Below are 272792 nucleotides of genomic sequence, written 5' to 3'. Positions count from 1 at the left end.
CTGTGCTTGAAATGGATATTGGTCCGATACCTTGAAATAGATTGAGTTATGGGACGATGGCAGCGATGGGTTTAGTTTGAGGTACAATGGCTCATTAGAGAGTACCTGCAAATCTCTTGACTCAAAACTTTAATTGGATTCTGTATATACTCTTTTATTAACTTACTGTTTTTGAATACGCAGCTTTTGGTGGAACAACCACCTTTAAAAACAAGGAAATATGGAAAATAAAGTGGGAAAAGTGGAGGCATAATAACCTCGTACAACTTTGAAATAAAAAGCTACCAACAAAACAGAAGAATAGGAACATCGATGGATCTGTCAGTTAAAGTTGTCAACCGATCAGGTGCATTGACTTAGACTAGATTTCCCATGTGTGAATCTCTTTTAAACTGATGGAGTATCTCGTGTACTAGCAGATGCATAACTGTGCAGCATCTACACCCACCTGTAGTTTGATTTTTCTTGATTCTTAATGCAACTTCCTTCAATAGCAATTAAAAATGTGAAATCAATGCACAAGTTTTTTATCCTTACGTGCTTTTTCTTTATGATTTTTTTTTTCACACCTCAACATGACTGCAACTGTCATTCTCTTTTACACTTCTCATATAACTAGATCTTGAAATTCAACTTTTATAGGTTGACCTTGAGATTTGATTTACATGCCTGCAAATTCATGATTTACAATGGACAATGCTAATACACTGGCCTGAAAAAGTTGTTATTATGTACTGGTTAACACGAGATCTTGGGTTTATGTGGTCAACTTGATATAGTCTAATCTTTACTGCTGTTTGAATCTTGACCTAAATTTGCAATAAGAAACACATAACTCAGGTAAGCATAGATAGCAGAAAAGGGATTAGTCATTAATGTTTAAAGCTTGTGAACTTCAACTAATGATTGCACTATATAATTCAGAAATCGAAACCATAAATTGTAATGTTGCTGTTGTACTATCATGTTTATTCAAATATGAAGAAGGCATTGACTGGGGCCAAATATAAGTGCTAAAAGTCCGTTCAAAAAATTTCACAGGCTTCAGGACCATACACAACATGTTTGCCGGCATGAACGTTCAGCTATTTAGCAAAGATAAGTTGTTTAAGTGAAAGAAAACCTGCTGACAGTAAAATAACCTTTTATCTTAGTCTCTTTTCTTATATGTATTACAGCAGAAGAAATCAGGTTATTTTTCTTATTATTCTATAAGATGCCATATATCATGTATCACGTCGTATATGGTGCTATTGACTGCTATTTTTTTTCTCTCACAAGAGTTAACTGTGAATTTGACTGGGAATGAATGATACATATTATATCTCAGCAGTGTGCTTAAGCTGAAGTATTACTGCTAAAGCATTTGTATTACCATTTGTCATTTGACCCTTCCTTGTTAGTTGCTCCTGTGATGTCATTGCTGATAAGTTGAGGCAATGTAAGAAACACAAGTGAACGTTAAATATTAAATTGCATACTTTTTCTAATATGTATTTTTTACATATGAAATTTTCAGAAACTATTTACAAGCAACCATTTTATAGAAAATATGATAAATGATCAACAAATCTTCATTTTAGTATTAATTGTTATAAAGAAAGCATGAGAATGACTTTGACCGAAATGCAACTAGGAAGTCTTTTTTTTTTTAATGACACTTATGGAAAACTATATCTTTAAATGAGTTAATTATTTTATTTATTCTGATTGTTAAAGTTACAGCTACAGCTATTGATGCAAGTGTTGTTGACAATTTTTGGAGGTATTTTGTTAAAGTCATTTAGATTTTGTTGTATTTTGTTGAAGTCAAGAGGTAGGTGAACTACCTTGCTTTTAGGTAGGTTTGGTGAACAACCTTCCTTGACTTATGGAAGGTTGGTGAACAAACTTTAGACTAGCTCTACTATAAATGTTTACATTATGCTGTAATGGAATTAATAAGAAATTAATTGTTTCTTCATACTCACAAAATCTGCAGCTTTTTCTTTTTCTGCAGAATTTCCTTCTCTTCCTTAATTTTCTGCTCTTCTAAACCAACAAGTGGTATCAGAGCAACCTTGATCTCAAAGGGCTGTGTGTGTGTTTGAGTGAAAGTCATAGAGAAAGCCACCAAATAAACCAGAATTTGTGAAGTTTTTCTGTTTATTTGCTTTTCCTCAAATGGCTTCCAGCAGCATGTCTCTTTCACCACCTCATTTTAATGGGGAAAACTATCATGTTTGGGCTGTGAAGATGAGAGCTTATTTCAAGGGGCTTGCATTATGGCAGTATGTGGAGGAAAACAGAGTACCTCCACCTCTTAATCAAAATCCAACCCTTCAGCAGATTAGACAACATGAAGAAGAGGTTGCTAAGGCTCCAAAAGCTCTGTCCTATATCCATGCAGCTGTTGCAGATCCTATCTTCACCAAGATTATGACATGTGAGACAGCACATGAAGCTCGGGAGAAGTTGAAAATTGAGTATCATGGATCTGAAAAAACTAGACAGATGCAAATATTCAATTTAAGAAAAGAATTTGAAATGTTGAAAATGAAGGAAAATGAAAAGGTGAAAGATTATGTTGATAGAGTTATGAAAATTGTAAACCAAATTCGATTGTTGGGAGAAGAGTTAGAAGAGAAGAGAATTGTGGAGAAAGTTATGGTGACACTCCCTGAAAAATTTGAAGCCAAGATTTCTTCTCTTGAAGAAACTTGGGACATGTCACAAATATCCTTGAATGTGCTTTCAAATGCTCTACAAGCTGTAGAACAAAGAAAAGCCTATAGGGAAGAAGAAACCATTGGAGAGAAGGCTCTTGTTGTGACTCATAAAACAAAAATGCAAGAAGGAGGTTCAAGAGGCCAGCAAACTGACAGAAAACCAAAAATGAAGAAGAATTTCAGAAAAAATTGGAGGAAGGACAGATTTCCACCTTGTCCACATTGCAAAAAAACAAACCACACTGAGAACTACTACTGGTTCAGACCTGGAGCTCAATGTAAGGTGTGTAAGCAATTTGGTCACACCGAGAAAGTTTGTTCTACAAACCAGAATCAGCAAACACAAGCCCATCATCATGCACAAGTCACCGAAAATTCTGAAAAGTATGAAGAACAACTATTTGCAGTAAATGAAATTGAAAAATGTGGTGTCTCAATTGAAGCTAAAGAAGCATGGCTTGTTGATAGTGGCTGCACTAACCACATGACACCAAACTTGGTGAATTTCGATAGCTTGGATACAACCTATTCTTCAAAAGTCAGACTTGGAGATGGTAGGCTTGTTGATGTCAAAGGCAAAGGAGATGTGATTGTACAAACTCCTTCAGGTACAAAGCTTGTTTCCGATGTTCTTTACGTACCGGAACTAAATCAAAGCTTGTTTTCGGTTGGTCAATTGCTGGATAAGAATTACAGTTTGCTATTTAAAGATAAAACTTGTGAAATAAGTGATCCTTCTGGCTCAAAGTTATTTGCTGTCAAAATGAAACGGAGAAGCTTTCCTCTAAATTTAAGAGACTTCAAAGAAGAATCTTGCTTGAGTCATAAAGAAGAATCTGATTTGTGGCATAAGAGACTTGGTCACACCAATCTCAATTCATTAAAATTGCTACAATCCAAGAAGTTAGTTGCTGATTTGCCATCTATAGTTGAAGAAGACAGCAGTATATGTGAAATATGTCAGTTAGGCAAACTCAGCCAAACACCATTTCCATCTGATCAAGCATGGAGAGCTTCTATGAAACTTGAATTAATACACACTGATGTGTGTGGCCCTATGAGTGTCTCATCTTACAATGGCAGCAAGTATTTTCTATTGTTTATTGATGACTACACCAGATTCTGCTGGGTATATTTCCTCCAATTCAAATCTGAAGTTTTCAAAATGTTCTTGAAGTTTAAATCAATGGTAGAGAATCAAGCTGGCTCCCCAATCAAGATTTTAAGATCTGATAATGGGGCTGAATTTACATCCAATCAATTCAAGCAATATTTGCAAGAAGCTGGCATTCACCATCAATTAACAGTAGCTTACACACCTCAACAAAATGGTGTAAGTGAAAGAAAGAATCGATCTGTGATGAATATGGCGAGATGTCTCTTGTTTGAGAAAAATCTACCCAAAGTTCTTTGGGCTGAAGCTGTAAACACTGCTGTATATCTTCAAAATCGGCTTCCAACCAAAGCTATTGATGGAAAAACTCCTTTCGAAAGCTGGTTTGGAGTTACACCATCGGTTGGTCATCTCAAAATCTTTGGAAGCATATGTTATTCATTTATTCCAAATGCAAAAAGAGGGAAATTGGATCAACGAGCTGAAAAAGGAATTTTAGTAGGCTACAGCAGTGAATCCAAAGCCTATAGAATTTTGAATCCTGTTACTAAACAGGTGTATGTCAGCAGGAGTGTCAAATTCGATGAGAAAGGTGAATGGGATTGGAGTAAAATGGAACCAGAAAATTCTAAATCAATTCTTGATTTTCAGCAAGAGCAAGAACTTCCAGTTGACAATGAAGAAGAATCAAATGAAGATGATTATGCAATTAGAGGAACTAGATCCCTAGAGGAAATTTACAGCAGATGTAATGTTGTCTCACTTGAACCAACTCAGGTGGATGAAGCCTTAAAATTGCCTGAGTGGAGAGCTGCCATGGAGGAGGAGTTGAAGATGATTATGAAGAACGAAACATGGATTTTAGTTCCTAGACCATTGAATAAGCATGTAATTGGAACTAAATGGGTATTCAAATTGAAATTAAATTCTGATGGCTCCATCAATAAGCACAAAGCAAGATATGTTGTTAAAGGCTACGCTCAACAGCAAGGGGTTGATTTTACAGAAACCTTTGCACCAGTTGCAAGATTTGACACTATCAGATTGATTTTGGCACTAGCAGCAAGTGAAGGTTGGCAAGTCTTTCAATTGGATGTGAAATCAGCTTTCTTAAATGGTTCTTTGAAGGAAGAAGTGTATATTGAGCAGCCTGAAGGTTTTAATGATGGAAGCAATAGAGTGTGTTTGTTGAAGAAAGCACTCTATGGTTTAAAACAGGCCCCAAGGGCCTGGTATGCCAAGATTGATCATTACTTGCTGAATTTGGGTTTTAAACGAAGCTTGAATGAGGCAACACTTTACGTAACTCAACAAGGAAGTGATGTGCTTATCGTTTCTGTGTATGTTGACGATCTACTTGTCACAGGTAACAATTTACAATTAATTCAAGAATTCAGATTGAAGATGCAGCAGGTTTTTGAGATGAATGATCTTGGCTTAATGTGCTATTTCCTTGGGATTGAAATTGCTCAAGATGAGCAAGGGATTTTTATTTCACAAAAGAAATTTGCTTGGGAGCTGCTTAAAAGGTTTGAACTTAGCAAATGCAAACCAGTGAGTACACCTACAGCCCATGGAATAAAATTGCAAAAGGATGATGGTTCTCACTCTATAGATGCTTCAACTTATAGGAGCATGGTTGGTTTTTTGCTGTATTTATCTATAACAAGACCAGATATCATGTTTGCAACAAATTTACTGTCGAGATTCATGAATTCTCCAACTGAAAACCATCTTACAGCAGCCAAACGAGTTCTGAGATATGTGCGAGGAACTGCTGAATTTGGTTTGTTTTATAGAAGATTAAATGGTGTGAAGTTGTTGGGGTTCTCAGACAGTGATTGGGCTGGTTCATTGGACGATATGAAGAGCACTACTGGTTTTTGTTTTTCACTTGGTTCTGCTGTCATTTGCTGGGGAACAAGAAAGCAAGCTTCAGTTGCTCAATCAACTGCAGAAGCAGAGTATGTTGCAGCATCTGCTGCTGTAAACCAAGCTATATGGTTGAGAAAGGTATTAGTTGATCTGAATTTTCAGCAAGAAAATCCAACTAAAATACTTTGTGACAACAAATCAGCTGTTGCTATGGTTAAAAATCCAATCTTCCATGGAAAAACTAAGCATATCAAAATCAAGTATCATGCAATTCGTGAAGCTGAAAAGGAAAATGAAATTCAGATTATTCATTGCAATTCTGAAGACCAAACAGCAGATATTTTCACCAAGGCATTGCAAAAACCAAGATTTGAATTTCTTAGGAATAGACTTGGTGTTTGTCTCAACTCTTGCATCAAGGAGGAGTGTTAAAGTTACAGCTACAGTTATTGATGCAAGTGTTGTTGACAATTTTTGGAGGTATTTTGTTAAAGTCATTTAGATTTTGTTGTATTTTGTTGAAGTCAAGAGGTAGGTGAACTACCTTGCTTTTAGGTAGGTTTGGTGAACAACCTTCCTTGACTTATGGAAGGTTGGTGAACAAACTTTAGACTAGCTCTACTATAAATGTTTACATTATGCTGTAATGGAATTAATAAGAAATTAATTGTTTCTTCATACTCACAAAATCTGCAGCTTTTTCTTTTTCTGCAGAATTTCCTTCTCTTCCTTAATTTTCTGCTCTTCTAAACCAACACTGATATCTTCTTCTCAGGTTTAGGTAATAAGGACAATGATCATGGGAATGCAGCCGTCTTGAACAGGTATAAACAAACATATTGCAGAAATTAACGTCAGTTTCTTCTCTATGTACTCAATATCTGCTCATTCAATAGTGCCATTTGATTGCTTTCTCTGATTAACTATGGCAAAAATGATAAACATGTAAATATAATATATGGTATCCAATTTTCTTGGTAGGATGTAATCACCTGCTTGAAATCTTACTCAAAATTAATTTACAGTAGTTTGTTCATCATTTCTAAGATGCTAGCCTCTATTTGCCTCCATTAGAATTATAGCAATTTTAATCATCAATCAGAAAAGATCAGCAATTAATGAAATGATATCATTTCAATATTGGAATTAATTGGTCATATACGTGAAAATACGTATATATGTGCTCATACCCAAAGAAATTCTCTCAGATAAGATAGTTGCAGTGAGGCCCTTCTATTTAATGAAAAAATTGGATGTGATTAGAAACAGTTGGACCTAGTTAGTTTCTTGGGCAAAATTAAAGTCAACCAAGTTTTCTTGCAATTGCTTTAAGTTTATAGTCCTGATTAGGTGACCCACGAGAATTGCTTTATACAAGTTGCCCTTGGAACAGGTATTAACGGTCCCCACTTTTATTTGTTCTATCTAGAGGGAGTGTAAGACAAGCTTCACCTGCAGGTTACTGTCACCTTCGGTAGCAAATAATTTAATCCTGAACACAAGATCGTTGTTCTTTGCTATCTTTTTCTTTTTCAGAGGATTGTTTTGTGCTACCAATCAGTATTGAAAATTGGTTGAATCACTTAAAATCTATAATTTAGTCCCTATTCCAATTTTATTTTATTTGTTTTTTAATTTTGATTGTTATAGAACTTTGGAGTGATGATGTATATTACAATAGTGTCCTCGATTAAATTTCAGTTCATATTGCTATCCTCTCTTTATTGTTATTTTCTAGAATTAGTATTTCTTGGGGTCTGCTTTTGTGTTTTATCGCCTTTTGCTGTAAATTTAAAAACAAATGATTTTATATAGAAAAGTAAAAATAGAATCATTGGATATCTGAGTGTAGCATATATATAGGAGTAGCATGCTGCCAAAGGGTGAGCATTCAGTTGGACCGAAATGAATAATATATAGAACCAACCTGAATTCATCTCAATCAGTTAAGTTCAGTTTTAAGTTTTAAGTTTTAACTATTAAAATCTAAATAAAATCGACTTTATAGTTATTTTCTAAATGTAATTAAAATGAGCTGATCATTGAAAATTTAACCGAACAGACCTGACTTGGTTCAGTTTGGTTTTTTAGTTTTTACCAAAGTTTGCTCACCCTCTGAAATGATGTCCAACCCGAATTCAAGATCCAGGCTATAGCTTACAAAAGTGAAATATATTTGACATGATGTGAGAAATAGTTCCTGCGATCCAGGAATGACATATTTTCTGTAAGATGTGCATGGAGACAGAGGCGCGTATACGTGGCCATTGAGGCCAATAAGATAGATGGCTTCTAGGAGTGTGGCTTTTAGAAGTATTGGTTAGAAACCCAGTTGAGCAAGCAAAATCAGTTGTTTAGCTGAAGCTTGAATTTTGTAAAACAAAAAGCTCGATCATCTGACATCACATACCTTTCTGTTCAAACTATACATTTTCCACCCGACAAGGAAGCTTGGTTGAAGGATAAAACTCTAGTGTTAATTATATGTTTGTATGAACCGTTTACTAACTAATAATATGAGGTAGGAAAATATAGGATTTTACAGCTTCTTAGTGAACAAGAACCAAAACAAGAAGATTTGTTTAGTATAAAAAATTGTCTCATTCTGGCTGGTGGCAATTGATGTTGACACTGAATTAAGTTGACAAATTAAATAAAGGATTTAGGTTTGAAAGAAGCTAGCTTGCTACTGAAGCATATTTCTTCTACATATAAGAGACATAGTTTAATAAGCCAATCACAAGAGTTGAGATGGCACCCATCATTTGGCCAATTTGTTATATTTTTTAAACTGACCAATAGAGACCAATTATCTAATGCTACTTGTGCACTGCACCTTTCTTTCGTATATCTGTGTAATTTAAGGGAACATGTTTTTTATTGTGAAATGAAATAGGAATATTAATAGATATCTAAGGACTATCACCATTAGATTTATGAATTTATGATTTATATAATAAATTAAGTTAGTTAATGCTATAAAATTTTGATAATTATTAGTAGGAAAACTTCTTTGTGATTTAAATTTATGTAAACTTATTTATATTTAAAGGTTAAATCACCATTTGGTTCTTGTTTTGGTCTTTGCCTTTTTAAAAATACATGAATCCCTCTAAAATTTATATTTTTTGCTGTTAGATGCCTAGTAAAAAGACAAAAGTGCCCTTTAATATAACAAAATTAAAAAATAACATCTTAATTATGATGCTTTTTTTTTTTTTTTTTTTTGTGTGTTGGTGAATTTTGGGGGAATAGGTTTCTTGTAGGATTTCATTGAGCTTAATTTTTTTTTTTCTTAATTTTCGTATGAGAGGATTTAGCAAAAGAATGAGGCATTTATTGGCAAAAGGTACAAGCTTTGAGTGGAAGGATTAGTCCAGTGGGAACAAGTCATAGGGATGCATTCATATATTTTTTAAAAGATAGGGATTAAGCAGTTGATTTTACCAAACCAAAAGGATCAAATAATAATTTACCCTATTTTAAAACTCAGCTATTTGGTCTGTGTCAAAGGTGCTTCATCGGGCGGCGAAGATTAGAGTTTGAAAATATCTGGTGGCTTGTGCAACTAGGTAACCACTTACTTTGAGCACAGAAGAAAAACAAGAAGATTCGATAGAACAATAGGACAAAACTTTTGGAGTAGAACAAATAGAATGAAGACAAAGCCATTAACCAATGCATTCCCAAAGCATGTGTAGAATGTCTTGTGGGTTACAAAAAGATAAATATTGGTGTAGATTTTGGAGTGTTTGCTGCACCAACTTCCCCTCTAACTGCCTTCTCTTGGGTCAAATAGGTCACATCTTATATTGTCTCTTTCAAATAGTCTATCTCCTGCTTGATTTGTTTCATCTTCTATTTAATGTTTACTACTTGCTTTCATACAGTGGGTGCTGGTGCATATTACATATATGCTTCTCAATCAGGTGCCAGTAATTGGCCCTGATCACTGATTTGCTTGATTGGATCCTAATTTTGGACTATTTGTCTCTCTAATATTTTCTTTCCCCTTTGCTCGGCTTGTGCAAGGTGAAATTTTTCAGTCCTTGTAAGTTGTCACGTATGAATCTTAACGATTAGGTAAAAGAATTGAAGCCTTCAATTTCTTTTTCAGAAGGTTTTAGTTTTACCAGCCATATTTTAACAAACAGAAATATGATTCTATGATATACATAATAACTTGCTTTGTTTTTATTTCTTGTGAACTTCATTAAGCTTGGATTAAAATGTGCGCAGAGAATCTCTAAGCAACCATACATCTGGTCGACCACGATTTACAAACAGATTGAACCGCTAATTGGTTCAATTGATTTATTCAGGAATTGGTCAAACAGTTAAAATTAAAATATGTTAGACGAAAACATTTCAAAAAGACCAAGACCCGGAAACATCTCTTCCGTTTTTTTTTTTTTTTTTTTGATAGAACATCTGAACCTGTTTGTCATACACAATCCACCAAGGCAATTGAGTTTTGATGTTAGGATAAGTCACCAAAACATTTTTTTTCTTTTTTTTTTTAACTCTTATGTCAATAATAAGAATTACTATCATAATTTTATAAATAATTTCATTTTAATTTTTTCTTATCTCATACAGTGTTATTATTTTTCTCAAATTAAATATTCTCACTGTCATAAGGTTAAAAATATATTGAAACAGCTTGAACTATTTTTTATTTTTTTGATTTTCCATGAGTATCCCATGATCTTTTCTAGATATTGAGACTACTCTCTTTTTCAACAGTTGTCCAATAAAACCCAAGCATGCGCGGTGTACATAGCCACCCTTTGTAATAAATATTTATATTGTAGCCGCGGATAGATGCTAGGGGTTAGTTGTTAGTTGTTTACATAACAGTTGAAAGTAAAAGTATTGAATAAAAAGTTATTTGATTGATAATAAATTTAAAATGATAGAAAAGGATATTGAAATATTTATTTAGAATTTTTAATTAAATTTATTATAAAAAATTGAAATGTTCATTATTTTATTAATAAAATGGAAAATTTTTAATATTTCGGGGACAATATTTTTAATTTTTAATATTTACTTGAGTTTAAATAAAAATATATAAATAATATTTTTTTTCTTTTACTACATAAAGATAATAAAACACATAAAGATAATAAAAATAACCAAAACATAAAGATAATAATATATACACATGAGGTGATAACAAATGAATTTTATATTAATTAAGGATAAGGATAAGGTTAAGGTTGTAAAAAAAATTAGTAAAAAGTGTGGAACGCTAAATGTTAGGTAAGATAACATTTTAAAAAACATTTCATAGACCTCTGAAAGTTACTTTATATATCATGTTACCGAACACAATAATTTAAAGAAATAATATTTTGACTAATTCAAAATGCTACTCTAAACCTTATTGCCGAACATGTCCTTAGTGTTATTTAAACTTTTTTATTATTTACTTCATTTGAAAAATTTTGTAGTATTACACTTCAAGGCATAGTTTAATGGTAAATGCATATACAATCTGACAATAGATATATGTTCGAATCCTCGTGTCCGAATACTAAAAACAAAAGTTGTAGTATCATAATTATCTATCATTTCTCAAAACAATTTATTTATTTTTAACTTCAATACAAATTTTATTTAATTTTATTATATTTTTTAGATCAATAATTTTTAGATTAGTTTTAAATTAATTGATATACAGTGGTATTTAATTTAATTAAATTACGTGTGACTTAATACTTTTTGTCTTCATCGGTTCAAAGACCTCTGAAAGCCTTCTGACTGAGACAATACCAAGTACGTAGATACCTACTAACGCATAAGGGCATGTTGTAATTTTCTAAACCATATTTATAGCAAAAAATGAAATTATTGTCGTGCCCTATAAAATAGGCGCTAACCATATCACATGGTAATATTAAAATTGTTCATGGCCCGGAAAATTGTCTCTATATATATTTAATTTCATATCATGGTTCGTTTTAATATTCCTTAAAAAAAAAAAAAAGTTGGTACGTATAAGTTGAGCACTAATCCCAATTCGATTCCTTATGATAATACAAAATATATTATTACGTAAGTCATTTAAAGCCATGCAAATAGTGACGAAAGTTCGCCTCTTGCGTGCATGGATACGTTCCTATGACTAAAATCGACCTGCCACTTTTTAGATTATTTAATTCCCCATTTTGGCCTCTCACTCTCACTACTCCAACCAAGAGGAAAAACATCTTAACGTGTGGTTTTATGTAAATTCAATAACATTCGCCAAATAAGTATCTGTACTGAAAACTTAAAACCTTTTACTTTTTTATAAAATCTTAAGTATTATTTATATAAGAAAATGTTGTGTATCTTAGACCTAAAGTGGTTGGATCTTTCTTCGAATCCCGTATAATGTAGAAGCTTCGTGTATGGAAGTGTATTTTCTTTTATTAATTAAGATGTTATACATATATATATATATATATATATATATATTTACGTTTGGATTGAGATAATATTCAGATAAAATTATTTTAATAATAGTGATTCTAAATTTTCAATTTTAAACTTTAAATATATAAAATTTCATTAAAAATAAAATTTATCTGTGCTGATCTAACTCAAGGATGATTAATTTAACATGAATTGTGGTTGCATTTGGGAAATTTGATTTTACTGAGGAAGTGATTGATTATTAGAAAAATGACTTGGCCAAAACATGTGTGTCTATTAAACTATTACACCTACGACTTGAACGGATTTTGGAGAAGATATGTGTGATCTCACGCACGCATTAGAGCTAGAAGAAGGGAAGTATCTAAGTCAACCAAACAAAAAAAAAAAAGCATTAAAATATTTTATTTATTTAAATAATTAAAGACATGAAAGACCGTGTGTGTGCGTGTGTATATATAGGAAGAAAGAGTTCTGGTGGAAGCAGAGGGAAGCAAATTAACCAAAATTAGAGCAGAGATACATAGAAAGATGGGTAGGTCTCCTTGTTGTGATGAGAATGGCCTAAAGAAAGGACCTTGGACTACTGAAGAAGATCAAAAACTCGTTGATTACATCCAGAAAAATGGCCATGGAAGTTGGCGAGCTCTTCCTAAGCTTGCAGGTTTTTCAGAACTTATAACATTTCGCTTTCTCTCTTTATAAACACACTAAATAGTTACAAAAGGTGTTTATAGTATCTTATTTGCTCCAATTGCAGGTCTTAATAGATGTGGCAAGAGCTGTAGGTTGAGGTGGACGAATTACTTGAGGCCTGACATCAAGAGAGGGAAATTTTCTCAAGAAGAAGAGCAAACAATTCTAAATCTCCATTCCATCCTTGGAAACAAGTAATAATTCCACAGAATCCACACCCTTTCTTTTTCTTTTCTTTTTTTCTTCTTATTTTTTTTATCAACTGTTTTATTGTCATTATCATGGGTTCGAACTATTATGTTAATCTCACAAGCATGGTGCTAATGAACTAAAACTCATGTAACTTTTGTGTTATTTCTTGCAGATGGTCAGCTATTGCCAGTCACCTTCCCGGTCGGACCGATAATGAGATCAAGAATTTTTGGAACACCCATTTGAAGAAGAAGCTAATTCAAATGGGTTTTGATCCAATGACACACCAACCAAGAACTGACCTATTTGCAAGTTTGCCTCATCTTATGGCCCTCTTAAACCTAAAAGACCTAATGGATCATCATTCATTGGATGAACATGCCATCAGATTACAAGCAGAAGCTATCCAATTAGCTAAGCTTCAATATTTACAAAATCTTCTCCAGTCAACAACTTCAATTAACTCTTTTAGCTCTAATTACAAGAACCAAAATGGCATCACAGATATGGAGATTCTAAATCTGTTGAATTCAATTAATCCTGCTGCTAAAGAAAATTTATCGCAGCAGCAAATGATTAATTCAACCTCATCATATCCCTTTGGATCACTTGCTTCGTCTCAACCACTCCACTATTCAAATCTATTACCTCAATTGTCTGACCCACAAGTCCCTTTCAGCTATCAACCATCTTTGAATAGTGATGAGATGGGCCTAACTGCAGCAACAATGGTCAGCCATGGAGATCAAAATATTAATAACAGTAACCCATCTGATTCTTCTTGGGTTCTTCCTTCTCCTACTCCTGTTCCTCCAAGTGCGGTAACAGATGACTCGATAAGCAATAATAATAATAATAACAACAATACAGGTGACGCTAGCAGTACCACTTCCAGTTATGGGGGAGGAACTACTTCTTCTTCTCCTTATTGGCCTGAATTCTTCTTTGAAGATTCTATCATCCATGAGATTTCCTAGTTATTAATACTTATTAGAGGTTTGGATTTGCTCTTCCTTGTGCTTAATTATGAATGCTTTTTGTATAAATATATATTTTGTATAAATATAGAATTTATTTCTCTCATATTTATATAACACACGTACATGTGCACATTTATGCTTATATATACATAATGTATCATTATGGAACTAGCTTGAAATTTTGTTCCATTCAATACAAGGAGTGTTCTGTTAAATATTTTAATTTGTAATTCCAATTATCTATATTTTAATTTTGTTTTCTGGTGTTCGTTTGTTTATTTTCTGTTTATAAATTTATTTTCTGCTTATAAGTTTATTATTCCAATTTCCAGGAGAAGACTGTCAGGGGTTAGATTTCTTGTAGAGACAATAAAAATGGGGATCGAATGAAAAATGATTTTTTGTTGAACCCCATAACATTTTTTACCATACAATTGGAAAAAAAAAATGATAAAGTATGAATAATTTTTTAAAACATTTTTATTTATATTAATTTGTTCTATAAGTGAAACCGTAAACTCGACTGGACAAGTTAAATCCATAAAAATACAATACTTTAAATGGTTTGGACATGAAAATATAAAAAAACATAAGATTTCCTTTTTCTTTTGTTTTTCAAAAATAAAAATAAACAATTAAAGTTTTATTGCATTATCCAATCCAATCTTCATCAGAAATAAAATAAAATCGATATATAATAAATTCAAATGCATGGTTGATCGAAATCTAGTGGTTTGAATTTTATCATATTTATAGTGAGGAAATACAAACTTTTAGGCATATCATAAAAATTAATTATGTATTTCAAGTGTACGGCCGGATTAAAAAATCTTCCAATCATTGCACCTTCTATTTTTATCAGTTAAGGGTTGCATCCCAATCTGCTCTTGCATTGATAAAACAGAAAGAATGACGAAATACATATTATTAAAAAAAAAAAAAAAAGCCACAAGCATTAAAGAATAAAACTTTCAAATTAATACATCCTCGTACTTGTGTGGAGATGTTGAATTTTGTTATTATTTTTATTATTTTGTGTGAGATAAAATTTAACAGTTTCATTTTGATGACATGACTTAAATCATATTATTCAATATATATGTTGATGTGGCTTCGTAATAAGTAATTTAAGATTAAGCTTCTACGTAGTATAATATAATGTACGTATTAAACTACAAAATCTAATTTAATCGCATTAAACCATTAAAATGTTCTTAAAATAATTCGTTTCAGTTTTATTATGAAACCGTTTAAAATCAAACCAGATTATATGAAATAAAAAAGTCATATTTTAAAAGTTGAAAAAAATAATATTGAATTATTTTGTTCTTAAGAAAATCCTTAATTAAAGTAATAATATCATTCTAAATGAATGGTTTAATATATTTAAAAGTCGAACCAGATCAAACCCAGTAATCGAGCGGTTATTTTTAAAACTCGTAAAAAATATTATTCAAGTCTATTTATCTATAGATCATAAAAAACTAAACTAAGTCTCTACATTCAAAAATATGTGATTATAATATTGTGAGAATTAAATATTTTTAGCCGGGCAAAACATTATTGTCATTGCAGATAATTATATATTAAATGTAAATAAATGATAATGTAATAATAATAATAATAAAAATATTATAGTCAAATGACACCAATAATCACATATAAATATAGGTGAGGTAGATTTGAAAAATCCGAAGAGAGTAAAAAAATAAAAGGAAAATAAGCAGCCGAGTAGTTAAAGTTGGATTCCTTTTCCACGAAGGGTTTGACTGTCACTCTTTCAAATGGAACCAAACCACATATTAATTTTCCTTTTATAAATCAATGAAGAAAATATCTAACAAATGTCAATGACCCAATGGACTTAAAATTGATTACTTGTTCCTTTTGAGCCACAATAAACTATATTTGATGATTAATTGATTATTAAGCGTTGATTTGATAAAGATTGTTCATGACTTATGATTGCCAAATTAAAATAGAAAATACCAAAAAATAAAAAAAAAAGGTATATGGTGTAGGTTTCTTCTCCTCCCTTCCTCTTCTTATATATACATAAAACATTTTTTGAACTTTCATCACCTAATCCTACCACACAAAATTTCTTAGGTCATGGCATTTGCAATCATGTTATTAATAAAAAAAGATTAGCATCTAATTATGTGCACATGTTATAGGCAAATAATTTGGAACCCATCAAGAGATATAACTGTATATCATTTAATATATAGTTGTTGGTAACAATAACAAAATGGAAATGCGTGATATATATAGTTTTGAGTGGCAACATCACGAAAAGGATGTTTTGTTTTGTTTTTTTTGCAAAGATTATTATTATTATTATTATTATTATACATAATGCATATTTCTTCTTCTCCTTCTCCTTCTTCTGGTTAATATTTTATTTTAATATATGTTAATTAATGTGTCTTGTGATTAATTATTTCCTTAACAATTTAATTAAATGATTAAAAAGGAAAACGTGCATGTATTTTCAAGGTTACTTCTTATGATTCAATAAATCAAAAAAAAAAAGAAAGTCTGATTACCAGAAACATTGTACTACCAATAAGATCAAGTAACTTAATTAGGTCATTATAGTTTTGCTTCTATTAATTTTTTCTTTCTTCTTTTATGTCATTATATAAAAATTAAGCATTTGAAGTATTACCATTTCATTCTTAAAAAAAAAAAAAAAAAATTATGACGAGGTCCGTAGGAAACTCTCCATATCATAAAATATAATTTGGGTTAATGGGTATATATACTTTAATAGTAACATTTTCAAAATGAAGTTAGATGTGTAATGAAATTGTTTTAATTATTACTAGGTACTAAGTACACTCTTTAGTCCTAATTAGACCATTTCAATTCAAGTGAATGTTTTTTTAGTAATTAACAAATCATCATCCTTTTTATATATAAGGATTATATTAATTATGACTATTTTGTAATGATAATGCATTTATAATTGGGGCTTCCCTATAATTTCATATTTTTATAATATTGATCTATTTGTTGAGTTGGAATGGAACCATAATGTCAACGAGCTAATTACGAATACTCAACTAACTTAATTTCTTTGTTTCTTTCCGTTTCCAATAACCCAAATACTAAGCCCAATTTGGGTCTAAATCAATTCTGATTTAGGGCCGAAATGTGGCCCAATTTTCGACATATTGGAGAATCAATTCTTCTTACATGTGCATACCCTAATAATATCGGAATGATTTTTCTAATTTTTATTTATTTATAAACTTAATGTTGTTGAATAGATATAAGTTTATTATTATGGAATTTATTATTGCTAAATGTATAAAATTTATTATTAGTTGCATTTTTTTTTTTCATTTGAAAATAATTATTGGGAGCACTTCCCTCTTATGAGTTAATTAACTAGATGCATCGTAGTGAGATTAAACTTAATCCAAATTTCAATGCACAGGAGACATTTAAGAAGGTAAAAAATAATGTATAAAATTTGTTATTAACTGCAGTGTTTTTTACTCTACCGATAATAATAAATAAATGACTTTCGGTTTCTTGTTGGTAAGGGTGGCCATATTACGGTTTTGGGAACCGGAACCGTCGGTTCGAACCGGTCCTAAACCGTAACCGGAACCGTGAGAACCGGAATCGGTCTGAACAGGAGATTTTCGATTCAGTTCTGGTTCCAGAAATATCGAAATCGGTCTGAACCGGAGATTTTCGGTTCAGTTCCGGTTCCAGATTTCTGGAACCAAAACCAGTGGTTCCACAAAACTGGTCGGAATCGAATTGGAACCGCCGGTTAGAACCGCTGGTTCGAACCGGCGATTCTAACCGTTATAAACTGTCAGTTGTGTTTTTTTTTTTTTAATTATGATCAAACTTTTTTAAATAAAAAATAAATTCAGTTGAAGAATTTTTTTAAAAAAAATAATTATGTTCAAGTCTTTTAAAAAATAAATTTAATTGAAGTATTTTTAAATTTTTTAGGTGTATTTTTTTTACAAATAACTTTCACAAATTTATTAAATTTTGAAAATCGGTCTTTAAAATTTAAAATTATGTGATTCGCCGGAAAATCGATCGGAACCGTCGGTTTTGTCACCGTATTAGAACCGGAACTGAAACTTTTCGATTCGGTTCCGGAACCGTGGGCACCCTTACTTGTTGGTGTGACTTTTTATTTTTATTTTTTATCTTTATTTTTAATTAATTATACTTTTCATGATCTTTTATTTTTTTTTATTTTTGTTTTTATAATATACATCTATTTTTGTGGACCCATCCGATTCCATTCCAAATCTAAACGATTAACGGCTTAGAACAATCCTTAGCCTAGCTTAGCTCCGCAGTCCGCACCACAAATTATCCATTGCCGAACGACCCAAACGACAGTTGACAGTTGGAACGAACGAGGAGTAACCAAAGCGAAGGAAAAGATTCCCTCCCAAGCACAGGCGAGACGACAGAAAAAAAAAAAAAAACTTTTTCCGTCGTTCATATATATGTATAAAAAGTTTCCCTCTTGGTGACTCAACGGTCCCTTGCTTCTGCTTTCCGGTGACGCGTTCACCACCTTCAACGGGTAGGTGTTGCAACAACAGCGTTATGATTTTAATTCCTTTTTATGTTTTATTTAGTAGTTGTTGGGATTTGAGTTTCAATTTGTAGAATTTCGGGAATTAGTATATTTCTGTGTTTGTTGAATTTCTAGTATTTACTTCTCATTGTTGGTTCATAATCTGGACAATTTCTATGCAGTTCAAATATTGCGATTTCCGTTGTTGCCTTTTTTGCTCTTCATTTTGTTAAAACATCTGGACTTACACAAACCTTCTATTGCCATAATGTGTACTTAAAGCTTGGAGATCAAAGATGAAGCATAAATCATTTGATTCACAATTTTATTGCATGAAGATGAAAAACATCATAAAGGACCATAAAACAATGCAATACAACATAATTCTTCAGATGTGATAATCATTTAGTTGATTCATTTGTTCACCTGAGAAAAAATTAGTTTAAATTCAAAATGACCTGTAAATTTTATGATTGAGTTTGTTTGAGTAATTCAGAATGAACAAAACAAGTTATTTTGAAATTAAATTAAAAATTCAAAAAATTAAAGAAAAGAAAAAGCCACCCAATATTTATTTATTTGTTTCTTTTTAAACAATATAGATCAATAGATAAAGAATTTTGGATCAAGAGATGTGACCTAACACGTGCACAATAGTTTACCTGCATGCTGCCAGAGCCAATCACCTTCATTCTACAACTTGTGTTTGTGTGGAACTTTACATTGTGAATAGCCAGAGTGTGCTTTTGCTGATTTGCTTGAATGATCTGAGAATGTTATTGGTTTATAATAAGAGGGTGAGGGGGGGACCAGTAGATCATGGCAGCTAACTTGAAAACAAATGAGACATACAACCACACACCACATGACATGTATTCACACCACTATTCACCTTTGCCAATTCTCACTCACTGTACACTTGGTCCGTTCCATCAATACCAAGGCTCATCTTGTATGTATTCTGTACCTTAACTTTCTTGTTTTTTGTTAACTATTGCCTCAAATCCATCCTTAATGTGGCCTTCAATGCCTTCTATAGTAACTTTATTTTTAATTTATTTTATTTGTATTTTTGCTATTTTCTCCATGAGAGGAGCTTTATTTGCATCTACTTTGTTAAAAACAGTTACCGTAGACTTTCCTTCTCAAACTCGATATAATGTTCCTATCTCTTGATTATGTGCTATGTCAGAATTGCTTTTCTTGTGGCCGTATGTCTATTAAAAATGTCTGGACTGGCTACTGAAATGATTTCATATTGTTGAGTTGCTGTTATTTTCTGTATTCTTGCCATGGGTATTTTATCACTTGACCAAAAAAAAAAAAGGAAAGAAAGAAAGAAAGAAAGAAAGAACTACCCCTAAATAAAAGAATGTCCTGATCAAATATATTGTAATTCGAGGCTAAAAGCATGCCCTAAACACTAATGTTGCTTTCCCTTGACATGGAATGACATATTTCAGGCTTTAACTAATTACTTAAAAATTATGAGAGGGTTTTATTATTTGATGCTCTGTCATGCGTATATTGAATCATCTTTCATATATAAAAGCCCAAAGTGAGGAGCTTATATTGAATTAGTACTGCCCACTTCCGTTCCTGCAAGGAAAGGGAATGCAGGATCAGTGGATGCTCTGAATTCAGAGGCTGCAACATCTGATGCTAATGGTGATAGGGACTCTAGCTTTGTGAAATCAAAGCAAATGTAAGAATTTTCCCTCTTGTTTGTCATTTTCATGCAGTTGCATATATATGATTCCTGAGCTTTTGTGTAGGCCCTTCGGGGTTTGATTCCATCCTTCAAATACTATACTTCCTAAATGTCTTGCAGATAATTTTAACTTGCATTTGGAAACCATTGTTAACTTTTTTGCTTATGAAATTTTATTTTCTATGTAAGGGTTGACTGCTAGATTTTTAACTTCTGTTGCAGCTAGGGCTGGCGAAAATTTTCATTATAAGGCTCTGGCCTAGAAGGGAAATTTCTGTTACCGTTCTGTTCATTTCTTTCAAATTGTACAATGGAACAACTTGCTACACTAGCTGTGGTCGATTTGCAGACAACAATATCTGTAACTGTTAGTCAAAATTTGGTATGCATGGTTGGCCAACAACCAAAGAACTTTATCAGTCAACTTCGGTATGCATGGTTGGCCAACAACCAAAGAAAGTGAAGGCGATGGTTGGCCAACCACCAAATTCTGCATCTATAAATAGAGCACTTCCATAAGTGTTTTATATCAACTCATTGTCAGAGAGAAATCCATTAGCTAGAGTTCAGAGAGAAAAGCTTTGGTGAGAGAAAATTGAGAGTAATTTTCTTGGGTGAATTTATGAGTTGTGGGTTATAAGTGTTGTAAACACTTTGTATAATTTTTCTCCTGTTAGTAAAAGATCTGCAGCAGCTCCGGAGACGTAGGCAGAATTGGCCGAACTCTGTTATTAAATTTGTGTGTGTTATTATTCCGCTTTTATTTGGCATTCTCACTAATCTAGTTTTATAGGAAATTTTGCGTAATTTCCCAACAACTGGTATCAGAGCCGAAGATTTCGGCAGGTCCAGCCGGTCAGATAGCTGTACCAGATTCGTGGATGTATTTCAAAAATAAATATACCACGACGACGAGAAAATTACGACGAGTCTATCGGTGTTGTCCGCTAGAAAAGTCGTTGCAGAATCGACTTAGTGGTGAATAGTAAAACAGTATCTCAAAGTTGGTGGTAAACAGTACTGTTGGCGTTACTGTTGCTGAAGACTATTCAGCACAACACTATTCACGTATAGTACTATTTATGTGTACTGTTACTATTTACGTATAGTACTATTCACGTATACGGTTACTATTCACGTATACTAACAATCAAGGCGGAGTTAGACTCGAGTGGGAGCAATGGCTGCAGATGAAGGAAAGTGGAAAATTGAAAAATTCGATGGTGCAGATTTTGGCTTTTGGAAAATGCAGATAGAGGATTATCTGTATCAGAAAGGTCTTTTCCAACCTCTCTCCGGAATAAAGCCAGAGGCTATGAAGGAAGAAGATTGGAATCTTCTAGACAGACAAGCACTCGGGGTTATTCGTTTAACCCTCTCCCGCAATGTTGCCTTCAACATAGCAAAAGAAAAGACCACGGCGGGTCTTATGGAGGCTCTTTCCAATATGTACGAAAAGCCATCGGCCGCAAATAAAGTTCACTTGATGAGGCGGTTATTCAATCTACGAATGACGGAAAACGCATCGGTGGCCCAACATCTCAATGAACTCAATACAGTGACAACCCAATTGAGTTCAGTTGAAATTGAATTTGATGAAGAGGTACGAGCATTGATACTTTTGTCTTCCCTACCAGAAAGTTGGAATGCTACTGTCACAGCTTTGAGTAGCTCGTCCGGAAGCAAGAAGTTAAAATTTGATGATGTTCGTGACCTAGTTCTCAGTGAAGAGATCCGACGGAGAGAGTCAAGTGAACCTTCAACTTCTTCAGTCTTGCATACAGAATCAAGAGGAAGAAATTCAACCAGAGGAAATGGACGCGGTAGATCAAACTACCGAGGCAAATCAAAGGACAGGAGGTCCAAATCCAGGAATCCCAGCAATTTCAATAACACGAAGTCCATCGAATGTTGGAATTGTGGAAAAACTGGGCACTATAAAAATCAGTGCAAGAATGCATCTAAGAACCAGGAGGGGAAGTTAGAAGCAAATGTTGCCTCCACCTCAGGAGAAGATGATGCACTTATATGCTCTTTGGAGAGCAAGCAGGAGTCTTGGGTTTTAGACTCCGGGGCGTCATTCCATGCAACTTCACAAAAAAAACTCCTTAAAAGGTATACCCCCGGAAACTTTGGAAAAATATACCTTGGTAATGACCAACCATGTAATATTGTTGGTAAAGGAGTTGTGAAGATTAGGTTGAACGGGTCTACATGGGAGTTGAAGGATGTCAGACATATTCCTGACCTAAGAAATAACTTAATCTCAGTAGGCCAGTTGGCCAGCGAAGGCTACACAACAACCTTCCACGGTGGTAAGTGGAAGATTACAAAGGGTGCAATGATGGTTGCTCGTGGAAGTAAGAGTGGTACTCTTTACAGCACAGGAGGAGCAAGCTATTCCATTGCTGTTGCAGCAAACAGTGAAACTCCCAATTTATGGCATCAGAGGCTTGGCCATATGAGTATGAAAGGAATGAAGATTCTACACTCACAGGGAAAACTACCAGGTCTTCAGTCAAATGAAATTGACATGTGTGAAGACTGCATATTTGGAAAGCAGAAAAGAGTCAGCTTTCAGATAAATAGAAGAACCCCAAAGAAGGAGAAACTTGAGCTTGTACACTCTGATGTGTGGGGACCAACTACTGTCTCATCCATTGGTGGGAAACACTACTTTGTGACTTTTATTGATGATCACTCTCAGAAAGTTTGGGTTTACTTTCTAAAATATAAGTCAGAAGTATTTGATGCTTTCAAAATTTGGAAAGCTATGGTTGAAAATGAGACGGGACTGAAAATCAAAAAGCTCAGAACCGACAATGGTGGTGAATATGAAGACACCAGGTTCAAGAAGTTCTTCTATGAGCATGGAATCAAGATGGAGAGAACCGTGCCAGGCACGCCTCAACACAATGGTGTAGCTGAGCGCATGAATCGAACGTTGACAGAAAGAGCTAGAAGCTTACGTGTACAATCAGGCTTACCAAAGCAGTTCTGGGCAGAAGCAGTCAACACAGCAGCTTATTTAATCAACCGAGGTCCATCGGTACCATTGGAGCACAAAATACCAGAAGAGGTATGAAGTGGAAAAGAAGTAAAACTCTCACACTTAAGAGTTTTCGGTTGTGTAGCATATGTGCATATAAGTGATCATGGCAGGAATAAGCTTGATCCCAAATCTAAGAAATGCATTTTCATCGGCTATGGCGGAGATGAGTTTGGATACCGCCTCTGGGATGAAGAAAATAAGAAAGTGATCCGCAACAGAGATGTGGTCTTCAATGAAAGAATAATGTACAAGAACAGACATGACACAGTTGCCAGTGACTCAGAGCAGAGTGGGCCAGTGTTTGTAGAAGTGGATGATATCCCAGAAAGTCTACCAAATGAGTTAGTTGAAGATCCTCAATCAGAGGAATCAACCGACACTCCACAAACTTCTCCTCCGAAAGTTTTAAGAAGGTCCGAACGTCCTCCAAAGCCTAACAGAAAATATATGAATTATTTGTTATTAACAGATGGAGGAGAACCTGAATGCTTTGAGGAAGTATGTCAAACGGCAGATGCCAGTAAGTGGGAGCTTGCCATGAAAGACGAAATGAAGTCTTTAATCTCCAATCAAACATGGGAACTAGCTGAGTTACCCATGGGGAAGAAGGCTCTTCACAACAAATGGGTGTACCGGGTGAAAGAGGAGCATGATGGTTCCAAAAGATATAAAGCCCGACTAGTTGTCAAAGGGTTCCAGCAGAAGGAAGGAGTTGACTACACCGACATATTTGCACCAGTTGTAAAACTCAATACTATCAGGTCTGTGTTGAGTATTGTTGCCAGTGAAGGGCTCTACCTTGAGCAGTTGGACGTAAAGACGGCGTTTCTTCACGGAGACTTGGATAAGGAGATATGCATGTACCAGCCAGAAGGATTCTCAGAAAAAGGAAAAGAGAATATGGTGTGCAAACTTAAGAAAAGTTTGTATGGACTGAAACAAGCTCCAAGACAGTGGTACAAAAAGTTCGACAGTTTCATGCACAATCAAGGCTTCCAGAAGTGCAACGCCGACCACTGTTGCTTCTTCAAAAGATACAGGTCCAGTTATATCATTTTACTACTTTATGTTGATGATATGTTAGTAGCAGGTTCAAATATGGATGATATCAGAAGATTGAAGCAGCAATTGTCAAAAGAGTTTGATATGAAGGACTTGGGTCCAGCTAAGAAGATTCTTGGAATGCAAATCACGAGAGATAGGCAAAGAGGAATTTTGCAATTATCTTAGGCAGAATACATCAACCGTATTTTGCAAAGATTCAATATGAGTGACGCCAAGCCAGTCAGCACACCCTTGGCAAGTCACTTTCACTTATCCAAGGATCAATCTCCTCAGACGGAGGAAGAGAAAGACTTCATGGGTAAGGTCCCTTATGCCTCAGCTATTGGGAGTTTGATGTATGTGATGGTCTGTATGAGACTAGACATTGGCTATGCAGTGGGAGTTGTTAGCAGGTTTATGTCCAACCCAGGAAAAATTCATTGGGAAGCAGTCAAGTGGATTTTGAGGTATCTACGAGGCACTATTGAAAAGTGTTTATACTTTGATAAGGGAGAGTTGAGAGTACAAGGCTATGTGGACGCAAACTTTGGAGGTGAAGTCGATCATCGAAGAAGCACTACCGGTTATATATTCACTATCGGATCTACAGCTGTTAGTTGGATGTCACAGGTGCAGAAGATCGTCACTTTATCCACTACAGAGGCTGAGTATATAGCAATGACAGAAGCCAGCAAAGAGATGATATGGCTTCAAGGTTTGTTAACAGAGTTGGGATTCAAACAGGAGAAGAATGTTTTACACAGTGATAGTCAAAGTGCGATACACTTGGCAAAGAATTCAGCATTTCATTCCAGAACCAAGCATATTGGACTTCGTTATCACTTCATCAGATCTCTATTGGAAGATGATGTGTTAATACTGGAGAAGATCCAAGGAAGTAAGAATCCGGCAGATATGTTAACAAAGATAGTGACTATCGATAAGCTGAAGTTGTGTTCAGCTTCAGTTGGCTTGCTAAAGTAACAAAACGAAAAGCTGTTGTATTGATCAAATTGTGAAGACAGATTGAAATCAGTCTTCAAGTGGGAGATTGTTAGTCAAAATTCGGAATGCATGGTTGGCCAACAACCAAAGAACTTTATCAGTCAACTTCGGTATGCATGGTTGGCCAACAACCAAAGAAAGTGAAGGCGATGGTTGGCCAACCACCAAATTCTGCATCTATAAATAGAGCACTTCCATAAGTGTTTTATATCAACTCATTGTCAGAGAGAAATCCATTAGCTAGAGTTCAGAGAGAAAAGCTTTGGTGAGAGAAAATTGAGAGTAATTTTCTTGGGTGAATTTATGAGTTGTGGGTTATAAGTGTTGTAAACACTTTGTATAATTTCTCTCCTGTTAGTAAAAGATCTGCAGCAGCTCCGGAGACGTAGGCAGAATTGGCAGCAGCTCCGGAGACGTAGGCAGAATTGGCCGAACTCCGTTATTAAATTTGTGTGTGTTATTATTCCGCTTTTATTTGGCATTCTCACTAATTTAGTTTTATAGGAAATTTTGCGTAATTTCCCAACAGTAACAATATGTTGATATCTTTGATAAAACTATGGATCTAGTTTATTCATCGTAATATCACCTGGGTATTGCGAGGAATGAGCCTCTGAAATTCTACTTCCTGATGATAACAAGTTGAAATTAGTCAAAACCTCATCCAAAAAGCTTGCACCCAAAGAGGGTATGAGCTGCAAAGATGATGTGGATGTAAAATCTGAAAACTATGGTCAAAGGAACTATGACTTTGGGGAATCTGCAATAGAGTTAGAGAGGTAGAAATTTGGTTTTCAATTTCTTTCCTATTGCATATTGCATTTGGATGTTTTTGGAGTTCATTTATGTTGAAAATTACGTTGCTTATAGGTAAATTCAATACAGATTGATTTTTTGGACCTTTTGTTGATATTGATCTTCTTCCACCTGCTATAAGCAATGGTAACTAGCACTGTTATATTAATAACCTCTGTGCTTCTAGTTGATATTAATTTATGGTGCAGAAATCGGTGGTGGCAAATTTCAACCTAGAGTAAAGATCCAACCCAGGAAGGGAAAATCTGAGGCAACTGCAAAGGAAGAGCCAACTAGCCGAGCCTCAACTGTCTCAATTTCTTGATATTGGCAAAATTCTTACCCATTATTTGCCACTGTAGATATTGCTGTAAGACCTCCATATTCTGGTTTTGAAAAATCAACTACAGATGTAAGGACTGTTCCTCTGTTTCGCATTCTTGTATCTTCGACCGCATTTTGACAAGTCCTGATATTTTCATAATACAGACATATGTTTCAGGATTGGAGTATATTCATGAGTTTGTTACCCAGTCTCGAAGTGGCACAGGTGAGCCAATTAAAGTCTTTCTTTATTGTTTCATGTGATTAATGTTGGTGAAGTTTTTTTCCTTCCCTTTCAGAGATTCCACTTGCTGCTTCAAATTAGAAGGAAACAATCTAGACTTCCAGCTCAATATTTTGTTAATTCTTAGGCCCTCGGATCATGTAATGTGGCAGTCTTGGATGCAGACACTTGTAATACAGCTGCTCTTCTGGCTGATAATGGAAGGCCAGAGTGAGAGGTGAGGACCTGTATATGAATTATTTCTGTCGTCGGAAAGTTCTTTTTTTTTTTTTTTTTTTTTTTTGGTGATTGAAAGTTTTGATTTTGATTTAGTGATTATTTGGCTAGTTTCAGGAATCAAAATTTTTTCCTAACTTGGAAAGTCCAGATATTCTAGCTAAGTCCATAGTTGCATGTGGTATGTTAAGAACTAGTTGTCTGCATTATATGGGCATTATTTTGCATTGTATTGTTTGCTTTTGTACCAAGTCCTTGTTGATTTTAGATAATTCTAAAAATTCCAGCCACAACCCAGATACATATTTGCAAAGAGAAACCTAGTTTTATTATCCTTCCCCCAGATGCAGCTGAGTCTATTGTACCTCTGGGCAATATTCAGTTTATTCCTTCTGAAACTGTGTATATAAATGTGGGTTTAATTCCTACCTTCCCATCGGATGATGTTCTTGATAATTCCTCCATGTGCATTTGGCAATTTCACTGCTTTATCCTACCACATCTGAGTTGCCAGAGAAAGAACAGATAAACCTTACAGAAGCTTCTCACTCCAAACTATAGTGAAACAAATGTTTTTCACCATTATGTACCAGGAGTGCCCACAATTATTGTTCAAAATAAATAAAATGCTTTGCTAAGCTGCATTGATTTGCTTCAGTGGGATTTACTATGTTATTGAATAGTGTTTCCATGCTATGGCTATTAATATATAAGGAAAAGCTGTGTAACGAGATGTTCTACTTCTCTACCTGATAAATGGCAGCTTTTTTTTTTTTTTTTTTTTTTTTTTTTTGGAACTTCTGAAAAACAAATTCTGAGGATATGCAACAATTCTGGTTCTTGTTTGTTGGTTAGAGTTCTGTGGCTTATTATTATGTTGTGGAGGGTGGGTGGTGAAAGGAAGAAAAATAATAAATTGCCCCCTTTTTTGGATTTTTCCTGTGGATTGCTTGTTTAAACTTATGCAACTGGCAAGTGTTTCACAGTAAAGTTGATTAAACTGAGGCTGGGCATGCTTGCTGTGCAGCTGGATTTATGTTAGCTTCTCTTTCCTTTTTGTTTAATATCACATACAAGTGGTATGTAAAATGCAGAAACCTATGCAAGTGCTTTTGTTGCTTCTTTTTTTCTTTTTTGTTTTTGGCAATAAGAGATAGACTAGTGTGTCAAAATACATAAATGTACTTTAGAGACTACTGAATTCACATATTGTGTGATAATATATGATGGAGAGAGTTTAATGTAGCAAAAAAAAAAAAAAAAGAAAGGAAAAAGATCGCAAACAAAGTTGTTGAAATGGACCAGCCTGAACTCGCCAAGAACTCATTGTAATGAGCTTAAGAGTTGAAAAAAAATATTCTGGCTGACCTCGGGCTTGCCTCTTCCCTGGCATATATATTTACAGCCCTAGGTGGAAGGCAGTATATATATTAAAAATAAAAAATCTGCACTTCTCCATCAACTCCTTTATTTACTAAAATGCATTATCCATTTTATCTATCAGAAGCACAAAGGAAAGTGGCATATTTAAAGGTCTTATGGTTCTTGATTTTATATTTTTTAGATGTCCCAAAAAATTGTAGCCTTAAGATTAATCCCAAAGGAATTTCCTTTATTATTGCTGTATGCATCATTTACTGCCGTTAGTGGTCTGATTTGCAATGGAGAAGGCAACAATATATGGTGAGAGATTGGTTTCTGCTTCTAAATTTTTTTCCCCTTTGTCATTAATAGAACCATCCATTTACTTGTGTGCTTGCGAGAGGAATCTGGCTACCTGAGCATTGGGATGTAAATGAGCCAAGCCACCGGTGAGTTATTTTCAGCATGGCTTAGCTCGGCTCAGCTCAAATGAAAGAAGGTTCGTTCTGTAAGCGTAATGACCTGAGCCCAAGCTTTTAAATGAGACTTACAAGTTGGTTCGCGGATTTGCTTAATAATAATAAACAAGTTTGTAAAAGAGCTTGAGCTCAAGTCCAAGCTTGTAAACAAACTTCAATAATTTTTTTTATTTCTTATTATAAAGGGAGCCTGAACTTGGAAATCGCGCTCAGCTCAGACTTGGCTCTTTTAATTGAGCTGAACTCGAATCCGGTAAGCTAGAGCTTGGGGCGACATTCTTTACACATCTACGTACATCTAATAGCAACACGAGGATGCAACCGTTCAATATTAGAAATGAGATCCTTCCAAAATTGACAAGGATTATAATTACAGGCAGTTCTTATAAAAGTGATTTTAATATCAGATTTATAAATTATATTTCGCTTTTTTTTCCAAAAAAAAAAAAATCCATATTAAATTAACTTGTATTGTGTGTATATTTGGCCTCCTGTACAAATTCAAATCATTCCTCATCAACATTTTTTATTACTCTCATTTTTTATTTTTTAAAAAAATACATTTTCTAATGCTATTCACCACACTTTCATTTTGCTGAAAAATTTTGGTTGGGAAAACCATTTAGTTCCCTAATTAAAGCGCAACTTTCTATCACCGTTTGGCTTTTCGATATTTCAAAATCAAAATGAAAGCAAAAAACACTATTCTGTCTGATTATAATCATAAAAGTAATTATTGTTAATGTTACGTACAAAAACAGAAGATATAACTTTCAAAAATTTGTAGAAAGTGCATGTTCCTATAACAAGCAAGTAACTATTAATATAACTGAAACATAAATGAAATAGTAGGCATAGAAACATAAATGAAAATAGTAGCCAAAGATTCTATTCAGAGCCTGATGAACGTGACATTGCTGTAATTATCAGACAATAAATTACAGGTTGGTGTTTTGGCTTCCTTCTTTGAGAAAACGTTAATTTTTGGAGTCCTTTCTTTCAGAAATTAAAGTAGTATAGTAGCTGTATATTTCTTTACAAAATGGCCAATCACCTGTCGCAATCCCTAGTTTTTGTGGGTTATCTAGTGTGCATTTTTGCACCAAAATAACATAATGGGCCATATTCCTTATCTTCAGGATTGCATTTGCATGCATGAATCAACCCTATGGGATCTTGTGTCATTCTTACCTAATATCACTAAAGCTAATCCACCATTGGATGCTATTAATATGTTGAAATTCCTTTTCTTTTTTTTAAAAAAAAAAAATCCAACACCTAGGAAATCGTTTCTGAAACCTATTTCTAATCAAAATGATGCTTCTTGGTGATACATAGACTTGCACATATGAGCAGTGACATTAGAAGCTCGCATGTGTGTAAATGATGCTAAAGATGAAGATGAGATGTCTAATTACTTATCTAATTAAGTTGCTTTATGGTTGTTTTTCAATTAAAAAAAATTATTATTGCCTCCATAATCACATCATTTTGCATTCAGACAAATTATTAATTAGCTAAATTATGTTTGTAAAATAATCGCTGTAGCACAATCCCTGCCTTTCAATTCTACACAATTGATTGAACTTAGAAGGTCAATGTCCTCTCAAAGTTTTAAAAAAAAAATAGTGAAAAATATATATTATTGAAATTTAAATCAAAATAATTAACTTCTAGCTTAATTATTATTTTATTAATTTTAAATAAAATAAGATAAATTCATTGATCGATTATAACTAAAATAAAACAACTGATTTAATTTGATTTTATAAAAGTGGGAAAAAAAACTTTGGAGATTTTATTCACAAATGAAGTGAAAAAAAAATAAAAGAATGCTAAATCATTGTATTTGTCTCTATAAATTTTATCTGTGTAAGTGAAATACTCCGAATTTTTATTTTCAAAATTTTGGAATTTTTATTAAATCAAAAATCTAAATTTTTGATAGTATGGGTTGTTACGATCGAGCAATTTTAACTTTGAGTCCAAATTTGAATTGGGCCCAAGCCCAAAACGGATTATTCAGGATTTTTGATTGGACAATGCTTAAAATTTTGATGAAGTAAAATAGGATACAAATTAGTAATTGATTTTAAATATATGATTATGTATGTAATTGGTTATAAACTAAAATCAAATATTATTACTGTTACTATTTTTATTATTATTGAGTAAATGAAGGGAATGTTTTCTAACCTAACTAAATAATTAAATTAAATCAAACCAAACTCGGGAATCAAAGCGATTTTTCGAAAACCACACGGATAATCTGAAAACCAAGTGAAAAACCTACAAATCAAATAAGAATCGAGCTAAATCATTGAGTTGGACCAAACCGGTTCGAATCGAACCGGAATGGCCTTGAAACCTCTAGAATCACTCCCTTTCTTTTTATTTTTTTTTCTCTCTTCTTCTTCGCGCATGCAAGGAGCAGCGCCGCTCCTCCGCCACCTCCCCTCCCTCCTTCTTCTTCTTCTTCTTCTTCTTCTTCTTCTTCTTCTTCTTTCTTTCCTTTTCCTTTCTTCTTCCTTGGATATGCGTCGGCGTTGTGTTCCAGCCGCTCCAGCAGAGGTGATCGACCACCGAGCGCCACCGCACGCAGCTCCAGCGCCACGTCCAGTCGCTCCACGTCGCAGCGCCTCCGCCAGCTTCCTGGGTCAGATCGCGCGGCACGAGCAGACCCAACCTCCCTCTGCCTTCGGTCGGGCAAGCGTCGCTATCGCCACCGCCTAGCCGCCGCTCCAGCGCTCCTCCGACCACCAACAGCCACTGCTCTCCGATCCGGCACGCGTTGAAATTTCCGATCTAGCAGAAATTCGACAAAAAAATTATATTTGGGGTATAAATTAATTTAAATGCATTTTCGTTAATTAATTTAATTTTATTCATGGTAGTTAATTAAATTTAGTCATGTTAGTTTAATTTTAATAATTTAGTTGATTAATTTGATTTTAGTAATTTTAGTGAATTAAATCGATTTTAGTAATCTTGCTTAATTAATTTAATTTAGCAATTTTGATTAGTTAAATGAATTTAATTTGGTTAGATCTACTAAATTAATTTAATTTAGTGTTGATCCATTGATTAATAAAAATTACTTGAATAATTAAAATTAAATTCTTGTAATAAATAAATTGTTAGGAAATGATGATATATAGAATTAAAGAAACATTTATAAATTTATGTTGATATGGAAAATATGGAGGATGGGAAAAAAATTGACTTGATTGATTGCCCGATGGATGGGCTGTGTGGTTTGAAATATTTGATGAACTGTTGATATTTTAACAGGTGAATAGTCCAATTTTTAGGGGAGATGTTATCGAAATTTCGGTAGAAAAATAAAATAAATTTCGGTAGAAAAATAAAATAAATTTCGGTAGAAAGTAAAATAGAGTTCGGTAGAAAAATAAAAATTGAAATTAATATCGAGAGTAGATGTCACGACCCGTTTCCGTGGGCCGGACCGGCACTAGGGCCCAGGTAAGCTTAAGGCCCCCGAGGCCCGTAGTAAGCCTGAAACGCTAGAATCTATTATCTCGATAGAAAATTTCAACATTCAGCCCATATGAATATGAAAGATAAACCTCAATATTTTATTAAATCTCGGCCCAAATTTATAAGCTACAACATTCCACAGTTCGGGCCTAATTAACAATGCATCACATTTATAATATGGGTTCACATAATTATCTCATCTATAATAATAAATGATTAAAAGTATACAAATCTTACAACTGCGGAGTCACTAACTGTTAGTATACATAACAAAATAATTATGGAACTAGGAAAAATTCTTTATTGCCCTACGCCGAAGAAACATAGCCTAAATCCGATTAAAGGAAAAACCTACTTCCTGAAAAATCAAACAAGACATGTGAGTTTTCTAAGAAGTAATAATTATTGCACAACACACGCAGTCACACAAATGTGTACACATATTAATCTAGTCATCCGACTAGTTATATGCTCACGCAGCCAGTCACACAAATGGCATATCACCAGCACTCACAATCATAAACATCTTCATATAATCACATCACGTGGAAATTAGTCAGTGGCGCCACCTGAAACCCCAACGAGCCGTCCTCACACATGGCTCGCCCTCTCATACATGTGCACCAGGGAGCCGATCCCCCATACGGCCAACTGGTCTAATCCTCACTGACCAGTCCTCTCATTATATTTCCATTCTCTCTTTTCTTTTCCATACCAACAGGAGGCAACCCGGTGGTCTCCATCCAATCTAGATCATCAAGTGCTCACAACAGGAGGCCACCCTGCGGGCTACAATCAAATCTAGATTATCAGGTGCGCAACAACAAGAAGCCATTCCTGTGGTTTTCCACATAATCCATATCATCAGGTGCACACGGGGGCGCCGATCTCCCATTTTCCCGGCCGACGGTCAAATATCATATAACATTCGGATCCATATCACAGACCGTCCTCACAGACCCACGGTGGTCCACTTCATCCCAATTCCACACAAACAAAGCATAGCATTATCACAACACAATTTATCAAACATTGCAATCAAATGCAGACATATCAATCAATTAAACATCGTAATGCAATGCACAATTAAACATCCAAAATCAATGCAAATAAGTAAATAAATAGTATTAGCATTAATCAACAATAATAAAATAAATAACAATAATAACAATAATAATGAAAATAATAAATAAATATGTAAGTAATTAAATGAATAATAAAGATAGTAAATTAATCAGAGCACTATATTTATTATGTACCAAATTATAGAACTAATCTAAATAAACTTTTTAATTATGTTGTTAATTGAAATTAGTCTAAGTTCTATCAAAATTTCGGCAGCACCTCCCCTAAAAATTGGACTATCTACCTGCTCAATTATCACAATATTATTATATATTTATAAATCAATGCACACAGCCCATCCGTCGGGCAATCAGTCAATTTAAAATCCCATCCTCCTTCCAAAGCAACAAGTATGTCAACGTTCACTAAATAAATCTACAAATTATAATAACCTCCACCATGTTCCAATGATTTTATTAATTGTCCTCTAACGAATTATCAAATAAATGTACACTTTATAAATAAAACTTGCATCGATAAGTTAAATTCCAAGCTAGCCACTATATCAAAGAAACCTTGAGTAATTGATTAAACTCATACATCATATGCTACTTAACCCATTTCCCACCAAGAACTTAATTTATAACTTTGTTTGCATTATACCACAATAATTGTTCAATTTAAACGGTACAATCAAGGTTTCCTCTATAACATGCCAAGAATTCGACCAACGACCAAAAATACATACCATCGTACTAACGAGTCATCATTTCCTTACCAAAAATTCATAATAGATTCAATAATCTAGTTATTCTATATGTGAATTCTTATTTCCATGTCAAGTCTTCTAATTATAATTATAATTCATGTAAATTTTATTTGTCAATGGTTCAACTAATTTGCAATTACATTATTCTAAAATCCTAAACCAATTAACTAATCATGTTCGCTATCGCAATCACACACACTAATCAATCTAATTTATTTACAAAAGATTATAAATGTCTATATATATGTTTAAGCTATTCCAATAATTTAATTTCTTATTATTCAATTCAATCTATTTAATAACCCAATTAAATTCATTAATCAATTAGTTCTTTATATACAAAATTGAGAATTTAGTCTTAGAACGTACCAATTGAGAATCGGGCAACGATTCCGTGATCAGCGTGAAGAGAGGAATATTCTGTCTCTCGGGGCCTCGCCGGAGTGTCGCCGGCCGGTCGCCGGACCGCCGCCGTGCACGGTGGCCGGAAAGTCGCGGCAGCTCAGAACCGAACGCTCTCCACACCATTTGACTCGATTTTCCGTCCAGAGTCCGTCTCTGGTCTTCGTTTCGCGAGATCGGCACTCCAATTAGTCGAATCAAGCTTAACAGTGGTCTAACGCCACTTTCATCGCCGCCACCAAATCCCGATCAAACAACTGCAGTTCACCCTTGTTCGACGCTCATCGTCCATGGAGGAGGTGACTGGAGCTGTGCGGAAATGACGAGGTCGCCGGAAATCGAGCAGGAGATGAAATCCGGTGGTTGAGCAAATCTGCGTCCTCTTCCGCCATTACTGCGCTCGCCGGAGACTAAGGAGAGAGGAGGCGGCTTGAGCATCAGCGGTGGTGGCACCACGGCGACGCGAGCTTGGTTGGCTCTGCTGGCTGGAACGAGGAGGGAGGAAGGAGGAGGAGTTGTCGCCCGATCGAGAGAGAGGAAGAAGAAAAGAAGAAGAAAAGAAAAGAAAGAAAGAATGTCGGTTTCCAGATCATTCTGGTTCGATTCGAACCGGTTTGGTCTGATTCAACGATTTGGCTCGATTCTTGCTCGGTTTGCTGGTTTTTTTTTTTTTTTTTTTTTTTTTTTCACTTGGTTCTCGGATTATTCTTGTGGTTTTCGATTTTTAGGCTTGGGCCCAATTTGAAAATTTGGGCTCGAATTGAGCCTGTTTTACATTTGCAGCTCACACGGCCAAAATTTGCGATTTTTGATTTAAAAAAAATTCGAAGGTTTTGAAAATAAAAATTCAGGGTATTACAGTAGATTACGTAAAAAAATTTAGAATGAGAGGACCCAGATATATATATGCGTATATAACAAGTGAATTAAATGACCGGTAACTGAAATAAATAAATGAATGTGAAATATAAGTTTTTGAATTAAAATTCTTATTTAGAATTTTCTTGTTTATTTTAAAGGTTTATAGAATACCAAAATGCGAGGACAAAAGCTGGAAGCATGTGGCTATAAAGACAATCCTTTAAAGGACAATAAAGAACTGTGAGTAGTGTTAGATAATTCGCCTCATCCGCCTGCATTCATGCATTCACGGCTAAATGTTATCATGCATTATTGCTATATTGTGATGCACTATTTGTTGATATTAAATAATGCTTGATTACCTGTGATGTGATATTGCTGTGTCTTGTTTGTGTGGAATTGGGATGAAGTGGACCACCATGGGTTTGTGAGGACGGTCTATGTGATATGGATCCTGAATATGATATGATATGAATTTGACCGTCAGCCGGGTAAATGGGAGATCGGCGCCCCCGTGTGCACCTGATGATATGGATTATATAGAAAACCACAGGATGGCTTCTTGTTGTTGCGCACCTGATAATCTAGATTTGATTGTAGCCCGCAGGGTGGCCTCCTGTTGTGAGCACTTGATGATCTAGATTGGATGAAGACCACCGGGTTGCCTCCTGTTGGCATTTTTTTTTAAAAAAAAAAAAAAGAGAGAGAGAGAGAATGGAAAAACAATGAGAGGATTGGTCAGAGAGGATTAGACCAGTTGGCCGTATGGGGGTCGGCTCCCTGTGCACATGTATGAGAGGGCGAGCCATGTGTGAGGACGGCTCGTTGGGGTTTTAGATGGTGCCACTGACTAATTTCCACGTGATGTGATTATATGAAGGTGATAATAATTGTGGTTGCTGTTGTATTGCCATTTTTGTGACACTGCATGATCATAAATTTAATCGATAAACAAATAAAAATATTTTAGCATCTGTATGATTGTGTGGGGTGAGAGGGTTATCTAACCCTACTCATTGAGTTTGGCGCTCACCCCTGCCTACCTTTTTTTTTTTCCAGGTAATAGAAGAAAGAAAAATCCTATGGAGTTGAGACATAAGTATAGAAGACTGTAAACGATAAATAAATGATGATGTAAATGTACAGGTAGAGTTTCGCAATTGTATTCTAGTGGGTTGTAGATGAACTGTACTAGTGATACATAATTGAAATAAATTATTGGGCCTGTATCCACAGTTATGAATAGTAAATGAGATTTGCATAATATAGGCTTACTACGGGCTTTGGGGGCTTTAAGCCCATCCAGGTCCTAGTGCCGGTCCGGTCCGGTCCATGGAAATGGGTCGTGACAGTAAGTTTTTGTTCTTATCATATACTTGGTTTAATTTTGCTAATATTCTTGAAAAATGAATGCAAAATTTTCACTCTATTTCAAAAGTAATAAATTATAATTTCCCCAAAAAATTTATAAAATATAAAATATTAATTTAGGATATGCATGATTATATTATTTCTTATGTTAATGTTATTTTTCTCACTTTCTTATATATAAATATATATTAATTTTTAGTTTGAATCTATATTAAATAGATGGAAATAGTATTATATTTAAAAAATTGATTGAACCAATTTAGTACTCCTTTAGTTCCGTTTTGTTTGCTTATTATTTATTTTTTAGATGTTCCAAAATATTTGCAAGGTTTTTAAATTTAGATATATAAACAATTATTTTTCCAATAATAATATTTATGATTGTTCATTAAACGAAGGATTTTGATTAATATTTTAATGAGTTCAGGGTAAAAAAGGTCAAAATAATTTTTGTTGACTAAATTTTTAACACTCGTATTTTATCAAACCATACAAATAAAATGGGACGGAAGGAGTAGATATTAATTAAATTAATTTTACTTATAACTTAAATGTTCTAACTTATTCAATTAGCATTCAAATACCAATCTATATTACAATTAATTAGATAAAAAAATTAATTGAAAATTAAGATGATGTGGCAATCAAATTAAAATTATAATAGAAATGATGACGATGATAATTAAAAAATGAGAAATGGTAATTTTGTTGCATTTATATTGGATTAATTGATAAAAATATACTTACGGACAATCTGAGAGAGAGAGAGAGAGAGAGAGAGAGGCCACGTCATAAACATTTAACAGTGACATATAAATGGAATCTGAGCTTTATGGAGAGCCCCGAAAAAACCAGGAGCAAAGGCCCACTTGACCAGAAAAGGCCAATTCCAACTAGTCAGCAAAGCCTATCTCTGCCCATGCACTTCCTGTCCCCTTCAAATAAATAAATTGTCCACTCCAGATAATAATATCTTCAAATATTAATCCCCTAATTATCAAAATATTTATAAAACCTCTTTTTATTTAACACAACAGATAAAAAGAATAACAAGAAGCCAAGATTTTTTATTGACTAAGATTTTATAATTTAACATAAAATTTCAAGTGATTCGTAAGGTATGTTTTTCAACTCGTAATTTAATTTTAACTGATTGTATAATGTTTTTAAATCTAGAATAATTAGAGTATAATTCTAATTTAAAATTCTCTGTTAAATGATAATAAAAAACATAAAGAAGGAAATGTTATTTAGATCCCAAGCATGCCCTTTCTAAATAAAAGAAGGAAATAGTTTGACAATAATGGTATCTTTCATTATAAAAAAAATGAAACAATCTTTCATTTTGAAAAATTTCCACCCTGTCAAAGAGAGAGAGAGGATTAGAGAAGGAACTGGAGAGGTGGGTGTGTTTTGTTTTCATGCATTGGATAAGAGAAAAATAATAATAACAATAAAAAAAAAATCTTGAAAGATAAAAGTTGTGGTTGCAAATTGCCTATCAATTTTATTGTGTCCCCACTCCCATTAACCAATCCTATTATCTCTCAATCCCCCACCAAAGGGCAGGGTCTTTTTGGGTGCAAAATGCAAAATAGATATTAAAAAAAAAGGACCAAATTCATTTTGTTGGAAAAGAATTGTCAACCATTGGCCATTACAGTTTAGAGAAAAATAATAAGGGAGATAATAATAGTAAAAAGGTTGGAAAAAATTTTTTTGCAAAATTCAATACCTACCCTCCAAAATCCAATTGTACTGTTCTTGCTTATTGCATAAATTCTCCCTCATAAAATTATAGCATCAGTAGAAGTAGAAAAGGTGACATTTTTAATTAAATTTCCTTTGTGAGCTTCTGCAGAAAGACTGACTGAAAGGCAGATATGGTATATATCTGATATAGAAATAGAGAGAGAGAGAGAGAGAGAGTGGGGTTTTTTTGGTTGGTGTATATTTTTGGAGAGATGTCAAGTGGGTGTAGCATAGTCTGGTTCAGAAGAGATCTGAGGGTAGAAGATAACCCAGCACTAGCAGCTGGTGTTAGAGCTGGTGCTGTAGTTGCTGTTTTTATATGGGCACCTGAAGAAGAAGGTCATTATTACCCTGGTAGGGTTTCAAGGTGGTGGCTTAAACAAAGTTTGGCTCATTTGGATTCTTCTTTGAGAAGCCTTGGTACTACTCTTGTTACCAAAAGATCAACTGATAGTGTTTCTACTCTTCTTGAGGTTGTCAAATCTACTGGTGCTACTCAGATCTTCTTCAATCACTTGTATGGTTAGTCTATTTATCTTCTTCTTCTGTGTCTTTATGGTGTTTTTTTGTCTGTTATATTTATCTTCCTGCATGCTATATGGTCAATATCTATTTAATTGTTATTTATTGCATGGATTTGTGGATCATGTGGACTTACCTTCATAATATAATATCCATTTCCTCTGAGCTTCCCATCTTTTTTTGTTCTTTCTGGATTTAGTTGTTTATTTTGATAATATGTTTTATCTTTTTCTGTTTTCTATTCATTTACTGTGTCTTTTAAATACTTAAATAACTACATAATTGGACTGGTTTGTTTTGATGGATTAGAGACACTTGACATCCAATTAGTGTGTGCTTATTGGCTGATTGATAATTCAGTGATTGCTTCTATTATGAGATTAATTTGTTCAAGCAGTGCCTCAGATTAATTTGTGATTGCTTCCAATTATTCTCCTTTGAATTAATTTGTTTTGTAATAAAAATAGGGAAAATCTAAGGAAGTTTTTCTTCAGTGAATTCTTGAAATTTCTTATACATAGTTTAGGAAAAGAATTAGAAAACCTTCATTGGCAATTTTACTGTTTTTCAGATCCATTGTCACTGGTTAGGGATCACCGGGCAAAGGGGGTTTTGACTGCTCATGGGATAGCTGTAAGATCCTTTAATGCAGATTTGCTTTATGAACCTTGGGATGTTAATGATGCTCAAGGACGCCCTTTCACTACCTTTGCTGCCTTTTGGGAAAGATGCCTTAGCATGCCTTATGATCCAGAGGCTCCACTTCTCCCTCCTAAGAGGATTATTTCAGGTTTGTCTTTTTAAGCATTCATTTTCCCCATGAGGGGATTTCCCAATGTGTTTGTAGCTATGAGTGAATCAAAGTGAATACCTTGACAGATGTCAAAACTAGAAGGGGCAGGAATCACATTGCTACAGAAATGCTCTATAACATATTTTTTAATTATGAATTTTTGAAGAACTATTTTGATATCCAATTTTCTTCTGAAAATTTTTGTACTTTCCAGGTGACATGTCTAAATGCCCTTCAGATGCACTGATATTTGAAGATGAATCAGAGAAAGGAAGCAACGCATTGCTTGCTCGAGCATGGTCACCTGGATGGAGTAATGCTGACAAGGCTTTGACCACATTCATCAATGGACCATTACTTGAGTATTCTAAGAACCGTAGGAAGGCTGACAGTGCTACAACATCTTTTCTTTCTCCCCATTTGCATTTTGGGGAGGTTAGTGTTAGAAAAGTATTTCATCTTGTCCGCATCAAGCAGGTTCTGTGGGCGAATGAAGGGAACATAGCTGGTGAAGAGAGTGTAAATCTGTTTCTCAAGTCAATTGGTCTTCGAGAATATTCAAGGTACATGAGTTTTAACCATCCCTACAGTCATGAAAGGCCTCTCCTAGGGCACCTTAAATTTTTTCCTTGGGTTGTGGATGGAGGCTATTTTAAGGCTTGGAGACAAGGTAGAACTGGTTATCCATTAGTTGATGCAGGAATGAGAGAGTTATGGGCCACTGGTTGGTTGCATGATCGAATACGAGTTGTAGTTTCTAGTTTTTTTGTCAAGGTTCTACAGCTTCCGTGGAGGTGGGGAATGAAGTATTTCTGGGATACTCTTTTAGATGCAGATTTGGAGAGTGATGCTCTTGGTTGGCAGTACATTTCGGGTACTCTCCCTGATGGCCGTGAGTTTGATCGCATAGATAATCCACAGGTGTGAACAATACATTTTAGTATTTCTTTTGTGGGTTGTCTGTGTTGGCCTTTGTGGTGCATACACAGCAGCACATGCATATACTTATATTGTTAATGATGATATGATAACCATTTGTAATTTAATTATGTTTTTCCCCTTGCACCGAGTTGAACAATTTTCAGGCAAAGACTTCTGCATCATATACTGCATATCTCTTCTGAAATAAATTATCAATAATGACAATAGGCCTTCTCCTTCTCTATCTATAACTGATGAAAGAAGGCAATAATTGGAAGCTTATAAGGGTTTTGTGCTATCTTGCAATGCCAACTAATTCATCCTAGCAAACTAGCATATATTAAAATGTACTCTGATTGATTTTTGTATCTCACTTTAATTTGTACTTTGAACATTCTTGCTTCCACTAGTTGCATTTTGCTGACTGTTTTTCTTGAGCATAATCACGTGCATTGAATAGCTTTCTAGAGGATTTTTTTTTTTTTTTCTTTTCCTTCTTCTTATGGTACTGCTTCTCTCTTTTGATGCCTTTTCATCTCTAAAGCATAACCAAAATCTACACGAGCTGACAATGCATTCATGATATTTATGTATGTTGCCTGATTCAACGTTTCTTACAATTACCTGTTGGTAAGATGTCATGCATTTATTATTGTTCTACAGTTCGAAGGTTACAAGTTTGACCCAAATGGAGAATACGTCCGACGGTGGCTTCCTGAACTTTCCAGGCTACCTACTGAATGGATTCATCATCCATGGAATGCACCTGAATCTGTGCTCCAAGCTGCTGGAATTGAGCTTGGTTCAAATTACCCTCTTCCAATTGTAGGGATAGATGCGGCTAAAGTTAGACTGCAAGAAGCACTTTTGGAAATGTGGCAGCATGAAGCTGCTTCCAGAGCTGCCATTGAAAATGGAACTGAAGAAGGGCTTGGAGATTCATCTGATTTGGCCTCAATTGCCTTCCCTGAAGACACTCAAATGGAAGAGAACCATGAACCTGGAAGAAATAATCCCCCTCATACAATTCGGTATTATGAGGATCAGATGGTCCCAAGCATGACGACTTCTTTGCTAAGAGTTGAAGAAGAAGAAACTTCTTCAGATCTTCGAAATGGAGCAGAAGATAGCAGAGCAGAGGTTCCAAGAAATGTAAATATCAATCAAGAACAAAGAAGAGACAATTTAAACCCGGGAGCCACGCAGACTATCCGCAGCAACAACAGTTTTCCGCATTTTAATGTGGTTGGAGCTTTTGGAAATACTGAAGATTCAACAGCAGAATCGTCAAGTAGTAGTAGGAGAGAAAGGGATGGAGGTATAGTTCCAGTCTGGTCTCCTCCATCTGCTAGTAACTCAGAGCAGTTTGTAGGGGATGAAAGTGGAATCGGAGCAAGTTCTTCTTATTTGGAGAGGCATCCACAATCTCACCAGATAATTAATTGGAGGCGGCTCTCTCAGACTGGGTAAGAAGTAAAAGAATTCTAAAGGATTCACAAGGCTAAGAAAATGTCCAGTAAATATCCAGTACCTCTTACATGATTGCAGTTCATAGTTTGAACGGCAATTTGGTTGTATAGCAGTCTGCAAGTTCCTTTTGCCTGGTGGTTGAAGGTTCATGATCTGAAGAAATTAAATATGACCCAAGAATTCCACAACATTAGACCTTACAGCTACACTCTTGTAGAACTTACACCAACAAGTCTGCAAATAATTAAGTACAGAGTGGAGTCAGGATAATTAGTAGGATGAATAGTATTGATTATTCCTGACTTCAAATCTTTCTCTTCTCAACAGGTAAGACAAAGACATACATGCAAGGCAAGACTTGGTGCTAGGAAGTGGAGAATGCAGTGGCTGGCACATGTTCATTTTTTCAATGGGTTGACAAAACGAAGTCTTACGCATGTTGTTACCCACCTGTGCTCTTCTCAAGATTCTAATCTGACTGGTGGTATGACCTTCAACGTGTATGATAGTTGAAAAAGATTTGATGCAGCCTATCTGCTATCCTTTTTTCTGTACTTATACCATAATAGATAGTTCTGTTGTATAGTATTTATAAGCAAGGGGTGAGAGTGACGATAGGTATTTGTAGTTCTCAAATAAACCCAGGTTTGTGCTTATTTAATTGATGATTAGGCAGATTAATTTGCTTTCATTCATCTTTTGTCTTATTCCTGGCATTTATATGTTTATTTTTCCCTACCAGCTTAGGTTGGAATTGACATTTTTTGCATTCTAATGAGATGTTGGAAAAAAAATGGATAGAAAAGTTGGAGGCAAAATGGAGGGTGGAAATTAACTATCTATTATTTGGCCAAAAAAAAAAAAAAAATGAGGGAGGAAAGAAACTGAGGATTATTATCTTAAATTGCAAAGAAAATGAAGAAAATATAATTATGTTTAATTTATACAGTATAATTTCTCTATCTTTCCTTTTTTTATTGAAGTAAAACTTTTCTTGTACAAGTTGGGAATAATTTCCCTTTGCTTTAATCTATAGAAGCATATCTGTCTTAAGGATCAGCATGTGTATAAAGATGATTGAATATATTTTTAGTCTTCTCTTCAGGATTATCAGGCTTAGGTACCCTAAGCATGTTGTATACCATAGTTGCAGCTAATGCTCCAAGTACAGGAGACAGAAGAAATACCCATAGGTTCTTATAAACACCAGAGACAATTGCAGGTCCTAAGCTTCTTGCAGGATTCATTGAAGCTCCAGTAATTGGCCTGCGGAATTTATTAAACAAACCAGTTAAGAAATAACTGAATCGAACTAAGATTATTAACAATTTTAGTAACTTTTCAAGTCAACAGTTTATATACCCACCCAGCAACCATGACATTAACCAACAGAGTACCGCCAATTGCTACTCCAGAAAAGTCTTTGCTCTGGTTTTTTTGTTCATTCATGTAGAAAAATGAGTTCCTTTTTGAAAACAAAGACATGAACTATTTATAATATTGATTAAATAAAGCGAAAATCATACCGCTCTATGATCTGTAGCAACGGCACAAATATTAAACATCAAAATAAATGTGATTATAAATTCCCATATAATAGCTTCAAGATGGGAAGTTGAATTTTTATACTGAGTCATTGTTGCTTGGATATCATCTTGGTCATGGAACAATACTTTAAGGGTCAGAATAGCAAGTGTTGAGCCCAGAACCTGAGCCAACACAAACACAGGCACCTGCAAACAACAACGACAACAAAAGTCCTATGTGAACTTAAGAATTCTGTTTTTCGTTTTGCATGAAAAGTAATTTTCAACTATGACATCTCACATGTTTCCAAGAAAATTTCCGGACCGCGGCCAAGGCAATGCTAACAGCAGGATTAAAATGTGCACCAGAAATGTGACCAACTGCATAAATTAATGCCATTAGAACTACACCCCATACAATTGCTATACCCAGAATTGTTAGTTTCTGAATATCATTAGTAAGAGCAGATCCACAGCCTATAAATATAAGAACATATGTTCCCAAGAACTCTGCAAGAATCTGCTAAACCAAAAAAGCAAACACATTTTTAACAATTATTAGTAGAAAATAACTTCACTTTGTCGAAAAAAAGATCAAAATTTCAATTATTTCATTTCATGCACTGCACCTTTTGAAAAAGTAAAAAAGACGAAGGTGTGCTATTTGGGTTATCTTCTGGAACTTGAAGAACTGGTCTTTTAACAGGTAGCTGAAGTTTAGGGGAAATATCAGTACTAGTGATAGAATGACTAGCCATTGTTGCACCAGTGTACCTCACTAGCTGGACAGCTCAAGTGTTCTTATACTGGATTTGATAGTGTGTGAAATAGCAGGTGATACGAAAATTTGCTGCAGAATTTCTTTATATTAGTATTATTTTAAAGCTTGTTATGGATGTATATATTTGAATCTAATAGAAAGAAAGAATCAATTTAGTGAAATGTGAAGTGGTGGAAACCGAATTGGTTGAATTATGATGATCATGTATATGATTAAGTGGAATCATTTCGTGGTATCCAAGGGCTCTTAAACTTTGGAATTATATTTGTTGCTTAGGAAGAGTCATAATCAAAGGCAACACTAGAACTAGGACAAAGTCCAATAAATGGAATGACCATCGAAAATCCTTCAGACATCTTCTATATGTCGTTTACACCTTATGCGATTTCGGACGGTCTGGTTTGAATTGATGGAAAGTGAAATTTATGCATCTGTCAAATCTATGGATTGGAAAAGAAATATATTGAAGGGTATTTTCTGAATAAAAGTAAGTAATTTAAATTATACCATTAATTGAAAAAATCTCACTCCTGATGAAATTTATTAGTCTTGTCGAACTTTAAATTATTTTTCTTAAACCAAATAAAAGAATCTGGCAAACTTATTAAACATTTAAATTCTATTATTCAAACTTTATGGATTCAAATAACCACTTATAACTCCAAAAAAAAATCTGAAAAAATAAACTTAATGGTGTAATAATAATCAGTAGAAGAAATATTATCAATAAGGAGAGGAATACAACGTAATAGTTTTCCTTTGAAGGTTCTGTGTTGTTTAGGACATAGGAAATCTTTCAGTATCAGTAAACAACGTTAACGAGACAATGGACAGCAACACATTTATATTTTCTCAGGAACATCGGCTTAGGCCAACCTGGATGATGATGGCTGCGTTACAAGCTAAACACTGATCCAATAGAATAGATTAAATTAAATTAAAAACTCTAGAAATTAAGAAGTCAGTTTGTTTCAAATTTTAAAATTTTGACCTGTTAATAATAATAATTACTATTAAAGTTTAAAAAAATATTAATTTATGGTAGTGCTTCCTAATGATAATAATAAAGAAAAGGGAGAGAATAATCCTAAGTCCTAAGCTTTTAGCAGCTGATTTCAGTTATAAAACAACAAAAGTACTTTTGAAAGAATCTTGTGTTTGGGTGGAACTTATGCCGTTGCCTGTTGTATACATGTTTTTTTCGCCGTCCCAAAATGAAAAGAATAATTATCATAATACAAAGAATTTTAATTAAAAATTAAATAATGTTGTGATTAGGGTTTCTTTGCAATTTTTTAATATGTAATCCTCTAAATTCTTATCGAGAATATGTTGACTTGAGCAAGGTCTCCTGATTATCCGGGCTTCGTTGGAAATATTAATAAAAGGGAAAATAATAATGGGTCACCTAAATTTTAATCTAATTAATACTTCAGAAACTTCAATTTTTAAAAACCAATTTAAAAGTCTCTGAATTTTAGTTCCGTCAACATAGTGGTCCTTCCGTCTATAATCAAGCCCTTCCAGTATTACGAGAGGTCATCATAGATTCATCATTCCTTTTCTCATAGTAACCAAAGTATGACAATTGTTAATTTGTCATTTTTTTTTAATTATTAATTCAAAAAATCACACATTTAAACATATTTTAATGATGAAAGGTGTATATAACCAAATAATAAATACAAAATCCATCTCCTTCCAATATTCAAAAGAAAAAAAAAATCCAAAAATAAAAACAAAAGGATTCAAACAAGAATGGGCTATCAGAATTACAGCCTCCACGCGTAGCATTATTAATGCGATAGAAATATGAATATTACATTGCATGCCGGCCGAATTGGAATGTTGAAATCATGAAAAGCCAAGATCATTCTAATGACCCGATCTCAACAAAAAAGAGTAATTATGACTGAGTTTAATTATGCACAAGCACGAGTCCGTTTGATGGGGAATAAAATCTTACAAGAATGAGTTTTTTACCACCGTGGCCAGTGTTCTTATTTTAGATGTGCTTTGATTTATGGATAGCCCATCAAGAGGGGATGACGAACGTAAGGATTTTCACCCGTGGCCATCCAAAAAAAGATAAAAGGAGGCAAAAAAAAAAAAAAGACCGTAAAGAGGGGAGAAAATATATGCAAGTAGTTTAAAGACATAGTTGTAAAAATGCTTTTAATATGAATAAGTTAAAAACTCAATCTAATGATTTTAACACTGTAATAAAAAAAAGTTACTAAAAGCATAGGATTCAAATTCAATGAGACTAATGTGTCCTGATATATAGTGTCCTATAGCCTAATTATCCCTTACAGTAAAAATAGAAAAGAAACATAATCATCAATATTGCAATTTTTTTTTTTTTTTTTAATATGGAAAAAGCATAGGATTCGATTCAGAAAAATGAGGACCACTTCATGTGCATAAGTCAACACCCTTTTATATGCCCAATAAGAAAAAAAGGAAGATAAATGATTTGAGAAAATACAATAAAAAAATAAATGCCATATTGATATTTGATAATGGTCATAATTTACATTGAAAAGGAAAAAGGTTTCATGAATTATGTAAATGTAATGTAATATGAAATCAACAAAGTTTGAAACTTTTGAAAGCGAAATACACAAAATCAAGATAATGTAATGAATGGGTCAGATGATGTGTACCACTAAATGATTCATTCTTACAACTACATCAGTTAGACTATTCTATTAGTTACTACGTAACCAAAACCAACAATTGCAGACTAACTGTTCCCATTTATTGGAGTAACCCATCACGGAAAAAGTTCTACTAGATAACCCTTACGTTCTAATACATCGATTTTCAAAATTACACTATTTAGTTCTCGCCTTGTGATTTTATAATAATAATAATAATAATAATAATAAGGGTTTTAATAATTATTTTTTATGATTGAATTAATGTTGATAAAAGATCTACATCAAATATATATAATTAAATAATGACCAAGTCAGTTTGTGCAGCGAATTAAAACTGGTTAAGAAAAGACATTGTTGAATCAGAAATTTCTTGATTTTAGATTCTTGTCTTTAGATTGAAATGATTAATTAGCGTAAAACATAGCAAATCAAATTTTCAAAGTGAAATAGATGACAGCAATGAATAGATTTAGCTTGACGTGTTGTCACAAGCAAAAGCAATCATAAGTTTGGCTTGTTAGTAGGAAATTTCGTTTGTTTATTCAATGGGGCAAACACCATTAGTGTCACATTTCTTACGTTATTACGTACGAAATAGATATATTATCTTCATGAAGCCATGTCTGTTACCTTCCATGCATATACATAATCCAATTATGCATGAAAGATAGCACTCTTACGTTATATAATTATAATTGGATTAAGAAAAAATTTGATTGATCGCACAAAATCCATGTGAAAATGAACTTATTTCATGTGGATTTATTTACAGTTTTTTGGCATATATATGTATTGATGGTTATAGAAAATAAAAAAAGAGAATAAAAGATGTTTTTTAGCAAATAGATCAAGTGGTTTTTACAGAGAAAGCAGGGGGAGTTTTCGTAGACCGAACGGAGAACGGAGATATCGGTTACTGAGCGGTAGATATGAGCATTAATTATTGACCCGAGCGTTGCTAAAAATAAGTCCTCATGATTTTTAACGCTCAGTCTTTTAGCTATAACTGTTGATGGATCTTTATTATGATTTGATCTTTTGTTAAATTGCAATTATGTCCTTAATTTTAAATGTAATCTATCATGTATTACAAAGGAAATTAGGAATTCATTTTCTTGAATGTTCATACAAACTTTCACTTATAATGTTTGAATTATTTCAATTATTCAACAATAATACCGCGTTTACTTTCCAAGAAAGAAAAAAAAAAACTAAAAATAGAGCATTTAAAGTTTTTTAATGAAAATTATTTTTTTAATCAACCTAATAAGCGTAGATATTAGAGTTGGAATCTCATAAGTATAAAATTTGTTTTAAGTTAATAAAGAAAATATACACTTCCCTTATATAAAAAAGGAATAGGTAAAAATAATATCAAACTGTATTTTTAAATAAATCTCCAAATTTATCGAGTTTTTGCTCATTTCTTAAGTTTTTCAACTTTAATTTATAGACATTAAACTCTTCAACTTTTATTTTTTTTTAAAAAATTATATTTCCAATAAAAAATAAATAACTAAATAAAATATCTTTATATTCCTAATTTAAGAAAAATTATAAGAATATATATTAAGAAAAACAACTAAGCTTTTTTTAAACATATTAATTATATTTTCTTAATATACGTAAAAACCAAATAATATATATTTTATGGAATAGTGGGATTATTTAAAGATTTAAATAATTGATGTACAATTTCGATATTATCATCAATTTAAAGATTTAAATATAATTGATTTCATAATTTTTAAAAAGAAAATTTATTGATTTGAAATTAATTAATGAAAAGTTTGATAACTAATATTAATGAATAAATTAATTCATTAAAGGTGAATTTGATGATTAATTTCATAATGAATAAAAAACAATTTATTCAACCTAAATAATGAAGTCAGAACCCGAATTTGCATAATAAGAGTTTGCCCCCACGCCTCATGTCTCCTTCCTATTTAAAGCAAATACTTGGTCAATCATAGTTTGCTTGGTCATGGTCAACAAAAGCATACATGACGTATTAATATATATTATCCAATATAATTTTAATAATTTCTATATAACTAAAAACTAAACAGTAAATTTTCTCCCAAAAAACATTAATTAATATTTTTGAATAATAAAGTTTTATCACCTTTTTTTTAATATATCCTAACAACAATTATAATTTATCTATAATTTATAATCTATATAATATTCAAGTGGAAATAGATGGGGAATATTAGGATTGCCAAAATTGTTTCTACTAAATTTATGGATCGACAAAAATATCATTAAATATTTTAATTTGATCGGTTGCAAAATCTTTTTTTTTTATTGGACATATTAATTTTCTATTTAAATCTAATAAATAATAAATTATATTATATACTATATAATCAGTAAAAAAATATATTATATAAGGTGTATATTAAATATAGTAAGAATATAATATCTTTAAGGACTTTAATTTTATTAGTTGAAAAAAAATAAAAATAATTTAAGTTTGATTGATATATTAATTTTTAATTTAACTCTAAATTATATCGGATAAATTAAAAAATTATATTATATATTAAATAAAGTATGTATTAAATGTGATAAGAATGTAGATGTTAAATAGGGTAAGTACGTGATATATTTTTAATTATTATTTTTAATAAATCTTTGATTGGTTATAATTATTTTCTACAAGTAATTTACTCTATAAAAAGTAAATATAATTTATTGTTATTTATTAAGGAACATATTACTATCATTTAACATAAAATAAAAAATGAAACTCAGTAGAAATATATATATAATATAAATACATTATATAACAAATTATATTAGTATTTATTAAGGAATATATTGTAAGGTTTATTGTTTGATATAAAATAGAAAATAAAACTCACTAGAAATATATATAAAATGTAAAATTATGATATAACACATTATACTAGTAAATCATGGATACATCCAAAGATTTTCTTTTTATAAAAAATATAAAATTAATGTGTTCATACACTTTAGCAAAAAATAAAAGAGAAAAGAAAAAAATTAAAATTATAAATGGTGCTCTAAAATAATCACTAATATATTAGTTATTATAATAGCTAATATTAATTTCTCATATTTCAATTAAAATTAAATTATTATAAAAAATAAATTAGTTGATAAATAATTTTATTTTTGTGAAAATTTGGTTGTCAAATTATAATAAAATATCAGTATTATTATAAATATGTTATTTTCTTATTTAATCATTAATTTTTTATTTTAGTATTTCATAAACTGTTCTTTTTTTATTTCGAGAATGCTTTTAAGTTTTTAATAATAGAAACTGTTCATAATATTATTATTATTATATATATATATATAAATTATATTATTTACTTGCAGCATGTAAAAAATCAACGAAAATGAGAATGAGGGGAAACATAGAATTGATAAAAATAATTCTACTAAATTTATATATTGATAAAAATATTTTTTAAAATTTTAATTTATTAAATAAAAAATTTAAAAATTTTATTTGATTAGTTATATTGATTTTCTATTTGAATTTAAATTTTTAGCTAATTAATATGGCAATAAAAAAATAAAATATTTAAAAATGACAACGATTAATTTAATAAAGAATATTAATTCAATTAGAAATTTTAATAGTAAATTAAGGAATTAGAAATTTTTCTTTTAAAAATTATGAATAAATTGCTAAACTCACCGATAAAATCTTAAAATTCTAAGATATTGACATATATCAATAATAATATGTTTCATTTTTGTTAATATTAAAATTTTATTTTCACATTAATATTAAACTAATGAACTCAATGGCAGTTACGTTTTACGTTTTCGTTTTGTTGATATTAATTTAAATATCTATTTTGCTTTCACAGTAATACTAAACTCAAAATGTTAACATTAATTAGCTTTTTTAAAAAAACAATATTATATTATAGATTTTCTATTTTTTCTAAAATATTCTATTTTCAATTTATTTATTAAACTTAATAATACTATAATATTAATTTGTTAATAATATATTTTCCTTTTGTTAGAGTTTTAACATATTGTAACTAGAAGTTATAATTATAAGCCCATTAAGGATCTTAATAAAGGTAATTTAATGATTCTTAAAAAAATAAATGTAATTTGATTTGATTAATTATATTAATTTTTCTTGAATTTAATTCTATTGTCAAAAAATAGAATAAAAATTATGAAAATAAAATAAGAAATGTTTAATAGTATACAAAATAATTATATAATCTAATAAAGTGAAAATTTTAATATAGTACCTAATTAACAGGTTTCCACTAACTAATTTTTTTTATTTATAAATATAACTAACTAAATTTATAAACTATTATGAATATTTTTTTTCAATTTTTTAATTTATGAATATCTTTCATTAAATTTTGTATATAAGAACATACAATATGGAAGATTGTAGTAAATATTTTTATCAATGGTTTTTATAAATTTTATTAATTATTATGTTTAATTATTTTTTAATGCAATTAAAATACCAATGAACATCATTTTTAGTAAATAATAAAAAATTACAAATTAATATCGAGTACTCATAATGAGAAGCAATACATAGTGCACGTTCTTAAATACTAGTTAGGGTATGTTTGATTCAACGGTTCATTACAGCTCATAGCCAATAGTTATTAATTGATGGCTGGTAGCAATTAGCTTATGAATGTTGGCGTTTAGTAAAATTTTGATAGTTGTTACTATTAAACTATAAAATGACTATTAAGTTAATAATTGTTACCATATAGATTTTTTAAAAAATTTGAAGGTGAATATATTATTTTTATTTTAATATATTATACAAATAAAAATATTAATTAAAAATTAAAAATAATATTTAATTATATTTAAATAATTATAAAATATTAATTTAAAAAATTATTACTAATTTTTTATGAAGTTAATGAAATTCAAATATAATATAAATACAAACTAGCTATCAAAATGTAGTTAATGAAATAGTTATATCAATTATCATCTGCTAATTAAAAAATTTTCCGTACATTGATAATAAATTTCATGATAATGAAATTATAGCTTGTAGATACAATTTTCATTTTTATTTTAATGTTTTTTTTTAGAATTTTATTTTAGTAACAATGTAATTATAAAAAATGTGATTTTTTTTTTAATATGGTTTTCTGTTGAAAATGCAAATTTTATGAATATGGTTTAAGAGTTTGTCTAATTTGTAGATTATATATGTAAATTATTTTTTATTGGTTCGCAAACCTATCACTATAATCAGTACACTGTGATATTAAAATAAAATATTTTTAATAATATAATCTTATTTGAACTTTAGAAAACAAAATACATTTTTCAAGGATCGAATTTATATTTTTACTTTTATATAAAGGGATTAAGATTACTTACCATATCAATAAACTCTTTATAAACAGCAACGGTTCTAGATTTAAACTCTTAATTTTATAAATAAAGTTAGTCTAAAAAATAAATTTTGCTTATTAACCACTTATTGATAATATATGAATTACTTTTAAAGAAAAAGAAAAAGAAAACTGTTTTTTTTTTTGGTTGTAAGTGCAAGAGAAGAGATGTACTTTGTATTAGGCTAACAGTACTAGGCAAAACAAAGAAAATAGTAAAAGCAGCAAAGTCAACAGGAAAGAAGTCTGCTTTAGTGGCAGCCTTTTTCTTTTATTGCTAAATTTTTTCTCTCTCCTCTCACTGCACCAAAGAAGACTCCCCAACCAAAACGGTTACCAAAATCTATCATATAGCCCTTTGTTCGATTTCTTCGCCTTCTCCTTTTCTTTCTCACCAAACAAAAATTCTTTCCTTTTATCAAGATAAACAACAAAAAAATGGTCTCCACTTCCTTTTTTTGAATTTCTTTATTATCAATTCTTTGTTCAATTGCTTGTGCAAGCTAGTAAGAGGTGGAAGAATTGAACAAAGAAACAACACAGCAAAAGAAAGGAGAAACACTTCCCACCAAATAATAACTAGGAGCAGAGCTAACTCATTTTTAGTTCTGAATTGGATCGCCAGCAGGTATTTCTCTAATACCCAATTGTTATCGTTACTTATTTTTTTATTTCAGTTTGGCCGTGACTTTTTTTTTTCAATTTTTAATAGGGTTTTTGACTTTTATGTGGTTATGTTTTCTCTGTGATAGATTTTTTTGATTTTGATGTTGCAGATTTTGGATTTTAGGGAGGTTGGTTTGTCTGGAATTTGGTTTGCAGAGGATCAATGGTGGGGAATTAATTTAACAAGTTGGAGTTTGTGTACCTAGTTTTGCTTCTATGGATTGGTTGTGCTGTTTTGGTTCTTCTAAGGTAAAAATAATTAATTTCTACCTGTTATTGGTATTAAAATGTTATAAATTGGTTGTTGAAATATGGAGCTAGGGAAATTCTGCAAAATTTTATCCCTGTGGGGTTGAATTATGGGATTTTAGTGGATTTAGATTAAATAATCTACTTGGGGTTTGACGTGATCATTTGTATTGTGTTAGATGAGTCAAGTTACGATGATGTTATGTAGCTTAAATTTGGGTTATTTGGTGTATTTCTGTGTTTTGGAGAGTCTACCTTCTTGTTAGTTATTGTATCCAAGATTATAAAGGCCTGTGGTCTGCATGCTAGAATTTGCAGGGTATATTTAATTCCCTGTTGTGATTCAAAACGAAACTGCTTGATGTACTCAGAGATCTGCGTTATTACGTTGTTCCGCACGACCCACTGCTCAAAGACGCAAGATGAAAATATGGTTGTTTGTTTCCTTTTTTTTTTTTTTTTTTTTTTTTCTCATTATTGATAATGTAATTTATATGCTTCATTTGCTTAGAAATTGGAACTGTATTGTGCTATTATTTCTCTTTATAAATCAATGCTATTGCTGCAGCATTCATCATCCAGCTCTGGTAAAGGAAAAAGCCATGAGGGTTTAATCAAGTATGGGTTTAGCCTAGTAAAAGGGAAAGCTAATCATCCAATGGAGGATTATCATGTTGCCAAGTTTGTGCAGCTTCAAGGACATGAATTAGGGCTTTTTGCTATTTATGATGGTCATTTGGGAGATGGTGTGCCCGCATACCTACAAAAACATTTGTTTTCCAATATCCTAAAGGAGGTGAATTACAGCTCCAAAATTCTAGTGGCCTGCCTAAATTTTTGTCTAACTTAGCTACATAATAATGAGAAGTGGCTTTTTCTCACCTTTATCATTTCATTATTCTAGGAAGAGTTCTGGGTTGACCCCAATAGATCTATCTCAAAGGCATATGAGAGGACAGACCAGGCAATTCTCTCTCATAGTTCTGACTTGGGGAGAGGTGGGTCAACAGCTGTAACAGCAATTTTGATAAATGGCCAAAGATTATGGGTAGCAAATGTTGGAGATTCTAGAGCAGTAATTTCAAGAGGAGGTCAAGCACTTCAAATGACTACAGATCATGAACCTAACACTGAACGAGGCAGCATAGAGCACAGGGGTGGCTTTGTTTCAAACATGCCAGGTTTTTTTTTTTTGACATTAGCCGTTATTGATAAAAAAAAAAGTCTATTTTGATATCTGCTTACGTGTAGTGTGTTTAATAGTATTCTTAAGAAAGATTGGGTGGATGCCTTCTAAGCATCCTTTTTTCCGGGTCCAATTCCTGATGGCTTGTAGTTGATGATCCATTCAATCTGTTGATGTACCTTGAAATTCTTAAGCAATTGAAATGTTAATATTGTCCAACACCAGATAAGATATTAAAATAACGAATTATTTGATTAGCTAGAATTTGTGATATTTAGATTGTAATATTGAGGTTGCTAATTAACTTTCTTCTGCATCAGAGTAATCATTCAAAGAAAAATTATAAACAAAAGGAAGCAAAAAATAAAAATCATTTGCTTTGTTCTACAAGTGAGGTAGTGTAGAAACTTTCGTGCACATTGTTCAAAAATTTTGTTTTGAAGGATTTAGCACCTTTGACATTGGCATTAAAAGTATGCGTCATTTTCCCTTTATCACGTACTACTGGATATGAACATTAAGAGGAAGCGTAAGTTTCCGGTTACAAGAATCCTTTTTAGTGCATTTTCCTTTGGGCTTCAGTGACTGAAGTGTTCGAAGACATTTCCTTGTCACTGATTTCCTCTCTGTGAATAAGAACAGAACATGAATTGAGAACTACTTCACTTACTTCAACCACTGGCATTAAAAATAGCTTTATATGATATTCTAACTTCTGAAATGACTTAATTATTGTGAAACATTTATGAGGGTTTTTTGTCATCTGATTGGTTGATCTTTCATTTATAAGATCTTTGAAGGTACTATGATAGTATTAACTGATAAGCATTGGAAAGAGTGCCTGCTCCTCTTTCTAGGAGGAACCTTGTTTTTCAACCAAATTCACTCATGTATTAACTCTAATAATTCAGGGCCAGTTGGAAGAGGGCAATTACATTTAACTATTAATTACTTTATATTATTATGTTATCATAGATAGGGTAATGTTACAGGTATACTAGCTGTTTATAAACACATTTCTGTAGCTTTCTATTGGGGCAGTCTGAACATAAGGCTATGGGGCATGTTTTCAGCTTTTGATAGTGAACATGGACAAGGAAATTCCTTGAAATTTCCTTATCACTAAGCATAATTTACAATAATATGAAGAGCCACTAAAGACTTTTTGTTGAACAGTTTCTTAATGCCAAGGGTAGTAATGAAGGTGACAAAAGATACTCCAAATAAAAGAGAGGGGCACTTGAAACAGAAAATATTTGGAGCCCTGAAACTCTTTCTAGGAAAAGAAATCCATGAGGGTTACTTGAAACAGAAAATCTTTGGGGCCCTGAAACTCTTTCTAGGAAAAGAAATCCATGAATGAGTTTCAGCTTTCGAGAAAAACAATCTTGGGATTGCTAGGCTGTGAACATGAAGTACTAAATGCATTAAAATATCTAGATTAAGGTACTTGGAATATCAAAGTTTGAAGAATTTCTATAGTTCAATTCATTGATTGTCATAGAGTTATTGCTACTTTATGGATGCTAGACAATGTTTTTTTGGACACCTTCAAACCAAAAAGGAAAACTCCACAAATTTAAGGAACCAGACAACCAGTTAAGACTTTTGGTCATTGGTAAGCTGTGGAGAAAGGGAAGTGAAAATTGATTAAGGCCATCGTTATGGAAAAGAATAAAAATAGTGCTTATTAACTTTTACAGTAGAATTCTTTGTGATTTAGATGAATCTTGCTGTGAGATCTTGAATTTTGCCTCAGTTTTTGCTGAGCTTGTTTTTGGCTACTTCAGTAAAGGCAATCCAAGTGGGAGAAAAGTAACTGATTTATAGAGTGGAACAAATATTTTGAGCTAATTCAATGATTTTAATTGTTTTAGGGCTTTATTTGGCTAATGTTATTGATTAAAATGACTGGCTAGGTTTCTCCTGTCAATTGTACCCAGGTGTAACATGTGAACTCAGACACAGATTCTGTTTCTCTGTGACAATTCTGCATAATTCTTTATGTATTTTAATTTGCCCTTTCTGCTTTTCATCTGAAGCTTAAACTGCAATGATCCTGGTGTCACTTATTGCAACTTTTTTCCAGAATTTTTTTTAAATCTTTTTATGGTCATTTTTCCATCTCCAGTTGAAGTTCATTACGTAGACGATTCAATTTCCCGAAAGAAGAGTGCCTTATTTCTTTTTCCTAATAATTTGAGACATTCGTTTTATGAATTATGATCATAGGAACCTAGCGATAAATTTTGCAGCATATGAAAATAAAAATGATCTGATTTTAACATAAAATTTGTATTTCCTGTTCTAATTGCATGTTATTGATTGTAACTTCAATCAACCTATAAAAGTTTATATGCAGACAAGTAATAAATTCTTGGTACTTTTTAATTTGCTTTTCAAGTGTTGAATGGTTGCTATAATCACACAAGGTTTGCAGTTAGGCATTCAAGTAGCATTCAATAAACTTAACTTACTTTCAGGAGATGTCCCCAGAGTCAATGGGCAGCTGGCAGTTTCTCGTGCGTTTGGTGACAAGAGCCTTAAATCACATCTGCGATCAGACCCTGACATACAAGAAATTAACATAGGGGACAATGTAGAATTCTTAATCCTTGCAAGTGATGGTCTTTGGAAGGTGAATCATTTCCTCAATTCTCTTGGTTAAATTCTTATCAACCATTATTTACAGTAAATAATTTGCTAGATCATGCTTCGTTATATAAAGGTCCCTTTTTATTTTGCCTGCAAATAATCCAGGTTGTGTCAAATCAAGAGGCAGTTGATATTGCAAGACGGATTAGAGACCCGCAGAAAGCAGCTAAGCAGTTAACCGCTGAGGCATTGAAAAGAGAGAGTAAAGATGACATCTCTTGTGTTGTTGTTAGATTTAGGGGGTAAAGCATTTTGAACACTATCGATATCCAGATGCCGCCTATATACCTATTATGGAAGTTCCTTCACACTGGTTGCTGATGTTGTGGATTAGACGAAAGACAATATACATACTTGGTTGGGGTAGCAGTTAAGGGTCTGAGTAGCTTGTACTTTGCCAAAGGGATGAACGGAAGGGTTCCCCACCCTTTTGTAAATTTATTTTATTGATTAGGTTTTGGTGTTTGATATTGTTTGATTTCTTTATGAAATTGAATTAGAAATCTTATGTTCATTGTCTTCTTATCCATCTGCAAAGAAGATCCAAATGTGTTTTGTTTTGATGAACAAAAATGGTTTTCGATTAGACTAGAGATTTTCAATAGTGGTGTATATTAAATGGTTTAAACAGTTAAACTGAATTAAATTATACCAAATCATCAATTTTTATCACTTTTTAATTGATTTGGTTCGACCTATAATTTGGTCAACGGTATTCAAGCCGTTTAAAAATTTTATAAATCATATAGCATCTAATTTTAGATTTATTATTACTTGATTTTAGTAGCTAAAATTATTTTCATATTAATTATTTAGTGAACCACTTTAAATGAATGCCAGTATAAAAAATAAAAAAAAATTACACTTATTTTTTCTTTTTATTTATTATTATGCAACCATTAATATTTATTTAGTAAATCAATTGGATGAAGATGGTCATGCTCAACCAGACAAATTTAGCTAATGTTTGTAAAGCTCTGCTGCGTGAGCTGCCTTCTGTCTTTTTGCATTTTGTTAAGCAATCAGCGTAGGAAAGGTGCTGCTCATGCAATTGCTAGGGTAGCCGGTTCTATGTCTGATATGATTGAATATGGTATGTCCTCCATCCTTCGATTTAATATAATTACTATTTCATTAAAAAAGAAAAAAAAGAAATACGGGCAAAAAAAAAAAACTAACTGGTGACGGTTGATGAGGAAGGTTAAACCGTAACTACTGGCCCAGGCCCAACTAAGAACCTAAAAGTTTGATTAGGGTTTTTCTGGGAGTTATCTTGTTCCCTATATAATCAACCCGAAGCAAGTATCTGTGCAACAGCAGGTAAGCACAACTCCTCTATCTCTAGTTGTTCATTCTGTGTAGTTGTAGGATTTGTTTTCCAAATTTTGAAAGACTGCCTCTCCTTTCGGCTGCAAGGTTTGAGATCTTCTGATCGATTTCTTGACGGCTTTGTTCTAGAGGCACATATTAATTAGCCAGAGTGTTTTGGGGGGTTTTTGCTCAGATTATTCGCATTTCTTGTGTTTTTCTGGCTCCCCTTCCTTTGGTACATATTTACATTTATGCTAAATTTCTTCTTCTATCGGTCAGTTGTTTTGTTCATTAATGGCAAAGTTTCTGTCCTCTGTTCGTTTAAAACGTCTAAGACATGATTGTTTGTTTCAAACGACATGAAGAACAGTAAGACAATTCATTTTGTTAAGAAATCTTATGTTTATATTATTAGAAAACTTAAAAGAAAAAATGATGGTGCCGTAGCTCTCTGGATATGAAAGTACATAATTGTTAGTAGTAATTTGTTAATGAAGAATAATCACTGGAGTCCAGAGATTGGTAATGGAGAAATCAGACTAATTTAAATGGAGGTATGGGTTTTCGGTTTTCGATATTGATCATTAATACAAGAGATGGATTGTGACATTCTAATTTTTACTTTTGTGATTTTGGAACATGAGAAGTTTTTCTAATTTGAATCTCATGAAACCGGAACTGAATTGAAATTCAACCAGTTAAAATTGACACTAAATCATAGTTAATAATTTTTGGTTTTAATCATATGGATATCACGTATTTAAGGTTCTGATTTGGTTTTTCATCATTTGAAATTGAAAACTGTGCTTTCGTTTTGGAACTGTTAAAAATATGTTAACTTTCAATTTGTTTTTTATTTTAATTTTTTAAAATAAATTTTAACATTTTTTGAAATTAGTTTAGTTTTTTTCAACAATAATATTTTTTTTTTTATAATTCATTGAAATTGCAAAATTAAAAAAGAAGTTTAAAAGCTTGAAATAAAAAAATTTGATTTTGATTTTACTTTTTTATAAATTTTGAAATTGAAACCGTAGAACTTTATGCTTACATAGATTTTTCTTTATAAATTCAAGATATATTTATATATTTCGGCGGATCAAATCAATAAAAAATAATTTGACTAATTCATTGGAAAGTAAAAAAAAGATAAAATGAGAATAATTAGGATGAGATAGAGACTACTTTAGCTTTATTGGCAACTCCATATCATTAGTAATCTATACAAATTGAATGGATGGAGTGGAGAAATAGAAATGAAAATGACTGTTATATGTCAATAAAGGAATAAGCTTTTTAATCTTATTGGAGTGTTTATTTGGTTGAAATCTGATAATTGTGACTGAAAAGCAAAATTCAAAATAATTGTTAATTTGGGACAACAATGAAACATGTTAATGTTATTTGAAATTCTAGAATGCTTGTTGCTTGATTTACTTGCATTAGATGATTGAACAACAAGGCTTATAGAAGATGCATTTTCTGTATATATTGTTTTTGTCTTTTTCATCTTTGCTCTTTCTTCCTATATTATCCATTGTCTGTTTGAAATCCAAATTAATTAAACCTAAAACTGATACATTAAAATGTAATCAACACAATCTGTATTTCATGTGAAATAAAAATATTAAAAAAAAAAAAAATTCTAAACCAAATAATTCAAAACAACAAAATTCAATTTAAATAACTCATATTTGTGAATAAGATAATAAAAGATGGGGTTAAAAGATAACGTAGGATTTGAAATTTGATTTCCTATAATTCAAAATTTTTTAAAACAACTATAAACTAGATAAAAAAAACCCCTGCAGAGTACAAACTTGCTATTTTTGGATTTTGTTTTAATTTAGCTTTGAAGAGGAAGATATGTCAGTATCACTGGAAGCTTTGGCAATGGCAGGGGCAGATTATGCAGAGTGTAAGATAGATATTGGATGGTGGGAAAAAAGGAACAGAGATTTGCCAACCTATCTGTTAGCTGAAAGGTACATCCAAAACAGGAATAACGACTACTGTTTCTGTTTATATTCCTCTGATCGCTTATCAAATGTATGCGAGAGATGCAAGTTCACAACATATTCAAGAACTAGTGTTAGAAAGATGATTAGCAAGAGTAGCTTAATTTCTGTGGGAAAGTTCGTGATGGAAGCAATAAAAAAAGTTCTTAAGTTAGTGGTACTTAAGTAAAGCTCTCCCAACGAGCAGGTAGAATTCTTTTAGATACGTAATTTCGACTGTTTCTATTAGAATTTTCATTTTTAATTGTCATTTCTTCTCTTTCTTAAACTTTTTATTTTCAACATGTTTCTAAATAAATTGGTTTTATTTAATATCGGTTTTATATCTTCTTATACAATTATATTTCTCATTGAAAATATAAAATAAGCATATCAAAATGTTAGGTTGTAAAAGCTAGTATGAGTGATGGAGCAAAATTAGCCAACAAGGCCTTTTGTTTGATCCATATATGTGGGTGTGAGCTTCCTATCATTGTTGTTGCTGCCACTGTGGTCCAAATAAGGGCTAAGCATTACTATTATTTAACCTTACTGGGCCAACATCTACCAATCTTTAAATCAATTAATTATCCAACCATTTACTTATTTTCTTAGGTTCATGGCACAAATTAATAGATTAATATATTTGAATTAAAAATTTTTTTCTCACATACTGTTTTGTATATTTCTTTTACAATAAAAATCAAATAAAATCACACAGTATTTGCAAAAAGAAAAAAGAAAAGAAACTAGCAACAAATATCCAACTGTGTGTGAGACACATGAAAGATGGAAGGAACCCATGCCCATGCCCATTTAGCGTCACATTATTTTTCTATTATTTACTATTTTAAATTTATTTGGATTATTTTTCTACGTAGATATTAAACTAGAAAATTCAGAAAATTAATTTTTAACTACTCAATCTCCGGTGTGCGTAATAATTACTCCACTATGACTTTCTCCTTTTTTTTCTTTTATTCATTTTGAATAAAAAATCCAATCACGTTGTACCCACGTACATAAATAACATTATGCTTAGTATATTTATAAATTTTAATAATATTATACATATTTCCATGTTATTAATAATTAATTTTAATTTTTTTAAATATTAATTTAATGTATGGCTAATATAATTTTTTAAACAATAACAATCACGTGATAAATAAATTTAATTTTATAAATTAAAGTATTTAAATATATGTAATTTTATGCATTTAGAATGCTAAATTAATTCTTTTCAGAAAAAAGCATACTCAATTAATTGTGCACTAAAAACATGTTTCTCGAACAAGTCGCATATAGTCCAATCCAACCATCTAAACAATTTCTGGTCCTGGCGTTACCTTGCTTCTAGAAAATGACAAGGTGTTTTAGCATCACGGAGGCGAAGAACCGGTGCCATAGATCCACTTTCACCAAATCTGGGCTCCGATCCACCATCACGGACCTCAAAGATGGCACCGTAATGCACTGTTGGATTCCCAACTCACCAACAGACTCCAAACCCAATCTCCTCCTCATCCATGGACTAGGGGCCAACGCATTATGGCAATGGGGCGATGTCATCCGGCACTTCACTCCTCACTTCAACGTCTACGTCCCGGACTTGGTCTTCTTCGGCGAGTCCTTCACAACTCGGCCGGAGCGGACTGAGTCGTTCCAGGCACAGTGTGTGATGCGAGTTATGGAGGCCAATTCAGTACGGAAGCTGAGTTTAATTGGGCTTAGTTATGGCGGGTTTGTTGGGTACAGTATTGCGGCGATGTATACGGAGGTTGTAGAGAGAGTGGTGATTTGCTGCTCCGGTATTTGCATGGAAGATAAGGATTTGGTAGAAGGGGTTTTTGCAGTTTCGGATTTGGAGGAAGCTGCTAGTATTTTGGTGCCATTAAGAGCAAAGAAGCTTAGAGAGTTAGTGGGCTATACGTTTAATAGGCCTCCTCCCGTTGGGTTAATCCCTGATTGCTTCCTCGTTGATTTCATAGATGTAAGTGCTCTAAATTCTTGTCTAATCACTTTTTTTTTTTAATTATTAATTATTAATTGTTAATAATCTCGTTGGGGAAATTTTGTAGTTATAATTTTTAGTATTTAATGAAAGAAATTGGTAAACACTAATTGATTTCCAATTAACCATACTAGCAAGTTCCATGAAAATGAGACGTATTATATGTATTTCTTGGGTTGGCAAGGCAATGTGCAGAGATTATGTGGAAGAGAAGAAAGAATTGATAAGAGCCATTCCTAAAAATAGAAAGCTTTCAAACATTCCCAAGATAACTCAGGTATCGAAACAAGCATTTCCTTTTTCAATTTCTTTGTTTGGATAAAGTTCAATGAGATGGATTAACCAAATGATTTCATCTGTGCTGAAGCCAACATTGATAGTCTGGGGAGAAAACGATCGAATATTTCCTTTGGAACTGGGTCACAGATTAAAAAGGTAATGCATTTTGTTTCTATATATAGAATTGGCTCCTAAATGGGTCGTCTAAAGTGTTAAAATTATGATGTTAGGCATTTAGGGGATAATGCCCATCTGGCAGTCATCAAGAATGCAGGGCACGCCTTCAACGTAGAGAAGCCAAAGGAATTCATCAAGCTATTGAAAGCATTCCTGGTTGATTTGCGAGTTCCTCCAGAAACAAACCAGCTTCAAGTTTCCAAAACATCATATGATATATCGGAGGATAAAGAAGCACAGGCAACAAGCTCCTGAATACACCAGTTCTTGTGTCCTAACCTACGCATTCATGCCTGTGTTTTAACAGTGCATTCAAAATGTAATTGTGGATTTTCAATTTATCTGTGCCTCTAATCTATGCTTTGAAAATAATGACACCAAACTTTAAAAAAAAAAAAAAATTGAGCTACTGGAATTGAAATATGATGAGCAACGAGCATTTCACATTTCATAATCTGTCCACGATGACAAGAACAAGAACCCTCGCCACCGAAGGCCCCATCACAAGTTGGCAGTACAGACACCAATACCATGGCCTGCCTTGTAAAAAGGTGCCAAAATGTCTCACCATGTTAACGTTTGCCATAGAAATCACAAGCATTAATAAAAAAATATTAGCCAAATTAAATAAATAACCGTACGATCAAGGAAATGACCAATACTGAAAAGTCCAACTCTCTAGAAGGTTAAGATATTTTTCAGTGAAAGAAATAGATAGGCATGCAAAGAGAAAACAATAGCTAAATTGATAAATTCACAGAAAGTAAGACACTACAATAGAATATGTAAATTCAAATACCAACTTGACCTGCAGCTATCGATTTAGAAAGCATACCACAAACATGCAAGTAGCAAGTTCAATTACATTATCGATGCAAAGCAGACATAACAATAGTCGGGAAACATCTGTTCAGAACAAATAGAGACAAGACAATGGTCCACCATTCCCTGTACTACCTACTAAAATGATCATCGTAGTTCATCCTTTCCTCTCCAGTGAACCCAGTCTAAAAGAATCGTTCCCTTGTTCTCAACTAATTCTGCAAAATTCAATAAAGGAGAAAATAAGAAATGTCATAACAAGCAATGCCACCCAGGAGACACCTGGAAAAAATTTCAACATGCTAGTGTTATGTCAACCAAGTAACAAGTTATCTGGAGGTTAAAACTTACCTTATTCATCAAATGCTACTTAAAAGCTTAAACTTTAAGGTCAACACATTGTTTAACATTGTATATTATAACCTCCGTCATTTTGTAGTCCAAAATCCACATACTCAGCACTTATATACTAATAATCATAGTTAATTCCCCCTCAAAACACTTCCAAGTTCAATGTGTTTCACCAGAACGGGCATGTTATCCATGCAAACATATCATTAATTTGCACCAATACTTAATTTCTTCTAACAATGTTTTTTCATGATATGGCATATACAATTAATGAATAAATGTGTAAACGCATAAATATTCACAAAACTTAATTCTATCTTACCTCAGCTTGTGGTTCATCACCTTTAGATTGCTCACCTGCCATTGACATTTTGTAGAAAAATTAATGACAATTATGAATGGATCAAGCCACTGGTGAATCTATATTTAATTCCATCAATCTGTTAAGGAGAGAGAAAAATCCCTATGCCCACACCCACAAACACCAAAGAAAAGAGGAAGAGATAAGAGCAAGGAGAGGAGAGAAAAGAAGAAGAGAGGAAGGTGTGTGGGGGGGGGGGGGTGTTGGGGGTTGAGCCTCTTGAAAAATAATATAAAAAATAATAAAAGTATAAATATTCAGTTAGAAAAAGGCAGCATATAAACTACAACTTCTGATCTAGAGACTTGGGCCATTTTTTTGCATAATTCAATCTATGTCCCATAAGTTTAACATGTAAATGAAAAAGTAAGGAAAGATCACTTGTTGCTGACATAGAACAGATGTTATTACTCTACTAGGCTTTAATATTGCTGCTTCGTGAGAAACTGCAAGCTAAGCATATAATTCTTTAGGTATAGTATGACCATTGAACAACAAGCGTAAAAATAAATCCTCATTTACAGATTTCAAAATTTATAAAGATAATTTTCCAAATCCTTGTTTCAACAAATGATCCGCTGTCTCAAAGAGATCCAGAATCATTTACCTCCCTCCTCTGGCAGGTCTGAGGTCCATAAGGTAAGATTATCTCTCAGAAGCTGCATGATAAGGGTGCTGTCCTTGTAAGATTCTTCATTTAGGCTATCAAGTTCTGCTATTGCTTCATCAAATGCTTGTTTGGCCAGGTGACAGGCCCTGCACGACACAGATGGTAGATCAAAAATATAGTACAGAACGCACAGCTGCTACAGCAAAAAATAGTATTAAGAATTTTTATGTGGTTGTGCTTGTGCAAGCAAAGGAAACAACAGAGAGAGAGAGAGAGAGAGAGAGAGAGAGATATGCATCAACCTTTCAGGAGAGTTCAAAATCTCATAGTAGAAAACTGAAAAGTTCAAAGCCAGGCCAAGCCTGATTGGATGCGTAGGGGGTAGGTCTGAGGCTGCAGTAGAGGTGGCAGCCTGCAGGCATAAATAATGGGGGCAGTAATCTTAATAATTATCAATTAACTTCATATTTATAGGTTTGGAAGTGACAAAGTGATACAGAACCCAAGAAATTTCAAGAGGAGAATTGCAAACACCTCATAAGCCTTAAGGGACTGATCTGCAGCTTCTTTACGATCATCACCACTTTTAAACTCGGCTAAATAACGATAATAGTCTCCTTTCCTGAAAATAACAGGAAATACACATGCATCAGAAACAATCAACAGAAGATTTAGAATTACAAAATTAAATATTCACATCTACATGCAAATTCTATACCGACAGAGAGAAACTAGAACGAATTAATGCAATCCATGCCAAATGCACACAAAAAGTGATGGATTCAAAGCAGCATATGATATAGAACACAACTATGGTTAGTAGACCAAAATGCCCTTCACATCAGTGACTTCTACATCCAATTTCAATGTATTAGAACACACACTGCTTTCCTATGCTTATTCTACATTAATGAATTTGATACCATGGATCCATTGCATCAACCAACCAACCTAATTTAAATTTATATTTTCTGATTGTCTATACTTTATCCTTGAAGTGTTTATGATCCTACCAGAAGTCTTTTATCCCCATTTTAAGACCCATCCCTCGTCATCCAAAAATAACTCAATATCAAACCATTGAAAAACAAAAATCTCACATCTTATAGTAAAATACAGTTGATTCCCCTGTGGTGGAGGAAGGAAGAAGATGCTCATCGATTACTGATAATATGTCATTGCAGATCTTTGCGAGCTCATCTTCAACCCGCTGCCTGTAATCTTTTATCCTCTTCACATTTTGTTCATTCCCCTTTGCCTCCTCCTTTTGCTCTATGGAAGACAATATCCTCCAAGAAGCTCTTCTTGCCCCAATGACATTTTTGTAACCTACAGATACCAGATTCCTCTCCTCCACTGTCAATTCCACATCTAACTTGGCAACTTTCTTCATTGCTTCAACCATCTCTGCAAGAAGTTGGCACGAACAAGAACATTGTCAAGCTGAATACCTACATTTTGTTTTATTATTCATTTGATTGTAGAAACAAATAAATACAGGAAGCATTTAGAAGAAAAGAAAAGCTCTAATCCAACCAACAACAGATTTTTCACCTAAATGCCAGTATAAATAAAACCATTAAAATAAAAGCATGGTATAATAAGGCTGAAACATGCACATTTTAAGTAAGAAACCTCCTATACTTTGGATATTTTATTCAATATCTTGATTCTTCAGCAAAATTACAGTTAAATGCAAAATCAATTTCATCACCAAAGGGTAAAAAAAGCATGAAAACTGTTCGTATAAGCAACTAATAATTCAGTCAACTCAACAAATACCAGAATAGCTGCAATAATATTCTTCTCCATCCTGCTGCTACCCAAACTTTTCACTTACAAGAAAAATGTAGAAATGCAATGAAAGGGATTAATTAAATCACAATTGAATTACAGCAATTCGTTCTCTCATTTATCCTCTTGTAAATATATTCAATCTCATTTATCCTCTTGTAAATATATTCAATCGCTTGTCATATGATAATTGTGCATCAAAAAACTATGTGAATCGGTAAAGATTGTGTACAAAGAGCAACAAAATCAAGAACAAGCCAATACTTAACACTTACAGTTTACTCAATTACTCAAATAGCATAAAATGACAAGGTAAAAATATAGCAGTAGCTTAAGTTAGTCAGACAGTGATCGATGGTAAACCAACAATTAGGAGTAAGGCGACATGAAACCCACTAATTACCACTACCAAACCACAAATCCGAACCAAGCAGTACCTAGATATTTCTATATCGTGTATGAAAAACAATAAGTAAGCACAAGCTAACTGGATATGTACTCGGCTACAATTCACCGAACAAAAAATGGAAAATAAGAGATCCAAGAAAAATGAAAGGCCTCGATCATACGTTCATGAATAACCAGAAATTGAGCATACCATCGTATCTCTCGGCTTGCTCAGCAAGTCTAGCCAAGTAAACCTGCTGCTCTCTCTCCTTCTCCATTCTGTTTCTGATTCGCTGCGGTCTGTCTGCGCCGTGAAATCTTTCGTTGAGTGGTTTTTGGTGGCTGAACAAATGCTAGGAGATATGCAGGTACTTTGCGAATAAACCGTTGGATTTCGAAACGGTGAAAATCCACGACTGAGATCGTGTTTTGGAAATTTGGGTTCGATGTGGAAACGAGGCCTGCTTGTGTTAGGGTTTGGGAGAAAACTGACCGTTAGATGGAAATATTAGGAGCATAAGGTGGGATTGACGTTGACTCTAGGGAGCAAAGACCGACAGTCTCATTATCATTGTTGGTGCCTTGGTGGCGCGGTAGATTCACCACGATTACTTATTATCATGTTGGAGGTCCATTTTTGTCAGATTGCTTGGATTTTCTTTTTCTTTTTTTTTTTTTTTTCCTTTTTCTAAGGAAAAAGTTAAAATTAGTTTTTTAATCATTAAATATATCTTGCACCCATCAGGTTGAGTGGAAACTGGAAAGAACTCACGAGTCATGTCCTTAAGTAAAACAATTGAGAGTTTAGTCCTTATAAGGAAGATAATTATTGCTGTAAATGCTTTCCTCTTTTTTTTTTTTTTTTTTTTAGGGAAAGCATTTACAGCAATAATTACCATACTTAATAATTTAACTTGGCACGAGCATAATTATATTTATTGTATTGAACACTTGTGATTTAATACTAAAAATAAAAAATATATATATCGCACTCTTATCGAATAATTTACTATTTAGTTTATGTAATTTAATAAAATTAATTATCTAATTCTTATATTTTAAAAATATATATTATTTAATATGTAATTACGTAATTCTTACATTTTGAAAAAATATATTATTTAATGTGTTATGCGTTATCATTAGCTTAAAAAAATAAAATAAAACAAAATATGAGCGTTATTATTAACATCTATATTAATAACATATAATCATTTTCAACCTCGTTGAGTAACATTTTTCCTTAATATCTTTTTTCTTATTGAAGGTATTTTCATCTTTTCAATGAGCATTTAATAAAAAAAGATAAATTTGGAATGAAAAGACTTACTAGTTCAATAATTGCAAAACAGAGCCATTAGATGATGAATTTTTTTAAATAAGAGGTTCAGTAGTTAATTTTATCAAACTATCGGAACTAAATATTAAGTTTTCCGTTGCTCTCATTGGAAATATTAGTCTCGGCCCTTTAAACACGGCCCAATCCCAAGTAGGCCCACCATAGAGTGAAAATCATTTTGTTTTCTAAAGGATTTCCGCAATATAAATCGGGTTAATAGTCACAGTACAATCCCCATTATTTTTACAGCAGTTATTTTCTTGTTTAGCGATCGAAGCAGTGAATTTCACCGTATGGACCCCATCAAATACTCCGACTTGACGATTTCCTTCTCAGTTCCCGCCACTCCATCTCTCCGCTCGAAGCCTTAGATTATCTCGTTTCCTCTCCCTCGCCTTCAAAAATTATCCTGGGAACCAAACCGAAAGTTAGGGTTTCAGATGTCATTCTTTAAACCCTCCCTCTCCCAATTTAGCCCAAGCTCACCACCAAATTGACTAATTTCCCTCTGCCAGTTAAACAACCGGGTAAAAAATTGAATCTCCAGCCTAAGATTTTTTTTTTTGGGCACTTTGGTTTGTATTAGCTCTCGTAAATGCCATTTTTGTATTTGTGGAATGGCCAATTCCAGTCAAGATTTCTCTCAATTGAACATTTCGGAAGAGGAAAAGGACAAGCTTGTAGCGGAAGTGATACGATACGTGCTTTTTAAAACGCACCAGAACTCTGGGTGTCCGATCAAGAGGGATGAACTTACTCAGATAGTGACTAGAAATTACCACCAGCGATTGCTTCCTACTCTTGTCATTAATGAGGCCATAGCTAAGCTTTCCACCATATTTGGCTTCGAGTTGAGGGAGCTTCAAAGATCTCGTCCTTCCTCCACGAATCAGCAAAGTAAAGAAAAAAATGTTTCTTTTCTGTGAACTTTTTTTTCTAAGCAACTGTTACATTTCAAATAGCTATATTAGAACTGGTATAACATCAATGATCATATACTTGTGGGTTTGATATTGAATGTAGGGTTTATGATACAAAACGTGGAAGGAAATGTATGACTAATATTTCAATTTTGTTTCCAATGCAACCGTTGGCTGTAAGTAATTTGAAGTGGTTATATGCCATGAGCTTTTGTCACGATGGTAACCTTCCATCTAGTAGGTATAACTACTGTAAAAGCCTGTCAATCTCCACCTAGCCTACATATTTATTTTTATAACCATTACAAAAAAGTAAGGATTAGATTTCCTGAGTTGAATTCATGGGGCCATTTATAATTAGGATAGGTTACTCAGGAACATTGAATCCACTGTTATTTTGTTTGTATAGAGAAAGTATATTGGACCAAGCAATGAAAGGGACATTTGTTTCCCTCCCATGTCTAACGGTTATTTATTCGCATTAGCACAGTTTTCTCTTTTCATCTTTTTGTTGGATGTGGTTTTGGATCTAACCAAATTTCTTATGATGCATCATTTGCAGGTGTTGCTGATGCTAAATCATATGTTCTCATCAGTAACCTACCTGTAGATGTTTACAAGAAATATGTTGATGACGAAACCACAGCACATCTAACTGGTTTTACATTTGTGGTAATTAGTATTGTGCATCTTGCCGGAGGCAAAATCCCAGAGGGTCTGTTTCTAATCGGGCGATATAATTTGCAATTTTGTAGATACTAGACGATTCTAAGCTAAAATTTTGGTTGTTACATAACCTTTTTGTGCTACTGTCCTCTAACACGTACTGTTCACTCCTACTGTGCAGAACATCTTTGGCATCATTTGAGGCGGATGGGTTTACATGAAACTGATGAAAGCCATCCTGTTCTTGGAAACATTAAACAAGCATTGGAGACACTCGTCCAGCAAAGGTTAGAACTATGAGATGGCATGCATCGGTTATTATACAGCAATTCTATTGAAACAGTTTCTTTGTGCAGGTTCTGCTTTGTGTTAATAATCTTCACTTTTATGCAGATATTTGCAGAAGGACAAAGTTAACAGTCCTGAAGGTCATACTTTGTTTTATGAGCTTGCTGAGAGAGCTTTAGATGGCCCAGTTAATGACAGAATTAAAGAATACATATCACAGGTATTAATTTAGATATGAGCTTTACAGCTTGATGTTTCCTTTTTATGGTCATGATGCACATTGTAGTGTTTTTTCTTTATAAACGTAGTTCCTAGTTGAAGGACATGCAAGTACTGTAACTAATAGAACCCAAGAGTATGATAGTTCAAATACAACAACAACAATAACTACAACAACTATACCTTAATCCCAAATTAGTTGGGGTTGGCTATATGAATTTGTCTCCATTTTTTACTTTGTTCATAGTTAAATCTGCTTTAAGTGCCAAGTTACATAGATCTCTTGCTATGACTTCCCTTCATATTGTTCTAGGTTTACCTCTTCTCTGTTAGCACCGTCAACCACCAATGTATTACACTTACAAACTGGGGGCACGAGGGTCTACGTAAGATATGACCAAACCATCTTAGAGTTTCTAATGCTTGGAAAAGATTTATGTTAACAGTAAAACCATTCAACAAACTATAATATTTGAGATAGTGCTTTATAAATTATGGTATGATTTGGCATTTGAAAAATTGAAAGTGATGTTGGCAGATTGTGAACAAGGAAGTTGCCACTGTGGAACTTGAGTAATACTCTAGAGTCAACTCTTTAGCAACTAAGTGGAGGAAACTACAGTTCGATCTTCTTATCAAATGGGTTTCCCTACTTTGAGGACTGTTCTCATGCACATCAACTGTTTTTGCATTTTGGAGTAAAGGGTCTGAAGTCTGCTTCCTGTTTAGGAAGCTGGGAAATTTTTGCAAGAAATACCAGAGAGTAATTTGCATTGTGCATTCTTTTTTTTCTTTCTTTTCGTTTTGTTTTGCACACAACTTACTTGCATTGGAGTTGCAACATGGGTCCTGCATCACCCCCATTGAGTGGTTTGCTTGAAGTAACTTCTGACCCTGCATTCTATTACGTAGTGTTTGGAAGAAATGCACATGGAAATTCACACTTGCAAATGAATTTTACTGAAGAAATTCATTTGTTTAGTCAAATTCATTTGTAAATGAATTTTTATGTTTGGATCAGCAATAGAGTTTGTGCTAAATATATAACTTTACTAATTCGTGCGCTGAATTCATTAGCTAAAATAGCTTGTATTCTATTTAAGTTTAGATTCCTTTTGTAAATTCTGTCAATCATGGTAGAATTTAATCTAATCAAGTCCATAAAATCGAAATTGTAAGATTCCAAATAAGTTCTCATTTGTGGCAAACAAGAAATTTTGGATTTTAAAACAATTCCATAAAAATCGGTGGAATCATTTATAGCAAATGATATTATAATTAACTTCTGCAAGATTTTGTATAAATTTTAGGTACAGATGCAGAAAGCACTACGAATATCAATTTAATCCCCAAACTCAATATTGTATCTATTCAAATAATGAATGTAATACAAAATTTCAATTAAAATATTCTGTAAATGAATTATTGTAATCTCAAATTTGCTCACCTGGATATTATTACAGAATAAAATAATTACCAGACAATGTATTTGCAAGTTATTACATTCTTAGTGCATAAAATTGTAGAAAATGCAAAATTGACAATGCTAGTTTAATCAAACAGAGCAATTTTTCACCTAAAATGTATTGTTCGTGTACGCTTAAGCTATAATTGAAATAGTTGTGATTGGTAAGTAGTGAAATGTTACGGGGAAAAGGCGGGTTAAGGATCGGGTACTTGAATGCCATCTTTCGAGAATTTTAATACATAAGGTCGTGTGATATCCTCAAAAAAAAAAAAAAAAACAAGAACAGCAGGGCCACGTTTCCCTAATAAAATCACAGTGCAGCAACATTCTTTCATTCTTTTGCCTGTTTCTCAACTCCCAACGCTACCTTACAGTTACAGGTCCTAACAGGTAACAACCCATTCAAAATAATATATAACACCTTAGATTCAGCATCCGTGACAAAGTAGTCTTAAAACACTCGAACAGCTTGAATGAAAAGAACAATAAATAGGCAAGTGCACTGAGAAGTTTATCAATTTATATTTATACACAAATTGGATTTCAATTATTGCTTTAATGGCAAATAAATTGTATACTAAATCGGTTAAAAAATATGGACAAATGAGAAATGGGTACTACATCGTCAACATATTTCACATTGCCACAAACATTGGACCCAAATTAAACTACAGCCAGGGATGCCAAGATGATTCTGAACTGCCACTCCTTCCGAGTAGAACATGCAGCAAACTCTTTGCAGGAGTATCAAATACCTAGTCCTGACATTAGATAAAAGTTCAGCGACATTCACTAATCGGTGCACCCCTGCTGGTGCTTGCATCCCCTATTGACACTGTAGCAAGGGATTTGGAAGCCCATGCCCGGGCATTCATTGCTCCTTGTAAATTACTTTTCCTGCAAGGCTCCTTAAGAGAATTTAACACCTGTATTATCTGATTCAGATAGACCCGAGGATGCTCCAACAAGCTCCGCAATCTCATGTTCCGAAAGTGCCTTCCCCAGGCAAATTTAGCAAATACAAGCAGAGGAGGGAAAAAGAAATAAACCAATCTCAAGAGCACAAATGCAGTTGCGAAAGCCAAATAGGTTTCCTGTCTAAACAGATTTTCAGGAGATCTTGCCCATGAGAATGGGCAACTTTCTTGCTCATCGCTATCATGCTTTTCATGGTTTGATGGGTGTACAATTTTGTCTAGGGATCCTTTATGCAGCGATGCAGTCTCGATGCCTACAATCAAGAAGTCAATAACTAGCTCATTAGATCCTGAATGAGAAATATGCTTCAGTGGAAGCTATGTAAGGGAATAGCATATCCCACAAGAAAAGATTCACTGTCAATGCATTACTCTATGCAGTGCAGAATAGCACTGTTAACACTTATGATTTGCTAAATCATCTAAAACATAAAGAGGCAAAATATAGATATTGTTCTGGAAGAGTTCAAGGATAACAAGCTATATTTAATAAACAATTAACTATCAGGATGATGCTACTAGTTCCAACATAGTCAAATGGATGAGATAATGCGCTGAAACTAAGAAAAAAAGAAAGTATGCCGTAAAGAAGACTAGAATAATAGCCTTACCTGTAACATCAGTATAAAAAGCAACTAGAGAACCTAAAGTCCGGGAGCCATGATATCGATCACGCATAGTAGAATTAAAAATGTATAGAGTTGGAAATCCATGAACTCCATACTTTGAGAGTATACTGCAAAAAACAATTAATTTTATACTTAACAATCAACAAAATAAATTCACAAACTGGAAACAAACTGAAAAAAGCTATGAAGATACTCTTCCATTTACAAACCTTGGCCTAACAGATGATTCCTCAATTGCGAAATGTGGGATAGATGGATACAGAGAGGAAAGGAGGGAGAAGCTTGGTCTAAAATTCCTAGAGAAAGGGCACCATGATGCATAAAAGAGCACAGCTAAATATTTGTAGCCATTCTTGTGAACCATATTCAATGCCTTCTGCAACGAAACCTCATCACCCTTCACAGTAACAATCATAAAATTCAATAGAACTCTACAACCAATACAATGAAAAGAAAGCAAAAGCAACCTTGCACAATCTAAGGGTCATCAATATCCCATCCAGATAATAAACAAATAAAGCATCAGTGTCGTCCAGTACGTTCCTGCAATCACCTTAATATTTCACCAGAAGAATTTTCCCTCCCCACAACCATTTTCTATCCAGGTTCCACTGCTGATACACTACGAGTAGCAAAATTAGTCAAGCCCAAAAAGATAAACACTAGTCAGGGGCTCAAAGAGTAAATACTTTATAATGGGAAAGTATTATTTACAGATTCCCTCTGGCATGTGAAAACCAATTTTCATCAAGTCAAATGTTTTCTGTGAGACGATTGGTAACCGAAATATGCCTAGTAGGTTTACAAGCTATGTTATACTACATGTACACCATGAATCAGGTTTTTGTGCATAAATAAAATCAGACACATGATCCAATAATCCAAAAACAAAGGAAGATAAAAGCAAATAAAAAAAGCAACACGCAATTGATTATACCCATAAAAAACGAAATGTAAAAAAATAAATTCGACATACCTCGATAACACCAACGAAACCAGGAGATTCAGCAGTGTCATACACGATGCAGCTTCGATCTAGAAATCCAAAGATCGAATCTACAAGGGACTCTCTAGGGCACATTAAAACCCTACTAGGGTCTGCGGCGGCGGCGGATATTGGGCTCCACATCATCAAAAGCACAAAGAGAATTCCGATCCGCCTTAGCCAAACCCTAGCTCCCATCATTGAAAAACCCAAAAAAAAAAAAAAAAAAAAAAAAAAACAAAGCAAACACCCAGCCAAAAACTGAGAAGCAACTATAAATCAGGGTAGTGAAGAAAAGAATAGGAGAAGGGGAGAGGTAGATGAGCGAAACCGGCGCACTTTAGCGTCCATGGACAGCTCGTGTAAGAGGGAGGCAGGAAAAAATCATATTTATGGAAACAAAACAGACGTTTAAATATGATATTTCGGATTCTTAAAACAAATTTCAGAAAAAAAATTTTAATTTAAAATAAAATAAAATCAATAAATATTATAAGTCTGGTTAAGGAAGGAGGACGACGAAGTGAAAGGTGAAGATAACGAAGGGGACAAAAACGGTAGCGCTTTGGCCAGGTTTGCAATCGAACCGAGCGAGTCGCTGCGGTTGTATTCCTGTATTTGCAAAGTGCGTCAAGTCAACTTGCGCGTTGCATTAGGGTAGACTGTAAAGTGGTCTTCACACGGTCCCGAGGGAGCCACGTAATTTTGAAAAATATTTTGAGGTCACTGGATTTTTATAAAATTTATTTATTCGTCCTCACTATATATACAAATTGTTTGATAGTCCTTGAAGTCTCAAAAAACTGATAATTTTTCTGTTAATTATATACGAAAACACCTAAATCACTTCGAGCCAGAAAAAATATTACTTTTTCAACTGAAAGACTTAAGATTCAGAAGAAGGCATATATCAGGACTATGAAATAATTTATATAAACAGTATAAAAATCTAGGGGCTTTAAAAAGATTTTTCCATAATTTTATGATATTGTCTATATATAATTTAATTGTAGATTTTATTTTCAAAATAAAATAAAATATTTTTTATTGTTGTTCTATTGAATAGTTTTCGTTTTTTTTTTTTTTTTTTTTTTTTTTTTTGGAAAAGGAGTTTGTTTTTGTTTAGTTAAATTATGATGAAATGAGAATTTTATTAACAAAATTTTAAAATTTTTTTTGAAAAGAAAACTTTTCAATTTTTCATTTTTCACATCATCAAATAAAATGCTAAGTTTGTTTTCCTTTTCCTTAAATTTTATCTGCCATAATTCATAAATAAAAATTCATTAGAAATAACAAGTCAGTTATATATTTGATTAAATTATTATTGGATGAAGTTTGCCAATAATGAAATTTAGTTTCTTCTCTAAAAGGATAAAATTGAAAGGAAAATAATTTTATTCGACTATTTTTGTTAATTAACCAAAAAAGAATAAAGAAAATGTAATTATTTTAATTTGTTTAAAAAAAAATGTCATAATCATAAATTTATGATTTTGCCATTTATATTTGTGATATATAAATACAGTACTAATAAGATTAATAAATTTAGATAAAATAACAAGTTACAAAATCAATTTCTATGTATTATTCACCATTTAATTGATTTGAATGATATTTTAATAGAAAACAAATAGTGACAAAATTGTGTATTTATATTTATAAAGTCATGAGCATGCACTAAAAAATTTTAATTAATTAAGGTAAAATAATTGTCAACCACAATAAAATGAATAAACCACACGAAGTCAAGGTCATTCTAGTCATTTTATATGAATAGGGATATTTTCCTCTCGATGCTCTCCAATTTGGAGAGAATAGCTTTTTGTGGGCCCCAGGAGATTTTGGAGGAAATTTTCCTTACTCTCACTCACTTTCCAACAAGAGAAAGTAACTTTCTCTACTTATTTTCCACCCATATTTTCTTTCCTCCCATAAAATCCCTCCTACCCAAACACAATGTTAGGATTTGGTTTGCGAAAGTAAGTTTCTATGAGGGAAAATACTTAAGGAGACATAAAAAAGTCTGGTCCAAAACATTTTATAGCTTGTTATAAGGATTCTGACTGCCAGTCAATCTAATCCTATACAACTTTCTAATCCTGTAGTACAACGGTAGTTTGCTGATGGATGGATCCCGTTAATAGGGATTTTGCTTCAACTAATTCACATGACTCATTTATATTCAACACTTAAATTTAAGTGCTTATTATTAGTTTTGAAATTTTTTCATATTAATTGATAGTTGATTTCTACTTATTGTTTTACATTTAAATTTTATCAACGTCATAAAAATATTTGCTAATAAATTTTTTTTTTTTTTTGTTAGTCATTTTATTTATATTTATTTAAAATAAAACAAAGTGATCCCATTTACAATTCTATCCCATCTTCAATTCCATCCCATTTTCAATGATGCAAAGTGATCCCAATCAGTCCAACAATCCCAAGCCAGCTAAAGTAAAGAACGAAGATGAGAATGAAAATGATGGTGATCATAAAACCACCTCCAACAATTACTCTGCTGTCAAGGTTGATAAGTTAACTATTATATCTGGTTTTGGAAGTCTCATGGAATTGATCAAGAAGAAGAAGAAAAAAAATGAGGAAAAGAAGAAGGGATTTGTGCTTGCAGAGCAAAACGTGAAATGTGAATTTTTTTGGAAAAAAAACAATAATGTATAACGGATACAAACACCAAGTAGTTTATTTTTCAAAATTGAGGAATAAAATACTAATAACCTTTGACAAACTACATCAACAAGCTTATTTTCAATCTAGTTTAAGCAGTTGATAAACGAAAAACCTTGAAATCAAACATTGAAGCGAAGCCCACGTAACAAGAACTTCTAATGTCAACCTAATCCACCCATGTGATCATATGGACTAGCCACGTACCATATTTCCTCACCATAACAAGGTCTTTGGTTCAACCAGCTTGACTTGATCAAAAGCTTGTCAAACATGATTAAAAGAAAATATCAATGGCTTTAAGTTAAAAACAAAGGTCAAATCCCAAGTAACCACTTCCACAAAAGGGCAAAACCTTTCTATTACTTCAAGAAGATGATGACAGGTTAAAAGCCAAGAGATCAGAACCTCTATGCATATGATGGTAACAATAGTCATAATAACAGAGGTCTTCAAGGTGCCAACAATGAATAATAATGAATACATTAACTGCCCAAGTCACAAATATAATGAGGCAGATCAGAAGTGTTAGCACAAAACAAATTTCCTAATTAGTTGCAAAAGCCTACAAAGGTCATCTAATCCAAATCTATGCCCAATTCAGCCCTAATTAATTAGTCACCCAATTGCAGTGTTTGTTTCTCGCTTGTTATGGTAAAAATAGGACCTTCACAAGCTCAAAGGAATAGCCAAGAAAGAATTAATTGCCCTAAACTGATAAAAGAATAATGACCTCTGTCGACAAATAAAGCGCAGTCATAAGCCTTTTGCACGCTGCCTCAATAGGTCATAACCGTGTGCTGGACTAAATTGTCTGTAAAACATAGAAAGTGTAAGCAGTACTTGATCAGCATTCATTTTATAAGGATTAGAAGGAAAAAGAAATAATCAGAGCAAATTATGGAGAACAATGATCACTCCAGCTCAAATTGCATTACTTAAGACTGGGCCACCTCCACATGCACACAGGTGACATGTCAATATACATGTACAGAAAATTATTCCATGATACTAACTCCTTTCTTTTATTTTTTTTTTCCCTTACATTTGATTACTTTCATTAGCAAAATGATTTCAGCATGAGCTTTCACAAAACAGAAAGCATTTTTCAGGAAAGTGACAAGGGAACACAAAGAGATGATGAGAAAGAAATGTAATAGCAATATCACGTTTTGAATTTTAAAAAGAATTCAATATTCTACCAAAGATATGAATACCTTCAGAAAATTGCTGAAAACACACCAGCAGAAGGTCATTAGTCTTTTCTTAGAATAAACAATAAACTTAATACCTCAAAACTAATTCTGTCCAGACGAGATTGTCTTATCATAAAATGCTAGCATCATTTTCAGAAATGACATAGTAGTACTACTGATATGCATGGAAAGCTTAAGAACAACAATAAAAAAGTATGAGAACTAGCTATACAAAATACTATGATGTAATAGTAACAACAATTCAAACAGAAACAGCTGCATGGGTCTTTTAATTTAATCCTGCCAAGTAAAATGTCCCCCCACCTACCACCCAGTTCAACTATTCAAAGATAAACACATAAAGACTGCAAGAGAAACTTAGGAGCAAATGCAGCCAGAGAAAATCATGTTTAAATATAGAAGTTACCTAGTATGGAATCTTGTCCTCAACCTGGTTTTTTGGCATATTAGAAAATTTTCCTCAAGGTGCACAGATTGTGAAGGACAATCCATACTACATTAAATTGAATTGGCCAGAGAACTTGGCCTTGCAGGTTGCACATGTAAAACCCATTGAGCCTATTTGTGCTTCAGATTCAAGAGCCTCATAATGGAACTCATTTCTGCACCAGACACACAAAGCAGGAGTATGGCGCTTGCTTGCTATCTTTGGTAACAATGGCAAAGCTTCCTTCTCAAGCCAAACAGATGAATCAAGCCCTTGAGTGATCTCTGCATTATATGAAAAGACCTTGGATCCAACTGAATGAGAAGTCATAAAATTATATTCCATATTTTCCATGCCGCTTGATCTCACTCCATCAAAACCTGTTGTGCCATTAAACTTCTCTCCGAAAAGTTCACTTTCACCCTGTCCATCGAAGGATTGCATATCATAATCTCAGTCAAGTTTACTCACCAAGAGTGGTTTAACATGAGTTCTGAATCTAAATCGAGCTTTTCAAGCATTAATCCATTTCCAGTGAAGATTTTACCTCCTAACTAAATATTACAAACAAGGAACTATCCTTGAAAATATGCAATACAAACACAACATGCAAGCCCTAGTAAGAAACTATCCTTGAAAATATTTTGTTTAGATTTTACACAAACACGTGCAAGCATATAAATGCAAATGTTGGTGCAAAAGGCAAACAAAACACCGTCCCCATATGATGGTCAAAAACAATCAAGTACCAAGTAAATTATTTAACAAGTGTGCTGTGAATTGCAGGCAATCACAAACAATGATTACAAAACCTAAACAACACATGAAATTGAAAAGAAATCTAAAATTTGACACAACACGATCCAAATTAATTCATGATAATTGTGACTCAAATTGAATGCTTTCGAATATGAACATGAATTATGCCCAGAAAAACATGTCTCACTGCCTGGTGCAACACCTTACAACATTTGGCAATATCTTTTAATTGAGAATCATTTAACTTTAGTTGTTTTATGTAACCTTAGAATGGCATTTCTAATACCTTATCTGACATTACATCATACGTGGGAAAATAGCTTGATGAATGCACCAGTTGTGATGAAGTATCAGCAAAACTGCTAAGTGGGTCATTTTGTTCGTCAGTTCTCCACATAAACCCAGATAGAGCATTTTCATTTTGGGCATAGGTGCTGAAACCCATCAATGATTCTTTTTCCCTAGGATTTAAGTAATCCAATGCTGACTCCTCTTGGACTCTGCCTGTCAAATCCCTGGATGAATTATTTTCAACACTCCAGACTTGCTCACTCTTAGAGAGAGAAAGTAAGTTCTTTGCAGGACTTTTCTGCTCATTCAGAGTGCTGGTGTAAAGACCAGTTAAGTTATCTTCCACATCAAATTTCTGTTGATTCCCAGAAATAACAAGGGAAGAATCCTTGGAACAACTTTCTTGTGTGGTGCTTTTCACAACATCTACATGCTGTTCTGTGTGACTGTTGTCAAAAGCTATATTTGGACCAACATCGCATGAGCTTTTAAATTGCTTGTGTTTGTGCTGATCCATTATGATATATGAGACCTTATTCATGCTATTCTCATTATCGTGAGCGTGCCCATCGCAAGACGGTTCATGTAAACTACTTTCAGAAATTCTATCTTGCATAAGGTTTTTTGATGTGCCATTCAGGACTCCACCATCTTTTGAAGCAAATGTTAGCTCGTTGCTTGACCGAACTGGTAAGTTGTTGCAAGTTCTTTCTAGATCAATATCAGTAGCATGTCCTGCAACTACATCAACATCTTCACAACATTCACTGTTCTTAGAGAGCGGGACCTTGTTTTGATTAGGCACTGCCATTGTTGCATTAGATACCTTCATCGTAATATTTTCAGAACCAAATAAATTGAGCTGGATAACTTCAGATTCATTTTCTTGACAGTGTTTTTTTCTTGTGCATATCGAAGTCCCACTTGCATTATTTCCAAAAGAGCACATTTGCTCCTTCCATGACGGAACAACTGAGTGGCTTCCAGAAATATTCTCCAATTCACTAAGAATACCAGGATCCTCCATTGCTAGCATGTTATTGCTTTCAAGACAAATTTTTTGCGCACTATTCCTAGACATAACAGATTTGTCAAATTTGGACTTGTTCACTGTGCTAGTAAAAACTTGGTTCACCTTATCATTGGAAACACATGTTTTCTCACCTAAGGATGAAAGTAAACCCCCTTTAGAACCTCTATCATGTGTATTCTCCACCACAGTAGAGTTTGAAAGCAGGTGCGCATTATCCACAGGACCATTTTTTTGGTCAATACGAGATGGAATAACCAAAGAGCCTTCACAACTTCTTTGCTCCTTGATGTTGTTTGCAACATCCTCTTTTGCCAAGCAATCATTGCTGAAACCAGTTCTTAGCTTTTCTTTTCCAAGAAACACCTTTTCATCAATTTTCATGCCATTTATTGTGCTAGAAACAGATATATCCTTTGTGCCATCCACTTCTTTTTCCACAGAATTCAGGGAAAGTGAACAACTGTCAGAACCTCTCTCCTGACTATGATCCTCCTTCAAACTTGTGCATACCTGATCCTCATTGTTGTCAACTGCAAATGTTCGGTCCCTTCCAACAGCAGGAAGTGAACCTTCTTCCTGAGCGCCAAAAGTATTGATTGTGTCAGTAGCACACTGGAAAAAATTAGTTTCACCAGAAGGTTTAGGAATAGAATCATTCTCATTATATAATGAGGCTGATTCTGCACCCGGAAAAACATTAATTTCAACTGCAATAACATCATTAACTTCAGTCACCTTGTCTTCTTTATCATTGTTCATGCTATAAAACATATCTTGCTTATCACAACATGACTTAACAGTAGTATTTTCTTTTTCCTTGCCTTCCAGAAAGGCAGAGCTTATTACATCTTTGGTTTTGATGTCAGAATTTATTGCAATAGAACCCATATTGATTCTAATTGATTCTTGGATCTTTAAAACATCATGATAAGTTCCTACTGATTGAGGTACTGTGCTTCTTTGGATGGTCATTGCTCCACCTGAAGCTTCAATTCTCTTAAAATAATCTTTTATGTGGTTCCCAAGGTGACCATTATAGCGATGCCTTTCTTCAAAAGGTTTATGACAAAATTGACATTCATACTTCCCATTTTTTATTATGACCTCTTCATTCATAGCCATTGCATGTCTAAGCCTTTTGGGAGCCCTCTGATGAGAAGATAGCAGGTGCTGCAGCAAGTTATCTGGCTCGTCAAAAGCCATGGTGCATTTATGGCATTTATATTTCCCCACTGATTGGACTTGTTCAGGGATCCCTTCATTCACTGAGGAAGCTTGATTCTCGTGTTCGACAGATTTAGATGTAACAGGCAAAGCCAAACAGCAGGCAATATCATCCCCAGTCTTGTCAACTTTGAGGGTAACATCTGCAGCCTGAGGCATAGTTTGTGAATACAAACTTCACAGGGAAATAGAAATGCATAAAACAAGGACTTGAAGAAAAAAAGGAAAAAACTTACATTCTCAGAAGATATTCTGTCAGTCAACTGAAAATTGCCATCAATGTGACCAAAATTTGACTGGTTTGCATCTTGAAGCCCATATAAGGAAAGTAAATATGATGAAACTTCCTTGCAGGACATAAACTGCTGCCCGTTAGGGCTGGACATCTCATATTAGCAATGATAGGTATACACAACCAAGAAAATTAAAACTGAAAATTGGATCATATAAAAAAAAAAACCATGACAAAGGTCTGTGTCCCTAAAAAATTAAAATACTGTCAGGGAAAAATAGAGAGACAGCAATTCAGCTCCAATAAGACTTGTAAAAATAGACAAAAGACATAATATATCTTAACAGAATATCCTACAAAGTAGCAGCAAATCCATTATCAAAGAAATAATATTTCCCCTAGTCTTTCATATAAAGTCAAAATCAATTAACATCAAGATTCTAATAATAATTCTAAAGCAACCAGAAGTTTGTTCACATCACATGGTAAGTACAGAGTAACCAACTAATCCAGTATCAATCTGTTTGAAAATGCCCAGTTACTTGTACACTGAACTAGTGTAACGATTAAAATGTTTATTGCTTCCGTTGCTCTTTTTCTTTTTCTGTTTCCTACCAATAATGAGTTGATACAGATATTTATTGACTCAAATTTTTTACTGTCTTACATGGATTATTAAGATTCTTAAATAGGAAAATGCTCAACAAAATTTTGGTAAAATAAAAAAATAAAAAAAAAAAATCTCAAGACTTTTGATTCTTGATATTCATAAAATAACTTAAGACTTAATGTGTTGAATACTAACTTTACTTCCATTGAACATCAAACATGGGTTCCATGCAAGAAATCATGAAGTTATTAAAATTACCATTCAGATAAAAACAACTCCTGATTTCTGTCATTTTGAATAAATGAGATTGCTATTGGTCTCATATACTTCTTTGTGGCCTTAAATATGCCAATACGCATTAAGCAAACCATTAAGAGCAAGGAAACAAGGTCAATTTGATATTAGGGTAAGTAAATGCAAATCATAAACCAATTTTTTTCTGTCAAAACCTGTGAGAAATTGCTCAAATTGTAGTTCATAAAAAATATGCAGAAAGTAGAAGATAATATCTCTGACAGCACAAATGAAGTCTACTCAATATTCTGTCATAAAGAGTTTATGAAGTTAATGTGAAAAAGGTTGCAATTTGGCTCAATAGAGAGTAAGTAATTTCCAGCAGTGTAAGTGGCAGAATAATCAGTGTATCATATCCATGAGAAATAATCGGTAATTAACAAATCCATGAGGATAGTAATAAAAAGATAATGTCAGGTTAAGGATTTCTGTCCAGCATGCAACTGATACTTCTGATGTGATGTAATTACAGCATGGAGCAGAACTACACAAGACAGCAAGTATAATCATAATATGTTCCTTGTTCACTTTTATGTCAGATGTTGAACAAAGTGCTTAGATTATCTAGCCTTCACACAAGCCAGCAACAAAATCTCGTCATAGGAAACACATCAACACAACAATCAATTGCACCATGCATTTGGGCAAATAATTTACATTACCCAAAAAAAAAGTTAAAATGAAGCACAAAGTCTTAAAAAAATAGTCAAAAACCTTATGTATCTTCTACAAGCAATCCAGAAGTAACCAGCTTTCTTCTTAATGCAAAGCATGAGCTTCCACCCACTTGGCAAAACATTACCAAGCAAACTTGCATTTACAATTTTCTTCTTCCTCCTATTACTGACCCATTCTCCCTCCAACCCCTGCAAAAACCCTAACAACTGGTCCTCTGTATGCATTCCCATAGTTCTCCTGCTCAGCTCCTCCCAAAAGGGATCCTCCACACCCGCTAATGCTACAAAGTCCACCGCCATTCCGTTGCTATCCATCATCACCACCTCCCCCTTCTCTTTCGGCTTCTCTTTCTCCATCTCCATACTCAAATTATCATCCACAACAATTGTCTTTGTCTCAATTTGCTTACTCTCGTTCTCTATCGGATAATTGAGATTATTATTATTATTATTATTACCATAAAAATTACTCTCATTTTTCCTCGGCCTGCCCCTTTTCCTCTTTTTGGTGGTTGTAGAATCAGCATTGGCAATTCCAATGGACTGTTTAATCTCTGATTCACCGCTATAATCAGCAAAGCTCGTGATAGGAACATTTTGCAATGGCTCATTCCTTGTGGAAGGAAAATCAAGGAATTCCAAGGATTCATTGTATTGGATAGGAACAGAAACTAGGTTAATATCATTATCATTATTGTCCAAATTGGCACCAAACAAGGACTTGAGCAGAGATATAATTTGAGAATCCTCCTCATCTAGAACCTGTTCGGTTGTTTGATAGGGACCAGGAGTTCTAATCGAAGGAGAGGGAGAGAATTGCGGGTTGTTGCGATGAGCTAAGCGAAGGCGGGAAAAGGTCTGTTTGCGACTTCCAGCGGATTCATTAAAAATGGAACGATCGATTTTAGGGGTGGCGACATCGGTATCGTTTTGATAATGGTGAACAGAAGAGGAAGAAGAGCAACAGAGAGAAAGAGAGAGGAGCTCGGATTGAGAGAGGAGGTTGAGATCGATTAGAGGAAGGGATTCTGTGGGAAGGTGGTTGAGATTGCGGTGGTGGTTGGAGGCGGAGGAGTCGAAGGAGGCGGAGGCGGAGGCGGAGGCCATGACATGGAAGAAGGAGAGATTGAGAATTTCTGTTACGACGGAGAGAGTGGAAAGAGGAGAAAGATGCAAAGTGTAACTGTAGAGGTCGGAAGAGAAACAATCAAGTTGCTAATGGAGATTGGATTCTCGAGACCTCGTTGATCGTTGATATTTGGCACGGACTTCTACATTAATTTAACTGTTTAGTTAAACGGCGACGCTTCAGTTTTATAAATTTGGATCAACCTTTCGGAGCTGATAGCTGGGCCTTATATTTTTTGAAGCTGGAAATTGGGCCTAGGTTCAGCTCAGTCATAGTATTCTCAGATCTTTCTTTTCAGTACTAGTAGAACAAAATCATCCACACATAAGGGCCCCGTTTGGTATTATAATTTTTATTTGTCAAATTTTTTTTAAAAAAAATTATTATTTAAATTTATTTATTTTATTATTTCAATAAAAATACAGGTAAGTTAAAATAAAATAAAATTCATGAAAAGTGACTTTTTTTTTTTTTTAGCTCAATTAATGAGAAACTAACTTTTAATTTAGAAAAACAGAAACCCAAACAGAAATAATACCAAACACTCCTTAAAAAATTTGCAGAGAAAAAAATTTATATGCTCTCGAAACTGATTAATAATGCAATAGTAAAATGTTTGTATTGTATCATGGCATCTCAAAGTTCAAAACTCAAACAGCATTTTCTTGTCTTTAGAAAATTTAAATTTATTTAAAACTCAAAATAAACTATATAAGTTATTTAATGAATAGATAGAAGAGACATTCACATGATTTAATTCCTAATTTGTTAAGATGGATCGATTTAGAAAAATTTATATGTAAATAAAGGAAATTAAAACATGTGTTGGCCATTATTTATATAGTACTATCTCTGTTTCATAATACTTATCACATTTGAAATTTCACGTCCCTTAAAAAAACTATTAAATTTGTCTAAATTACAATGAATTATTAAGTAAATTGACTATATTACCCTTAATTTAATACTAATTTTATAAGAAAACCATTAAATTGAAGTAACAATTATTAGTCATATATAAAGGGTAAACATGTAAAAAAAATATTCATTACTCTTTAAAACTACAAATATGATAAGTATTTTGGAACAAACTATTTTCTCAAACGTGACAAGTGTTATGGAACGGAAACAATAATATAATCAAGTAAAACACTATAATTTTTAGAAAAGAAACTCAACCACCCTTTAATTTTAAATACATTAATTGATCTAATCATATATTTAAGTATTAATGAAAAACATGTCTGCGCAAGACTTCAATTTTTAATTAAATCAAATCAATAATTGAAATTACGTTTGTCATTGTTTAGAGAAAACTTGTGGTGATAATTCAAAGACATGACCTAATTAATAACGACTCATTGTTTGGGCAACTAATTTTTGAAGGCTTTATAGTTTATACGTAATAATAATATGACAAAAACATTCAGTTGGCCCTATCTTATTATTGAATAATAATGTTTAATTATCTTATGAGATTTATATATAAATAATTAATTTGTTGATGATTTGAATAATTTTTCAGAAATAGTTTGGTCATAGATGCAAGATAGGTATGATTGAACAAATGGTGAAACCTTAAAGCAATTTCTAAAAATTTTAACTTAGGGAAAAACTTTTCTAAAACGTTTTCTTCTTTAATTAAAAACATACTTAGTTATGGGATATGTATCTTTAAAATCACTGACTTATGAGCTGTTTGGTTTAGTTATTTACAACAGCCGATAACCGATAACTCGTAACTATAGGGATTATTGATAATTGGGTGATGAATATTAATGTTTGATAACATTTTTATAACGATTGTTCCTAAAATGTAAAAATGTTAATATATTATGATGTGTAATGTATATATGTTTTAATGTTAATATTTCTATCTTTTTTCTTTTAATGTATTTTATAAATAAAAATATTAATTTAAAATTTTAAAAACATTTAATAAAATTTTATTGTTTTTAAATAGTTAAAAATAAAATAGTCATAAAAATATTAATTTAAAATTTTTATTTTTTTTGATGTGAAATTTAATATTTTATTAGTAATTATTGTTGTGAGGTTAATAGGGTCTAAATAAAATATTATTCAAATCAGCTAGCTGTGAATACTCAAATTTTGAGGCTTCTAATGTTGCTGGTGGCATGTGAAACTCTTTAAATGGAGGAAAGCACGCCTGCTACAGTGCCGTGCCAATTAATTTGACTTTGCTAAAAAGCCAGTTTTCCCGGCCGCGGTGATGGCGGCCGCCCCTAAGGGCGGCGATAGCCGCTATCGCCGGCGGCAACAGCCGCCGCCGACTGCGATAGCAGCTGCAGTCGCCTGTGAATACTCATTTTTTTGAGGCTCAAAGAGCCTGTTTTCCGAGACTGCAAACAGTCCGGCCGGACCGAAGGCCATTTTGGAAGTTCGCTGGAAGTATGCCAATATGGTATTTGAAATGTCCGAAAAATTACGAGGATCACGGAACTGGTCTCGGAATATTTTTTGGAGGTCCGGAACACCCGAAAAAGCCTCCGGAATGAAAAAAGAAAAAGGAAAAAAGGCACACGTGCCCGCCCGCGGTGGGCGGACACGCCCGCCCAAGCCAGGCGGGCATGCCCGCCCAGCTTGGGCGGACGTGCCCGCCTAGACCAGGCGGGCATGCCCGCCCTCGAAGGCGGGCAGGGGCGCCCGGGATCACGTTTTTTCCTATAAAAAACGGCTCTGGGGCTCCATTTTGACTGGACTCAGTCTGTGTTGACGGACGCTCCTTCTCCCTACGCTCTTTGCGATTCTTTACTGCTTTCTTGCGTTTTTTAATTTTAGTTTTATTTTATTGTTGTGATACTTGGTCACTTAAAATTAAATTAAAATTAATTCCCTTAACGAGGAGCTTAACCTGGAGTTAAGAAGCGGTCGACGATTAAATCAGGTACGTAAGTTAAACTCTGCCTATTTAATTTTTGCACTTCATGCATGCTTCTTTTCTACTCCTAAATAACTCTACCACTGCATAAATGCATCCACATCATAATTAGGCAAATAAATTGCCTCAATTAAATAAATTTAGGCTAAATGCCCGGTTAATTAATAATCGTGGTATTAAAGCCTAAATCCGACAATATTGGCTTAAAGCCTAGTTAATCAATAACTATGGTATGATTGCCTTTATTTCAAACAGTTTCGGCTTAAGTCCAATTAATCAATAGTTGTGACTAAAAAGCTTTAACAAAACACGTTTTTTCTTGGCAATAAATGGCCTACATTACAATTTAATTGATCACTTTTGGCAAATAAATTGCCTATAAGTGAGATTAATCCTGTAATACCCTGAATTTTTATTTTCAAAAATTTTCCAATTAAATTTAATGAACCGACAGCTTGAAAATTAATATTAATATTTTAGTGCGAATACTGTAGTAAACCGAACCGAAAATCGATTGGAAAACTCAAAAACCAAACGGAATGAGACTAAATCACTGAATCGGACCGAACCGGTTCGAATCGAACCGGACCGGCCCATTTCTTTTCTTTTCTTTTTTTTCTTCTTTCTCTTTCTCTTCGTTTATTCCTTCTCCTTCTCCAGTTGCGTCACCTCCTCCTCCTCCTCCTCCTTCCTCTCCTTCGATCTCCTTCCTCCGGCCACCAAATTCGGCAAATGAATACTCTAAAAATATCTACTCAACGCGAGAAAGAAGATTATAGCCTAGATTTGAACTGAAATTGTGTCTATTTTGAAGGGGAAGAGCTTGAAGTTTTGGACACCTTTTTCCGGCGATTCACGCCGTTTCAGGCAAGCCTTGGACACAAGGTGAGTACCAAATGACTCCTCTCTTCTTCCTCTTTCATTTGATGGCCTCCTCGTCGACTGTAATAGCCGGAATCGGAAAACCCAAAATGGGTATCACCGAACCTTTCCGCCCAATTTCCGGCCAACTGGTTCACACCCACCTTGATTTGAACACATATTAGTGATCCTCTCATCGAAACGAATAAAATGATGTATTGTTTGTCAATTTTGGTGAAGGTTAAATTTTCCGGCCACCGTGCACGGTGGTGGCGGCGGCGGTCTGGCGACCGGCCGGCGAGACTCCGGCGAGACTTCAAGGGACAGAATGCTCTCCTCTTCGCGCGGAACACGGAAATGAAATCTGATTTTAAATCGGTACACTCTAAAGCTTAATCCGCAATTTTTGAATAAATTCTGAATTGAATTAATTAATGAACTTAATTAAGTATTTAAGTAAATTAAATTAAATATTAAAAATATATATATATATATATTCCTAGCAATAATAAATTTTAGGAATTTTATTAACAAATAAATAGTTATAGAACAATTAATTATAATGGATTATGTGAATTAAGTGAGCGAATAAATGATGGATATGGCGGACGGGATTAGTGGATATGAATTTGCTCGATAGATGGGCTGTGTGTGTGGATTTGTGAAAATTTGAAAATTTGGATGGTCCAGTTTATAGAGGAAATGCTGTCGAATTTTTTTAATAAAACACTTAATGAAGAATTAAATTAGTTATTCTTAAGAAGTAGTGACGACGAAAATTTGAGGTATTAAGAAATATTGTACAATATTAGAATTATCATTATACAATATTTCTCACCGAATAATTAGAGATTTTATCTAAAGGTTATAAATTAGAATAGTTATTTATATAAATGAGAGAACCTAGATATATATGCATATACATAACAAGTGAATTAAATGACCGGTAGCCAAAATAAATAAACGAATGTGAAATATAAGTTTTTGAATTAAAATTCTTATTTAGAAATTTCTTGTTTATTTTAAAGGCTTATAAAATACAAAATGCGAGGACAAAAGCTGGAAGCATGTGGCTAAAAAGGCAGTCCTTTTAAAGGACAATAAAGAACTGTGAGTAGTGTTAGATAATTCGCCTCATCCGCCTGCATTCATGCATTCACGGCTAAATGTTATCATGCATTATTGGCATATTGTGATGCACTATTTGTTGATATTAAATATTGCTTGATTATCTGTGAATGTGATATTGTTGTGATTTGTTTGTGTGGAATTGGGATGAAGTGGGTCACCATGGGACTGTGAGACCGTACCGTTATATGGATCCAATATGATTACTGTTAGCCGGGTAAATGGGAGATCGGCGCCCCCGTGTGCACCTACCGTTACCGTTACCGTTAACCACGGGTTGGCTTCTCGTCGTTGCGCACCGGACAGTCTAGATTTGATCGCAGCCCGCAGGGTGGCCTCCTGTTGTGAGCGCTTGATGATCTAGATTGGATGGAGACCACCGGGTTGCCTCCTGTTGGTATGAAAAAGAAAAGAGAGAATGGAAAAACAATGAGAGGGCTGGTCAAGTGAGGATTAGACCGGTCGGCCAGTATGGGGGATCGGCTCCCTGGTGCACACGTGAGAGGATGGGCCGTGTGGGAGGACGGCTCATCGGGGGTTCGGTGACTCTACTGACTAATTTCCACGTGATGTGATTATATGAAGGTGATAATACTTGTGATTGCTGTTGTATTGCCATTTGTGTGACAAATTGCATGATCATATAATTAAACAGTAACCGGATAAAAATATTTTAGCATCTGTGTGATTGTGTGGGGTGAGAGGGTTATCTAACCCTACTCATTGAGTTTGGCGCTCACACCTGCCTACTATTTTTTTTCAGGTAATAGAAAGAAAGGAAAGCCCTATGGAGTTGAGACACTTATTGTAGAAGACTGTTAATGATAGAAATAACGATGTAAATATAAAGGTAGAGTTCCGCAATTGTATTCCAGTTGGGTTGTAAATAAATAATAAAAGTTCATATTAAACATATGAACTGTATTTTAGATGCAAATGTATAATAAGTAAATGGGCCTGAATCCATAATTATGAATAGAATGTGAGATTTAAATAAGTTAGGCTTACTACGGGCTTCGGGGGCCTTAAGCCCACCCAGGTCCTAGTGTCGGTCCGGCCCACGGAAATGGGTCGTGACAAATCCTTTTCTTAGCGATAAATTGCTTAAATCACAATTTTTGGCTAAAAGCCTTAAAATCAATCATTTTGGCGACAATCGCTTAAAATCAATCATTTTGGCAATCAAATTGCCTAAATCATTCTTTTTGGCTAAAAGCCTTAAAATCAATCATTTTGGCGACAATCGCCTAAAATTAATCATTTTGGCGACAATCGCCTAAAATTAATCATTTTGGCAATCAAATTGCCTAAATCAATCTTTTTGGCTGAAAGCCTTAAATCAATCAATTTTTGGCAATAAAATTGCCCAATCAACATTTTGGCATCAAATGCCTAAAACAATCAATTTTTAGGCAAAATGCCTAAACAAAATACACAAAGCATACACACACTCATGCATAAAGCATCCCATTCAAAGCCCCCTAGAAAGAGGCCTATCGAACTACGTTGACATTGATCTTCCATTCAAACGGAAGTACGTAGGCACGTTCGGGATTTAACCCCGAGCGGCAAGTCAAAATCACATAAACATTTTTCATTGGTCCAAATCACATCATCTTTCACCTTGCAAAGCATTCATTCATGGTTAATTCATCAGCATGACATAGTCTCGGGATCCATCTCAGGTTTACACACCATGCCTTAACCATTGGGTAATTAATCTAGTAATTAGGTTAATTAAAATCGGAGTCAACTTAAGGTTTTTTCCTAGTTTACCCTAAAATAATTAAACAAGGTGGCGACTCACATATCACGTGCATTTCTTCCTTAGTCACATGCATTCATATGCCATGATATTCGGGGTAGGGGTCCACAGTTTGGCGACTCTGCTGGGGAATTATGTAATCTTTTTGCATAAGTGGACTACAATTGCTGCATAGACTAACCTGCCCTTCTTTAGGGCATTATTTTAATATGCTTTGTTTTGCAGGGTACCTTGACACGAATCCAGTATTCTTTCTTTAAGAGTACTGGATAAAGAAATTTGGACTCATTTGTACAATTTAATTAAAATATTCAAATTTGTTGATTTATTTGCACGATTGAGAATCTTTTTCTCCATTGCATAAAAAATGAATTTCAAATGAATTTCTTCTCTCTCTATTCAAACTTCTGAGTCTGGATAGCAAGTAGCGCTGATCGGCAGGTCTCTTTGATTATGTCGACGGACAGCCAAAGCGTCCTCCCTGTTACCGCAAACCGTCCCTAATCCTTTTAGGGGCGGCCCATGAGTATGCGTACCGTTGGATCCACGCGAAACTCTTTATTTCACATGTGGTTAGGTATATCCATGCTCAAGGTTCAAGGGTCCCTTTATAAGCCTATTCTCTATTTGAGTCATAGCCTATAGAACCTACCCTTTAGGACTGTATGCACCCAATGATCTGAATCATATCATAACTGAATTATGTTGTAATGTTGTGCCCATTCACGCATTCATCCCATACGTCACAAAAAAAAAACATTCCATTTCAAAGCTAGAAAATCACATTTTGGTCCCTGAGACATGGAAAATTACATTTTGGTCCTTAGACCCGAAAATTTCCAATTTGGCCATAGAGGCCCAAAAGTTTCCAATTTGGCCACAGAGGCCCAAAAAATTTCCAATTTGGCCACGGAGGCCCAAAATTTCCAATTTGGCCACAGAGGCTCGAAAATTCACAATTTGGCCACAGAGACCCAAAAAAAAATTCCAATTTGGCCCCAAAGGCCCAAAAAATTCTTAATGTGGCCCTAAAGGCCCAAAATTTCCAATTTGGCCATAGAGGCCCAACAATTCCCAATTTGGCCCCAAAGGCCCAAAAGTTTCCAATTTGGCCACAGAGGCCCAAAAGTTCGCAATTTGGCCTCAAAGGCCTAAAAATTCACATTTTGGCCCTTAAGGCCCAAAAAAATTCTTTGAGAACTAGGGGCCTTTCGAAAAGTCGAGGTGTCCAGCCCTAAGCACTTTACCTTTCATATCACCTCCCATTAGGTCCTATCTTGGGTGTCCCATCCTACCTCACACTATCTCACATACCCTATGAAAACACCTTATATAGGATAGTCTAATCATTTTGACTATGTCCTTTTACAGGTACCCCTCCAAAGACCACCTGTACCCCAAACACCAACTGAGCTCTCACCCACAAGTCCAGCAACCCCGATTGCACCCATGGCATCATTGTCTGACATCCAAAACCTCATTGAACAACTCGAGGCCAGAATGGAGGCCAGAATGAATAAGGCATTGGCTGCCCAAAGGGCTGCCCTGATAGCTGAATTGGGTAATGGAAATGGGGCTTCCGCTGGAGGGAGTGGACCCACTGCCTCCAATCAGGGACCTGCTGCTGAACCAACAAGCCCTGCCCTCAACCTGGATGACATGCCCTCCAGAACCACTTCTGAGCTGGAAGCTCAGAAAATGAGAGAAAAATTGGAATTGCTGGAAAGGTCAGTCACCGCCCTTAAGACACACAAGGAATTGGTGGACATGGACTCCTTGTCCTTGTTCCCCGAAGCAAGACTGCCAACCAAGTTCAAAATGCCCAACATGGATAAGTTTGATGGAACCACTTGTCCTAAAACACACCTGAAAATGTATGTGGGTGCCCTTAACCCGTTCGGACTGAACAACGAGCTCCTTGCTCAGTTGTTTCAGCAATCTTTGACTGGTGCTGCATTAAGATGGTTTGTAAGCTTGGATCATTCCAAAATGAAGAGTTGGGAGGACATATGCAATGCTTTCAACATGCATTACCATTATAATATCGAAGTGGATGTTACCCGGAGGGAGCTGGAAACCACTAAACAAAAGAATAATGAGACCTTCTCCTCGTTCCTTTCGAGGTGGAGAGCCAAAGCTGCTCAAATGATCAACCGACCCTCTGAACAGGAACAAGTTGACATAATAATCAAGAATTTACTGCCTGTCTACCGGTCACAGCTTCAAACACAGTACTTGCCTACGTTCCAATCGCTCATTGCGACTGCAACTAAGGTGGAAGACTTAATCCAGTTGGGTCAACTCAAAGAAGACTCGTACAAGAAGCAGAACCATGCTGGACTTTGAAAAACCGTCTACAAGACCTGGTTGACAATGGGTCCATCATCCCCAAGAACAAGCTGAACATCAACCAATCCCTTGCCTAACCATGGGACTAATGCAAAAAAAAATTTGCTGAACAAGAATCGTTCGATCCTTTCGAACTTTTCTTAGAAATGAATGAAGTTTGTGTCTGAGAAGGTTGAGATCAAGCCTCCAAAAAGAACAAAGGAATTGTTCAAGACCAACAACAACCTGTCTGATCGATTTAAGTATTGAGAGGAACAAAGTCACTACAGTCAATCCAATCCTAGTCCATCATAGTCCGCCTAGAGTCTATCCTTTAGGGTCTAGCTTTTCTTTTCATTTTCATTTCCATTCAAGTTTTTTTTTCATTCAATTCAAATTTGTAAATCTAAGTGTCTTTTGTACACAAATTTTGTCTTATCAATAAAAAGGGATCAATTTACGTTCCAATAATGTTTATACTCTTTCCCTATCCTTTCCTGTGAAAGCACAAAAAAAAAAAATCGAAAAAGATAATAAGAAATTGAAAAAATAAAAAAATGATGACAAAAAAAAGATAGTAAAAATTGGCAAAGAAAAATGCATTCATCCTTTCATTTGCTCTGCATCAATCAAAGCTGGGGGCATCCTAAGAAGCACCATCAAAGGGGAAGTTTTGAAGGGTAATCATGGAAAGGATCCAGCAAAGGTGCGCAAGACTTCAAACAGTACCGAGGCAAAGCCGATTGAAGGGGTTAAGGCCAGAATGGTTTCTCCGAAAACCCAGGAATGGAAGATGCTCCGACAGAGAGGTGTCTGAATTTTGAGCTTAAAAGCGACAAAATAAAGAAGTTATGTTTGGAATTGGGTTGGGTCTGCACGAAGTTGCCATGCTATCCATACACTACTCAAGTCATCTCAGAATCAAGTTGCCTCGAAATTCTTTATGGAGAGGCTGCTTCTAAACAAAGTAAAAGAAAAAAAATGGGTCAGAAGGAACTTCTGCATAAAAGAAAGAAATCAAGGACAAAGCTACAGGAAATCAAGCTCTCCGTTAAATTCAAGCCCATCAAGGGTAAATGACAAATCATTTCAGCCATAAGGACAAAGACCAAGCGGCTGCTCATATTTAAAAAAAAAAAAGAGAGCAAGTTAAAAGAAGCAGTCATTTCCACAAATTGGATGACAACAAACACCTTGAAAAATCAAGCGCCAAGCATGGCACAAGTACAAGTGTCCTTATAAACAAGGACCATTTCTCAAAACAAGGAAAAGGAAGAGTCTCCTCAAAATTCCTTATGGAGAGGAGAACCATTGAGAAAATAAGTTTCAAATTCAGAGGAAGATAAAGTTCAAGAAAAGGAATCAAATTAACCTCAAGAATTCAAACATGGCGAAGCCACAAACTCAAAGCATAAAAGCTTCTTCAACACTCAAGCCACCCAAGTTACCACCACAATCTGGGTATTCAAAACTCTTTGTGATGAATACAAGGCATATTTCAGTCAACCAGTGGTAAAACCACAACAACAACAAAGTCAGATTCGCCTAGGGTCATCACTATCATACGAGCTCGAGTCAATAAGTTGATTCAACATCATCAAAGTCGGGAATGAATCTCGTAAAGACATCCAGTCGGGAAGGAATCTCGCAAAGACATCAAGCCGGGAAGGAATCCTGCTAAGAAATCAAGTCAGAAATGAATTCTGTATTAATATCAAGTCGGGAAGGAATCCCGAAGAAATCAAATCGGAAATGAATTCCACAATCAGCATTAAGGCGAAATTGAATTTTGCCCCAACAGCAAGTCGGAAATAAATTTCGCACCAAAACGGAAAGGAATTCCGCGCTAACATCAAGTCGGAGATGAATTCCGCACCAGCCGAGCACGAAGTTCGCATCCCTGAAGGAACTACGAAAGACCTGATTCTCCCCATCCCCCGAAGAGTTCTTGGAGATACGTAGGCAGCCGCAAAGGCACGGTCACAAACATAAGTCTGCATCATAAAAAGCATTTTCTCTTTGCCAATATATAAAAAAAAATAATAAAAATAATAAAAAAAGAGAAGAAAAGAAAAATAAAAGCTGGAGTTGAAAACCCGAAAGGGCGGCTTCAGGCAAGAATTGAGCCCGCTAGGCTAAAAACCCGAAAAGGGCGGTCTAGGCAAAAGTTAGGGCAAAGAGCCTGCTAGAGTCGAAAACCCGAAAGGGCGGTTACTAGGCAAAAGTTAAGGCAAAAAGAAAAAAAGTGCTTTCAAAGGTCTTCTCGGGAGTATATAAATCATTTTTTCTAGGAATCACTGAGTTCCTTCGAGTCAAAATTCACTACAAGAAAAATGTGAGTCTCTAAATCGAGTCTCCAATGAGTCTCTAAAATCAAGTCTCCATCACCAGTGGTCATTCCACAATGAGTCACAAAAATCGAGTCATTCTCAAAAGTTCGTTTTGAAAGCGTCACTCTTTGAGTCATTCCTCGAAAAAAGAGAGAGAGGAAAATGTCAATTCAATCCCCGGGGTTTCCAAAACAACCCTAAAAAATGTCAAGCATAATCGTTGAGAGGTAATTCTTTAATACCTCGTCTCCACTCGGACCATCGTTTCTTTGATCCTTTCAGACGAGCGATGTCATCCACATTGTCCGTTTCCTCGAGTCATATAAGTGACTTTGTTCTCTTTGATTCCTCAATCGATTGGACAAGTACAACACCAATGTTTTGAAGTATTCCATGGTCAGCACCATTCTGGGGGCAAGAAGTGATAAGAACCTTCACCATTCTCCCATCACAGAAGTAATCACGGAATTTTTAGTCTTTCATTAAGAAGAAATTCTATTTCAGCTAATAAGGGCATCAACTCTCCCAAGCAGGGGGCAAAATCCTCCAAGTCGGATTCAGGGTCAAGTGTTAAAAAAAAACATACACAACCCAGAGTGGAACCCAACCATCGTCAATCTCTCTTACACAAACCCAGGGTAGAACCCGATTAATGGTTAACCTTTTTTTTCTACATAAAACCTAGGGTGAAACCCTAACCAATAGCCAACCTTTCCTTTTCATCCAAAATCAAGTCATTTGATCATTTCGACTTTAGGTGGACCCTTGGTTCTCAAAGGAAAAAAAACAAAAATAAAACAAATCTCTTTTCAAGCCCTCATTAAGAGGCAAAACATCTTTTCAAGCCCTCATTAAGAGGCAAAACATCTTTTCAAGTCCTCTAAGAGGCAAAATCTCTTTTCAAGCCCTCATTAAGAGGCAAAACATCTTTTTTAAGCCCTCATTAAAAGGCAAAATCTCTTTTCAAGCCCTCATTAAGAGGCAAAACATCTTTTCAAGCCCTCATTAAGAGGCAAAACATCTTTTCAAGTCCTCTAAGAGGCAAAACATCTTTTTAAGCCCTCATTAAGAGGCAAAATCTCTTTTCAAGCCCTCATTAAGAGGCAAAATCTCTTTTCAAGCCCTCATTAAGAGGCAAAACATCTTTTTAAGCCCTCATTAAGAGGCATAATCTCTTTCCAAGTCCTCTAAGAGGCAAAATCTCTTTTCAAGCCCTCTTTAAGGGGAAAACCTCTTTTTCAAGTCCTCTAAGAGGCAAAATTTCTTTTTAAATCCTCAAAGAGGCAAAGACATCTTTAAGTAACAAACATAAATCCATGCATTTGATCATTTCATTTCATAGAAAAAAGCAACGGCAGGGTTTCCTCCTCTGCCCATCCTCAAAATTTGCTCCTTCAGACAGCCACTGGCTTTCATAAATCATTTTTATGATAGCCAGTGGGGGGCAACTGTGAATACTCAAATTTTGAGGCTTCTAATGTTGCTGGTGGCATGTGAAACTCTTTAAATGGAGGAAAGCACGCCTGCTACAGTGCCGTGCCAATTAATTTGACTTTGCTAAAAAGCCAGTTTTCCCGGCCGCGGTGATGGCGGCCGTCCCTAAGGGCAGCGGTAGCCGCTATCGCCGGTGGCAGCAGCCGCCGCCGCCGGCGATAGCGGCTGCAGTCGCCTGTGAATACTCATTTTTTTGAGGCTCAAAGAGCCTGTTTTCCGAGACTGCAAACAGTCCGGCCGGACCGAAGGCCATTTTGGAAGTTCGCCGGAAGTATGCCAATATGGTACTTGAAATGTCCGAAAAATTACGAGGATCACGGAACTGGTCTCGGAATATTTTTTGGAGGTCCGGAACTCCCGAAAAAGCCTCCGGAACGAAAAAAGAAAAAGGGGAAAAGGCACACGTGCCCGCCCGCGGGGGTGGGCATGCCCGCCCAGGCCAGGCGGGCACGCCTGCCCAAGCCAGGCGGGCATGCCCGCCCAGCATGGGCTGGCACACCCGCCCAAGCCAGGCGGGCATGCCCGCCTAGCTAGGGCGAGCGCGCCCGCCCAGCATGGGCGGGCACACCTGCCCAAGCCAGGCGGACGTGCCCGCCCAGACCAGGCGGGCATGCCCGCCCTCGAAGGCGGGCAGGGGCGCCCGGGATCACGTTTTTTCCTATAAAAAACGGCTCTGGGGCTTCGTTTTGACTGGACTCAGTCTGTGTTGACGGACGCTCCTTCTCCCTACGCTCTTTGCGATTCTTTACTGCTTTCTTGCATTTTTTAATTTTAGTTTTATTTTATTGTTGTGATACTTGGTCACTTAAAATTAAATTAAAATTAATTCCCTTAACGAGGAGCTTAACCTGGAGTTAAGAAGCGGTCGACGATTAAATCAGGTACGTAAGTTAAACTCTGCCTATTTAATTTTTGCACTTCATGCATGCTTCTTTTCTACTCCTAAATAACTCTACCACTGCATAAATGCATCCACATCATAATTAGGCAAATAAATTGCCTCAATTAAATAAATTTAGGCTAAATGCCCGGTTAATTAATAATCGTGGTATTAAAGCCTAAATCCGACAATATTGGCTTAAAGCCTAGTTAATCAATAACTATGGTATGATTGCCTTTATTTCAAACAGTTTCGGCTTAAGTCCAATTAATCAATAGTTGTGACTAAAAAGCTTTAACAAAACACGTTTTTTCTTGGCAATAAATGGCCTACATTACAATTTAATTGATCACTTTTGGCAAACAAATTGCCTATAAGTGAGATTAATCCTTTTCTTAGCGACAAATCGCTTAAATCACAATTTTTGGCTAAAAGCCTTTAAAATCAATCATTTTGGCGACAATCGCTTAAAATCAATCATTTTGGCAATCAAATTGCCTAAATCACTCTTTTTGGCTAAAAGCCTTAAAATCAATCATTTTGGCGACAATCGCCTAAAATCAATCATTTTGGCAATCAAATTGCCTAAATCACTCTTTTTGGCTAAAAGCCTTAAAATCAATCATTTTGGCGACAATCGCCTAAAATTAATCATTTTGGCAATCAAATTGCCTAAATCAATCTTTTTGGCTGAAAGCCTTAAATCAATCAATTTTTGGCAATAAAATTGCCCAATCAACATTTTGGCATCAAATGCCTAAAACAATCAATTTTCAGGCAAAATGCCTAAACAAAATGCACAAAGCATACACACACTCATGCATAAAGCATCTCATTCAAAGCCCCCTAGAAAGAGGCCTATCGAACTACGTTGACTTTGATCTTCCATTCAAACGGAAGTACGTAGGCACGTTCGGGATTTAACCCCGAGCGGCAAGTCAAAATCACATAAACATTTTTCATTGGTCCAAATCACATCATCTTTCACCTTGCAAAGCATTCATTCATGGTTAGTTCATCAGCATGACATAGTCTCGGGATCCATCTCGGGTTTACACACCATGCCTTAACCATTGGGTAATTAATCTAGTAATTAGGTTAATTAAAATCGGAGTCAACTTAGGGTTTTTTCCTAGTTTACCCTAAAATAATTAAACAAGGTGGCGACTCACACATCACGTGCATTTCTTCCTTAGTCACATGCATTCATATGCCATGATATTCGGGGTAGGGGTCCACACTAGCAAATGTAAGCAATCTCTCTGTGGACATGAATCAACTATCATCTATAAGTTAGTTTTGTTTCATATCCTATAGCTATATTAAATAAAATGAAAAGCAAGAAACTAATTAATATTAAAACTTTTTTTTTTTTGAATGCCAAAAAATAAAAAACTAAGAACTGAATAAGAGCAAAAAAACTTCTTATATTTTGCTTGAAAAGTATAATCCAAGGGTTTAAGATATTTATGGAATGAAATTAAAAATCATTCAAATTGATGGAATTAAATTGATTCAATTAATTTTTAAGTGCTAATATTTTTTCTTTGATTTATTTTATTTTTCATTAAGTTTCAAAAATAAGTCCAGCATTACTAAAAGATAATTACAAATGGAATTATAATTTGATTTTATTCTGTTTTTACATATTTATTTTTTGGTGTGATATTCACCTTTTTTTTTTTTTGGTTATATAAATATGTGTGTATAATTGTTAAAAAAAAAAGGTTACTCGTATTTAAATTTCTAATATCTTCGTCTATGTTCTAAAGCATATATTATTCGACCAGTAGTTCAAGATTTGGGAGAAGTGAAATTAAAACCTAAATTCTAGTTTGGAATTGATGGGCAGAGATGTGAAATAGCATGATATGATATGATATGATATGCGGGCCACACGTGTTGTCCCTATCATTTCATATTCTTTTGCATGTGAACGTAATTGAACTCCCCTTTCGAAATAGGAGTTGAAGATCTCCACGCCACTTGGCTTTTGTAGCTATGTCCCACTAAAATTTTCAATGCATCACTAATGGGTAATCTACAAATTTGTGAAAGTTGTGAGATTGAGGCATCCTTTTTGAAGGTTATATACGCAATTCTCCATATCCTTATATTTATGTATGGCCATACATTTTAGTTAACCTAATGACTAACCAATTTCAAAAAATAATCAATGGTAAGTGTAAGAATAAAGACTACCGTCTTTTAATTCTCCATTCTCGTTACTGCAAAGGTTAATATTTGTTTTTTTTTTTTTTATCTTAACCAGAGATATCCCAATCCACTGGACTATAACTAAATCTTGCTCACATCGGGTCAGTCCACTAAGAGATAAAATGCTTTTAATGAATATTTGCTCTGTTTATAAGGATTGAACCTCGATCTCATTTAAGGAAAAAGAATGCATTTACTTTTATCTTTTCTAATTTTTTATATAATATTTTTTATTAGTAGAAGTAAGAGATGTAATTATTCTTTCGATTCATAAACTATTTCTCTATAATGAAACTTTTATTTTCATCCTTAATTATTTGAGGTTGTTTACCATCTCAACTAACACTTTGTTAGTATTTATTTTTATTTATGATTAAAATAATATTATCAGTTACACAAGAGATAAAAATTAGTTATAAACCTCCCTTGGTTTGAGTTTGATTGGTTTTTGATATTAGATTATAAATGAATATTATTTGATATTTAAAATTTTTTAATTTTAGTGAGAATATAAGAAAATAAATTTATTTTTTTCATATATAGAAAGTCTAATAAACCGAAATAATATTGAAGATTATATAAGATGAGTAACTCTACTTTTTGGATAAGATTCATCAAATTAGTGATAACTTTTCTAACGTAATAAAAAAAGACTCGAATTCAAAATTTTTTATTTCTTATATTTGTATAATTCATGGGAAGATCTACCATAATAATGGTCTACGAGAAAATAAATTTGTTGCTTTATATAAAAAGATTAATTTATGGTATATAATAAACTAATAATTTATGAGATTTTTTTTTTAATTTCTAAATAGAAGTTTTAACTATTAACGATTGATTGGAATCCTATTAAGTATTAAATAATAGTGGTAGATTGATTCGAGTTGGCCTTAAATCACTCCAAAAAGCCACAACCCACAAGAGAAAGTGGCAGGAAGCATCCAACCAAGAAGAAAAAACAAACCAATCAAACTAAATTACGTAACTACAGAAGCCGTACAATTCCTTACTCTGATCGTATAACCGTTTCGACTACACTCTACTCCTCTAGACTTATCCGGTTGATTTCTCGCACCAAAATCCGGTCCAACGGTGGAAAACGACTCTTTACAAAAAAAAAAAAAAAAAAAATCCACCTCATCATTTAAAAAGACGAGATGGGCCCGGCCAACAACACGCTCAGATAGAGCAACCCCTGGCATGTTCCTTGCAGGCTATGGCGTTACCTTATCACTCCTAATGGATGGGTAATTTATATTTTTTTATTGTATTTTGTTTTGTGCTATGTTTGCGAAATAAGGGCGTAAAATCTTATTATTCACTTTCCTCCCAAATGAAGTAAAAATTTGATTAGAATGATGTAAAATAAATTTATTTTATTACTATCGTTAATATTTTTATCCAAACTAAATAAAAAATTTCGAAAACTCTAAGACATTTTTCACCCTTTATTTTACATCTATCCATATTTTACACTCATCTAAACAAAACATTAAACATGAAACCTATCTCATTATAGACTCAATAGTTGCACCTCTCTTTTTTTGAAAGCAAATAAGAGCATATATTTATACAGTTGCACCTCTCTTTTAAGTATGGGTCTAATCTAATTTTGCACATATCATTGTCAAAATTTTACGTGCATTACTTATAAAATATTATCGATACAATTATACTAAAATACAAAAATGGAAATGACAATTATGAATTAAATTTTCATCAATTTAATAAATTAAGGAAAATTATATATTCGTTAGCACAGATAAGACAACGCCACAATAAAAATAAGAGTAAAAATATTTATATGGACTATAATATTATTTCAGTTTATAGAGATTTTTAATAAATTAAAAAAAAATAAAGATCCCTTGGTCCCAACTGTTAAAAAAGTAAAAGAAAAATTATTAAAGATGCATTAGGTGGCTGAAAAAACAAAAACAAAACAAGTGAGTGACAAAATAGAAATAAGATTAGCAGCAGGTAAAATAATTAGATAGAAAGCGTGTAACAAGCGCGTATGTCTCATATCATGCCTTACTTCACCACCAAAATTCCTTTTCTCTGTTGTCTCTCCATAAACTTGGCTATTTCTAGTCCCTTCTTTCAATCCAATGTCTCCACTACCACAAACCCATTTCTCCTGTCCCTCTCTCCCTCTCCTTGTCATTTGTGGTTTTTCTTTACGTCTCTCTGTTTCTAAAACTGGCTTCTGAGATATTCTCAGGAGGTTTGTACATTCTATTCTGCAATCCCAATCAGGAAGGCTTAAGCATAAATAGGTATGTCCATTTGACATTTCTTTTTGGTTCCGGTTTTAGCTGGTTCTTTTGCTTCTTTTTATTGCTTGTACCTACCACAACCCATTTGTATATGTGATGTGGAAACGATACAAGGAAGCAAAAAGCAAAAGAATTCAGTTTCTGCCGAGCTATTTGGCACTATGAAATCTATATGTCCAGATATGATTGTTTGCTAATCTTTGTTAATTGCTTGTTTGATTTTTATTTTCATTTCTCTATTAATCAATGTGAGTTTCTGCAATTCTCTTTTTTTAATTGTATTTTCTTCTTTCTGTGGATGATTTTTTTGCTGTTATCATATAGGGAAGGTGTTCAAGAAACGTTTCTTGAAGCTTCTGGACAGAAGCTGTTGCCTTTACAACTCTGGCCGACACTTGTGTGATATTTGCTCGAACCAGGGCAGGTGGCGGTTCTCTGTTTTCTGGTTGTTGTACATCTTTGTCATCATCATCATTCTCACCATCCTTCTGCACTCGTTCGTTGCTTTCCCACCTTCCAATAGATTACGGCTAAATTTTGATTTAACCATCTTGTATGTGATCTCTACTTTTTCATCAATTCCTCCACTTTGTGCCTTAATTAGCGGTCACTAGAGATGTAAGCATCAGTTACATAGATTTTACTCTTCAAGAATAGAGGAAAAATCAAAAGAGTAAAAGAAGAAAAAAGGAAATAAGAGTTAGGAGATAAACAAAGTGCTTGTTTGTTCTTCTTTGGAGGAATTATATTTAGCCAGTTGTCTGAAATGGCAAAATTCGTGTGCTGCTTTCGGCCCGCCGAGGAGAAGAAGGAAAAGAAGGTGAGAATTGATTCGATTTTGGATTCTTTACAAGTTTTATGCTTCTTGTTTGAAATATTTCATTTCTAAGTGAATTTTTTAACTTGCTCAAATTTCCCAATTGTTTGATATTAGGTGGATAAGGAATTATTAAGGCCAATTGAGTTCAACAAGGGGCACAAAACCATGAAAATTAGGCTTGAGCATCCGGTGAAACCTTTTGAGAGTGATGAGTTGATAACCACATCATTCAATGTGACAGTGGATTCAGTGCCCTTTGGTATCCAAAAGGAATCTCCAAATGTCAAGGTGAAGAGCCTTCAAAATTCTTTGAGGGATGAAGAACCAGAGATTGCATATGAAGGGGAAGATGAGCATGAAGAAATTGCCTCAATGAAAAGGGATTTGTCTGATGTTGATCTCCAAGCTAATACATCTAATTCAGCTGAGGAGTTTGCTTTAAGAAGTCCAAACTTCAGGTGCTCTAGTTCATTTGATATCAAAGTCAATGAGCGATGCCCAAACAAAGTTGAGAAAGATAGTGAAAAAGGCAATGATGAAATCCAAACTGGACATGTTAGTGATCCTGGGATTGGAAAAGCTGAGTTATGGGGTTCACCTAAGCTTAAGCGATCTTGCTCTAACCTGGAAACGAGCAAAATGCAAAAAAGAACAGCTGCTAAATTGACTCGTTCAAGATCTGCATCTTCCAGGGAGTCAGAGGAACTATATGGTAAATTAAGGGATCCTGGCAGCCCTGCATCTATGACAAGCCACTGCAGCGCAGATAGAGTGATGTTAAAGAAGCATTCTTCAAGTCAAGTTCTACCCTCCAGGAGTAGAAAGTTGTGGTGGAAATTGTTTCTTTGGAGCCATAGAAACCTGCATAGATCGTGGACAGTGAAACCAAAGAGGCAAACTGTTACTGGTTTAAACCAGCACTGTGGGTATTATTCAGATACAGTTGAGCCAAATGGAGCTATAGTATTGAGCAACATGCAGTCACCTGGCTCATTTACTGGAGAATCGCAGAACAAAGGCCAGAACAACAATGAAGATGAAAAACAAAACTGGGACGGGTTTCATGGTGGGATTTCTGGTTTATGGCCTCAAAAACAGTGGGTTGCTTTCTCAGTTGAAGCATCTCCATTTGCAAGAGTGGACGAGTGGGTAAAAGAACTTGCAACTCAAGAACAGCCTCCTCATGTTTATAGTGATGATGCTGATAACAGTGGTAAGGGAATTGTCTTCCCACCTTCTCCTGAGATTGGTAGATCACCAGCAAGAATCTTGAACAACTTCACTCGACGTCCAGACATTAATCTCTCTGAGGAGGTTTTGCATGCCAATTGTCTTATCCAGTCCCTGAATTCTTCATCAACTGTGGCTCATATATCGGGTATTGGCCTAAAAGCCATTCCCACCATATCATGCTTCACGAGTCTGCGATCAGTTAACTTGTCAAACAATTTTATAGGTATGCCTTTTAGCTGATGCCGAAACTGCCTAGTGTTGAAGGTACTTAATTGGTACTAACATGGCTGTTCTTCCTCTTTTTGCAGTGTACATTAGCCCAGGATCATTACCAAAAGGTCTTCATACGCTCAATTTGTCAAGAAATAAAATCAATGCCATTGAGGGACTCAGAGAATTAACTCGATTGCGAGTACTTGATCTCAGTTACAATCGTATTTCGCGAATTGGACAAGGTATAACTATTTATGCAAATAATGCCATTCAAATCCTTTCGACAAGATTGTTTAATTTTGATGTATGAAGTTACATAATTCCTACAGTAAGTGACTCTAAATCTGCATGCTGTATTTCGATGAATACCAGGGTTATCAAACTGTACAATAATCAAAGAACTCTATCTTGCTGGCAACAAGATTAGTGATGTGGAGGGGCTGCACAGGCTGTTGAAGCTTACAGTTTTAGACCTGAGTTTTAACAAGATAACAACAACAAAAGCCCTCGGGCAGCTTGTTGCTAACTACAACTCGCTGCAAGCTTTAAATCTTTTAGGCAACCCGATTCAGAACAACATCAGTGAAGACCAGCTTCGCAAGGCAGTTTGCAGTCTCCTTCCAAAGCTAGTATACCTGAACAAGCAGTCCATTAAACCACAGAGAGCACGGGAGGTTCTTACAGATACAGTTGCCAAAGCAGCCCTTGGGACCAGTACTGGTTGGAGTTCTCGCAGAAGAGTGACAAAGAGATCAAGTTCCAGTGGTTTGGCCTCCTCAAGCGTTCACAGGAGCAATGTTGCTGCAAAACAGAAAACTAGGAGCAGGTCAAAGAGCCGAACTCATCACCAAAAGACAGTGCCATCTATGCGTTCATCTTCCTTGCACTAAATGTTTTCTCATTCGGGAAACCTTGTCTAATAATTCAGTATCTGTTTTGTTGTTACAAGCTCGGGTTTTCTCGATTCCTCAAGAATTTTGGTTATGTATTTTGTCATATATTGGGTTGGACTAGTATTTTTGTAGTTCAGCTTTTGGGTCTTCATGGTTGTTTAATGGAATGCAATTAAAATTTCTCAGTTTGGTTTAGTGCGGCATTCAATTGTTTTTCCTATTCTAGGCATATCAGATTATTTTTCAGAAATCTTTTAAAAGGAAATGCATCAGGATTTAAACTAGCGAACAACTAATTTCTTGAACTAGCAGGCTAACTTCACCAAATTATGCATTCTGGAAGAGAAGGACATTAACCAGTGGGTTCCATCTTTGGCTTGTATAACTGTACTTGAATTTTTAGCTTGTGATTCTTGAAGTTGGAAATCAACAACTCCACCCCAAGATTTAGCAAGGGCCAACTTAAACGGAAAGCCAAAGAACCATTGAGAAAGCAAAGGGCTGGTGTCCCTTATGAAGGAGTTTGTTCTTATCTACCAACAAATAATTCTTTAATTCACAAAATAGCATCGAAAATGACAGTGAACATTCCTAAACCAAACTTTTCCTTCAGCCACAGAAATAAAACTGCTGAATGTGAACTGTCCAAAATATTATTTGTGTACAAACAAAACTAATCACGAACAATGAAATGAAGCCATGTGTGCCTGTCCCAACAAAATAAGCAAATGAATAAAGTCAAAAGTCCAAGGACATGACAACTAAGAGAAAAAACTCCTAACCTTGAAACATTGTCACGTGCCTAAACAAAATTTGCAGAAAATTTATCTTTATAGAACATCCAGTTACATCTAATAATTAAAGCCAGAAAAATAATTATGTGAACACCAGAGATGCATTTTGCAAATCCCAAGATTTTGATGGATTTCCAATATTTTAAATTATGGAATTGAATGGTATACTGACAGGAGATTTAAGCAAACACAGCTTACCTGTTGGCATTCAGTTACAATAGTATGCTTCTCACCATTATATTAGCAGAGAACTTAAAAAGAATTTTAAAGCAGAAACTTGCATAAAAAAGGACAGCGGTAATCTCACTTGCTAAAAAAAGAACAGCACTAATCTCAATTTTCGAAACTTCTAATAAAACATTCCATCTCTTTTTCAGTCACATCTCATCAAGCACCTGTAAAAATGTTAGGTTAGGGTAACAGCATTCAAATATTGCTGACCAAAGCAGGAATGATATCTTCTGCTAATATAATGTTTCAGGCTTTATTTCATGTTAAGCGAGAAGAAATACCTATGATATGCCTATACACTTATTTAAAATATTTTTTTCTCATCTCATGTTTCATGTTTAGTGTGTGTTTTATGAATTCAAATTTAAGCATGTCAATGTATCCTAGTGATAAGTTTAGAAACAACTGGTAAAATTAAGCCTAACGTTTCATGATTGTCAACTCAGGTAGATGCAACCAAATATGTCAAACAAAAAAGTATACTTGAACTAATCAACAATGCTGTTTACAATGTTTCCCACATGGGAGAAGAGGATGGAAAGGAGGGGAGGGGGTATTGTTAAATATTTTACACATAAAAAACACCTTCAATTATTGCTAAGAGCTAAAATCAAGATCATCCAGCTTCTGCTTAATACCCATAGTAACAACAATTCAAGGACTAGTTCTGTATCATGACAAAGATAAACAACTTGGAAGTACATACAATGGAAAACAAAGAGATAGTTATAATTACAGCTTTCTTATTTTAACTGCACGTGAGAACCTCTTTTACATCCATCATAGAGCCATGATGTGATCAAACATGTTCTCAGAACAGTATTGACACCAGAGGCAGCAAGCTGCATCTGACAAACTGCATAGAAAAGAGAACGAGAGAATCATTAATGAATAGAACAAGAGTATCTTGAAAGCAAAATAAAATGTTTATTATTATGAAAATGTAATACATCCAAAATCAGATTTTATGCACCTTAAGCAAATCTGAGCTTGTAAATATCATGATCATATTGTATATACGAGAGTACGTCATCTCTTGCAAAAGTACATGCACACACACACAAGAAGAGCATTTCATTTGCCAATTGATTTTGGACAATTTTCAGTGACAAATGACAGGAGTTAAATGGAAACTTAGTGCCCTAGCATGCAGTTTTAGGAATTTTTTTCTTTGCAAAGAATACAAGACAGATTTTTAAATAGTCATAAATTTCTCCTCAGAGACATAAAATATACACTCACAACCCCATTCCCCAAAAAGGAAAAGAAAAAAGAACTGGGATGTTGTGACATTATGCCCTAAACAGAAGTATAGGTACCACTTTCAAAAACCATCAAAAGTAATCATAATCAAATTTAGCATCGTCTCCTGAATTTATAGTCAATACTATGACAACTGCAATTTGAGAAAGTATTTGACTAAAACACCAAAATAATATTGTTCTCAGAGATCTTTACAGTAAATAAACAGTAACATGTCAGAGATCAAAATCCACATTACCTTATCATGTTCCATTTTTACCACTGCTTTCTAATTTCCGATCACTCAGTAGTCCAGAACCAAATAAACTTTTCCCTCCCATCTCAGAGACCTTTTGCATATTATAAATGTGCCAACTATGCTCACAAAAGAAAAATAAATTTCTACATCATTTCCCTCTCAAACTATAATCCAATTCCTCTTCCTTCATTTGAGCATATTTATAGAGCTTCTCATTGAAAATCACTTGTGGATCCTTATTAATCAAATTCCCACTCTCATCATAAGCATCTTTCAAAAACACAACCCAGTTCATCTCTGTACCAGCAAGATAAAATGTCCGGGGCTGCCTCTTAAGCATATCATATGTATGCCTAGTCAAACAAAATTCCTCCTTAAACTCCACAATGTGATGTATAGATGCCCTTTTCTCCAAAGTCAGGCTTAGAAACTCATGCAAAACCCCAACCCTATACTTCTCAGCCTCCAAACTCCAAAGTTCCAATCTTTCCCCATCACTATAAGGGGAAACCAATGGTAAGGTAGTAAAGAAATTCAGCTTCCTTTTATCCTCCTCGTCCAAATCTAAATCCTTTGCGTGCTTCAATGGGAACTTAAATGCCCTTTTAGCCTTATCCTCATTGACCATGAACTCTTTCTCCAATTCACTTACAGCCAAACTTGGATCCCAATTAACTAATTCCAACACTCTATTGCCATCATCCCCAACCACAATTCTAAAATAATCAGGGTATTGAACCACTCTATCTCTAAAATCATCAGGAATGCCAAACAAAAAACGGCAATGATGAATCTTACTCAAAGGAATCCGCTTTTTCTTAGATATCATTAGCAACTTCAGCACCTTATTAACCCGATCGCTCTCCATCGAATCCATTATTGCTCTTTCTTCCTCGAGCAATTCTTCCATGAAATCAGTGAATCCGAGCCACATTTTGTTATCGGTGTGCCGATAAGTTTGGAAGATGAGCGGGTGGCGCTGAATAAAGCGGGTGACTTTGCGGCCACGTGAAAAGCCAAGCTCTCGATAAAGCTTGCCAGCGTCATCAAGGCGGAGGACGTGCTCTGGTTGCTGGGAGAGGAATTGCTTGGATTTAGTGAGGAATCTGAAGTAAGAGTCGCGCTCGACAAGGGATTCAAAATGGGGATTTCGCGTGGAGGGATGCTGAACGGGTTTGGTGCGTGGGGAATCGGGTTTTTTGCGTTTTTTCTTGTACTTTTTGGGGATTTTGGTAACAAGGAAGGAGGTGGAGAATGGGGAAATGAAGAGAAGAGTGAAGGGGTTTAGGCTCGGGTTAGGGTTTTGGAATTGAAGTGAAGTTAGGGCTTTGGAATTTGTAATTTTGGAGAAGAAGAGGCGCCAAGCCATGGAATTCAGATTTGGAGGTAAATCAGTGAATTCTCCTTTTTTTTCTTGGTCTATGTTAGTAATCAGAAATCAACCGTATTTGGTTACGTACTCGGCGGGAAATAAAAACAGGTAATTCCGTAATTGTGAAAAGATTCATTTTTTTTTTTTTCTCTTACCAGTTTACAACATTGCACGAATGTGTTTTTGCAGAATACATTACATTTTCGAAACAAATATTACAGGTCTCGAAATAAGACCAATCAGTCCACCTATAATTGATTCTTATTATTGTAAGTATAATCTTTTTGTAACCTTAGCTTTTTTTTTTTTTTTTTAATTCATTTCTTTTGAGTAATGGGAAAGTAGAATGTTAATAGTTAGAATTCAACCCCGCCCATAGTTAAAAGATTGTAGTTTTGTCTTACTTATCGACCTGCAAAATTATTTGTTTGTCTTTTGTCTTTCTCTTTGTACAAAAACAGAGTTAATTGGGAGGGTGGTACAACTAGTTTGGACCATAATTATTATACCAAAAACATAAATATTTGAAGCACTCGTGATGTTTCATTACTTGCAGAGGTGGAACCCAGACACAGATCATGTACTTGAGTGAGATCATGCACTTGAGTGAATGTGGATCCAACCGTTCTGCCTCAGATTGTAGGCCATATATAATCACTTGTCATAGTACCTTCAAGTCCATAAATAAGACATCACGTCTGCAAATCAATGGATCTAAAGAGAAGGTCAAGCAGCTTGCAGCTTTATTAAACCATTCAGCACGAACATAACACATTATACTGTTACCCAAGACAGATGTAAAAACAGATTTATAATGACAGGATAAGTAGAAGGAAAAATAAATAAATAAATAAATATTCCTTACATAAATGAACTGCCAAGCATTTTTATATACTACATCAAGTATGAACTTGCTTATTCTGTAATCATCTTCACAATCTAAATCATGTGGTTGTATAAGTTGTAATTTGACATCGCATTGGGACATGGATATTGAAATCTGATTCTATACTCTCGTTTGCCCGGCATCTCAACTGAGTAATTACATTGCCCTATGTATGCCTTACGGCTTCATAGGAATTGTGGTTGGATCCACCAAAAGTTCATTTGCTTCCTCTCATCTGTTTCCCTTTTCTGTTTTCAAAATTTTTTTGATTTGTCCTCTCTACACTGGAGCTTTATGATCATTAAATTAACATTGCAAAATGAATATGAATAGTATGATTTAATTTCTTAGGCTCCCTTTTGAGTAACTCATACTCAGCTTGCTTGCCTCTTAAAGAAAGGTTTCTGGCAGATAAGGAGCCTCTCGTCACTGTTACTTTCGATCTCTACGACCCGTGCGTCCCACTTTAGCCTTGTAGCTAGAGCTCTTGCTGATTCAATGAGTGGTGCTGTGTCATGTATTATCACCCAACCCTGCATCGACCACAAACATTAAGACACTTGAAAGAAAAGGGCAATTTTACCATGCAATCATAACAGATCAACTGTTCCTGTAGCATTCAAACATTAATTGACCATAAGAAAACTTTAATGTTATTTAGTCACCCTCTCAACAATTACATTTTGCAAGTGAAATAGAATGGAAGTTGGTCATGCATTGAAAAGCCTTTTTAAGAACATAGTCAAAATTCAAGAAACTAGCATCAAATCCATTTGAATCAGCTGCAAGACAATTATATTCATTATAGTTTGCGAGGAGCTGCAAGCATGCTTTTCTTTTAATCAGTGACATTTTTGGCTTATCATTAACCGCATCAGTGGCTCACCTATACACAATACAATCTATGAAGTGTAAACATGATGAATGTCTTTTTCACAATGAATGATGATACAAAAGGCTACCTAAGAAACTCCAGACAAGACAACAGCAAGTGATTACATACTAGGACAAAGTTAAAGTGACTCATATGGTATAAAGTCCTCTATGGAGAGAATTAACAAGTTAGTAGCAATATAACTGCAAAGGTAATTCTTAGAGTCATGCACAAGCATATGAGGGTAACTTAGAGACTTTTAAAGATGAGCAAAGGAGGTTGTTTAGACAGTGTATCCAACCAAGAGACGTTGACAAAAATAAACATATCCATTTTTCTCACAACCGCATAACGAAGTTTATTTAAGTCAAGTACCTCTGGGCGAAGTACTCGATCAACCTCAGTGAATATGTCCAGCATGGTACACCTACGCTGCTGACCAGCTTCAAGGGAAAGAAGTCCTGCTGCGTGCACTAAATCATAAGTTCTAGGATATGTTGGGAATGCTTCACACCTGACATGAAAAACATCCAACCAATTAACAGAGTGAAAAGGTAATAAAAGCATAACTCCAACTACAAATTACTACACAATTCCTAAATGAACCTAATTAAAATCCATCAATTGTTGACACAAAAAACTTACTGCATCAACCAATGTTACAAAATTAAAATATGCTAAAATCCAAGAACAATCTAAAAAATTTTCTATAAATTTCAAGTGATAGCATGTCCATCAGCAAGCATTCTTCCAAAGGGTGATCTTTTGAAATTCCAATTACATAAGCATAATGGTTGTAACTGACTTCAGGGAGGAAAATTAGTACAGTGCTATTACTAAGCTTCACTATGAAAAATGTATTCTTTCTGAGGGACTACCATTAACTGAAATTGAGCATGAGGTTTTCTTGTCAACACTTTCACATTGACCAGTAACGCCTGCCTAGTTCATTATCAGGACTGTAAGCTGAAGGCCTTCTGGGTTCTGGTGGAATTGTTTCTATAATCTCTTGGGGTTAAACCACTCAGAAAAAACCTTTTGGCCAGTCAGTTTCCTATTTCTAACCGAGTTTAAGGCAGAGGTATCACAAATCTCAGAATTTATTTACTTTTCGAAAAACTCAGAGCTAAAGTGCTTGCATATGCTTGAAGGACCAATTTAATGCCAACTGCTTCTGATAAGTTAGTACAGGGATAGTGAGCTATCAGAAAGATGGCAGATGGATGATAGAATTACCAGTCATGCAATACACCAACAAAGCCTCTGTCAAGAATCATGGGTAGATGGTTAGGTCCACTTGTTGGCACCACATTCATTACCCACACAGATTTCCCAGCTTCCAACAGTGCAGAATTAAAACCACCAAATTGAGCATTCATATCTAGCACATTTCTAAGCATGTTATAAGGCGGAGAAGGATCCTCATCACCAGGTCTCTTTGGATGATCTGAGAATATTAATGGTGACAGAAGAGACCAATAATTAGTGACTGCTGTTCTCCAATTTAGAGAGTCCTCTGTGAATTCTTCTGAGTGCAAACCTGATGAAGTATATAAGAAATTAACATAAAACTGAGGGTAAAAATATAAGAATATAACATAAAATAAAATGCAAGGATAAAAATGGCTAAGATTCTCACTCTTGGTATTTATATCTCTATGTTTATACATTAAGATACTGTTCTCAAACTATGTATAAGAAAGTAGCTATTACCATATATTGCCAGCTCATTCTTGGTCAACTGAGACCTTGAAGGCCAGGTGCTCCTCTCTTGTATTGGAGTCCACCGGCGACTCTGTGTTCCTGCTATGCATGCTTGGAGTGGTCGATAGTAAGGAGATTCAACATCATGACCTCTACTGCAGACAGAAGGGCCTGAACCAGACTTCCTAGAAACAGGAAACAGCTCGTGCTGTAAATTATGACCATATAAAGTTCTCAAGCAGTTAAGTGTGCATTTATATACAAGCAACATGACAGATGATATATTTCTGTTGCTGACACTTCACTTTATATACCCAATTTCCAATATGCAATAACTATCTAAATGCCTCAAAGAGACATCGGTATTAATGTATAATCCTTCTAGTATTAGAATAAAACACGATAGAAAAATATTTGATACCCTGACCAAATCCATAAAATAGCGAATTGCCAATATTAACAAAACTATTTTGGCAATTGTCTTACCTGGAACTGTAGCAGTTCCTTTTTGTAGTCTTTTTCCACACAACAGTTTCATCTTGTTGAGATAACATCTCCCAACAGATATTTTCTGCAAAGTCTCGGACAAAATTCCACCTTTTCAGGTTCTCTTTGTTACGAGCATTTGTAAGAGGTGAAGTCCAGACAAAGTATCCACCGGGCTTTAAAACTCGATCAACTTCAATCAGAAAGATACCATCTGCACATGTAAATATTAAATTAGTAGGAGTGCAGATAATGCGGATAGTATTAGGATTTGCCTGAAGACAATTAGCAAATTTATGATACAAATATCTTCAATGGATATCTATCTTTTAAATACATCAGCAAGTTTAATGAAAATTAACTCGAATCTTACAATTTGATTGTGAACCGTAGGATTCTATTAACACTAGTTAGAACTTGTACAGGAAATATGGAAAGTAGGATTCAGACTATCTCACATTTCAATTCATTTACATACTATATTAATTACTGATGTAACACCAATGTAGAACTAGTACCTTTTTTGTCCCAATCAATGCCACATCGTGCACAATGCAGCATATCAAAGGAAAGAGAAGGATATGGCAACTGTGTTGAAGTAAAAGAACCAATCATTGCAGGAAGACCCCTTTCAAGAGTAAGCTGAACTTGACTGCCTGAAGCTTCATAGTTTGCAATGCACATAGTTAAAAGCTGTTCTCGAAATAGATGTGCTCCAAAGCTACCATAACCACATCCTATGTCCAAAATGGTTCTTACCTACAAAAATTAGGAAATAAGTAATAATTTATCATTAAGTGACTTCCTCCAAAGGAAAACTAACATCATAAATACAATATTATGAGAGCAGGTAACCGTTGCATCAAACCCTGTCATGGCATTGTAAAGCAACCTCACATGATATCTTATGGCACTTTTTTGCATCTAAAGTTCCAAATGATGATAATGTCTTTGCAAAACTATGTGTAATAGTGGCTTAATCCTAAATTTGATCTGCACGAATACAGGATTAAATAATAGAAGCATATTTTGAAGCATTTTGGAGCCTCATTGAGTTAAAGTTGCAGAATTCTATTCATGCTAGAATTCAAACGTTGTGAGTGAATCTCTATCACACACTGTCAGAATTTCTGATTATAGCAAGTTGAAAATTAGCTCCTCCCATTGTTTACTTAAAAATTTCTTATTGGCCAGGATCACTTTATAGCACTACCATGTCACAAAATTAAGAGAGCACATGAGACAGGATAATTAGTTAAATTTAAATGCATAGGTCTGTGTATATTGAGTGAGAAAGAGCGACAGAGAGATTGCATATATCCACTTACCCCAGCTTTTATGAAGCTAGATTCATTTCTTAGTCCAATCATTTCAGCAATTTGATGAGAGTAATCTTCAACACCATCGAACATAGAGGCTGAACGAAAGGAAATTTGCTCTTGATCCAACATCATCATTCTGGCAAACCACATTAAAGGAGAATTGAATGAACAGTAGGAAAGTAAAAAAGATGAATTTAATAGAACTTGATAGAAAAATTCTGGTCACCTCTTGGTCAGACTACCGGAGGAAAGTACTTCCTGTGCAGTAATTTTAACATTTGAGACCCAGATAACATCTCTTCCAGTAGGCCATCGAAGAGGAATCCTATAATTTACTGGTGGAAGCACTAAACAATTCTGCCTTGATACTTGCCCACAATGACGGTCATTCTCAGTACCATCAGAATAACCCAAAGCAAGGTTCTCTGAAACATTGAAGCAAGGAACATGATTTTCAGACTCCTGAGGACAGAACTCCACTTCCTTCAACCTTGAGGAACCAAGAGACAATTCGCCAATATCCCATAGGTCCGAAACAAGTTGCTCCTGAAGCCGCCTATAATTATGGAGTATCTGAACTCTTGATGAGGTTGATATTGAGATAGTCCACCAGAAAGATCCAGTAAGAGCAAGAACTAAAATCACAGCTAAACTCAGCTTCAAAAGCAGCAATGTGAATTTGTGCCTACTTCTTGGAGTACCAATGCTGAATGGATCAGATGCAAAGCCATTTTCACCAGTTCCATATTTAGAAGGAGAGCTATTATCAGGGAAAAGCACCCTAAGAGGAAATTTCAGGGCTAAATAACTTTGATCTGACGAACGGTTTCTATCCAAATCTTCCTTTTCTGTTTTATCTTTCATTTGGGAGTCCCATAACTCTTGACTGTTCCCTGAGTTCCTCCCTGATATGCCTCGATGCAGAGGCCTAGACATTTTCTAACCTGAAAATCCCCACAATAAAAGAAAAATTTTTTATATATGAACAGATGACACCCAGCTTGGTTCGAAGCTAAAGACAAAGAATCCCATATAAGATATTACACCCAAAAATGTTCTTTATCAAATCCTGAAAACATTGGATTGAGCCAAAACCACTTATTGTTTACTGTAAAACAAGCTGAAACAAAAGAAAGAGATGACTAGTATCTTAATTGAAGATCAATTCCCAACTAATGAAGCTAGATCCATAACCCAGCAAAACATAAAGACTGTAAGTGAAAAGAAAAAATTACAAATATTTAAAAGAATCAACTTTGTTGGTAATCCTAAAACTAAACCCAGAAAAGGGAAAAGGAAAGAGACAATTAAGATTCAAAGAAACTAAAGAGCAAGTAAAATCAGTTACTTTTTTTTTTTTTTTGGTAATAAACCATTAGAATCACTTTTATTAAGGTCCTTAACCTCGAAGAAGCAAAAGGGCCAACTTAAATCCCAGTGAAATTCCACTTCATTTCAGTGCCTCACACTAAAATATTAACAAAAAAAATCTCATAAAGATCATCAATCAAATAGCCAATAGAAAAAAGATAAACAAAATCATCCGCAATCTAGCCAAATCTAGCAAAAGAAAAAAGATAATTGAAAAGAGAGAAAAAAATTACCTTGTACAGGAGCACAACAGATATGCTAAAGTGCTGAAACAAAGTGCAGAAAGAATTCCTGAAAATCAGAAAAAATTCACCAATGGTTTTCCGTTTAAACCCACAAAAAGCAGCACCTTCGGTTCTTCTCGTTCTTGTTCTTTTATCTTCTTTAGGCTTCAAATCCCAATTACATCTATCCCTCTCTCATTATTAAACCTTTCTTGTCTGATACATACTTGGGAGCGAGAGAAAGAATTTGTATGGATCCAATCCAAGACAAAACTCTCGTGAAAACTGAAAAACTAATCCTTTTATATATAGTTCCTTTGATTTGAGGTGGGTAATGTACAACTGTGTAAAATATGCTTCACTATAGTGTAACTGTGTAAGTAGCCAACGCGCTTATTCCCAGTTCCCCACCTGCACAACTCCTACCTCGCAAAGGCCAAAGCTTTTTTACTACTATCATTTATAGTTCCATTTCTACATAGCACACTGTAATTAGCGTGACCAACTTTATTCGGCAAAGTCGATAGATTGAACTCTAAAATTGTCAATTTAACCTTCAAAATTTTACCTAGATACCACTTTATAGTTGAACTTAAGATGAAAACAAGTCTGAAAAAAAAAAGGAAAAAAAAGAAAAAATTTCTATTTGCTATTTATAACATGGTATATCTTAGTTGCATTGTGCTTTCCTTCGTCTTTTATTTCTAAATTAAATAATTCATTTCATCTTTTTACTTAAAAAAAATATCAAGTTTGAAATTCATTTAGGTATATAATCATTTAAAGCAAGTGGGCATTTGAATTTACATCTGCAAAAAAATAAAATTGCATGTGTAATTTTTGAACTATAGTGATTTCGTATTTTCTCAGCTATAATAATTTTATATGTAGAGTCTATTTCTGCTCATTCAATCTTTCGTTCCAAAAAAAAAAATGGAATTTAGAATTTACTATGAAACCGTGTGTAGATCTGAGGACAGAGGAACAGAAAGAGAGAGAAAGCAGACCCCCAAACCAATTATTATTATTATTATATATAAATAAAAAAGGTTTGCTTCTGTCTGTGGTGTGATCACGTTTGGCTTCCGCCGGAATTGCCGGACACTTACCTCTGTACATGAATTTATAAATAAATTATTTAATTTTTATGGAATTTCTGCAGGTAAATATTAAGTATACAAATAGTAATGCCTCCTGTCACTTATTTATATTAATCTCACATAATTATTAATAATTATTGTTATTAAATAGTAAAATGGAATTCCCTCAGAAATGTGGTTTTTGTGTTCTGTTATTGTAATGAATAACAATGATGATACATGTCGTTTTGAGGAGGAAATGTCGATGAAACGAAATGATTTTTCACGGTCCAAAAGGTCACAGTTTTAAGACAGATTTTCAACCCCTAATTACTGCTACATTACCAGTCAAATTGCCAAAAGACATTGCTGTTATTTTAAATTTCTTATTTGTTATATTATAAAATAAATTAGAACACCGGACAGTATTTATCTAAAATTAAATTATGGAGGAAAAAAAATATTTATCAAAAATAAAATTTCAATTCTCCTCTTCTATTTATTTATTAATAGTCGAGCGAGAGTGAATAAAATAAATAAATAAATAAATAAAAGTATCGAACAATTTTTCCATTTTGGCCGTAGGGGATGAGTTCGCCGGCGCAGGGAATATTGTGCCAAATGGCGAAATGTCTCTGCTCTTTCCAATCATATCAAAGTGGATGGTGCAGATTGGCTTTTAACGGGTAATGTGACTATTCAATGGAATTTATGAAATATGGAATTTATAGATTGTGAAGTTAACATTTTTAAACCATAAAAATCAGTATTATTTATAATTTTGAATGGATTTTTAGAATAACATTAATTAATTTAAATACATATATTTTATGGTTTAAATTTCATTCATTCAGATGAATTCATAACATTTAATAGAAATGAAAGTAATATTTTTTTATATGATATATAATTATTGACTTAATAATAAGTGTATATATGCGATACGAAACATATCTAATTTGTTATCCACTGTATTGCCGTTTTTGAATCAACACCTTTAATCTTATTCATTGTAACTATTAGTAGATTAAACTTAATTAGTAAAGTACAAATTAATTAGGAAATAATAAATAAAAACATGATATAAAAGCATTTAGTATTCGATGGAGAAATCCAAGTCCAAAATATTTCAATAAAGAATTAGTTACAGAATGATGCAATCAAAGAATTTCATTAAAATTAATGTCACACAATTCTATTTTTTTAATGTGGAGACGCATAGAAAGAGATAGATCACATGTGACATCAAGATCAAAGTCAATTTTCGCCTCGCCGTATAAAAATACTATACTAATACCGTATTTTTAAACTTTTGATTGGGGGCGGGTCCATCTCTGCCGCGTTTCTCTGTCGGTGGACCGACTTTGTAACGCGTCTGCTACATATGGAACCGGTTGTATCTACTGCTACATATGGAACCGGTTGTATCTACGCTTGTCGCAGAAGATTCACGGGAATTTAAGATTCACGAGATGTATTTGAATTCCGGGTCACGGCGGGTTTGCTGGCTCAATGCTGAGCTGGACAACAATTTTGGTCACGAGAGTTTTTGGAGTCGAGTACTATTTGGACTGACATGGCAAATGGACTTCAGCCTCCAGTTTTTTTTTTTTGTAATTTTAATTTTAAATTTAAAGATTCAAATATAATAATTTTATTTTATTTTTCTAAAAAATTAAAATGGCAGGGAAAGTACCATAGATATAATGATAATGGGTACGTTTTGATGTGGATTATAAATAGTTGTTGGAATTTTCCTTTTATCAGTGGGGTCATAGTTGCAGTACTGTCTCTTCACTAGTTCTATAATAACTAAAAACTTGAGTGTGTTCGGAATTTTTGGTACTTATCGCATTTATGTAATTAGTTTTGTTAGTAAATTTTATGGCATGTTTGAACTAATTGTTCTTTCAACTTACATTACAACCAGCTTTATATTTGCTCACTATCATGGGGTAAGTGGCAACCTACTTGGCTATGCAGCTTATAGCTTTTCTTTTCTTTTCTTAGAGAAATAAAAAATATTTATAAGTTAACATCGAGCGTTGATCTGATCTTCTTATTTATATAATAAATAAAAAGTCTCAAATTTGAATCCTTTCGAATATATTTATTTTCATTAAATTTGTGCGCCAAAGGAACAGTACTCTTATTATGTAGCTCGTAATATTATTTCAGCCATAAAAGGCTCAATGGATTAAAAATATATTTATAATTTGTTTGGCATTATTTTTTTTTTTTAAACCCATTTATAATTTACAAATATTTTGAAGCAAATATTTTAAAACTATAAATTATTTGTTTTATATATACCATTTATAACCAAAATGTATAAAATTTTAAGATTAGTTAAATAGTTGGTACATTGGGTCTCGGACAATAGACTTTCCATCCTCCTCCTGTCCTCCATTTATTGTTTGATATCTATATAAATATTATAAAAATATAGAAGCACATCCACCCACGTGTCATAATATCAACACATTGAAACGTTGCCGTGACAATTAAAATGGTTTTTATGTTAATTTAAACTTTAATTAATTTAACATTAATATTATTATCGTTAATATTAATTAGTTTTTTCAATTAATAATATTATTTTATATAATAAAAATTTTCAGTTTTTTTTATAGTTTAATAATATTAAATGCTATTATTTTTTTCAATAGATTAACTCAGGTGTCATAATGTCAAAACATAAGTACTGTGGTAGCAAAGGAAATAATTTTGAGCTTTTAAAAGAAATTTATTGAGCTTTGTCATTGTTTTCACTATTTCTGTCTAGAAATTTAGTTAAATCAATTGATTGTTTTTGACAATTTTTATTATATATGAAATTTATTGTAGTTATTTTGTGGATCCAAAGTGAGTTGTTGTGTTTATTGTGTGACAAATTGATTGTAAATGTATATATATGAGCATTTGGATTTGTTAAGTGTAAGGATTTATACTTGAACGATGAATAATAAACTATTGGTGATTAATGAATTAACATAAATATATATATTAAAAAATATATATGTTACTCTTTTAGCATTATTAACTCTGTTACCAATTTTAATAAAGTAGTTCGATTTGTAAATCAAAATTATATAAATACAATATTGTACGTATACTCACTAAATACAAAAGGATAGCATTGTATGAATCTAGATTCTTTGCAATTAAATGATTAGCATATGCACATGTCCTCTCTCTATCATGCATGACTCATGAAAGACCACATAAATGCAAAAAAATATTTTAATTAGTACTATTGTGCCAATGACAGGGCAATGAAGTGATGTTTGGACTCTGAAAGGATAAAATGGCAAGTGCAAAGAAACTCACAATCAATCAAATTGGAATCCATCAATTGAAAAATTAGCTCAATGTATGAAATTGATGTCCCATTTATAAAATCAGCCGAGGCATGTGGGCTTTATTTAGTGACAATAGCCTCAGGGAACCCACCACTTCACTCGTACTTCTGATTAATTATCAGACCACTAGCTTCGTATTGGTACTTGTTGGTGATGGCAACCTTACAAAAACTTTTCAAATCAACACAGTAAGCTACACTCCACTGTACAAATATATAATTATTTATTATTATTTTTTGTTTTTTATAGACTAATTAAGAGTACCATATAGAGTCCACACCTTGCCAGCTGCTAGGGTTTTTCTAATCAAATGTGATGACTATTGTTGTGTCACAATTCTAAGTCAGTCTAACATTGATTTTGTATTTCTTTATTGCTAGTAACATGTGTAATAATTATTGTTCAGTCTATATAATTAATTTAATTTATGTTGTTAATTAATTATGACTGGTATTATAAGGTAATGAAATTTTTAGTCACTTGTTATATTTATTTAACTTAAAACAAGAGAGAGAGAAAGAAATAAATGACATCAGGATGATCTCATGCTGCTGCAATTTGCAAATTTCAATTGAACCATACATAAAAATGGAAGAATGGCCTACATAGATATACATATATATCTAATATCTTTTTCCTATCCAAAATCACAATCGCCTTCGAAAATGGAAAGGACCCACGAATTATCAGACCATAAATACAGAAACTATGGTTTTACCTCCGTACTAAAATTTCTTACCATCCCATGAATTGAAATCCATTTTGCATGTTTTGTTACGCAGTAGCTAGGCACAGCATGTGTCTCAGGTGAACTTGTCAAACCTGCCATTGTGGGGTTCAATTGTCTTTTCATTTCTTTCGGCTTCCCTTCTTCTATTTTTCCCCGCTTCGTTAGCTATGCACATGCTCTATTATTGCTTGCTTTATTACTGTATTATTTGTTTAGGAGGACCATGCACGAACCCTGCATCCGGAATCTTCAAATAATTATATATTAATCCCCATGAAATATTTTATAGTATGAATTAATATTTAAGGTCTAAAAATAATCTTACCTGGATGTTTATTTATTTATTTTGAAATTTTGCAAAATGAATGATTTTTATTTTAATTTAAACGTTTATTTTTTATGTCATAATTAATAGTAATATTCAGGTAAAATCATTTTAACAGTAGTGACACTGACCATATCAAGTTTCAAAATTTGCAGCTTTACAAATAAATTCATCTCATATGTTATTAGTTCAAAATGAATGACTTTTTTTTTTTTTTTTTTTTTTTTTTTTTGCATTAACAAGGGTGTACTTCATCCTTTCACGATCAGATGAAATACTAATCTCTTTCAGACCGAAAGCAATGATGCTGATTTTACGACTCGATTATGTAATCACCAGATAGGATACAATGCGTTTCAACCAGTTATTTTGGATCAAAATGATCTTATTAGGATAAGATTAATGTAATTATCATTAAAATAGTTGTATTGGGACGAGTGTAACTTTTAATCCGATAGTTGATGATGTGGTTATTATATAAAGTAAAACTAATCCTCACGGACCCTAGAAAAAGACAAGTTTAACAAAACCCAGTTTGATTTTGATCCTTGATTCTGTGATTGACTTCACTTAATTGTTATTAATTAAATCAATCAATATATGAGTTGAGAATGAGAGTATTTAAATCAATTAGTGGTAATTGTCCAATTTTTATTTGGTTTATAAGTCAAAAAGCAACTAAGGTGAGGTGGGTGCGTCTCCATATAAGAGGTTGCAGATCAACTAATTATTTGACCTATAAAACCTTAAACTTAACTAAACCTATACTATAATTTGAAAAAAACCAAAATAATTTTCTCTAACTACCCTATCCATGATTCCGTGATCATCGCCTAAAAGCAAGACCTATCGTTGTCGGCGACATGATCAGCTACAGCCATGACCATACTGGTTCTATTAGGATCTGTGAACAGGAGATTATGATAATTAATACTATCTCCGTTCTATAATATTTGTCACGTTTAAAAAAAAATTATTTCAAAATATTTACCACATTTGTGATTTCAAGGAGTAATAAATGTTTACTTGCCACATTTAGAATTTTATGTCTCTTAAAAAATTATTAAATTTATCTAAGTTACAATAAATTATTGAATAAATTATTATATTACTTTTAATTTAATATATTCAACTACTAAACTTTTTAGGAATTGAAATAATAATTATTGCTCATGTACAAAAGGTAAATATGAAAAAAAATTATTACTTCTTAAAACTACAAACCTGACAAATATTTTGAAACGTATTACTTTTTTAAATGTGACAAATATTTAAGAAATGAGGGAATAAATAATCGCCATTCGTTTAGTGCTAATTGTCAAATTATTTAAGTAGTTTGATGATTAATGTGAAATTGCTTAATAATCCGCTCCATGTTTAAATCTTAGAAATAAGTTATTTTCCTTGAGAAGTATAAAGTTCAATAAAATAAAATCATTCCTAATATTTATTTACTCATATATAATTAAAAGCATTTAATTGGGATTAAAGTTAATAGAAACATTGTCCACTCGAAATTTTCATTTTTTTCCCCATGATTTTATGTATTTCTTAAAAAGCATAAGCATTGACCCATTCAAAAATTTTAAATTTCACTATTATATAAATATTTTATGCATATTTATAAGGCCAAAAACATATTTAAGCTCCCAAATTTATCTTATTCTACCCGTTAAGTATTCAAACTTTCATTTGTCGCATTAAGTGCTTTATTTTTATTATAATCAAAAGCCCTATTTAACTATAAGATTAAATAGATATCCAAGTCAATAATAGTAAAAAAAAAAAAAAAAAAGTAGATAAATGACAATGTGATATATGAAAATCTTAATTCTCATATGAAAACAAAAATAAAGGTAAATAAAAACACAAAAGAAAATGACGTCAAAATTTTCCTCCTTAAAACTAAAAAAAAAAAAAAAAAAAAAATCTTAATCATATTGATAAAAACTTTTATCGTCAAAAGAATTCGAATTTGATATTTCTCGTTGCTAATATTAGTGAGGATGTCGATGAGCGATTGATATACGTATAAAATTTCAAATGTGTAACAAAATTTTTTTTTTTTTTTTCACTTTAGAAATCATGATGTAATAAAACAATTGATTAAGATAATTGCTTAAAGCATCCTACAAACATTTTTTTAAAAGAAGATTATAATTTAAAAAAAGCATTCATTTGGCTTTGGCAAAGGAGAACTGCGTGTAGATATAATGAGAGTGATTATAATAACATAAGAATCATGGAAAATCGCTTTTAATTATTCTGTTTATTAATATAATTAAATTAAATATAAATGCTCTCCACTTAGTAGACCTTCTGGGCCCTTATCTATCTGTATTAACTGTATAGAATCAAAGACAGACTATAATACTAAAAGCTTATTTTCTTATGAAGAAAGCGAAATAAAAAAAAATCACATAAAGGACTTCAGTTAGTTTGGGATTAAGTTTCAGGGGCCGTTGTTATTGAAATTAATTTCAATTCAGGCAGTAATTTTTGTAATTTAGTATAATTTGAGAAGGGACAAAAGGATGATGAGTGGTCGAGAGATGCGTTAAACAGAACATGTCAAGCCCGATGGGCTAAGAATGGGTTAGGTCTTTGGCAGACCGAATGACAAAAACACGTGATCATTGCTTTCCTTTTTAGTTTTGGCACTATTCTTAACTGCCGTGCATCATAAGACACATACATATGTTTGTATTTTTTTTTTCTTTTATAAAATATCATCTTACATAAATTATTTTCAAAAAAAAAAAAAAAAAAATCATATTACAAGGTTGTAGGCAGGCAGCCAGGCCCCCAATACATAATGAAAAATCCACTTCAATTCATGCCAAAAGCATGGTGCAATTCACTCCACCCATGTGTCCAATCACACATTTATATATTATGCTTTTATCCCTAAAAAATCTAATTGAAATTATTACATCAATTGGCAAATAGTTACTAAATAAAATTTACAATTCAAATCCTGATATAAAATTTTTATGATCGGATTGCATTTACTCTTTCCCAATGGGAAAGAGAGGGAGGAAAATATTAAAGGAAAAAAAAAAACCGAGGGATTGTCAATTTTCTTTTGTTCAGTAAATTATTTAAATTGTAAAATTTAAGTAATTATCTCTAGTTTTTATGAATAATATAAAAATTTTTTTACAATTCAAATTCTGATATTGGAATTAATTAAATTTTTTTTTATGTAGTCTCATATAAAATAATTACTTAATTTCCTATGCAAACAACGGAAAATACATTTCTTTAAATATTTTTCATAGTTATTTTCCTTTTTTTTTTAAAAAAAAAAACTCTCATCTAAACAAATAGTTAGTTTTCTAATAATATGAAATGGGTAGGAAATTAAGTAATTATTCATGGTTTTTATCTAAATTTAAATATGAAATTATTAATTCATGAAATAAAATTTAAATTTATGTTTTAACTATAGTTTTAAATATTTAATAATTTAATAATGTGTAACAGTGTAAGTAATAGTTTTAGATATTTTTCAGATCGGTAGAGCTAAGTGATAATATGAATCTTGGCTGAGCTATATATTAAATTGAATGACTTTCAATCAACTTAAGCATCATCACTACTTTGAATGCTATATATTAAAATTGAACGACTTTCATCAACTTAAGCATCATCACTACTTTGAATTCAGATTGTATATGAAATAGACTCAAAGACTTTATAGATAAACAATTTTGAAAGCGTGTATGAGTTGACAAATTATAAAAGAGGTCTTCTTAAAGTAAATATATGTATGCAATCATATAAAATCTCAAATTCGGTTCAATTTTAATTTGTCTTCATGTAATTTAAGCATAAGAGTGGCTATAGAACACTCCACCCGTCTCGTTTTTAAATTGTAATTTTGAAAATCATCTAACGAGATCAACATAAAAGTTAATAATAAATTTATATAAAAAATATATGAATTTCATATTATGAAATAGCTACTTTATTTCATTTCATTAAGGCCTACATATGTAAAGGAATGCAATCCACAAAAGTTGGTGGAATTATGATTATTGATGCACACTACACTTCTTCTTCGAAAGAGTAACTAAGAATGTGCTAATGTCGCGTTACCATTACCATAAAATAATAATAATAATGGAGCAATTTTTGCAACCAAACCACAAATCAATTGTTAAGGCCCACAGTCCATGTGAGGGGGGAAGCTTCGATGTAGACACTTACACTCTCTCCACTCTCACTCATTTATTAGTCTCATCCCCCATTCTTACCCATGCCTGCATTTTCCTTTTCAAATATACAGTAAAAATCGTGGATTAGTCAATTCCATGTAATGATAATTAAGTAAGAACCATGAAATTGTCCTGACTTGGTGCTTAGGTGAGCTTGTCTGAGAGTGGACGCAAATATTGAAAATTGTTGAGAAACCAGAAAGTGATATTTATAAATTATTAAATATAATCAAATGTCTGTTGAATTGTAAATTTAATTTTAATATTTAAATTTCTCGAAACTTTTTATTTTAGCGTATAAATGGAAAATTTTTGAATAGTGTTTGAACCAAAAAAATTTATATATAGAAACGAAACTCGGAGCACAATACTATAGAAGATCTAAGCCAGCCAAATTCAAAGTGCAGGGATGGATGGTTATCTATTTCTATCCCTGCAGTTAAGATAGGTGTCCCATGCCATCGTCATCTATCCCTGCACAAAAGACAGGACTGAAACATTCGAATCCATCCCCACGTTTGGCTTTGATTTCATTTTCAACTCAGGTTTTAAGTTTTATAAATAAAATTTTGATGCAATTTCAATTTCAGATATTGAGCTGTACAATCATAAATGGAAAAGTGGAAATAATTAATGCAGATGTGAGTGTTCATTCTTGCATCTCCTGTACTCTCTTTATCTATTCTCACATAAAATTCATAACATAAAAAACTGCAAATGAAAATTTACTTTCGCTTTCTCATGATGTCCGAGGAAAATTTACTTTCGCTTCTGTCTTAACTAGTGTTTTTTACTGTCTTTATCTAGGTTTCAGATATTGTTTGGGAACATGAGAAAGGAGAGGAGGAGAAAGGATTAAAAAAAAAAAAATAGAAAAAAAAAAAAGAAAATTGGTATGACATAATAACCTGTCTTGAAATATTAGTGACCATGGGTGAGAGATAAATGTAGGTGAAATTTTACTGATCATGGGTGAAAATAGTAAAATGGTGGGTCTCTACTGCAACTTCATATAAGATCCTAATATTAGTAACTGAAACTTTAGCTAGATGTACCCAAAAAGATTAAAGAAGGGACACCTCATTTTAGAGTAAACAAGACAGTAACTGTATTTTTCTTTTTTTTTTTTTTATTACCAAAAATTTCTTTTAATATTAAAATTCGGAAAAAACTTAACGTAGCCATATATTTAAAGGGTTGTCATTTAGGCCTTTTCAATACATCCATCCTAGTTCGGAGATGCTAAGTAATAAAATTTGGTAAACTATACGCTTAATTTAAAGTATCTCCTGTAAAATAAGAAAAAAAAATAAGAACAATTGAAAAAAAAAATCATATAACCTTACTAGTAAAAATAAAAACCAAGCAAAAAAAGGATATTATTGCATCTATACATCTCTTAGCGAAATTACCAGCAAAATAGTTTCTTTTTCGATTCACATAATGATACGAGATATTACTCGTGAATTCTATCATCGTATCAAATTTATTGAGATGTTTCTACCGCTTCTAAAAATATTTGTCCCTTTGAAATATTCAACATATAGCATTTTTCGAATCTGATTCAATAATTAAAGAACAGTATTTAAAGTCCGAAAGATGAAATATTCTAATGCTTTAAAGATGGGGAGAAGTTCTGTATAATTAGAGACAGTAACTGTATTAATGACTGTAAAAATTAAAAATTAAAAATTAAACAAAAAATTAAATATTTTTTTTTATAGTTCAAAAACAGAATTACTATGTATAAAAATCAGGCAAAAACACCGACACCGTATTGATAAAGACATGCACTAAATGTGATTAGAACAGGCATCCATACTTGAATCTTTAATGCTATAAACAAAATGCACAACGGAGAAAGCACGTATGATCAGATTCCCAGTACAGTTGATTCAGAAAAAGGAGATCCAACCAGCTAATAATTATACACACACGTTTTTTTATAACTTATTATATACTCGTGATTTTTTTTTTTTTTATTTTTGTAGACTTAGAATTCAAAAAGTCACATATCTTAATAGAATCATACTAATTTATATCAATTTTTGATGTTTCAATTTTTATTATCCAACTTGGACCAGACAATAGTTTGATTCCCAGTTAAACCGGTTCAATCAACTAATCCGGTCTAATTTTCAAAATAATTATAAATGTTATTTCATCATTTCATTTTATTGTGAATCTGTAATTAAAAAACTATACCATAAGTTTAAAAATATTTATTAATATAATAATTAATGATTTTTGTAATAAATTCAATATTTATAACAAAATGAAATAATAAGTATAAACAATTAATAAACAAACTTGTTAACAAGCATATTAAAGGAAATAGTTAATGAGCAAAATACGAGCTGGATCACAAGCCTATTAAACGAGTAGGTTTGTGCGCCAACTAAATGAGCTTATCTGCGGAACGATTTTAACAAGCCAGCTCATGAACGTAATAAACAAGCTTGTTTGCGAGCCACATAAAATATACAGTTTCCAAACCTTATCAAACTATTATATATTCAGATTAGTTTATTTATTTAAACGAACTTGAACTTAAAATTTTGTTCAAATTTAATTCATTTACTAATTGAATTTTTATCGAACAAGCCTCGAATATCTCGTGAATAGCTTGATTGATTTATAGTCCTAACAATGCCAATAAACTAATGTTGGAATCTGCCATTGTTCATTTGCTAATAATCATTAATTATAATTAATTAATTAATAAAGACAATGAATTAATCTATAATTTTCACAAACTACTAAATCTTCAAGAAAAATAAAAATGAAAACTCAGATACTGAAACAGAGACAAATGAATACGGGAATCATCCATTTTCCAGAGCATCAAAGTTAGAATTCTCCAAGTCAATAGTCACCACAATGTCTTCAAAGCATCAAATAGAAATCTCCAACTGATATTAATTTTTTATTGGCGGGTCAGATATGAATATCACAAAATCCGGCCCAAAGATTTTCCACGAGCGAGCCTAATCTGCAACAGTCTGGGCTAAATCCAAGTGTAAAGTAAACGGAGGGTAGCAGTTTTGTTTCCATTTTAACTTGTGTAAATATTGCATGGCCCAGCCTAAATTGGGCCTGGTCTTATCCGAATTGGGCCATGAAAACCACAGTTGCATTTGATTTTTATTGGAAAAGAAAAATTGAACTCCAACATTTTACTTTGTTTTTCATTTTATGGGAAAAAAAAAAAAGAGATTAGAGACTCGTAATTTCTTAGAGCTCTTGTATTACGTTAGGTATCCTTTTCCAGTCATAACTTTTACTTCTTTTGGTTTACACAAGTATCATGGTAGGTATTCTGTTGTGAAAAATATTTTTGATATAACTTATATTAGCAAAACCACGATGCAAACATGACGAGAGGATTGCAGTGTCTTTTGAAAAATTTTTTTAACAGTTTTGATATTGTTGATATCATACCAAGAATGTAATTCTAAATATACACAAATTATGTCAGGCACAATCTTAAGAGCTCATTTTATTTTTATATCAAAATTGATTATGATATTCAAATGAAATTCTCTGGACACATGAGATTCTAAATTTTTTGAATATTCTAACTTTACGTGTAAAATTTGCTGAAAATGTAGTCACTTTCTAGTGGATAGGGAAAAGGCGCCAACCCTCTTGGCCCAAAAAGTTTTTCCTAATCTCTAAGAAAATTTTCCTAATTTACTGAATGAAGGGATGATTTTTTTTTTTTTTTTTTGGATTTTCCCATTCTTTAATTTTGAAAAAAAAAAAAAAAATCCTTTTAGCCCTCCATGAGGGTTACATCTTGGCTTGACCCCCTTTTTAACTCCAAACAACATTATTAATTTAAGATTTGTTCTGTAAAATTAAGTGCTTTGGTAGCTGTTAACTGTTATAGTAGCGTTTAACTGTTATCTATTTGAATAGCTTTTTTATAAAACGCTAAAAGTTAAGCGTTATATGATAATTTTTCACAAAACGCTATCTTAATATTTGAAAATTAGTTTAAACAAATATATTACAAAATACTATAAAAGTTGGCGTTTAATATGTTAAGTATTTAAAAATCTATGGCGGAATTAGACAAATCTATGGCTGATTTTGGGCTTCGTTCTTAAGACAGCGACACAAATTGATCGCGAAATGACCAATAGAGCACTCTGTCCGTATAACTGTAACCTACTGCAGTGACTGACATTTACCAAAACATTACGGCAGTTAATACTGTTCATAAACTCTCAACCAACAGGGTAATTGTGGCAGTTGAAACCCATCATTTTCCTATACACATTAGTCACCGATTCAATTCTTTCTTTTATTTGATCAACTAAGGAAGGTTTTGCGGCTATATATACACTACTAAATATTAACTAAATTAATCATATTCACACCTATATATTTGATATTATTTATAAATTGGTCGAATATGTGAATTTATCTAGTGAATATATAATTTAACTCAACTCGTAAATCATAAAAATGACCAATCTAACTTAATTTATTATGTTTTTAAATCCATTAAGTGAAATTGGATTGAATTGAATCTCTCAAATTTAATTGAGTTAGAACGGATTGTGTGTAGCCCTATCAAATAATCTATCAAATAATGAAAATATCTCTTCATTAATAACACAAATTCAAAACCGCAAGCTGAATGCCTATATACGGCAAGTAAATCATGAGATGATAAAATTTATGAAATAGAGAAGATGAATTTATTCAATTTTGACAACAATTTAGTAATTGAGTGACTCATACATAATACATAATACAATAGAGAAACAAAATTTGTAGCTATTTTCATTTTATAAATTTTCAATACAAAAGAAAATATAAATATTTTGTTGTAATTATCTTCCTTCTTCTAACAATAAAAGAAAAAGAAAATTGACCATTTAGTCCTTCAATATTAATTGAAATTGCTATCATATTCCTATTGTTCGATAGGAAGATTGATTCATTCCTGAAATTTAGTATTACTAAACTATTTAGTTCTTCTGTCCTAAAAGTATATTTTTTCCCGCTAAATATCATGTCACATTTGATTACATGGTCTCTTATGTTTAATATTGATTGATATTATTTAGTTCCTCACCGTCATGATTAAATTACTATATATTTAATCCCTCATTTAATGGCAAAAATGATATTTTTTTAAAACATAAGGACTAAATAGTTTAATAGAATTAAACCTTATGAATAAATCAACTTACTCAAAAAATAATATGTGAATAGAAAGACGATCTAAATGTACTAATGTAGTCAAAAGAAAGGGAGTAAATAGTTAATTAATGACTAAAAAGAACATCCATCTCTTTTTTATTCACTAAGTACAAGAAACATAGTTAACCTATTTTAAACACAAACAAAGATCACAAGAACATAGACCTAAAAGATTGCTATGAGAAATACGAGAAGTGTATAGTTACAATTCGTAGGAACTAATGATCGGAGGATGTTCGTGTGGGCTCTATTGCTTATACTATTGGTGTAGTCATAATTTCCAAGTGGCAACGAGCGTCTATGAATCCGAAACACTGCCCATCAAGATTAATGATTCTATTGCCAATCTCAAAAACATTCAACATTATATCACCTTCTGTGCATTCATTTGTGTTTCATCCACAATTTCCAAGGTGCAAACTTAGATTTTTCATCCACAAGCAATGATATGAATATGAGACCTAATGGTTCTATATACATACATAGTTGTCAATAACGTATACATCAATCTTGTAGCCTTATTTTTGGAGCATTGAGGGACCAATCGTTTCAATTTATTTCCATCTTTTTCTTTTTTTAATTTCTAAAATTATATTTAGTAATGAGAAATTTAATTATAGTTGATTTGCATTTTAAGAATTTCTTATTTTGATATTAACTATTTGTATTTCGTGGTTATTAGACTAGAATTGCATGTTTCTAACACCAAATCTGCTTCGTAAAGAGTAAAGTGTTTTCATTGAATGTTTGCTTTTGAACACTCTTATAAATCTCCATTTAAGAATTTTTAGTCCAAGAGAGAAACTTATGAGTGTATTTTCCAAGAAAAAAGGGGTTTGAGAGTGAGAGAATTGGAAAATTACTGCATAAGTAGGATAATTTAAAGAATATGGAAAAAAAAAAAAAAAAGGAAAGAGAGGAAATAGGCCATTGAATTGATTGGTGGGTGGTGTTGGTCTGTGGGTCAGGTGATGCTGCATTCCTGCATTCCTGCACACTCGTGGCATAGACAAAGATGATAGGTGAGGTGTAAAAAGAAAGTAGATGGAGTGCCAGCTCATACATCTCAAACAATGAAAGGACCCCACGTGGACACGACTCTTTTGCCAGTTCACAATCCTACGCCTCCTTATAGCTGTCTCCTTGTCCCTAACGCTGCTCTCTTCTTTTTCAACCTGAACAAGTTCAATTATTTATAGAAATAAAAAGCTCAGAATATAAAGGGCTATGTATGAAGCAGCAACACAAGTATAATACTAAAATACGAATATAATTTTCTTTTTATAGTATCCAAATTAAAATATTTTGCGTTGTAAAATGGAGACGACAAACGATTATGTTCGATTAGGAATGTGGTGTGGCTGTGCGTGGAAGAGTTCAAAGTCATAAGTACAAAGTCATAATTTGAAACACTTGGTATGACTTTGTTTTTTGGTGGGGTTATGGCTAATTTCAATTTAATGGGTGTTATGTAAACTAATTAGGTAGTACTATATATAAAATTAGCTTTTCATCAATTTAATATATATTTTTGATGATTGACCTCGGAAATTGTATTTGCCCACACATCATCAATATTTTTCCTTTGCTTTTCTTACATTCCTACAACAATGTCTCTCATCGATCATAGAACATAAAGGTTTTAATCCTTTAGTAAAGTGCTCTTTCCAGCATTAAATTTGTTTTTTCATCCTTATAGAGATTAAGACATTTATCATCCTAATCAACACTTAGTTAATTACATATTTAACCAATATTATAGCATTATATTATATTGGTTTTAATTAAAGTAATTATATTTAAGATTGCAAAATTATCAGTTTAATTCTCCATCATTTAATTAAAACACAATAAACGTATCCAAATAAAAAAGAATAAAAGAATATTATTAATAAAGTATAGTTTGGTTGATCTTCTTATTTATACGAGTGAGAGATTTCGAGTTCGAGTCCTCTTAACTACAAAATTTTCACAAATTTAATAAGCTTAAGGGAAAACTATCATCTGTTGTATAAATTATAGTGTTATTTGGGCTTATTGAGACTCCTGATGAATAAAAAAAGGATAAGAAAAATATTACATTTGTATTCTATTGAAAAGTTTTTGATTGGTTTCATATATGCCTTATGTAAGACATTGTTTTCGTCCTAATTAATTAGCTGTCTTTTGTGCATAACATAGTAACAGGCAATGTAAATGGTGAATAAGAGTGATAAGTATATGTAGAATCTGACGATAAATCCATTCGAATCCCTCTTCCCTGAAGAAAAAAAAAAAAGGAAAAATCAATTGGAATGTTTTGATATGGGATGAATCAATTTATTTAACGAGTTAAACAACAATATTTAAAGCTTAAACCTACTCTATTCATTAGTGGTGTTAATAATGCTATAAATAAATTTTCTCTTAACGAAGGAAATGAAGTCCATTCGCTATTTTACAGATAGAAAGACCCCACCATGGGTATATAAAATGTTGAGACAACTAATATCCAACCATACTGTAATACTTATAGTATTATTATTAGCAAATAAATAAACAGGCAATTATATTCATTAAGATTAAACATCTTAAATGTGCAATACAAAGAACATAAAGAAGAACACAAAAAACCAACTAACAGAAGGTGGAAAAGAAAATTAAAAATAAAAACGGATTATTATGATTGATTGGAGGGTTGGAGAGTATATTAATGCAGAGACAGAGAGGACAGATTCAAATGCTTAGTCACGCAGCTGTCATTCGATATTACAAACTCACTCTCCTTCATTATCTTTCCTTTGTAGACAGCAAATTAGAGTTTGCAGCTGTCGGATCTTTCTTTCTCTCTCTCTCTCTCTCTCTCTCTCTCTCTCTTTCTTTCTTTTCTTTCCTTTTTAATTTAACCTTCCCAGTCCATTTCTTGTCAAGAAACTTATCGAGTAATAACAGCATCATAGACTAACTCTTTCTATCATTTTCTTTGTCTTAAAACTCTTGCAATGATTCTTTTCTGGATAATGGAAATGGAGGCACCCATATCAGAGACAATATAATGAGTAGGTTCAAGAAAGGAATCTGATATAATCCAGAATTTATGCATGAACAGGAACAAGAACAAGAATAAAGAATACCCATCAACTCGTAGTTTGATGATTTGCACGCTATGGCGTATCCACATTATCGATCTCAGTTCGGTGACACCACGTTTACTAAAGTGTTTGTTGGTGGTTTAGCTTGGGAGACTCCTACTGAAGAAATGCGTAAATATTTTGAACAGTTTGGAGAGATTCTTGAAGCTGTTATCATTACTGATAAGAATACAGGAAAATCTAAAGGATATGGGTTTGTAAGTTCATAATAGATTGTTTCTTTTTACTAATCAATTATTATTTTTTGTTGTTGTTAATTGTTTTATTATTAATAGGTTACTTTTCGTGATCCTGAATCGGCTAGAAGAGCTTGTGCTGATCCAAACCCAGTAATCGATGGAAGAAGAGCTAATTGCAATATTGCTTCTCTTGGTCGGCCTAGACCTTCACCTCCTCGAGGTCCAATCTCTATCTTCACCAATGACAATGTCGTTAAATTAGTTGCATTAAAATAACATCAACGGCAATCTTGGTTGTTAATATTATTGCAGGAAGACCTCAGGGTGGTAGTACCAGTACTAACCAATACCAAGGAAGTCAATCATATAGTGGAGTGGCAACACCTTTGCCTCCTACTCCACAGCCACCTCCGCTGCCGCCGCCACCACCACCACCTGTTATCTATCCACATTACGGGTAATTAGTTGTTGCTTTCTATTATATTTTCAGGTTAAGATTTTATAGATTACTTGGAGGAAATGGTCCATACTTTTAAAAGTGGCATAGAAGTTACGCTTTTTTCTATGTTTCATTTATTTTCCTTTGGCCTTTGGGACAGTTGGTATCAGCCTGTAAACAACAAATCATATATTGACTTTAGTAACGTGCCACCACAAAAATAAAAAATCAAAATAAAATAAAAAATACATAAAAGGCAACCCAAATAATAAAGACTGGGTAATGAAGAGGATAGTGTGCAATGGTCTGTCGAAGTGCATAAGCTTACATATATTTCAGGACAACTACTATACAACAATGTGACCCACCTGCGTCTTCATCTATGCACATTGCTTACAATATTTAATTCATTAAAACTATTTTCTTTTAACTAAAACTAAGATTTTTAATGCAAAAAAAAAAAAAAAAAAAAACTATAATTAACAATTGAACAGTTTAATCATGTGGTCCTGTGATAAAAAGAACATACATATAAGTTTTTTTTTTTTTTTTTTTTTTTTTTTTTTTTTTTTCAGTCAAAACTCAAAACCAATGTTGTGTTCTAATATCTTGGTTATGGTGAGGAAAACGAAAGCTTTGTCCTTTCCTTAATATTACCATCTGTTCTCCAAGTGTCAGGTCATAGTCCAGCTTTATTTTCACTGTTAACTCTACCCTGTAAATTACTATATGGGACAAAGTTATTTATTTACTTTTTTTGAGGATATCTGCAGAGGACAAAGTTATATTTGTCTTCATTTTCTTTCTTTTTATTATCAACTTCAAAGCTTTGTAACGTGAAACCTTCGTCTTTAGGGTTTTATTAATTAATATTGGATTTCTAAATATAAGTTAAATCATTATATTTTTATATATTATACGTTCCAAGTTGAAATTAATTTATTTTACCCGTATCATATTTAGTTGGGTAAGTAGTTTAGGAAAGTATAACTAATTTTCAAAAAGTGTACAAAATGTTTAAGTTTAGTTTGCATTATTAATTCTACCGTTTCATTCAACTTATTTGCGCAAGAAAAATAAGTTTTTTAAAAATGAATAAGAAAATTGCACTTTTTTAATTAAGTGCAATGAATATATCAATTTGTTTTATTACCAAATATACTTAAATTTATATTATTTTTATTACCAAATATACTTAAATTTATATTATAAATATTATTGTATTTTATAATTTGAGATGAATTTACTTGAAAATAAGCTATTTTGAAACAAACCAAGCCTTAATTGCCTCGTGCAAGGATGTGAGTTTGACACGCCCTCACCCATAATATCTAGTTACGAGGAGCTATATTGGGCAAATGATGGTGACATTTTGATTAATACGAAACTTCATAGGCAAAAGAATTGTGGGTCAATCCTCAAAGTTACATGTATATGATTAATTAAGATTAAGATACTACTAATAATATCTAATTAATTAATATATTCACCCATAATTGTGTTTCACTTAATTACTATCTTTGTTCCATAATATTTGTCACATTTGAAATTTCATGTTTCTTAAGAAAACTATTAAATTATCTAAGTTACAATAAAATATTTAGTAAATTAACTTTATTACCCTTAATTTAATACTAATTCTCTAAGAAAATTATTAAATTAAAATAATAATAATTAGTAATATATAAAGAGTAAACATGTAAGTGAGATAGTATAATTTTGACGATACCCTAATCCATAACCAAAAACGTTATTGTTGGTAAGAGTTGCTATCATGGTAGGTCCACAATTAATTACTTCATCATCCTACAATTTCGTCTATTGGAGTAGCAATTTTTCAGTAATTAATTCTTTTAGAAGAAAGATTGGTGAGTTTTAGTAATTATCTTTCAATTATAGTATATAACACATATATTACTCCTATTAATTCCAATTTTATTTTCAGGTACCCAGCCTACACTCCTGACTATGGATACCACCAGGTTAATTAATTAATTTACTTCCTTACTATATATATTTTTTCTATAAGCTAATCTTAATTAAGAAAAATTATTAATTAATAATTGTATTAGTGCATGCAGGCAATCTATAACCCACAGGTTCAACAACCTCAATACTATCATCAATTGTACGGATCATCATCATCATCATCTACAATGGGCTCACCATACTATTATCATGGCTACACTTTGCAACCTTTAAGGGGTGCACTTTCTGCCCCTCAGCCTCAGCGTTTACCGGCGACCGGACCACCGTCTTACTTTTACTACCCAAGTAATACTCTGGAGCCATACCCTCCTCCACCTAATTTTCAATCCACAAGGCATTCCTTAGTCCCCTCTTCTACTGGTACGTTTATATGCACTAAGCTTTGTTTAATTTCTGAAATTTAATTTTACTAATAAGATTTTAATATTTGTATATATGGTGGGGCCACATTGTAAGGTACTGAAGCATGTGGATGAGCTGTCTGGTTATTGGTGTGACCCAAATAATGGGTCAATGTTAAAGGTAGTGACAGAGGAGCATATAGTGTAAACAAATAGTGACTGCATGTGGTTTCAGTGTCAAGATGATGCTTCATAATTCTCAAGATGCACTTCACAATTCTTGTATACCCAGATGCCCACTATATAATAATAATAATAATAATAATAATAATAATAATTTTCACCAAAAGAGTGAAAATTTTCTGAATCCAAAACCGAACTAAAACCTTTCATTTCTATGCATTAAGAGTGAAAAGACTCACACTTGTGATAATTATACTTTAAATTTGATATATACTTTTCTGTTTTGGTTTCAGATTCACCGCAGACTCCACAGAATTCTACTACAGAAACAGAAGCTGGTGTGGTTACTTCAGAAAGTACAAATCCTTAAAGCTAAAACAAGAAGTCATATAAATATATATATAAATGATTCAGTGACAAAGCTTAATTTGTTCAATCTCAGTTAAATATTTATCTTCTATATTCTCAGCATTCGCTATTAATTTACTTTTGCTGCATTATTAGGTCAGTACTGAGTACTACTACTACTGCTTCAGGGAGGTAAAATTATTCATCTTCTCTCCCCAGCAGAAAGGATTCAGACTAATTGCTATGCTGATCTTTTTCTTTTCTTTTCTTTTTGGAAAAAAAAAAAAATTCAACTATTATTTTTTTTTCTCCATGTTAATTAATTTGAATTAATCATTCTTGTAAGATATAAAAAGCTTAATTTATTAACATCTTTTATTAAAGTTGTATGATGAGCATAAGTAGTGAAGTAGAGTCCCCCAATAAGATATTTTGTCAAACCGATTATTTTTATTTATTTATTTATTTTGATGGAAATGATATGTCTTGGAAAAATATATATGCATTGGATTTACCTTCAAAATTTTGAGCATATACTCAAATTATTTGACGGTTCAGATCTGATATTTATGATATGAGACGTGAATTGTTGCAAACTTTTCAAACCCAGGAGTTGTATAAGTTAACTGAAACCCATTAATTTTTCAGTTCTGAAAGGATCTAGCATAAATATTCTAGATTCAATATCTAAGGATTCAATGCTAAGTCTCATCTTTCAGTACCCTCATTTAGACATTTCAATCCATGTAAATGTAGATCCATCACATTTCCAAGCATTAATGCATATATATAAGCGTTGAATTAAAAATAATAAACATTCATTAAAATGGGAAATCATCATTAACACTAGAAAATACAACTCAAAGATAGGGTTAGGAAAAGTTGGAACTCTTTTTAAAATCTGATTCTTGAAATCAGATCTCCTTTCGGTCTTCTTGACGAAGCCTCCTAATCATCCAAATCTTGAAGTTCAAATTGTAGAGTTTTCCCCTTGATTTTAGGCCCCAAGAAGGGCCAAATGGCCTCTCTTGCCTTTGAGTTCTAGTTGATCTATCTCTTATATATGTTGTTGAAGAGTTTGGGCCGAGAAATTTCAAGTTCATTCGTCATTTTGGTACTATAAAGCCTCGCGTACAACTGTATAAATGCCCGTATAAGTCCCTAGAGAAAACGAATTCTTTGTTAAAAAAATTTTATTTTCTCTTTTTATTGGATTAGTATAATTTTTAAGGTCAATAATTAGTTTATGCAAACGCAATTTTAAATGAATAACCCAATATGGTATAGCCTTTAATTTGGAGTTAGGAAATTTTGCTCAAATAATAAACTATATATTCATAAAAAAAATTTATAAAATTTATAGATATTATTATAATCCATCTAAATTAAGTCAAAAAAGATTGGTTTATATTATGATTGTGTTTACGTCTACCCTTAATATTGTTTATTCCTCTTATATTATGTTTAGCAATGAATTCTTTTATAAAATTTATATTCCTTTGTAATTGCTAATTTTACCTTAATTAGAGGCAGTTTTATTATATATGTCAGACAAGCATAATATGTAAAAAAAAAAAAAAAAAAAAAAAAAAAAAAATTAAAAATAGATTTTTTACATTACTTTTACTTACTATAAAACAATGAAAAGATTAATTAACTATTAATGTCATAAAAAATCACTCAACCTACAAAATTGTCTTTATGTTTTTAATTCTTAATTCTAAAAACCATGGCTGACTCTAATACTTTAGTATTCGAAACATGATGCCATTCCAAAAATATATATTGGACAAATTTAAAATAAATAAGTAAATTAAAAAACAAACACTTATAATTAATTTCACTGAAAGTAATTTTTATATTTTGTTCCCATTATGGACCGGATAGTTATTATATATTACGTGCTAATATAAAATTGCAACGATGGCATAATTTTACAATAAGCTAGGCTCCCTTTGTTCTAACATACAAGAAAAAGAAAATAAAACTTAGATTATAATTGGGGAAAGGTTATAAATGAGAGGTCCAAATGATGCATAACCAGAGTTAGAAAGTAATCATCAATATGCTCTGTCACACAATCCCTCTTTGGATTTTCTGTAATGCCAACTGGCTGTTTAGAAAATATGAAATTTAACATGTTTTGCCTTTGATTTTCAACTTTCTGTATTGCAATTCTTGCCAAATTCAGTTCCTATGGGCCATAGAAATTTAAGGTATTTTCTTTCTTCCCCAAATTTGGAAAAATAATATTATCAGAATAAATTTATTATTCTCTTAATTAAGATTGTTTTCATTCAACTACATTCTTCTCCAGCCACCCTACCCTTACCTGCACTACTCTTATTCTCATATTATATCTATCTTCTTATATTAAAAACCTTTTTGCATATTGTGTTGCTCTTATAGCATGCATGGAGATGGAGTCTTGTTACAGTTTTTGTAACACTAATAATCCCTTAGTAGATGCTGATGCTTCTTCTTCTTCTTGTTCTGCTGCTTCTTCTTCTTCTTCTGCTTCTTCTTCTTCTAATAGGAGTGATAATAATAAGCAGACTGATATCGAGCCACTTGATCTTTTTCCACGCAGTACTTATAATTCTGTTGAGCCACAGCCAATATTTAGTGAAAACCCTAGAACAATATTAAGCAGAGATGGAGACAAAGAAGAGGTTACTGTGGCCTTACAAATTGGCCTTCCTAATTATACTTCTCATAGCTCCATCGATTCCAATACTAACAGTAATAATGCAGATAAACAATATTGGATACCAACTCCTGAACAAATACTCGTTGGCCTTACTCATTTTTCTTGCCATGTCTGCTTTAAGACCTTCAACCGCTACAACAATCTTCAGGTTAAATTTTCCTATAGTTATTTCTTTCTTTCTTTTTTTTTTTTTTTTTTTTTTAATTTTCTAGTTTGCACGTGTTTTCACGCTCAATTTAATGATGTTCAGATAAAATCGTCCCAATAGGAATAATAGTGAGCATATGATTATGCTTCACGACCATAATCTTAATGATTCTTCCCATTGTCATAATCTCACAACAATTTTGATTAATTTCAGATGCACATGTGGGGACATGGATCACAGTATCGAGGAGGACCCGAGTCGCTAAAGGGAAGTCAGCCGCGAGTAATGTTAGGGATTCCTTGCTACTGCTGTGCAGAAGGGTGCAGGAACAATATACAACATCCAAAAGCAAAGCCTCTAAAAGATTTCAGAACATTGCAAACACATTACAAGAGAAAGCATGGGCTAAAATCCTTTATGTGTAGAAAATGTGGAAAATTCTTGGCAGTGAAAGGTGACTGGAGAACTCATGAGAAGAACTGTGGTAAACGTTGGCTTTGCATTTGTGGTTCCGATTTTAAGCATAAGAGATCACTCAAAGATCATATTAAAGCATTTGGATCAGGACATGGCCCTTTCCTTACAACATCATTTGATGGGAATGGGATTCAGCTTTTGGGCGACAATTCTAACACTCTTGTTTAAAATTGTGTCAATTGGTCAACTGCAATTGCATGCTGCCTTTAAGTTAATTATTATAATCTATCAAATATAATTTGTAGCATAAGTATATTAATTTATTTGTCCCATGTTTTGTGACTCTTGTTTTTTACTTTGCAATTTCCTATTTTAATTTTTTTTTGAGACAAACAAATTATTTAGCTAGTTGTCTTTGGTTATCAAATTTAAAATAGGAAGAGAATACAAATTAAACAGACATCAAATTTCTGAATTGATAATATTCCTAGCACGATAATAAAAAAATAAATAGTTTCCACACCATAAGTAAGGGTGTGGATGTTAGTAAATAGTTTCCAAAATTAATTTTTGAAAAGAATTGGTGGGTTTGAATATATACAAAATGAGGGCCCAAACAAAAATGAAGAACCTGCCCTCAAAACAACAAACTACAAAAGTACAAAAGTAGAACAACTCCTAAACAAAAAACGAGGGTAAAGAGACACGTTCAAGAACACAAGTTATGCGAGTAAAGTTGAGAAGAAACACTTGCAAATTCTGCAACATGTTTCTTGAACCTTTATTTCTAAAACATCACGAGCAAGAATTCAATTATTCAATTCAATGCTCTATATATATACACACACACACAAAAGTGAATTCAAGAATAATAAACTTAATTCAATAAATTTTGAAGTGATATATTGGAAATAATTGAAAGTAAAGCAAACATAATTGAAAGTATGCCTATCAATGTGAGATTTCATTTTAATTTTTTAAATTGGGATTGATTTCAAGTATGGTTACAAAATATATTATTATTTAATACCCAATAATTTTCATCTGTATAAGGAGAAGAGTGAATTGATAGGCATCCAAATCTTTGCTCATGGACATTTCACAATTTCTCATATAAAAATGATTGATTTTTGTGGAAATTTCACAAGTTCTTTGTCACATTCGATAATCCAACAAACACCACTCAATTCTTTTTTTTGGCAAAAGAAGGAGATCAACAGCTCTAAAAATCACAAACAACAATCTGGGATAACCAACAACCACTGCATCATGCATAAGCCAGCCGCTCATCCCGCAGGAGGCTCCACTAACCAGTGCGTCCCTATAGTGAAGCTCTTTGCTATTTTAGTAAGAAAATCAGCGCAGAAATTGCATTCTCTATAGGTGTGCTGAAGCTGATGACGGGATTATAACTTATCTTGAGTGGGGCCCGCGGAAAAATGCTGGTGGTAGAAATAAAATAAAATTATCGACGATAAAAGTTAATAAAAATGATAAAGATATAAATTACTATTACTACATTTACCTCCAATAAGTACGTATTAAATATTGATGATCGAATCCACCATAAATAATAATCACGGTAAAAAATTAAATAATTACCGTAAATACTAGATGAAAAATAGGGACACTGAGATTTACGTGGCTCACCCTTTAGCTGTTATGGACTACATCCACGGGACAAAACTCCGAATAATTCTTCCACTATTAAAAATAGTAGATACAAAAGAGATTATAAAAATAGTGGCACTCTAAGTGTTTCCAAAAAAATAACCCAAAAAATTATAATCCTTACTATTTTCCCTCTTACCCAATTTTAGGAACCATTTCCTAAAATTTTCTCTACACTTAACTGTGTAGACTTCTTCGTTTTGTTTTGTACAATTTATTGAGGGAAAAGTTCTCCGATTTATAAGAAAAGGGGATACGTTAATCACCGCGTCCATCGACTACGCGCAATTAACGCATCCATCTTCACGCAGTCTTCTTTGAACAAAGAAAAAAAACGTGTCTTTCCCCGTTTTTTTTTCTTTCTTCAAACTTGTGTGTGTCCCATATGTCGGAGGGACCTACAACAACTCTCCCCCTCCCGACTACATGGTGGGACTCTTCATTCCTGCCGCTTTGACACACAGTTCGAACTTCTCTTTTGGAACGACCTTTGTCAATATATCCGCCGCATTTTTGTTTGTGTGAATCTTTCGTAACTGGAATTGCTTCTCTTCAATGGCAGATCTAAGCCAATGATATCTTACATTAATGTGCTTCGTCCGTGCATGATACATAGTATTTTTGCTCAAGTCTAACGCACTTTGACTATCACAATAAACTATATGTTCTTCCTGCTGCACACCCAATTCTTGAAAAAATCGCTTTAACCAAAGCATTTCCTTTCTTGTTTCCGTTGCTGCAACGCACTCTACTTCGATCATTGATAATGAAACATATTTTTGTAATCTCAACTACCATGAAATAGCTCCCTCTGAGAATGTAAATAGGTATCCTGATGTAGATTTTCTTTCATCAAGATCACCGGCCATATCTGCATCTGTGTACCCAATAGGTGCAGGCTTTTCACCTCCAAAAGTTAAACATAAATTTGAAGTTCCTCTCATGTATCTAAAGATCCACTTCACTGCTTCCCAATGTGTTTTCTGGGGATTTGATAGAAATCAGCTCATAATGCCAATTGCATGAGGGATATCTGGTGTCGTACACACCATTGCGTACATCAAACTTTCAACCGTTGAGGAATATGGAACTTTTAGCATATCTCCTTTTTCTTTCTCTGTTGATGGGTAGGATTTCTTATTCAACTTGAAGTGAGTGGCAAGTGGAGTGCTAACTGGTTTAGCATTCTTCATATTGAACCTCTCTAGAACTCGTTCAATATATTTTTCCTGCGATAACCATAACCTGCAGGACTTTCTGTCTCGGATAATCTCCATTCCGAGAATTCACCTTGCCAATCCAAATCCTTCATATCAAATGCTTTTGACAAATCACTCTTTAATCTGCTAATCATGTGTGCATCTGGTCCAACGATTAGCATATCATCAACATATAAGAGAAGGATGATAAATTTACCATTAGGAAATTTCTGGACATATACACAAGGATCTGCATCTGTCCTTTTGTATCCTTGATTTACCATGAAAGAATCAAACTTTTTATACTATTGTTGCGGTGCTTATTTCAACCCGTACAGGCTCTTCTTCAAGTTATAAACCATGTCCTCTTTTCCGTTAATCTTGAAACCTTCTGGTTGTTCCATATAGATTTCTTCCTCTATATCCCCATGCAAGAATGTGGTCTTTACATCAAGCTGCTCTAACTCAAGATTCAAACTGGCTACTAGACCGAGCACAACTAGTTTATATGTATCTCAATAGGTTGCCATCATCTTTCTTCAGTTTGTACACCCATTTGTTCTTGAGTGTTCTCTTCCCTTTTGGAAGTTTCACTAGTTTATATGTATCATTCTTTTTCAAAGAATTCATCTCTTCTTGCATGGCCTTTGTCCAGCAATCTTTATCTTTGCAAGATTGCACATCTTGGAAGCTCTCTGGCTCCCCCTCATCAGTAATCAAAATGTAATTAGAAGTAGGGTACCTTGTAGATGGTTGGCGTTCTCTGGTTGACCTTCTTAACTAAGGTTCAACTCCTTCTGGTGGAACGGGGTTCTCTGGCTCCCCTTGCTCAACACCCTCTGCATCACTGTTATAATCTACAATCGTCTATTGATTCCCCATGACTGGCTCTTCTTCTTCTTCCCGTTCTGATTCTGGCATTCCTCCTCTCGTGATATCATATGTAGGAATGCTTCCTAGTGCAAATCAACAACACCATCAGTTGTGGATTCTTCACAAGTTGTATCTGCCATGATCTCATTCTCGTGGAATACTACGTCTCGGCTCTGGACAACTATCTTTTTCACTGGGTCCCATAACCTGTAGCCAAACTCTTCATCTCTATAACCGATAAAAGTGCAAGGAACTGACTTGTCATCAAATTTTGATCTCTGCTCCTTCCGAACATGCATAAATGCATTGCAGCCAAATACCCTCAGGTGAGAGTATGAAATATTTCTACCTGTCCAGACCTTCTCCAGGATATCAAAATCCAAAGCCGTTGAAGGAAGTCGGTTAATTAGGTAGACAGCAGTATTGACAGCTTCTCCCCAAAATGGCTTAGGTAAGTTGGCCATTTTAAGCATGGATCTGACTCTTTCAACAATGGTGTGATTTATTCGTTCAGCAACGCCGTTGTGTTGAGGCGTACCGGGAACTGTCTTTTCATGCCTGATACCATGCTGACTACAATAATCTCTAAACTCCTTAAAGATGTATTCACCACCATTATCCGTGCGCAAACACTTCAACGCCACTCCAGTCTCCCTTTCCACCATCGCATGGAATTGCTGAAAGTGCTTGAATACTTGGTCCTTTGTGCGCAACAAACATATCCATGTTTTTCGTGAGAAATCATCAATGAAGGTTAGAAAATATCTACTTCCTCCATCGAGTAACATAATTTTCCTCTCGCCACCACCAAAGACCCTTTGGTGAGTTTCCAATTAACGTCACCTATATGATAGTGATAGCGTTCCTTGTCCAGTACACTGACAGACAACAGGTTCAACTGAAGATCGGGAATATGTCTTACATTTTTAAGTATTAATGTGCACCTGACACTTGTCTTTACGCAGACATCACCGATTCCCACTATTTGCGAGACACTATTATTTTCCATTCTAATAGTGCCAAAATCTCCTGCTTTATAAGTGGAAAAGTATTCCCTTTTTGGAACACAGTGGTATGAAGCACCAGAGTCTACTATCCACTCGGTATCTGCATCTCCAACATGACAGCAATCTGCATCATGAGTGACTAAAGTCACCTCACCATCTTCTACTGAGACTGTAGCAAATATATTTCTGTCATTCTCCTGTCTTCAGTTTACATTATCCTGTTTGAGTAAATGGCAATTCCTTTTGAGATGACCCTCCTTGCTGTAATAATAACACTTTCTCATTTCTCTGGACTTGGATCTTCCACCTGACTTTTCATGCCTTGGACCTCTACTCTTGCTCCGGCCCCTATACTTTGTGACAGGGGCTTGTAAACTAGTACTGACAACATCTCTTCTTCGTAGTTCTTCATTGAGTAGTCTATTCTTTACCATAGACATTGTTACCACACCATTTGGAGTTGAGTTACTCAATGATACCACAAGAGTATCCCAACTATCCGGTAGAGATCCCAACAGTAGGCATGCTTACATCTCGTCATCTAAGGACATACCGCTAACTGCTAACTCAGTTACGAGTCCTTCAAAATCGTTCAGGTGTTGTGTAACTGATCGCCCCTCTGACAACTTTAAGTTCATGACTTTACGAATCATGAACACTTTACCTTGGACGTTTGTAGCCTCGTACATATTCTCTAATTTCTTCCAGAGAACTTGGGGATCTTTTTCATTTCTCACATGGTTGTACACGCTAGCATCTATCCATTGGCGTATTATACTCAATGTCTGCTTTTTTAATTTGTCCCACTGCCTTTCTTTCATTTCTTCTGGCTTTGCACTGTCACCTTCAATTGGATCGTGTAGATCTTTGCAGTTGAGGTAGTGCTCCATTATGGATTTCCACATTGAATAATTCGAATCCGTCAATTTGATCATTGCCTCGTTGTTAGCCATGTCGAATTCTGAATCTGATAAAATTTTACTATTCACTATTCGCGTGAATAGTAGCTTTGTAGAAAACTGATAGAATTTACCAACCAGGCTCTGATACCAGTTGTTGGGATTATAACTGATCCTAAGTGGAGCCCGCTGAAAAATGTCGTGGTAGAAGTAAAATAAAATTACCTACGATAAAAGTTAATAACGTCAATAAAGATTTAAATTACTATTAATAAATTTACCTCCAATAATTACGTATTGGATATTGACGAACGAATCCACTAGAAATAATAATCACGGTAAAAAATTAAATAATTACCGTAAATGCCAGATAAAAATAGGGACACCGAGATTTACATGGTTCACTCTTTAACTGTTATGCGCTACGTCCACGGGACAAAACTCTGAATAATTCTTCCACTATTAAAAATAGTAGGTACAAGTTGGAATTATAACTGATCCTGAGTGGAGCCCACTGAAAAATGCCGTGGTAGAAGTAAAATAAAATTATTTACGATAAAAGTTAATAACGTCGATAAAAATTTAAATTACTATTAATATATTTACCTCCAATAATTACGTATTGGATATTGACGACCGAATCCACCAGAAATAATAATCACGGTAAAAAATTAAATAATTACCGTAAATGCCAGATGAAAAATAGGGATACCGAGATTTACGTGGTTCACCCTTTAACTGTTATGGGCTACGTCCACGGGACAAAACTCTGAATAATTCTTCCACTATTAAAAATAGTAGGTACAAAAGAGATTACAAAAATAATGACACTCTACGTATTTCCAAAAAAATACCCCAAAAAATTATAATCCTCAATATTTTCTCTTTTTCTCAATTTTAGAAACACTTTTCTAAAATTTTAGGAAAGTGTTTCTAAAATTTTCTCTACACTTAACTGTGTAGACTTCTTTTTATTTTGTACAATTTCTTAAGGGAAAACTTCTTCTATTTATAGGAGAAGGGGATGCGATGCGCGCAATTAATGCATCCATCGACCGTGCGCAATTCACTCGTTCATCAACCTTCGTTGAATAAAAAAATAAAAAAAGGTGTCTTTCCTTTTTTTTTTTTTTTTCCTTTCTTCAAATTTATTTGTCTCATATGTGAGAGGGACCCACAACAGCTGACAAGCCGAGTCCCTAGATAGCAATTCTTTAATGACAGTGACCAGCTAACGCACTGCATCCACCACGCAATTCTTTTATTAGAGTGTGAGAATAAAATATTAATAAAATTTCCCTCGAGTAATCTCCACTTAAATATTCCACAATATTTATATACATCACCCACCCCGAAGACTTACTATTCCTCCCCTAAATCAGAATAAACTATTAATAACATTTTCATTTTTTTTTTCTTAATCCTTAATTTTTAAGATTATGTTATATTTTTTATTTTTATTTTTAAGAATTAGCATAGTGAAAGTCGGGCCCCATGATATAAATAATAATAATAATAAGGCCACATCCACCTATAAATAATGGGTCCTCTGCCTTGTACATCGGCATTCCAATCAAAGACACACAAAGATAAAGACAGAGAAATGGGTTCTTCGATTGTAGAAAATTTTGGTGGCCATGCAGTATGTATCCCATTCCCAACCCAAGGCCATATAAACCCTATGCTAAAACTCGCAAAGCTTCTTCACCGAAAAGGCTTTCATATCACTTTTGTTAATACAGAATACAATCACCAACGCCTTCTTAAATCCAGAGGCTCTAACTCCATTGATTGTCTTTCTACTTTTCGGTTCGAAACTATTCCCGATGGACTCCCTCCATCGGATCATGCCGACTCTACCCAAGATGTGCCTTCCCTCTGTGACTCTACCAAGAAAAACTGCTTACCTCCTTTTAGAGACCTTCTTTTTAAACTCAATGATAATACTTCTTCTTATTCGTCGAAAGTTCCTCCAGTCACTTGCATAGTTTCTGATCCTGTTATGAGCTTTACGATCGAAGCCGCCAAAGAACTTGAGATTCCCATTGTCCTTTCTTGGACAGCAAGTGCTTGTGGTTTCATGGCTTATTCGCACTACCGCCAGTTAGTTGAAAAGGGTTTTGTGCCACTTAAAGGTATGGAATTATCCTCATATCAAATTTCATGTTTTTTTTTCTTTTTAATCTGTGCCGTCCGTCATGGTTATATGCAGATGCAAGCTACCTGACAAATGGGTTTTTGGATACTGTTATTGACTGGATACCTGGAATGGAAGGGATTTCTCTAAAATATTTGCCAAGTTTTGTTAGAACCCTAGAGCCTGAAGATCTTGTTGTCAATTTCGTCATTGGAGAATTTGAAAATGCTCGTTATGCCTCTGCAATCATTATCAACACCTTTGATGAGTTAGAGCACGAGGTTTTAATGCATCTCCCTTTCATTTTCCCTAATCCAATCTACACTATTGGTCCTCTTCAGCAATTCCAGGATGATCAAGATCAAGTCAAAGAAAATTATTTAAACCGTATAAAATCCAATCTATGGAAAGAACAACCCGGTTGTCTAGAATGGCTTGACTCAAAAAAGCCAGAATCTGTTATTTATGTAAATTTTGGAAGTGTTACAGTCATGTCACCCGAACAATTAGTGGAATTTGCTTGGGGACTTGCAAATAGCAAGAAACCTTTCTTATGGGTAATAAGGCCTGATCTTGTTAATGGCGATTCAGCAATTATTCCTGTAGAATTCCTGCAAGAAACCAAAGAAAGAGGTTTATTAGCGAGTTGGTCCTCTCAAGAAGAAGTACTGAGACATCCTTCCATTGGAGGGTTTTTGACTCATAATGGATGGAACTCAACGTTAGAGAGTTTGTGCGGTGGTGTGCCTTTGATTTGTTGGCCATTTTTCGCAGAGCAACAAACAAATTGCTGGTTTTGTTGTAATAAGTGGAAAATTGGTATCTAAATAGAAAACGATGTTAAAAGAAATGAGATTGAAAGATTAGTTCAGGAGCTGATTGATGGTAAGCAAGGAAAAGAACTGAAGAAGAAAGTGATGGAATGGAAACTGAAAGCAGAAGAGGCTACTGCTTGTGCTAATGGATCTTCTTATGTGAATTTAGACGGAGTGATAAACGAGGTGTTACTTTGTAAAACATACAGATCGGGGTCCTCATGGCTAGGTCTGTAAATAAGCTGAGGCTCTAGTAAGTTGGGGCTCCATTTAATAAAGCAGGCTCTTAAACTTAATTTATTAAAGCCGGCTTACGAATTAATGTATTGAGCTCTAGCTGTGGTCCAACTTGACTCGATAAGAGTTCGAGTGAGCTTTTATTTGCCATCATTATCATATTTCATTACCATATATTATTATTAAGTTGGTGAAAATCATAATATATTATTATCATATTCCATTGAATTAATTTATACGAGGATCATCGATTATTTTCCTTTTCATCTGAACCATGAAATAAGAGTCAAAACTAAACATGATATTTACATAAACAATGTTTTAATTAGCTAATTAGGTTCTTTATTAACTTTTTAGCAAAAACATTTTCATTGTTTTCTTTTTTTTCTAAACGCATAAATTCACTCTTGAATTTTTTTACTCTATCTTGTGTCACCTTTAATTTTTATTTTAATTTATTAAATATTTTAACTTATAAAATTAGGCTTATTAAACAATTCAATTTGTAAAATTATATCAATTAAACACATGTCATATAGTTGAAAAAAATATTATTATTTCAAAAAGTTATATTAACTACATATTAAATTAATAATATTTTACATATAAATGCTAAAAATTCTAAAAATCATTATAAATTTATGGAATCGGTTACTATTCCGGAATCGTACAAAAGAGATAAAAATAAGTGGGTATATTATTGGTATCTAAAAAATTTTTATGTGGAAAGTTTTGCAATGTTACCAAGAAGTTTACAAATTCAAATACTCTCTTTGTTTCAAAATATAAATTGTTTCAGTGTGATTCTTTTGTTCTAAAATATAAGTCGTTTTGAATATTTTAAGGAGAAAAATAATATTTTTTGTTTTCAATTTTATCCTTATCTATATTAAGTATAAAATAAAATACATAATAAATCAACCATAAAGTTTAAGACCAAAAAAAAAAAAGAGTTAAAAAGTAAACTTATATATTCTGCTTGTTTGTAATATATATGTATTGCATGAACCTTGTAATCAATCACATGAATCATTCACTAATTGATTTCTACTTTATTTCCCCTTTACTGTGGAAAATGGAATGACTGGGTAAGCCCAATAAGCCACTGGCAACAATCTTTGCTACAAATGGACTAATGGGCTGGGTATGGTAGTTCAGTTTATTAGATATCCGAGTCTGTATCTTTCTCATTTTTTCAATACCAAAACTACCTATTACTAATCCTTTTCAAAAAAAAAAAAAAAAAAAAAAAACTCATGATGAATGGCAAAAGTGGTATTACATATTTAAATTGAAACGGACTGCTCCTATAATTTAATTTACAAAAAAGGCTTATAAAAATAGTAGCTATAAACCTTATTAAAATATTAGGATATTTATAAAAATTTCAAAAATAATAATAATACTCGCTGCTACAAAACATAAATATTGTGTAAAAAAATCCCGACCGCTTACAAAACCATGAAAAAACTAAAAAACAATTTGTTTACTCATGATATGTGGAGGATAAGAGGAGAAGGTTAATGAACTTGTCCAAATTCTGGAAAGAAGAACCATTAGGACATGTGATTGCCTCTTCTGCCATCTTTTTCCATTCCATCGCTTTCTTTTTCATTTCTTTACCCTTGACTCCTTCCATTAACTCTCTTACAAGAATCTCAACTTCATCTCCTTTAACATCACTGTTTATTTCCATGCCAATGCCCCATTCTACGCAACTGTATCGGCAATTGGTTTGTTGCTCTGCGAAAAAAGGCCAGCAAATCATCGGCACGCCAGCACAAATACCCTCAAGCGTAGAATTCCATCCACTATGTGTTAAAAACCCTCCAATCGAAGAATGGCTTAGCACTTGTTCCTGTGGACACCAACTTGCTAAACGACCTCTTTCTTTTGTTAGTGTAACAAATTCCGGCGGAAGAACTGCCGTGTCGCCGGCCACAAGGTCCGGCCTAATTACCCATAAGAACGTTTTATTGCTATTAGCAAGTCCCCAAGCGAACTCTATTAATTGTTTGTTTGTCATAACAGTTATGCTTCCAAAGTTTACGTAAACGACTGAATTGGGTTCTTTTGAGTCGAGCCATTGAAGACAATCCGCATCTTCTTTCCATAAGTTTGATTCAATTGACTTCAAGTTTTCATCTTTGATATTATTGAGAAGAAGTTGAAGAGAGCCGATGGAGTATACAGGAGGTAGCAACGAAGAAGAGAGAGCAGCTAAAACGTCATGCTCTAAGAGGTCAAATGTGTTTAAGATAACAGCCGTTGCCTTCTGAAGTCTTGCAGTTTCTGAGAGTACAAAATCTATCATACCATCTTTAGGATCTGTCGTTCTAATAAAACTTGGAATATCCCTTAAACGGATATTTTTCATCCCTGGAATCCAGTCTTTAACAGTATCCAGATAACCATTGGTTAAGTAACTCTCATCTGCAAGTAATTCAAACCAAACATGTAGAACAGTGTCATTAATCAATCGTACACTGTTTTTTCATCAATCTTTAATTAAGGGATTAAGATTTTAGAAAGTCAGAAAGGTGATAAGAAATAAAACTAAAGTAATTTAGAGAAAATAATAAAAGATCACGGTAAAAGAAATTAATTTTTAGAGTATAAAAAAAGAAAGTTTTCCAACTGCAATAGAAGTCTAATCAAGAGCCTTTCAGAAAAAAGAAGTCTAATTAAGGGACAAAATGGGCATTTTTTTCCCTTAAAACCAAACAACTAATAATAAGCTTAAGCTTATTAATTAGTATATTTAGTTTGTCTTTATTAGAAATGTGATTGTGAGCTTCTTAACACAAAACTTGGACAAAAATAAAAATTGAAGACAAACTGAAAAAGGAAGTTAATTATGCAACTTTTATGAATACAATAGAAAGAAACCTTTAAGCGGTGAGAGACCCCTTTCAATTAGCTGGCGATATTGAACATAGCCCATAAAACCACAGGCACTAGTAGTCCAGAACAGAACCAGAGGAATGCAAAGCTCCTGAGCTGCATCAACAGTGAAGCTCATGACCCCATCTGAAACTATGCAACTTACAGGAGGAACATTCGATGAAGAAGTGTCATTAAGCTCTGACAGGAGGTTTTTAAATGGAGCCAAGCAGTATTTGCTGGTAGACTGGCACAAGGAAGGAATATCCTGGGTAACATCAGAGTCGGTAGGCGGTAACCCATCAGGAATAGTACGGAATTGGAAGGAAGGAAGGCCAATGACAGAGTCAGAACCTCTAGATCTAAGGAGGCGTTTATGGTTATACTCAGTGTGGACGAAGGTAATATGGAAGCCTTTGTGATGGAGAAGTTTGGCTAGTTTTAGCATAGGGTTTATATGGCCTTGAGCTGGATATGAGATGCAAACTGCATGAGGCTTTTCAAGAATGGATACGGAACCCATTGATATATCTCTCTTTCTTGAGAGTTTATTAGATTTGCTAGCTCTTGCTCTCTGCGATGGTTAGAGTTGATATATCTCTCTTTCTTGAGAGTTGATTAGAGTTGAAACAATTTCATTGTTTCACGAATTCGGCCTAAATAGTGAGCTAATGATTCCCTCTCTTTTGAGCTATATACCCCTATAGTAATTTTTATCCGAGCCCTTCCAGTTGACTTTGTCATATTACTAAAGCCAACTTCCCTCTTGTTTAATGGATGAATCTTGTAGTCAATCTCCCTTTTGCATTTACACTTGAAGACCAATCTCCATCGACCCGAAAAAACCTTTGCACGCCTCCGTTACCTTCTTAAAATCTCAGCAGGATCAATAAGAGTCAAATTCCCTTTTGCATTTGCATTCGAAGGCTAATCTCCATCCGGCCCTAGAAAACCTTTGCACGCCTCTATTACCTTTTTGAAATCTCAGCGGGATCGACAGGAGGCAAATTGTGCTCTCATTTCACTCGCAGCTGATAAGAATCGCTTTTGCAACTTTTTTTTTTGTTCATTGTAAAAGATCAAAATAATTTTTTTTATATTAGTACATGTCTTGAAAAAACCAAAATAACCTTTTCTTGATATTGGTATATCTGTTACCTCTTCACCATAGGAAAAAAAAAAAAAATCTCCTTTCACCTCCGTATTATTGTAATTTAAACAAATTTAACATATTTCTTGAGCAAACGTTAAATTCAAAATATAACAAGTATTTAGAAATAGAGATAATTTATCAGTGGAAGATGAGAGGTTGGATATTATGATTAATAGTGTCCCAAAACAAAATACTCCTTCCGTCCCATTTTATTTGCTTATTATTTATTTTTTATGTCTCAAAATGTTTGCAAAATTTCTAAATTTGTATATGTAAACCATGCAAACAAAATGAAAAGGAGTGGATGACTTTTTAAAATTAATTAAGTCATATTTATTATTTATAATTTTAATAATATAAACAACAGATGGGAGAGTTGCCACAATTATCAACAGAATCATAAGAAAAAACATAACAATTGAAATTATCTAAAAAAAAAAGTTGTTTAAAAAAATTACTAAAGAAGTGTATGCTGGGCGGCCAGTGGATTTGCTTTCCAAATTTGAAGCGATAAAAAATTACATAAAACGAAAAAGTAAAGACAGTCCGTTACGACTTCAATATTTTATAACATATGTCTAATTTACTGTTCGCATTCGGGTGCTGCAATTGCTATAGTATGTATAGCTCCCACCGCTTGGTTTCTCATACGCAACCAACTACATCATTATCCTTTTTTTATATATATTTTAGTATCTTGACAACGGACAAAAAGTTTTTTCGATACCTCTAAATATCTTTCGAATGAATTTTCTCCGCGCGTTTAAAATAATTTAAAGTAATTGAAATCCTCTGAATCGGACCAATTTGTATTCATCCACATTAATAATTTAACTTTTAATTAAAGTGAAAAATATATAAAATGATCTGTTATGTCAGTTCGCATATAATAATAATTAAATAAACTAAAACAGTAACTAATTAGATCGTCAAAAATTGGTGGCAACCGACTTGCATAAAGTCGTATTTCCTTATGATAACATAACATGAGAAGGGAAACGTATGTGTTTGCATATATATATATATATATGTATAACAATCAATTCTAATACAGTATTACTAATTGAATGGCCATCGTGCTGGGAAAACCAAATATAAACTAATTCTAACTCTTCCATTGTATTCTGATGTGATAGAAACCAAGTTGCCGATAGTGAGAGCGCATATACTCTTTTTCCTTTTTTAATTTGTTTTTTTTTTTTTTTTTTTTTTTTTTTTTAGTTTTTAGAAAGAAGACAGAACCCACATCACAGCTCATACGTGCAACTTTTCTTTTAATAGTTATTAAGAGTAACATGCAAAATCTATTCATTAATAATATACTTGATATATAGTAGCTGCTCCGGTTTATAATATTTGTCACATTTAAAAAAATAATTTATTCCGGTTTATAATATTTGTCACATTTAAAAAAATAATTTATTCTAAAATGGTTGTTATATTTATGGTTTCGAGGCGTAATAAATATTTCTTTTCATATTTACCCTTTGAATATGACTAATAATTATTATTTCAATTTAATGATTTTCTTTGAGAAGTTTTAAATTAAAGGTAATATAATCAATTTACTTATTAATTTATTGTAACTTAAATAAATTTAGTAATTTTCTTAAAAAAACGTAAAATTTCAAATGAAACAAGTAATATAGAATATAGTTAGTATAAGTCCGACTCATCATAATTGACAATACATTATTTGACCTGACACCACTTGCCAAATGCCACAGTAACATGTAAATGGTTCTATTCGTCCTAAAATATAATTGATTTTCACCGTTTTAGAAAAGTAATAAATGATATTTTTTTTCTATGTCATTTTTTTATTTTATTATAATTGAAGATAATTAATTGCTCTCTTAATTTATATGTAAAAAATTTTAAATGACTTATATTTTAAATAGTGGAAATCAGACAATTTAACATTTTGATGCAAAAGAATTCAAAAAAAAATTTAAATAAGTCATTTTAAATGTAGAATTCAAAGGCCAGCAAATCATCGGCACGCCTGCACAAATACTCTCAAGCGTAGAATTCCATCCACTATGTGTTAACAATTAAAATACATTCGTGGTATAAGTCGATTATATTGTAATGTGTGATCATTAGGATAGTCTGATAGGTAGAGATGAATAATGTCGGAATTTTCGAAAAAGAAAATTATTAAAGAACTGGATTAGTTAAAAAAATTAACTGGGAATAACTAAACATTTTTAATATAACTAATACCATTGACTAATGTTGCTAATATTATTAATATTATCGTTATTATGGAACATTAAATTACTAACGACACTTATATGAAAGAGATGAACAAAATAAACCAATAAGCAAGGGTAAATATATATAGCTTAATAAATCAAATACTGACTTTAATTATTTATCGAATAAGGATTTAATTTCTTGAATTATAATTCTTACTTAAATTTTCCTTGTAGATGCTTGTGAAGTTCCAGAACCTCAAAACAAAAGCTGAGAGCGGGCAGTAATAAAGATAATCCTTTAAAGGACAATAATGAACTGTGAGTAGTGTTAGATAATTCGCATCATCCGCCTGCATTCATGCATGCACGGCTAAATGTTATCATGCATTATTTTGTTGAATTGCCATATTGTGTTGCACTATTTGCGGATATTAAAAATTGCTTGATTACCTGTGATGTGATATTGCTGTGCCTTGTTTGTGTGGAATTGGGATGAAGTGGGTCACCATGGGTTTGTGAGACTGTTACCGTTATATGGATCCTGATTATGATTACTGTTAGCCGGGTAAATGGGAGATCGGCGCCCCCGTGTGCATCCACCGTTACCATTACAGTTACCGTTAACCACAGGATGACTTCTTTTTGTTGCGCACCTGATAATCTAGATTTGATCGCAGCCCGCAGGGTGGCCTCCTATTGTGTGCGCTTGATGATCTAGATTGGATGGAGACCACCGGGTTGCCTTCTGTTGGTATATATATATATATATATATATATATATATATATATATATATATATATATATATATATATATATATATAAGAGACTGGACAAATAATGAGAGGACCAGTCGTGTGAGGATTATACCGGTCGGCCAGAATGGGGGATTGGCTCCCTGGTGCACATGTGAGTGGATGGGCCATGTGGGAGGACGGCTCATCGGGTTTCGGTGACTCCATTGACTAATTTCCACGTGATATGATTATATGAAGGTGATAATAATTGTGATTGCTGTTGTATTACCATTTGTGTGACAAATTGCATGATCATATAACTAAAAAGGTGACCAGATTAAAATATTTTAGCATTTGTATGATTTGTGTGGGGTGAGAGGGTTATCTAATCCTACTCACTGAGTTTAGCGCTCACCCCCCCTCCTACCCTTTTCAGGTAATAGATGGAAGGAAGAATCCTGTGAGTCCAATTGAACGAGATTCGGATCTATAAAATTAATAACCATTGTATTAAATGTGTAAATGCAAAGGATAGTGAATTATGGAGTAGAGTTCCACAATCGTATTCCAAATGGACTGTAAATGAATAAATAAAGTACAGATATTTATTATATGAATTGTACTTTGGATATATTTGTGAAATAAGTTATTAGGCCTGAATCCACAATCGTGAATATATTGCTAGTTTTAAGTAATCCAGGCTTACTACAAGCTTTGGGTGTAACATCCCTTCCCGGTCCACCCGTAAACCCGAATAAACCGAGTCGAGACGTTACAAACTGGTTGACTGTATGTCTTGTCATGCTGATATCATAATGTATATTGAATATAATAGCATGTTGATGTTGTATACAAAAATAATGTAATTTATATTTACAAAACATGATACTAGTTTACAAAATGGAATGGGCCCAACTGTGTGCCCTGTACATGCCATAAAAAGGAGAGACAAAAGGTACACATTAAAAGGAGTAGCTACCTTGAAGAACGAGTCTTCTAGATGAACTGCAGCAGTTGTAAGCTAACTCTCTACGGTCCAACTCAGAACCTGCGAGTTAAACAGGTAACTCGCTGAGCAAATAAAACTCAGTGGATATCTCAACATATAAAGAAACAAGTAAACACATACATGTATAGAAAGAACCATGTAAACACATATGGCACATATAAGCACACACATCATGATACTTTCATGATACCTTGATTATTTTTTGTACTGTTTATAATACTGTATAATTCATGAAATGTTATGTCAAGATATCTGTATGACTCCATAAGGTTATAGTGAAACCGAAGTGATAAGAAAAACTGTATGAAACTGGATGAATACTGTATGCTTGGCTGCTATGGCCCATATATAATCATATCCACTCAACGGCCTGTAGCCGGAGTATCAAACTGTATGAGGTGCAGATCTGCTATCCTATGTCGCGACATAGCCTTATCTACATGGTTTCTACCTAATCTCAATGGAGCATAATGTTGGTATGTCAATAATATAACACAACATCATATTAATAGTTCATAACTTCATAATTCATAATGTATATTTGATTTCACATCATTTGCATGCTTGAATGTTGTTTTGATACATGTTCTAATGTTGTATTTTGGTATTAAGATGATTGGAGGCATATAAGTGAAGCAAAGGAATACAATTGCATTGAAAATGAAGTCCAAAAGTGCATGAAAACACAAGTCGCGAGCGCGCCTTGCAAAGTCACAAGCGCGTAAAGCACCAAATGAGAGACAGTGAGTTCCCAGGCCAAATTCGCGAGCGCGCGATGAAGGTCACGAGCGCTTACAGAGCGCACACTTGAAAGTCGCGAGCGCGCACTTGAAAGTCGCGAGCGCGAGAAGTGCCAAATGAGAGTCAGAGAGTTTGCGAGCACAAGTCGCGAGCGCGCACTTGAAAGTCGCGAGCGCGAGATGTGCCAAATAAGAGTCAGAGAGTTTTAGGTGAAAGTCGGGAGCGCGCATTTGAAAATCGCGAGCGCGAGAAGGCAACGCGAGCTCGTCATGCGATTCGCGCGCGCGCTTCGCGTTTTCCAGCCTGCACAGTCTGTATTCTTTTGGTCATATCTCTCAATATAAAACTCCGATTTGGATGATTCAAAAACCCATGTAAAGCTAACACATAGAGGAACAAATAACTCTTCTATGACACTTCCTAATTCCATCATTAAATGGGGTCAAAATCAAGATGAAGTTACTGGTAAAATTTCCAGCAAGCCCTATTTCAGCATAAACTCACTATTTACTTCATTTATTCAATACCTCCCCTGTTCTCCCCTGTTTCTCACCATTACCAGTCCTCCCACTCAACATGAAGCAATATTGTCTCATTAGCAACACACCACATAAATTCTCATGCAAAGAAAATGGTAAAGGAAAAGAGATATCAAACCTTTACTCCAAAAAGCTTGAGTTCTTCTTTAACTTCTTTTTTCTACACTCTTAGAACTCCCTTCACCTATAAATAAGAATTCTTATGAATTCTAAAATAATAGCACCAAATGATTCAATTATGAACTTCAAGAAGGTTTACTTACTTGGATAGAAGAAAAATTGAAGTTAAGGCTTAACTACCATTAAAATTGAAAGGAAGGTTGAAGAGGAAAGGAAGAAAATGAAGAAGATGAAGATAAAGATGAAAAATGGGAAAGTGAAGTGATAATCACGGGTACGCCATCAAAAATCAAAGGATTTTATGTAAAACTTCCTAAATGGTACCTCAATTAGCAAAAGGCTATCACTTAATACCCAAGCTTGATCTTTTAATGCAAATAAATCCTCACCCATATGCTTTGATCTTTTTCTCTCACTCAAGTAACTCCACTTATAAACCCATTCTACCCCAACCGGGTTTGGTTCAACTCGACTCAACTCGACTACTCATCTCTATGCTAAGACTCGACTCGGTAGGATGTCACAATTCTCCCCTCCTAAACAAAAACTTCGTCCCGAAGTTTACCTGTTGTGAACAAATGTGGATACCGTTGTCGCATGGTGTCTTCAGATTCCCAAGTTGCTTCTTCTGTCTTATGATTCCTCCAAAGAACTTTTACCAATGCTATTTTCTTGTTCCGCAATTCCTTAGTTTCTCTGGCTAAGATCTGAACTGGTTCTTCTTCATAAGTGAGATCCGGCTGAATTTCAATCTCTTCTGCTGATAACACGTGTGATGGGTCTGATCGATACCTCCTTAACATTGATACGTGAAAGACATTATGAATTCGATCTAAGGTTGAAGGTAACACTAGGCGATAGGCTAATGGTCCTATACGTTCAACAATCTCGTATGGACCAATGAACCTAGGGCTAAGCTTACCCTTTCGTCCAAACCTTAGGATCTTTTTCCATGGTGAAACTTTCAGAAATACCTTATGTCATAGCCCTGACCTGCAAAGCCTGCCTGAGGGACAAATCCGTGAGGGTTGCAAAGCCTAAAGCGGACAATACTGACTAGGTCAGGGCTATGACAATTGGTATCAGAGCCGGCCCTGTGCCCTCTGGCCGGTGGTGGGGCAAACCTTAGCGAGGACGCTGAGTCCCCAAGGGGGGGTGTATGTGGCAAGGCCAGCACACCTTAGGCAAATCCCACATCGGTTAAGGACAGGGTAAACGATCTATACATAAGAGGGGTAGCTTCTAACTTGGTTAGCGCGCTTTTGGGCGGGTTGCAAAGCCTGCCTGAGGGACAAATCCGTGAGGGTTGCAAAGCCTAAAGCGGACAATACTGACCAGGTCAGGGCTATGACAACCCTTTTCTCTCCAAGAATTATAGTCACCCTTATCTCTCTATTGACTCTCACTAATGCCGATATTTGAGGAGGAGGAACCAATACTTGAAAGGGAATTATTAATATTCCCCACAAACTTTGTCGGGGCTTAAGGCAAAGTTTGTTGCAGAAGCTTTGAAGAGCTGATTTGGACATTGGCTTTGTAAAGTTATCAGCAACTTGACAATCAGAGAAACATATTGTGTGACAAGCAGCCATATGCAACCTGTTCTTGCACAAAATGATAATCCAACTCAATATGTTTACTTCATGCATGAAAGACATGATTTACGGTTATGTGAAGAGCACTAAGATTGTCGCAATAAAGTGTGAGAGGAGATGGTAGTTCAACATGGAGATCTTTGAGAATAAAAGTCATCCACGTAAGCTCAGCCGCAGTGTGAGCCATTACACGATATTCTGCCTCAGTTCTTGAGCGAGAGATAGTTTGTTGTTTCTTTGCACACCAGGAGATAAGATTTTGACCAAGAAATGTGCAATATCTGGTAGTAGACTATCTTGTCACGGTGCAACTTGCCCAATCTGCATCAGAGAAAGCAAATAGATCAAGTGTAGTGTTGGAAGTAAAACTTAATCCCATATAAATTATTCCTTTAACATATCGTAAAATTTAGCGAACCATTTTTAAATGCCCCAATGTTGGAGCATGCATATATTGAGAAGCATAACTAACTCTAAAGGAAAGATCAGGTCGTGTTAAAGTAAGATATTGTAAAGCTCCAACAAGTCCTCGATAATAACTAGGATCATTTAAGAGAGTATCACTAGATGACTGTTTTGTTTTAGACTTAAGTGGTGTACTTATGGGCTTGCAATCAACCATACTGGAGCGTTTAAGGATGATCAAAGCATAATGTGATTGAGACAAATGAAGGCCACTTATTGTTGTAGTTATTTCTATTCCAAGAAAATGATAAATCGGGCCTAAGTCTTTCATGGCAAATTCACTACTTAGCAACATAATGAATTTTGAAGGAAGTATTAGATTTGACCCTGTAAACAGCATGTCATCGACATAAAGGAGCAAAACTAATGACCCATAATCAGAATGAAAAACAAACAATGACATATCAACCAAACTACAAAAAAAAAAAAAAAAAAAAAAAAAAAAAAAAAACCATATTTAAGAAGAAAAGTACTAACCCATGCAAGAAGGCATTTTTAACATCTAACTATCGAAGAGACCATTTTTGAACAAGAGTTATAGTAATGATCATGCGAATTGTCCCTGGTTTGACAACTGGAGAGAAAGTTTCTGTGTAGTCTAACCCATCAATTTGATGATACCCTTTAGCAACAAGCTGAACTTGTAGTCGATCTAATGACCCATTTGGATTCAATTTTGATTTAAACAACCATTTTGACCTAATAACATGCATGTCTGGTGTTCGAGGAACTAACGTCCACGTTTCATTCTTATGAAGTGCTGCTAGCTTCTCATCCATAGTAGCTTTCTAGCCAAGATGAGCCAACACAGCTTTTATAATGTGGAGTTCACGTGGTATATTGGCTGAAGTGACAACGTTTAAGGCATACTTGGGATTTGGTTTGACTACACCTAATTTAGACCGAGTGACCATGGGATGGACGAACGACCTTGCTGGGGAAAGGCTATGATAGGAAGATTGTGGTGACTCACTCACAACTTGGGGATCTATTGCTAGAACAAACCCATGAGATTCTTGAGGTTCTGGTAAAGGATTTGTTTCAGGTGTGCTCAACAGACTAGGACTATGTGACTCAGTGTCGGCCATACTCATTTCTTCACTGCCCCGTGTGTCATTTTGTGGAGTACTGGTATCAACTGGCAATATTGGACTTTGACATGGAGGTATGGAAGGGTCTGGAATTGACTCTGTAAAAGAAGATTTGCTAGTATGTGATAACCAAGTATCAAAAATGGTATTCACCTGCAACTGATTTATCACAGACTTGTTATTACTTTTATATGGAAACACTGACTCATCAAAGACCACATGTCGAGAGATAAATGTCTTTTTGCTCGAAGGATGATAGCATTTATATGCCTTATGTTTTTCATTATGGCCTACAAAAACGCAAGGAAGACTTTTTGGATCAAATTTATGTTTTCGTAAATCCCAAGTATAGGGGAAAGCACTTAGACCCAAAAGTTCGAAGGCAAGAATAATTTGGATGTGACCCATGAAGAACAAAATATGGTGTTTCAAAATTAATTGCAGATGTTGGTAAATGATTCATAAGATACACTGCTATAGTGAAGGCTTATATCCACAAGAATAATGGTGCACCACTATGACACCTTAGGCAAATCCCACATCGGTTAAGCACAATGTGGAAGTGATATAAATAAGGTGTGGTAGGCCTTGAGCTACTGAGACCCGTTTTGGGCTGGAAGCTGGTTCCCTGGCCCATGAACAAAACCGTGCAGGCCTGGGGCCCAAAGCGGACAATATCCACACAGGCTTTGATACCATGTAGAAAAACTGAAAAAAAAAATGGATTTATTTATTACTGAGAATGTGGATGCAAAAATAAAAAACTTTACTTGAGATTAAAGATAAGATAAGAATGAATCTTAAACTTGAAACAGAAACCAACCAAGAGCTTGACTTTTGCTAACGAAACACATTTTGAACTTGAACTGGTTATCGTAGAACTCCATTATCACACTATATCTGTCCGAGAGTCTCCACCCTTTTCTCTCCAAGAATTACAATCACTCTTATCTCTCCATTGACTCTCACTAATGCCGATATTTGAGGAGGAGGAACCAATATTTGAAAGGGAAATGTTAATAATATATATATATATATATATATATATATATATATATATATATATAAATAAGTGAATTAAAAATAATAAAATCAATTCAATAAATTTTGAAGTGATATATTGGGAATATTTGAAAGTAAAGCAAATATTATTTTACTTTATATTTTATCGTCACTCGTATCAATGTGAGATTTCATTTTAATTTTTTAAATTTGGATTGCTTTCAAGTATGGTTACAAAATATATTTTTATTTAATATCAAATAATTTTCATCTCTATAAGTAGAAGAGTGAATTGATAGGCATCCAAATCTTTGATTATGGACATTTCACAATTTCTCATATAAAAATGATTGATTTTTGTGGAAATTTCACAAGTTCTTTGTCACATTCGATAATCCAACAAACACCACTCAATTCTTTTTTTTTTGGTAAAAGAAGGAGATCAACAGCTCTAAAAATCACAAACAACAGTCTGGGATAACCAACAACCACTGCATCATGCACAGCCACTCATTCCCGCAGGAGGCTCTACTAACCAGTGCGTCCCTACAGTGAAGTTCTTTCGCTATTTTAGAAAGAAAACCAGCGCAGAAATTGGATTCTCTATAGGTGTGCTGAAGCTGACAAGTCGAGTCCCTAGATAGCAATTCTTTAATGACCGTGGCCGGCTGATGCACCGCATCCACCACTCAATTCTTTTATTAGAGTGTGAGAATAAAATATCAATAAAATTTCCCTCGAGTAATCTACACTTAAATATCCCACAATATTTGTATACATCACACATCACACACTCTCTAAAGACTTACTATTCCTCCCCTAAATCAGAATAAACTATTAATAACATTTTCATTTTTTTTTTCTTAATCCATAATTTTTAAGAGTATGTTATAATTTTTTTTTTTTTAAGAATTAGCATAGTGAAAGTCGGGCCCCATGATAATAATAATAATAATAATAATAATAAGGCCACATCCACCTATAAATAATGGGTCCTCTGCCTTGTACTTAGGCATTCCAAGCAAAGACACACAAAGATAAAGATAGAGAAATGGGTTCTTCGATTGTAGAAAATTTTGGTGGCCATGCAGTATGTATCCCATTCCCAGCCCAAGGCCATATAAACCCTATGCTAAAACTCGCAAAGCTTCTTCACCGAAAAGGCTTTCATATCACTTTTGTTAATACAGAATACAATCACCAACGCCTTCTTAAATCCAGAGGCTCTAACTCCATTGATTGTCTCTCTACTTTTCGGTTCGAAACTATTCCCGATGGACTCCCTCCATCGGATCATGCCGACTCTACCCAAGATGTGCCTTCCCTCTGTGACTCTACCAAGAAAAACTGCTTACCTCCTTTTAGAGACCTTCTTTTTAAACTCAATGATAATACTTCTTCTTCTTCGTCGAAAGTTCCTCCAGTCACTTGCATAGTTTCTGATTTTGTTATGAGCTTTACTATCGAAGCGGCCAAAGAACTTGAGATTCCCATTGTCCTTTCTTGGACAGCAAGTGCTTGTGGTTTCATGGCTTATGCTCACTACCGCCAGTTAGTTGAAAAGGGTTTTGTGCCACTTAAAGGTATGGAATTATCCACGTATCAAATTTCATGTTTTTTTTTCTTTTTAATCTGTGCCGTCCGTCATGGTTATATGCAGATGCAAGCTGCCTGACAAATGGGTTTTTGGATACTGTTATTGACTGGATACCTGGAATGGAAGGGATTTCTCTAAAATATTTGCCAAGTTTTGTTAGAACCCTAGAGCCTGAAGATGTTGTAGTCAATTTCGTCATTGGAGAATTTGAAAATGCTCGTTATGCCTCTGCAATCATTATCAACACCTTTGATGAGTTAGAGCACGAGGTTTTAATGCATCTCCCTTTCATTTTCCCTAATCCAATCTACACCATTGGTCCTCTTCAGCAATTCCAGGATGATCAAGATCAAGTCAAAGAAAATTATTTAAACCGTATAAAATCCAATCTATGGAAAGAACAACCCGGTTGTCTAGAATGGCTTGACTCAAAAAAGCCAGAATCTGTTATTTATGTAAATTTTGGAAGTGTTACAGTCATGTCACCCGAACAATTAATAGAATTTGCTTGGGGACTTGCAAATAGCAAGAAACCTTTCTTATGGGTAATAAGGCCTGATCTTGTTAATGGCGATTCAGCAATTATTCCTGTAGAATTCCTGCAAGAAACCAAAGAAAGAGGTTTATTAGCGAGTTGGTCCTCTCAAGAAGAAGTACTGAGACATCCTTCCATTGGAGGGTTTTTGACTCATAATGGATGGAACTCAACGTTAGAGAGTTTGTGCGGTGGTGTGCCTTTGATTTGTTGGCCATTTTTCGCAGAGCAACAAACAAATTGCTGGTTTTGTTGTAATAAGTGGAAAATTGGTATTGAAATAGAAAAAGATGTTAAAAGAAATGAGATTGAAAGATTAGTTCAGGAGCTGATTGATGGTAAGCAAGGAAAAGAACTGAAGAAGAAAGTGATGGAATGGAAACTGAAAGCAGAAGAGGCTACTGCTAGTGCTAATGGATCTTCTTATGCGAATCTAGACAGAGTGATAAACGAGGTCTTACTTTGTAAAACTAATTAAATTTAATTTATTAAAATATGTTAATTTCTCTGCATTTGCATCATGGGATTGTACTCCATATGATTGTTCATCCATTTTTTCTCTATGTTTTCTCGCTCCGGATGATGTGGCTCTAGTAAGTTAGGGCTCCATTTAATAGAGCAGGCTCTTAAACTTAATTTATTAAATCTGGAATCGGAGTCGCATCACACATGACTCCTCTAATGGAAGGAAAGACAAACATGTGACACATAAAATGAACCGAACCACGTGCACACTTCATAGACCGTGAAGCTTCAAAAAAGCAATAAAAGCAATAAACGACAAATTATGTCTATCAAAAGTTAATTCAAAATTATCAAATTACTTGCCTAAAATTATGCTCTTAGCAAATTAAGACATTAAATTAAAAATAATACTATGAATGATGAGAATATTCAAAAGAAAAAAATTATACTCCTATTGCCAAAAATAATATCCTTTTACGCGGGAAAGTGTGGGCTCCATATCCTAATTTCAGATAGGACTCTTGCACTGACGTAAGGGAAGTAATTCAATTTCAATGATTTTGACCAATTATTTTTACTTTTTTTTTATTCAAGGAATAATTAGTTCAGTAGTGACGATTGCATCGGCAACTTGGACAGAGAAAAAGATACATGAGACAAGATATCTTTTTTTTCCCCTACGGTGAGTTAGCTACTTCCATTGTCATTAATCGTATTATCGTGACAGCAAGTAATATATAGGCGTATGCAAAAGAGTTTCTTACATATAAGGCGCATGATTGTATATATATATACAATAAATTATGTTATGCGTTTGTTAATAGGCAAAATGGCTTACAGGGTTTCTCTGTTTTCATTCGAATTATGCTACCTTTTTGTTATTATGCGTTTGTTAATAGGCAAAATGTGCTGAGTTGGTTATGATATTGGGCAGATAAAACACACAAAATGGCGCTAGATTGGCCTAAGCGCTTCCACATTATCAATGGCATCGCTCGTGGACTGCTTTACCTTCATCAAGATTTAAGACTAAGAATAATTCACAGAGATTTGAAGGCCAGTAACATTTTATTAGATAATGAAATGAATCCTAAAATTTCAGATTTTGGTCTTGCAAGAAGTTTTGGAGGCAATGAAACTGAAGCCAATACAAATAAAGTGGTGGGAACATAGTAAGCGTTTCCCCTAAAATTAATATATATATGCATTATGTATGTATTTTCCATTGAATATGATTTAATTGTTCAGAAATTTCCTGCAGTGGTTACATGTCACCAGAGTATGCAGTTGATGGCCTCTACTCAACAAAATCTGATGTGTATAGCTTCGGAGTAATAGTCAACAAAATCTGATACCACTGAATTTCGTGCAATTATTGAAGTTCAATTTTTCCGTTTCTTTTCTTTTTTTTTTTATAAATTATTGGACTTCAATTTAAAATAAAAGAATCAATTAATTTTTTCTTCATTTTAATAACATTATTATCGCAAAATAAAAGAATCAAATAATTTAAAATACATAATTCATTCATTAGATATGCCGTTTTATGTAGTGAAAATATGCTTCTAAGAATTGTTATATATTATGTTATAATCTAGGGATGAAGTTTTAATTTCGATTAATAAAAAGCGTTACGTAATACGTATAAATAAAAATACAAAACCATGAAAAAACTAAAAAACAAATTGTTTACTCATGATATGTAGAGGATAAGAGGTGATGGTTAATGAACTTGTCCAAATTCTGGAAAGAAGAACCATTAGGACATGTGATTGCCTCTTCTGCCATCTTTTTCCATTCCATCGCTTTCTTTTTCATTTCTTGACCCTTTACTCCTACCATTAACTCTCTTACAAGAATCTCAACTTCATCTCGTTTAACATCACTGTTTATTTCCATGCCAATGCCCCATTCTACGCAACTGTATCGGCAATTGGTTTGTTGCTCTGCGAAAAAAGGCCAGCAAATCATCGGCACGCCAGCACAAATACCCTCAAGCGTAGAATTCCATCCACTATGTGTTAAAAACCCTCCAATCGAAGAATGGCTTAGCACTTGTTCCTGTGGACACCAACTTGCTAAACGACCTCTTTCTTTTGTTAGTGTAACAAATTCCGGCGGAAGAACTGCCGTGTCGCCGGCCACAAGGTCCGGCCTAATTACCCATAAGAACGTTTTATTGCTATTAGCAAGTCCCCAAGCGAACTCTATTAATTGTTTGTTTGTCATAACAGTTATGCTTCCAAAATTTACGTAAACGACTGAATTGGGTTCTTTTGAGTCGAGCCATTGAAGACAATCCGCATCTTCTTTCCATAAGTTTGATTCAATTGACTTCAAGTTTTCATCTTTGATATTATTGAGAAGAAGTTGAAGAGAGCCGATGGAGTATACAGGAGGTAGCAACGAAGAAGAGAGAGCAGCTAAAACGTCATGCTCTAAGAGGTCAAATGTGTTTAAGATAACAGCCGTTGCCTTCTGAAGTCTGGCAGTTTCTGAGAGTACAAAATCTATCATACCATCTTTAGGATCTGTCGTTCTAATAAAACTTGGAATATCCCTTAAACGGATATTTTTCATCCCTGGAATCCAGTCTATAACAGTATCCAGATAACCATTGGTTAAGTAACTCTCATCTGCAAGTAATTCAAAACAAACAAGCAGAACAGTGTCATTAATCAATCGTACACTGTTTTTTCATCAATCTTTAATTGAGGGATTAAGATTTTAGAAAGTCAGAAAGGTGATAAGAAATAAAACTAAAGTAATTTAGTGAAAATAATAAAAGATCACGGTAAAAGAAATTAATTTTTAGAGTATAAAAAAAGAAAGTTTTCCAACTGCAATAGAAGTCTAATCAAGAGCCTTTCAGAAAAAAGAAGTCTAATTAAGGGAAAAAATGGGCATTTTTTTTCCCTTAAAACCAAACAACTAATAATAAGCTTAAGCTTATTAATTAGTATATTTAGTTTGTCTTTATTAGAAATGTGATTGTGAGCTTCTTAACACAAAACTTGGACTGAAAAATAAAAATTGAAGACAAACTGAAAAAGGAAGTTAATTATGCAACTTTTATGAATACAATAGAAAGAAACCTTTAAGCGGTGAGAGACCCCTTTCAATTAGCTGGCGATATTGAACATAGCCCATAAAACCACAGGCACTAGTAGTCCAGAACAGAACCAGAGGAATGCAAAGCTCCTGAGCTGCATCAACAGTGAAGCTCATGACCCCATCTGAAACTATGCAACTTACAGGAGGAACATTCGATGAAGAAGTGTCATTAAGCTCTGACAGGAGGTTTTTAAATGGAGCCAAGCAGTATTTGCTGGTAGACTGGCACAAGGAAGGAATATCCTGGGTAACATCAGAGTCGGTAGGCGGTAACCCATCAGGAATAGTACGGAATTGGAAGGAAGGAAGGCCAATGACAGAGTCAGAACCTCTAGATCTAAGGAGGCGTTTATGGTTATACTCAGTGTGGACGAAGGTAATATGGAAGCCTTTGTGATGGAGAAGTTTGGCTAGTTTTAGCATAGGGTTTATATGGCCTTGAGCTGGATATGGGATGCAAACTGCATGAGGCTTTTCAAGAATGGATATGGAACCCATTGATATATCTCTCTTTCTTGCGAGTTTATTAGATTTGCTAGCTCTTGCTCTCTGCGACGGCGTTGGTAAGAGAATGAAAAAAGTGCTTTTATAGATGAAGAAGGTCAAAACATGTGTTCAAATGAGACCTGCGTATGCCGGTAAGTTGGACGAAGGAAACCGACCTATTCCCAAAAATTGGAAAATTAACTTCAAATTTGAATCAAAATTAAATTAGCTAAAAATATCATTATCAAATTAATAAAATCACAAGTAAAAGTGCAATTCAGAATTAGACTTTAGGCTTGTAATACATTCTCATGCACTTATACGATCGAATTGGGTTCCAACTACTTCGCTTCTATTGTACTTTTAAATAAAAACAAAGTCGCATTAGAAGAAAAATCATCGTCGCTGCCATAATAGCAGCGTGTATTAGAGTCGAAATAGGAATTCCTCCCAAAGTCTATTGAATAATTTTTGGAGATTTCATCGTCTCACGAATTCGGACTAAACAGCGAGCTGATGATCCCCTCTCTTTTGAGCTCTATACCCCTATAGTAACTTTTATCTGTAAAGCGACAGCTTCTACTTGACTCTATCATATTACTAAAGCCAACTTCGGTCCCTGTTTAATGGATGAGTTTTGTAGTCAATCTCCCTTTTGCATTTACACTCAAAGGCCAATCTCTATAGACCCGAAAAAACCTTTGCACACCTCCGTTATCTTCTTAAAATTTCAGCAAGATCGATAAGAGTCATTCCCTTTTGCATTTGCACTCAAAGGCCAATCTCCATCCGACCGGAGAAAACCTTTGCATGCCTCTATTACCTTCTTGAAATCTCAGCGGAATCGACAGGAGACAAAAGGGTGCTCTCATATCGCTTTTGCATCTCTTTTTTTTGTTCATTGTAAAAGAGCAAAATAATTTTTTTTATATTAGTACATGTCTTGAAAAAACCAAAATAACCTTTCTTTGATATTAGTATATCTGTTACCTCTTTACCGTAGGAAAAAAAAAAAAAAAGTTTCCTTTCACCTCCGTATCATTGTAATTTAAACAAATTTAATAATTTTCTTGAGAAAACGTTAAATTCAAAATATATCAAGTATTTAGAAATAGAGATAATTTATTAGTGGAAGATGAGAGGTTGGAAATCACCATTAATAGTATTCCAAAATAAATACTCCTTCCTCCCATTTTATTTGCTTATTATTAATTTTTTATATCTCAAAATGTTTGCAAAATTTCTAAATTTATATATGTAAACCATGCAAACAAAATGAAACGGAGATATAATTTTTTAAAATTATTAATTAATTCATATTTATTATTTATAATTTTAAAAATAAACAAGAGATGGGAGAGTTGCCACAATTATCAACAGAATCATAAGAAAAAAATAACAATTGAAATTATCTGAAAAAAAAAAATTACTAAATAAGTGTATGCTGCGAGGCCAGTGGATTTGCTTTCCAAATTTGAAGCGAGAAAAAATTACATAAAACGAAAAAGTAAAGACAGCCCATTACGACTTCAATTTTTCATAACACATGTCTAATTTACTGTTCGCATTCGGCTGCTGCAATTGCTACAGTATGTATAGCTCCCACCGCTTGGTTTCTCATACGCAACCAACTACATCATTATCCTTTTCTTTACATTTTAGTATCTTTCTTTTAGAAAATAGAGAACAATTTTTTCGAGACCTCTAGAACTGAATATCTTCCGAATGAATTTTCTTCGCATATTTAAAATAATTTAAAGTAATTGAAATCCTCTGAATCAGACCAATTTGTATTCATCCACATTAATAATTTAATTTTTAATTAAAGTGAAAAATATGTAAAATGATCGGTTATATCAGTTTGCATATAATAATAATTAAATAAACTAAAACAGTAATTAACTAGATTGTCAAAAATTGGTGGCAACCGACTTGCATAAAGTCGTATTTCCTTATGATAACATAACAAGAGAAGGGAAACGTGTGTGTTTGCATATATATATATATAACAATCAATTCTAATACAGTATTACTAATTGAATGGCCATCGTGCTGGGAAAACCAAATATAAACTAATTTTAATCTTCCATTGTATTCTGATGTGATAGAAACCAAGTTGCCGATAGTGAGAGCGCATATACTCTTTCTCCTTTTTTAATTTGTTTTTTTTTTTGTTTTTAGAAAGAAGACAGAACCCACGTCACAGCTCATATGTGCAACTTTTCCTTTAATAGTTATTAAGAGTAACCTGCAAAATCTATTCATTAATAATATACTTGATATATAGTAGCTCCTCCTGTTCATAATATTTGTTATATTTAAAAAATAATTTATTTTAAAATATTTATTATATTTGTGATTTCAAGGAATAATAAATATTTTTTTTTATATTTACTCTTTATATATAATCAATAATTATTACTTCAATTTAAAAATTTTTTTTGAGAAGTATTAAATTAAGGGTAATATAATCAATTTACTTGATAATTTATTGTAAATTTAATAATTTTCTTAAAAAATGTAAAATTTCAAATGAAATAAATAATATGAAACATAGACAGTATAAGTCTGACTCATCATAATTGACAATACATTATTTGACTTGACACCACCTGCCAAATGCCACAGTGACATTTAAATGGTTCTATTCGTCCTAAAATATAACCGATTTTCATCGTTTTAAAAAAGTAATCTGATATTTTTTTCTATGTCATTTTTTAATTTTATTATAATTGAAGATAATTAATTGCTCTCTTAATTTATATGTAAAAAATTTTAAATGACTTATATTTTAAATAGTGAAAATCGGATAATTTAATATTTTGATGCAAAAGGATTTAAACAAAAATTTAAATCATGCTTGCTGATTCTTTTTATATGTATATTCTATCCCAAATAATAAGTCGTTTTAAAGTAATTATTTTATTTTAAAATATAAATCATTTTAAGTATTTTAAGGAGTAATAAAATGAATTTTTTATATTCAAAATACAATACATTCAAAACACAAAATGTTGGATTTCTAAATAAATTCCACATAGTTATATATATATATATATATATATATATATATATATTTATTGAGTAGAATAACACTAGGCCGACAAAAGAGGAAAAAACGCTCGTTCCCGAGTGTTTAAAAGGACTCCATTTTTAAGATTTGAAATTGAGACCTTTAATTTAGAGTGAAGAGATCCTTATCACTCCATCCTACCCTTTAGGATAGAATTAATTAGCATCCCTTGCACTTTTTTTTTTTCTTTTTTAGTATTAGAATTAAACTTGAAATCTTTCTTCAAATTAATTATATGTATATTTCAAATCATATTTGAATCTCAGGTTATAAAATGATTTACTATAAAATTTAAAATTTATTGTTTTAACATAATTTATATTTCCATTTGATAGTTTGTTGTGACATCATCAAATTGTCTTATTTGATGATTTTAGATTATTAATCCCCAACTACAATTCCAAATTGACGACTAGAAAGTGCAATGATTGATTTCTTACAATTAGACCTTTTTCTTTCTAATTTTTTTCCCCCTACGAAACGCGTATTTGGTAAGTTCACTACGGTTCTGTACAGTTTCATGGGTTGCTTTCGGCCCAGCCCAGATATCGTTAATGAATATTGTGGCCTCGTTTTGTTTACTATACCAAAACTTACAAAAACCCTATTATAATAACGGGCCTAACTTTGATAAACTTTGCCCGATTCTTCTAAATGCTTGTTAATTTTAATTTTCACAGATAACTATATATTAATATTTATAGCAATAAATTCTAAATATTTCACCTTAATGTGAAAAAAATTACTTTAAAATTTATATTATATTATATAAGTGAAATCTATATTGTATTTACGTAATATATGAAAATAGAAAATAATAAAAAATTATTTTTGAACTTAAAAAACAGTCCAATGGAAGTTTCATATTTTATATTGACCTACTAAATCTTAACTTATAAAAGTCAACTTATTAAATATTTTAACTTACAAATTATATTCGTTGAATATTTATCGAATGATTAACAATATAAAATTATTGTTACATGTTAAAGAGTATATAAAGTATCTAGTTATTTAATATATAAAATTACATTTGATATGTAAAATTGTACAATTTGAATTGTATAGTTGGTGTAATTTTATTAATTTAATAGGTTTAAGTGCATAATCTGAAAATAAATTGTATCATAAAATTTTTCTTATAAATTTCACATGTTAATTTTATGTATTGAGCCAAAAATTATTAAGAATCTCTGGGTTTATGAACAGAATCTATCTCATAGACAGATGGATTTGCGCTTGAAAGATTTAAAAAATTAAAATTTTCCACAAAATTATTGCACGAAATGTTTTTAAAAAAAAAGTTGTAATTTTTCTAAGAATTTATTTCATACAATTCGTTTTGATTACATGTGTCGCGTATATACAATAACACAGTAGCCCAGCACCATCCAATCAAAATAGCACGTGACCTATCACACCTCACACTATGGGCGAACATTTAGAAGTCAAAGGGTCAAACAGAGCTGGTAAAAGATACTTCCTTCCGTTAACACCAACGGCATTATAGCTAGCTCCAGTGCTAGAATCCACTAAAAGCTCCCCAGCGTAACCAGGGTACGCCCCTTTCCCATACACTCCTGTACAAGCTGAAGCCACCTCCATTGGCTGGCCACCCGACCCTATGTAATACCCATCTCCAAATGGGTTCGTTACGGCACTGGCTAAAAGACTCGCAATATTTACGACCATTCCATCGACCCCAACGTCTCCATTGGGTGCGCCAAGCGGTGTACTTTGTGGTCCGTAGATGGGTTGGTGAAATGGCCATGCACATTGACCAGGACACTGAGTCACCGAGTTGCCAGCCCAAATAAAGGCCGAATCATGTTTACTATTTGAGCCATGAAATCCACAATTACTCATACAAAACCCTTCAACAGCTACGTCATTAGCCGTTAAAACCAGGGTTAAACCACCTGGTTCTGCGTTAACTTTGCTAATCAAGTCAGTTATATGAGATTTCTTCAAGATTTTACCTAAAGAACAGTTTTTGTCTGTTATTTGGGTTGATAAAAATATATGGGTGTCTTTTTTGCCTGCTTTTTTCAAATAGGTTTGGATTAAGTTCCACCATTGTGAAACAGAGGGTTTCGCAGAAGGAGTAGTAGCAGTAGGGTTTAGAGAGAGAAGAAAATCTGCTATAATGGATTTTTGAGATGAAATGAATTGGCCATACCAGACAATGGAGACGGGAAGGTTACCTTGAAGCAAAGGACCGTTATGGTACGTTAAAGACAAAGGTGGGGGTTGGTAGAGTTCAGTTAATCTTCTTGCAGCCAGACACGAGCTAGCTAAACTTAAGAGAAAGATTATAAAGAAAAGAGAAATAATTAAATGTCTGTTAAATTGAGAGAGACCCATTTTAGATTGTATAGAGAGGATTGTATTTGGATGTAGATGAGAAAAAAAAGACAGTATATTTATAGAGGAAAAGGGTGCATGCATTGAGCAAAGTGGAGAGGCTGGTGAGTTGCTTTCAAGAGCAATTTCACGCTCTTTTTTTAACAAACATATATCACGGGAACGTAGAAGTAAGATAAGATAAGAGAGGAAAGCATCTTATGACAATATTCTTTTCTTTTTTAATTTTCTATTTTTTTTTCTTTCGGTGTATGGAAATTAGGAGACTTGGTTTTAATGCTCACACCCATAGAAGGTACAGAAGTGAAATATCAACGGACCGTGTCTACAGTTATGCAGGAGCAGCTAATTTCTTGGCTACTATTTTTTTTTTTTTCTTTTTGACTTGCACACTTCTTACACTCATTCTATTATGTTTTAAAACTTACATTACAGATAAAATTCATCTGAAAATATATTTCATTTATATACGAAACCAATATCATAAGTAAGTCTCTCGAGCTTATATATATGGTGTCAGTATATAAAGAAATTGCAAAACCCTTAGCTTTGCCAGAAGTAATACAGTTAAAATCAGCCAGTAAATTATTTGAAAATGGGAATTTTACATATTTAAACAAAAAGAGACTGCAATTGCTATAATTAATTAGGAAGGTCTCGGGTTTATAAACTAAACGTGCATTAAAGAATCTATGGAGGGTGATAGATCTCCATTTATTAGTTTAATTATAAGGTAGAGCAAAAGTGCAATGCACTTTCAATCTACCACAAAAAAAAAGTGCACTGAACTTGCAGTAATGGCTTGATGGGATTCCAAAACTTTGGTCCCTCTCTTAAAAAACAGAATATGTTATATGTACAATGCTTTTGTGGGGTCACATGCATTGCCTGGTAATTTGAGTTTTTCTTTCTTTAATCACGAGATAATTGTCACTTTAACCACTTACTTTAATCCAAAAATAAGTATGCTTGATGCTTTTAAGCCTTTAACTGTATAGGTTATACAATTAAATACACAGTGACGACTACTGAAACGGATAGCTTTTTCATGAATTGTTGATCAGTCGATTTAATTAGCTTAACTGGCGATTCTCTGAAGCATGGGCCTGGACAATGTCCACGTGATACAAGTATGGTGAATAAAGGACGCAGAGCTACTAAATCATAAAGGAAACAAATTTATTTTTCTGTGTATGGATTGATAGATTGACTTGTTCATATTCGGCCTATTGATTTATTCAAATCACTGTTAAATTTTTTTGTTTGAAAGAAAAATATTTTGATAATTCATTGAAAAAAAAAGGTAAAGTAGAAATAATATTTTTAAGAAATTTATATTTTCATTGGTTTGATCAATGGATGAGCCATGACTTCTGCAATTTAATTATCCGTAATTTAATTATCCGTGTAAAATTTAATTATTATGAATGATAAAAAAAAAAGGTTAGGATTTCAAAGCATCACTGACTTCAATCATAGAAATGGGAACAAGGCCATGTTCATTAAGTATGGAAACAAACCTTAATTCTTAGCTTAGAGACAGCCTGGATACTCTGCTCCACCTCATCGGGTTCATGTGGCATCCAAGGTAGCAAACTCACCTAATCAAAGAATAATTATAATTATTTTGGATATAATATTATTTCAAAAATAAAAACAAAGAATCCTAAAACGAGGCCTAATTAGAACAAGGATTACGTTATCAAAAATGCACAACTCTATATTGTTATTGTTACATCCAATCCAACTATCCGTCGTGAACATATCTCTATTTTTTTTTTCTCTAGTTTTTTAGCCCTAATTTTAGTTTGGGGCTGCCACTGTTTATCAACTGGAACCTTTACCTCTTATTTTCTACTATCTCTTCGCCTTCATCTTTTTTTTTTTTTTTGTTGCTTTTAATCTTCTTTTTCTTCAATAAATTCAGATTTGTTTTCACTACAGCAACTCTGTCTTTTTGTTTTGTTATGGTTGGTTGTCTCCATATTTGGAGTTTTTCTTGTTCCTTCTTTGTGAAGATAATCCCTTCTTGTAATTGTGAGGGTTTATTGTTAAATAAAATTATGATATCTGATTTTATTTGATTTGAGACTTTAGATCTTGATTTGCAGATGTAGATTTTAGATCGATGAAGCCTGATAGTGCGGTATATTCCTCCATTGATGTTATTGACGCATAGCGGCGAAAACTCATCTGTATTCGTCATATGTTGCAAATTATTAGAGAAGCAATCCAGTTATAGAAGATCCAGATAAGTTATTATTTTGAAGTCCAAATCAATTAACGGACTAGATACTGCTACGAAAATTTATATTTTTTGCCAAAGTCAACTCCAAACGGAAAAATCTAATATTATATTTGTTAGTTTTAATTTTATTATTCAAAATGATATGAATTCATTTATTTCGTTAGAAGATCAGCGAACCTATAGCTAGTAAAGTTCTATGTCTAATCTATATGTTTATTTGTAATTCTTAATATTACTATTAATGAATTACATTTTTAGAAATAAAAAAGCAAAAACAAAGAATGCTTTTTTTTTTATATATTGTACACGTATTATTATATAAATTTTGCATGATCAATAGTAATAATATTTTTACACCATTACTTAAAAGTTTTGACTGCAAGGTTGTGTCTAAATGGTTAATGTTAATGATTAATAGATGTTCAATAGAGCATGATATGCATGAGGATATTTAATACTTTTTTTTTTAGCACTGGGAAAGGTTTTTTTTAGTATTAGGAAAAATATTCGACTTGGATTTATTGTCAGGTCGTAATTCACTTATCACTAGGTTATCCTTTAATCGCTTTGGTGTGCATGATATTTAATTCTTACTTAATAGCTTAATAAGGTTTTAATTTTGTTAAATAGTATTGGAGGAAATAGTGTTTTGTTGTTTTCTAAGAAACATGCTTTTAAATTTTTTTTTTTTAAAAACAAAATCTTAAAATCGAGCAGAAAGTATTTAAAAAGTGTTAGTATCTAATGAGAAGAGATATATATATATATATATATATAAATACATTGAATTTTTTAAGACGTGGATGAAACCTAGAGTAGTACATCATTTTGCAAAGTCTATGTTTTGTACAATTGAACATCGTATCTTATAAATCTTTCACAGATAATGATGTGGGTTGGTTTCTAATGTTGTTATTATTTTTTTTCAAGTGGAGAAAGAAGAAGAAGTTCATACATAGCCTATAGCTGTAGGAATCACATATTGGCATGTGATCGAGTGAAATTGTAATCTTTTCGTTTTGACGCTCAAAGAGGTACAAAAATTTTTGGATGCCCAAAGCACCAATTATTACATTACAGGGCAAAATTATATAAAACAGACCATATATTATTTAGACACGCAGCCAGTCTATGAGTCTATGTCTGGAATTTGGCCATTGAGTAAATGCTGTGTCGCGTTGGCATTGCTTTAGAAAATAAGAGTCAAAAGGAAGGCCAAAACACATCATAGTGGATGCTGGTTTATTCGTCAACAAGGGCCATGCAATGCGAGGTTCTATGATTTATGCTAAAGCATTCAGACATCATATGAAATGTCAATAATTTTCATGTTGTGCGGACATGTATATATCGCTGCCAAGACGTTAATATGTTGACATTTCACAATATAATATAAGATTTTTTTTTTTTTTTAAAGAAAAGGTCCAAACAATAAGGAAGTCACATCCAGCTTAAATGAATAATTGCCATTAAATTAAGTTAATCAAATCTAAAGGTAGACATGATGTTCGAAAATTCTTGCCTAATTATCATCCGGAAATGTGTTTTTGAATCAAATCATAAAAGAACTGTTCCTTTTTTTTTTTTAATCCATATTATCATTTATCACTTCACCAAATATAAATTGGCTTGAAAGCAGATTTGGGTTTGATTCAGAAATAAAAGTTAAACTTCTATTTAACTGTGATTACTCAGTATTAGTCTTCTTTTTCATCCCATTGATCCAATATGCGTTTCTTAGAGAATTTTCAAGAAAATTTACAGAAATCGTTATATTAAGTGGACTTTAATTAACCATTAGCAGACAAGAGAATCCAAGAAAGATATATAAGAATCGAAATGAAGTCAAAGGGTCTAGCTCGCGTATACGAACATTAACCTAATTACTCCATTGATGAATTTAGAGTAGCCACTCGTGCACCTATAAATATATATAGAACAGTGTTATTAAACAGCCCTATTGCTACGTTTTATGTCTGTAAGTGCGAAACAAGGCAGCTAAGCCATGCGAGTCTTAAATATCACCACCAAACACGCTGAAACGCCTATCATCATCCATTGCGTATATCGGGAATGTAGGGCTCTGGATTGCATTGCATTGCATTGCCAATCAAACATTAATTAGTTTTAATTAAATATATATAATTCCATATCATAAGCATCTTTAGTGTCTAATTAAACTATTGATGCCTCGTGAATGGTAAGATGATTGTGCTTAGATAATAACATTTCAATGGATAATAATATATTTAAAAGTGGGTTAAGCTCGTGAATTTAGGTTTTAGATAGGATGACGATATATTTATGTAAAGATGATCTAGGTTCATTGCTTCTGCCATTTTATATTATGACTGCAAGTTAAAATGTTTCTAATTTTAATTAACCATGCTCACGGGAGAAGATATATTATTAGCTATAAAACCTCTTTTCTTTCCTTTCTCTTTGTAAAAGATGTTTAAATCTGATCTGTTTTTATATTAATATAATTAATTCTTACATTATTCTTTGTTTATTTTTGTAACTATCAGTAATAAATAAAAATCTTTCATTATCATATCTCTCTCTACTCTAGTTGAAATTTTCGAAAATCTTTCAGTATTATACTTGAAATTTTCAAAAACAGTTATATCAACACATTCCTATCATGTTGTATCTATATATTATTTCATACGTATGTCTATTACAAAAGGGGTGGAGTACTATTTTGAATTTTTTTTCCCCCTCTGGATTTGTATTGTACCGTTTTAATTTTGAAGTTCAAAAACCGAACCCAACGTTCAATTTCTGAAAAAGAAGCACGCAAGTACACTGCTGGTGAAAAAAGGTGACGTGGCAGGAAACAAGCTAGCTGTCCCTTTAGCTTGATCCAGCTGTATTTACCAAACAATAGAGAAAATCGCTTTCTCTCCCATCTCACCACTATGAAGTGTGTGTAATGTAAATATTCATATCCCATACCATTTAAGCTAGGCGCGTCATCTCACGTGCTTTCACACCTAGGATACCCATTGCTCCCCAGGCTGACTTCCAGCTGGACCAGTCCACACTTCCCAATAAACTTTAAAATTTAATTTAATATTAATGTTCAAATAGTTAGCGTCCAGCCTGTCTCTTTAACGTCTATCCACTGCCCTTTTCTCCTTTCCTACTCCTTTCAAGTTTTAACACCCACTTCCTGACTTCCTTAGCATCAGGGGAGGGTGTTTTCGTCAATGTACCAAACTGCAAACTGTGACTAAGCTGTAAACTGTGGTCCTTTTTTCTTCGGGTTCAAACAATGTTTGAGTCTCACGCTCTGAAGTTGTAACAGGGTGAAATTCAAACACTGGAGACTGCGAGTAGGATGTGTTCTCTTCATCAGTGCCTTCTTTTTATCCTACGCTTGCTTGCTTTCTTTCTTTCTGGCGAAGCAGTAAGTAACTCGAAAATGGCGAAACTCATTTTCTCTCTCTTTTCTTACTTTGTCCCTTTCGAGGCAGGTTCCATTGCTTTTTTACACTTAACCACACTTTCTTTTAGTAAACGCATGTTAAAAACCTGAAAAACCCTTCTTCACGGGCCTATATAAATCCAATCCACACATACACAGCCTGTATCTCTTCTCTTTTCTGTTAAACTTCAAACGATAAAAGAAAAATGGCTTCTTTTTCTTCTAAATACGCTTTGAAACTATTTCTTCTAATTTCTATTTTTCAAATCTGTTTTGCTGTGAGGAAGCTCAATGAGCTAGTACAAGATCCGCCACAGCTCTTGAGTTATCACAATGGTCCTCTTCTTTCTGGAAAAATCTCAATCAATCTAATCTGGTATGGCAATTTCAAGCCATCTCAAAGAGCTATAATCTCTGATTTTATCACTTCATTATCATCTCCTTCTTCTCATAATAGCCAACCTTCTGTTTCCGCATGGTGGAAAACAACAGAGAAATACTACCATCTCACCTCTAAAAAAACCACACTTTCCCTTGCTTTAGGAAAGCAAATATTAGATGAAAACTATTCATTAGGAAAATCACTTACAGACAAACAAATCGTTGAGTTAGCTTCCAAAGGAGATCAAATGAATGCCATTAACGTTGTCCTTACATCTGCCGATGTTGCTGTTGATCGGTTTTGTTTTAGCAGATGTGGAACTCACGGGTCTGCTTCTGCAAAATCTAAAACAGGTCAAATTAAGGGTAAAAATTACAAATTTGCTTACGTTTGGGTAGGTAACTCGGTCACTCAGTGTCCGGGTTACTGCGCCTGGCCATTTCACCAGCCAGTTTATGGACCACAGAACCCACCATTGGTTGCACCTAACAATGATGTGGGACTTGACGGTATGGTTATAAATTTGGCTAGTCTCTTAGCAGGAACAGCAACAAACCCATTCGGAAATGGGTATTTTCAGGGTCCGAAAGAGGCTCCATTGGAGGCTGCATCAGCTTGTACTGGTGTTTATGGGAAAGGTGCTTATCCAGGATATGCCGGTAATCTTTTGACGGATTCAACTACCGGAGCTAGCTATAATGCAAATGGAGATAACGGCAGAAAGTACTTGCTTCCTGCTTTATATGATCCTTCTACATCTTCTTGTTCTACTCTGGTCTAAAAATGGAGATTAGGATTTACGTTTAGATTACTATTGGAGTTAATTAATGTATACGCCTATATATACAGAGAGATGTTAAATTTATTGATTTGTTCAATTTTTTAGATTATGCGGATTAATAATAGAAAAGCAAATTACTTTGGTTTGCTTTTTTTTTTTTTTTAATCAGAAAAATTAAAGGGCTCTGTGCTAATATCTGCTCTTTTGTTTATTTAATTAATTAAATCGTCAATGGAGGGATACTAAGCATTACTTAATTGGCATTTACTATTCTTGCTTAATTACCCATTTTCCTATTATTGCCTCCACTTCCCATAATTTAGCTTTTGTTAATCTTTCTTCATTTAAGCAAACTTCAATTAAAATATTTTCAACACATTACATATTATATTAACGAAATTCCATTTTCTGTAAAAAAAAAGTTTTATTACTAAAATTATATATTAATATAAGTTTGACAGAGAAGTAATGGAACCTGGAATCTAATTAATGTTTCTATGACTGGGCCAAACGTCATTATTCGATGATATAGAAATGAAATTTCAGCTAGCCCTTTCCAGCTCTCTGACTTGGAACCACCGTCTATCTATATCATATGCTAATATAGTAATCATATTAATAATGCAGAAATTAACTATTATAAATAAATGTTGCTATTATTATTATTATTATTATTATTATTATTATTATTATATAATGAGCTTAAATCTATGCTTTTAGCCATGAGAAATTGAACAATCTCTGTAGAAGAAACAAAACAAAAAACAAGTACTCAATGAACAAAATAAAGAGTTATGATTACTGTAACCCTGTGGATAAGCAATTTAATTACATGTCATTGGCTTGCTTTGCTTAAGACTACGATCTAATTAATGAGAGGTTATGATTATTCCAGTTAGTTGTGCAATGGCACTTTTTTTTTTTTTTTGCCGGAGATTAAGATGAAAAAATTTACCTATAACAGTGCATGCCCCACTTATGAATTAAATTAACAAAATTAATAATTTTTATTGAAATAATGATATTTTTGACTATATATTTGAAAAAAATGATAAAGTTAAATTTCAATTTCATATGTGTGGTCTATAAATGGGACCATGAACTTGATTTAGATAATTAATTTTTCTAATTATGATACAGAAATATTGTATGTTGTTTTCGACACTAAAATTATAAATACCGAAATATTATGCAGTGCAGCAATTAAGATAGACTACAAGTCATTTGATATTAAAACTTTGTTCGGTATCGATTTTTGAGTTAGTTTTTAATGTTTTCAGCTAAGTCAAAAATCTGTTTCTATTGATCATAGACTTTAGTAGCATAACTTTTATAATATTAATTTTTAGAGTTTAAGAGAAGCTAATAATTAATATTTATTAATATTTATTATAACAGTTAACAACTATTAAAACGACTGTAATATATAATCTGATCGAAGGAGTCGTCCTGCACTCCTCAATCGGGTAGGATGGCCTTGACTGTATCAATTACTATTCCTATAATCTTCTTTTCATATTATCTAATGCATATTTATGAATTAAATCAACAACGTTATAACTGTTTCCCGTAAAAATAAAAAAAAATAATATTTCCTTCATCCCATAATTTTTATCATATTTTTATCCATTTTAAATTGTTATTCTATTCCTTTTTTAAGATGAATAATACTTAGGAATTTACTATTTTACCCCTATTACTTAAATATATTCCTTTGTCAAGAAATATTTTCCAACTATATCTAAAATTTCAGCTTTAAATCAAAGCATTTCCTGGTCTTTTCATAATACTATATAGTATTTAAATATTTGATCAATTTTTAGAAAGGAAAAAAAGCCGAATACTGAGAAACATTCCCATACAAAGATCCAAAGATTTTGACAATTTTATAATATTGTTATAATGATAATGATAATGGTGAGGCCCATTGAATTATTAATTTAAACTACATATTTTATGTGTCAAAGTAGGTATTTCTAATTCCATAATATTTTTCATGTGAAAACTGTCGCCTCAGCAGCTCAGCCTCGCAGCTCAGGCGTCGAGCACAAGATTGGCAAAAAGCTGAAACCGCCAAATACTATGGGGAGCTGACCACACCGCATATTCTTAAAGTGTGTCGCTTTCCTTCTCAACTAAAAATCGCTGGCTGCCTTCTCACATACAGATGCAGGCTAATAGTAATTGCTGAAACCGCCAAATACTATGGGGAGCTGACCACACCGCATATTCTTCAAGTGTGTCGCTTTCCTTCTCTACTAAAAATCGCTGGCTGCCTTCTCACATACAGATGCAGGCTAATAATAATTACCCAACGCCTTTATCTCTTTCCCTGTAACTTCTCAAACACTCTTTACCACTTCTCTTTCATCGCTTCAAAATCCACAGTAGCGGCACAGCCATCTGTTTCCACTTGATGGGAAGCCGATAACTTTCTTTATGTGATGGCAAATTAGTTCCAACTACTTAATTAACAACAAAGATAAGGAGCCTACTCTAAAGCACAACTAGGAATGACATGATACATGGGATAAATTTTATTATCCATGTGATTTATGACATGGATTTTTATGTCTTTTTGTGTTTTTTTGATATAATATATTTGGATTTCATTAGAAATTTTAAATCAATCCAAGGAAGACATGACCCTACTCAGATATAGAACAAAATTATTATAATTAAAATAATTATTGTTTGCTGATCTAATAATAAAACCTAATGAAAATTGAAATGTGAATTTGAAAAAGTTAATGGATATTCAAAGTGGCTGACAAACTCTATGAATCTTTCGTATATGGCCTAATTATTCATGAATTAATTGCTTATGATGAACACAGAGAATTTGAATTACTGAATCTAATGGAGGAACATACCGCATTATCAAACTTTAGAGGACAAAGATATTCTCCACAAATTGCACACATGTCCAAATAAAATAAAACAAATATTCCACATAAAATAAACAGATCATAAATCCACACAAGATGGAGATAAACAACAGAAGAAATATAAATACTATAAATATATGCCAAATAGACATATATCTGTCATTCATTTAACAAAAAATATAAAAATTTACAATAAAATCAGAAATACAAGAGAGGGGCCATGAAAAAAGATAAAAATCAGCCCATCCTCATATCTATATACTTAATTTTTGTGTTTCAATGGAGAGAAAGAAAGAAAATTTTAGTGAAGAAAGGGAGAGAGAGCATCATATGTCCCCAGTGGGTTTAGAAGGAAGCATCCATCTTTTATTTTTACGTTGAAATGGAAAAAGAAAAAGTCTTTTGGTGTTAATACATGGCATAAAACACTGGAAATTATAGTATTTTAAGTTCAATATATATTGTGAAAATTCAGTTTAATTAGACTATAAATAAAAGAAAAATATATCTTTATAATATGACTTCAAAAATCAAATTGGTTAACAGACTATAAATAAATCCGTTTATAAGATCCAACACATAAGGTTTATATATCTATTCTTTGATTTTTTTTTTTTTCTTTCCGATTACTTTTGTTAAAAGAAGTAAATTCATGAGAAATGTACCAAACCATATCTGCAATTCCTTTTTCCCTTACATTTGCTTTTTGGATTTTTCACTTTTTTTTTTTTCTTTTTTACACATTCTAGATATGTTTCATTTGACTTCAGCTAGCAAGCAAGCAAACCTGGTAAGTCATTATGGTAAAGTAGATTCGGTTGAAAGCGATAGAACTAAAAGTTTAACGCGCAAAACCTTTGCTGGCGTTTTCCTTAACCAGCCAACCATACATTTACAGTTGTTTCTTCCGCGTAGCTTCTCTTTCCTTCCCTCTTTCATCCATTGCCCATATCCATAAATCCCTATATATAACATTGTCTTTTCATTCTCTGCTTCATCAACCATATTCTCTTTTCCTTTCTTCAATTTCCTATACAAAAGTTTATCAATCATGGCCTCTTTTGTTTCTGCTCATTTCTTTCTCCTGCTAGTATTTGTTGTCTCTCTCTTCCATCTCAACTCTGCAGCGAGGCAACTCACTGAGTCGACAGAAAACCAGCAAACCCTTTTGTTTCAATACCATAATGGCCCTCTTCTTACTGGCAAAATTTCTATAAATTTGATCTGGTATGGAAAATTCAAACCTTCTCAACGTGCAATTGTTTCTGACTTTATTGCTTCCCTTTCTAAGCCTGAAATAGCCCAACCCTCTGTTTCTACGTGGTTTAAAGCCACTGAAAAATACTATAATCTCATAAAATCTAAGAGAGCTTCTTCTCCCGTTGTCCATTTGGGCACACAAATTTTAGATGAGAGTTACTCTTTGGGGAAATCTCTTGCCAATAAGCAAATCGTTGAATTAGCATCCAGGGGTGCCCAAAACAATGCTATTAACGTCGTTTTGACTTCGAAAGATGTTGCAGTTGAGGGATTCTGCTCTAGCAGATGTGGAACTCACGGGTCTTCTGTGGCAGCTAAAAAAATAAATGGTAAAAGTTCCAAATTTGCTTACATTTGGGTTGGGAATTCTGAAAGTCAGTGCCCAGGTCAATGCGCTTGGCCATTCCATCAGCCTATTTACGGACCACAGAACCCACCACTGGTTGCACCCAACAACGACGTAGGTCTTGATGGTATGGTTATCAATTTGGCTAGCCTTTTGGCTGGGACTGTGACCAACCCATTCGGAAACGGCTACTTCCAAGGTCCAAAGGGGGCTCCTCTCGAGGCTGCATCAGCTTGTCCTGGTGTATATGGGAAAGGAGCGTATCCTGGTTATGCTGGCGATCTATTGGTGGACTCAACAACTGGTGCTAGCTATAATGCACACGGCGTCAATGGCAGGAAATATCTGATTCCTGCTTTGTTTGACCCTTCAACCTCTGCTTGTTCCACTTTGGTTTAAACAACAAGAATCGCTACACGCCCAGACATGCTTATTTGCTTGTAGAATTATATAAGATTATTTCCAAGATATTCTTTCATTCTTTATTCCTTATATATATTTGTTTTATATATATACTGAATCTAAACTTATACGCAAAGTTGTTTTATAGACATTATCTATACACGAATATTTTTATCTTTTTCTTTTACTATAAATTTTTATTGTTGATTGAATTTTAATTATTGTTCAGATTCATATATAATCTCAAAATTGTATAATCTTTTAAATAACAATAAATTTAACTGAAAAGAAAAAGTCTCTATATTTATAAAAACTGTAGCACTATATATATTTTACATTTTGTTGCCATTTCATTCTGATTTGACCCTTATGCTAATTTCATCGTAAACTTTAATCTTTTATTGCAATTTCTCTCCAATTTGAGATTTTTATTAATTTCATCCTAAATTTTAACCTTTTATAGCAATAGCATCCTAAATTATAATTAAAATTTAAATTATAAATAAAAATTGCTTCATTCTTGATCTTGGGCTTACATTAACTAAATACATTTGTATAAATGAGTGAGTTTGAGTTAACAATACGGACAATCTCTATTATTATTTTTAATATTTTTTAATTATTTCTTTAATTGATAATGATTAATATTTAAAAATTGATTATTTGATACAAGAACGTTTTTTAAAAAAAATTAAAATATAATTGTTATTATGATATGATTTTAAATATAAATTTTGAAATAATTATAAAATCTAAAAACAAAGCTATGTATTTAATTGACCCATAAACTAATAGAAATTGTAATTTTTTTTTGTCAAAATAGAATATAAGATATAATTATAATCAATTGTAGTTTAAAATTGTAGAATGAAAAAAATATATCTACTCAAAATAACAACTAAACTTAACAAATTTGTATGAGTAAGTAAATTTGAATTAAGCTAACCCAGAGTCACGATGGGTTTCATATCAATGTAATTTTTTAATTAAGTTTTAATTGCAATTTAGGTGTTAATACAACAAAAGATCAAAATATAGTAAAATTGCAATACAGTATAAAGTTTAAAGTAAAACAATGTATTAAACCTTTTTTTTACGAATATCAAATTATGTCTATCATACTTAATTTCGTCTTTCTATTTGTTAATTTTTTTTTTACGATGCTAATCGGGTAATAACATCAAACAAAAATGATATATATTTTTGAATAGAGAATGGATTAGTTAATCAAATAGGTTTTTCAATATAGAATTTATATTATCATCTCGTTTTAAGACAAAACTGAAAATTTTTTAATTATCATCTCATCTTGTCTTACACACACCTTTAACTTCCGTCTATTCCTTTGCTATCGACCAATGAATTTTCCATCAGTAAATTTCATCAATGATTATGTGTTTCTCCTATATATTGTCATGTCTTTTTGTTCTAATATGTATTTTTCACCTATAAGAAAACAAAAATAACTTGAAGCTATTCAATTTTGTCAATTTTCATACTTTGAAAATGAAATAACTAATAAAAAGAAAATGATTCTAAATCAGTTGAAATTATATTATTTTAATTATATTGATATTGTAAGAATTCAATTTAACTAGACTAAGTTCCTAATTAAATTACATACATATTCTTACAATTTCTATTATAATTTCGTAGGCTTCTAATCTTATTGATAATTTTTAATATTTTCATCCATCCCATGAAAATAGGTTTATTTTTATTTTCATAAAAATTAAGTAAAAAGAGTTAATATAGTTTAAACAATCAATTTTACCTAACTATATTTTTCCTACCTCTATATTAATATTATACATTATTTCCAACGAAGAATTGAATTGAAAATTTATTGATAATAAAATATATTAAATAGGAATATACTAGAGACCAAAGAAATTAGCCATACTTTCTAAAAAGGAAAACAACTTATATTTGCGACAATTAAAAAAAATGCAAGCCTCAAAGAGAGCAGTAAATGCTGATAGTTACGAAAATCAATTAAATTAATCTAATTACTCCCTTAATTTTATAAAAATATATGTAATTTTCTTATTTATTTTTTTCAAATTATAATGCTATTTTCTACTTTAAGAGCGTAACATTGACAGAATACAGAAATTTATTTTTGAATTTTTTTTTACTTTAATTTTGTGTCACCTTCAACTTTTAATTTAACTTATCAAATATTTCAAATTATAAAATTACATCAATTAATTGTTCATTAAAAAATTAAAATTTATAAAAATTAATTTTCGGAAAATCATGTTGTATATTTTAGAAATAAAAGACAAAAATCCTCCTTTTTTTCCTCCCAAAAATACATAGCTTAATTTAGTTTTTCATATCTTTTTCTTTCTAGAAGATACTTTTCATTGGACTTTAGCTTCAAATCTGATAAGTCAAACATTATGGCAAGGGGGATTCGGTTGAAAGCGATATAACTACAAGCCGCGCACTATCCATTAAAGCTTCAACGCGCAAAATCTTGCTGGCGTTTCCTTAACCAGCCACAACCCGTTTACAGCTGTTTCTTCCGCGTAGCTTCTCTTGGCTTCACTCTGTCACTATACATCCCTATATATTAACACTGTCTTCTCATTCTCTGCTTCATCAAGCAAATTCTCTTTTCCTTTCTCAGTTCCTTTCTTCAATTTCCTATACAAAAGTTTATCAATCATGGCCTCTTTTGTTTCTGCTCATTTCTTTCTCCTGCTAGTATTTGTTGTCTCTCTCTTCCATCTCAACTCTGCAGCGAGGCAACTCACTGAGTCGACAGAAAACCAGCAAACCCTTTTGTTTCAATACCATAATGGTCCTCTTCTTACTGGCAAAATTTCTATAAATTTGATCTGGTATGGAAAATTCAAACCTTCTCAACATGCAATTGTTTCTGACTTTATTGCTTCCCTTTCTAAGCCTGAAATAGCCCAACCCTCTGTTTCTACGTGGTTCAAAGCTACTGAAAAATACTATAATCTCATAAAATCTAAGAGAGCTTCTTCTCCCGTTGTCCATTTGGGCACACAAATTTTTGATGAGAGTTACTCTTTGGGGAAATCTCTTTCCAATAAGCAAATCGTTGAATTAGCATCCAGGGGTGCCCAAAACGATGCTATTAACGTCGTTTTGACATCAAAAGATGTCACAGTCGAGGGATTCTGCTCTAGCAGATGCGGAACTCACGGGTCTTCTGTGGCAGCTAAAAAAATAAATGGTAAAAGTTCCAAATTTGCTTACATTTGGGTTGGGAATTCTGAAAGCCAGTGCCCAGGTCAATGCGCTTGGCCATTCCATCAACCTATTTACGGACCTCAGAACCCACCACTGGTTTCACCCAATAACGATGTAGGTCTTGATGGTATGGTTATCAATTTGGCTAGTCTTTTGGCTGGGACTGTGACCAACCCATTCGGAAATGGCTACTTCCAAGGTCCAAAGGAGGCTCCTCTTGAGGCTGCATCAGCTTGTCCTGGTGTATATGGGAAAGGAGCCTATCCTGGTTATGCTGGGGATCTATTGGTGGACTCAACAACTGGTGCTAGCTATAATGCACATGGTGTCAATGGCAGGAAATATCTGCTTCCTGCTTTGTTTGATCCTTCAACCTCTGCTTGTTCCACTTTGGTTTAAACAACAACGATCTCTACACGCCCAGACACGATTATTTGCTTGTAGGATTATATAAGATATTCTTTCATTCTTTATTACTTCTATTTGTTATATACGCTGATATGTGAAGTTATATGCAAAGTTGTTATACATACATAAATATATGAAGATTTCTGTCATTTTCTTTTATTAGATTCATATTTTTCATTGATTAAATTTTGATTAATGTTCTGACTTACAAACTGAAATTCTAGTCTTTTAATAACTGTAAAATTAATTTGAAAAAATAAAAAAAAATCAGATGTGGAAATTCTCTAGTATTATCAAAATCATATTACCATATGATTGATGGTACTTTTCATATAATATGTAATTAATTGATAAAAATAACAATTTTTACATTAATTGTAAAATTTTTTTTATATCATTTAATTTATTTTCTCAATAAATTGATATGATGTCCACATAAAATTTTATTCCACTGCTATCACAATAATTGTCAATTTGTGCCTTATTGACAAATAATATGGTTAATAAATTTGACTTAATAGCACTTAATAGTTTATTAAATTATAAATTTTCCAACTCTAATAAAAAATTTTTGATCAAAACTCAAAAGTCCCAATTAACTGCTGTGAAGAGAAATTAATTCATGGCAGAGAAGCATTCTAGGAAGTAAATTTAACAAATTAAAGTTTCAAAAGATTTATTTATTCTCTTTGAAAATTCAGAAGATTTGTTTTTTATAATAAATAAAAAATGAAATAACAGTTAACAAGAAAATATATGCACTTAGATTATATAAAAAATAATCAATAAATAAATAAATAAATAGACTCTGTATACTACAAGTAAATATATAAAGCCCCCTAACCATATTATATGCGTAATTATTTCTATTTTTATTTTTTACTCAATAGAATATAAAAGTTTGAATTTCTAAGATCATGTATAATATAATATAGTAAAAATTCAATTAATAAAATCTCAATCTAATAATAATAATAATAAATCTAAGGGTTGAATTTAAGATTTAAGTACATTTATGAATATATTAAATCAAGGAAGAGAAATATTCTGTTATTTTTTATATCTATCTTAATAGATAAATTTTTTTATTAGTAAAGAGTGGAGTTAATTTAGCAAAATTATCAAAAGGTTTATTTTGTAAAATAAATTAAAAATAATACATGCACCTTAGATTACACCCAAAATAATAAAAATAAATAAAAAGCCACAATATAATAACAATATATACGACAGCTAAATTAACCTTCCAACGCATTGCATATTACTGATAGGCTGGGTTTGCGTTGCAATTCCCCAGATGTGCCCTTACTCTCTTGCCAAATGACACAAACATTTGTCGTTTTGCTCTGACTTAGTTATTGGCACGTCGTATTACTTTATTTTATTTATTTATTCCTCTTAGTGTCCAACCACTGTAACCTTAACTTGTTTGACATTAGATTCGCCTAAAGATCAATGCAATTAGCCGCACACTTCCTCTGTTGGTACCCAAACAAACACCGCGTTTGTTTAACTGGCATCTCAGTGCCCACTCTCCACTTGTTAATGCCTCTCTTTTCCAACCTTTTCCAGGTAATTTCCTACCTAAATCTCATGCCTATTTATACCCATCTCTTATTCTCTGCTCTTCATTCCAAAACCTCTTTCACTTCCTCTCATACAATATCTGAAACAAACAAATCTATTATGGCTTCTTCTCTTCTTTTCAAGCTTGCTTTATTTGTTTCTCTTATTCATTTCAGCTCAGAAGCAAGAATTCTTGCTGAGTCTGATCAAATCCAACAAATGTTATCGTTTCAGTACCACAATGGTCCTCTTCTTGCTGGCAAAATTTCTATTAACTTGATTTGGTACGGAAACTTCAAGCCTGCTCAACGTGCGATTGTGTCTGATTTTATAACCTCTCTTTCTTCTACTCAAACCACCGTAACTGCCCAACCTTCTGTTGCCACATGGTGGAAAGGTACTGAGAAATACTATAATCTCATAAAATCAAAGAAAACTTCTTCTCTTGTTCTCTCTTTGGGTACACAAGTTTTAGATGAAAGCTATTCATTAGGGAAATCGCTCTCTAATAAGCAAATTGTCGAATTAGCATCAAAGGGCAGCCAAAGCAATGCTATCAATGTCGTTTTGACATCTGCTGATGTTGCAGTTGATGGGTTTTGTTCAAGTAGGTGTGGTACACATGGGTCTGCCGTGGGAGCAAACATCAATGGTAAAAGATCCAAATTTGCTTACATTTGGGTAGGGAATTCTGAAACCCAATGCCCAGGTCAATGCGCTTGGCCATTCCATCAGCCGATTTATGGACCACAGACTCCACCGCTTGTTGCACCAAATAATGATGTGGGTCTTGATGGTATGGTCATAAATTTGGCTGGGACTGTGACCAATCCTTTCGGAAATGGCTACTTCCAAGGACCAAAGGAGGCTCCTCTGGAGGCTGCATCTGCTTGTCCTGGTGTGTATGGCAAGGGAGCCTATCCTGGTTATGCTGGGGTTCTGTTGGTGGATGCTACGAGTGGTGCTAGCTATAATGCACATGGTGTTAATGGAAGGAAATATCTGGTTCCTGCTTTGTTTGACCCTTCAACTTCAGCTTGTTCAACTCTGGTATAAATAAAACAAAGGGATCACGTGATATTGTATAAAATAAATAGGTAATAGAGTTATATGTTATGGAGAGATTAATTCTTTGATTTTTTTTTTTAAAAAAAATATAATTCATCCATTCATTTGTAGTACTATTGAATAATGAAGATTCAGCATTTCATTTGAAATTAAATCCATTTTCTTTTAGCTTTTGTACATTTATCTAAGTATTTTCTTCTTTTTTTACAAAAAAATTATGTTTGCTTTGCCAAATGGATGCCAATTCTTTTGGAGGAAGGCTAGAGCAATGTTTGAAGACTCAAGTCAAGAAACGCAGCGGGAGATCTAGACATGAAAAACAAATCATCAAAAAAAAAAAAAAAAAAGATAAGACTGAAGAAAAAAAATACCAACATATAGAGTGATCAAATGATCTCGTGCATGATATAAGAGATTGGCAATTTAATAATAATATAAGAAATATGTGATATATATTATATATAATTAAAACTCAATCAATTTAGTCCAAAAAGCTTTGTAATTTTTGTTCTTAGTTAGGTGGTTCCTAAAGGATGCAAGTTATGAATGTGTTCAGAATGAACACAAGTATTATTATCCATGATGTATCCATTAACTGTTGTCCACGGATTTGATTGTGGATTTACTATTAGTGAAAAATATAATTTAAATAGATTAAATTTGGATATTAAAATTTTTCAATGTCTTAATTATCCATAATCATTTTAGGAAGAATACACTAAAATTCAATCAATTTGGTCCCAACGCCCTTGAAATTTTATTTTTAATTATGTGGTTGCTGTTGAGGATGGAAGCTGGTGGGTATTTTCAGATATTTATTTTGCTTTAACCCATTTAATACGGATTTGGACCATTATAAACCGATACAGAGCGAGTACATGTATTACTATGATTAGACATAAGTCTTTGTATATCAATTATTTGTTGCCGCCATATTTAATGGGTTTAATTGTGGATATTTTATGCATTACTAATAAAAAAATATTCTCTTGGTCCCATTTTATTTGCATGGTTTTACAAAACACAATATATTAAAAATTTAATCAATAAAAATTATTTTGTCATTCTTTATTTTTAATAACTCATTAAGATAGTAAAAGTTTTTCGTTTACTGAATAATTATAAAGGTCATTATGAGAAAAATAATCGTTTATATATCTAAATTTAAAAATTTTTCAAACATTTTGAAACATTCAAAAAAAAAATAGTAAGCAAGTAAAATGGGACAGACGGAATATATTTTAAACGAACTTAAAATTCGGATAGTTTAAAATTTTCTAATATATTATCTATTTAAGGTTTATTTTATACAGAATAGTAAAAAATTTAAATGAAATTGAATGAGCAGTTTGAAATTCGTGGTATCTATCCACTTTCATCCCTAGTTACTGCAACCAATTATAAATCACCAGTAATATGGAGTGTGACTTCCTTATTGTACTTTTCCTTTCTTGTTTTATTTTTCTTTTTATCCATCTTAAAATATTGTTCTAAAAAAATGAATAATATTTAAATTTTATTATTTTACTTTTATTTAATATTATTTTTTTGCCAATAACCATATTAATCAAATTAGTTATCATTAATTAAATATCGATATAAATAAAATTAAAATATCAACTTTATTCTTCCATTTCTATGTTAGTCAATTACCTCTAGTATTAAATAAATAATTTGATTTCAATAACATTTTAATGTGAATCATTTAATTTTATTATCCATTTATAAATCAAATTAGACAAAATTTTGGTACAAAGAGAGTAACATTCCTAACAAGTTCCGAACTGTTATCATTTTGGTGCAATTGAGAGGAGAGAGATTGGCGTTGGCCCAAATAATTCTAACCCATCCTTCAGATATTGTGATAGCTGTACCAACATTAATTCGTTTTCTTGCTGGAAATTATTCCTAAATGGTAGGCCCTTGGGAGCACATTTCCTGCCAACCCACTCAACACTGTCCACGGACCGCTACACAATTAAGCCGTAGGGAATGTGAATTTCAACCATACGCATACGCTACCCATTTGACCAAACCCACCTCTCCTCCCACCAATTACATATGTGCAACGTTCACGCCAAGTCCGCTTCTGCATCCAAACGTGAGGTTCGTCAAAATCCATTTCCACTTACTTACAGAACTTCTTCACTTATTGATTATTACAGAAGCAAACAAAGCACCGTCCACCCATTATTCATGGAAGACTATTGCACCTCACCATCTTTACACCTTCCTATCCTTTCTCTTTGGTCATAGTGCCATTAGCTTTCCGACCATGCACTACAAACACAATGTTTGTCCTTTCAAAATGGAACTTACTGTAATTTTTCTTTTTAAAAATATATACAGTAAATAAGGAGTACTTACTTCATTTACAATTTCATTCTCAATAAGGCAGTAATTAAGTCCAGATGGGGTAGCTCAATATAAAAAATGCTTGCATGAATGATCACTTCGATTTAGGCTATAAATTCGATCCTCCACAATATAAATTTTCATTAGGTCAATTCCTTTGTCTCTAAAAGTGAGTGGGAATTAATCGGATTTACTGTATACCGTATTAATTAATTGAAATATATAATGGGTGTATAGCTAAGTATTGATACAATGATTCGGGAATACTCTTTAGAAGGAAAAGAGTTCAACTGATCTAATGGTCATTTGTTTGTTTTAATTGATTAACAATAAGCATAGAATCACAAGCTAGCCCACCATTATCGAAGGATAGTAGTTAACCTGTTACTTTTCCACCATCTGAGAAAAGGGAGTTCTTATTCTGTTATTATTTTATTTCTTCTCTTTTTGTAATTTTGTGCTTGTCAATTTGAGCACAAATTCGAGTGATATTATAATAATAATAATAATAATTTATACCCCACAAAATAAAAAAAAAAAAAGAAAGAAAAGAAAAGAAAAGAAAAGAAACAAGTGGGTATAATTAAGGAATATTTGGCATTAAGGCAAATCAAATTATTGTAGCATTAAGCTACTATACAGCATTATATATAAATAAAAATTTATTTAAATAATACAAACTTTTAATTACGAACCTTAATCTATATCTGTACCCACACATAGGATTAATGTAGTTTTTTTCTTGGTAATAGAGATTAATGTGGTTTATTAATACCAAAAGCCAAAAATTAAGTATCCTCAAACTTCGGATCAAATACTTCTTTTAAAGTTTATAATGCACTTTGGCTAAAGTGGATTAAAATGCGGGCATTCTTTTTGTTAATTTAATTTAAAACGATAAGCACGGAGGGAGTGTATCTTAAGGAAGATGATTATATATTTTATTATATATTAAAATTACTACTTAAATAATAGCTTAGAAAAAGACGACACCACTAATTCATAAAGCCATGTTAAACATAATTAATTACAACAATAATGCAACATTATGCAATTCATCTCTCTCTCTCTCTCTCTCTCTCTCTCTCTTTTCTTTTCATTATCAGTAGCTAGTAGCTTCTATAGCATCCACATCTTTTACATGGAAGATGCTCATATCAATGTTCAAATGTTTTTTATAAAATACACGATTAGAATTTTGTATACGTAGCTAATTAATAATTTATAATTAATAATTATGTTAATCTTTTGAATAAAGTTTCTTTTTTAAAGAACATATTCAACTGATAATACAAAGTTTTAAATTAACGTAATCAACTAGAAGTATAAAATTTTAAATTAAATTAATTAAGATATATTCAATATATTTTAGTGCTTTTATATAAATAATATATAAATTTATTTAAAAATTATTTTTCCTTATTAAATAACATCTATAAGGCGTGATTTTGTGCGAAAGGAATGCCAAAGCATAAAAAAAATCTGAAAGTTAGAAGCTACTTCTTCTTTAAAATTTTACATACGTTCCGATCAATAAAGTATTAATTGAAGTGATAACCGACTTTAATTTTTTAAAGGTGAATATACAAGTTTCATCTTTGAAACTGCGGTTATTTATTAAAAAGACAAAAAATCTTAACGTTATACTATTTGCAGAGAAAAAAGTTTATATGTCTTGATTCTAACAAAAAAAATTAAATACACCCAAAGTCATTGTGCATTACTGTTCTGATCCTTATGACTTTCTTTTCCTCTTAAATAGTTTCCCCACACTATTAATTGGTTACTGCTTCAATCCCAAACCTAAGAAACTTAATTTTGGTTTGTTTTTTTGGTCGACATTGCGAGGTCGGCTGACTTTAGCAAAACCAGTAGCAATCATTAATTAATGGTAATAATATATATATATCTCAGAATCATTAATTAATGGTAATAATATATATATCAGAATTAAACTCTCTAATGCAAACTCTTTCGAACTGGAGCTAGGACTAACCTTTTTACCTCAAAAAATAAATGAAAATTAATTAGATTTATAAACAGTTAAAATTAATATGGACTTGAATACCTCCTGGAAGTATAAAAAAAAAGTTTGAGAGTTTCATTAGTTCTAAATGGAATGAGCAAACCAAAAATATATCTCTCTTAATTGAAATTATGAGCAAAACAAAAATATATTTCTTATATTGCAGGTATATATATATATATATATAGTATTGAATTGGTCATTGCCTACCCCTACTAATGGTTACATCTTGCTTTAGTTTAAGTCATTCAGCGTGCGTCTTTGACACTCATCAAGTCAACCCCACGCGTCACGGACTCACGACCAATACTTTAATACTGCATTTTATATTTTCATCTTATCACTTCCTCTTCCAGCTGTATCCATAACCACACACCATATATACATAGCATAATTATTATAAATACCCTTCATGAACACCCATGCTCTTCACTTGTCAATTTCGAAACATTAAACTCACAAACAAGAAAGTTCTCTAGTAAGGTATCTCTTCTATTCTATCATGATGGCTTTTTCCCTTAACCATTTCACCAATTTTGCTTCACTTCTTTTTCTATTCTTGTTTCTTGAACCTGCCTTTGCCACAACAAGAAAGCTCGCAGCTCTCGTTCAAGAACAACCTCTCTTGCTTAAGTACCATAATGGTCCACTTCTTAAAGGCAACGTTACTGTTAATCTCGTCTGGTATGGCAAGTTCTCCCCTATCCAACGGTCTATAATCGTTGACTTTTTCAACTCTCTCAATTCGGATGGGACTCCTTCTCCTTCAGTATCTTCCTGGTGGGAAACTACTGCCAAATACAGAGGAGGTCCCTGCAATGTCAATTTAGGGAATCAGGTCTTCGATGAAAATTATTCTCTTGGAAAATCAGTCAAAACGTCCTACCTTGCAGCTTTGGCCTCCAAAGCCGGTCGCGGTAAAAATCCAATTACTGTTGTTTTCACCTCTGCTGATGTGGCGGTTGATGGGTTTTGCATGAGTCGTTGCGGTACTCATGGTTCGGGTCAGGGCGAGAAGGCTAAGTTCGCCTATGCTTGGGTTGGTAATTCGGTGACTCAGTGCCCTGGTCAGTGCGCCTGGCCTTTTCACCAACCGATTTACGGACCACAGACTCCTCCTCTGGTGTCTCCTAACGGTGACGTTGGAATTGACGGCATGATCATTAACCTGGCAACGGTTTTCGCGGGAACGGTGACGAATCCGTTTAAAAACGGGTACTTTCAGGGGAGTGCTGACGCTCCTCTAGAGGCAGTGAGTGCGTGCACGGGTATTTTTGGGAAAGGAGCGTACCCGGGATTTCCAGGAGAGGTTTTGGTGGACAAAACGACAGGAGCTAGCTACAACGCAATTGGTATGAATGGGCGTAAGTATTTGCTACCTGCAATGTGGGACCCGGAAACATCTACGTGCAAAACCCTCGTGTGAATAAAATAAAATGTAAAAATGTTGGAACAAACCAGTAATTTTGTATTTATGTAACATTGCATGTAGATACGGGTGAGTCGGTATACGTTGATGGTCAATTTTTTTGTTGAGTGATATTGTAAAATGTTACAAATATTAATAAAATTTTGCAAGGTTGCTTAAATTAGCCTGCTTAAGGCCTAGTTTCACCATGTATATGGCACAAATAAATAGAAATGGGGTAAAATGGTTTAAAATCTAAAAGTGAGGGGACAAAATAGTTGAAAGGACACAGCTCGCCTGAGCATACTTATAAAAAAAAAACAAAAACAAATAGAAATAGAAAAGGGCATGTACAATGGCAATTGGAAAGATTCTAGAGGCCTGAGACCAACCTGGGGCTGGATTTACATTTAATTAGTCCTGAACCTAATGCGTTGGGCTTAGCCCAGATCTATCATTTTCAATTTTCAAGCTATATTCTATGGGGCTCATTTTCAAAGAATTAAGGTTTTACGCTAGCCCAATTTGCAAGCCCAAAAATACCGAAATATAGTGTAAAAACTAGGTACGAAATATCAGCCTCATCGTTTTCTCTAATTCTCGAAGTATAAAGTGGAAGCTAGTTCGTCAACCTCCTAATCCTTTCTTCCTTTCCCTCCACTGCTCTCTTACGCGGCAAAACCACCGATATGGAAGATCCGCAAGGGCACCGTCACCACCAGCACCAAGACTCCTCTCCAAATTCTCCCACAGCCTCTTCACCACCATGCACCACCAGCACTTGCGTAAAATGCGGCGGCCCAACTGCATACCCTCCACCTCCTCAATCTTGGCCCGAAATGTCTCCTCCTCCTACTTACCGCCCAATCCGAGCTCCCGCTATTAATCTTCCTCCGAACAACTCCCAAGCGATAATCCTCGCTCCGGTTCCTCAATCTCAGAAAGTCCCGACCATTTCCCCTCCTTATAACTTCCAATCGCCTTCTAAGAAAATCCAATATCCCGACGACATTCGCCATTTTCAAGCATCCGATGCCGGCAAGAACTTCCTGGGCTTCATTGTATCTCTCTCCGAGTCCATCCGTGGCCACAAAATCTCCGATGCTTGCCATGAATCACATACTGTAAAGACTATAACCTCCGTTCTCGAAACCCTAATTCACTGGGTTGACGAAATTCCTCCGGTTCAACAAGCCGCTCGCTACGGTAATATCTCTTACAGAACATGGCATAGCCGTTTGGTGGAAAATAGCGATTTATTAATGCTTCAATTTTTGCCTGACCATTTTAAATCTGCAACAATCGAGATAGTTCCTTATTTCACTGACAGTTTTGGAAATTCGAGTCGGATTGATTACGGTACTGGCCACGAGACTAATTTTGCAGCTTGGTTATACTGTCTGGCAAGGATGGGAGTTATTAAGGAAGAGGATTATCAAGCCGTGGTGGCTAGGGTTTTTGTAAAGTACCTTGAGCTAATGAGGAAATTGCAATTAGTTTACTCTTTGGAGCCTGCAGGCTCACATGGTGTATGGGGGCTTGATGATTATCATTTCTTGCCTTTTATATTTGGATCGTCGCAGTTGATTGATCATAAGTATATGAAGCCTAAGTCAATTCATAATGAGGACATTTTGGAAAATTTTTCTAGTGAGTATATGTATCTTTCTTGCATTGCTTTTATAAAGAAGGTGAAAAAGGGGTTATTTGCGGAGCATTCTCCATTGTTGGACGATATCAGTGGAGTGCCCAATTGGAACAAGGTGAATAGTGGGTTGCTTAAGATGTATAAAGCTGAAGTATTAGAGAAAGTTCCCATCATGCAGCATTTTTTGTTTGGGTGGCTCATTAAATGGTATGTAACTTTTCCTTCTTCATGAGTAAGTATCGGGTTCAATGTTTGTTCAATTTGGTGTACTTTGGCATGAATTATAATTCTGGAAATTTTAGTTATTGACTTAATGTGTTAAACGACTTTTGCAATTTTTTTTTTCCAAATCAGTGACTTTGCAGAAGTACTTTGTTCAGGCATATTTTGATGGAATGAAATACGGTCGTTAAGCAGTTTGCTTAAATTTATCATTAGGGAAACGAAAAGTGAAATTGACATGAAATGAAAATCTTCCAAAACACTTTTAGTGGGCACACATGGTCCATCTTATCATCTGTTTCCAGAATTACATTAGACCGTTAGTTCTGTCCTTAATTGTCTTACATGCGTGATGAATGTTTGTCTAGTTGCAACAGCAAGATTGCTGGGTGTATGCTTGTAATTTGAAATGTCATTTGGCTAGTTATGAAACATTAGGTGTATGGTTAAGCATAAAATAGTAGTACTTACCTCATGGCCTTCTTATTTTGAATTTTGACTTCACCTTTGTTACAGTATCCTGGAAAGTCTCACTGTTTTTATTTCAAAGGAGTTAAAATAAATACTTTGAGGAGATTGCTGACTCAAATATTGGTTGTATTTATGTGATACAAACTACGGATTTCAATAAGTTTTATATATGGGTTATGATATGTTTTTGTATGGATTATGATGCGTTTTCTGTATGGGTTATGGCGATCTTGAGTCTTGCATTTGCCATTGCCTTGACCCTAACATCAAATACAGACATCTCATAGGGGATACCATTTCCTTGCCTTGTATAGTTGTATTCGAGCTATTAAAAAATATCTAGACACAGTAGTAAATTTTTCTTTTTGTCAGATTTGTTATACATATTTTTACTGAGCTGTAGAATGTACTTTGTTAGCATAATAGATAACGCATACATGCTTACACGAGGGCCTCTGCCCTCTCTAAGGCTGGCTTTTTATGAACTCATTACTGATTATTGGTGAGCCACGGACTGGGGCTCCCCACTGTAACTAGTGCATTGCCTTTCTTGGCTGTCAAATTCAAGTCATGGCAGGTTCAGCATTTTTCTTTCTGTTTAACTGAAGATGTCATGTTGTACAATGTCCTTAATCATAATCTTTCCTTGGATCCTTGAATGGCATGACCATATGACTAATCAGGCTCTGTTATCAGCTGTTCCCTCTCTCTTTCCAAAGTCAGTGATAGACAATACTTCTTTTACCACTGCTTATGACACAGTAGCTTGCTAACTGTTGCCTGTAGATTCTTAATGCCGAAAGTAAATTCAATGTCGTTGAGTCATCAGCTGTACGATGCCACCTGTCATTTCAGTGCTTGGGATATTAGGATTTATCTTCTCGTAGACTAAAGCTAGGGCTTTTGATTTAGAAACGGTTGTGTAATTTTCTGTTAGTTTTAACTTGACTTCTCATGTTGTTTTGTTTTGTTCTTTCTCATGTCAAAGTTCTGTTTATTTTAACAGTACTTAATTGACATGTCTTCTACCATAATACAGACAGTCGGACAAGGTTAACTTACTAACTATCTTTTAATATTTGTGGGTTAGGCTTTCACTTTGCAATGCATCATTAACTGGGGATTATGGTAATGATACCGCCAAAGACCATCTGAACAGCTAGTCTATCTAACTGTTAAACATAGTGATTCTTACAAGATAACAAGTCTTCTGGATCATACCAGCAAAGGGATTCCACAGATTGAATGCTTTGTGACCTCCTATTAGTTCAGTTTGTTCTTAACTATTGCTTTAATGGATTACAGATGGATATTACTTGTCGTTTAGACATTGCTTGCCTGCATGCTAATACACAGGCATGTAGGACAAATTAAATGATCTTCTGTTTGTGTTGCTTTGATACTAAGAGAAGAATTGTGGTTCTTCAGCTTCATATTTTCATTTTGATTGTACCGTTGTCTTGTTATGACTCGAATGCTGTTTGCTGGTTAATAACTGCTTCACTATGTTATTCTTGTTGGTTTATAGTCACACCAATGATTATCATTGAGTTTTATATCTGATTCAATTTTCCTCTTTTCCCAGGGAGTAATTTGTACTATCAGCTCTATAGGATCATATGCTACAAAAACAAGAAAAAGCCATTTCCAGTTTCCACCTGGTCGCTCACTCTTCCCCTTTTCTGCCCTTTTGCCTTGCTTTAATTGGCCATGAAGATGCAGTGTCTTGTCAGGTCCCTGCTTTTTGGTTCAACAACTTTCACTCGATGGTTCTATAATAATCATATTTGAATTTGAATGGTTAATTTGAGGAAAGTTCTGTTTCTGTAGTATTGTAAAGCAAATCTTATACGAAAGGGTGCATGGGTTTTTTTTTCCCCAGGGTCATTAGACCACTTTGATAAATTAAAATAACGCATTATATGATTTTAAAAATTATTTAGTAATTATAAATTATTATTATATATATTTTGTTAATGGGAAGGGCGAAGTGTGAAGAAAATAGAAATGCTTCAAGATAACATATGCCCATATGATAAGAACGAATAGGATTTGAGGATCAAATTCCGTTGTCAGTGTCTCAGCTTTTACTCTTTTTTTCTTTCATCTGAAAATCTATTCCTCAGTGCCCTGTATTTCTGCCCCACTGCCACTGTTCATGAGCAAAAGCAAAATATCTCTGCAATCTCTGTGCGTGAAGAGAAACTATAAATCGGCTTCCTTTCACACTTTTTTCCCTCATCTCTCGTTTGTCACTGCCTACACTTACTTGTATTTCTTTCTACACATTACCTGATCACTCGAGTTTTCTTCAGGCTTCTAACTCTTTCACCCCACTAGTAATTTTACTGAAATAGTTTTGAGTTATAATTTGTTCAGTAAATAAATAAATGAAATTTTAATGCCTCAACGGTTTATTAATCTTACCGAATACAAAATAGAGATTGCTTAATTGAATTATTGAAAACGTAATTGCATTGCAATTGCTTCTACTTTCCTTTCGGAGCGTAGGGTTGTAGCATCGAAGGATAAGTAAGGAATAGAATATAAGGACTAAACCTCAGTGTCAGTGTCTCAGCTTTTACTCTTTGGGTCTATCTGAACAACTACCTCTCAGTGGCTCACTCTTTGACTCTATGCCCCACCGTCCCTATTCACAAGTAATCCCTCTTGCTCTGCACTGTCTGCCGTGTAGAACCAAACTATACATTACCTCTCTTCTTCACCTTTTATAATTTTCCATTTTCACCATTTCACATCACATTTATATCTGCGTTTTCATCTCAGCACATGGTTTATTATAGTCTATGCTTCTATTTCCTAATTTATGGGATTCATTTGAAATTTTCACTTTTCTCTCCACAAATAAATTAAGTAAAATTTCAATGTATCAGCTTAGTGGATTATTAGTCTTTTTATATATATATATATATATATATGTCAGCAAAATTAATTTATTTTATTATAATAAAACATACTTAGAAAAACTTAATTTATTCAAGTAATTTAACCGAGCCAATAGTCTTTCTCTATTATTATATAGATATTGTTTAGTTAATCATAATAGTTCTTATTGGACTTTAAAATAAATTGTGCCCAATTTGACTTCTTTTTTTCCACTTGTAGCCCCTAAAACTATTTCACTTTTCAATATATGAAATAAAATTTAGGAATCACAATATTAAGTAACATTTGAAAGGTCATAAAATTATTTGCAAAATTCAAGAGATCATATGTATATTTGAAATGTTCAGGAGTATTCAGAGTTTTTTATTCTGGGTAATATCATTGCAGGTATGAAAATTGAAGAATGGGATACAGAAATTTTGATCTATTTTCTACTTTCTACGTGTCCTGACATTAACGAAAAGAAAAAGACAAATGAGCCCATTGGTGAGTGGTCCCAACCTCCCACAAATCAAATATGGAAATACACAGCACTTACAAGGGGAAAACGCAGGAGTAGACTAGAGACGAGCAAAATGGTCGATTGTTGCGAATTCGAAGAATCTTAATGGGACTCCATAACCGTAAGATGCTGTAATCTTTATTACAGTATTTGGACCTTAATAATTAAGCATTGGTGTCCCTCTACCTTGTCCATTTTCTGCAAATGACTCCTCAGATGTGTATGTGTCTTTGCTGTACATTTGCAATTTGTTTCCATATAAAATTACTGAAATTTGAATCTAGTACCTACTCCTACAATGCATTAATAGAGCTGTATTTAGTACATTAAATTATGATAAGGCCTTAGATAATTCATGTCATAAATAAATTTATTTGGAAATTGGTTGATGGGATTCTGTTGTAACATTGGTTTTGCTTCTACTATTAAAGAATCAGTAAAATTTATTTGCTCTTGGTCCCGAAAGCAACAAGAAGTATGCAAACACGACATGCCAAGTGAAAATTAATGTGGGTATATTAAAGAATCCATTGAAATAAAAGTCAATTCATAAAAAGCAGGTCGCATTGGGACCTGAAAATTCAACTTATGCACAGAATCAAACGTTGAAAAAGACTTCATTTTTTTTGGTCCAACAAAAACCAGTCCAAATGCATGGGCCTAATCCAACAAATCTGTGTCGGTGGCCTTTCTATGAGGCCCAATCGGAAATTGCAACCATAACCATAAATCCATAAGCCCTTTCAATTAACTCTCTCTCTCTGTCTCTCTAAAAATGTGCACAAATATCAATTTGGCTCAAGTCATATTCAAAGTTCAAACCTATCTTTCAGAGACTTAAATATACGAAACCAATGTCTATTAAAACTGTCGTTAACACGAGTTTGACACTTCTCACTCCAAAAATTAAAAAGCTCAAGCTTCTTTAATTCCTTTTTTTTTTTTTTTTTGAAAGAAAAAATTTGTCACTCTCTTCCCATTTTCTTCCTCAAAATGTAAACATATTCCATTTTCTCGTGTATTTATCTCCCTCACATACTTCTGCTCTTTCGCTCTTTGTTTTTACTGTTGGGGTTCTTCTTGTTTCTTTCTCTCATTCACTCTGTTTTGTTAGGTGGGTAGATGTAGATGGGACTCTACTAATTTTGTACCTTCTTTCTTTTTACTTCTACACCCCCACCTTCTTCTCTCTCTCTTTCTTTCTTTCTCTGTCTCTCTGTTTTCTTCTTTTTTCCCTTCGTTTGTGGCGGATAAACCGGTGACTCTGTTGCAGAATCCAAATCCCAAAGAAACAGGGGGCCTGAGACTTCGAAGGGGAAGAATAACTTCCTTTTTTTCCTTTCAGGTGTATATGCAAAGATATATTGAGATTTAATTATTGAATGTCTTTGCCCTTTGTTTACCCACAAACTCCGTTCTGCTACAAACAAGAAGTCTTGGTGTACTCTCTGTTTTCTAATGGTGATTTTTGTTTGCTAGATATCAACATGCAATTTTCTCTTCTTTTCCAACTTCAGTCATGTTAACATGCAGAAGATATTTCTCAGCAATTTTCTTTTGTGGGTCTAGCTTAATGGATCTGTAGAACTGCTTAACATATCTTTTATTTGTGCTTTGATTTTTAGTCTATTTCTTGATTTTCTTGTCCAGATCAGTAATTTTTAGTCAGTTCGTTCTTTTTATCCTCGCTTTGTTATTATCGGAATAATTTTATTACTATTTTTTTGTTATAATTTCTTCATTTGGTTTACTGATGTAGAATGGATAATATATGAACATTTACGCACGCTCTTTTTTCTTTTACTCATTTTTGGTAATTTACTGTCCCTTTTATCTTATCTGATCTTTATCTCTTTCATGTACTCTATCTATTTTTAACATTGTCAATTTTTTCTTCTTCTTTTGTTAGATAATCAAAGATATTATCTTTGCCATTGATTATTGGAAATTAATCTTGTATGTATCACAGATCTTCTATTTCTTCTTCTTATCTCTATCCTTCCCTCTCTTTTTGGGGAGGTGGGTTGGGCGCGTTAAGGATTCTTGAATTATGCACATTTGCCATGAAACTTTTCTTGAACTTCTAAGATCTGCCCATTTTGATGATTTTTCTGAATCAGATTCTTAAGGGGTTTTTCATGCTCAAGGACTTGGATTAATTCTATATTTCACATATATTCATATATTTGTTTGTGATCTTTAGTTTTATATACAGGAGGAATAAATGGAAGATGGAAGTGAGTACAGGTGTTGGGATGAGCTAATACCTGATGCCCTTGGGCTAATCTTTAGAAATCTTTCCCTACAAGAGATACTAACAGTGGTCCCAAGGGTTTGTAAATCATGGGGCAGAGCAGTTTCAGGGCCATATTGCTGGCAAGAGATTGACATTGAGGAATGGAGTAAAAAGCAGCAGCAGCAGCACCATCCTCACCATATCGAGCGAATGCTCCGGATGTTGATAAGCAGAAGCTCTGGATCCCTTCGCAAGCTCTGTGTCACTGGCATCCCAAATGATGCCGTTTTTTCATTCCTTGCTGACCAGTAAGCTTAATTATATATGTATTTTTAGTAGTATAAAAACTCAGCTTCAATTTCTGATCATGATTGTATTTGGTATTGTGTTCATTTAGGATTTATCAGTACGTATATAAGTCTCTCTTTGTTATAATGGTCATGATCTCCAATTAGATAACTTTCCTGCTTGAATTGTGATTACTACATGCGAAAAGTAGTTGGCTTTGTACTGTCATTAGGCTTAGAGACCTTCAATGGTGGAATTCTGTAATTTTGGACACTTCAGTGACATTGTTTATTTTCCTTTTTGCTTCATTTTGCAAGTGCTGGCTCCCTTCAGACTTTGCGGATGCCAAGAAGCCAAATAAGTGATTCAATTGTTGAACAAGTTGCTGGAAGGCTTTCAACAATCACTTTCTTGGATATAAGCTGTTGCAATAAAATCGGCGCTCCTGCTTTAGAGGCGATTGGCAATAATTGTAAATTGCTTTTGGGGCTGTGCCGTAACATGGAGCTACCAAGTCAAGCAGATCAACTCCAACAAGATGATGAAGCACTTGCGATCGCTGCCACAATGCCTAAGCTGAAACATTTAGAGATGGCTTACCATCTTCTCATCAGCACAGAAAGCGTGTTGAATATCCTTTCGAGTTGTCCTGAGCTTGAATTTATGAACTTAACTGGTTGCTGGGATGTGAAACTGGATAGCAATTTCCTGAAGGAGAAGTTCCCTAAACTGAAAGTTTTGGGGCCTCACCTCTTGGACTACTATGATATGGATGACTGGGGGGATTATTGCTCTGAATATTCTGATGCTTCTGAGTATTTCGCATGGGAAATTTTCTCTGGCGACATGGAAGATTATGATGATGATGATGATAGTTATGATGAAATGTGGGATGATGATCAAAGACTAGATTTTGATCTCAGGTTCTACGAAGGAATTGAGGATGCTGGATTATATGGTTGGCCTCCATCTCCATAGACTCTGTTTCTATCTTCTGTTCAGTTTTCTATTTCCAGCTCTAAATGCATCTACTAGTACTTACCTTTATTCTCTATATGAATATATATGTTTCAATAGAAATGAATTTGTATGCTTTGTGTCACTACCCGTTATCTAAAAGTTCTCTCTCGAATAAGGATCACTTGAAAGGTGACCTCAATCAATTTGAATGGACATTGAGACCTTAAATCATGGGGTCAATGAAGGGTAAAATGGGGTGCCATCTGGCTGGTGATCATGTGTTGTCGCACGTGTACGAGGGGCTTGGTTTGAGTCCTAGTCACAGTTCTCCAATATGGGTGATTTGGCTTGACGGTTAGATATCCCTTCTAACAATTAATTAACTGTATACCTTTTGAGATATTTTCGGCTTGGTTTGAGTCCTAGTCACAGTTCTCCAATATGGGTGATTTGGCTTGACGGTTAGACATCCCTTCTAACAATTAATTAACTGTATACCTTTTGAGATATTTTCTGTCGTGGATGCGTTACAAGGGTTAACCAACTGATATTTTAGAAATGGCCCACTCATTTTTAATTTCTAGGGGCTAATTATTGATGTGCTCATTGATGACTTTGTGCCCAGGTTGCTTCTTCTAAGCAAGCAACTTTTTAAGCTTAAGCCCCACCAATCACCATACTATTTCAACAGCAGAGAATAGTTGAAATTTAGCTTTTCTTTCCTTGGTGCAATCAATCAAAGCCTACGTTGGTACAAATCAATCAAAGCCTAAAGGCAACTAGCTTAGGCTTGCTTACTTTCTTTGGCCTCTTCAATTGTCTTCTTATCCAAAGATTACTACTTGTCTATACTTCCTTAATATTTTATGTGCTCAGTGTAATTATTTAAGCAAAGCGTATGATTTGATTTACAAGTTAAATAAAAAGTCAATAAAGTTTAAGATGTGCTTAATATTTTACCAATGCAATCAATCTCCAGAGATTTCTATAAAGTTATTATATCATGATTAGAATTGAGAACCCTTTTTTTTCTTTTTTCTTTTTTTATTATTAAGGCCGTGTTGGTAACAATATTATCTTTGTTAGTTATGCTGTTAAATGGAACAATGTTTATATTAAAATAGTTAATATTGCAAACATAGTTTAATTAGTTTAATTATTAAGTTATATACGCATTTATCATTACATGCCTTATGTTGTACCCTTCTGTGTTTTTTTACCCCTAGAAAATGTCAAGGAAAAATGATAATGAATTTGGTTCTGTTAAGACCTTTTGCTTGTCCTCCAGCCTTAGGAAGGCTTCTGTATATTCACCCTTCATTGGATGGTTAATAAAACTTCTCATTTGAAAAAAATCATAATAACAACAACCTTAAAAAGCTACTTAGAATTATTTGAGTTGTCTTTTTGTTTCACGTGAAGGATTAAGTGATTGTTATGAAGTTGAAGATAGAGGAAGTGGAAGAGGAGTTCTGACTTCTGGGTCCGTCGGGCAATAGTTTTATGCTACCAGCAGTATTTGTCTTCCTTTTCCTGAAACTAATTATATATAGGTCAAGAATTCTATATTTTTCCTTTTCCTTTTATTATTATATCGTAAAAAAGAAAACAATAGCCGGTAGAATGTGAATCAGACTTTTCTGTATTATCAAATTGTTAATTTTAATTATTAAAAAATTCAATTTTTTAAACAAACTTTCAGTAAATTAATAAAGATATATATATATATATATATTAAACTACCTATTCGGCTCTATTATGAGAAACCAATTAATCTAATTCGGGACTTAATCATAGCTAAAACTCTTAAGAGTTTTTTTCACATGACCAATTTACCTTATTAACTCAAGCCACGAGAATTGAAAGCTTTATTGTTTAGTTGCCTTCCGCAATTTGTAATGTGTGGATAGTGGAAGATTATAATATAAGAGAATAAATAAGAAAAAAAAATATTGTCTTCTAATCTTTCTCATTTGACAACTAAAGATGTGGAATTGCACTTTAGGCAAGGTGGGTCCTTGGACCCACTCTAATAATTTAAGATTCCCACTCTTGTTATTTATAGGGCTAACCCTAGTTAAGTAAAACTCTTTGAATTAACTTTTTTTTTTTTTTTTCTTTAAGGAATTTGAATTAACTAATAATTTAACATATTTTATTTAATTTAATTTTTTCATTTTAATTTGGTTTTTATTCAGTTTACTTTCATTCAGTTTGATATCAAATATTCATCCCTAATTTTATATATACATGTATATATGTGGGATTTCATTAGTTAAAATTAGTAACTAAAGATTAAATGTAGTTGTCTAATAATATTATACCGAGAAATATGTAAGTATGTTATAGTGTTACTAATAACATAATCACATATTATCAAGTTTTGGGGGATAATTAGATATATATTTTTTAATTATGTAAGTATGTTATATTATTTTTTTATTTTTATGATTTAAAAATAAAAATAACTGGGAATGTCTCGTGACTCATCAGATGTTTGTTTTTTGTTTTATTTTATAAACTTTTGATTATATAAATAATTATAAATTGATCCTAAGGAATTGTAATTTCGCACGACGACGTAGCTTTCTAGTCACATGATTACATGTGATTTCATCCCTTTGGATCTTGGACATACTCCATCAATCCCTTCAAAAACTATTCTCTTTTGAGATCAACCCGATTTCCAAGATTTGATTTTCTATTCCACACAAGAAATTGAAGAGATGTGTAAATTCTATAATAATTTTGTAACGTTATAATTATCATTTATTTAAATGAATTTTTCTGAATATTACTCTTTACATTTAATAAAATGGATTTTGAAATAATTGGAGAAGTCATAGAGAAAGTGACAAACCTCTTAAATTGAGATGATGTAAATAACAATTCCATGCTAGGCAGAGGAAACTTTTTGGAACAGCAAACCCAGCAGAAGACATCTTAAATTGTTTGGATACAAATTAGGAATTTGAAGTGGTAAAGTACAGTAATGGGCGACAATAAAAACTCTGGTGCTGTAAATAAATTCATCATACAAATATGAAATTTTGAAGGGTTCATGTCCCTTTCAAAGGGCAAAAACTGAAGGAATATATGCAGTGGCGAGTGGACCAGGTTTCATATTATGGGTTGCCTCATAATGCTTGAAGATGAACAGACAATGGTCCCCTATCCTCCTCCTGTCTCTCACATTTGACGTATACCCTACCAAGTTGAAGGTAAAAAACAAGCACATGTACATGTAACTGGACACGTGACTTGTTTAAATCCTTTTGGTTTTTCTTGTTTTACAGTGGACAAAAAATTGGGTGTCATGTGAGATTTTTTATTTTACTGCTAAATTCTATGGACATAGTGGTCCCTTATTTAAACGACAAGAAGCAATCATCAATGCGAAGATTCGTTTGCCCTTTTCTCATTTGTTTTCACTTTCATACAGCATTAAAAGGATTCCTAGTAAAATAAAATAAAATAAGCATAGATGGCCATGTTTGAGAAAAAAAAAAAAAAAAAAGAACATTTACATGTTGGGCTAAAGTGAAGAAGTGGGCCTAAATAGAATATACAAGGTTTATACTAGGCCCAGAAAAGCCCAATTTCTCCATGTCCAAGGACCCGTAAAAATATTGATTTTAGAACCTAAAATGGCATATCCCAAGGGAAAGAATCAAACATGATTGTCAACTTGCAGCTCAATCGAAGACCAAAATTCTATATACAAGTGAAAAAGAGAATGTAACACTAGAACACAATAGCAAAAATTTGCAACTTAAAAAGATAAAACAGCTTTGTTTTTTTAATCTTTGCTGATGTGAATTGCTAAATGACATCTGAGAGAGTTGGACAAAAGCGTAAAACCGACTCCTAGACAAACATGGTCGAACGTCGAAAGTAGGAATGAGAAGAGGGTGAAAATAAGTAGGGGCTGAGAACGCAATATAAACACAACTTTTTTTAATGTAAGAGGCCTTGAAGCCCAGACTAAGTTAGACAAAAGCCCATATGAATGTAGGAAATATTTAGCTACAGACAGGTGTATGGGCCATCCATACACCTAACGAATTACAAATAGTATTTCGGATTAAAAGAGGGCATTTCTCATCCTAAAATAGGCATAAAAATGACAAAGCAGTAACATTTATTTATTTATTTGATTGGCTTGGTGTGTAGAACAATCCATACACCAATCAAACAAATTGATTTCAAATTTTGCTCTTGTGAGCAAAAGATTATACATTAAAAATATTATATATTTCTTAATAATAAATTTAAAATTTAAATATGAGGATTTCTAATTGAATTTATATATTATCTTTAGTAGTATTTGTCTTTTTTATTAAATTTTGATATTGAAATATAATTTTTATTTTTAATAATAGATGTAAATATTAGTCATAATTAATTAAATTAGTCATTTAATATTATAAAATTTTATAATCTAATTGTAATATTATTATAATTTTACAGTGACACTCTTCATTCCACCTAACAACCCAATAAAATCATACCTAATAGTTAAGGCAAAGATGATTTACATATGACCCTTTTAATTTATAACATCTTGGAAACTATGAAATTTCTTACTTGAATAATAAAGAAACGTTAACCAAATATAGACAATTAGCCTACTAATTAAAGAGAAATAAATTTCTTATAAAGTGACAGTTGTAATTAAATATAGAAAAATCTATCTGTACTTGACAACTCTAGCAGCATGGTATATTTCTACGTAACAAACTATCTATTAAATAATGACATCCTTGATTCTGTAATTTACAAAACAACTGCAAATCTAATGCTTCATTTATTTATAAACAATAATTCATTTTTGGATAAAATATTTTTATAATTTATTTTTTATTATTTGATTAAACTATTGAAAATTGGTTAAAAAATATTAAAATTCTTCATTTAATAGCAAAGATAAAATCATATTTAATTATGCGCAATTAAATGCTAACTAGAAGATATCTCTATTTTTGTTTTATGCTCATTAATTGGTTAAATATTATTTTAAAATTGGAAAACAAAAAAATATTTTTCAAAAAAATTTTTTTTTTTCAGAAACAAATAGAGCCCAACAAAATAGCTAAAAATTTAATTTATCATGCTACAAATTATTTTCTTTGTTCCCATTTTTTTTTACTATTTCAAAAAGTAATTTAGATATATTATGACATTAAGAATTACCCAGGATTTCAAATTCTATTTACGGATATTGGTCCCTTCAAATTTTATTTACAGATATGGCCCATTTTCATTATCATTTAATAAATGAAGATTTTCTTTGAATAAATGTAATATGACATGTAATTTTTATATTAACATAAAAATTTATCAATGGTGTAAAATGTTTATATGTCAAAAAATTTACCAATGGATGTGAAATGTTTGAATGATGAATGAACAAACAATATTGATAACGGAAGATCTTTTTCAAATTCAAAAGGACAAATATTGATTTTTTTTAATTTCTTACCAATGTCAAAAAAAGTTTTGCTTCTTTTTTAATTTCTTACATCTTGATTTTTTTGAATGTGAAGTTACTTTAGAATCTACAAAGATTTGTTCCCTACTTTATGAGTATATAGGATGAGTGATGATGATAATCTAAAAAAAAAAAAAACTCAACTCCCTTTGAAGACAAAGGTTGCATATTTATAATTTGTCACAAAAAAAATTAATATTCTTTACATCATATAAATGAAGCCGTATTGAGATCAAGGCAGAAAACTTTTAATTTACACCCATAAAAGAATGGATAACGTGATTAACAATAGTAAAATCTGAAGTGATTGAGAGAGGTGAAAAAACCCTTTTTCTTATACTGTTTCGTCCCATTTTATTTGTTTGTTATTCCTTTTTTAGATGTTTTAAATTGTTTCTAAGGTTTCTAAATTTAAATATGTAAACAATTATTTTTTTTATAATAACATTTATAATTATTCATTAAATGAAAGACTTTTAGTATAGTTTATTAAGAGTAAAGAACGGCAAAATAATTTTTATTGACTAAATTCTTAATATACTTGTTTTGTCAAATTATGCAAATAAAATGTATCTACAGTGGAGTTTTGATAAGAGAAGAAATAAAAAACAAAACAAAAAACTAAAGAATTAAAAGAACAAAACAGTGTAAATCAAAAGTGCGGTATACATAGAAATTATAATTTATTTTTTAATATGAACATTCAACTAATCATGGTTAGACTTTATGTTGCACTTATAATTTAAACAATTCAAATACTGTGTTTTGTTATTAAAAAAATGACGTGTTTTAATATATATAATTAATAATTGTAACAATTTAAATAATTTAATATAGGTAAGTTATAGTAAAATATTAATTAAAACTAAGTTGGTAAATCATAGTATAGAAAAAAAAACTTAAAAAAAAAAGAAAAATACAACTTTGAATAAAAAAAAACTTTAACCTTTCTTTTTATTTTTGTGAAACTAATATATATATATACCTCTTACAAAAGCGTTGAATCAAAGAGGAACATGTAGGTCGGTGACTTCTTTTAAGAATTTTTCAACTGAAGCTTCTTTATTTGGTCAATTTTCACCAAACAAAATTGTCTTGATTTCTCCTTATGTGAAGTGAAAATGAGTTTATTTGTCTGATTATTGAATTCACGATGACATTATCCTTTAAAAAAAAAAAACGTTTTCTAAATAGAAATTAAGGATAAGCTGCTAAACAATTAACTATACGTTTCTGTAGAGTATCTCATCAAGACATCAACAATATTAAATATTAACTCAAAAGACTACTAAATAAAGTTATTAATTCTTTTCACGATTGTTGGTATGCAATAATATGATATGATTTTAATAAAACATTGAAGTTTATTGTCATCATACTATATAAAATCAAGCCGAATGAAATTGATTCGATTCGGTTTTTTCAACCTAAGTGATAAAATATTAATTTTTATTAAAATAAAAAAACATAAAAAAAAAAAAAAAACTGAACTCAACCGGTTTAGTGGTTTTGCCGAACTGAGTCCAGCCTACCCGCCGGGATACAAATTCCTACTGCAATCGGTAATGGTCGTTTGGCTACGAGACATATTAGTTATGTGCTAACACTGAGACTGCGACTTCCTCCAGCATTGACAAATCTCGTCCTTGAGCTAAAAAATGACCAGCTGTGAGCCTAGAGAAGTCGTTTACCTGGCTCAGCACACAGCATCAGTGAAAACTGAGAAAGAATATGCCAAGTCATATTGGAGTCGGTAGGAAACGTGGCATATAACCAATAAGGTATGGATAGGGAGGTGTCTGTGTTTAAAGAAAGAAGAGCTTTCATTTTTCAAGTTTTGATAGGTGGGGGCTTTTCATTTTAGGGGGTAGGAGAAGGAGGAGAAAGCCTATGATGTGTATGAAGTGGAAAAGGGTAGGTGAGTGTGAGTACATGTACCTATTATTTGATTTCTAAGTTTAACCCTCCACATGATCCTATGTGGTGTGGGTAGCTTTTTGTCAGTAAAAGGGTCTGCTTGTAATTTTACAATAAAATATCAAATTTGGCCTTTGGGCCATTATCACTTCATTTTTCTTGACAAGACACCCACCAAATCACTTTGGTTAGGTGATCTCTTTTTCAAGCCTCGTTACCAACTCTTTGGCTTGGCTCAATTTATCCTATTTTTTAGCCGAATGAATAAATAAATTGTTCAACTTTTTACTTTCAAAATTAAAAAATTTAAGATTGTTTCCTGGTCTTTCTTCCTCGTGTTCCACGATTAAATTGATTTTTTCTGCTTTTAGTTTTATTTTTTAAAGTAAAAAAATTAATATTTTATTACTTTTTATTCCATCCGTACAGCATAGGCTTAGATTCCATTTGTTTTTGTAAAATTAGTGGCAGAAAAATATTTCTCACAATTTTTCGTTGTTTAGGACGTTCAGAAGAATAAGTCAACGGAAAATATTTTCATGATAAAAAAAAATTAAATCATTTTTTAAGAAAAATAACTTTTCATTTTCGAGAGTGCGAAATATTTTTCGAATATTGACAAATCTTATAAATCTATATTTTTTTTAATTTATGAATCAACGTAATCACTACCATCAGTCACTATTTACCACCTATTACCGGTGGCTTTTTCATAAATTACATTTTTTTACATTTTTCTCATATTTAATAAAAAAAATATTTTCCAAATTCGTTACAAAATAAACACTCTCACAATTTAAAATATAATTGTTAACTTAATTATAGAAATGAAACTACATAAAAAAAACTAACTCAGTAATAAAAAAAATGTTTTTAAAATGAGTTTTCACTAAATAATGTTAAAGTGCGTAGAAAACCTTAAAAAGAATCAAATTTATTAAGAAAAGGATTATTTAAAAAAAATATGATATTATAAGTTTGAATGCTCTCATTAGAGCTTATCTTATAACTATAATTATATACATTTTGAGTTGGTTATATCAGCAAGATTATCTAGTTAACGATTCGTCAATTTTAAGAAATCCATTTTACTTTTACATTTACTTACAGAATACGTGCAGTGTATCTGACTGTGATGAGTTTTACTTTCAGAAAATATGTTAAAAAAAAGGTAATTTGTAATTTCCTTCAATAAGAACAGCATGAAAGACTTTATTCAAAGATAAAAAAATTTTATATTTTAAGGTTTAAAAGGAGAGTACAACTTTTTATCATAAAAAAAAAAGTGCTTAAAAGAAGTTGCATAGCCATAATTAAAAAAAAAAAAAAAAAAAAAAGAAATTCAGCCAAAATTTTGGTTGAACAAACAAAAGGACTGAAGAGTAGGTAATTGTCCATCACCAAAACGACTAGTGTGTAGAGTCCTGTGCTCTTGTGACACAAAAGCTACCATAGCTAATATAATTGATACTTAGGTCTAGAAAAAGTTAGCATTTTTCTAAAATTAAATATAACTCCAAACCCGCCAACCCCATGTACTGCCAAAATCAGAATTTCATACTTATCATCTTTATGGTATTCATGCATTTTTATATATTTGCCGTTTTATATGCACATGGTTCTTTGGATTCCTGAAAAATATCTCTTGTCCTTTTTAAATTAACATATAAAGTTACATGGGTTTGGAGCTCACAAATCAGTAGTCAATACTGAGCAAAAAAAGTTTTAATTAATAAGGCATGAGCAGTGGTAATTATAAGGTGGCAGTACCAGTATACCACCATTAATGCTTCTGTTTCTAGTTCATTAAGTTTAAGTTGACACATTAGCAGATAAGAGTTTGATAATAAAAGATAACTTTCATTAAGTTTAAGATATTAAACTTTGATATATTTATCTTGTTAAATCGATAATAAATCTAGATTTGAATCGGTTATAAGTTATAAAAAAAACGGTTCTCGTAAGGCCAAACAAACACATTACAAGTGAATATAATAAATATTTCAGCTGGGGTCAGCTACGAGCCAACGAAGCTGCCGCCGTTACAATAAGTGGCGATTAGTTGGTGAAGAAATCTCTTTTACTAAAATAAATTGACTTGTCCCAATTAAAGAACTACAGATACCCAAAAAACACTCTTCTAATCACATATATTCGAAAATACCCTTCTCTTCTCTTCTCTTCTCTTCAAGTTCAACTACCACCAACGCCATCACACACGTATCTCCACCAGACGCCACCATCCTTATAAAACCCTTCTCATCTGTCTCTCAACCTCTTCTCAGGGACAATCTAAAAATCTTGAATACCTCTTTTTGGTTTTTCACAGTCAAAAACCAAGCCTCAACAAGAAACGCAAACAAAAGCAAAGCAAAAATAAACAAAATGTCTCTTACTGGCACTTCCATTATTCCTACCAAATCTTTCATTTCCCCCAAGAAACCTAACCAACCTTCTTTTGTCTTACCTACCAGATCTGTCCTTCACATCTCCGCCGTCCATTCCGCCGATCCTTCAAAGAATCCGATTGTCCCTGACAAAAAACAACAGAATGCGAAAACTTCTACAGCAGCTGCCGCGGCAACGGCGGCGGCGGCGCCGACAACAATCAATGTGGTTCCTGGGAAATGGAGCGTCGACAGCTGGAAGTCAAAGAAGGCTCTGCAGTTACCGGAATACCCGAGCAAGGAGGACCTTGAAACGGTGCTCAAGACTCTCGAGGCTTTCCCTCCGATTGTGTTTGCCGGTGAGGCTAGGAGCTTGGAGGAGAAGCTTGCTGAGGCTGCAATGGGAAATGCTTTTCTATTACAAGGGGGAGATTGTGCAGAGAGTTTCAAGGAGTTTAACGCCAATAATATCCGTGACACTTTCAGGATTCTCCTCCAGATGGGTGCTGTTTTGATGTTTGGTGGCCAAATGCCCGTTATCAAGGTCCGTTTACTTTTACCAAATGAGAAAATAAAACAAATTATAGCCTTTTGATTTTTCTTTTAATTTTAATTGACATGTTGGTTACTGTTATAGGTGGGAAGGATGGCGGGTCAGTTTGCGAAGCCAAGATCGGAGCCTTTTGAGGAAAAGAATGGAGTGAAGTTGCCTAGTTACCGAGGGGACAACATAAATGGAGATGCTTTCAATGAGAAGTCGAGAGTTCCTGATCCGGAAAGGATGATCAGAGCTTATTGTCAATCAGCAGCAACTTTGAATCTTCTTCGAGCATTTGCTACCGGTGGATATGCTGCTATGCAGAGGGTAACCCAGTGGAATCTTGATTTCGCTGAGCACAGCGAACAGGGAGATAGGTATTGTTCAAATTAGGCAACTTTAGTGTACTTCTATTCATATTTCTTTATTTGGGTGGGGTGGTAGATTTTGGTATTAGATAGAATATAAGTTCCTGGAGTAGAGACAAATGAGAGTCACTTGAAGGATTGATTTTTTTGCTGTTTGTGTGTTTGTTGCCTTTTTAGAGTCTGATTGTGTGGTGTGGGCTTCACATCAGCTATTAAAATTTACTACTACATAATCTGATAGATTTACTGTCCGGTTTAATGTTGGGAATTATCTACACCTTAAATTGTAGTCTGACATGTTCCGAAATTTTGTTTTAATGTGTTTTAGCAAATGCATATCTGGAACCCAAACATTAGTTTCGCATGTTTCTATATGCTCTGTTTTTAGCTTAACATAGATTCATTCACAACCTTGTTCTTTCCCCATTAAGATCACATGGGATTTATTTTCACCCATATGATTGCTAAGCTTGATTCTTGATTAGGTCAGTTAACTTCAATTTCTAGCTGTAAAATTAAATAGCTATGCTTAATTTGTTTTTTTACTTAATGATTAAGCCAAGAGAGTTTTGTAGTTCACTTTTAATTTTACGTAGATTAAAAAAATTATACTTACCCATTGAATCAAAATGCTAATACAAATTCTATCAAAATATACTGTAGACACCTTATTGGAACAAAACCAAATTGAACGATTTTCTTAGTGGCGTCATGAATTGAAGTTCAGTTGCCATATTGGAAATTTTAACTGCAAATTTAGTAGAAACATGGACCAGAATTGCTGATGGATGTGATGTGATTATTAAATAGTTTTTAATTCTCAAATTCTAGTTAGGCTTTGATTCACCTTGGCTGCCTTAATCTAAAATACGTTTATTGTTTTATTGGTGTGATAGGTACAAGGAACTTGCTCACCGGGTTGATGAGGCCCTTGGATTCATGTCTGCTGCTGGTCTCACTGTTGACCATCCTATTATGACAACAACTGAGTTCTGGACATCCCATGAGTGCTTGCTTCTGCCATATGAGCAATCACTTACCAGGCTCGATTCAACTTCTGGCCTATACTATGACTGCTCTGCCCATTTTCTCTGGGTTGGGGAACGTACCAGACAGCTAGATGGTGCTCATGTTGAGTTTTTGAGAGGAGTTGCAAATCCTCTCGGCATTAAGGTTAACTTTCTCTTTTTTAATCTATCTAATTCATATTTGTGGTAACCATAAACATTGAACAAATAAATGAAACTTTGACTTAACAATTTTTTTAAAATTATATGTCGGGAAAATGTGGTTTTATGCTTATCAACTTGTTAAATTCTGTTTCTTTTTATTCTCATGAATTGTAACTTGACAACTGTCTGACTTCGAATTGACAATTTATGTAATTGATGGTTATGTTCTCATGCAATTTGTCTTCTTTGCTTCAGGTGAGTGATAAGATGGATCCAAATGAGCTAGTTAAGCTCATTGAGATTCTGAATCCTCAGAACAAACCAGGAAGAATAACAATTATTACAAGAATGGGAGCTGAGAATATGAGAGTGAAGCTTCCCCATCTAATTAGGGCAGTTCGCAGGGCTGGGCAAATTGTCACATGGGTCAGTGATCCTATGCATGGAAACACCATTAAGGCTCCTTGTGGTCTAAAAACTCGACCATTTGATTCCATCAGGGTATGATTTCAATCTTACTTGCATACTTTTACATTCACTCCATATGGAATAATTATCAGGAGTTTAAATTATATGCTGTATAGACATTTACCCCTACCTTCAACGTGCGGAAAAATTAAAACGAAACTGAAGCGAGGAAATGTTATTCTATGGCGACAAGAATATATGATAAGCATCTGAAATCCAAATATAGGACAAAGTTTTAGTTTTTGAACGGCTTTTTATTTTGTTATTTTATGTGTGGTTCAGTGGTAACTGATATGAGAAGCATTTTTTTCCTCCCGTATTTGGCATTACTATCCTGGTATAAAAGCTATTATTTCCAATTAATGATTGCAATTAATTTAGTACCTATTTTTGTATTTGTGGGCCATCTTCAAGTGTTGGACAAGTTGGCCTAATGTAAACATGGTGGGGTACGCTGTAGCTTTTGAATTAAGACCGGTTGATTTTCTAGAAGTAGACAAATGAAGGCAATAAAAGAAAAGGTGTGGTAGGTGAGAAAACGACTAATTGTAAAGGGGGGCAGATTAGGCAATTGATATTTCTAAGTGTGCAATCAATGGTTAAGCTAGAAATGCATCAGTGGGTCGGTGGTTATATTATCTTTTTGTGCAAGTTTGACAAAATCCATTTTTTAATATTAGAATATTTAAACTGTTGCTTTCGACTGTGGTCCTTCTTACACCTTTGCTACAGACCATGCTAAAGAGCAATTTTGAGATTGTTGCTGTTGTTGGGGTTTCTCTTTGTGAAATAGAATTTTATGTACAGTAAACTTCGTGTCAATATTCTATGGTTTCTATGTAGCTGATAAAAACATAGTCTCACAGCAATGTCGTTGCTTTAAATTATCTTTTATTTGGACAGGCGGAGGTGAGAGCATTCTTTGATGTGCATGACCAAGAAGGAAGCCACCCTGGAGGAGTTCATCTAGAGATGACTGGCCAAAATGTGACAGAATGCATCGGGGGATCTCGAACTGTGACATTTGATGACTTGAGTTCGCGTTACCACACCCACTGTGACCCTAGACTCAATGCTTCACAATCTCTAGAGCTTGCATTCATCATTGCAGAGCGCCTTAGAAAGAGAAGGATCAAGTCTCAACCCTCTATTGCTCCCATAAGCCTGTAGAGAATGGCATTTGAAGGCTCACCGATATGTTCTTTTTTTCTTTTTCCCCCTTTGCATAAAGTTGTTAAAGCCTGTATTAGTAGAACTTTATAACTTCAAGTTAATTTATAATGTGTTGTATGTGTATACTGAAGGCAGTAATGTTTGAGACTCTGAAGAAATGAAGGAATAAAGAAAATTAAAAAGGCTGCTTCTAAAAATATGAAATTTATGATTTTTGGTGGATTACATGAAATAGTCTTTGTTGAATTATTCAATATGGCAATTACTGATTTTTTAATTCAATTTAGTTTTGCTTTTATATTGGTTTGCGAAGAATCCAGACCAACTCTGATACAAGATGATGGATTCTGCGTCCTCTATAATAATATTTTTGCAAGTATTTTTTTGTTTCGTACGTCTATTTCTGCAAAAATACAAGTGATATTAATTCTTAAAAAGTTTATGGTCAGATTCTTTGGATTTAGTACTTATAGTAGCAATCAGTAATCATCACCGAATTGTAACATGCAAGGATGTCAAAGAGAGAAACTCCCTCTTAAGACCAATTCTATCAGTTGTATTTTAAATTGGGTACATCAGATGTATTTACGTTATATAAATATCTAATATTTGTATTTATATAATAATTAAAATAAAAACTAAATATGTGCACCTTAAAAAATAATATATGTATATATATACATAAATAATTATATATTAATAATTACTTTACATTTAAATAACCGCTAATTCTTTTATGACGTGCGTTGCACATTAATGTTACTCGCTATATACTCGTTTAATTTTGTTATTTATATTATTAAAGTATAAATTTTTATTTACATTAAAATAAATACAATGATTATTAATATTGCACTTTATATATACAATGAATTTTTTTTAACATGTTCTATATTGTAATATCTAATCGAAAAGAAAATGATATTTCTGCTTCTCCTTTCAATAAAAAAATATAATCTTATTATTAATTAATTATATAAATCCACTCTAAATTTGTATTTACCATACTGCAAAATGTTCTATAATTTGGCAATGCTAATAAATTAAGATTTATTATGCACAGCCGCAATATAAGATATGATTTTGATCTTTATGTCAATTATTTTCGCCGGATGAAATTAAGCTGAAATTTTATTAATAGCATGTAATATTTTGGACCATGTCCTTGTATAAAATCAAAAAATAAATTGCTATACATAGGAATCAATATGTAAAGTTTTAAACTATAATATTAGTAATAAAATGTAATTTTTCAAGTTTAAAAAATATATAAATGAAATTAAATTGAAAAATTACAAACTCATATAAATATTTGAAAGGTCTAATTATCTTTATATTTTATTTAAAAATATGTTTAGAAAATATATCCAATTAAATCATAGAAAGATTAAATAAAATTCCATAATTTCCAAAAAGAAAAGAATAAAATATTGAATAAAAAAAACTCATGAATTTTCTCTTTATTTCATTTTTAATATAGAAAAGCTGAAAATAAAAATCATAACAAATTCAAACATTTATAGCCTTTTTTTTCAAAAAAGATTTCATTAGACTAAAAAAGTAAAAATTCTCTTTTTTTTTTTAATATTAGTCAAATACTATAATTTCATACTTCCGTTGCTTTTGTTAAATTTTAAAAATTTTAAAATACAATAATATGTAAATGATTCAAATAAGTATACACAATTATTTCCAAAAAAATAAAAAATAATAAATCAAAGAGAAATAATATATTTTAAATTTTACTTTCAGTGAAATTAACTAATAGATTCTAATAATAAAGTGTTTAATCATATTTTAAAAAATTCAGAATATAATAAATTAAGAGAATTTAAGTTCCATTTCAATAGTTGAATTAAGATTTTTTTTATTTACCTCCTAAAAAATAATATAACATGAGAATATATGATTAAGAACATAAAAAACTATTAATTATAAAAATTATTGGACAATAATGTTATAAGATCAAATAGAATATATATATATATATATATATATATATATATATATATATATATATATATATATATATATTCTCAAATTAAAATGCATAAAAATCTAACTAAAAGGATATTCAAAAGGATAAATGGAATGTATTTTCTTCGATTAAAAGAACATTAAAAATACAACTAAAAAAGACCTTCAAAAGGATAGATAGATTTATTTTTTCCAATTAAAATGCATAAAAAATGAATTAAAATGATATATTAGGAATTCCAAATTAAACTAAAGTTACTTTTGGAAATTCCATAATTCCATCCTCTATTCCCACATTTACGTAAATTATAGATTATAAATTTATTTTATTATCTATTAAGTTAAAGAGAGCAAAATACTTATAATAAATACATGAAATATGTAATATGTATTTAGCTATCACATTTAATTTAAATCCTCAAATGAATAAAACTAAAAACATATATAATAAATAAAGGCATATTTAATTTTCATATATAGCCTTAATATATAAGATTAAAATAATTAAAAATAAAATATATTTATTAATATATAGTTAACGTTAATTATCTATTAAGGATAATATTTAAAATAAAATTTAATTGGTATACAGTTAACATTAATTATCTGTTAAACATAATATTTAAAATAAAATTTAATTGGTCATTAATAATTTATTTTAGAACATTTTAAATTTCACTAAGGGTATTATCGTAACATTAATTATCTATTAAATATAATATTTCAAATAAAATTTAATTGATCATTAATAAGATTATTTTAAAATATTTAAAATTTCACTAAGGACATTATAAATAATCCCATTATTTTCTCTGATCCCCACTTTTATATGTGGTATAGATTATTATTAAAATTTAGTAAACGTCAGTATTTATAATTTATTAACTAAAAATTATCGGCAATTATTATCCACGGCAAAACATGTATTCAATTAATAGAATGACTTATCCATATCTAATGTATGATGAGTTTTAAATAAGTCAATCTCATATACTTATTTGGTGCAGATGGCTTAGTGTAGGTCATCTCATATGTATAAATAAGTATTTTCCTATGATTAATAATTAAAAATTAAAAACCGATTATATGCATATGTTATCTATGACTTTGGACACATAGGTTCTGCTTAGAAAAATAGATATTTTTTTTAAGGAAAGAAAATATATGAGGAAAAGAACAAGAAATGAATTTTTTATTTGTTTAAAAATGATGAAAGAAGTGTCTAAGGGAATGAAAAAAATGATGAATAAGTTAGGAAAATACATTGTTTAATGTGAAATATACTCTTTTTTTTCCCGCTCTTTTCATTCAAAAACATGAGATTAGAAAAATAACTAGGAAAAAAAATGCATTGATTGATTATTACATACTTATTTTACTTTCCCTAGGCAAACAGAGTCATATGCAGTAAAGGGCTAGGTCCATATAAAATACCGTTATATAGTTGCAACTAAATCTTGGCAATGCAGCCCAGATATTTTGTGACCCAACCCAGAATTCAAACTTCACGACACTAATGGGCTTTCTTTGGCCCCAAAATTCCAAAACTGTGAACACTGCAGAGCAGAAAAAGAACAATAAATTAAAAGGAAAGTGGCGTGAATATTACGTGGACACGGTATCCATCTCGTTAAGTTTTCGACAGCGAGGCGCGCTTTCTTCAAACGGCAACTCTCCGCGTTTTACCTCTAAAGTTAATCGCAAACGTTTATAAAGGAATTGGATCCAATATCTGATACTTCTATTCTGTTTCATTTCATCAATGGAGAATTCTCAAGTTCAAGGTTTTGAAATTAGAGATCGAAGACCGGACGCTCTTGGCAACCTCAAAGTCCTTCCCGATGAACTCATCTGTGCTATTCTGGAGTATCTTACTCCTCGAGATGTAGCTCGTCTCTCTTGTGTTAGCAGGTGTAATATATTCTCATATTATGCCTCTTTCTCTTAATTCTGTTCTCTAATTTATGGATTTATAGTTCTTCAATTGACTTGATAATATGTTTCTCTATAAATCCTGACTGGAAGTGACGCTTAAGTGCCACTTTCTTATTCCCAGAATTGAACCTTATTGGCAACATTAGATTTTCAATCTCTAATTTGATTGTTAAGTTCTTCAAATAAAATTAAATGATCTGTTAATTCTGTTACTGATGGTTTTTTTTTTTCTTTTCTTTTTTTTTTTTTTTTCTTTGGTATGGGATAGGCGTATGTTTGTCTTTTCATCATTTCTCATTTCTTCGTTCTTTCTGTGCAGCGTTATGTACATTTTTTGCAATGAAGAACCACTATGGATGAGTTTATGTCTTAATACAGCCAATGGCCCGCTTCAGTACGGAGGCTCCTGGAAGAAAACCACGTTGCATTTGTATGTCTCAGTAGTCACGCTTCGAATTACTTGCGGCATATGTTTTTTTTTAAGAGATTATTTATTGAGATTTAAAATTATATCCTTTTTTTCCTTTAGAGAGTGCTAATATTAACTTATTTTCTTCTCAAGAGGTTAACTATATGATTTTTCTTAATTTCCTGCCACATGTAACATATGAGGGGTTTTTTTTTTTTTTTGGGGTATACAGAGAGAATGTGCCTGATGAATATAAAGAATGCTGTGGAAAACAACTTTTTTTTGATGGTATGTACTTGTAGCACAGTTTTCTTTGTGTTTTCTCGTGACGATTACATCTAAGGACGCAGTTATTTAGCTTAGTTCTTCTGTATGATTATGCAGGTTTCTACTCTTTGTTCTTGTATAGAAGATTATACAGGTGTAATACTAGTTTGTCTGGGTTTTCATTTGATGTTGGGAATGTGGAAAGAAAGAAAGACCTGTCTTCAGAAGAATTTTTTCATCAATACGATGCGAGGAAACCGGTATAGTGACAATTGTCTTGTACTGTAGATTAGTTGGAGTGAGAGGATAATATTTTAACTCTTTAAAATTACATGCCTTAGGGAATTCTATACATTCACCTTTGTCCATATTTTTGTTTTTCCTGTTCCCATTTTAGGCTCATTTATAGTAATTTTCTGATATTTGGGTCTTCCATTGTTACTAGGAATAGACAAATTATGTAAACAACTTCTCATTTCACATGTATGTTAATTTATACACATGATTTTCAGGAATATCGTACTATAGTTATCTTTCTTGAAATATATAATTCCTTTATCTTGTTTTGGGTACACTTTCTAGAAACTTCTTTTTAATATGAACACATGAGATAAAATGCATCAGAATTTGTAACCAACAATCTTTTTTCTGTCCAAATGTTTGTTGTTTGTCTACTATAGGTGTCCTTTCATCATTTTATATCTTTCCGTGTTGGCTGCTGAAATCAGTACTACCATTTTTTTTCCGCTTCTTAATTTTGTTTACGGGACTTATGCCGCACAATGTACCAGGTTTTGCTTGCTGGATTGGCTGATCATTGGCAAGCAAGGAATACATGGACAATTGATCAATTGTCAATGCAATATGGAGATACCGCTTTTAAAATTTCTCAGAGGAGCTCCAGAAAAGTTTCAATGAAATTCAAGGATTATGTCTCATACATGAACTTTCAGCACGATGAGGATCCCCTATATATTTTTGATGACAAGGTATTGCTCAGGACTCTGTGTGTGGTTGTTTTTCCTTTACATAAGGCATTTAAGCCTGACTTTCTGCAAATGCAGTTTGGGGAAACTGCACCCAGCTTATTGAAGGATTACAGTGTGCCTTATCTATTTCAAGAAGACTTCTTTGAAATACTAGATAAAGAGAAGCGGCCTCCCTTCAGATGGCTTATTATTGGGCCAGAGAGGTCTGGCGCATCTTGGCATGTTGATCCAGCACTCACCAGTGCCTGGAATACTCTTCTATGTGGCCGTAAAAGGTAAAATTAGCGCTTCACTTGTTGACAACAGCATGTATACATACATGGGATGTTCTCTGTTTAATGCATTATTTTTAATGTAAATTCTGTGTCAGATTTCATCTGATGGTAATCAAGGCCAGATAAAACCATGTGCATATGATGGATATTTCATTTTTTTTATACCTTTTCGCTGAAGATATTGGCTGTAAGAAAGATACTTCCAAACAAAAGTTTAAAAGAAATATGAGGCATGTATAAAAAATTTGTCGCTGAAGATGACATCGGTTTTTGGTTTCCTATACCTCAATTGCATTAGCTATATATATGATAGATATTCTATGGTGCAATGTAAAATTTTCCATCTAGTGGTGCCAAAAAAAATTGTATTATAGTAAGTGCTAACTATTACCGATAAGTGATATAATTGTCACTAACGCAGGCTTCATATCAGGCAGGTTGAACCTGATCCATTTGTTAAACCTCAGACTTAATATAGCCATTTGGAGTTTTCTCTATTCATATGAAATCTCTTGTGTGGTATTGTAGCCACTTGCTCAGCAATTTTTGCAATCTTATCAGTAAAATCTGATATTTGCTTCTTGCTCATAGGGATATGAGGGCGAAGACAGTGTGCAGGCAATTTGTATTGAGAGAACGTGTCTTCCTTACTTTCTACTTTTGTTTCCTTCAACAATCAAACTTTCCTGAGTATGGTACTACTAAGATTCTGTAGTTTGTTTTAGTGTTTGGGTTGCCAAATTGACAAAGGAGAGATTTTTTTTCCCATGATGCTGGGACTGTCTTCATAAATTACTTTAGCCTTTGCCCATTTCAGGCATGAGGTGCACATTCGTGCCAAGTTATTTTTGTGCAACAGAATCATGACCATTCAACTTTTTTTCACCTTTAATAGGACCGGAATTTTGAGTTATCGCTATTTTTGTCCATCCCATTTGGTTTGGGAAGCTTACTCCCACTCAAACAGGCTCCCTGCTTTGTTTCCCTGTTTATTTTAGGCGCTCTTTATGTATGTCTTTTCATGGATTCTTATCTGTGTGATTCTTGATTGAAAACCTCCACTTGTGTGGATCACATTATCCTTGTATTCCCAGGGTCAGTTTGAGTTTTCATTCATTGACTTGATGCTTTATTGGTGTTATAATTATCATTACATTAGGTGTGATATCTATTTAATATGGAGATAATATCTGTTGACCATGTAACAATTGTGTTTGAATAGGTGGGCAATGTATCCTCCTGGCAGGGTACCTATAGGTGTCACAGTGCATGTAAATGAAGAAGATGGAGATGTAAATATTGACACTCCATCATCACTTCAGGTGCCTGTTGAACACATAATATTCCTCTGTGATTCTTGTTGTCCTTGCTAAGACATTTGAAGTCAACCTTCCTCTTTTTTTGTATGTCTGTATACAGTGGTGGTTAGATTTTTATCCACTTCTTGCTGATGAAGACAAGCCAATAGAGTGTACTCAGCTACCTGGGGAAACGATTTTTGTTCCAAGTGGATGGTGGCATTGTGTTCTGAATCTTGAAACAACTATTGCTGTTACACAAAATTTTGTAAATTCTAAAAACTTTGAATATGTATGTCTGGATATGGCACCTGGTTATCGGCATAAAGGAGTTTGTCGTGCTGGATTGTTGGCTCTTGATGAAGGTGGTTTACAAGACATTGAAATAAGTGCAATGTGTGATAAAGATGATCCGAGTGACCCAGACCTGACAAGGAAAGAGAAGAGGGTAAAAATTCAAGAACTTGCAGAAGATCCAGAACATGAAACTAAGAATGGTAACTCTAAAAGTTATGGGTTGTGGAAACAAGATTTTTCTTATGACATAGAATTCTTAAGCAAATTCTTGTCTAAGGACAGAGACCACTACAATTCCTTATGGAGCCCAGGCAACTCCATAGGACAACGAGAAATGAGGGAATGGCTATCCAAGCTTTGGATCAGAAAACCAGAAATGAGAGGGCTTGTATGGAAGGTATAATATTTTTATTGCCCTTCATATTTATGCTTTGATAATTCTATTTGCCAAAGAAAGAAGCAATTTTCTTTTGGCAAGCCTGACATACTTTACCAAAAGTAGCTTAAGGAATCTAAGAGGACCATCTTGTAAACCACAATAAGCTACCAAAAGTAGTGGGATGTTTTGTATGCTCTATTCCTTTTTGGAATGTCAATAATCATCAGGGTAAAGATTGAAATTGATGGTCTTTCTCATGGAATCTATTCCGTTGTTGTGAACAATTATTTGAACAATTAGAGACAAATTATTGAGGAAGCCTTATGTGGACCTTTTTGTTTAGAATTACTATGATTTATGTCATTATACATCTGTAATTGATAATATTGAATGATATACATCTACCACAATTATATATCACAAAACCATGTGTTAGTGGTGGAGACCATGATCCGGATTGTCAGCTGGATAGTCCTTTATGTTAAAAGATACCTTACACTATTTCTAATTTGCTCTGAATTATCTTTTAGGGAGCATGTAAAACACTAAATGCAGACAAATGGTTCAATTGCCTGACAGAAATTTGTATGTTCCACAATTTACCTCCTCCCACAGATGATGAAAAGCTACCAGTTGGCACGGGCAGCAATCCGGTACGTGTTTTATCATGATGGAACATAATATATGTAACAGCTTTTCTGTTTGAAGTTTCCCTTTGGAAGCTTACCTGCCACTTCATGCTCATTTATTCAAATGCTAAAAGCAAAAGATATTTGTTGTTATACCGTGCCCTGATCACCAAAAGTGTGCTAGCTAGAGTTTTTTTTTTTTTTTTATCAGATCAATGGACCTACAAAATATACCATGGAATTTTTTTTCCCTCACTGTCACTACGTGTTTCCCTGTTTGAAATCAATGTGCTTCCAGGGTATGGCATGTGGAGTAACTCAACAATTTTGGCTGATAATTAACTTAAAATAGAATTAGAATGGAACAACACGCCACTTGCTTGGTGTTGAGTCTAGATTGATTCTGATAGCACTTACAATGCCAAGTTGCCTCTTTCAGAAGTGCTAATGGAGTTATTTTGGGGTCATTGGATTCAACAGATGCATTAGGAATCCCCTAATTGCTGTTGCAATGACAATGTGGGAGATGGTTCATGACACTTTGATTTAATGCTTTCTATGGATTTATCATTCAGCTATTCTGCAGCTGGAAATGATATCTGGTTTAAAGGAGGGATCCATGATTAGGAAATTCATTGGTCGCAGAGCACATTGGATTACCATATAAGAGAAACAAAACTCGTTCCTTGTAGTTCCATCGGAAAGACTATTTGAGTCAGTTCATGAGTCACCTCACATCTGAATTTGATGTTAATTCAATCAACAAGATATTAAGATTTTAATCCTCAAAGCGTTAGTCATTCTTCAGCCTAGTTTGACTTATATTTGCGAGGCATGAGGAAATTGAAGGTGTTGATATATCTATTTTTTTATTAAGTATATCCTATATAATTTTTAACAATGCGTCTTTAATTTGAGATACTTTCAAATATAAAGTGGGATTAATCTAAAGAATAATTTTGTTGTTAAATGCATAATGTGTCTTTAACGTTCTATCACACAATTCCTTTATTTATTTTTTTAAATGTAATTAAACTAAAAAAAAAAAAAAAAAAAAAAAAAATCCCAACTCTCAACCTGTACAGATAAAGGGCAGAGTTATAATTCCCAAAATTACTGTTCCTATGAACAGTAATTTTAGGAATCATGTTAGTGTATCTATAATATGTTTATTAACAGAACATTTTCTTCACTGAATTGGAAGTTTTTGTTCTCCTTGAGCTGTTGGTAACTATTATATTTTGCAACAGGTTTATCTCTTAGCAGACTGTGCTGTTAAAATCTTTGTTGAAGGAGGTCTGGAAGCTTCAATGTATAGTATAGGCAGTGAGGTATGGTTTTAATATCTATTTTTCCTTGTCAGCTGCCTTGCAGGATGGTCTAATTCCACATTGCTTGTTTGCAGCTTGAGTTTTATGATGTGCTGCACGAAGCCAACTCCTCTTTGAAAAATCATGTTCCTGAAATTTGGGCAAGCGGGATTCTTTATCTTGAGAATGGAACTCACAAAATTATTCCTTGGGATGGCAAAGGAGTGCCTAATCTGATTGGCATGAGCAATATTATTCCAGAGAATTGCAAAGAGGACGATCTTCCTTTTGGTGTGTGGGGCAAGAAACAATATGAATGCAGACAAGCCGGGATGTCAGCAAATGAACAGGCAAAATCAGCTGGCTGCTCAGAGATATGGCCATTCATTGTCACGAAACGATGCAAAGGAAAGATATTTGCTGAATTGTAAGTCATCACAACCATACTTGGAGCCTTTTAATTCTGCTAGAAATAATATTTATTGGTACCATCTAATATATGCTCCGTTAGCAGAAGAGATACACTATCATGGGAAGATGCTCTAAGTTTGGCTTCGTTTCTGGGAGAACAATTGCATTACCTTCATCTTCTACCCTATCCACGTTTTAACAAGTCAACTTTGTCAGTTGCTGAACCAAAAATGAGATTGCCCTTTGCCAATGGTTCTTGGGAGGAGCTTTCCTATAGATCTGACATTCCTGCAGAATGGGAAATCTTCATCAGAACTCTATCCAGGAAGAAGAAAAATGTCACAAGCCGCTTGAAGGATTGGTATGCCCATATCCATAAAAAAATAAATTTATTTATTTTCAAATGGTAGTACCAAAACTGTGTGACAACAATATCCCTTTCTACTAAGAAATATTCATGTATATTTTGTAGGGGAGATCCAATCCCAGAAACACTAATACAAAAGGTTCATGAATATATCCCTGATGATCTTACAAAGTTGTTGGATTCTTACGAGGTTTTGCCCATATCCCACCATCTCTTTTAGTTGTTGTACCATTATTAATATCATTTTGTTAGTATGTAAAATGGAAAAATCTATTTTAGCTGATGCAACTCATCATTGTTGATTTGCAACTTCTTACTCCTAGTTGATTACAGGATGAAAATGGCGTTAGCAAAGTTGGTAAACCTTGCTCCTGGATACACTCAGATGTTATGGATGACAATATTCATATAGAACCAAATTTCGTTACCTCTTGCTTCAGTGGAAAAAATGGAGATGCTTGTCTGGTGGATAGCAGTTCCAATGGCTATAAAGATGGTGGAGATGTTACATCATGGCATCCCAGCCACATTCTTGATTTTAGTAATCTTTCTATTGGTGAGTACTTCTCATTTATTTGGTTTCCTTTTCATATTGAAATGTCATTTACTGTACTGTTGGTTCTATTCCATGTATCCTATATCAATACTATGTTATCACATATTGTCAATGAACTCTTCAACTGGAAATTAGGCTTTCAAAACTACCATTTCTACCTCTGTTGTGACAATGCCATACACTGAAGTAACTTTCTGAGGAGTTGAACTCAAAACCATCAAAGCCTTGAGTATTGGCACCTAATGTTTTGTCCTGCATGTTAAAAGTAGCTGATTTCAGCTAACCAAAATAAATAAGTTAAATTGACATAATGATCTGTCGCCTTGTGAAATATGAGATCATCAATAATTATTTACATAGTTCGATTCTTCATTTCTTATGCAGGTGACCGCATTTATGACCTAATACCTGTATACTTGGACGTATTTAGAGGTGATTCCAGTCTCCTTAAGCAGTTTTTAGAAAGTTATAAACTACCTTTGCTAACAAGCAAGCATGAACCGATAAAGGGCAGTGAGAAGTTTGAACGACTTTCATACCATGCCATGTAAGTACATGATTTCTGATGATTTTTCTTCCTTTCTCAATCTCTTTCCCCTACTTGTGACCAGGTTAAAATTTATTTTTTAGATTATATATTAAATCTGATATTCATGGTATGAATAATCTCAGTTTTATACATTTAGATAAAATTATTTAAATTTCTATAGCTTTGTGGGGTTGGAATTGGTCTATCTAAAATTTAATGGACACTGATTCATGTATTTTGCAGTATATTTTATGCCGTACCACCTTGAATATTATGACATTCTTGTACTTATAGAAACATAAGTTTATATAATATAATCCAGCAGTCCATATGCATAATCAGGAGCTTTTCTTGGTAGTGGCAGTGATCATTCCTTAATGGCACTTGGATGAAGGAAAATGCTTACAATCATCTGTAATGGCTGATGGTCATAATCTTGCATGTTTTCACTGTCCTACAGTAACATGTATAAAAATGATAAACCTCAGCAGTTTGCGTGTTGCATGCTTTAGTGTTTTTGCATTGGTCGGTTGGTGTTTAGTATAATTGTAGCATGAGTTTTTCAAGTGGTATGATTCATTTGGATGGTTACGTTCCTGTAGGTGCTACTGTATCTTGCATGAAGAGAATGTCCTGGGGGCTGTTTTCAGCATGTGGAAGGAACTAAGAATGGCAGAGTCGTGGGAGGAGGTTGAGCTGACGGTCTGGGGAGAACTAAATAACTACAAGGGCATCTCTTGATAGGTTGCGGGTCGTCTAATTGAGGTCTAACTGCTGCATATTAAGCCTACTCTGGATATTTAGCATTTGTTGGTACTCAGTAAACAGAATTTGACAATAACTTAACTAAGTCATTTTTATTGTATTGTTCCCCCTTTAGTTCAATAGGTCCATTTGTATTGTTTTTTTTTTTTTTTTTTTTTTTTTTTGGTTTTCCACATCAAGTTAAATAGGTATTTTCATGGGAATTTTTGTCAGACTTACGTGTGAATAATACAATGTTTACAATTGTCAGCGTAATTGTTTTAACGGTAAATTGTGGAATAAAAATGCATTTGAAGGACATACTTTGCAGAAACCAAACTAAAGGATTTCACCGGTTTAATGTGATCATTGTCAAATTAATTGAAAAAATCTGATAATTATTGGCAATACACACGTACGTACAAAATATTTACTAGTTTAACATTCCCAGTTAAACATTCCCAGCCATCGACAAAACACATTTAAGATAATTTTTGTATGCTGTCAAGAAACCAGTCTCAAATTAATCTATGGTATTGCCACTCACAATGGGAAATCAAGGGTTAATAACAGAGTAATCGATGGAAAATGCCAAAAATCCAGGATTTCGTCCTGGATCATTAGATAAAAATACAAAGATGAACAGAGAAACAAAGTTGATTAACTCATGCAAAATTCAATAATATTCCCATGAAATTATAGAAAACTGTCGAAATGACATTAAGAATTCAATGAACTAAGAAGCGTCAAGGCACTTTTCATAATCATCAAACGAAACACCTCAAGGTATGAAAATTCAAATAAAAACCTTAAACATTTCATCTTGCTAACAAAACTCCATGATTTTAAGTAACATGGACCTAAGCTGCAACAGATGGCTTAGATGCAGCAGAGAGCCTGGATCTTTTCTTGGCTAAGCTCTCACTTCGTCGTTCTCTCTGCTCCTTCAATCTTGTGGCAAGAAGCTTCTGGTACTCAGCGGCCTCTGACTTGGCCTTAGCAATTCTTTTCTTCTTGTCAGCAATTCTTGCTCGCTTTCTTTGCAAGGTCAATGGAGTAACCAACCTCTGAATTTTGGGAGCTTTACTAACCTTCTTACCTGAACCACAGAATACATAACTTTAAACCAAGGGCATAAAAAAAATGTACTTCACAACAAATAAAGCAACTATTAACCAAGGAAGGTGACAAGCATACCAGATTTAGTTGTGAATGATCTGCGGTAAGTATTTACGTACTTCCGAACATCATCCTCTTTTGAGAGATTAAAGAGCTTGCGGATCTTTGAAGCCCTCTTAGGTCCTCTCATTCTTGGTTTCTCAGTGTCTGTCAGTCCAGGCAGATCTTGCTCTCCCTTCTTCACAATTACCAAGTTCAAAACAGAAAGGTCTTGGCTGACAATGCATCCGCGGACAGACTTCCTCCTGCGTTCTCCATTTCGCCTTCCATAACCGCGAAAGCAAGGGGTTCCTGTCCAAACAAAAGTGAATTTCTTCTCATCATTAAGTAAAGGAAACAAAGACCTGAACAAAAAGTTTTCAAATAAGCCAAAATGCACCAACACTGCATGTAGTTATCATGTCAACTCCAAAATAAAAGCATCCACTAACCTCTGTGAAGCAAGAGTCGGACACGGCCAGGAGTCAACACTCCCTGCTTCATGGGAAACCCTTGCTTGTCACAACCTCCCATAATCTTGAAAACATAACCCTTAAATTCCTATACAAAAGGAAAAAAACACACAGGATAATGGATAAAAAGAGAACATATAAGCATCCAATATGTAGCAAACTATCACATGCATAAAGCATACCTCTCCAAGTGCATCTCCGCTGACCTCCTGTGAGATCCTCTTGTCGAAAAAAGCCCGGCTACAGAGTCAAAAGGAACAAAACGTAAGGAACATTATGCATGAACATCATTTAAGACATTGAAAAACCAGAATCACAATACAATATCAATATGAATAAGTAATATGTAATATAGGAAAGTAGTTAAGGATTAACAGACAACCATACATGACAACATACCTAACAGACATTTACCAAGGATAATATAAACCATTTACATAAAAGTTTCAAAATGCTTTATCTAATTCTTCCATCGTATCTACCAATATTAGTCAACAAAACATTCTCTACCTATAAACAAAAATCAGGCTAATTTAACTTGCAACTTATGCTAGAAAGAAATTGTTCGCATCACATTTCCATTCCCACTTCCCAACCATTTACCTTTGATGGTTAATTATTGAACCAAATGGGAAAGTTCAACCCTTTGGATCCAGCTCGACTACACCTACGAGAGAGAGTTCTTAAAAATGCTATTATAAAAGGTTAAAATCCTATAAACAATATAGCTGCTGGGGTACTTACAATAAATAATCATAGCCAACATCATATGCTTAATGCTGAAATCCATAATATCTAACTGAGAGCATTGTATTAACTAAAAATCAAGGCCAGTAATCTCACAAGACTTTAACAAAGCGGAAACAAATCTCCAAAATAATCATAAAGATGAAAACTTTAACAAGAAAAACAAGAGCTTACAGTTTCTGGTCATCGTCGATTTCCAGCTTCTTTTGGCATCCCGTAGTGGGGTTGGCAATGTTGAACTGAAAAAGGAATAAAGAAAACACAGAGTCTTCTATTAGTAATCACGAAATTGAACTTTCAGAGTTTGATTTTTAGGCTTCATCGAATTGAAATCAGAGAAAAGTTTGCAAAGATCGAAACCTTCATGTTTGGTCCAGTACGAGCAGAGGCGGCTGTGCCAAAAATGAGACGCTAGCGCGAGAAAGTTTGCCTTCTGCTTCTGCTTCTGCTTCTAGGGTTTATTGAGAAGGGTTAAGTTTGGTATTTATTGGTTTGAGGGAATTCTAATATGTGTACCAAAAGTTAAATCTTCTGTGCTTCTTACCATATCTGCCGTACACGTGGGCTAATATTTCTGTGTTGGTAATGTAGATCCAAGTGGGGCTTTTAAGTTAATATCACTTTAAGAGACACCCGAATGGGCCTTTTTTTGAATACCCATGTGAGCTCATAATAAGGTTTCAAACCTCAAGATGCTTATTGGGTTGGGCCAGAACCCGATACAAAATTCATCTAAGCTGGAGCCTAATTTACCGAAAATGAAAAACATACCGCAGTTATAGGTTAATAAAACGCAACAATGATTCGGATTTGGGAGAATGAAAAGAGGAAACAATTAAATTTTCTCTATTAAATTCATTTTCTCCATTAAATTTAGCAATTTTTATTCGTGGAAACAATTAATTCATGAACAAGCAAACGAGCTTGTTTATCCATATATATTCTTTCAATGTCCAATCTTCCAAGAGTTTCATATAAGATCAACAAATTTTATTATACATTTTTTATTATGATTTCATGTCCGGTCTTTATTACAGGAGTCATTTTCCCGTGGACTATATATATATATATTGATTGAATTTGATTATTAAAATTATAATACATTTAAAAAAAAAAAAAAAAACCCTTATAAACATAACCGATCTCCGTAGATTTCCAAAAAAAAAAAAAAAAAAAAAAAAAAAAAACCCTCCAATATTATTAACACAAATCTAACTTCAAAACTCAATTCTTAAAATTAGTGGTCTAATAAATTGAAGGATGTAAAAATTTTGCACAATAAAGAAAGTAAATCAACTTTTATAAGAATGTTTATGGGTTCTCCTTGTATAACACAATTAAATAGTATAGCAGACCTGGAGTATGTTGATGGTGCTTTGCTAGGAGACAAATAATATTCGTATCAGTATAATAATCCTCTGATTAACAACAAGAACAAGCAATTTAGCTCCGGAAGTGTCTGGATCATGGCCCTCCATGTCAACATGCACATCTGTACAATCCTAAAATATATATATTATATATATTATAATTCCCCATCACATGATATCTGATGCAACAATGCAGGAAGGCATGATTGAGACTATTCATTGAATAATAGTATACAACCACATCACAAGCAAAAATTTATATTTAATACTGAAGGTTGCAAATAAAGCAACAGAGAGGATTTACAAAAAGGGAAATGAAATGCCATGTGGCTAAACAAGGATTACACAAAGGGACTCATCCATTAACAGAAAATATGATGCCTATAATCATGTATACAATACCTCAAAAAAGTATGATTTTATTTATTCAGATTGCTCATAAAGGGCACACAAAATCGCCACTTGTATCATAATCAACATCAGCATCTATGTCATCAAGATCCATGCTTCCTTCAAGCAAATTGTCTCCACTCTTTGGCAGCTCAACAGTTTTTCTTGCCTCTTGGATTATAGACAGAACTTCTTCAATGCTTTGAGATGGGTTATTCACGTCATTGCTTTGCCAGCTGCCTCCTTCCGTTAGTTCTATGGGCAAGTTCTTCAAGAACCATGGATGATTTTTTATTTCTGGAATGGTTATTCTCTACATACAAACAAAGCAAAACCATGACCATAACAAAAGCCATTGAATAGTTGGGGAAAAAAAAGAATTCTTTTATAAATATAGATAAGCTTTTTATACACAAATCTTAATCAAGTATCAAGAAACTTCAAAATCACATGCTAATCAGGGGTTGAGTGACAACATTTAGGCACCTTTTTATCTTCTGGTTCAAAGGTATAATGTTGTCACAGAATATAATTATTTTCTTATAACAGCAGACAACATATCTATATTTTCTTGCAAAGTAAAGGCCGAGTTACCTTTTCAGGATTCGCCACAAAAATTCGAGATAAGAGGTGCCTGCACTCCACAGAAACTCGGACATAATCTGGGATTGAATAGTGGACGCTCAGAATCCTCTGCAAAAAGCAATAGTAATTTAATAATAGTACTTTAATAATGTAGTTTAATAAGATTTCCACCATAAATCATGCATTCCTTTAACAATTGCATTAATTTTATAGTTTATTTGTTAATTGCGTTGTGTAATCACTCACCCCAATTGATTTTCTAAAGTTTTTTGGGTCACCAGGATCTTCAAAAGGATATGCTCCGATTAGCATCACATACAGGGTAACTCCACAAGACCAAACATCCGCAATCTATAAATCTTGCAGATTAGTGATGGTACAGATGGCTGACCAGCAACTAAAGAGTAAAAGCACATAAACTGAAAGGACAAAAAAAAAAAAGGGAAAGAAAGACAAGGGTATTACCTTCCCATCATATTCTTTTTTAGACAGAACCTCAGGAGCAATGTAAGCTGGTGTTCCTACTGTAGATTTTGGTTGAGAATGCAATACAGCTGACTACACAATAAATCAAGATAACTAGCAATCAAGAGTTCATCAAACTTCATATCTGAACACTATCAGTTCAGCACCATCAAGATAAGAAGCTTACCTTTGAATATCCAAAGTCACATATTTTTACCCGTGGTGCTGTGCTGCCATCTAAGAGTGTATTTTCAAGTTTAAGATCTCTATGACAAATTTGCTGTAAATTACGAAACCCTCATATCAGATGCTATAAGAGATCATAATACAATTACAAAGTAATGTAGAAAGATAAGGACACATTGATGAACAAAGGGACACAGTTATACCATCGAATGGCAGTAACTAACTCCTGATATCAATTGCTGGAAGAAGAACCTTGCCTGATTCAAATAGACACAAAACCTCCAGAATGTAAAACATCAAATGAATAATAAGCTAACAAATGAAATCCACATAAATATTCAAATGCTACACGTCATTTCCATTGAATATCCAAAAGACCCCATATTTTCTGATATAAGAGAGTGAGAGAGAGAGAGAGAGAGAGAGATATGATTTGCATGATCTTTCTTGCTTTCACTACCTCATCTTCACTAAATCTACCAGCATTACATATCCTCTCGAAGAGTTCTCCTCCTGCAGCGTACTCCATGACTATGGCTAGATGGGTAGGCGTTAACAGAACCTGCAAATGGTACCATCACAAATTACAGGACATCCCTTTCATTAAAATTCCCTTTTAGGATCTGAAACTCAATTGGGTCGGTGCTCCACAAAATCAAACCAAAACAAGCACCTAGGTCTGGTCACTTGAATTGAAAGTGAAGAGGATGTGTAAAGTAACATGGCTTCTGTTACTAGTTTGATTCTCAAGAAAATCGAGGGAAGTAAAGGAATGGAAGGTAAGGAAATATTAGACTCATTATCTAGATTGTCGTGTGTTTTATATGTGAAAGGGAACATTTCCAATTGCAACTTACTAGATCATAAAAGGAAATAATAAAACAGGTAAGCAGAGTCCTTACAACAAGTATGAGTATCTTATGGAATTATATGGTTAGACATTATTGCCTTGACAGTGCAGTACCCAACAATTATAAGACAAGACAATGAACGAGAATTAGCCCTCACAAGACAAAAATTTCAGTAACAATTAACAAACCTCTTTGAATCTAACTATATTGGGATGCTTCAATGATCTATGGTTCATAATTTCCCTTTTTACATGTTCATCAATCTGCAACAACGAAAAGAACCAATCTTCCATGAACTCATGTCCCATCACAAAAATACCCACATGACAAAAAGATGATGGCAACAAATTTAATTTCGAAAATTAGCACCAAGAAATGAAGCAAAGATCAAAATTAAGGAAAGTGAAGCGAAACAAATTAAAGAAGCAAACAAAATTAGCATAAAAAAAAAAAAAAGACCTTTTGGCCTCTCTCGATGAACTTAACAGCAAAGAACTCTTTGGTCCATCTATCTCTAACCAGCTTGGCCACCCCAAAATTCCCTGACCCAATATCTTTCACAATCTCATAACGCTCCATACCTACTAAAACAAAGTACAAGGAAAGCAAAAGCAAAGAAATATTCTCTTCTCAAGCTCAGCGACTTCAAAAACAGAGCATAAACTAATAGTAATACTTTCTAATTCTTTATTCCAAAGCTCTTTAGAGTAACTGACAAGTTATTGACATAGAAAGTCTTGCAGAGAGAAGTTCAGGTTCAACAATCAGTGTTTGACTGCGGATTATAAAGATAGAGACATGGAGATAGTTTACACGTGCGAAGAACGGTGCAGAATGGTTTTGGTAAACCAATACATACAGGGAGAAGAGCGAAAGACAAGAAAAGCAAAAGGTAAATGAAGTGTCAGTCGGTGTGGCGCTGTCGTTCTGTTTGGAAAGTGTGAAAATTGGTTTCCCTGGTGAGAAAAAGATTGACCAAAACCATCGTACAGAAATATAGAAGACCCATCACCGGGCGCTAAATTTTGGGCGGTAAGATCGGTTACAGTCAAAGCCTAAGGGCTGTAGGGTGGCCCACGAAGCTGGGTTGAAATGTATGAAAGGATTCAATCTTCTTGAAGGCCTAAAATCCAAATGGGTTACTGTTACTCCACCAGCCGAGCTCAAACAAGTTTCATAGCTCGTGGTTTTCTATTTATTGTTATTATTTTTGCTTTCAGTTAATTTAAATGTCATAGCCTCGAGCCGACAAGCCTTGCAAGATATGTATAGGTAAAATAACTATTTAGTTCCCGAATTTTACTATACTTACAATTTGGTTTCTCTCATTTGATAAATACACTAATTAATTCATATGGTTTAGTTCCGTTAAACTATTTAATACTCTATTTAAAAAAAAATTATTATTTTTGCTATTAAATGAGTGAATAAAAATAGCTCAGTAAAAAGTGAGAATTGGATAGTAATGTTGTATTTAACTTTAAGAACTAAATAATTAAATATATTATTTAACTCTTAACATAACACTTTGTCGATAAAAAAAATTAAACTAATAGTTTAATGAAACTAAATTTTAAAAACTGTTAAATGTATTTACTAAACAAGAAGAATGAAGTTGTAATTATAACCAAACTGAAAATATGACTTTTTGAATTGAATAATTTTGTAGTTCTGTAAATTAAAGAATCAACTTCCACCATATTTGCTATTTGCTAAATCAACAAATGAGCATGCATATTTATTTTTATGCCAGGTTTATTGGAATAGAGTTCTGGCCCTTCTGCTTTTATTCAGAATGTTATTATTTTTTATATTGATAATAGATAATGATAAGCAAAAGTTCCTATGGGGTCCCTCCGACATGGGACCCACATACATTTGAAAAGAAAAAAACACGGTTTTTTGGCAGTTAAAGAAGGCCACAGAAGAAGAAAAAGGAAACTAAAAATTGGCATGCAATTTTTGACAAAAATGGAGAGCCGTGAATAAATTATACACGGCTCTCTCGTAACCTCTCCTAGTGAAGCCTCAAGCAAAACACAGCAAAAAGAAGGAAAAAAAAATGTAGAGGGAGATATCTAGTTTTAGGAAGGGTTTCCTAAAACTAGGGATGGAAAAATAGTGAAAAAATTATTATGGAGTGTTTTTAGGAAACACTTTGAGTGCCACTATTTTTGTATTAATCTCTTTGTGTATCTACTATTTTTTAATAGTGGAAGAATTATTCGGAGTTTGTCCCGTGGACGTAGCCCTAAACAGTTGAGGGCAAACCACGTAAATTTCTATATGTCCCATTTCTATTTTTCCGCTGCGTTAATTTTCTCTTAATTGGTTGAAAGGGCCCAACAAATGGTATCAGAGCTGATGCCCAAAAACTGGTATCAGAGCTAATGCCTAACAAATGGTATCAGAGCCGAAGTTTTCGGTAGGTCCAGCCGGTCAGATAGTGGTACCGGATTCGTGGATATATTTTGAAAATAAATATACCATGATGAAGAGAAAATTACGACAAGTTCATTAGTGTTGTCTGCTCCGAAAGACGTTGCAGAATCGACTTAATGATGAATAGTAAAATAGTAACTCAAAGTTGATGTAAACAGTACTATTGGCGTTATTGTTGTTGAGTCCGTTGTAAATAAGCCCAACACTATTCACGCATAGTACTATTCACATGTACAGTTACTATTCACGCATACAGTTACTATTCCAGTATACAGTCACTATTCACGTATACTACTGTTCATGTATACATTTTATCTTGGTGATGATTTTCTGCGCAAGTCAAAATGGACAAGCAAAATGATCAGTCTAAATGGTGGGAATTACCATATATGGAGAAATAAGAGATCTCCTTATGGTAATTAAAATGCATCTGCCTGTGTTTAGTTGAACTAAACCGGAAGACAAGACTGATGAGGAATGGGCTTTCGAGCATGCGTCCAAATCTCAGTTGGTAGATTTGATGATGAAGGTTTCTGTAGCACCTTCAGAAATGGTCAGTAGAAGCTCACAAAAGGTTCATTTGAGGTAGTTAAAAACCGAAAACTGTACGTAATGCATGCGAAACTCTCCCAAGACACTTTGAGTGTAGTGGAGAATGATAGTACAGTTGAATTGTGGCATAAACGACTACGCCACATGAGTAAGAAAACTTTGGCAAGAAAAAATGTACTACCTGGTTTGGATGAAGTTCACCTAGACAAGTGTCATGATTGTATGGCGGAAAAGCTAAACAGAGTAGCTTTCAAGATTACCCCTCCTTCTAGAATGAAGAATGTATTAAATCTGATTCATTCAGATTTGTGTGGACCATTGACGATGTCATATGGTGGAAATCGATATTTTGTGATATTTATCGATGACCATTCTAGAAAGACCTGGATATACATATTGAAGTCTTCTAAACCTGATTGAGAGACAGACAAGCAAGAAGCTGAAGTGTATCAGGACAGATAATGGCGGAGAATACACTGGGCCATTTGATGTTTTCTGCAAAGAGCATGGCATTCGACATCAAACGACACCTCCCAAGACGCTGCAACTGAACAGTTTGGCTGATAGGATGAATAGAACTTTGATGGAGAGAGTTAGATGTTTACTCTCACATGCAAAGTTGTCTAAAAGATTGGGGTGAAGCTTCACTCACAATAGTTTATCGTTCACCCTGTTTCCCTCTACAGTATGATACTTCAGAGAGAGTATGGTTAGGAAATGATGTTTCCTATGATCATTTGCGGGTGTTTAGTTGCAAAGCCTTCGTGCATATCCTGAAGGATGAACGGTCTAAGCTTGATGTCAAGACTAGACGGTGTGTATTCATTGGCTATGGCCAAGACCAATTTAGCTATAAGTTTTATGACCCAATCCAGAAGACGATTATAAGAAATCGTGATGTTGTATTTGTTGGCTCAAGGGTCAAAATTTAATCTTGGGATTTTAATGATTAATACAAAACAAATAAATTTAAATTATATTATTTGTGCTAATATTATTTTATGCAGAATTCTTTTAGAAAGAAATCGTACAAGGCAAGTCCTACATTGAGTGTAAAGTTATTCGAAGATCCTAGTAGCTAGGTATTTAGGACACTTTGTAGGATAGAGAGAAAATTCATATATGAGCATATAAATTAATTTTTCTCTCAACAAAAATATTTTTCGAAAATTAGATTTTCCAAAATAAACTCTTTTATTTGTTTTCGAAAAATATTCTTTAAAGTTAAAATGATTTAATTTCCTAAAACTAAAAAGATTACGTCTCTAAATGTTTTTGGTAATAAATCATACACTTTACTTTTCGGAAATATCTTATGAAGATCTAAATAAACTTCAATTTATTCTCTTACCTTAAAATGAAGGGAGAAATCTTTTCGTTTTTAGTAAGAACATCTTATTTGAAAAATATTTTCCAAATAAAAATGCTTTCGAAAATCTTTTTGATTTTAGGAAAAAATCATCTTTCATTCTTCTTACCAAAAAGGATAAAATAAAATTTTGGTAACTAAAGATTTTCGTATCTTCTAATCAAGGAAAGCAAATATTCTGATTTCAAATGAAATATCCACTTTCCAAAAGCAAGAGACACGATGCTCTCTATAAATAGGAGCTTTCACGTCTTGAGCTATGAGGAAGTAAGAGTTTTCGTTTTAAGAGCATTCTCTCATTGATCACGTCTTTATCTCTCAAAACTTACTCTCTACCCCCCATTTTTCTTTTCATCTTTACAATTCATGTTTTTATCTTTAAAGAGAAAAGAATTTTTTTTAACTACTTTTGAAAAACGGTTCTGTGTTTTAAACGATTTTCTAATCTGATAAACTGTTTTTCCTGTGCTTATATATGCATTTCTTTTTGTCTATTTAGATTTTGTAATCTATAGTAGACAGGTTTTTATTTGATAAACATTTGTGTTATAGCTTAGGTGAGAAGCTATTGTGAAAGAGGTTATCAAGCAACCTTCTCCTTGTGTGAGATTTTAATGTCTTGAATTGAGTTTCTGTACTCTGCCAAAAACAGAAAGGGTTGAGGTTAACTAGAACCTTTGAAAAATCTAGTGGTATAAAAGGGTAGATCTAGGTGTTGATCTATTGCCTTGTATTGTTGGTTTGTCTCTTACCCTTGAAAAAGAGATAACATAGTTGAGGATCTCAAGATGCGTCTTGGGGAGTGGATGTAGGCGAGTTAGTGCCGAACCACTATAAATCACTGTGTTGATCTTTTAATTTCTGAAGTTTGCTTGATACTGCTTTTATTACACTTCTGTTTATATTTTAGAAATGCTAAAGTTGAAAATGAATTTGATGTTCTAAAACTGTTATAAGCCTTATCTTTTCTGAATGTTAGAACTCTAGAATTCTGATAAGTGAATATAACAAGTTTTAACTGTTCTTCTATTCACAGTATATTTCACTGCTTGGGTTTCTAATTAATTTTCTAAACTTTATGAGGAAGTTCTAATTACAATAACTTTCCATCATAAAGTAGTTCTGATACTTGATTAAGGCTTTGTGAAGCAGTTCTAAATTCAATAATTGTCTTTCACACAGTCTTATATGATTTTCTAAACTTTATGAGGAAGTTCTAATTTCAATAGCTTTCCTTCATAAATAAGTTCTAATATTGAATAAGTCAGTGTGAAGCTGTTCTAATCAATAGCTGCACTTTGCACAGACTTTCTATCTTTTATAAATAGAACATTGTGAGGTGATTCTAATTCATAATCTATTCTCACGAGTTCTGTATTTTTCCGCTGCACTTAGAATTCTATATTTTGTTTTAAAATTCTAAAATTTATATTTATTTTTAGAAAACCCAATTCACCCCCCTCTTGGGTTGTGCCATACATATACAAGACCCACAGTATTTGTTGAAATCAGACTATTGAAGATATTGAAGCGGAGTGCCAATAGATCTGATGAAGACTCAACAGACATACAGAGAATCCCTCCAACAGAACGCAGACAAATTGGAGATGAAGAAAATGTTCCACAAGAACAAGTGCCAAAGTTAGAAAATCCAGAAGTTCCTAACAAAAATGAACCAGATGAAGATTATGGTGTTCATGTTCAACCATCAGCACCTGAAGGTTCTCAAACATTAAGAAGATCTAGTAGAGTCTGAAAACCATCTACTAGATATCCAGTCAATGAGTGTGTACTAATGACTGATGGAGGAGAACCTGAAAGCTTTGAAGAAGCTATGGAAAATGAACACAAGAGGAACTGGATTGAAGCCATGCAAGATGAAATGAAGTCCTTGCATGAGGATGAAACATTTGAGCTGGTGAAGTTGCCCAAAGGCAAGAAAGCTTTGAAGAACAAGTGGGTATTCAGGATCAAGCAGGAAGAACACAGCTCCCAACCACGATTCTAAGCTAGACTGGTTGTGAAAGGATTCAATCAAAGAAAGGGTATTGATTTTGATCTTTTCACCAGTTGTGAAAATGACATCCATTCGAACAGTGCTCGGAATGGACGCCAGTTTTGATCTGTAAATTGAGCAAATGAATGGAAAGACTACCTTCTGACATGGAGATTTGGAAGAAGAAATATACATGGAGCAGTCAGAGGGTTTCGTAGAAAAAGAGGATTGTGTTTGCAAATTGAGGAAGAGCTTGTACGGCTTGAAGCAGGCATTGAGACAATGGTACAAGAAGTTTGAGTATGTTATGGGGGAGCAAGGCTACAGAAAGACTACTTCAGATCATTATGTTTCTATGAAGAAATTCTCTGATGATGACTACATTGTTTTTGCTTTATGTGGTTGATATGGTGACTGTTGGTCAGAATTAATAGCTTGAAGAAACAACTAAGTAAGTCTTTTGCTATGAAAGACTTGGGACCAGTAAAGCAAATTCTTGGCATGAAGATCAAAGAGCCAAGGAATCATGGTTGTCACAGGAGAAGTACATTGAGAAAGTACGTCAAAGGTTTAGAATGAAAAATGTTAAAGCGATTAGTTGTCCTCTTACTAATCACTTTAAATTGAGTTCTAAATAGTGCCATTTTATGGATGGATGGAAGGAAGAAAAGGAAAAGGTTCCATACGCTTCAGCAGTTGAAAGCTTGATGTATGCCATGGTTTGTACACGTCCAGATATTGCTCACGCAGTTGGAGTAGTGAATCAGTTTCTTTCAAATCCTGGAAAGGAACATTGGACTGCATAAAATGGATTTTCAGGATATCCAATCACATTAGCAGGGGGAGCCGTGTCGTGGCAGTCAAGATTACAGAAGTGTGTTGCTCTGTCAACAGCTAAGGCAGAAGGAGAAGTTCGAGTTGTGTGTCGAAGCAGCAGGAATGAAGAATCCTACCATGTCGTTGGGAGGGGGGAATTGTTGTGGGGTCCCTCCGACATGTGGGACCCACATACATTTGAAAAAAAAACATATGTTTTTTTGGCAGTCAAAGAAGGCCGCAGAAGAAGAAAAAGGAAACTAAAAATTGACATGCAATTTTTGACAAAAATGGAGAGCCGTGAATGAGTTATACACGGCTCTCTCGTAACCTCTCCTATAAATAGAGGTGGTGAAGCCTCAAGCAAAACACAACAGAAAGAAGGAAAAAAAAAAATATAGAGAGAGTTATCTAGTTTTAGGAAGGGTTTTCCACAAGTAGGGAGGGAAAAATAGTGAGGAAATTATTATGGAGTGTTTTTGGGAAACACTTTGAGTGCCACTATTTTTGTATTACTCTCTTTGTGTACCTACTATTTTTTAATAGTGGAAGAATTATTCGGAATTTGTCCCATGGACGTAGCCTTAAACAGTTGAGGGTGAACCACGTAAATTTCTGTGTGTCTCATTTCTATTTTTCTGCTGCGTTAATTTTCTCTTAATTGGTTGAAAGGGCCCAACAAGTGGTATCAGAGCTGATGCCCAAAAACTGGTATCAGAACTAATGCCTAACATTTCCATTAAAAAAAATAAATTAATGGTGGTTTTTTTATTATTTTTATTTTTCCCAGCCCAAAGTTCAGCCAATACGCTCAATACTGCTAAAATTGCCTGTAAAATCATCGTATTTCTTGAACAAATGATTTTTTTCCTTCTGTACTAAGTTTTGAAAACTATTTATTAGAATGATATATGTCATTATATATAGTACAATATTACTTGGTGCGAGTTACAACCAAATAGTTTTCTATGGCTGCCCTCAGTTTAAAAATGGAATCCTTTAACAGATTGGTTAACTAACTAAACTGAAATCTTCCTGTACCATTATTTTGACATGATCAAACACATGCACTGCACATCTATACTCTTGAATGACGCTCAGAAAACATTTGCTTAGACCAGATTTATGGCTCCACCTATAAATCAAATCAATGAAAATAAGAATTTTTTAAACATTTTTACTTTCTTTTTTTTTCCCCAGTATATAGTTAGAAATAAATCGTTCCAATAAAAATTCATATTTTCATTTATTTGATCCTCCTCCTAACATTGAAATTTGTAATTATAATCTCTATCCCTTATATGTTGGGCTGTCCTTAATGGACTTCGATATAATTTGTATTTGAAATTGTAATTGATCGCGGGACTGGCAGATAGCATATTGTAATATATTCCTTGTGTAGATCTAAAGGCAGAAAGAAAAAAAAAAAAAATACAAAAGGTAACAAAACAAATATCTACATGCATGGGTATGCATATGATACATTAGTTCTGCTCGACTGATCTGTCATCGCTGGCGTCCACGATGGAAGGGCCAAGATACGGTGCTCCTATGACAACTAGGTCACCTGGAAGCTCTATCTCTTCAAGCACTGTGTAACCTGCAGGTTCATAATTTTGATTCTATTTCATTACATAATATTTAAGTACTTATGTACCAACTATAGCGTAAAAATTAAACTTAATTATACATTTACCTGATAGAGAAGGAATGGGATATTGGGAGAAGTAAGTGGAAGGCCTGCCATGGTCTTCAGAGTAAGGAGGGGACAACACATCCAAAACAGCACAGGGTGTCAATGCAGTGAAAGAATGGATATTTCCTCCACTTTTAGGAAATAGAATGGATGGTTCGATTGGTGCACTTAATATCCCATCCATTACTGTCCTTGCTACCCCAACTGCACCCACCCGCACCATTTCAATTTACAAGCAACGGATTATCGAACCTTAATCAATTTTTTTCTTCAAATAAAACAACATGCGTGGTTAAATTAACATTGGTCTATTTTGCAACTATAGCTCTAATTTACCAAATTAATTAATTGTCATTTCTTGTCTGACCAAGTCTTTAAAATTAAGCTGGCTAAAAACCAATAATAAAAATAAAAAATAAGGAAAAATCCTTACTTGTTCGGCAGCTAGAATTGTCCACCTTCAACCAATCATAAGCTTTTACATACATAGATCCATAAAGGAGCTTGCTAAACACAGTCATTCCAGGGTGATCATGGAGAGGAAATATTGCTCCTGCTGGAAAGCAAAATATCCCTATCTGTTCAGACATTACAAAAAAAAAAAAAAAAAAAAAATTTAAAAACCCCCTTGTGTAAATATTTCATACTTATAGTAATATGTATATATGAATCTAAATAGTAAACAATTATTTGTATGAGCTAGTTAGAATTTTACATAGGTTCGTCTTATCAGGGTTGCGAGAGATCGCAACTCATTCGAATCTTTGTCAAATTGAAATGAAGAAATGAATAAAATTATATACTCACTGAGAATCTATCACATTCATGGATGTGAATGTAAGTTATTTCAGCAACTCCTTGCCCGAAAATCAAGTCCTTATTGTTACCTTCTTCTGGGCTCGAACTTGGAGATCTAGGCAACCTAAATTCATCGATACCAACATCAACAGCTTCAAATGTATCTGCATTCATCAACCAATAATAATGAATAATTATCATTTGTAATTTACACTTTATAGTAAATGGAAGATCATGCCTATGTATCATTTATATATATCCTCCATACCTAAGAGATTTTTGAGAGAAAGAATCTGTTGATAAGTGGGGAGATCTTTTTGTGTAAATACATGGTTACAGGCATCAAATAGTCTTTGCACTTTGCTCTTCTCCATTTCCATTTCCATTGTTGATTTTTTTTTTTTTTTTTTTTTTGTACATATATATATATATATATATATATACAGAATTTTATCAACTTTCGATTTAATATAGTTGGTTATTATTATAAATATATAGAAAAAGGGTGAGGCTTTCGTCATAAATTTGATAATGAGCAATACATTGAAAACGTAAGTAATGCATGCCAAAGAAACCAGGGGCTTTTTTTTGACTTTTTTTGAAGTTACGGTGGGCTTGTTTGTTTGTTAATGGATTTCTTGGAACTGTAGGTCACGGGAATTCTTGAACCTAACAATTTGTACACACAACAATTGCCCTTTGCTTGTGGTTAAATGTATAAATTATGGGCTAATTATTAAAGGAAAGGATAAAAACATCGATCAGTAAACAATATTAATATAAATACCATTTGCTCTTTTCAAAATAAATATATAAATACCATTTGTAAATTGTAAATGGAGTTTTCCCTACTTTAGAGGTAAGTGAATTATTATTGACTAGTGATTTGTTTGTATGTTTAATTTAATGTTTTAATAACTTATAAAGAATAATAAATTAACATTTTAATTTTAGTATGTTAAGATCGGTATGTTATTTTCTTATTAGTAATAAATCTAATTTTGTATATGAAAGTTGATTCATGTGATAACATATTAACAGAACAAAAATAAAACTTATATAGATTTCAACTAAAAAATAGAATTTATTATTTATATATTTGTGGAAACATAGTTAATCATATTAAAATATTTTACTTGATAGTATAATAATAGTTTTAAACCAAGTGTTTGGTATGAGTAATTCGATACTCTCATTCCTAAAATAAGGTAGCAAGTTCGTATCTTCTGTGAATAAAGACTAGTCAAATTTCATAAATCATTGAATACATTTTGGCTGTGATAAACGGTGGGAGCAATATATTTAAATAATTATATACATATCAAAGTACATTAAGTAAAAACAAGATCCTAATTTTTGTAAGGGACTATATATTATTCTTGATTATCAGAATAAGTAGCATGTTGATTCAGAAAACCATCAAGCTTCCTTAGAGGGAGCATTATTATGCCTGGCTAATAAATAGCTGGTGATCATGTCTAATATTACAAACTGCTATATAAATAGTTGGCAAGGAGACAACAGCAACTGTCTCCTGTTTTAAACATGGAGGAAAAAAAAAAAGATAATCTATACATACATATTTAGAAGCATGCTTAATGCTTTTCCTTTACCTTCCAACTACAACTTTACAAGCTATCTTTAAGCTAAATTAGTGGCTTTTCATGCTATTATGTGCTTTTTTCCTGAAACTGTTTATGTAAAAGCTTTTTACTACTGTTGGTAGACAAGCATCAAGGGCTAAAACAAATTTGTTCTAGAAAACTCGATCGAATCCAATTCAAACTATAAAACTATTTAGGGAAAGAGTATAATATATAATAGAACTGATTTAATGATACAGTTAAGAACGATAGAGTAAAATAATTATACGATTTTATATGCAAAAATGATTATCAGACACTTTAATTAAGTCTAAGAAATGAAGCTACAACGTAAAGCAAGTTGTCTTTTCCTTGTGCCGTGGTAGAGAGGCCATGACCCCTCAGTTTCTCAAATTCTGCATATAGAAGTCTACTCTTGTCTCTTGCATACACCGCTAACGTAGCAAATAGCAGCAGCAAATCAAAATTGAATTCTTTGATCTTACAAACTATTTGTACCTATGATTATGAACAGTAAACTTATTTCATTCAAAATTGATATTGAAAAATTATCAAGAGGGGAAATTTTATCAATTGATCTAACTTTGATATGACTTTGCAAATTTAGCATAGTAATAATGAATATCTGACTTGAATTTGATTCCTGATACAAAAGAAAAAGAAGTTTCACATGATCAGGGTCAGGGAAGTGGATAACTCACATTTTTCTTTTTCAGAAACTTTCAGGTTGTTCTCACTTCTCACTTTTGCATACCAAATAATGCACGTTGGTCTACTTGTTTGAACTTTTCCTTCTAAACTATCCTGTACTCTTTGAAAAAAACGTGAAGATAGAATCAAGTTGCAGGACAGGATAGACGTTGGATTAACTTCACGTTATGATTTGAATCAGTCTCCAGTCTTGGTCCGACCGACAAATCGCGGTCAAGTCTAAATATCCAATTTCCATGGCTACAAGAGTAGTTTTCAGAACTTGATGGTTCGAATTAAGAAAACCTTGGGCCTTCTGATTGTAACACATAAACTACTGAAATAAATGAAATTCGGTATCAATGAACTTGTCAAGCCACACAAATCTTGCAATATAAAGAAATAAATAACTGGACTTCGAAAAAAGTTACCTGAAAAACATTTTATGAACATTATTTTATTATTACATGTTTATTTATTAATTCATTATTCATTATTAATAGCCACAATTATCAATCACGCTAATTAACAACAATCATTTACTGCCACCACCTCTCGCAGCAATTATTATATAGTATTTTTTTTTAAAAAAAATAGGTTATTTTCCACAATAAAACTAATCAATATTTAAAGAATATTCTCCAATTTTACAGAAGTCCGCAAATCGTTGTCGAAGCTTTGGTCGTGCCAGGCTGTGTGCGCTTATCCGATCCAAACCTAACATTAATTATGATCTGTTGTTGCCGTGGGAATATCTTTTCATAATCTCAAGTTGGACAAATTCGAATAGAAACAAATAGAATTTTCGACATTACTGAACCTCCTTCTCAATGTATTCATATATTGACCAAACGGCTGGATATATCTTACCTTATATATAAAAATTGAAGAAGATAAAAAAAAGGAAGAGGTAGAACTTAGAAGGGTAATCTTTCTCCCTACTTTAAACTTTTCTCTTTTTTGCCAGAATTCTCTGCTAGTGCTTGACACTCTGTTTCTTTCTTATTCTTCCTTTGTTTTCCTTATCCTCTGACTCTATCTAATCTTTAGATTAATTGGGTCATGGCATGTCTTGCCCATCTTTTCTTCATATTTCATCTTCACCTTTCTTCTTTTTGATTGCTTGTCTTTTTGACTTTGTTAAAGGATCAAACTGTTATACTCAGGAGATTTCAAACTTCATAGTTTAGTGGCAAAAATACATTAGATTTGCGAGAATTTTGCCTTTTTCTTATTGTTGAATTCTTTTTACAATGGAACAACAGGCATAAAGGATGTATATTTATTTATATTAAAGAATAACTTATCACCAATTATTTTAAAATCATTTCTTTTGTCTTTCCTAATTTTGTTAATGAAAAAAATTTTTTATTAAAGAAGAGTTTAACAATGTAAAAAATGCTTAATCTCTTTAAATTGGCTCCACGATGGATTATATTTACCTATACTCAATCGGAATAAAAATTTAAAAACCTTCATCTCAGTTTAGTTTATGTGTGCACTCATAGACCGGATTAAGTGAAAATGAAAACGTATTTTTACTTTAAAAAAATTGTTCTCTGCTACCAAGCCCAAGTAAGTGTGAAAAGCCCAGATTTTCAAATTTCAAACTCTCCATGGGCCCAAAAAATAAAAAAGGAAAAAACTTTTTACTCTTTAGCTAAATCAATCCCCGTGTCTGCCAGCTTGCCATTCACCTGCCAGCCAAACTCCCCCTGCCCCAGCACTGGCTTTTATAAACCAACGGTCCTCATTTCATCTCTTCAAAATCCCTCCATCTTCCCCAACGCAATCATCGCGTTTCCCTTCCCCCCACTAGTCCCCAAAATTAGCCCCTCCATTCTCTCTCAAAAACAACTCCGCCTCTCTACCTCTCCAAGAATCAAAAACCAGATCTAACCTCTCTCTTCCTCTGTGGATCTTTCTTTTCTTCTTTCTTTCAACAATGGCGGTAGCACCTACGTCTCGAGAAGAGAACGTCTACATGGCCAAGCTCGCTGAGCAGGCCGAGCGTTACGAGGAGATGGTAGAGTTTATGGAAAAGGTCTCCGCCTCAGTTGAGAACGAAGAGCTCTCTGTCGAGGAGCGAAACCTCCTCTCCGTCGCCTACAAGAACGTGATCGGAGCTCGACGTGCCTCGTGGCGTATTATCTCCTCTATCGAGCAGAAAGAGGAGAGCCGCGGTAACGAAGACCATGTCTCCGTGATCCGTGACTACAGGGCCAAGATCGAGTCGGAGCTCTCCTCGATCTGCGATGGGATCTTGAAGTTGCTCGACACGAGGTTGATTCCTTCTGCCTCTTCAGGAGATTCCAAGGTGTTCTATTTGAAGATGAAGGGTGATTATCATAGGTATCTTGCCGAGTTCAAAACTGGAGCTGAGAGGAAGGAGGCTGCTGAAAGTACCCTTACTGCTTACAAATCTGCTCAGGTTTGGCTTAGCATCTTAATATGATTTTGATTTGCGATTCCGTGATTTAGATTTCTTGTTTTGCTCAATTTCTATGTGGATTAGTCTGATAATTTGCTTTTAGCTCGCCTTTACCAAAGGATTTTTGCTTATTAAAGTTGTTTTACGCATCGCATTTATATGCATTTCGTTTTTCTATTTTTGTTGGCTCTGGTGAATGTGTAATGTATTCTATGGTTTTGGAACTTAGATTGAAATTCTGGATAGGTTGTACCGAGTAAAGTTTTATGGTTTTGGACTTCAATTCAGGCTATCGTGAGAACTTTTATGTTTCAATGGTCCTGGTGATACTCCTGATTAGGTTACTTGTATTCTTTAAAATGTTATTCTTGCGTGAATAGTATTGCTATTATGTCTTGTATTGGTACTCGGCTAAAGCTACGGTTGCATCGACTCATTTGGATTTGTTTGAATATCTCATCATATACTTCCCATTTATTCTGGATTTGTTTTTTGCAGGATATAGCAAATGCAGAACTGGCTCCAACTCACCCAATCCGTCTAGGGCTAGCTCTGAACTTTTCTGTGTTTTATTATGAGATTCTGAATTCTCCTGATCGCGCATGCAATCTTGCTAAACAGGTTAGAATTTGGATTCTTGTCTTCATTATGCATCATATGCTTTTAGCTAATTGTTGTTAACTGAAACCAACTGGTATATCGTCCATGGAGCTTATGACTTTCATGCTGTTTTCATTTCCACATTCAAGATAATTAGCCAATATATAATTATTTAGCTTGTTGGATGTCTTAATTAGCTTTAGGTTGTGATTCCATTTTCCAATTCCAAATTAAATGTTTCTATTTTCTCGACTATTCAGCATAATGCATCTTTGCCATTTTAGATGAATATTATTTGATTTGCTTATTTCCCTTCTTTGAAACTATTAAGGCTTTTGATGAGGCAATTGCTGAGTTGGATACCCTGGGTGAGGAGTCATACAAGGACAGCACTTTGATCATGCAACTTCTCCGTGACAATCTCACTTTGTGGACCTCAGACATGCAGGTAATTCTCTGTTCCATTCTATGTTTCTCTTCTTAATTTTTTTTATATAAAATTATATCTTAATGTTTCTTATTTCTTTTTCTTATTTATTTATTTATTTATTTATTTTGTTAATTCAGGATGATGGAGCTGATGAGATTAAAGAAGCAGCTAAACCCACTGAAGAACAGCAGTGAGGCAGTCTGCTACACTGCAAATTAGGATCGAACTTGTCCGCTCTATGTTTTTAATGGGAGAAGGTGTTTGTTGCTAATTTGCTTGCTATTCTGAGATTTAGGTATTCTTGTCTTGGCTATGAATTGTGAACGTACCAAGCTTTCTTTTTTCTTTCTTTTTATTTTTATTTTTTTGCCCTTTTTTAGTTTGTTATATCAATCTGCGTTTTTGAATGTGCCTTATTTTCATGATGCTATTGAAGCTTTATACATGCTTTGGCATTACATTTCTGTTTTCGTGTTACATCTGGTAAAGATTGATCAAGTGCCTGGATTCTCCGTGAGAATAGCAGTCAATACACTTGAGGAACTATTCTTTTCCCTTTTATCATTTGTGTTCCATGCCTGGTTAATTAGATTTGTATTTTGGGTGTTGTCAATGGATGTTTTGACAAAGTTCTTAAATTAATTGTTTAGTAGCTCTTCTGTTCCTTAAGCTGAACATTGGATATCGTTGTTAATTCCTTCCGGTGGGTGATATTGTGCACTTGATCTTCATATTTACACCGAATCTGTTCCATTTTAGTTTTGATGGTGGTGGTTTGAGTGCTAATCTATTCAAATTTTGCGGGGCATAGAATTTTAGTCATCTACGGCTTAAACTAGCTTTTGCTGTTTGGTTGTTTATCTTGTGCGTTTCGACGTGTCTTTGTCTCCTTTACGTAAAGTAACACGGGTTATAGCATGTTGAATGGCGTTTCAGTGGTGGATAGCATAGCTGCTGGTCCATGTTAGAATGACATTTGATCTCGTGATCATCATCTATGTTGACTGATGAAGTTGCAAGTCTGTTGATTTCGGTCGTCCAGTTTGGGTAAACTTTGACTGGGCTCGGCCCAATCGCCACTTTGTTAGTTTGCGTTTGATTCGGAGATATTTAATTTTAGTCAAATCAAATTTAATGTAAGGTCCGTATAATAACTTTGTTTTTAAAAGTGGGTCTAAGTTTCAAGATTTAGATTAATTGTTTTGGTTTCGAAAATTGTGTTAAATTCAAAAACCTGAATACATGTTAGAGGATGGCTTCTTCGAAAAATACCTTTTCAATTTCTTAATATTTGAGATCCTTAGAAAAATTTACCACGAATGAGTAATGACTATAATTTAGTATTGTTTAATCTACTTTTTATGAATAATTTTTTAAAAATAAAAGGGAAGGTTTCATAGTGTTTCAAATTGATTGTAGTATCTTTAAAAAACTAAACAAAAAAAAAAAGATCGAATTCATACTTTACTCCTATGGTGCAAGGCGAACCAAAATTTTAACGATTTACCATTTAAAAATTGGTTGATTTTAATTCTTAAAATTGATTATTTTGATTACAATATTTCATTTTATTCTAATGCAATAAATTGAATTGTTACAAAAAATGATACAATTAAAATTAAATATATCTGTAATATAAATATTACACCAAAAATTATCTTTTTTTAACACCAAAAAATGAATTTGATTACATTGTATGTGCTTTGATTGTTTAAGTAAAATAACTTGCTGAAAAATATTTTTTAAATCAGTTTTTATCTTATAAGAACATAAAAAATAAGAAAAATAATAATTAAGTCCTTAATTTTTAATTAACACTCATGATATCAGTTTTCAAAAACCAATTTCGAGGTCTCTAAATAAGAAAAATAATAATTGGGTCAAATGAACGTGGAATTTTGAAAATATCCTTACTTAAAAATCATTCTTGATTTTCTGGTTATTTATATCACTCCTCTCTTTTTGTTCTCCGTAAATCTTCTCTAGTTCCGCAGCTTATGTTCCTCCTTTTGGAACTGTTTAGTTTCTTTGAATATAAATAATTATTGCCATTGTTGCCGCCACAAGAACCACTACTGCCAATACTACTAAGGTTAGTATTACTGCACATTTTAAAAAAAAAAAAAAGATAAAACATAAATAATTGGATATTTATTTTCTCATTTGTTTGTGTATTTTCCTCTAACGAGCATTAAAGAAAAAAAAAAAGCAAAAATGTTTAAGTAAAATGAAGCAAAACAAAATAAAAAGGAGAGAACGATGAAAAAAAAATTGCAAATTTCAAAATCCAAAAATCTAAAATAAGTAAATCTAATAGGTAAACAAATCTCAAATCCTTCGACCAAACACTTTTTTTTATATATTACCATGTTCTCCTTTCTCCAGTAACTCCGGTGGCAACGACAGTGGTTATGTGCGACAATCGAATCTCTGATCAACTCGATTTTATTGCATTTCCAGTAATTCCGACGACGACAACGGTGGCTGTTGAAACCTCCTTTGTTTCCTTCAATTTTCTCTCAATATCTGAAATTAAGTTTTAGATTTGATGCCACTTGAAGAAAGACAATATTTAGATTCCAGTGTTTTTAATAGGTTTCTGAGTTTGAGCTTTAGTGTAAAATTTAAAGGGAATATTTTAGAGACGGTGGTGGTTTGTTGGTGTTGATTTGCCATTGATGGCTGTGGAGCTTAGCTATTGGATTTGACAGTTGGAATGGGGAGGGAAAAGTTGGTCGACAAGTAAATGACCCTTTTGGTGGATGTCTAAAGGTCTAGATCTAATGTTAAAGTTTATTTTGTAAATGAGGGCATTTTCAGAATTCCACAGTTGTTTGGCAGGAAAAAGTGTTAATTTTAAATGGAAGAATCTTTCTGTTGACGGGAATAATCGGAAGGATCTTGAAGTTAGTTTTTGAAATAATATCCTAAGCGTTAATTAGTACAAAACTTAGAGACTCTATTATTTTTCCTAAAAAATATTAATAATAATAAAGATTTTATAATTTAAAAATTTTATTATTAAATATTAATGAAAAAAAAATATAAATTATGAAAACTGCTGGTGGCAGATAAAGGTGATAACCAATAGTGGTGATCGGTGGTGAATAGTGACCGGTGATAATGGCCAAGATTATTAATAAATTTAAAAAATATAAATTTTATAAATTTATCAATATCCTAAAAATATTTATTTTTGAAAATGAAAAATTATTCTTAAAAAAATAATTTAATTTTCCTTTGACTAGACAAATATTTTCTATTAACTTATTTTTCTGATCCGAAAAACTGTAAGAAATATTTTCTTAAAAATTATCTTAAAAGAAACAAATGGGGCAAATATTGCATTTCATGCTCCTTAAACTAAGCATCATTCGTTCAATTCAACTCAAGGTTATACTCGTTCAATTTAAGTCAAGTAGGCAATTGAAGTTCATCGCCCCATTACATGGAGCGATCTTTTTCGCAAAAGGAGAAATCTCTCCATACTCTCAATATCACTTCAATGACATCCCAAAAAACGATGTGCATGTGACATGGTGTTTTCTACAAGGAAAATGAAACCAAGACCATCTCTTTATAAAAATGTCGTCTTGTGCCCTTTAAACATGCACTGCGTAGGCTTTTGACCCCTTTATAGGGTCATTGCGGAGTTAGCAATTAACCGAAATCATTTCAACCAAAAAGCAAGTTTTTCATTTTCATTAATTTAAAATTACATCGCTTAGCGCTTCAAACCCCCGCCCCAACCAAAAAAAAAAAAAGTTAATTTACCAAGTATTCTGATTAAAGAATGCAAATGACACTATTGACAGGTATTACCCTAAACTCTAAAGCTTGCTTTGAGCTATATTATGCCCCATCCTACAATGAAATATAATGGAATTTCACTTTCAAAAAACATAGCCTTCCCCGTGTACTAGTCAGGCAAGCTATTTCTTCGGCATTACCACAGACTCCTGCCGATTAGCTTCCAAAAAAAGCATTTCTCAGATGAAAAAATCTCGATCTACAAAAGGGATTAGGCTAAATATTAAATAACATTTCACAATATCTATGACGATTATAGCATTATGATCTTTATTGCACAAGTAAAAGGATCCTGAAAGAAGTAAATTTGTTAACTGCTGTTAACTTCTAACATCTCAGATAAGTCCATAACAATGGGGAGTCGAAAAATAAATGAATAACCATCAGCTATATTCATCCAAAATAAGAAAACCCAGACTTAACAAGACAATAAATGTGGGCACAAGTCACAACCAAGAACACAAATATTCCATTGTAAGAAAAGTTAGGCAAGATCTAGCATGAAACAAAATATCAGCTTTTGGATGTTCCCACTTTAACTACATAAAGTAAGATCTCATTCCACCAAATGGAATTTTGTTGGTGCTAGTGCTGTCAATTCCATACAAATAAGGCACTTGAACAAGTTCCTTTTTCTTTTTCGTTCTGACCAAGCAAACGTTAAGCTCCATGTCCATCGCCTCTATCTATCATTTAAGAAGAGCAGGGGGGGATTTGCCCTAGAGTCCATAGAGAAGATTGATGTTTCCCGTAACCCAGCAAAGATGGTAAATTGAATACTAAGCTTTTTAGCTTTTCTTCATGATAGATAAACATGCAAACATCCTGACCATTACAATCTATTCATTTAGATGTATAACGTTCATTTTTCTTCATGCATACTGGCCCAGTAGTTCATACTCAACGTCAAAGATTCTTGAATGCATAACTACTTAGCAGAATGGCAACTCGTACAAATAAAAGAGCAGATGAAGTTTAAGAAAATGCATATTGATAATCCAACAGACCAATGATTTTGAGAATTTCCCCAAGTATCTGCACGCAGTCATTTATTCTACTTCGTTATGGAAATTCCAATAGTCAATCATTAAACAGATGTAGCTAAATGATTAAACTGATTAAACAGCGCAGGGCTTTCTGTAAAATATGAAAAACTAAACTGCTTATATTAAACTAACTGCTATTGTACAATTACTTTATGCTGGGAAGAAACAAGACCATCAAATCTTTGACAATTAGTATGAATTATGTCAACAGAATACAGATGCAAAAGAGACCTATTAAAGGTAATCACGGCAAAAGACTTTCCTCGCATCATTAATCCATTTGGACTTCAACAGTTTTAGAAGGTAAATAATACTTTCTGATAGGAAATGCTGCCAATACGGAATTACCCAAAAGAACACATGATTGTGCAGAATCAGGACATGTTAAAATTAACTGATAACAAGTTATAGTCCAACTACAGTTCAGTAACTAGTGATAATTTGCCCCAGAATATCCAATAACAGCACACAGAAAATAAAAGGAAAAAACAAAATATGGGGTGTCCCTGTTTCACATGTTTTGATATCAATTTACAAAAACAAACAAACAAACATCTAAATAACCAGTGTCGAAAATTTGATCAATCCAACTACTGGTAATCCAATTAGCCCCAACTATGTACAAAAGATATGCATTAATGCCCTAATGTTCCGGATTATAAACGACAGCGTTGTGTAAAAATCGAAAAACACTTACCTGACCAAACAAGAAGCAGCCTCATAGATCTCTCCATCTAGGGCTGGGCACTGGCAATGTCGGCGATAGCGGAAATGGAGAAGGCGAGAGCAACAGACCTGGGGATAGCAAAGGGCGAGGTGATCGCGGCGAGTTGAAACACCCAAACGGCAGCGGTGAAGGTGGTAAGTGAAACTGCGGCTGCGAACCACCCAAACCTGATGTCGGTGAGGGAAGTACCCCCTGCTCCGGAGGTGCAAATGGTTGTTGATTTTGCTGGGGCGGAGGCTGTTGTGGAGGTAGATTATTCCAGCGAGGAGAAACCAGTGGGGCAAGAGGCGAGAATCCTGAAAAATGCTTATTTGATTCGGCGGCTAAGATTGAGTTCTGAAGGTCACGCATATAAGCAGAAACCGGCGATTCCGCCGCCGCATGAACCGCCGGAAACGGCGGTAACGGTGAGAGAGGAGCTAATGGGCGTTGGATAAAACTGTTGGTTGCAGTTGCGGTCGGCACGGGAGGATTCATGCTGGCATTAATTGCAGGCGGCGGTGGATGATGAGTAGGGATGGCGCTATTTATCAAAGGAGGCGGGCGATTATTAACATGCGCGAGCGGCGGAGGACGAATACGCTGCAAGCGAGAGCTTGGAGGCTTTGGTGGGTGAATAGGCGGAGGAGTACTGAACCTTTCATGAGCAGGAGATCCGGTGAGTTTCTGAACCACGTCTCTGAAATCATTCTTATTGATATTGTACACCGGCGGCTGATGCTGCTGCTGCTGCTGCTGGGTAGGCTGTGATTGTGATTGCTGTTGCTGATTATTAATATTACTGTGATTGAAGTTTTGATTTTGATGATCAAAAGGGGATTTTTTGGTGATGATGGGTTTAGAGATCTTGTGAGAAAGCTTATTGAGGTTTTTGAGGTAATGATCTCTGGAAGTATTAGTGTTGGTGCTACTGCTGCTACTGGTGGTGATTGTAGACTCTCCGCCAGAGGATTGACAGCTTTTATCCATTATACAAACCCAAAAAACAAAATCCCAACCAAACCAAACCAAACAGAATAACAGGTGTTTCTCTCTCTAGATCTAATGTAATGATCCACTAAATATCTATCTATATGTGGGCAAAACAGCAGAGCTGTCTCCGGTTTTGTGTGGTGGGGATGTGATTTCTTCTTCTTCCTTTATGGCAGACTCAATGGTTAGGCAGGCGAGTAGGGTCCAAAATGAGAGTTTCAGATTAAAGCTATGGTCTTTGATAGAGAGAGAAAGTGTGGTGGAAATTGAAAAAGAAAGAATATGTCTGTCTCTGTAAAACTGTAGTGTTTTGTTTGGTTTTTTCGCTCTTTTTACTATTTATTTATTTTCTTAGCTTAAAAGAAGAGAAAGAACATGACCCGTAAAAGAAGGCTACCTCACTTTCTCTATCTCTCGTGCTTATCTTCTTCTTGTTCTTGTTCTTCTTCTTGCTCCTCTTCCTCTCCTTCTTTCATATCTCAAACTCAAATATATTCTGTCACTGTATGAGAGTACAAGTACTAGTAATACGTGTTTCGGCGTCTGCAATTTTCATTTGTTTATTTCTGGTCAAATTACCCAATTAATGATTCCAGCAAGTACTGTTTTGGCTTCTCCCCTTTTATCGTGTCCTGCGCTTTCCTTCCATAAAAATATTCTCACTTTCGCTTTTTCCTAAATTATAATTCCATTTTTTTCCTTTTAAGGGTAAATAATCTTTGCAATTTCTAGTTATATTCAAGGTTAAAATGCACTTCTATCAATAACTATGCCGTTAATCAATACATGCACTTCCATAATTTTTGATTAATTTTAAAAATAATTTAATGAGTTTTTCAGTTTAAATAGAATAATATTAATATGAAACAGTAAAAAATAGGTAAAATTTATGATTAACGATATTAATTATATTTTTTTAATGTGTAAAAGTGTTTTAGTCTAATTTTTATAGGAGGAATAGAGTACTATATACTTTCTAGATCAACGGTTTAGATTACAGCTTATATTGTGTTTTGTCTTCTGGTCAAACTTGTTGACTAATCCTCCGGCTCAAGTGACTCTCTTTTTCTTTTTCTCATAAGCAATAACATGATGAAATAATTAAGGGCAATAACGGATTTCAACAATGTGATTATTAGAGGCTTTGAAACCCTTCTTATTTTTCCAACTTATTTCAAAGTTTAATTCTTTTTTCCCCAATTTTGACTTTAATTTTACTTCCCATATTCCCATTCCATTGAGTAATTATTTTCTCTTCGAAATTTACTTGTAATACTATTTTTTTCGTAATGGTTAAACTGAAATTTATAATTTAGTATTTAAAATTCAACGTGAAACCAATTTTAAACTTTGAATTTCGCTTTAACCGCATTTTATGATAACATTATTATTAAGAAGGAAGCTGTAATAACACAAGAAAACATGAATTTACTGCCACAAGTGGGTAATTTTTCAAATAATGACAAAAGATGATAGTAAATTGTGTCTGTCACTGTTTTAGTCAACAAAACAGTGTGTTTTAACTTTTAAACAGCCTAATGAGATTCTTGCCCGTTAGCATCACTTTTTGCCATAACAAACAAGCTGTACCATAAAGAATCAAACAATTATAATGTAATGTGGGACACTTTTGAATAGTAATAAAATAAATATGTTATAATTAATTTCATGACTAAGAACTAGGAAGGGTTTCAAGTCCCGGAGTATAAATATGTTTCTTCCAAGCATTTTTGGCAACAGAAGCAGCATAACCATTCTCTTCCAATCTACCATTTTGAAGTTTCTTTCTCGTTCTACCGGACAGTGAACAGTGGACCTTTTTCTAAGACTCGTCGTTGTAGAGTAAAAGTTCTCCCTCCCTAAAATTAATTTTTATATGTTTTTTAAGATTTTTTTACAGAAATTAAATTAACTAAATTATGTTATACCTGTTTTTTTTTTTTCTCAAGATCATACATTCAGTTCGCTTTATGAGTATCTCAACATATAGTCCATAGTCTCATTTTACATTTTTAGCAGAGATAAAACTAGAATTGAAAAATCTATGAATTGAGGCTCAGTTGACGATATATGCTAGACATGTGGAAAGAACTTTTAGATTCGATCTCCATGAAACATATATGAATCTGAATTAGATGGACCCTGATAATAGAATCTGGATACCGGTAATTTACATAAAAAAAATTGAAAAAATTAATTAATAGTACTACTTAATATTTTTAAAGGAATAAATGATTTTGGATAAAAACAAAAATCTCTAGAAGGATAAATAGAAGTGGACGGATAGAGTATAATATTATTAAGAGTAAATAATTATTTAATTCTTCGAATTGTCCTTAATTATAACTTCATTTTACTTGTTTGGTAAACGTACTAATTAATTTTTAAGTTTGTTTTATTAAATGATTAAGTTATTAATTAAAAAAATGTCATTTTCTATTGAGTAAGAGACTAAATAGTAACATTATATAAATAATTATCAAATATTTAACCTTTTAAAATAATAATATTTTGACAAAGTGATTAAATAATTTAATTAGCTAAATTTCAAGGACTAATCAATGTAAATTTCCCTTCATTTTCACAAAATAACAACAACAATAACAGTGCAACAAATCAAATTGTCTTCAAACTATTGATAAAATGAGGCGAGCATGTCATACAAACAATTTTTTTAAAAAAATTCAAAATAAACAATACTAATATCATCAGGAATGATATAATATATACAGTTTGGTACGCAAGTCCATAAGATATGAAATTTTAAAGATGATATCTAAGCTCAAAACACAGTCTTAAACCAGGTTGATGGACCACTTGTTAGTTACCTCTAGTAAAAGCAAATACTACTGATTGGTATGGAACAATAAATTCTTAATTACGACCATACTTTAGACTTTTAAAGCTTATATTATCATATCTATGCACATGCAACCATACAAGATAGCAACATCAAGTTTTGTTTGTGCTTGAGAAAGGGGAGTGAAGCCAAACCATGAAAAGACAACCCCCCCCCACAAAAAAAAAAAAAAAAAAAAAAAGTCTATCATTTGAATATTCTATGAACATCTTGTGCAGTGTTTTATTTATTTTTTATTTTTATTTTAATTATTATCTCTTTATCTTTGACTGCTTCTTGTGGGTTGGCTTGGCAATGACAGGTTTATTATAAAGAAAAAGATTTAAGGTTAGAGAGTTCCTTTACTGAAGGTGGGAAGCTAATCTGCTCACGGGTCATTATTTTTCAGAATTTGTGAGCATTTAAAAAAAAAATGAAAAAATAAAAAAATTCAATAAGGTTCATTCCTCAAGTAGTACAATTAGGCAATCATGTTTAGTAGATTTCAAATTGTACAGCTAGCGCAGGCATTTTGTTTGTCTTCATTTGTAAATCAAGATATTAAACAATATAAACATTGTTGGTTTTTCTATAAAATAATATAATTCTATACCAAATTTTTTGTGTTGTGACCAAATCCATACTTTCTGATTTATTTTATTTATTTAAAATTATTGTTAATTTGGCATGTTTAGAGCAACCTATATCAGAAATTAATGACACTGCAGCTGTTACTTTTTGTAATCTAATGAATAATATCGTGTAGAATTAGCCAACTTGATTGCCAATCAACTCGTATCAGCGACACAAATTCTTCTTCTTCAACATATGTATAACAATTGAATTTTTATATGGTATTAAAACTAAGAGACCGGAGTAGTCCGTTTTGATACGAAGCCCAATGAGTCCCACTAACATACTTTAGGCCCACTTTAAACGAAAAGAACATAATTTAGGCCCACTAACATAATTCAGTTTACTGTAGGTATCTGAATCTCTCTTCAGCTTGGTGTAGGAGCTGTTCCATAGTAGGTAAGTAATTTCTTACAAGTACGACACGTAGCCTAACATATGGCAAATAATGAATGTGGCAGAAAAGGAAGTGCACAATGTTGAATCATGTTATCCAACATGATCAGGTTTTGTTGTTTTTCGGGCCAGCAAACTCCACTACAAGACTGGTAATAAACGACGCCAAGCAATTTTGTCCAGCCACCTGAAGCAGAGCCAAGCATTGTCGTATGCAGGAGGAACGGACTTACAGTGGGGCAACTGGCACCCACCGATTTTTACATTTTAGATCGTGGTTTCTGACTTTTTTTTTTTTTTGGTTAAAAAAAAGAGCAAAACTCCAGAATTACGTGCACATTTTAGGATAGGTTATACTCACTCCACAAGAATCATGAACAATTCATGAATAAAGATCTTGAAGAGGACCCATAGTTCCCATACCATTTTTTTCTAGATTACTCAGAGAGATGATCAACACAAAAATTGGCTTCTTATGGTTTTTGACATTTTAATCATATGTTTTAATGTTCCCATTATGTTTACTTAATCATATGTATAATTTCAATGCGTGATTTGTCTGGTTATATGTTATATTTTTTTTACCAGTTTAATGGTTCAAGACCTCAGTCTCAACCATAATTAACTTGATCTCTAAATAATTTGGTTTTTTAAATCTAATTTCATTTTAAAATTTATGACTATCGTTTGAATTTTTTTATATTGTATTTTTTAGACATCTGACTCATTTTTTAAATTTGAGGACCAAAAAATTCTAGATTTAATTTTTGATAATATAACATTTAATTTCAATTTGTATTCTTTCCCCCAGTAGACTGACTGCCTTTGCCTTTGATGAGCTTTCAAATTATTATAACTGCTGCCAATAGAGAATTTAATTGTCGTGCTAGTTGAATTGAAGAAAGTTAATCTTCAAAATTTTTGAGCTTTAGCTGCCACACCAAGATAATACATAACCGTTTTATGGAAAAATAAATGCAACGACTCATGAAAAGGCTCACTCAACAATATTGTTGCTTTCTTGCTCTTGTTTTGTGGCATAGAAACATGTGTGGCATGAGAGAATCTATTAAAAGATAAGAAATCATAAATTTTCCACTAAAGGAAAAGTACTGGGTGTCCGAAAATTTCCACCAACTCGAATACAAAATTTGCTTTTTTAAAAGTATTGGTTGAAAGAAACATGTAATTAGATTAAAAGCCACTAAAAAAATGATGAAAAAATAAATATCTAAACATTTGTTGTTACAATTTTATTAATTATTTAATAAAGAATTTTCTTTTAAAAAAATATCAATTATTTGTGACTTACAATTTCCTTGGGGATTAATTCAGGATTGGTGGTTGTTATTGTTGTATAATATTAATTATTCACAATTGTTTTGACTTTGTATATATAATTAATTAGTTGCACCACAGTAGGTGAAACCAAAGCAATAGAAACAAGGATTTAAAAGCAAGAACAGCTACATCTGATTAATTTCTTGTTATCTCTGTTCTGATACAAGGAGGGTGTCTCTTTTTTCACATATGGAGAGCAACAATATAGCTGCAACAGCAGGAAAAACTATAAGATGCAAAGGTTCTTTAACTTTCTCTCTGTAATTTTCCTATAAATCCTAAATTAATATTACTAATTTCTCCTGTAATTTCGTGAATATATATATATATATATATATATATATATATATATATGAAATACAGCCGCAATATGCAGAAGCCCTGGACAGCCACTGCTGATAGAAGAGATCGAAGTTAACCCACCAAAAGCTTGGGAGGTTCGGATAAGGATCATTTGCACTTCCCTTTGCCACAGTGATGTTACCTTCTGGAATATGAACCCGGTAATTATTAAGCCCCTCTCTATACTATACTATACTATATATATATAACTATCTTTCATGATCCCTTTATGTGTTAGATTAATATGTGTATTGTAAATTTACATAACTTGTTCTACAGGGTCCTGTTTCAAACTTCCCAAGAATCTTTGGACATGAGGCTGCTGGGTAATTCAAGTCTCTCAGTCATCATACTATATTCCTGGAGACGATGGATCAACTCCTGTATATGTTTTGATTATTTTTTAAAAACTTTTTTTGAAGGGTTGTTGAGAGTGTTGGGGAGTATGTAGAAGAAGTAAAAGAAGGAGAGTTCGTGTTACCAGTGTTTGCTCCAAGTTGTGGAGAGTGCAGGGACTGCAAATCGAGCAAGAGCAACAATTGCTCGAAATTTAAAGTAGGTGCTGGTGAGTTTGGGATGCCAAGAGATGGAACAAGTAGATTTAGAGACATGAAAGGAGAAACGTTGCATCATTTCTTGGGTGTGTCTAGCTTCACAGAGTATACTGTGGTGGATGTTGCCAATGTGGTTAAGCTCAGCCTTCAAATCCCTCTTGATAAGGCATGTCTGCTAAGCTGTGGAATTTCAACAGGTCAGTTATTTAACATTCAGACTGATTTGTTCCTTCCATTTCTTAATTAACAACGTAGAAGTTTAGCTTATATATATATATTCTAATTATAAAGTTTTTCTTTTTTTATGAAATAATTTTGAATTTTTTAAACAATACTCTAACTGCTGATTTTTTTAATAAATGCCCAAACCTAACAATTAAGAGTTGTTAGTCTAACGAAGTTCAAGCCAATTAATATTGTTGCTTTGATCATTTATGAAAAGTAAAGCACAACATGGAAGTCAACTTGTCTCAAAGTCTTTGTCTATTAAAATTACGTCAGATTTTATATTTACATTATAATATATTTCTTATAAAATTACCTCAAATTAATATAATATACGATTGATAATATTTCACCAAAATGGTAAATAATAGTTTGATGGATTTGTCTTATTCTTGACACCAGCTTTTAATATAATTTTTAGTTTTTTTTATTAAATTAAAATATTATTTCTATTATTTATAACTTTATGGTATACTGATGTTTTTGCAAAACAGGGCCTCAAACATCACCATAAGTGAAACTTACTTGGTCACTCCATGTCTAATTATGATGTTGGTAAATTTATAAAATTATGAACTTCAATTCAAAAAAATAAAATAATATGATCTGAGTGCAGGTGTAGGAGCAGCGTGGAAGGCGGCGGACGTGGAGGAGGGATCGACTGTGGCTATTTTTGGACTGGGAACTGTTGGACTTGCGGTATTTTTATTTACTTTAAATTGCGCTGTGAATTTAATTAAAAGATGAGCTATTTATATCGATTTTCCATGGATGATTTGTCAGGTTGCAGAAGGAGCTAGGCTACGCGGAGCTTCTAAAATCATAGGCGTAGATTTAAATCCTGAAAAGTTTGAGATAGGTATACATTAATATGCATCCATAAATATAACTAAATTGAGAAATTCAATTGCTTGTTTTGTTTTGTCAGGAAAAAAATTTGGGCTTACAGAGTTCGTCAACCCTTCAACCTGTGGGGAAAAACCTGTCAACCAGGTAATTAAATTCTTGGGATATTAGAAAATTTTTTAAGAAGACAGTAAGTGAAGAGGACAACAAACGGTTGGCAAATGTTCTTAATTAGCTTAATTTAGCAGTATTAGCTAATTGTTCTAAATGGAAAACGGACAAGACAATAGAGGGTTGTCAATTTGCATTAATTATGAAAAGTAGTTTATATTTATGGTTTACGTTTTAATTTTTAAAATTAGGTAATTAAGGAAATGACAGATGGAGGTGCTGATTGTTGCTTTGAATGTATTGGGTTGGCCTCATTAATGACAGAAGCTTTCAGAAGCAGCCGACAGGTTTGAAGTTTTACCTTGATTTTAAGGTTAGGAGTATTATTTAGATTTATAGAGTAAAATATAATAACCTAATTAAAAATTCAATATCACATGGACTAATAGATAACTCTGTCCACAATTTGGAAATAAATAAGATTCAATATTGACATTCCAATATAGCTAGATAATAAGTGACAAACATAAACTACATATAATATTTCATTTTATGTAACTTTGTTAGGAGAATAAATTTTTTTTTTATATATATTTTACTGCTCGAGAAGGATTTTATCTCTCGATTATATTAAAAAATAGAGAGGTTATCACATGAATTTGATTAAGTATTCTTTTATATTTAAATTTTGGTTTATTAATTTGTTTAGTTTTTTTAATTATTTCAATACTTAACTCTAAATTTCATTAATAATACCTTTGGCAATGACAATGTTTTACAAAAATTCATTTTTCAATATCCATTATATTATTATTATTATTATGTAAAAGATTTAGAATGTTATTATCACTATATTATTTTTTAATATATATCTTAATTATAAACCTCAAAACATTGGCTATATATATAAATAGAGAGTTAAACTCTTCTCAAAAAAAAAAAAAAAAAAAAGAGTTTTTAATCATCAATTTTATAAATTAAAAGCTTTAATCGAGTCTATTGTTTTTAAAATTACTTATTTTACATATTTTTTTTCTATTTTTTCCAATTTCCACAATTAATTTGATTAACATGTGAGTTAAGGGGTGGGGCAAAACAGTGATATTGGGAGTGGAAATGCATGGATCACCAGTGAGCTTCAATCCATTTGAGATGCTCGAAGGCAGAAGTGTGGCTGGTGCACTAATTGGAGGCCTAAAACCCAAATCTGACATTCACACTTTGGCCAAGAAATATCTAGACAAGGTAATAGCCATTAATTATTATTATTTTTTTTTACATATAATTACATGTTAATCTAATTAATTTGTTCTCTTTGGTGTTTGGTTAATAGGAGCTTAATTTGGAGGAGTTCATAACACATGAACTGAGCTTCAAGGACATTAACAAAGCCTTTGACTTGCTTCTTGAAGGGAAGAGCCTTAGATGCATAATTTGGATGGATAAGTAATTGGGCTAACTGATTATGGATTACCAGTAAACATTAATTAATGTCCTCTCGAACATGAATGTCTAGAAGATCATGGCTTCACTGCCGACGTGAATGTTTTATTTTCTCAATGCAATATTTGTTCATCAAAATTCTGATAATGTTTCAAAATCAGCAATATAATTTGGTCCATTAGCTTGAGAATTGACTCTTTATATATAAATTACCTCATATTAACATTTTAATTACTCTATTACTCAAAATCAATTCAAATAAAATATTTCAATCTCAAATCTTTTTTTAAACATATGTCTTCACACTTGGTCGAAAGTGAAATTAAAGTAAAATTGTTTTAACAATACCAACCTTTGACTTTGTAGTACTTATGTTCCATATCCATAACATTATTCTTGCCCTTTTCTTCAAATTTCGATTAATTGTCTGTAAATGAAGAAAATAAATATGGTTTGAGAGAGACAGATCAAACGCCACCACAGACGGTCGTTTCTTTAA

At 33.2% G+C, this 272792-nt stretch overlaps 34 protein-coding genes, 1 long non-coding RNA gene and 1 pseudogene across 51 annotated transcripts; 23 read left to right on the top strand and 13 right to left on the bottom strand.

Moving 5' to 3' along the window:
* The first annotated feature begins 12606 nt into the window (after window positions 1–12606).
* MYB93 (myb domain protein 93) lies at window positions 12607–14203 on the top strand. The gene is made up of 3 exons (XM_012212484.4): window positions 12607–12784; window positions 12881–13010; window positions 13181–14203. The coding sequence occupies exons 1-3, from the start codon at window positions 12652–12654 to the stop codon at window positions 13983–13985; spliced, it is 1068 nt and encodes a 355-aa protein (XP_012067874.1). The 5' UTR covers window positions 12607–12651; the 3' UTR covers window positions 13986–14203.
* A 24188-nt stretch (window positions 14204–38391) lies between these two features.
* On the top strand, window positions 38392–42906 carry CRY1 (cryptochrome 1). Of its 2 annotated transcripts, XM_012212485.4 has the most exons (5): window positions 38393–39027; window positions 39599–39817; window positions 40035–40741; window positions 41405–42207; window positions 42539–42906. In XM_012212485.4, exons 1-5 carry the CDS (start codon window positions 38718–38720, stop codon window positions 42540–42542), a joined length of 2043 nt encoding a protein of 680 aa, XP_012067875.1. In that variant the 5' UTR covers window positions 38393–38717; the 3' UTR covers window positions 42543–42906. The 2 variants fall into 2 exon arrangements, with proteins under 2 accessions (XP_012067876.1, XP_012067875.1); XM_012212486.4 differs by having other exon boundaries at window positions 38392–39027; window positions 41405–42906.
* Window positions 42907–43260: 354 nt separating this feature from the next.
* LOC105630978 (nodulin-26) lies at window positions 43261–44495 on the bottom strand. Its single transcript, XM_012212976.3, has 5 exons — window positions 44367–44495; window positions 44039–44257; window positions 43738–43944; window positions 43578–43639; window positions 43261–43477 (listed from the first exon to the last, which is right to left on the bottom strand). Exons 1-5 carry the CDS (start codon window positions 44493–44495, stop codon window positions 43261–43263), a joined length of 834 nt encoding a protein of 277 aa, XP_012068366.1.
* Window positions 44496–52830: 8335 nt separating this feature from the next.
* On the top strand, window positions 52831–57844 carry LOC105630616 (putative protein phosphatase 2C 10). Of its 2 annotated transcripts, none has more exons than XM_012212487.4 (6): window positions 52831–53202; window positions 53351–53489; window positions 54058–54285; window positions 54394–54670; window positions 57159–57313; window positions 57436–57844. In XM_012212487.4, exons 2-6 carry the CDS (start codon window positions 53457–53459, stop codon window positions 57574–57576), a joined length of 834 nt encoding a protein of 277 aa, XP_012067877.3. In that variant the 5' UTR covers window positions 52831–53202; window positions 53351–53456; the 3' UTR covers window positions 57577–57844. The 2 variants fall into 2 exon arrangements, with proteins under 2 accessions (XP_012067877.3, XP_020533707.1); XM_020678048.2 differs by lacking the exon at window positions 52831–53202 and adding an exon at window positions 53799–53922 and having other exon boundaries at window positions 53353–53489.
* A 4075-nt stretch (window positions 57845–61919) lies between these two features.
* Window positions 61920–63480, top strand: LOC105630617 (alpha/beta-Hydrolases superfamily protein). The gene is made up of 4 exons (XM_012212488.4): window positions 61920–62631; window positions 62837–62929; window positions 63020–63087; window positions 63162–63480. Exons 1-4 carry the CDS (start codon window positions 62002–62004, stop codon window positions 63361–63363), a joined length of 993 nt encoding a protein of 330 aa, XP_012067878.1. The 5' UTR covers window positions 61920–62001; the 3' UTR covers window positions 63364–63480.
* Window positions 63481–63835: 355 nt separating this feature from the next.
* Window positions 63836–67942, bottom strand: LOC105630618 (14-3-3 protein 7). Its single transcript, XM_012212489.4, has 7 exons — window positions 67645–67942; window positions 66353–66659; window positions 65787–65874; window positions 65555–65664; window positions 65250–65398; window positions 64604–64638; window positions 63836–64148 (listed from the first exon to the last, which is right to left on the bottom strand). The coding sequence occupies exons 1-7, from the start codon at window positions 67709–67711 to the stop codon at window positions 64143–64145; spliced, it is 762 nt and encodes a 253-aa protein (XP_012067879.1). The 5' UTR covers window positions 67712–67942; the 3' UTR covers window positions 63836–64142.
* Window positions 67943–69024: 1082 nt separating this feature from the next.
* On the top strand, window positions 69025–71921 carry LOC105630619 (melanoma-associated antigen G1-like protein). Of its 3 annotated transcripts, XM_089726129.1 has the most exons (6): window positions 69036–69669; window positions 70255–70407; window positions 70540–70645; window positions 70752–70866; window positions 71179–71251; window positions 71404–71921. In XM_089726129.1, exons 1-6 carry the CDS (start codon window positions 69390–69392, stop codon window positions 71436–71438), a joined length of 762 nt encoding a protein of 253 aa, XP_089582255.1. In that variant the 5' UTR covers window positions 69036–69389; the 3' UTR covers window positions 71439–71921. The 3 variants fall into 3 exon arrangements, with proteins under 3 accessions (XP_037497906.2, XP_089582255.1, XP_012067881.1); XM_037641978.2 differs by lacking the exon at window positions 70255–70407 and having other exon boundaries at window positions 69025–69669; XM_012212491.4 differs by lacking the exon at window positions 71179–71251 and having other exon boundaries at window positions 69045–69669.
* Window positions 71922–72831: 910 nt separating this feature from the next.
* Window positions 72832–75507, bottom strand: LOC105630620 (5'-adenylylsulfate reductase-like 4). The gene is made up of 4 exons (XM_012212492.4): window positions 74916–75507; window positions 74149–74336; window positions 73922–74046; window positions 72832–73564 (listed from the first exon to the last, which is right to left on the bottom strand). Exons 1-4 carry the CDS (start codon window positions 75123–75125, stop codon window positions 73113–73115), a joined length of 975 nt encoding a protein of 324 aa, XP_012067882.3. The 5' UTR covers window positions 75126–75507; the 3' UTR covers window positions 72832–73112.
* Window positions 75508–77944: 2437 nt separating this feature from the next.
* Window positions 77945–85642, bottom strand: LOC105630621 (uncharacterized). The gene is made up of 5 exons (XM_089726013.1): window positions 84417–85642; window positions 82803–82944; window positions 80305–82716; window positions 79239–79682; window positions 77945–78429 (listed from the first exon to the last, which is right to left on the bottom strand). Exons 1-4 carry the CDS (start codon window positions 85484–85486, stop codon window positions 79326–79328), a joined length of 3981 nt encoding a protein of 1326 aa, XP_089582139.1. The 5' UTR covers window positions 85487–85642; the 3' UTR covers window positions 77945–78429; window positions 79239–79325.
* Window positions 85643–89063: 3421 nt separating this feature from the next.
* LOC149493511 (uncharacterized) lies at window positions 89064–91396 on the top strand. The gene is made up of 4 exons (XR_016322439.1): window positions 89064–89295; window positions 89512–89649; window positions 90300–90381; window positions 91163–91396. It is a non-coding gene; the product is annotated as an uncharacterized LOC149493511 (long non-coding RNA).
* A 12074-nt stretch (window positions 91397–103470) lies between these two features.
* On the top strand, window positions 103471–107049 carry LOC105630622 (Outer arm dynein light chain 1 protein). Of its 2 annotated transcripts, none has more exons than XM_012212494.4 (5): window positions 103471–103695; window positions 104020–104515; window positions 104630–105971; window positions 106057–106203; window positions 106334–107049. In XM_012212494.4, the coding sequence occupies exons 2-5, from the start codon at window positions 104462–104464 to the stop codon at window positions 106849–106851; spliced, it is 2061 nt and encodes a 686-aa protein (XP_012067884.1). In that variant the 5' UTR covers window positions 103471–103695; window positions 104020–104461; the 3' UTR covers window positions 106852–107049. The 2 variants fall into 2 exon arrangements, with proteins under 2 accessions (XP_012067884.1, XP_012067885.1); XM_012212495.4 differs by lacking the exon at window positions 103471–103695 and adding an exon at window positions 103755–103943.
* A 1293-nt stretch (window positions 107050–108342) lies between these two features.
* Window positions 108343–110985, bottom strand: LOC105630623 (Ubiquitin carboxyl-terminal hydrolase family protein). Its single transcript, XM_012212496.4, has 2 exons — window positions 109381–110985; window positions 108343–108735 (listed from the first exon to the last, which is right to left on the bottom strand). Exon 1 carries the CDS (start codon window positions 110747–110749, stop codon window positions 109529–109531), a length of 1221 nt encoding a protein of 406 aa, XP_012067886.1. The 5' UTR covers window positions 110750–110985; the 3' UTR covers window positions 108343–108735; window positions 109381–109528.
* Window positions 110986–111575: 590 nt separating this feature from the next.
* Window positions 111576–118043, bottom strand: TSD2 (S-adenosyl-L-methionine-dependent methyltransferases superfamily protein). Its single transcript, XM_012212497.4, has 9 exons — window positions 117629–118043; window positions 116251–116968; window positions 116031–116160; window positions 115221–115461; window positions 114703–114916; window positions 114226–114401; window positions 113749–114052; window positions 112888–113026; window positions 111576–112171 (listed from the first exon to the last, which is right to left on the bottom strand). The coding sequence occupies exons 2-9, from the start codon at window positions 116958–116960 to the stop codon at window positions 112013–112015; spliced, it is 2073 nt and encodes a 690-aa protein (XP_012067887.1). The 5' UTR covers window positions 116961–116968; window positions 117629–118043; the 3' UTR covers window positions 111576–112012.
* Window positions 118044–135271: 17228 nt separating this feature from the next.
* Window positions 135272–139545, top strand: LOC105630626 (RNA-binding (RRM/RBD/RNP motifs) family protein). 3 transcript variants are annotated; one of them, XM_089726513.1, is made up of 7 exons: window positions 135272–135880; window positions 135959–136082; window positions 136175–136319; window positions 138247–138283; window positions 138374–138650; window positions 138747–138812; window positions 139108–139545. In XM_089726513.1, exons 1-6 carry the CDS (start codon window positions 135698–135700, stop codon window positions 138764–138766), a joined length of 786 nt encoding a protein of 261 aa, XP_089582639.1. In that variant the 5' UTR covers window positions 135272–135697; the 3' UTR covers window positions 138767–138812; window positions 139108–139545. The 3 variants fall into 3 exon arrangements, with proteins under 3 accessions (XP_089582639.1, XP_089582638.1, XP_012067888.1); XM_089726512.1 differs by lacking the exon at window positions 138747–138812 and having other exon boundaries at window positions 135274–135880; XM_012212498.4 differs by lacking the exon at window positions 138747–138812 and having other exon boundaries at window positions 135278–135880; window positions 138383–138650.
* A 1950-nt stretch (window positions 139546–141495) lies between these two features.
* TT1 (C2H2 and C2HC zinc fingers superfamily protein) lies at window positions 141496–142792 on the top strand. Its single transcript, XM_012212977.3, has 2 exons — window positions 141496–142020; window positions 142234–142792. Exons 1-2 carry the CDS (start codon window positions 141577–141579, stop codon window positions 142663–142665), a joined length of 876 nt encoding a protein of 291 aa, XP_012068367.1. The 5' UTR covers window positions 141496–141576; the 3' UTR covers window positions 142666–142792.
* Window positions 142793–149654: 6862 nt separating this feature from the next.
* Window positions 149655–151425, top strand: LOC110008640 (7-deoxyloganetin glucosyltransferase-like). The gene is made up of 2 exons (XM_089726080.1): window positions 149655–150221; window positions 150299–151425. Exons 1-2 carry the CDS (start codon window positions 149690–149692, stop codon window positions 151048–151050), a joined length of 1284 nt encoding a protein of 427 aa, XP_089582206.1. The 5' UTR covers window positions 149655–149689; the 3' UTR covers window positions 151051–151425.
* Window positions 151426–152631: 1206 nt separating this feature from the next.
* On the bottom strand, window positions 152632–154710 carry LOC105630627 (7-deoxyloganetin glucosyltransferase). Its single transcript, XM_089726079.1, has 2 exons — window positions 154165–154710; window positions 152632–153708 (listed from the first exon to the last, which is right to left on the bottom strand). Exons 1-2 carry the CDS (start codon window positions 154679–154681, stop codon window positions 152762–152764), a joined length of 1464 nt encoding a protein of 487 aa, XP_089582205.1. The 5' UTR covers window positions 154682–154710; the 3' UTR covers window positions 152632–152761.
* An 11101-nt stretch (window positions 154711–165811) lies between these two features.
* On the top strand, window positions 165812–167453 carry LOC105630980 (7-deoxyloganetin glucosyltransferase). Its single transcript, XM_089726497.1, has 2 exons — window positions 165812–166392; window positions 166470–167453. Exons 1-2 carry the CDS (start codon window positions 165861–165863, stop codon window positions 167417–167419), a joined length of 1482 nt encoding a protein of 493 aa, XP_089582623.1. The 5' UTR covers window positions 165812–165860; the 3' UTR covers window positions 167420–167453.
* Window positions 167454–168354: 901 nt separating this feature from the next.
* LOC149493510 (G-type lectin S-receptor-like serine/threonine-protein kinase SD1-1 pseudogene) lies at window positions 168355–168758 on the top strand (annotated as a pseudogene).
* Window positions 168759–169001: 243 nt separating this feature from the next.
* Window positions 169002–171124, bottom strand: LOC149493509 (7-deoxyloganetin glucosyltransferase-like). Its single transcript, XM_089726404.1, has 2 exons — window positions 170502–171124; window positions 169002–170042 (listed from the first exon to the last, which is right to left on the bottom strand). Exons 1-2 carry the CDS (start codon window positions 171016–171018, stop codon window positions 169096–169098), a joined length of 1464 nt encoding a protein of 487 aa, XP_089582530.1. The 5' UTR covers window positions 171019–171124; the 3' UTR covers window positions 169002–169095.
* Window positions 171125–175368: 4244 nt separating this feature from the next.
* On the bottom strand, window positions 175369–176555 carry LOC149493508 (protein PHOSPHATE-INDUCED 1-like). Its single transcript, XM_089725671.1, has one exon. The coding sequence runs from the start codon at window positions 176525–176527 to the stop codon at window positions 175502–175504; it is 1026 nt and encodes a 341-aa protein (XP_089581797.1). The 5' UTR covers window positions 176528–176555; the 3' UTR covers window positions 175369–175501.
* A 5697-nt stretch (window positions 176556–182252) lies between these two features.
* LOC105630630 (protein PHOSPHATE-INDUCED 1) lies at window positions 182253–183433 on the top strand. Its single transcript, XM_012212503.4, has one exon. It carries the CDS (start codon window positions 182328–182330, stop codon window positions 183282–183284), a length of 957 nt encoding a protein of 318 aa, XP_012067893.1. The 5' UTR covers window positions 182253–182327; the 3' UTR covers window positions 183285–183433.
* A 3725-nt stretch (window positions 183434–187158) lies between these two features.
* On the top strand, window positions 187159–188356 carry LOC105630631 (protein PHOSPHATE-INDUCED 1). Its single transcript, XM_012212504.4, has one exon. It carries the CDS (start codon window positions 187224–187226, stop codon window positions 188175–188177), a length of 954 nt encoding a protein of 317 aa, XP_012067894.1. The 5' UTR covers window positions 187159–187223; the 3' UTR covers window positions 188178–188356.
* A 2417-nt stretch (window positions 188357–190773) lies between these two features.
* On the top strand, window positions 190774–191978 carry LOC105630632 (protein PHOSPHATE-INDUCED 1). The gene has a single exon (XM_089726507.1). It carries the CDS (start codon window positions 190854–190856, stop codon window positions 191805–191807), a length of 954 nt encoding a protein of 317 aa, XP_089582633.1. The 5' UTR covers window positions 190774–190853; the 3' UTR covers window positions 191808–191978.
* Window positions 191979–193430: 1452 nt separating this feature from the next.
* On the top strand, window positions 193431–194604 carry LOC105630633 (protein PHOSPHATE-INDUCED 1). Its single transcript, XM_012212506.4, has one exon. It carries the CDS (start codon window positions 193503–193505, stop codon window positions 194436–194438), a length of 936 nt encoding a protein of 311 aa, XP_012067896.2. The 5' UTR covers window positions 193431–193502; the 3' UTR covers window positions 194439–194604.
* Window positions 194605–199241: 4637 nt separating this feature from the next.
* On the top strand, window positions 199242–200420 carry LOC105630634 (protein EXORDIUM-like 2). Its single transcript, XM_012212507.4, has one exon. It carries the CDS (start codon window positions 199334–199336, stop codon window positions 200255–200257), a length of 924 nt encoding a protein of 307 aa, XP_012067897.1. The 5' UTR covers window positions 199242–199333; the 3' UTR covers window positions 200258–200420.
* A 387-nt stretch (window positions 200421–200807) lies between these two features.
* LOC105630635 (phosphotyrosyl phosphatase activator (PTPA) family protein) lies at window positions 200808–204515 on the top strand. 2 transcript variants are annotated; one of them, XM_020678010.1, is made up of 2 exons: window positions 200808–202094; window positions 204166–204515. In XM_020678010.1, the coding sequence occupies exons 1-2, from the start codon at window positions 200929–200931 to the stop codon at window positions 204170–204172; spliced, it is 1173 nt and encodes a 390-aa protein (XP_020533669.1). In that variant the 5' UTR covers window positions 200808–200928; the 3' UTR covers window positions 204173–204515. The 2 variants fall into 2 exon arrangements, with proteins under 2 accessions (XP_020533669.1, XP_020533668.1); XM_020678009.2 differs by lacking the exon at window positions 204166–204515 and adding an exon at window positions 203671–204095.
* A 2287-nt stretch (window positions 204516–206802) lies between these two features.
* Window positions 206803–209615, top strand: FBW2 (F-BOX WITH WD-40 2). Of its 3 annotated transcripts, none has more exons than XM_020678034.3 (3): window positions 206803–207334; window positions 208193–208533; window positions 208831–209615. In XM_020678034.3, exons 2-3 carry the CDS (start codon window positions 208214–208216, stop codon window positions 209489–209491), a joined length of 981 nt encoding a protein of 326 aa, XP_020533693.1. In that variant the 5' UTR covers window positions 206803–207334; window positions 208193–208213; the 3' UTR covers window positions 209492–209615. The 3 variants fall into 3 exon arrangements, with proteins under 3 accessions (XP_020533693.1, XP_020533694.1, XP_020533692.1); XM_020678035.3 differs by having other exon boundaries at window positions 206803–207450; window positions 208205–208533; XM_020678033.3 differs by having other exon boundaries at window positions 206805–207334; window positions 208205–208533.
* Window positions 209616–219044: 9429 nt separating this feature from the next.
* LOC105630637 (phospho-2-dehydro-3-deoxyheptonate aldolase 1, chloroplastic) lies at window positions 219045–223191 on the top strand. Its single transcript, XM_012212509.4, has 5 exons — window positions 219045–219812; window positions 219906–220183; window positions 221071–221347; window positions 221602–221847; window positions 222718–223191. The coding sequence occupies exons 1-5, from the start codon at window positions 219267–219269 to the stop codon at window positions 222982–222984; spliced, it is 1614 nt and encodes a 537-aa protein (XP_012067899.1). The 5' UTR covers window positions 219045–219266; the 3' UTR covers window positions 222985–223191.
* Window positions 223192–226598: 3407 nt separating this feature from the next.
* LOC105630638 (putative glycosyltransferase) lies at window positions 226599–235678 on the top strand. Of its 3 annotated transcripts, none has more exons than XM_037640213.2 (16): window positions 226599–226875; window positions 227219–227329; window positions 227541–227596; window positions 227693–227835; window positions 228367–228564; window positions 228640–228839; window positions 230062–230161; window positions 230259–230831; window positions 231344–231466; window positions 232693–232773; window positions 232848–233179; window positions 233264–233524; window positions 233636–233720; window positions 233864–234086; window positions 234471–234633; window positions 235218–235678. In XM_037640213.2, exons 1-16 carry the CDS (start codon window positions 226727–226729, stop codon window positions 235354–235356), a joined length of 2937 nt encoding a protein of 978 aa, XP_037496141.1. In that variant the 5' UTR covers window positions 226599–226726; the 3' UTR covers window positions 235357–235678. The 3 variants fall into 3 exon arrangements, with proteins under 3 accessions (XP_037496141.1, XP_037496142.1, XP_037496143.1); XM_037640214.2 differs by having other exon boundaries at window positions 226601–226875; window positions 233267–233524; XM_037640215.2 differs by lacking the exons at window positions 226599–226875; window positions 227541–227596; window positions 227693–227835.
* A 341-nt stretch (window positions 235679–236019) lies between these two features.
* Window positions 236020–238255, bottom strand: LOC105630639 (small ribosomal subunit protein eS6). The gene is made up of 6 exons (XM_012212511.4): window positions 238098–238255; window positions 237912–237976; window positions 237173–237230; window positions 236970–237078; window positions 236557–236829; window positions 236020–236458 (listed from the first exon to the last, which is right to left on the bottom strand). The coding sequence occupies exons 1-6, from the start codon at window positions 238101–238103 to the stop codon at window positions 236220–236222; spliced, it is 750 nt and encodes a 249-aa protein (XP_012067901.1). The 5' UTR covers window positions 238104–238255; the 3' UTR covers window positions 236020–236219.
* A 1094-nt stretch (window positions 238256–239349) lies between these two features.
* Window positions 239350–242539, bottom strand: SNRK2-8 (Protein kinase superfamily protein). Of its 2 annotated transcripts, XM_012212513.3 has the most exons (9): window positions 242044–242533; window positions 241773–241847; window positions 241194–241295; window positions 240937–240990; window positions 240735–240827; window positions 240548–240640; window positions 240329–240433; window positions 240092–240190; window positions 239350–239810 (listed from the first exon to the last, which is right to left on the bottom strand). In XM_012212513.3, the coding sequence occupies exons 1-9, from the start codon at window positions 242161–242163 to the stop codon at window positions 239544–239546; spliced, it is 1008 nt and encodes a 335-aa protein (XP_012067903.1). In that variant the 5' UTR covers window positions 242164–242533; the 3' UTR covers window positions 239350–239543. The 2 variants fall into 2 exon arrangements, with proteins under 2 accessions (XP_012067903.1, XP_037496158.1); XM_037640230.2 differs by lacking the exon at window positions 241773–241847 and having other exon boundaries at window positions 242044–242539.
* Window positions 242540–250090: 7551 nt separating this feature from the next.
* Window positions 250091–251671, bottom strand: LOC105630981 (plant cysteine oxidase 1). Of its 2 annotated transcripts, none has more exons than XM_012212979.4 (5): window positions 251522–251671; window positions 251263–251417; window positions 250889–251033; window positions 250456–250659; window positions 250091–250359 (listed from the first exon to the last, which is right to left on the bottom strand). In XM_012212979.4, the coding sequence occupies exons 1-5, from the start codon at window positions 251637–251639 to the stop codon at window positions 250244–250246; spliced, it is 738 nt and encodes a 245-aa protein (XP_012068369.2). In that variant the 5' UTR covers window positions 251640–251671; the 3' UTR covers window positions 250091–250243. The 2 variants fall into 2 exon arrangements, with proteins under 2 accessions (XP_012068369.2, XP_020533742.1); XM_020678083.3 differs by having other exon boundaries at window positions 250292–250381.
* Window positions 251672–255304: 3633 nt separating this feature from the next.
* On the top strand, window positions 255305–257415 carry LOC105630641 (14-3-3-like protein). The gene is made up of 4 exons (XM_012212515.4): window positions 255305–255978; window positions 256477–256599; window positions 256910–257026; window positions 257146–257415. Exons 1-4 carry the CDS (start codon window positions 255493–255495, stop codon window positions 257200–257202), a joined length of 783 nt encoding a protein of 260 aa, XP_012067905.1. The 5' UTR covers window positions 255305–255492; the 3' UTR covers window positions 257203–257415.
* A 3266-nt stretch (window positions 257416–260681) lies between these two features.
* On the bottom strand, window positions 260682–264043 carry LOC105630642 (VQ motif-containing protein). 3 transcript variants are annotated; one of them, XM_012212520.4, is made up of 2 exons: window positions 262562–264043; window positions 260682–261017 (listed from the first exon to the last, which is right to left on the bottom strand). In XM_012212520.4, exon 1 carries the CDS (start codon window positions 263558–263560, stop codon window positions 262583–262585), a length of 978 nt encoding a protein of 325 aa, XP_012067910.1. In that variant the 5' UTR covers window positions 263561–264043; the 3' UTR covers window positions 260682–261017; window positions 262562–262582. The 3 variants fall into 3 exon arrangements, with proteins under 3 accessions (XP_012067910.1, XP_012067908.1, XP_012067909.1); XM_012212518.4 differs by lacking the exon at window positions 260682–261017 and adding an exon at window positions 261188–261853; XM_012212519.4 differs by lacking the exon at window positions 260682–261017 and adding an exon at window positions 261188–261537.
* A 4806-nt stretch (window positions 264044–268849) lies between these two features.
* LOC105630643 (Zinc-binding alcohol dehydrogenase family protein) lies at window positions 268850–272488 on the top strand. Its single transcript, XM_012212521.4, has 10 exons — window positions 268850–269013; window positions 269136–269275; window positions 269394–269440; window positions 269537–269865; window positions 270510–270592; window positions 270677–270752; window positions 270822–270886; window positions 271102–271197; window positions 271934–272095; window positions 272184–272488. The coding sequence occupies exons 1-10, from the start codon at window positions 268962–268964 to the stop codon at window positions 272298–272300; spliced, it is 1167 nt and encodes a 388-aa protein (XP_012067911.1). The 5' UTR covers window positions 268850–268961; the 3' UTR covers window positions 272301–272488.
* The last annotated feature ends 304 nt before the right edge of the window (window positions 272489–272792 follow it).

The sequence above is a fragment of the Jatropha curcas genome, chromosome 9 (assembly GCF_041381405.1).
Source record: "Jatropha curcas cultivar XTBG-Jc1 chromosome 9, XTBG_Jcur_1.0, whole genome shotgun sequence".
NCBI classification, from domain to species: domain Eukaryota; kingdom Viridiplantae; phylum Streptophyta; class Magnoliopsida; order Malpighiales; family Euphorbiaceae; genus Jatropha; species Jatropha curcas.
The sequence above is the reverse complement of the archived record's forward strand: the minus strand, read 5'-3'. Positions and strand labels throughout refer to the sequence as shown.

Excerpts from the sequence above, each read along its gene's own strand:
- MYB93 (XM_012212484.4), top strand. The coding sequence starts at position 12,652 with ATGGGTAGGTCTCCTTGTTGTGATGAGAATGGCCTAAAGAAAGGACCT. Across the intron at positions 12,785-12,880 it reads AGCTCTTCCTAAGCTTGCAG|GTCTTAATAGATGTGGCAAG; the intron begins GTTTTTCAGAAC and ends CTCCAATTGCAG. Across the intron at positions 13,011-13,180 it reads CATTCCATCCTTGGAAACAA|ATGGTCAGCTATTGCCAGTC; the intron begins GTAATAATTCCA and ends TATTTCTTGCAG.
- CRY1 (XM_012212486.4), top strand. The coding sequence starts at position 38,718 with ATGTCAAGTGGGTGTAGCATAGTCTGGTTCAGAAGAGATCTGAGGGTA. Across the intron at positions 39,028-39,598 it reads CTTCTTCAATCACTTGTATG|ATCCATTGTCACTGGTTAGG; the intron begins GTTAGTCTATTT and ends ACTGTTTTTCAG. Across the intron at positions 39,818-40,034 it reads TCCTAAGAGGATTATTTCAG|GTGACATGTCTAAATGCCCT; the intron begins GTTTGTCTTTTT and ends TGTACTTTCCAG.
- LOC105630978 (XM_012212976.3), bottom strand. The coding sequence starts at position 44,495 with ATGGCTAGTCATTCTATCACTAGTACTGATATTTCCCCTAAACTTCAG. Across the intron at positions 43,640-43,737 it reads TTGCTACAGATCATAGAGCG|AGCAAAGACTTTTCTGGAGT; the intron begins GTATGATTTTCG and ends CAAAAAAACCAG. Across the intron at positions 43,478-43,577 it reads GTTAATGTCATGGTTGCTGG|GCCAATTACTGGAGCTTCAA; the intron begins GTGGGTATATAA and ends TAAATTCCGCAG.
- LOC105630616 (XM_020678048.2), top strand. The coding sequence starts at position 53,851 with ATGTACTCAGAGATCTGCGTTATTACGTTGTTCCGCACGACCCACTGC. Across the intron at positions 54,286-54,393 it reads TTTCCAATATCCTAAAGGAG|GAAGAGTTCTGGGTTGACCC; the intron begins GTGAATTACAGC and ends TCATTATTCTAG. Across the intron at positions 54,671-57,158 it reads CTTTGTTTCAAACATGCCAG|GAGATGTCCCCAGAGTCAAT; the intron begins GTTTTTTTTTTT and ends ACTTACTTTCAG.
- LOC105630617 (XM_012212488.4), top strand. The coding sequence starts at position 62,002 with ATGACAAGGTGTTTTAGCATCACGGAGGCGAAGAACCGGTGCCATAGA. Across the intron at positions 62,930-63,019 it reads ACATTCCCAAGATAACTCAG|CCAACATTGATAGTCTGGGG; the intron begins GTATCGAAACAA and ends TCTGTGCTGAAG. Across the intron at positions 63,088-63,161 it reads CTGGGTCACAGATTAAAAAG|GCATTTAGGGGATAATGCCC; the intron begins GTAATGCATTTT and ends TTATGATGTTAG.
- LOC105630618 (XM_012212489.4), bottom strand. The coding sequence starts at position 67,711 with ATGGAGAAGGAGAGAGAGCAGCAGGTTTACTTGGCTAGACTTGCTGAG. Across the intron at positions 66,660-67,644 it reads GCAAGCCGAGAGATACGATG|AGATGGTTGAAGCAATGAAG; the intron begins GTATGCTCAATT and ends AACTTCTTGCAG. Across the intron at positions 64,639-65,249 it reads AGACCTGCCAGAGGAGGGAG|GTGAGCAATCTAAAGGTGAT; the intron begins GTAAATGATTCT and ends TGTCAATGGCAG.
- LOC105630619 (XM_089726129.1), top strand. The coding sequence starts at position 69,390 with ATGGCCAATTCCAGTCAAGATTTCTCTCAATTGAACATTTCGGAAGAG. Across the intron at positions 69,670-70,254 it reads TTCCTCCACGAATCAGCAAA|GTGTTGCTGATGCTAAATCA; the intron begins GTAAAGAAAAAA and ends CATCATTTGCAG. Across the intron at positions 70,867-71,178 it reads TTAAAGAATACATATCACAG|GTTTACCTCTTCTCTGTTAG; the intron begins GTATTAATTTAG and ends ATATTGTTCTAG.
- LOC105630620 (XM_012212492.4), bottom strand. The coding sequence starts at position 75,125 with ATGATGGGAGCTAGGGTTTGGCTAAGGCGGATCGGAATTCTCTTTGTG. Across the intron at positions 74,047-74,148 it reads GAATCATCTGTTAGGCCAAG|TATACTCTCAAAGTATGGAG; the intron begins GTTTGTAAATGG and ends TGTTTTTTGCAG. Across the intron at positions 73,565-73,921 it reads TTTTTATACTGATGTTACAG|GCATCGAGACTGCATCGCTG; the intron begins GTAAGGCTATTA and ends TCTTGATTGTAG.
- LOC105630621 (XM_089726013.1), bottom strand. The coding sequence starts at position 85,486 with ATGGCCTCCGCCTCCGCCTCCGCCTCCTTCGACTCCTCCGCCTCCAAC. Across the intron at positions 82,945-84,416 it reads GCTTGTAGAAGATACATAAG|CCCTAACGGGCAGCAGTTTA; the intron begins GTTTTTGACTAT and ends TGAGATGTCCAG. Across the intron at positions 82,717-82,802 it reads ACAGAATATCTTCTGAGAAT|GCTGCAGATGTTACCCTCAA; the intron begins GTAAGTTTTTTC and ends ACTATGCCTCAG.
- LOC105630622 (XM_012212494.4), top strand. The coding sequence starts at position 104,462 with ATGGCAAAATTCGTGTGCTGCTTTCGGCCCGCCGAGGAGAAGAAGGAA. Across the intron at positions 105,972-106,056 it reads CTTGTCAAACAATTTTATAG|TGTACATTAGCCCAGGATCA; the intron begins GTATGCCTTTTA and ends CTCTTTTTGCAG. Across the intron at positions 106,204-106,333 it reads TATTTCGCGAATTGGACAAG|GGTTATCAAACTGTACAATA; the intron begins GTATAACTATTT and ends GATGAATACCAG.
- LOC105630623 (XM_012212496.4), bottom strand. The coding sequence starts at position 110,749 with ATGGCTTGGCGCCTCTTCTTCTCCAAAATTACAAATTCCAAAGCCCTA.
- TSD2 (XM_012212497.4), bottom strand. The coding sequence starts at position 116,960 with ATGTCTAGGCCTCTGCATCGAGGCATATCAGGGAGGAACTCAGGGAAC. Across the intron at positions 114,402-114,702 it reads AGGAACTGCTACAGTTCCAG|GAAGTCTGGTTCAGGCCCTT; the intron begins GTAAGACAATTG and ends TCCTGTTTCTAG. Across the intron at positions 113,027-113,748 it reads GTTGGTGTATTGCATGACTG|GTGTGAAGCATTCCCAACAT; the intron begins GTAATTCTATCA and ends TTTTCATGTCAG.
- LOC105630626 (XM_089726512.1), top strand. The coding sequence starts at position 135,698 with ATGGCGTATCCACATTATCGATCTCAGTTCGGTGACACCACGTTTACT. Across the intron at positions 136,083-136,174 it reads TAGACCTTCACCTCCTCGAG|GAAGACCTCAGGGTGGTAGT; the intron begins GTCCAATCTCTA and ends ATATTATTGCAG. Across the intron at positions 136,320-138,246 it reads GTTATCTATCCACATTACGG|GTACCCAGCCTACACTCCTG; the intron begins GTAATTAGTTGT and ends TTTTATTTTCAG.
- TT1 (XM_012212977.3), top strand. The coding sequence starts at position 141,577 with ATGGAGATGGAGTCTTGTTACAGTTTTTGTAACACTAATAATCCCTTA. Across the intron at positions 142,021-142,233 it reads ACCGCTACAACAATCTTCAG|ATGCACATGTGGGGACATGG; the intron begins GTTAAATTTTCC and ends GATTAATTTCAG.
- LOC110008640 (XM_089726080.1), top strand. The coding sequence starts at position 149,690 with ATGGGTTCTTCGATTGTAGAAAATTTTGGTGGCCATGCAGTATGTATC. Across the intron at positions 150,222-150,298 it reads GGGTTTTGTGCCACTTAAAG|ATGCAAGCTACCTGACAAAT; the intron begins GTATGGAATTAT and ends GGTTATATGCAG.
- LOC105630627 (XM_089726079.1), bottom strand. The coding sequence starts at position 154,681 with ATGGGTTCCGTATCCATTCTTGAAAAGCCTCATGCAGTTTGCATCTCA. Across the intron at positions 153,709-154,164 it reads GGGTCTCTCACCGCTTAAAG|ATGAGAGTTACTTAACCAAT; the intron begins GTTTCTTTCTAT and ends AATTACTTGCAG.
- LOC105630980 (XM_089726497.1), top strand. The coding sequence starts at position 165,861 with ATGGGTTCTTCGATTGTAGAAAATTTTGGTGGCCATGCAGTATGTATC. Across the intron at positions 166,393-166,469 it reads GGGTTTTGTGCCACTTAAAG|ATGCAAGCTGCCTGACAAAT; the intron begins GTATGGAATTAT and ends GGTTATATGCAG.
- LOC149493509 (XM_089726404.1), bottom strand. The coding sequence starts at position 171,018 with ATGGGTTCCATATCCATTCTTGAAAAGCCTCATGCAGTTTGCATCCCA. Across the intron at positions 170,043-170,501 it reads GGGTCTCTCACCGCTTAAAG|ATGAGAGTTACTTAACCAAT; the intron begins GTTTCTTTCTAT and ends AATTACTTGCAG.
- LOC149493508 (XM_089725671.1), bottom strand. The coding sequence starts at position 176,527 with ATGCATGCACCCTTTTCCTCTATAAATATACTGTCTTTTTTTTCTCAT.
- LOC105630630 (XM_012212503.4), top strand. The coding sequence starts at position 182,328 with ATGGCTTCTTTTTCTTCTAAATACGCTTTGAAACTATTTCTTCTAATT.
- LOC105630631 (XM_012212504.4), top strand. The coding sequence starts at position 187,224 with ATGGCCTCTTTTGTTTCTGCTCATTTCTTTCTCCTGCTAGTATTTGTT.
- LOC105630632 (XM_089726507.1), top strand. The coding sequence starts at position 190,854 with ATGGCCTCTTTTGTTTCTGCTCATTTCTTTCTCCTGCTAGTATTTGTT.
- LOC105630633 (XM_012212506.4), top strand. The coding sequence starts at position 193,503 with ATGGCTTCTTCTCTTCTTTTCAAGCTTGCTTTATTTGTTTCTCTTATT.
- LOC105630634 (XM_012212507.4), top strand. The coding sequence starts at position 199,334 with ATGATGGCTTTTTCCCTTAACCATTTCACCAATTTTGCTTCACTTCTT.
- LOC105630635 (XM_020678009.2), top strand. The coding sequence starts at position 200,929 with ATGGAAGATCCGCAAGGGCACCGTCACCACCAGCACCAAGACTCCTCT. Across the intron at positions 202,095-203,670 it reads TTTGGGTGGCTCATTAAATG|GCTTTCACTTTGCAATGCAT; the intron begins GTATGTAACTTT and ends TTTGTGGGTTAG.
- FBW2 (XM_020678034.3), top strand. The coding sequence starts at position 208,214 with ATGGAAGATGGAAGTGAGTACAGGTGTTGGGATGAGCTAATACCTGAT. Across the intron at positions 208,534-208,830 it reads TTTTCATTCCTTGCTGACCA|TGCTGGCTCCCTTCAGACTT; the intron begins GTAAGCTTAATT and ends TCATTTTGCAAG.
- LOC105630637 (XM_012212509.4), top strand. The coding sequence starts at position 219,267 with ATGTCTCTTACTGGCACTTCCATTATTCCTACCAAATCTTTCATTTCC. Across the intron at positions 220,184-221,070 it reads CACAGCGAACAGGGAGATAG|GTACAAGGAACTTGCTCACC; the intron begins GTATTGTTCAAA and ends TTGGTGTGATAG. Across the intron at positions 221,348-221,601 it reads CAAATCCTCTCGGCATTAAG|GTGAGTGATAAGATGGATCC; the intron begins GTTAACTTTCTC and ends TCTTTGCTTCAG.
- LOC105630638 (XM_037640213.2), top strand. The coding sequence starts at position 226,727 with ATGGAGAATTCTCAAGTTCAAGGTTTTGAAATTAGAGATCGAAGACCG. Across the intron at positions 227,330-227,540 it reads AAGAAAACCACGTTGCATTT|AGAGAATGTGCCTGATGAAT; the intron begins GTATGTCTCAGT and ends TGGGGTATACAG. Across the intron at positions 228,565-228,639 it reads TATATATTTTTGATGACAAG|TTTGGGGAAACTGCACCCAG; the intron begins GTATTGCTCAGG and ends CTGCAAATGCAG.
- LOC105630639 (XM_012212511.4), bottom strand. Across the intron at positions 236,830-236,969 it reads CCGACTCTTGCTTCACAGAG|GAACCCCTTGCTTTCGCGGT; the intron begins GTTAGTGGATGC and ends TTGTTTGGACAG. Across the intron at positions 236,459-236,556 it reads ATCATTCACAACTAAATCTG|GTAAGAAGGTTAGTAAAGCT; the intron begins GTATGCTTGTCA and ends TCTGTGGTTCAG.
- SNRK2-8 (XM_012212513.3), bottom strand. The coding sequence starts at position 242,163 with ATGGAGCGTTATGAGATTGTGAAAGATATTGGGTCAGGGAATTTTGGG. Across the intron at positions 240,991-241,193 it reads GTAGATTTAGTGAAGATGAG|GCAAGGTTCTTCTTCCAGCA; the intron begins GTAGTGAAAGCA and ends TATTTGAATCAG. Across the intron at positions 240,641-240,734 it reads GTGACTTTGGATATTCAAAG|TCAGCTGTATTGCATTCTCA; the intron begins GTAAGCTTCTTA and ends TTTATTGTGTAG.
- LOC105630981 (XM_012212979.4), bottom strand. The coding sequence starts at position 251,639 with ATGGAAATGGAAATGGAGAAGAGCAAAGTGCAAAGACTATTTGATGCC. Across the intron at positions 251,418-251,521 it reads TTCTCTCAAAAATCTCTTAG|ATACATTTGAAGCTGTTGAT; the intron begins GTATGGAGGATA and ends TGATGAATGCAG. Across the intron at positions 250,360-250,455 it reads TCCCATTCCTTCTCTATCAG|GTTACACAGTGCTTGAAGAG; the intron begins GTAAATGTATAA and ends ATGAACCTGCAG.
- LOC105630641 (XM_012212515.4), top strand. The coding sequence starts at position 255,493 with ATGGCGGTAGCACCTACGTCTCGAGAAGAGAACGTCTACATGGCCAAG. Across the intron at positions 255,979-256,476 it reads CTGCTTACAAATCTGCTCAG|GATATAGCAAATGCAGAACT; the intron begins GTTTGGCTTAGC and ends TGTTTTTTGCAG. Across the intron at positions 257,027-257,145 it reads TGTGGACCTCAGACATGCAG|GATGATGGAGCTGATGAGAT; the intron begins GTAATTCTCTGT and ends TTGTTAATTCAG.
- LOC105630642 (XM_012212520.4), bottom strand. The coding sequence starts at position 263,560 with ATGGATAAAAGCTGTCAATCCTCTGGCGGAGAGTCTACAATCACCACC.
- LOC105630643 (XM_012212521.4), top strand. The coding sequence starts at position 268,962 with ATGGAGAGCAACAATATAGCTGCAACAGCAGGAAAAACTATAAGATGC. Across the intron at positions 270,753-270,821 it reads TCCTGAAAAGTTTGAGATAG|GAAAAAAATTTGGGCTTACA; the intron begins GTATACATTAAT and ends TTGTTTTGTCAG. Across the intron at positions 271,198-271,933 it reads CTTTCAGAAGCAGCCGACAG|GGGTGGGGCAAAACAGTGAT; the intron begins GTTTGAAGTTTT and ends ATGTGAGTTAAG.